At 43.4% G+C, this 288358-nt stretch overlaps 1 protein-coding gene across 1 annotated transcript; it reads right to left on the bottom strand.

Moving 5' to 3' along the window:
- Positions 1-52916: 52916 nt before the first annotated feature.
- On the bottom strand, positions 52917-225222 carry LOC124623183 (DNA oxidative demethylase ALKBH2-like). The gene is made up of 5 exons (XM_047148991.1): positions 225120-225222; positions 115484-115685; positions 95204-95346; positions 64376-64539; positions 52917-53306 (listed from the first exon to the last, which is right to left on the bottom strand). Exons 1-5 carry the CDS (start codon positions 225185-225187, stop codon positions 53125-53127), a joined length of 759 nt encoding a protein of 252 aa, XP_047004947.1. The 5' UTR covers positions 225188-225222; the 3' UTR covers positions 52917-53124.
- Between the last annotated feature and the right edge of the window lie 63136 nt (positions 225223-288358).

The following is a 288358-nucleotide window of genomic DNA, read 5'->3' as shown; positions in this document are numbered from 1 at the left end:
CAATAAAGTTTCAAAAGGACCACTGATAGCTGAAATCTATTATTTACAAGTATTGATGTTTGTGAGGACATTTCAGCAAGGAAGGGTCTTTCAGGTCGGTTAGTGTGTGTGTGGTTTGAGGTTTTCAGGTCACATACACACTAACCGACCTGAAAGACCCTTCCCTGTGACTCGTGTAAGATGCACAGTGATACTGTGACATCGCCAGTATCTGATAGTCGACATTACAGTGTAAATATTCAGCTTGCTTATGCAATGCGATGTATTGGAAGGGGAAGGAGAACTGCCCAGATTTTTTGTGCAGTGATGAATTTGCTTCCACCTCCACTGAGATTTGCCAGATACAATAAATTAATACACAATGCTTTATGTGGTGTAAGTGAACATTCGATGAAAAGAGCAGCAGAAGAAGCAGTAGCCTTGTCTATGAATACAGACATTGCAGCAGTGTTTGATGGATCTTGGCAGAAGAGAGGTCATACTTCTCTGAATGGGGTTGCAGCTGCCACATTTATTGAATCTGGTAATATACTAGATTATGAATGTCTAACAAAGCACTGCCAGGGTTGTTCAAGTAAATTTATTGGCACCCATGTTTGTGTAAAGAACTTTGATGACCCAAGTGGAAACTTGGAAACGAAAGGAGTTCTAAACATTTTTAGAAGATCAGAGGTCAGTCGTGGTGTAAGGTATGTAGGCTGCCTTGGGGATGGAGACTGTAAAGGACACACTACTGTTGTTAATTACAGACCATATGGGAACACTCTGATAGAAAAGCTTGAATGTGTTGGGCATGTACAAAAAAGAATAGGATGTTGGCTGAGAAAATTATGAAAATACTTCAGCGGAAAAAAACTGTCAGACAGAAAACACATAGGTGGCCCAGGTCGTCTTACAAAAAGTGAAATTGATTCTTTGACTCAGTAGTATGGACTACAGATAAGGAGAAATGTAGGAGACTTGGAGAACATGAGACGAGCTGTTTGGGCAACATGGTTTCATAGAGTGTCAACAGATGAAACTCCACAGCATGGTTTATGTCCAAAAGGGAAAGATTCGTGGTGCAAGTACTAGTTGAGCAATGCTAAAGGCATACAGTATACCCACGATCATTCCTTACTACTTGATGTAATGGAGGCAATTAGGCCTATATATAGTGATCTGGCAAATAAAAATCTACTTAGGAAATGAATGTGTGGTCTCCCTCAGAATGCAAATGAAAGCTTCAACAGCTGTATATGGGAGAGAATACCCAAAACTGTAGCCAGCCGGAGTGGCCGAGCGGTTCTAGGCGCTACAGTCTGGAACCACGCGACCGCTACAGTCGCAGGTTCGAGTCCTGCCTCGGGCATGGATGTGTGCGATGTCCTTAGGTTAGTTAGGTTTAAGTAGTTCTAAGTTGTAGGGGACTGATGACCTCAGATGCTAAGTCCCATAGTGCTCAGAGCCATTTGATAACATCCTGGATCCGTTTCCAAACGTGTCCACTTCGTCTCTAGAACTGAGAGCACATGACATGATTGACGGCAATCTGTCTATTGGATGAGGATGATAAGCCGAGCAGCCCCGTTGGTGCTATTTCAGTGGAATAGGCTATATGCCGCCATTGGGTTTCATCCTTTCCTTTCTCACAAGTCCCATAGTGCTCAGAGCCATTTGAACCAAAACTGTATTTGTTGGGCTGACAGTGCTGAAGATTGACGTAATGGATGCAATAATAACATTCAATGTTGGTGCAGTTTCAAGGATCAATGTTATGAAGAAATTGAACATCGAGACAGGAAGGACTATGGCTTTAGCTCTAACTGCTATTGATAAGTGGCATGTAACTGAAGCAGAGACAGCTGCAGAAGCTGCTGTCAAGGATAAAGAAAAGAATGAAGAATATGGAAGATAAAGAAATGGGAGGTCGACTGGAGTATGCAGCTGGAATGTTGTCAACGAGCATAGTGGTAAGTTAATACATTTGTAAATCTTCTTTTGCGATTTACTGAAAAATTGAATTTTCATCACTCAGGTACACTTTTCTCCTAAATGATCGAAGTGAAACTCACAAATCTACCTCTCTTGCCTACTATTTCCTGAAAAATCTATAACATGATGATGATAGTATTCGAGCTACACTTTTAAATATTTTTGTTGTAGTAAAATAAACTACTTGTCTTCTTCACAGATCAGCATCAGGAAGGAAACTAGAGGCGTCACTTATGTGAATGTTGTCTGTATTCTGACTCTTTTTCCAAGCTGTGCAGTCAGTGGTTGCAAAGAAAATGGTACTGCAGTGAAACAATGTTCCGTTTTTGTACTATTATAAATATTGTTGTTAGTACCAAAATATAATAAATATCTTAATGATTTTCTGGGAAATGCCTTAACTTATGACCCAAATTGTGTGTAAGAATTTTGAGCTCTCTCTCTCATTTATAGATCAGTTGCCCTATGAGGGTGAAGATAATGCTAAAAATGCAGGCCGTTCAGGGGCGTGCTCCCTTAAACAACATATTTTATTTTACTAGGGATAGTCTCTTATTAACTGAGGCTGCGGACATATACTTTTTATCGCTCTCCATTCGGACGAGGGCCGTAAGGGAAACCACATAAAACCTGGGCGGAGCGAAACGCACTATCCTGCATCTCTATCTGCTATTAATTCAAATATTATCAGGTATTGCATTCTAGATTTGCAAAGTTCGCATTTGATCGATTAGATACATAATTTGATAGTTGTATGACGTTGCGGTTGGTCGATAGTGTCGCCAGCTGGTAGGCTCCGTCGTCGGTCGTCGGACGTTCGTGGGACGTGGGTGGTACGGCGTCAGGTAGTCGATGTTGTGTCATCATGGATATGGCTGGCGGGAATGTACGTAGTGTCGGCATGGAGGCAAACACCGTCCCCCGTGTTGACGTTTAACCGCGCTACCGTCCACCACGGCTGCATCGGCGTCGCCTCCTGCGTTGTCGTTTCCCCAAACTGCTCGTAACGCCAAGGAGTGACCATGAAACAAGTTCGATTACAAAGTATTATTTGTTTAACACACAGATGGGAATGGCTATGGGAAAATGCAGACATTATTAGTCACCGCTTTTGTATAGTTCAGGACCAGCCAGCTCTGTAACTGTTTATTACACCCCATGTGCGTAATTCCAGTAATCACATAGTCCTGCAAATATGGTTCCTTTTTTCATTTTTTATGATATTCGTAATGTTTCTCACTACATAAGCCTCCTAAAGTCGTCACACGCTCTACACTTCACCGTGTCTTAGAGCGATGACTATTCACTGTTTATAACCTGTTCGAAAACCATCACTCAGAGCGCGCGGCACGTCACTCGCCTACCAAGCGTTGGAATGTTGATTGTTGTCGCGCGTGAAACGCTGTCTATTCCAAATACATCGTTCGCCCAGTTTACACGAGACGAAATTATACAGTTTTTCCATACTCGTCGCAGTGTGTGCACTTAACAACATCTGTTCATAAGGACATCCGCCAAAGTCTATACAAAGTACGGCGATCGTTCACTTACTTTCTCATGCTACAGATTGCGAATTATACGATTCCATATAGATCAAGTCAGTTTTTATCATCTCTGTGACTACACAAAGTTTCTCCACCGTACAAGTTAATCACAAATTCTGTCACTTACATTATCTGTCTTTTCGTTTAGAGGCAGGTGTTACAATTTGCGAATTACACAATTCATTGCTTACGCTCTTGCATCCCATGTAACGTTTGTCTGACCAATGGATCATCAAAACTTGTACACAGACTCTGGCCTGACTTTACAGTAATATCAGCTTTACCATATTACACTTAATAAATTGCCTATATTTTTATATTTTCTTGGGACTGCCATGCATGTTCCAGTGTTACACGGTGTCTAATACACGTTTCTCAGGCTTAATCTAAGTTTAGCCGTGGATACAAAAACCTAACAAAGTCATGCAGTAAAATTGCATTTCATATTCCTGATCAATAGATTCTAAAATTGTTTCACCGAAATCTGCGTTGCTGATGACCTATGGTGTTTCCCTTTAACACGAGTTTTATTCATGGTGATCTTTCTTTTTACTCTAGTGGTTGAAATGTTACCAAATAAATGAGTATTGTATATTTAAGAAAATTAAACTTACATCTCTACTAAATCTTTCACAAGCTGAATCTTCCAGTGAAATAATAGTCCTAACTTTATATTACAGTATGGAATTAAATCAAATGTTGTCATTAAAAATAGTTATCACTTTATATTCACTACTCTACTTCAATATCACGAACTTATGTTCCTTGCTTACACTGTCCAGTAACTAATGTCTTTCCTGTGCATCTTTGAAAAGCGAGTAATATTGTTCTTTTGTCAAGTACACTCGCATGGATGACACTTTCTATGTCATAACTACAGAAAAATATACTATGGAAAACACTTCTTTAGTACTATAAACATGAAAAATACATCAAAAGCTGAATGAAAATCTTATATCTACATTGTCATTATGAATCATTTTATACACAGTTTGATGTCTTCATAAGGGTATAGTCCTTTAAACTTCTCTCTGTCTATGTTAGACAAGAGAAAGCTACAATTATGTGGTATCATTTTTAACCGCCTCTTTCTTTGACCACGGTACAGAATGACAGAAGGTTTCATGGGCAACACCTTAATGTTGTATTCGTAACCCTTCACTCCAGGTTTCTCCAAGAAAACATTTAAATGATTTGACATCAAATGAGTAAGCTCATGTTGCTGGCTACTGTTCAAATAATCTGATTCCATAACCTTTTTGTAAACGATTTTCTGTATTTCTGTAGTGTTCTCTATTCCTTTTCATGATAATAATATTCCTTATCTTTTAAATCAGAGTTAACTTGTAAAATATTTAATCTGCAGCATTTGATATGAATACTCTGGCAATACTTGTCATGTACGTGTTTCGTTCTGACCATATCCAGTACAACTCTCCTCCCACCATACAATATTTGCCTTTCTGCTACTCAGGAAGTCTCAGCCAAGGATACAAGCTACTGGTAAACCTTTAACTACTAGGAAAGTGCATATGACGCTCCATCCCTAAATTTCAAGTCAACCTGCACCTGGAATTTAACTACACTCCTGGAAATTGAAATAAGAACACCGTGAATTCATTGTCCCAGGAAGGGGAAACTTTATTGACACATTCCTGGGGTCAGATACATCACATGATCACACTGACAGAACTACAGGCACATAGACACAGGCAACAGAGCAAGCACAATGTCGGCACTAGTACAGTGTATATCCACCTTTCGCAGCAATGCAGGCTGCTATTCTCCCATGGAGACGATCGTAGAGATGCTGGATGTAGTCCTGTGGAACGGCTTGCCATGCCATTTCCACCTGGCGCCTCAGTTGGACCAGCGTTCGTGCTGGACGTGCAGACCGCGTGAGACGACGCTTCATCCAGTCCCAAACATGCTCAATGGGGGACAGATCCGGAGATCTTGCTGGCCAGGGTAGTTGACTTACACCTTCTAGAGCACGTTTGGTGGCACGGGATACATGCGGACGTGCATTGTCCTGTTGGAACAGCAAGTTCCCTTGCCGGTCTAGGAAAGGTAGAACGATGGGTTCGATGACGGTTTGGATGTACCGTGCACTATTCAGTGTCCCCTCGACGATCACCAGTGGTGTACGGCCAGTATAGGAGATCGCTCCCCACACCATGATGCCGGGTGTTGGCCCTGTGTGCCTCGGTCGTATGCAGTCCTGATTGTGGCGCTCACCTGCACGGCGCCAAACACGCATACAACCATCATTGGCACCAAGGCAGAAGCGACTCTCATCGCTGAAGACGACACGTCTCCATTCACGCCTGTCGCGACACCACTGGAGGCAGGCTGCACGATGTTGGGGCGTGAGCGGAAGACGGCCTAACGGTGTGCGGGACCGTAGCCCAGCTTCATGGAGACGGTTGCGAATGGTCCTCGCCGATACCCCAGGAGCAACAGCGTCCCTAATTTGCTGGGAAGTGGCGGTGCGGTCCCCTACGGCACTGCGTAGGATCCTACGGTCGTGGCGTGCATCCGTGCGTCGCTGCGGTCCGGTCCCAGGTCGACGGGCACGTGCACCTTCCGCCGACCACTGGCGACAACATCGATGTACTGTGGAGACCTCACGCCCCACGTGTTGAGCAATTCGGCGGTACGTCCACCCGGCCTCCCGCATGCCCACTATACGCCCTCGCTCAAAGTCCGTCAACTGCACATACGGTTCACGTCCACGCTGTCGCGGCATGCTACCAGTGCTAAAGACTGCGATGGAGCTCCGTATGCCACGGCAAACTGGCTGACACTGACGGCGGCGGTGCACAAATGCTGCGCAGCTAGCGCCATTCGACGGCCAACACCGCGGTTCCTGGTGTGTCCGCTGTGCTGTGCGTGTGATCATTGCTTGTACAGCCCTCTCGCAGTGTCCGGAGCAAGTATGGTGGGTCTGACACACCGGTGTCAATGTGTTCTTTTTTCCATTTCCAGGAGTGTATTTATGCCCGTGCTCCAATAGCTCCAGATACCCGACAGTTCTCCCCAACAGCTCCAGATACCTGACAGTTTTGTACTGGATAAGTTGGTATTTTATTTGTCATACATAATGCTTTTACAGTTCTAAACTCAGAACACTACTAGTCGCTCCAGTATCAATGTACGCGTTGAGTGGAATATCTTCTATCTGCGTTTTAATCACAGCCTATGTCTGTTCTAGGTTGCTGCTGTTGCACTTAGTAGGTTAGTTTAATAATTCATCCTGCATTGCGATATCATCATTATACTGCAGCAGGTCAATGGTTTCTGGAGTCAGTTTTGGTGTGGCCCCACTTCGCCCGCCGATCAACAATAGGGAGCTTATTGCGGTTGGAACTAGTTTGTTGTCTGGGAGGGGCCTTGACGGTTGCCGTCTGACACCTCCAGTATCCTAACACTGTAACACTGGATTACTGTGCTGGCCAATGTTGCCGATTTACATTTCCTCCGTGATTTCCATTTCTTCGTTCCCTCTTCGGTCCTGGTGGCAGACCTGTGTTTGGATTCCACAGTGGCAAGAAATTACTCTGCCACTGGTTTCAGTTGTTACTATTGCTATTTCGCCACTTTGAATTGCTTTGGTATCGGGTGTAGGGTCTGTCATCCCACTTTCATTTTCTATTCGGTTGTGGAAAACCAGCACCATTAGCTTGCCTTCCATTACTGGTTGGCTGATCATAACCTTTACCATTTATATTATTGTTGCCTTATTTGTTATTTCTATTGCCATTTTTCTGAGGAGAAGACGAACGATTTGTATCATTTTCTTCTGCCTTCATCTCCTCTACTGCCAAATCAATCTTGTCTAATACTGATTTGTGTAAATCTTCCTCATCAGCATTAATTAACTTATATTTGATATGTCTGGGCAGCCACAACTTTAACAGCCGGATCACATCTTTACTAGCCATTGGCTCATCCCAGTGCCTGGTCTTACTAATGTATTTCTCAAAATACTTCCTTAGACTACAGTGTCTGGGATTATACTTTTCTGGACATTTCATTTGTTAATCTCTCCTGAATATTCGGTGACCAATGCTTGCCTAAAAGAACCCTTTCAAATTGCTCAGTATTGTGACACCTATCCATTGCCTCATTTGCCCAAAGTCCAGCATCTCCCTGTATATAAGATACAATAAACTGATCTCTTTGTCTTTTTCCTGCAAGTCATGGAGAAAAAATATTAGTTCTTAAAAGGAATTATTTGTGCACCATTTTGTTTGTTTTATATTCCAGGGTTTCTGTCTTAGTTACTTATTTTCATTGACACAGCGATCCATGCGTGAATTTAGCGCTTAATAAAGGCATAATATCTCAGTTGCTATAATTACGCAACACATCAAAGTCTGGAACAAGAATGATGAGGATGAGTGTACAGCATTAATAAAAATTACAATGTGATAAATGGTCTTAAACACACATAAAATAATGCAAGTAAGGGCATAGTAACATACGAAAAGGACATAGAAAATGGATAATACATGTTAATGGCATAAGACATAGTGCAAAAAATGTGAAGGTAGAAAATCTATGTAAGTGTAAAAAATGTTATGTCGATTTGTGACACTTATGCTAACTAGTGCATCATAATAGGGAGAAAAGATGAAGTTTGCTCAATGAATTCTTTTACATTAGAAACATCATGGTCGTCTGTGGACTTCCTTGTTTGTAACGTTTCAATACAAACATTTGGGTGTAGTAAACTACGAATTCTGTAATGTCCTCAACAAAGAAGTTCAAATTTGCTACATCGACTTTTACCTTTAGTCGACAAAAAATATAACAAAATCCTCTGTTCATCCTGGATCCAAAAATATCAACAGCTGCAATGTGGCGTAATTTAATGGGAACAATAGGACACAGTGGAGCATTCTGAGATGTAGTGGATGATTTTGCTTTTTGACAAATGTTACGTATTGCCAAAACTCGACGTATGTGTTTCTCCATGTTACTGAAATAGCAGTTCTGCCTGAGAATAAGAAACTATTTTCGGGAACCAGCGTAGCTTAGATGCATATACCAAATCAATTTATCAGCCAACTCTTCTGGGATGCATAATAACGATTTCTCGCTGTCAGGGCGAGAATGGCGAAAGAGAATACTATTACAAACTATGTAGTTGTAGCTGATTCTTGCATTATTTCTGTTCTACCAAAGGAATTAGATCTCTTTCCAAATACAGTATTGGTCCTGTTCCTTGGCTATATCCTGCAATGAAGAAGAGATAAAATTTTGAAATGTTACCTTTTGCACATATAAGAAGCTGAAATTCGTTTGACAAAAGGTTACTGTGATGTCTTGCTGTCTGTTGGAAAGAGAACAGGATAATGCATCGGCTACAATATTCTGTACCAGGAATATGTATAACGGTGAAGTGAAATTCATGGAAGTACAATTTCCGTCTCCTTAGGAGATTGTGCATGAATTTAGCTGGAAGTAAGAATTGAATCGCTCTGTGGTCTTTGTAAACAGTTGTGTCTGCCGTTTAGAAAGTGTCGAAATTTTGTAAAGGCCCAGACAACACATAACGTCTCTAATTCAGTAATGGAGTAGTTACATTCTGCTGGTGATAAAATGCGACTAGCAAACACAGTGTTCTTGATTGCTGTCTTACCTTCTTTTTGTATTTCTTGAAAAATATGTTCACCAATTGCTGTGTTGGAACTATTTGTGGCAATTGAAAAATTCTTGGTAAAGTCTGGATGTGATAAACCAATGCTGTAAGTAAAGCATGTTTAAGATTCAGGGAATTCAGAAAGTGTTTGCTCGTCCCATTACCAAACAGTGTTTTTACCAGTCAACTGTCAGAATCTTGGAATATCCAAAGCAGAATAGTGGATAAATTTACAAATAAATTTATAAGATGGAGCGGGTACCGTAATGTCAAGTATAGCCTAAAGTTTTTCGGAATCGGGCGCAATGCTGTCAGCCGAAATAGCATGTCCAAGAAAGTTGTTTGATGCTTGACTGAAATGAGATTTTCTAAGATTGATTGTTAAACCCTATTTGAAAAATGTTTGTAGTAATACATGAAGGATATTGTGTTCAGGCCAACTGGGTTCAGCGATGAGAATGTCGTCACTATACTTTGTGATTCTATCTTTCAGTCCTTGTGGACGTATTGTACTATGGTTCAAATGAAGGCAGCGGAAGAAATTGTCAATCGAAATGGTAATTTACAGAACTGGTAACAATTGCCAAAGCAAAGGAATGCCATGTACTTTCTGTAGTTAGTGTGCAACTGAATCTGTCAAAAACCATATCTGAGATCTAAACTCGAATATATAGAGGTACCATGAAATTTCTGCAGAAGTTCTTCTAATGACTATGGACAATCAGTTTCAGTGATGATGATATCATTAACTAGGCGCGAGTCCATAACAAGTTGTAGCGAGCCATCTTTTTTATTAACAATGTGTAATGGATTGATGTATTGACTAACAGCTGGCTCGATAATGCCATGTTTAAGCATCGCTTGAAGCTCTTCCTTTACCTGATATCTGTATATGAAAGGAATGAATATTGCTTAGCTTTACATGTGTCATGAGGTTTTACGTGAAATTCGTATACAAATCCAGTCATTGTTCTGGGAAAGTTATCGAATACCTGAGAGTACAAAATTGTTAAGGCTTTCGTGGCTACTTGTTGACAAACTGCCTATTGGCTTCTGTCTCGGGTTCTTCGGCCGACGTTCATCTAATGAATTTTTCTGACGTTTCGCCAGCACGAGTGGCTGGCATTATCAAAGCTTCACCCTCCATTGCCGGTGCTGAACTGGAGGCGAGCTCGCGGCCGCAGACTATATGTACCTGGCGCGGAGAAGCCCTCGGACATTGGCGCGCCAGGTACAAAAGTGTGTGAAATCTTATGGGACTTAACTGCTAAGGTCATCAGTCCTGAAGCTTACGTACTACTTAACCTAAATTATCTTAAGGACAAACACACACAGCCATGCCCGAGGGAGGACTCGAACCTCCGTTGGAACCAGCCGCACAGTACATGACTGCAGCGCCCTAGACCGATCGGCTAACCCTGCGCGGCTCCTGAGTGGTGTCTGAAATGAATGTTTTGACAGCTGCACGTCGCGCGAATTGTGATGGAGTTAAAGCTTGTTGCGTGGAATCGCTGCATAAGAAGAAAAATAAGAAACGTATTTCGATTCATGACTGGATGAAGAAAAGACGTCAGCTCGGTTACTCAGCATCCTTTCTGAAATAATTTGTAATGGAAGACCCAAGAAGTTCTTTTAATTATCTTAGAATGTCACCAGACCTGTTAACACTTCTTCTAAATAGAGTTAATTATGCGATAAGGAATAAAAATATTGTAATGCATGAAGCACTGTCGTCAGAACTGAAATTACATATCACATTTCATGCATTACAATCAGCACACTCTTCATGTTGTAAGATGCGGTTTTAGTTGGTGATGACGCTTTGTCATTAACACCAGTACTTATTAACAGTAAAGTTATTAACAATAACAGCAGTAATTATTCGAAGCAGGCTCCATTAAGAAGAGAATGGTTTGAAAACTACTCTCTTGAAGATACATCTGTACAGTGGCAATATTTCAAAATTCAAACATATGTGAATGGGGAGCACTGCTGTGACGTTTTAAGTAGATGAATATTGAATAAAGAATTATCTTCTTGATCTGTGTAGCCTTCCCTCCTGTCAACAACACTCCTTAAATAAAGTGTCAGTGAATTCCAACGATGGGATTTTAGTCTTGTAGATAATTTCTACAGCTAGAATCACATTTGCTTGTATTTTTCTTAATTCAGTTGTATATGTGCTTCTAATTCATTAAATTTTGCCCTGCAGCTCAGATATTGTCAAACTATTTATGTTCCGATCGCAGGTGATGGTCTCAGGAGCAGCAATATTTTGCTTATTTTTGTAATCAGCATCACTGAAATCCCACAAACACCTATGCAAAGCATAGATATCCAAAAAGTGAAGATTATTCTCCATTCCCAACTTCATATTTCAGTTTGTCTACACTCTATGAACACACATAATCTCAAAACCCACGCAAATAGTGTTGCCAAAGTTGGAACACGCCGAAACTGTTTAGTTTCAGCGACGAGTTGTGCAAACGTGTGGCATGTATGTGCAGTAGCCGGTAGCGCAGTTGCCTACAACGTAGTGTCGTTATGTAAACTAGGCTTTTCTTGAAAATCTTAGTATTTTGTGAAACTGACTTGCAGTTGTTAAGTCATTTCATAAAAATTACATTTACACAAACAAATGACCTTTACAAAAAATTACAATGAAAGACTTGGGGTTACATACAAAGATGGTCTCATTCAAATTCGTTCTATAGCAAAAGCACATAAATACGTGAATACTGATTATCTTATTGTAATGTAGATTGATGTAACAATATATAGAAAGATTCTTTATCAAAATTTCGTAATAATATTTGTAGCAGTTTCTTAATTAATTTTACTTCAAATCTTATTTCTTCCATAAATCATTAATACACAAAACAGAAATTATTACACAGAATATTTAATACTAAGCCACTGCCTACTCAGGAGCATAGCAACAGACACTGCCAGCCACTGACGTGCAATCCCTGTTATTCCTGCCTACTCTGTGTGACCTAACATAAGCTCTTTGTTATACACACTCTGCATCATCGACTGCTGCCTCGCAGTGTTTTTTCACATGCACATCTTTGTAATCGATATATCGCTTATGCTCTTGGATAATACGTGAAAATTTAAATTTTAATTATATGCATAAATTACACAGTTACTCAGTGTAATAGCAATAATCCTATTTTCATAAATATTACCTTCAAGAAACAAAAAGAAACTCAGATTGGGGTCATATCGACCCCAGTGGTACTCTGTGCAAAAAATGACTAACTTTTAATATGTTGGAAATATAAAACAGAACAAAACATTATTGGATACAATTGACACACAGAGAGAAAGTCACATGTTTTGGAAAAGAATAGCTGTGGAAACAAGGAAGATATGGTCCTCCAATGTCCTTGTAGGGTCACATTGATCCTAGTGGTACTAGAAAGGGTACAACAACAGAGGATGCAAGAAACCCTAACAATAGGTACAAAAATAAGCAGGAAATAATATATTAATTCTTGCAGATTTTTGTTTAACAGCTGTTCAACATAATGTTCATCATTCTATTTTCATAAATGTCACATTAAACAAACAAACAAACAATTTAAATTTGGGCCATATTGATCCAAGAGGTACTCAGTGCAAAAGCCATGAACAGATTTTGATGCATTGTAAATATAGCAACAAACAAAGCATCACTGGATATAATTGACTCAGAGGGAGAAAGTCATATATTTTGAAAACAGTAGTTTTGAAAACAAGGCAGATATTTATTGCCAATGTGGTTGTAGGTTCATATTGACACCAGTGGTACTAGGAGGGTTAACTGACAATCCCTTGATGCATACGAATATCCAGTTCTGCCATTGGGATCATTGGTTATGTGAGTTTTAATTGAGTAGTGGTTCAGAATCTTGGGTGATGCATGGTGGCCATACTCGACTGTCGTCGTACTGATGGGTTTAGTGGGCCCGAGGAAGAGGCAAATTCTCCGGGTGAGCCGATAATGTGGGGCTGTAGTCGGTCTACAGCAAAGCATTTGCAACATTCTGTAAGCTTGTTGTAGGGATACTTCTCCAAAAAGCTCTAAGTAACACACTTTTTTATGGACCCAGCCTGGCTCTGAAAGATAGCAGAAAAAAGTAGTCTTGTCGAAAAATATGTTTTGAAGTAGACAGAACAATACAAAACTACTGTGAGAAGGGTTACAAGAGAATTTATGGGCGAAGAACAAATGTGGAGCATTCAAATGCTATAACTGTGTGTACTACGATAAGTAGTTATAAACTGGGGTCAGAGCTCCTTGTTTGAGCAGATTGTGGCAGGTGTCAGCTGAGGACAGACCTGTATGGACGGCTAGTCAGTCTCAGTGCCGCCATAATCTTCTGGTAGCTCACATGATGTTTACAAAGTGCAAATATGAACAGTCGCTTAGGAAGTGACTTTAATTGGTGTTTACAAGATAAGATTCTGACTGTGACAATAACTGCAGATCTAGATGTGTTACATCAGATGAACAAAACTTAGGTTGTGCTATTACTTTATCTCTTAAATTGGTGCTGATAAGTGGGGCGTCACTTCTGATGTTACTGTGCACATAGGTGGTGTCGTGGTACATAATCGCAAGTGGCCTTCTGGTCATGATTTTGAGTGTAATTTTTATAGTAATAGAGAATCTTGAGGGTTTTGGCACTAAGCAGTACCAGAACTATCCTGGCGTTTTGTTTATAAAATCCTGGGAGAAAGCAGCATATTTCATATCGTTTACCAATGGGATGGCTAGTTAGTCAGATTTACGTTAGATGAAGATCATTGGGAATTACTGGCCTGAAGCCAGACTATGTGAATTCTGGTGTGTGGTGTATTTATCTTTGATTTAAGATTGTCAGCGATCTACAGTAACTTAAATGGAGGACACTGGGCCTCAACAATATAGTTTGTTTCTACTAAAGGCATTGGATACTTATTTGCTAGCCAAGCAACCTCTTCCTTGGTCTTCCCCTAGTTATAACATTACGCATGTGCCACCAGTCTGAGTGTAGTTTCAGGACGAATGCAAACCAGTTAAATAAGGTAGTATTTAACAAGTTGCACCTGCACTGTATCTGCAACGAGTGAACATAACCAGCAGGTAGGGCTCTGGTATCATCATATCATGTGCATCTGTTGTTCTGTCTGTTTAAAGCTGCAGCTAGGTCATTCTACAAAAACTTTGCATGCTGTTTTTGTCCTTTTCACCCAGCTGTTCAAAATCGATGCCCAAATATTAATGATGTGGTGCCATAGATTACAAAGTATACAGAGCCATTTGAGATATGAGATAGAAAAGCACAAGAAGAAAATAGTATTTCAGAAAATCGTTAAGACTTGCGGAAAAGTGAGACAACGGGAACTTACCTGCAAAATTATTTACTGAATATCTGCAGAAGAGGGTAATTCTGCAAAACCGGAACAATGCTATTGCTACACCAGTTCGCATGAAAGGAGACATACAAGGTGTACAGCTGCAGGTCTACCAGCCTCATCTCTATAAAGCATAGAAAGACACACAGAAGAAATGAATTTTAATCAAGATGAGTCTGGCCCTAAAAGAAGTCATTTGCCCTGCATTCATAGATTATGGGAAGGGTTCTGACTCAATTTCAACAATACATGCGCTATTTGCAATACATGAACAAGGCATCGATTCGACCTATTTAGTGCATATAAAACTGTATACATCAGTGCTAAAACTTCCATTAGACCTTACCAGGTTAGTGAGAAGTTCAGAATAGAAAAAGAAAATTCCATATCATCTGAATTGCACTCAGTAGCGCTAAAGGAAATTTTAATATCCTGAAACTGAGAAAAAAAGAAGGAATATGTGGTAATGGAATAAATTTGAGCTACCTTCGCCTTCACTTCTAGAACATACCCGACAGCAACAATCAATATAAGATCATAACAGGGAAAGTTTGAAAGGAATCCTGAAAATAAATTATATGAAGGCAAAAATAATCTATAATCAACACATCAAAAAAATTATACACATTAACAATGAAGTCACAGAACGAGTTTGCCGCTTTTTGTATTTGGGCAGTTGAAAAGAACAAATGGATGAACAACAGAAATAAACGGAAGAATAAAATTGTGCCTAGAGTGTCTTGAGTAAATTAAATAAAGTTTTCATTACTGATATGACAACTCCGTGTATCTGAAACTTAGAATTTGCAGTTGGTAATCATTTTTATTTCTACCAGCGAGGAATAGCCGTTAATGTGAAAGCTATTTCAAGACTGAGGATCCTCCACTGTTGTCTGCACTGCCTCTGGTTTTAGCAGTTCGTGACAGTGGACAACTAGGACGCTCTCAGTGACATATTAGACGGCACCCAGGTAAGTAGCCACTGGTTCTGCACGAAGTGTGCGACATACTGCAGACTCTGGCAGAAACAAGACCCACAGCATCAGTGAGCAGACTGGAATGGAGAGCATAATTTTTACCGCATTGAAAGCTATTTTCCCTTCTCAACTGTAATGTCAGTAGGACCAGACGCTACGTTAGGTGACAGCATTAGGTAACTGATGTCAAGATCTGGTTGGGCCATCACTCTTTGGGCATGGGCAAATGGTGGCTCAGTGGGAGAGGGCCTGCTCAGTTCTTGAAGGTGCTAATAAAACATCACGAGTGGTGTTTGCCACATCAGAATGTGCTGACACACACTCGCGCTTCCTGTCTCGACCACTGCAGCGGTGAAGGTGTGAGCTCAGCATCCAGTGACGTCACAGGATGCTGGCTGCAGCTCGGCCAGTGTTGTCTGTGATGCCTCTGGGGCAGTGAGTAATCGAGGCGCTCTTACTGACATAGTAGATGGCATCCTAGCCATCACTCACTGGCTCTACACCAAGTACGTGAAGTCGGCGTGAGTCACACTGTGAACTCTGGCACGGGCGAGGCCGACAGCATTGAGGAAAGGAAGACAGGCAGCTGCAGTGGCACGCCCGTCCACAATGACGAATGTTGACTGCTTCCTGGACCCACTGATTAGTCCACCAGAAGGTGTTTTAGCTGATGTTTCCCACAGTCCCCTATCAATCTTGTCCCAGATGACAGCACTGCAGTTGGCAGTAGCAACGTCTTCCAGGCAGGATTTGCTGTCCCATTAATGACTGTAGACAGTCTTGATGAGCAGAGGGTACACCAACATAGGCCCAACTTCCTGGTGGGATGCCTGTGAACTGCCTACAAGTAAATCAAGTCACTGGACAGGAGTAATATTTACAAAGAAACTGTCTCATGTGTATTGCTACTGTGAGGTGATGGTGGCTTCACTTGGGATGATTTTCTTGACTGTTCAGCTTTCTGGACATTTTGCCTGTAGCTGAAAGTTCCTTTCAGAAGCAGTGGTGGTCGCATTATGCAATATCAGTGATCTCAGTAACCATTTTACGTCTGATTTATATCTTCTTACCGCTCTCTGCGTGATCAACACGATGATGGCACCTGTTGTGTCTATGATGTCATTCTGCTGCAATGGTACTTTCGACAGCCAGAATTTACGGCGGGTAGCAATTAACTCATGTTATGGCCGTATTATATGTAATGTTAGCAGTCCTTCCCTGTTGGCATTCCGCCCAGCTGTTGCGTCCCGACTTGCTTTGCTCGCCTCTTGCATTACCAGGGTAAGACTTCTAAGATCTTACTCAGTTCCCAAGCCTGCTATTTCGGGGCTGCTCATAATATACTCCGAATTTCCCTCATTACCCAATTTTTTTAATAGTGCTCAATATTTGAAAGTGCTGTATTCTCTGTTTTTCAGATTCCATTAGATTTGGAATGCCTTATTTCATTTAAAAACTTGGTTAACTGTGAACGGAGACATCAATACTGTTTCATGAATATCTGTTAATAGCTTTTTTTAGAGCCAACATGGTAACTTGCTATAATTTAAATATGTTCAGAATGCTTTATTTTTAATGAAATTTGGCCGTCACCTTACAACCCACTCATTGCACCTTAAAAAAGAGCCTCCAAAAGTCATGCTGAGGAACTTATTCTCACGCTAAACACATGCTGCTTTAGCTCATGAAGATTGCTGGCTAGAGGCTGGCAGGACAGTATATGTGTTGGTATATAATGGCATCGACGTGCCCTCCAAAAAAGGTCAACAAATACAGATATACTCCACAAGCCAATGCACAAATCATGGTGGAGGGTACATGTTCTTTCGTCCTCTATTTGGGAGGGTAATACGAGCTCTATATGCCTCTGCCTGTGCTCACATGTATGATATCAGCATAATGGTTCCATACTCTTCTACGAAAAGAGGTTCTCTAAATTTGCTCTACATGGTTTTGTGACAACTACATCGTCTTTCTTCCAAGGCTTCCCATTGAAGTTGCCCGAACATTTCTGCTACACTTCCATGTTGACTATACCGAACTGTCTGAATTCATTCCATGTTCACTTGCTAAAGACTTCAAACACTATAACAATAGGATTCGACACACTGGCGTCGTTTGTGTGACTCCCTTTACAGATGCAGTACCTTTTACCACAAACCTGACAACAAATTTAAATCTTCCATTTGCCACCCCTGATACTGATTTTACATGATCATCCCTCTTGATATTGCTTCTTATTATTATCCATAAACACTTATATGATGTGATGTACTCAAGATGTCCGCCACTAATTACGTATTGAGATACTATCAGCTTCTTTCTCTTCATAGAGCCACTATCTTACATCAGTCCACATTTAAAGACAGCTGCCATTCATTCCAACAGATGGGATTTTTGTCCAAGTATGTCTGCAATTGCTTACGTCCATCCAACGACGACACTTCCCTGTGCAAAACAGCATCATCCCCATAGAAACTTATAGAGCTGCTGATTGTGTGCGATTGATCGTTTCTGTATACTGATAACGTTAGAGATTCTACAGGGTGACCAAAAAGTCAGTATAAATTTGAAAACTTAAAAAACCACGGAATAATGTAGATAGAGAGGTAAAAATTGACATACATGCTTGGAATGACATGGGGTTTTATTAGAACAAAAAAAAAACAAAGTTTACAAAATGTCCGACAGATGGCGCGTGAAAGATGCGCGCGTCGTTTGGTGGTGATCGTGTGCTCAGCCGCCACTTTCGTCATGCTTGGCCTCCCAGGTCCCCAGACCTCAGTCCGTGCGATTATTGGCTTTGGGGTTACCTGAAGTCGCAAGTGTATCGTGATCGACCGACATCTCTAGGGATGCTGAAAGACAACATCCGACGCCAATGCCCCCACCATAACTCCAGACATGCTTTACAGTGCTGTTCACAACATTATTCCTCGACTACAGCTATTGTTGAGGAATGATGGTGGGCATATTGAGCATTTCCTGTAAAGAACATCATCTTTGCTTTGTCTTACTTTGTTATGCTAATTATTGCTATTCTGATCAGATGAAGCGCCATCTATCGGACATTTTTTGTACTTTTGTATTTTTTTGGTTCTAATAAAACTCCATGTCATTCCAAGCATGTGTCAATTTGTAGCTCTCTATCTACATTATTCCGTGATTTATTCAGTTTTCAAATTTATACTGACTTTTTGATCACCTGGTACATGGTTCAGTCACATTAATGCGACCACTGCCTGTGTTCGACGTCAAAGTGCAATGATGCAAACTGTTTGTGTGCTGCCGTGGTTGAAGTATACCATGCATAGCAAAATGGCACTATCCAAAACAAGGCCATTAATGACAGGGATGAAAGACAGCTATGGAGATGTGTAGGGGCAAATAGATGTGCAACTATTTGAGCAACTGATCACCCAGATGAAACGAAAGACTACCAACAGCGTCTCCTTAAAGATGTTTAGCGAATGTTGCTGTGTATGGGCCTCCATAGTAGGTGGTTGGTTCATGCACTCATGCTGACTGCTGTTCATTGGCGACATAGGCCGGAATTTGCACACCAGCACCACGAATGTACGTCCACTGAGTGGCGACAGGTGGCCTTTTCAGATGAATCACGTTTTATGTGACCACAAGTCACAACAAACACCCTGGGCACCAAGCCTTGCCCCCCCCCCCCCTCTCTCTCTCCAATTTGAGTTGAATCGAGAATCTGTGTGACCACCTCAATTGAGCTGTTCACGCCACAGTTACTATACCGCGAAACCTACGCAACTGGTCACTAGAGTCACCAAGGCTCTACATCTCTGTTGGTACCTACCGGGATGAAAGACAGTTATGGAGATGTGATCACTCTTCACTCTTTTCCTGCACATCTGTACTGCAAAAGGTGGTTATTCGGGCTTTTAACAGGTGGTCAGATTAATTTGACTAGACCTTGCCTATTTGTCCTTGTCACTGTTTGTAATGTTATAATAATATTGGGGAAATACTAAAATAAAACATCGCCCAGGAGGCGTGCGGCGTGAACCAATCAACAGACTTCTAAGTGAGCTACTGCAGGAGACTTTCGCTGCAGTTCAGGAATAGAGGTCACAGATAGAGCCATCCTTCCACAAGTGATTCACTGTCATGCCGCTACTTAGATGCTACTGATCACAAGCAGAAACGCAGGATATCGTCGAGACTGGCGCAAACAGAGCCATTGTTCATCTGCAAAACATGAGAAGGAGGTTCGATGGAATGATGAGTTACAATATTAGATAGGTGCTTGTGGATTTGGTTGATGCCTACCAATCAGCGTTTACCTTATTGTGTTGTAACAATATTGCACTTCTTTGGAGGTGGTGTGATGACTGCTTTTGGCTCTGAGCATTAGTTTGACAAAATGAGCACATATCCTTCCAATGATATTTTGTGCACCAGTATGCGTCTGTGCTATGCTAGGCACAGCACCGTAAACTTGAATTTCTTGGCAGTGCTACGAAGTGAGGCAATTATGCGATATACAGGGCACTGTTGTCCAAGTCTTGCCAAGTTGAGTGGATACACACATACTGCCTGTGGAGTCTTCCATGGCAACTCAACGGATGGCAACCAACAGACTGGTGTGCAACACAGGGGATGATTATATTGATGTAAGGGGCGCTAGTATTAAGGCAAAGGGGACCCTCATGAATTTTGTAAGTGCTTGTTGCATACATTAAGGGGCATACCTATTGTTTTGTTAACTAATTTATGTTCGCCTGGGGTAATCTTTGCATCTGTGAAACCCCCTCCCCTCCCTTCCCCTCCAGCTCCTCATGTACCCCTCTGGAAAATCCCCAATCCCTCCCCCTTGGTGATACAAGCACACTTTCGATTAATTGAATAATTAATTAAATCGATGGATTAATTAACCCCTCTCCCTATGGAAAATCCTCTCAGCCCTTTCTTTCCTTCCCCCACTTCTCCATTCCCCTCCTCCATCTGGAAATTGGTGGAAAGTCGCTCAGTCTGTACAGCACTGTTGGTGTGGAAGGTGCAAGTATTACCCCATCCAGCAACTACAGGTCATCATTACGTAATTACACTGCTGTAAGTTGGAGCTGTTGTCTTACTGGAAAATTGTGTGTGTGTGTGTGTGTGTGTGTGTGAGTGTGTGTGTTCTCACCTTGACATGCAATGATCAACTGAGCTAGTGCACAGTGCCACCAACAGAGGATGTCCAAACTCCCCAAACCTCGCCCTCTCCCTTCCCATTCCTCCCAGAAAAAAATTGGTGGGAAAAGGACTCAGCGGTGCTGGAGAGGAAGGACCTCACGACATGAAATTCAAATCATTGTCATTAACGTATTGATGCATATTCTTTATTTAACCAGTTTGCAGGAGACAGGGCTCCCTCACTTGGGTAAAGCTTATAGCTGTACCCCCCACCCCACTTCCCTTAATGTAATAACTGTAAGCACCATAGAATGGAATGAATTGTGGTATATTAGACGCTGTTTTGGGTCGTCCATATGTGTCTGTCGTCCAGGCCCTGATATTGGCCTCCTTTGATCTCACAAAGCATCGGATGGTGGCATCCCTTTGATATTTGATACCTGGGAAAATTCCAGCAAACCACCACCGCTCACTCTCAGGTGGCCACTTTCTATTTGTGCATGAGCCAATGTGTCTGCTTAGCTGGGTGGTAACGTGCTCTCCTCCAATGCAGGTGGGCCTGTGTTTGATTCCCAGGCAGGTTGGAGATTTTCTCCACTCGGGGACTGGGTGTTGTGTTCTCCTCATCATCATTTCATCTTCATCACCAGTGCGCAAGTCGCCCAATGTGGCGTCGACTGAAATAAGACTTGCATTTGGCGCCCGAACTTCCGCGATGGGGCCTCCCGGCCAACAATGCCATTCGCTCATTTCCATTTTTTCCAAAAATGCTGGTAGAGGTTTTCATACCTACCCATAGACTACTGTGTACCTATTGGCTAATGCCGGGAACACAGGGAGAGCTCGCGTAATTGCGATATAAAAAATGGCGGGAAATAGCCCATTTGCACTACCCTATTAAATTAATTGCTTAACAATTTACAGGAATCAAATAGATCGTTTAAAACACTCACCACCACCTTATGATGATCCTTCCTTGTAATAATTTCAACGTTTGAGATTCACACGCAAACATTACGGAAATCAACTAAATTTCCGCCAGAAACAGATCATAGTACTAAATATATCCGAGATCTTGAATGCACAGACGTCTGAAAACACAAGCACCCTTCTTCACCACAACGTTTCACTAAATGTATCTGGTGAAAAAATGTTTCTGAAGCACAAACCGACCTCTGAGTCTCACCACGCACCATCCGCCGCCGGGATCATGACCACACCGCAAAGAAACAGCTACGCCTCGCGGTCGACCGCACTGATAACTAACCGCCGATCTCCCATTATCCGCACGCCTGCCACACCAGATGCTCAGGAGCTGGACAGGCTATCACCATGGGCGCCCAGCCATCAACTGGTCAATTTACACGAGGGGGCTCTCGACTTACTAAACCTTCTGATGCAACACAAGCGTTCGCTTCTGCCGCCACTCTACCAGTGTATTGGTTGGTTCGCTATTCAGCTATCAAGAGGACGCTTGTCACTGTGGCAGCAGGCAAGATCAACTACCTGGTAGCTGGATTCTTTTCTTTGTACCCGCCGGTTGCGCGAGGCTAAGCCTCTGCTTCCGGTCGACCGCTGGCTGTAGATACTGCAAGACAAGCAGGTGCAGCTTGGACTGTAATTCCACCTCGGCACAGGCTCTCCAGTTTGAAAAACCCACCATATCACTTAGAAACGAGGATGTTGTTGTCCATTCACTTCGAAATTCTCATGTGAAATGTAGATTCCCACCTCTTATACGAGTTATTTTCGAAGACAAAAGAAACCAGATCATACACGGTTTTCACATCTCTAAAGTATTGTTATTTGTTGTGAAAATCGAGTATAACAGTATGGCGTTGGCTATATTTCCTCTAAAAATTTTCTTATCCAGTAAAAAAATCTGTTCTTATCAATTTAATATCTGTTAGGCCCTGCATCAACAGGACAATAATATTAAATTCATTTTCGACTCATGAGGAAGGATTAAGAAAATGCTCTGCTATCAGGTTAATACTACGTATCACTTTATAAACAGAGTAATATAGCTGATTTTATTACGATGGTCATTTCTCCCTGTGTAGGTAAAATATCTCTCTACAACGAGAAAACGCCTGACTACCGCTTCAATTCGCAAATTATATCGGTGCTACTCTCACGTCACTGAAATCAATTGATTGACTAATTAATTAAATTGATCATGAGGTCCCGTTTGCATGGAGAGTAGTTTTTTTCCTGCAGTCAGATTACGCTCGCCAGGTAACTATTACACATGCTTCTGTGAGGTCTCTGAAGGCTTCCCACAGGGTAGGTAGTCACTTCCTCTGATACCAAAGTGGATGGTAACTGTCGTCAAATAGCTAAAGACACCCAACGCTAATTGCGTTCTGTCTCCCAGCTGCCCTGTCACGGTGGGATAGGATTCGAAAACGAATCCACCCGCGATATGTCTGGGGCGGTGTCTGAATGTGGATTCACCTGCGGTAGGTTTGGAGTAGAGCCTCGGGCCTCCCACGTGAAACTTATACATTACCTCACACACACACACACACACACACACACACACATTATATATCAAATGGCTCTGAGCACTATGGGACTTAACTTCTGAGGTCATCAGTCCCCTAGAACTTAGAACTACTTAAACCTAACTAACCTAAGGACATCACACACATCCATGCCCAAGGCAGGATTTGAACCTGCGACCGTAGTAGCAGCGCGGTTCCAGACTGTAGGGCCTAGAACCGCTCGGCCACTTCGGCCCGTCCATTATATATCACCCTGTATTTATATATACACAGGGTGAGTCACTAAATATTGCCACCAAGAATAGCTCTGGAAGTATGATAGGAGCTGAAAAGTTTGTGGCACAAAAGTTGCATGGGATGACGGGGGCCATAACATGACGTTGGTATTTCGTTGCTAGGAGGGGTCGCGTCACAGATATGAAGGTCAACTTCGTTTTTTTTTTTTAATGGGATGCTGTAGTTTGGTACTTATTTTCTGATAGCGGTTATCGAGACGAATCCAATGATGTGTAACAGTAATGTCTTTAAAGGTGAATGAAGGCCAAAAAGGTGGCATGAACGTCCATTTACAGACGGTGTTTGAACTGATGATCATTGGTATCAATGTAGTGTTGCAATCTTCTTATCATGGACTGAGTGTGTAACACGCCCGGGGGTACAAATGGGGGTGGTGAACCCTTAAACTGGTTGTCGTTTCGACCGTGCGCCCTGTCCACACCACGCATCTGATAATCCCGCGGCACTCGTACTGTTCTGCTCCACACCGCTGCTGGCTTGCCTGAAATTATCCATCGGAATATGCGAGCGGTTTTAGCGGAGCCACTCAACGTTAAAACACAACACAGTCCTACGTCTGCTATGAACATCTGTATTCTGAGACGATAAGAAATCACAGGCTACACTGTTTACACTCTAATTCATAAGTGTTTATTCCAATTAATGGTTGATTACCAGTCCACAGTATCACTCAGACGAGCGTACGCGTAACCGACACGACGCGGGTGATTGCTGATGATGCGGAATCCGAATGATCGCACGAAAGTTCTTACGCTCGTTACACATACACAGATTTCTTTTGGTACCAGTCGTCCTTGGCACTAGTAATGATATAACACTGACCGTAAAGTTAATTTTTCAGTTCTCACTTCTACGAGCGTGAGCGTAACCGTCGCGGCGCGGCTGATTGTTGATAATGCGGAAACGCGATGATCGAACGCACGTCTTCACGCTCGCTACAAGACACTGGCACTTGACTGCACTCTTTTATGGTAACTAATTTCTACTGATCCACATCAGTTTATTCTGGGATACCGAACACGGTGCGGATGATTGATGCTGTGCGACACGCAACGAAAGGATGCACAAATACGTTATCGGCAGCACTGCTCATTTTCAATTACATCTTGACGCACTTTCCTCTGTATCACTTCCATATTCCATCACTTTACTGTAATAGCACTTGCGGCAACGCTTAAACTCCCATAATAACAATGCTTCTTACATGCAGAGCTACCCACATCACAACATACCAGTTCCGTATCCCGCGCTCGATTCGACAGACGTGGCTGCTCGCAAAGTTACCCCGCAACCAAGCCAGCGATATGAGAGTACGCTTACAAGTGGTATTCTTTATGACATCGGCACGTATCGAAGCACATGCTCTCACAATTCTCTCTCGCATACCTTCAGGTGTAGTTGGAACGTCTTTATAAACAATGTCTTTTACGAATCCCCACAAGAAAAAATCCAGAGGCATCAAGTCTGGCGAACGAGCTGGTCACGACACATCTCCTCCGTGTCCAATCCAACGATTGTATCTGCAACTCATTTCTAGCCATCAGCGAAAAATGTGGCGGACACCCATCTTGTTGATACCACATTATGTTCCTTATTCCTAAAGGTATTTCTTCCAATAACAGACCCAACGTTTCTTGCAGGAATGTGGTGCACTTCCTACCATTAAGATTTCCTTCGATGAAATAGGGGCCTATAATTCTGTCCTCCAGAATCCCACACCATACATTCACCGACCATGGTTTTTGGTGTGCAACTTGCCGCAGCCAACATGAATTTTCAGTTGCACAATAATGCATGTTATGCAAATTAACATTTCCATGGTTCGTGAATGTAGCTTCGTCAGTATATAAAATCAAATTTATAAATGTGTCATCCCTCTGAGTCTGAAGTTGAGTCCATCGGCAGAATTCAGTGCGATGCATACTATCCGTAACAGTTAATTCTTGGTGGAGACTGATATGATAAGGATGATATTTATGGCGATGCAGAACACAAACAACACTACTCTGGTTCATCCCAGATTCCTTTGCGATTTGACGCAAACCAACACAAGGATCTCGAACCACAGTGGCAAGAGTACCAATTTCCGTTTCCTCGTTTGTTACTTTCCTTTGCCGGATATGTTTCTATTGCGTTTAAGATCCAATTGTTCTCAATTCATCATACACATATTTAAACGTACGACGTGTAGAGTGAGTACGTTGAGGATATCTTTCAGAGCATAAGTCTCTAGCTGTTACTGAATTTCGTTGGCTTCTCCGTAAATGAGAAGCATATCGACTTGTTCTTCGAAGGGATACATCATTCACACTCGCTTGATTCGACGATACTAGTCTTACTGTTCCTATTAGTGTTGTATTGCGAAACCATCGAATGGTGTTTACATGTCAGTGGCACGTTAGATGGCTACACCGTATTCGGAGAATATTTACTATTTGCACGTTATACGAGAGACAATTGTTAGACCATGTGCTTCGATAAGTGCCGAAGTGATAAGGAATATCACTCAATCCATGATAAGAAGATTGCAGCACTGCATTGATACTAATGGTCACCAGTTCGAACACCTTCTGTAAACGGACGTTCATGTCACCTTTTTGATCTTCAAAGACGTTACTGTTACGCATCAATGGATTCGTCTCGATGGCCGCTATCAGAAAGTAAGTACCAAACCATAGCATCCCATTAAAAGAAAACAAAAAAAAAAAACACAAAGTTGACCTTATCTGTGACGCGACATCACCTAACAACAACGAACCAACGTCATATTGTGGCCCCCGTTGTTCCATGCCACATTTGCCCCACAAACTTTTCAGCTACTATCATACTTTCGGAGTTATTCTAGGTGGCAACACTTAGTGACATCAAAGAAAAGCGCAGTACTGTAACGTGTTGACAGCTATACTACAGTTACAAGCGATTTTACAATACATGGCCGGAGATGGAGTCGTGATCATATGAGCGGAAGTGGCATAAAATCGGTAAAATTACGAAAATTGACGGAAAATGAGAATAAATTAAGGGAAAATACGACAAAATGCGAGAAAACTGAGGGAGGATGAGGAAGTACTTACATGTCTGCGTGGTGTAGGAAAATCCTTGTACATGGGAAAGAGCGTGTAACAGCAAGAGGAATACGAGAAAAAGTTGACATGGAAGCACTAGGAACCAGAGAGACAGTAGCCTCTAATGGACAACGATAAGAGGGCTGGAACAGATTTTTTTAAGGTGGATGATCACCAAATGTGGAGTAATAAATTTATATACGTCGGATCACGAACCCAGGTGTAACCCAGAGTTACTGTCAATCACCTCTCATAGCTATAGAGCATTGTATTACCACCTTGGGGACTGCAATACACAAGTACAGAGTGGATCGTGTGTTCAATCCTGTGCAAGATTGTTTAAGTGTTTTAAACTCAAACAGCAAAAAATGAAATGAGCGTATGGCATTTCTGGCCAGGAGGCCCCGTCCGGGGAAGTTCAGCCGCCAAGTGAGAGTTTTATTTCAGTCGACGCCATAACCATGCAGCTAAGCAGGCAGACACTCAGAGAGTATTTACAGTGTTCAGACATGTGACTATGATAACTTTTACGTCTTCTTGAGCTAATGAGCAATGTATTACCTTTTTGAGGATTTCAATATACAGCTACTGAATGAATGGTGTGGCCGGCCGAAGTGGCCGTGCGGTTAAAGGCGCTGCAGTCTGGAACCGCAAGACCGCTACGGTCGCAGGTTCGAATCCTGCCTCGGGCATGGATGTTTGTGATGTCCTTAGGTTAGTTAGGTTTAACTAGTTCTAAGTTCTAGGGGACTAATGACCTAAGCAGTTGAGTCCCATAGTGCTCAGAGCCATTTGAACCATTTTGAATGGTGTGTTTGACTCAGTGGAAGACTGTGTAAGTGTTTTAAACTTTAACAAATAGTATTTACAATGTGCTTCCCTGTACTCTCTGCCAATCACAACCATGCGATGTCAGGTAACAAATAACTTACAGAACAGTTGCATCATGGTTTTTAACAACATTCTGCTGTATGTCTACTGAGGAAATAGGAATATATGCAAGTTGGCTGCTGTCTTGGATGCTTTCCTAGAAAAGAGAACCATCTGCCTCTAGACGACATGGACCTGCGTTAAAGGATGATAGAAAGTAGATGAAATAATCGGATGAGAGAGTTGTAACGAGGCATGATGAATGGTAGACTGATGATGCATTATAACGAGCGGGAAATGCTGAGACAGATCATTTTTCGCACATTTCACCATTCTTTCTATGGTTATCTTGGGCTGTATCAGTTGTGTGGAATAACCTGCGTTCGACTCATATCCAACTGCATGTTCTGTGTGTTATTTAGAGTGCTATCTACCTGCAACTGTTAACAGCAAACCTCAGTATAACAGTCAGCAGAGGGTTTACAATGTGTGAAGAATCATATTCCCCAAAGCGATGGAAAAAATATTTTGGCATTCTCTTCCAGACGAACGAAGATATATGCATAGTACTCCATTCGTCTGCCAAATTTGGACAGTTTTGTAGTAGCAGTGATTCGAAGTCAGTGACAGGGGTTTGTGAGGTACGGCAATTCCTCTGTACCAGAGAGATTGTAGTGCAGCACAGCGTGTAATTTAACATGGCAAACACTGCTGCTCTGCAGTTGTTTATTTCCTCTTCAGATGTCGTTGTTTCATGCCTTTTCCGTTGCTGACTGTTATTTTATACGACTAATGCGAGCATAGCATAATTTCCAAACGTTAATTGGACACGAACAGTGGCGCCATGCTCTTCCTGAAAGCTATATAGCGCATGTGTCACAAAGAATCTATGTTTTTCTTTCCTTTGGTGTAGAAGACAGTAATTTTATGATCTTAAAGTTTCTCATCATAGTGAGTAGGTAGAAAACTTAAAGAGTGAATGAATGTCAGGTGTTGGAAGTGTATTTCCTGCATTGCAGTATTAACAGCTTTACAATCCACATGATTAATATAATAATATATCAGAAACCATACTGCTTTAACATTATAGCATGCTTAAGTGAAGAACCCTGTAGACTTGAGAGTGTGTTTTTATGTTCTGCGATCATTTATTTCTTCCAGTACTTTCGTGGAATCCAAACACTACAAATATACTAGAGAATTGACCACCTCAAAATGCATACATCTACAGAGATTGTGTGTAATTGGATATGTGACGTGAGTAAGATTGGTACGGAACAGTTTCCGCAGAACGGCAGTTGCAGTACTGGAATGACATTACCAGTCTATATCTCTAGTGTGGGCTGGTTGTACAAGTTTGGAACACGAGTTATACTCTTTCCGAAAGCAAAATATCTTAGACCATTGACTACAGGGAACTCAGCTCGTTCTGTTCCTTCACGAGACAGCAAATGTAATGGGTATAATGCCCTCCTACTTCTGGTAAGTTCCAAATTAAATTGGAGACATTGTTCCAGGAAGGGTTGGTTAAAGACAGACAAGTCGTTACAAGTTGCATAAAGAGACCATCTAGAGTTTTGCTCAGGATCCTTAGGCAATATGTTCAACAAAGGAGCAGCCCGTTTCGAAATAGAGGACAGAGTGGTGCTATAGATATGATTCGTTTCTTGGGGTGGTAATTATCAACTATGTTGAGATCTTTCAATCTTCAGCTGTATCCTACGAACGCGAGAATACTTTGTGATGCCCATGCACATAGGGGGAGATCACAAATCATCATAAAATCTTATCGAATTTATAAAGTGTTTCGGCTAAGGAATGTAATTTTTGAGCCTCCTCTCTGCTGATGTCTATTCCCTACACTAAGAAATAATACTTCTGTTATGTGATGCAAGCAGTGTAACAGGGTTCACAATGTGTCCACATGTATATGGCACTCGCAAGATAATGGAGGGGTGGTACAGTGGTACAGAAATTGAGGTCCATGCTGCAATCTCATTGGCTGATGGCATCGTGAGATCGACGTGATGAGACGTTTAGTTGACGTGTCAAGTCGTCGACAGTGGTGGTTTGGACCTCGAGTAATTGGGTAAAATTCTTTGAAAGTTCGGGAAACCTGGTAAAATTTACGAAGATTGATGGAAAGTACGTTATGTTAATGGAAGTATGACAAGAATGTGGAGGAATGAGGATATTACATGCGCGCCTGGAGGTATGAAAATCATTCCATTCCTCGACCAGTGGGATTGCCAACTGATTGTGCATACTACCCATGCTCTATCGATTTACGTCCTACAGAATACTCCCTTGTTCCACATGCGGTTATGCGTTGTAAGCCATAAAAGTGAAAGACGCAGTGTCCAAAGAAACAGCGACCATATACCTGAATGCAGTATGCACCCCAATATGAGGAATAAGTGCTCTTGGCCTCCTGGAAAATGGAACACCGAAACATCTGCTACCCCAGCACCGTTGAAGATGAGATTAAATGTAGGGGTCATCAGCTTCGGACAGCTGTTTGGAAACACCCACAATGCCGCGAACTATTCCAGTTTCCAAATGCTGCATTGTCTTCCACATTTTTGTCGACGATAAACATCGTCTCTGTCTTTCATTTCAAGCATCCTGTGTGTTGTGAGAGCAGCGTAGTTTGCACCATGCGATACTACGAGACCCAATGGATCGAAATGTGTTAATGTCAGTTTAGCACCTAACTGAGACCTCAGAGTCATGGTACAAAAACAAAATGTATGGCTGTGTATACAGCTGAAGTCATACACTATTTCGATGTGTTACAGCAAAAAACCGATGTATCAAACTGCTTATGAAATAACAACACAGGAACCCTCTAAAGTGATTGATAGTCTGCGGAATATGGTCTTCCTCCATACATATGACAAGACTTTACACATATCTGTGGAAGCGACTTTGATCACTGACTGCCTGCTCCAGTGCACCGGTACGTGTCTATATAATAAGATTAGCACATATGGTCGTTGTTAACAAGTAGACCTTATTTTTTTCCATAGAGAAGAGAGAGAGAGAGGTGCTGTAAAATTTTATCGACTTCTCTAACAGGTGACATTAGGGAAGATTTTATAGGTCATAGCTTTACAGGATTGGATGTCATAAAAAATAATGAGGGAGGGGGAGGGAGGGGAGAGAGAGAGAGAGAGAGAGAGAGAGAGAGAGAGAGAGAGAGAGAGAGAGAGTGCTGTCAAAGAATACTCTGACACCATTACACTGTCGTATTTCTAGCATACTAATCATAGCACTATGATAAAGAAGATTAGGTAATGTACGGGGAGATATTTATAGACAGTCATTCGCTATCGCTGAGTGACAGGTGTTATGCAAGATACAAAATACATTATGTATAGAATGTTGTTGCATTTCTCCTATGGCAGTTACACATGTTTTGGAGCGTTTATTGTTTGAAGCAGTCCTGTTGACTGAATCATTTCCATTGTGTCACCACAGTCACCATTCATTTTGCCCTACAAAATTCACCCAGATGATCAAGGGGAGGTTCACTAAACTGTTTGTCCGAATTCTGGAACCTATCCTGCTGGGAGAAGAGCTGAGGGCTCGTCAGTGGTGTTTCATTATACAATAAAGTTTGATAGAGAGGACTGGAGGTGGTCAAAAGAGAACTACAAAGCTAAAATTATTACAATCGGAACGATGATGTTTATTTCACTTCCCGTCTCTCACAATCACAAAATTTTTCAGATGTCCATTAGCTTTGACCCTGTGTTGTACAATGTGCTCTTTGTTGTTTGCTGTTCTGGTATTTTAGTAGTTGGGAAGATTTTTTTTTCTTTTGTGAGATGTGAGAGTTGCCTGTTAAGTGTGTCATCGAGTGTAGGTAACTATAATCGGTGTGAAACTTCCTGAGAGATTAAAACTTGTGCGCGACCGAGACTCGAACTCGGGACCTTTGCCTTTCGCGGGCAAGTGCTCTACCATCTGAGCTACCGAAGCACGACTCACGCCCGGTACTCACAGCTTTACTTCTGCCAGTATCTCGTCTCCTACCTTCCAAACTTTACAGAAGCTCTCCTGCGAACCTTGCAGAACTGAAAGAAAGGATATAGTGGAGACATGAGTGAAAATCTCATTCTGGAAACATCCCCCAGGCTGTGGCTAAGCCATGTCTCCGCTATATCCTTTCTTTCAGGAGCGCTATGCCACTGAAATAGCACCAAGGGGGCTGCTGGGCTTAACATCCCCATCCAATAGACAGATTGCCGTCAACCATGTCACATGCTCTCACTTCTAGAGACAAAGTGGACACGTTTGGAAATGAATCCAGGATGTTATCGCGAAGTTTGCTCACCAGCAAGTCTACATCACCACCTCTCCTCAGTTTGCTGGTGAAATACTGGCTGCGAAAATTTCTTCCAACACCAGGATTCGAACCAGCTTACCTCCAAGTCTAGCGCTACCACACAAGCATGCGTTAGGGGCCTCAACTACGGTGAGTTGACTTTTTTATAACTTTGGTGATCAAGCTGTTGCCTTAGCTTATCTAGTGCTTTACGTTATTAATTGGAGTCACTAGTTAGTAAGGAAAGTCGTCATCTTTAAGGCAGTGATATAATTCAGCATTTTTAAATTATGCAAATTACGTTTTTGATTATCAAAATAGTTTTGGTGTCATAAAAATGGTTTAAATGGCTCTGAGCACTATGGGACATAACTTTTGAGGTCATCAGTCCCCTGGAACTTAGAACTACTTAAACCTAACTAACTTTAGGACATCACACACATCCATGCCCGAGGCAGGATTCGTTCCTGCGACCGTAGCGGTCGCGCGGTTCCAGACTGTAGCGCCTAGAACCGCTCGGCCACCTCGGCCGGTGGTGTCACAGAGTTCATTATTGGTAAATGGAATTTGGTGACTGTCTAAAGGTAGCATATTTTAATTTTTTTGAAGGCTGAATTCTCAATTTTGAGCAAACAAGGCCAGCTGGCGAAATATTTCAATTATTTTTACTAATATTTAATAAGTCAGTTGTGAATTATTGTAAAATATATTGCACACAATCATCCAATTCCTCCCAATCCGCCGGCCGAAGTGGCCGCGCGGTTCTGGTGCTGCAGTCTGGAACCGCGAGACCGCTACGGTCGCACGTTCGAATCCTGCCTCGGGCATGGATGTGTGTGCTGTCCTTAGGTTAGTTAGGTTTAACTAGTTCTAAGTTCTAGGGGACTAATGACCCCAGCAGTTGAGTCCCATAGTGCTCAGAGCCATTTGAGCCATTTGAACCTCCCAATCCTTCTCGCTATCAGCTTCCAACTCTAGGCCAACTTTCTGGAACTGAACCCAATTCTATATCAGCAGGATAAAGGAACACTCATTATTTTCACTGTCAGTCAATTGTCCTAGCACAACCCATGACCATAAACAGTCCTGATGCAATCTGTGGTCATAAACAACCAAGTGTCAAAGTCCACAAGACACCACAAGATTACCCAATTTCCAAATAGTTTTGTAGTCAGTTGGCTCTGGATTCTGGCCTCATCATATGTAATTTTCTTAAAATATGTTTATATTTAGCAAATTAAAACATATTTATTGTTTGAACTATTACAGCACCTCCACCACATTCATATCCAATTGTTCTAACACCCCTGCAGCAGTAAGCTCGTAAGCAACCGAAAGTTATCTGTCGTAATACTTAATCTATAAACACAACTGTGGAAAGGATTGTATGTGTGTAGATAAACCTCTACAGTTATCCATACTGCTAGTTCATTTCAGAATGCTGCTGTTTAGCAGTACATGAATTACAGCATGTGGGTCGAAAGTGTAAATGTTGGTAGAGTGCCAGATAGTGACTGGAAAGTAATAATAGAATTCAAGAATGTTTGATATAATACTGAAATGCAGTTTACTGAGATGGAGTGGGACCATCTGTGTAGCAAGATGAAGCACATCGATGGGCTGATGGCGACTGAGTGTGATTCATCTCATCTTCCTGCAGACATCAATGTCTTTAGCAACACAGCACCCATTATCACCATGTATAGAGCTCCTACATTGAAGTTGCATCTGATGACCCCTTGCAGCACATTTGTTTACATCATTCATGTGTATTTAACTTCTATTGGCTATACAGTACACAGAATGGACTGCAACAAACAAATTCGATGTAAACTGTATGTGAAGACACTATGTGATGATGTTGTAAGTTATGTACGTGAACATAGTATACCAAAGGATTTTGAACAATGTATGAATGTATATATGCTTGCATTACTGAAGTCTGCTACTATCGCGGAGATGAAGCACTGGGTGCTGGTGCCATATGCGATTAGCTGGATATTGAGGCAGGAGGACGAGCTGCAATTAGCAATGGTGAGCTGCCAGGTTGCAGAGATGAAACGTCATGCGATGGTGTCAGCTGTGAATAGCCAATGAGCATGCCAGCAGGAGTTGTGGAGCAGACATGGGCTGTGGAGCCATAATCTATTGCGAAGGTTGTTAGTGCAGTTGGTGTGGTATCGAAAAGTCATGAGCTAGAACAAGCAGAGAAAAACATGCACTGAAGTATCATACCATGCATTAAAAAATGTTGGCTACTATTATAACTTACAGTCTGATACTTATCCAGAAATTCATTATGAGATGCCAGCAGTTGCAGAGCAGACGCTGGCCATGCTGACGAAAAGCCAGGCTGTAATGACGTTGGTAGCAACAATTGTAATGACACTAGTGGCAACAGTTATGGGATAGGTATGACCTGTGATAACGAAAAGCCAGACTGCAGCGATTTCAAAATTTCTACAACAACAAACAAACATATAAGCATCATGTTATACAATAATAAAATGTTTTACAAAAGGTCAAATACTGTCATACACTTAAAGGTTTTTTTTAATCATTAGTCTTTTGACTGGTTTCATGTGGTCTGCGGCGAATTCGTCTCCTCTGTAACCTTTTCATCTCAGAGTGGCAAGTGCAACCCATGTCCTCAATTATTTGCTGGGTGTATTCCAATCTCTGTCTTTCTCTATGGTTTTTACTCTCTAAATTTTCCTCTAGTACCATGGAAGTTATTCCATGCTGCCTTAACACAGGTCCTATCATCTTGCCCCTTGTTTTTGTCAGCGATTCTGCAGAGAATTTCCGCTTTCCTTATCTCATCAGTTCATTAATTTTCAACATTCACCTGTAGCACCACATCTCAAACGGTTTGATCCTCTTGTGTTCCATTTTTCCCACAGTCTATACTTCACTACTATAAAATGCTGTGCTCCAAACGTACATTCTCGGAACACACCTCTTCAACCATACAAATCACAGGTTTCAGTTTTCGAATACTTGTGATAAAACTCGCAATGATAAATCATTTTTTACATAGTACCGTTCTGAAATTCAAGTTTTTAAAACACAACTTTCTTATAACCAAAACAATAAAACCACGAGACTTAATACAAAAAGTAAGGTCGACCATCTGTTCCTACTGCAGTGTCAGTTTGCTCCCTACTTCTGCTCGATACATATCGCCGCAAGTCGGTAATCTTCGTGACTATGACATCATGTTTTTAACTGCTACCAGCCATAGCATTCAAATGTTCCACTGTCCAAACTGCTAAGGTCATCGGTCCCTAGACTTACACACTACTTAGACTACCTTATGCTAAGACAAACACACACATCCATGCCCGAGGGAGGACTCGAACCTCAGGCGGGAGGGGCCGCGCACTCCGTGACATGGCGCCTCAAACCACGCGGCCACTTCGCACGGGATAGCAGTCAAACAGCTGCTTGTAGCTGTTTGATGAAGAAGATATTCCTAGTCCATTGGGGTGGAATTAGACGTTTAGTAAATGCTTCTTTAATGGTCATTTGTCTTGTACTCATTGAGTTGTATTACACATGGATTGGTTTGCGTTCATATTCATCTCTACAAGTAAGCAATACATCTGAACATGAAAGTTCCTTTAATACTTTTTCACAAAACATTAATTCCGTGTGCCATTCGTACCATAGCAGCTGATCGATGTATAGCACCTAAGTTAGTAGCAATGCAAAATAAAACGAAAAACCTTTCACCCCCTCATTCCTCCTCATCTCGTGACTGCCGTGATGTTCCTCTTCCCCTCCCCGCATCATGTGACGCTGCTATGGGGTAGACTGTGCGTAATATTCTTCAGTCAGATTTTGTCGTAACTTCACAACGGACCTTTCCTTATCTTGGTTATATTGTAGATCTCTGAGGTTGCTGGCAGTCGTAAACGCAAGATTGCCGGTCATAAATTCTGAAGGAAGCTCCACATATCTTGGGTATAAGCCACGCCACACACATACACACCCACCCACCCACACACACACACACACACACACACACACACACACACACACACACACACACCACAGTACCTCACCCCATGCCTCTGCCCATCGCAACAAGTTAGTCACTCACTGTTACGTTAACTGATGCCAGCCAGTGGCGAATTATAGTTACGTTGTGATAAAATAGACGTTCACTATTTTTAATTTCCGGTACTGACCTGTTGCAGCCAGTTAAAAAAAATCTTACGGGGTGCCAGAACAACGTTCTGACGGAATTTGGCCGAAATTAAGCCCTATTCATACACACTGACGGAAAAAGTCGCAACAGCAAACAGTAATTAATGTAAAATAATGAAATTTCGAGAACACATCTGCGTAGGTAACATATGTAAGTGACTGACATTGTGAGATCACAGGTTAATCTAATCGCGAGATAAGCTACTGCAAATGTGAAATGCTTTATAACTGGTGTAATAGAGAAAATGTTGGACGAATGCAGGCAAATGTGCATACTTGTGTTGTATAGATGCCGGATGTCAATTTGTGGGATGAAGTTCCATGCCGTTGCACTTGGTCGGACAATACATGGAGAGTTAATGCTACTTGTGAATGATGTTGGAGTTTTCGTCCAATGATGTCCCATACGTTCACGGCTGGGGACAGGTCTGGTAATTGAGGAGGCCAAGGCAACATGTCGACACTCTGTAGAGGATGTTGGGTTACAACAGCAGTATGAGGGCGAACGTTATCCTGTTGAAAAGCACCCCATGGAATGCTGTTGACGAATAGCAGCATAGCAGGTGGAACCACCAAATCGAGGTACAAATCTGCAGTCAGTGTGCACGGGATAACCTCGAGAGTGCTGCTGCAAACATACGAAATCGCACCCCAGATGTAGGACCAGCGTGTCTAGGACACAGACAGGTTGGTTGCAGGCCCTCAACTGGCCTCCTCCTAACCAACACACGGCCATCACAGGCATCGAGGCAGAAACAGCTTTTATCAGAAAATACAATATACCTTCTTCCTGTCAATGGAATGCACGCTAAGGGCCTCTGGCTCGGAGATGTCCAAATAGTCAATTTGTGACAGTTTATTACCCCATTGTGGTGCCAGCTGCTGTTCAAACTGCTGCTGCAGATGCAATATGATGCACCAGAACCATACACTAAACATTATGGTTTTCCACTTACTTAATGCCACACAGCTATCCAGAGTCTGGTCTCCCTGGGTATGGTATGTGCGGTAGGCTATGACGTCACGGTCGACGAAGTTTTCAAGTCCTGATACATTGGGTACTCCTGTACCTCCTCTTACAATGGCTACAGTTAACCAGCCATTACCATGGAAAAATGTATCATTAAGATCAATACTGAAGTTCAGTCTACATCCACAAAAGACAGCGGGTCCATCTAGTAGTGAATGTGCAGCGACAGATTTTATAGTATTCTTCTTCTTGTCAGCAGCAGATGTTGTCATTTCGACGTCTTCAATTGTTTTGTAGATTGTCTGTCTTGCACGACGACATTCTCGTGACCACTACTGCCAGCGATCGTGTTCAGTGGCTACATTCCTGCCAAGTCCTTCTGCAGTATCCCAGAAGGAACATCCACCCTCAAATAGGCCCCTGACACGACCTAGATCAAACTATATATATGACGTTAGTAACTGTTCTCGAAAGAACAGATACCATTGACGACCGTGCAGCTTCTCTAGAATAAATGATAAATTAATTGAAACCTTCAGCTGCCGACAGGTGTTGTTGATATACCTCGATGGGGACAGCTGAAAATGTATGCCCCAACCGGGACTCGAACCCGGGATCTCCTGCTTACATGACGGACGCTCTATCCATCTGAGCCACCGAGGACACAGATGAATAGCGCGACTGCAGGAACTTATCCCCTGCTCGCTTCCCGTGAGACCCACACTCCCAGCTGTCCGCAACCTACATACGTAATGAAACCTAATAGATATTTGCCCATCTACTCATTACTCGCGCACACTAAGGTGACGATTAGGTACATTACATATGTAGATTGTGGACATCTGGGAATGTGTGTCTCACGGGAAGCGTGCAAGGGATAAGTCCCTGTAGTTGCGCTATTTATCAGTGTCCTCGGTGGCTCAGATGGATAGAGCGTCTGCCATGTAAGCAGAAGATACGGGGTTCGAGTCCCGGTCGGAGCACACATTTTCAGCTGTCCCCATCGAGCTATATCAACAACACCTGTCGGCAGCTGAGGGTTTCAATTAATTATTATTTATTCTAGATGAAACTCAGTGAGGTGCTGATATTGACGTCTTTGTCACTACAAAGGCGTTCGGACTAACATCAACTCACCACGTCCAATCTGAAAGGTAAATAACACTTACGACAGCTACAGCATGTGTTTGAAGCAAATTTGGTTTGCATGCTCACAGTGGCTCTACTAAAGTTACTCCTATGCGACTGGCGTAAAATTTGAATAGGCGTCATCTTTCATATGCAGAAACACACCTACCAACTTTCGTTTATGTTGCACAATTCCTTCTTGGTGCAGTGATTCTTTTTCTGTCAGTATATATAATATAACACAAGTGAAGAATAATGTATTAGTACTTAGTGAATAATGAATCAATCATTCATTATTAGCTACCCCACGCGGCTTATTTTTCAGTTGTAATTTCATGTACCGACACATTCTATGAACATGGAGATTTGCTCAGACTGCGGAACTAGACGTGTAGAACAAAAATTATATATGATATGTAGGTTTAATAATATTTATATATTTAGTGGGTGGTTACATCTGAAGTACACCTATTCACAAAGGTCCAGTGTGGGCTGTAATTATCGTATGACAACGGAAAGTGGTAGATATTTTAATGCATTAATGAGAAATTGACTTTTGCCACTATTTGCAAATCTCGCACTGTGAATGCAAGGAAGACGTACTGAAATGTTTATTCCATATGTAATGGGTTAGGAACGGTATATGGGCAGAAACAGTCAGACAAGTAAATGGCTCTGAGCACTGTGGGACTTAACTTCTGAGGTCATCAGTCCCCTAGAACTTAGAACTACTTAAACCTAACTAACCTAAGGACATCACACACATCCATGCCCGAGGCAGGATTCGAACCTGCGACCGTAGCGGTCGCACGGTTCCAGACTTTAGCGCCTAGAACCGCCTCGGCCGCCCCGGCCGGCTCAGACAAGTAAGAAAGGCATAATGTTGATTTTATTATTAACCACTACTTACACAGTTTGTTTAGTATGAGCAATGGAGACGTCGACAAGACGCTGCATGCATAAAATGAGGCGGTGAACAGTTGCTCGCAGAAGTTCTGGTGGAATCTGAGCAACACGTTTCTTTTACTGGCCTTCAGATCACGTAGAAAACGAATGTGTCCCTGATAAATATGTTCGTTTGGATATTCCTAGGGCCAAAAGTCACATGGATTCAGAACGGATGACCCTGCAGGCCACGCACCTGGAAAAAATCTGCAGATAACACATTCATGGAAGACTGCATTAAGTAGATCTTTACTGGGTGAGCGACATAAGGTGTTGCTCCATCGTACATGAAAATAGTGGTTTCCACACAGTTCCGCTCATCCAAAGAAGAAATCACATGCTGTACAAGGAGGCCTCGATAACGTGCAGACATCTCGGTACATCTGACACTCCCTCTATGTGTATTCTCTTCGAGGAAGAATGGACCGAGAATAAAGGAGCTTCTGAATCCACACCACACAGTCTCTCATACGGCGAGTGTAATGGCTCTTCATGCACAACACAAGATTTTTGCAGTACCCGAAATTCGGTAGTTCTGTATATTCACTATGCTCAGTAGAGTAAAATTGCCTCATCACCTCATAGAATATTGCCCAGCCACATGTCATCAACTTCGCTCCATGTATGTCTGTGTGAATTCCTAAGGGACAAACTGCTGAGGTCATCGGTCCCTAGACTTACACACTACTTAAATGAACTTATGCTAAGAACCACACACACACATCCATGCTCATGACATGGCGCCTCTAACCGCGCGGCCACTCCGCAGTGCTTCGATCCATCCGAAGAGCTGATTCTGAACATTGCTGTGGATCATGAGATTTCAGTTGCTGCACCATGTGGATCTTGTACAGAAACCGTTGTAAAACAGACTGTAATATGTTTCGTACTGTTGGCCATGGGGTGGACGATTGTCGTGACACTACACAAGTACTGGCATTACCTGTGGCATGTGTTGCATGGTCACTTACAGCAACCTCATCAATAACTTCCACCGGGACGCGATGCCTTCCTCTTCCAGGTGTCATACGAAGCTCATGCATGTTGTCGAATTGCATTATCATCATCTTTAATCCATTCAATGACATTGGGCCTCTCCTCAGAACTTTCAGTTGCCAATGCTCTTTGAATGCGACGCTGTAATTGCTGCTGTCCACATAAAACAGTTTCACTAACAGCATAACAGCACGCGGTCTATCTTCTCGATAGCCATACTGTTCACTCTCATTACGGCTTGTCAAATGACAGCCTGGGTGTCATACTATCACACAGACAGTATACAATGCCAGATTTGCACCTGGTGGCCAAAATTGGAACCAATTTCTTTCCTGCATAAGTCGTTTCTACATTAACACATTAGTGTATCTACCAGGTTTCGCTGCCATACGATAATTACAGGTCGCACTAAATCTCTGTGAGTAGCTGCACTTTAATTACAATCTATCACTATTACTATGACTGTTTATTATACCACCATTGCTTTTCTTGAGTCATCCACAGTATTTCCACCAAAGTCTTTACATCTTATCTCGCATAAATGGTAAGTTCAAAGTCTTTTTTGAGTATATTAGGTTTAATAAACCGGATGTTGAAGCAAATTCTCTCTCCCCAATGTGTGTTATTTTATAACCACCTAAACTATATGACCACGCACTGATGGCACCATATGTTTTGTTTCTGTATTAACAAACTCATCAATTATATCAACATCCTCTTAGTCGTCTGTTTTATTTTATGCTTGTGAGACTCGTTCAGTGTTTTCAGTAACAGGTTTCAGTTTTTCTTACCTACTCAGCTGTCCTGCTCTCAACAATAGTAATTTTTGACGAACGGCCTTATGTGCTACAGTAATTTTCTGTTTTGTCAGCACGCTGATGTGCAATAAACGGACTTTGAGGCTGCATGCAGCTTATATATGCTTCTTCAAAGTAGTTGTGCCTTTTTCCCCTCACCATGGTTTCATGTGTGATGGTATCCCTTGGAGCTAACGGATCGATTGCCCTCCATAATTTTTCGAATTTTTCCTTCACCAGACCGTCAGCCTTATCAACTTTTATGTTAAGTACTTTCTGCATGGTAACTGTCAAAGTACTAAGATTCTTAACATGCTCATCAGTCATTACAAGTTTCATGTCTACATACAAACACAAATTTTGTTTCTGCACCCTCTTGGGCTGCATACGTGAAATTTATTCATGCTTTGACTTATCGATGCCTGTTCCTCCGTTTGTGTATGTGAAGCCAGAGCACGTTATTATATATATTTTTAACACATTTCTGAAAATTTCTTCCATCATTCAGTTTTTGTGTTTATCTGTAAGTAGAAAATCATACTTACTACAGTGCAATCTGCACAAATGCTCTTGACATTTGAAAGTTGTATCTGTACTGACAGGGCCTTTGCAAACGTGTTTCATGTTTGTGTCACCATGTTTGAAAGTGTTAATAAGATTTGCATTATCATGAATCAGCTGTTTATTACTCTTGAATATGTCTGAGAAATCTTTAGTGACATATCTAGCAAAGCAAAAGTAATTTATCTGGTCCTGCTTCTCGCAAGCTGTGCTTTCAGAAATGGAAACAATGTTTGATTTTACTTCATCAGGTGATGTTACAGTCATGTTATCGCTATATCCATTGCAATTTATATCTTCAGTTTCTATCGCCTGTTTTCATAGCTGATATTCGCATTGGAATAATATTTTCAAAACTACTTATACATTTTGAAATGGCGTCTATGTGTGTGGATTAACAATGTCATAACAACATTTCTCTTACCAAAATCTGAAGGACCAACAATTATTGAGTGTGGGTAGCTGGGTAGAAATGCACCATTTCTGTTTGACTTCTTTTTCTTAGTAGTATCTCATAAGCAGCCATTTACAATAAACTCTTTGCACAGAGGATGCTTAATCAGTGTTGACATGTTGAAAGTTACATGTTTACATTACTATGTAAGGATTTTTTATGGAGAAAACATTCACATGGTTCATACTTTTTTGTATGTATTTCGAAATCTGATATTTATGGCTGGAAAGATAAACTGTCCCAGTGTACTGTATATTGGTTTCAGGGTACAGTAACACACATTAAAGTGTAACAGCTACTGTAATATGTGGATATAGATTTCTCTGTCTGTTAAAATTCAAAACTTACAAGTTCAGTCATGTTTTCCATCAAATTTTCGCATGTAATATCCATATACAGCTGTCTATTGTTTCTTTGACACTGGTTCTTTGAACAGTATAACTACAACAGGTCAGGTTTTTAGAAGTATCCTTCTGCACATGAATACTCTCATTATTATTATAAAATTTTACAGAATGTGGAAAATCACCACCTCACACAACATGATTTTCTAAATTCACTGTAGGATTTTGTGTATTTTGACTAAATATAGCCGATATTTACAAGGAATTTTCACAAAACTAATTCTACTCTTAACTCGTTACTGTCTCTTTGCTTTTAAAATGTTGATTTTCAAATGCAATCACTGGTTTAAAACTGAGGTCTAAGCACATTCCTACAACAAGTAGTTTTGTGTCACTATTATTCAAACTATACATGGTGGCATATAATAGTATTAGTGCAAGTGGTGGATCAGATACTTTTGTCAACATATATACCATAGCCTCACCTGCAAGAGCAATATCAGTTCCGAGTTATCATTCCACATTCACATGAAATAGTAGTAGATTGTATGCACTCCACTACGGATCGTTTCATGTTAATGGATCAGCATTTCCTCTCCTACTGACTAGATTTCTAGTTGCTGTAAATAATCATTTATCATATTGCAATTTATGCTGTCTATCGACCATTATACATAAATTTCCTTTTTCACTAGCATTTCTGCATTGCAGGGGTAGATATTATTAGCCTCGCTGTCGCTTTTGAAAGCTTATTTCAGCAGAACACCCTGCGAGGACGGCCATCACATGCTAAATAACTTGTCGTTAACATAGACTTAGTAGTGCTAGTTAAGGAAGACTTTCAACATAGAAAATACTTTGTTTGCCGAATTTCAACATGCTGTGAACGTCCAAGATCAATTATCTGATACAGGATTCTGGAGTATATGAGAAGACTTCAACCATAAATACGTATTTTGCTTCATATAAAATGAAAGTGCAGTTCGAAGAAAAAAATTTGAGTCACTTTACAGAAAATTAGCATGGTATTTTGTCTATTGTGCTGCACATATTGGTCCATGGGAACAGTCGGCAGATGATCGTAATCGATTCCATAGATGTATCAGAGAACTGGGGAAAACATTACCTCCTGTAATGGATGATTGTAACAGAGGTCATACGTGGAGGGGAAAAAACTTTTAAAAATGTTATCACTTTCCCACGGAGTTTATATACATCTACTAAACTAAAATAAACTCCGTCCGAAAAGGCCTTGAAGGTCAACGGTACTGGCCGACCGCCGTGTCATCCTCAGCCCATAGGTGTCAGGACGCAGATACGGATATCGAACGACCGGACGGCACCCATACAAGTTCCAGGCACGCCCGACAGCGCTTAACTTCGGTGATCTGACGGAAACCGGTGTTACTACTGCAGCAAGGCCATTGGCACATACCTCTACTGGATGTCTATTAATACCTCCTTTGTGTTGTACGTTTATTTAAGTATAGATATACAACATAACTTCCTGTTTTGTTCTATATAGTTTTGAGGAAGCATTCGTTGAAAAGATATACGTACGAAGCAGCTGCAGGAATGAGTTCTGTAAAATTATTTAATTTGTTAGATCGCTATTTCATTGAACGTGACAGCAATGTGAACTGACGTCACAGAGGCCAATGAGGCTTGTCTAATTGTTTATGGAGGAAGGTAAAGCATTCGTTGCAACGATTACAGGTACATATCATCGAACCCTACCGTTATGTCTGTGTTCGTCGAATGTCACTGGCATTGGGGGAGAATGACGGCAGGTATGGTGGCGGCAGCGGCAGCAGCAGCAGCAGCAACAGCAACAGCAGTGTTTAATTGAGGTGTTGGTAATATCTGAACATAATTCTTTTATGTCTATTTTATGTCGATGATTCCTAAGGTGGGCTTGAGATGGTGCTAAATGCTGTTGTAATATAACCTTGGACTGCAGTAGGGCTGTTTATGAGAGTTATAGGGTTAGAACAGTTGGCTGGATGTGAACATGAGGGTGATGTCGAAATAGTTTAAACAATGTGTTGAAATTGGTTGAAAATAAACGAATATTAACAAATTACACACGATAGGAGTCGAACCCAGAGCCGTAACACTCAAAGCTGTTTGGCAATTGTGCAGTCTTGCGATGTTCTATAAACCTGGAGCAATTAGGCTTGTTTATGACCACGGAATGCAATAGGACAGTGAACTGATAATGAAAGTGGGTTAGGGTAATAAGGTTATAGCTTAGAATTGGGACAGAACATATAGTTACCCCTGCTTATGGTTCAAGTTCAGGATGAACTAGAACACTGATTTCTGGGCTTCTGCTAGCAGGATGGCCATGAAGATGTTTCTCAGACGGTCGTTCTCTCACTGATCTCGACACAAGGGTTACAACGAAGGCCATCTGCGATGTTTCACTATGGGTTCGCACAGAGCGCTACATAGCTCTGCAGTCCTTACCGATTACTTTATTATTCCTCATGTGACACACACAGCTCTCATTGTTGGGTTCGAGGACTTTTGACCACACGGAATGCACGAAGTGCCGCAGCTGGGGCGACGCAGTGAAATACTGGAATGAAGAAATTTCTGTTTGCGTCCATTTCAGTGTTAATAATCTTGAATAAAAAGAATATTCAGAACATAGAAGGCTGTTCCTGTACGTATACCTTAAATACTTACAGGGAAGAAATCTTGTGCTTAGACGGTGACATGTAAGATGCACAAGATTTTTGTAGAAAGACGATTCTACCCCCACTCCCTGAACACTGTCAATAACGAGTTCTCTAGAACCACAAATGGGTTAAATCCTGTTTGACGAACAATGCCAACTATAAACAGGCCACTGTGATGTAGTAGGCCAGACGAAATACGTAATGTACATTCAAATAATTGTTGTTCGAGTGCAAACAATATCACGTCTCTCGATTCTTACAGTAAAAACAACAAAGCTGGGAGAAGTTCAGAGAAACCATATGCCAGATCCTCTGCCTTTCAGATAAATTAACGAACACAGCTGGAGGGTTAGGGGCCCTTCTCTCACAGTAATCATCAGTTCTCGAATACCGCAGCATAGGAAAACAGCATACTAATATCCAGTTCTTAAAAAACTTCGCCAAGCAGTGGTGGTTCACCAAGGAGGAGGAGAAGGAGGCGAAATGGACATGTAGTGAAACACTATTCTCAAGATTCGTAGCATCGTCAGTGGTACTTGGACACTTTTAAGGCTTGACATTCGACCAGGTCACCTTTCCTGTACCAGCTGCTGGGCAGAATGTGGTTAAAGGCGATGCTTATTTCTTTAAATGAACTAAAATTAAAAAGAAAGGGGAAAGGGTTCATTTTCAGCCTGAAGTTGATGGGATGGGGTTTCCTAACTGTCCTAAATAGGTTGTGCTCGGAGGTGACTAGGCTTATTTTATGGGCGAGTGACTGGCCCATGGCGGTTGGCCGGCTGGTGCACACCACATCTGATACTGGAAAAGTTCTTAAAGTCTTGTCAGTAGGCAGCACCTTGCAGAAGTGCTGTCTTTGGAGGCAGGAAACGGTCACTGTGAACTCTTACATTTTGCTCCTGATTCTGGTTGGTTGAAAGGTCTATCAAATAATTTCGTGGAATGGTTCGGAGCTCACGAAATAGAGGAGTTACCGGTCAGCACCCATGATGTGGAAGTGACAATTTGTTGGCCTTCTTGGTCATAGTTTGTGTTTCTAAGATGTTACTGTTTTGGAAGTCAGGAGTTATAGATACTTCATGATCATGAGGTTTCTTTTCCGGGAAAGCATTGCAAACGGCGGTCTTGTGCGTAGATGTCTAATTCTGCTTCTCGTCTAGTGTTGCGGATTAGTGAGCATGGACTTGCTCGGATAAATAGAGGCCTCGGAGCACACTGCGGAGCCATTCGCTAGCTGGAGATTGTGTTGCATAAAAGAAATGGACTTGGCCAGGTTTAATTGGTACCAAATAAATTTCATGTGTTCCCGTTCAATTTTGAGGGTATGTTTTGGTGTCACTTTTCCCTATTGACTTTGGACTGTATTGCAGATTTTCTTTGTGGAAATTGTCAACTGGAGTTTTTAGGCGCCAGTTGGAGGCTGTGTACGAGTCCTTGAAAATAGTTAGATAGCTATAAGCCTTTTAATTATTGCCTTTGGAGGAGAGAAGCTTAACCATGACTCGTGGGCCAAAGCGAGGCTGACGACCATAATACAGAGTGATTTTATAGTGTGGCAGAGAAAAGAATTAATCCAAGTTTCATCAAAAAACGTTTCCGATTAAATTGTCACAGCAATACATCGTATAATTTGACTCGCGGGACACACATCGTCAAGAATGCTTGTAACTTTGCACAACGCTCTACGAGGAAATAAAAAGGTAAAGATAATGATGAACGGAGATGTAATTATTAGAACATGTGCGAAAATTTGAAATCCTGGGCAGTGAGGTAGAAACCGAGTGCAAGGGCAGCACAGAAATTACAGCCAGAATAGCAACGGCGGAAGTGACACTGTATAGAAAAGGAGGCTCTTCTGCATCTGTATGAAGAATTATTTGAGGAATAAAATGTTTTGTATCTAATGTCCTACTGTGTGGTGTTGAAATGTGGACACTGAGGAAGAAAGAAAGAACAAAGCTGGATGCCCTTGACAAGTGTACTTGGTGGAGGATGTAAAGAACACTTTGGATGGATAGAGTGCAAAAGAAGAGATACTGAGAAGAGTGGAAGAGCAAAGACAATTACTAGATGTAATAAAAAGAAGGAAACGAAATAGGATTGGAGACATATTAAGAAGAAGGAGGAGCTATTAAAAGTAGTCTTGGATGGGTATGTGGCACGAAAGAGGAGGCAAGGGTGGAAGATATTCCAGGTCCTGGCCTGATGTGATGGATGGCAGCACTTACATCAACATTGGAAAGGAAGCAATGGATCGCAGAAAATGAAGACGCATAGGACCTGCTAATAAGCAGAAAACTGAAGATGACGATGATGCTGGTGAAAAGCTCTGAGGTACAGACGTCAGGCAATGGCCTCTTGCACGAAATCATACTACAAATCTCCATTACACACAGTTCCCTTAGCAATGTTTTCTTGGAAACCACTTGAGGTGAACTTGCATTCGCCATAGTAGTAAATCTTAAAGTATTTCTGGATTTGAAATGAACTATCATTGACAAGGTGTGACACTTGTCTCTGGTACCTGTCAGACAGTACCTTATTAGGAGCACTTATTGCACTGTGCTGCATGGAAGCCAGTGCTACACCATTCCTTCATACAAATTGGTCAGTCCACTTTGATACACTGACAAATCGGCTAACTTCACTCAGGATGAGTCAAGGATACACAAGAGGTGATGGTCATGTGCTTCTTGGATTTAATCAAAGCCTTTAACACTGCAGACTTTGATATTTTACTTGCCAAACTTAGTAGCCTATATTTCTCGCAAAGTACAGTGCAATGGTTTTACTCATACCTGACACCTCGCCAGCAATGCGTGATGTCCGTCACTACAAAGTTACAATGGAGGCAGATAGTGTCAGGCGTCCCCCAGGATTCGGTACTAGGTCCTATTCTCTTTTCATTGTACGTCAATGATGTGTTACTAGTTTTATCCTACTGCAAAACCACATGTGCACTGATGACCTCCAGTTATATCTAAGAGCAAATCCAATGAATCTGAGGAAAGCTGTGTGCACCATTAAAAAGGGCGCATGATATAGAATTAAAGCTCAATCCATCTAAAACCCAAGCGGTACTTAATGGTCATTCTAGGTTCATTAACCAAAATATCAGGAATCCCTACCATCTTTAATCCTGAATGGGACAATCCACTTCTCTCTCTCATCAAAGAGTCTAGAAGTAATAACAAACAAAAAGCTAAGGTGGACTGAGCACATAATTGGAACATGCAAGATGGCATCAGAATCTCTCCATGCTGTACAAAATATAAAAAGCTTTTTGCTCTTGACCTGAAGAAGAAACTTCTACAAACAGTAATACATCGAGTTATAAGTTACACATGATGTTATCCTGCAAGGCCTTTTTTAGGAAATCTCATGATGCCTGGAACTGGTTGTAATTACCTGTGTTCGTTATATCTGTGATGTTTGACTATTTGATCATATTTTACCATCATATGCACAGCTATCCTGGCTGCGCGCAGACAAGTGCAGAGATTTGCTTTCCTTCTGTCTTTCTACCGTGTTATCACTGTACACTGTCCCTCACATCTCTCCTCGACCTTAACACTTTTGTCTGAACAACATGATAGAAACACCTGTTCCCATCTGAACAAAATCCTTCTTGCCCTTTTCCATTGTTCATCCACTTTCTCAAAGTACTTCTCTGTGGTAGTAACCCAACTCTGGAATAACCTCCCGCATTATATTACAGAACTGAACAACATCTCCACATTCAGAAGGCAGGTAATGACATATCTACTAAAGCATTATTATTATTATTATTATTATTATTTCTTTCACTTTCTCAGACATTAAGTCCGGTTAAAAATGGAGTGACGCGGACCTTGACCAAGCGTCACTTCCTTTTAACTGTACGATATGTGTTGTATTGCATTTAGGAACTTTCGGGTAATTGAACATGTATCAATAATTACGGATTTCTGTAGTTGTATATATATGTTTGGATGTAGCCATATTGCATTGATGTACTGGTGGATATTGTGTGGTATGACTCCTGTAGTTGATAGTATAATTGGTATGATGTCAACTTTATCCTGATGCCACATGTCTTTGACTTCCTCAGCCAGTTGGATGTATTTTTCAATTTTTTCTCCTGTTTTCTTTTGTATATTTGTTGTATTGGGTATGGATATTTCGATTAGTTGTGTTAATTTCTTCTTTTTATTGGTGAGTATGATGTCAGGTTTGTTATGTGGCGTTGTTTTATCTGTTATAATGGTTCTGTTCCAGTATAATTTGTATTCATCATTCTCCAGTACATTTTGTGGTGTATACTTGTATGTAGGAACATGTTGTTTTAAAAGTTTCTGTTGTAAGGCAAGCTGTTGATGTATTATTTTTGCGACATTGTCATGTCTTCTGGGGTATTCTGTATTTGCTAGTATTGTACATCCGCTTGTGATGTGATCTACTGTTTCTATTTGTTGTTTACAATGTCTGCATTCATCCGTTGTGGTATTGGGATCTTTAATAATATGCTTGCTGTAATACCTGGTGTTTATTGTTTGATCCTGTATTGCAATCATGAATCCTCCTGTCTCACTGTATATATTGCCTTTTCTTAGCCATGTGTTGGATGCGTCTTGATCGATGTGTGGCTGTGTTAGATGATACGGGTGCTTGCCATGAAGAGTTTTCTTTTTCCAATTTACTTTCTTCGTATCTGTTGATGTTATGTGATCTAAAGGGTTGTAGAAGTGGTTATGAAATTGCAGTGGTGTAGCCGATGTATTTATATGAGTGATTGCCTTGTGTATTTTGCTAGTTTCTGCTCATTCTAGAAAGAATTTTCTTAAATTGTCTACCTGTCCATAATGTAGGTTTTTTATGTCGATAAATCCCCTTCCTCCTTCCTTTCTGCTTAATGTGAATCTTTCTGTTGCTGAATGTATGTGATGTATTCTATATTTGTGACATTGTGATCGTGTAAGTGTATTGAGTGCTTCTAGGTCTGTGTTACTCCATTTCACTACTCCAAATGAGTAGGTCAATATTGGTATGGCATAAGTATTTATAGCTTTTGTCTTGTTTCTTGCTGTCAGTTCTGTTTTCAGTATTTTTGTTAGTCTTTGTCTATATTTTTCTTTTAGTTCTTCTTTAATATTTGTATTATCTATTCCTATTTTTTGTCTGTATCCTAGATATTTATAGGCATCCGTTTTTTCCATCGCTTCTATGCAGTCACTGTGGTTATCCAATATGTAATCATCTTGTTTAGTGTGTTTTCCCTTGACTATGCTATTTTTCTTACATTTGTCTGTTCCAAAAGCCATACTTATATCATTGCTGAATCCTTCTGTTATCTTTAGTAATTGGTTGAGTTGTTGATTTGTTGCTGCCAGTAGTTTTAGATCATCCATGTATAGCAAATGTGTGATTTTGTGTGGGTATGTTCCAGTAATATTGTATCCATAATTTGTATTATTTAGCATGTTGGATAGTAGGTTCAGAGCAAGGCAGAACCAGAAAGGACTTAATGAGTCTCCTTGGTATATCACACGCTTAATCTGTATTGGCTGTGATGTGATATTTTTTTAATTTGTTTGGATATTAAGCGTGGTTTTCCAATTTTTCATTACTATGTTTAGGAACTGTATCAATTTAGGATCTACTTTGTATATTTCCAATATTTGTAGTAACTATGAGTGGGGTACACTATCAAAAGCTTTTTGGTAATCAATGTATGCGTAGTGTAGCGACCTTTGTTTAGTTTTAGCTTGATATGTCACCTCTGCATCTATTATCAGTTGCTCTTTACATCCTCGTGCTCCTTTGCAACAGCCTTTTTGTTCTTCATTTATAATTTTGTTCTGTGTTGTATGTGTCATTAATTTCTGTGTAATGACTGAAGTTAATATTTTGTATATTGTTGGTAGGCATGTTATGGGGCGATATTTAGCTGGGTTGGCTGTGTCTGCTTGATCTTTAGGTTTCAGATATGTTATTCCATGTGTAAGTGTATCAGGGAATGTGTATGGGTCTGCAATGTAACTGTTAAATAATTTAGTTAGATGTGAATGTGTTGAGGTGAACTTCTTTAACCAGAAATTTGCTATTTTATCATTTCCAGGGGCTTTCCAATTGTGAGTAGAATTAATTGCTTGGGTGACTTCATGTTGCAAAATTATCACTTCAGGCATTTGTGGTATCACCTTGTATGTGTCTGTTTCTGCTTGTATCCACCGTGCATGCCTGTTATGTTGTACCGGGTTTGACCATATGTTGCTCCAGAAGTGTTCCATGTCTGTTATGTTTGGTGGATTGTCTATTTTAATGTGTGTGTTATCTATTGTTTGGTAAAATCTCTTTTGGTTTGTGTTGAATGTTTGGTTTTGTTTCCTTCTATTTTCACTTTTTTTGTATCTTCTAAGTCGTTTGGCCAATGCCTGTAATTTCTGCTTCTTTTCATCTAATTGCTCTATTGCTTCTTGTTGTGAGATTTTACCTAACCTTTTTCGTTTTTTTTCCGAGATTTCATTTCTTATAAATTGTGTTAGCTGTCCGATGTCTTTTCTCAGTTTTTTTATTTTGATCTGTAGCCTGTGTTGCCATGCTGGTTTTGTGGGTTTCTTCTGTGTGTTGGTTGGTTCTGATCTCTGCCTAGTGTGTATATTTAGTGTAGTGAGTGCTCCTATATAAACCAGTAGTTGTAACTCTTCCATAGTTGTATTTTCATTTATTTTGTTGTGTATGATTGTGTTGATAGTTTTTATTGTTGTTTCGACTTGTGGGTTATTTGGCGGTCTATGCAAGAATGGTCTGATGTCTGTATTTGTGTCTTTGTATTCTATATATGTCAGCTGAAATTTCTCTTCTATATCTAACACGTGTCTCTCTTCGTGTTCTATTTGTGCTTGTGGTGGCTGTCTTAAGATTTCGTTTTCCTCTGATTGTTTAATTGATGCGTGTTGGTCTTTCTTTGTTTGCTCTGGGATGTTTGAGTCCATTACTGCATTTTCTTCTTCTTCTGATTGCACATTATTTTGTTCCAGTATTTGTTGTACTTGTTGTTTGATGTTTTCTAATTCTGACTGGGGTATCCTGTTATTTTTTATTATTACACGGATCTGATCAGCTAGTCGTTGTTCTGTTAAAAATTTTGATTCTAGGTATCTGGTAATAAATGTTGTGTATACTTGTGATCTGTATCCAGTTGTGTTGGTTCCTAGGTTTGTTGCTTGGTAATAACAGAACATGAGGTGTCGATTAACTTCATCTGACCATCTCATCCTCTGTCTTTGTTTTCATTCTAGGGTGGTTGCAGGAAGCATATCCTGCAAAACACCTCTATTTGGATTTAAATCATTTTCCAGTTGGCTAGCAGGGTCGTTACCATTGTGGGCGGGCATAGGGTTCAAGCGTTGTCCCCGACCATGACGGCGCTTGTCCGAGGCTTCTTTAGTTCTGTCCTGAACCAAGTAATCACACTAAAAGGGGGGTTAGCCCTATTAGTGGTTTGTTCTTTTCGTCGCCTTTTACGACTGGCAGAACATACTGGAGGCCTATTCTTTTCCCGGGCCTCCACGGGTTTTTTTATTATTATTATTATTATTATTATTAATTATTATTATTAATTATTATTATTAATTATTATTATTATTATTATTACTACATTTACCACTATTATTGGCAGCAGCTGTGGTAGAAATACTGCCAGTATTAACGTTGTTAGTTCGTAGTCAGTATTATTTAGTCACATTGTCACTATAGACACACTGATCATGTTAATACTATTTGTCATATTAAAATTTTTATGTGTTAGGTAACTATGATGTAAAAAAGGTACTGTATGTGTGGTGCCCTGGTCTAATGTAAGAGATGGCCTGATGACCCTAATTAGATCAGGCTAAACAAATAAGGTCATGTACATTATGGCTCCTTCCTGTCATGCTGTGAAGTCTGCACATCGACCTACATTACTGTTATACAAAGCGTGGCGCACACACACTATTTCTCGCTTTGACTTACGACAGCAGCTGAGGATCACATGATTGCCTGGTAACATTTATACACATTCTATAGCAGGATAAACTTATTTTATGAATATCAGCAAGTGGTTATGTGCATCATACCGTTTTTATTTTGAACAGTGCAGTTTTACACAGTGATGAATTGGTATAGTAATGCAAACTTCGTGCATTTTCCATTTCGTTTTCTGTATGTCTTTGCATCAATTAACACTTACTTCTTTGGATCAATAAATACATAAATTAGCAGTGTCCATAGGTTCGTTGACAGCACTAACAGGAAATAGAAGCACACCGGTCAGCGAGTGGTGGGAGCAGACCTCTTGCGCTGTGCAGGCTGTGGTTGTGGCAGCATCTTCCGGAAGGTGAGGTTGATGCGCGGCTGCTGGCAGGACCTGCGCCGCGGCAGCGCGTGGAACCACAGCCGGTTGGTTGGCGGGTTCATCAACAGCAGGCTGCCGTGCTCCAGCAGCAGTTTCACTGCAACACGTTCAATGCTTCAGTCCCAAAATACTTAATTCTGCAAATGTTGTGCACTAGCTGCAGTTAAAAACTCCCAGGGCCTTCATGAAATGACAGCTCTCTACCTGATATTTTTGTCTTTGTATCTAAACAATTGTTTACCTTACTCACTTACAGCAACACCGGAGCATTAGTTTTCGAGCCAGGGAGTAGGGTTGGGGTGTTCAGTCCCAGGTCGGCTGAAAGATAGGGTGTTAAAAAAAAAGTACACCATATCTTGAGATGGTATAGCCAAAAACAAGACAAAAATGTCCAGTAAACATGGGATCTAAAACTGATGTTCCAGTGTTAAGAACTAAGGGCAGTTGTTCATCTTAGCTGCTGTCAAACATAGAGCTTCTACTGTTAGCTCTTCGTTAGCGTTAACGATGTACAGAATGCAGTCAACAAATAAGGACACATTCCTTTGTTATTGTACACGAATATAGCCTGCAGTAAACATCTATTACGTTTGCTACCGTAAACTGTATTCACAGTCCTGGATAAGTGCCCAGTGTGTGTTACAGCGCTACTCGCTGTGACACACACTGGGCAATGACATCAAGCTAGTTTGTGTTTGGAACAGCAGCATTCGCTGTCCATCTTGAAACATTGGCTGCTTCAAGTCCACTCCAGCAGGACAATATGCGAACAGCTGCAGCATAATTACTCTCGACGAGCACCAAGGTTGCAGTGTAAGTGTAACAAGGCTTCCAATGAGCAGCGAGGTGCAATGTGCCAACAGTGAATCCTTAGGGATATGTTTATAACTGCAGCGTCGCTAGTTGCACGCCTCGCTGCTCCTTGGGAGACTCATTACATTGACGCTGCAGCCTCGTTGCTCTCTGCTCGCCAGGAGTAATTACTTTGCAAATGTTCACATAGCTAAATGAATGCTAGCAGAATCAAACATAGCACTGCTAGAGTGATACTCAGGCAACCAATGACAGCTCAAGTTTCAGGACATGTGGCGATGGTCATAGCACAAAACACTAACTAGCGTGATATCATTGCCTCACGAGGATTGACCACTAGCGACCGAACTGCACAATAACCCTGGGTTTGGTGTGAGGTACGGAGGGGTGGGTGGTCTGCTGTGGGTTTGTGAACCACTGAGGGCTACGGCGGGAGGAAGCCTCTCCATCGTTTCTAGGTCTCCAGTTTAATACATACATACATAATTTTATACAGATCTAATAACCTCAAAATCTGTGAACACGGTACTCCCACACATCAACGTTATTGTGCAATATACTACTCCTCCATGGGTGTCTTTTCGGGGGTCCATTCGGCTCTGACTTTATTTTTATGAAAGGTACTGCATGACTGCATCGAACAGTGCAGATGGACGAGCTCTTGGAACAACTGGATATTTGGCAAACGGATTGGCCTGCCCATTCCTCTGACTTAAATCTCATTGATTACGTTTGTAATGCATTGGGGAGACATATTGCAATATGTCCACATGCACGAACGACCATCCAGCAGTTGTCAATATGCTCGTGTAGGAAGAAACTGTACCACCACAAGAATTCATTACCAACTTCATGGCTATCTTTGGAACACACTGCACAGTATGCAGTGCCACCGTGATGATCACTCACACTATTAAGAACCAAGTCCCATCGTCCACAATGTCCATGGAATTGTGGTGAATTCAGTGTAATTATTGGCTTTGAACAAAGTGTCATTCCTGTTCGTTTCATTGCGCATTTCTGTCAGTCGCCTTTCGTACAATACTGCAACAATTCTTTCTATGTATGATACAAGTTCCGTCGGTTGTGTTATTTGGCAGTGGTCAATCATCTGAAAGCTACTTTTGTCTTCAAGTTTTGCAGATCAGTGTGTTTATGCACTAAATGCACTATTTTCGCACATTCTGGCATTCATCACAAATGATAATTTTTGTTTGTTTCTGATACATATAATTTTCTTTTCTACTAATAGGGGAAGACTGTATGGCATATGGGTCCAATGATGCTGATAATGCCTATGAGCTCAGAACTACTGTTGGATACAACTGAGGTGTTTAGTTAATTTCTTTGAGAGCTCTGTGGGTGCCATCTACTATACGTTACGCATCTGATACTTTAACAAGCCAGTCTTAGTGCGGTTTTTAGGCTGGTCTAGGATGTCCAACTCAGAAAATGTGATACACAAACAGTCAAAACGCGGTAGCACACAGAAAAAGTTTACACAGTTCATAGACGAGTGGAGGACACAAGTTTCCTCTCTTATGTTACCTCGCCACTGCAGCAATAATAAGGGAACCCAGCCAAAGGGCTAAAACAAAAGTAAATTTGCAAATCATGAAAACAGCACATCCCAAGGAAGGGATGAGGACAACAGGAGCAAAGGAACACCACAAAACTGATCAACACCACCATAAAAATGGTTCAAATGGGTCTGAGCACTGTGGGACTTAACATCTATGGTCATCAGTCCCCTAGAACTTAGAACTACTTAAACCTAACTAACCTAAAGACAGCACACAACACCCAGCCATCACGAGGCAGAGAAAATCCCTGACCCCGCCGGGAATCGAACCCGGGAACCCGGGTGTGGGAAGCGAGAACCCTACCGCACAACCACGAGATGCGGGCTAACACCACCATAAAGCCATTTCCAAGTTTAACGGTAGAGACACGTAGTTACACTTACAAAGCCCTTTGAAATTTACCACGTACAGTATGTGATCAAAAGTATCCGGACATCTGGCTGAAAGTGACTTACAAATTTGTGGCGCCCTCCATCGACAATGCTGGACTTCAGTATGTTGTTGGCCCACCCTTAGCCTTCATGACAGCTTCCACTCTCGCAGGAATACGTTCAATCAGGTGCTGGAAGGTTTCTTGGGGAGTAGCAGCCCACTCTTCAAGGAGTGCTGCACTGGGGAGAGGTATCGATGTCAGTCGGTGAGGCCTGGCACGAAGTCGGCGTTCCAAAACATCCCAGAGGTGTTCTATAGGATTCAGGTCAGGACTCTGTGCAGGCCAGTCCATTACAGGGATGTGATTCTCGTGTAACCACTCCGCCACAGGCCATGCATTATGGACAGGTGCTCGATCGTGTTGAAAGAAGCAATCGCCATCCCCGAATTGCTCTTCAACAGTGGGAAGCAAGAAGGTGTTTAAAACATCAATGTAGGCCTGTGCTGTGATAGTGCCACGCAAAACAACAAGGGGTGCAAGCCCTCTCCTTGAAAAACACGACCACACCATAACACCACCGCCTCCGAATTTTACTGTTGGCACTACACACGCTGGCAGATGACATTTACCGGGCATTCGCCATGCCCACACCCTGCCATCGGATCGTCACATTGTGTACCGTGATTCGTCACTCCACACAACGTTTTTCCACTGTTCAGTCGTCCAATGTTTACGCTCCTTACACCAAGCGAAGCGTCGTTTGGCATTTACCGGTGTGATATGTGGCTTATGAGTAGCCGCTCGACCATGAAATCCAGGTTTTGCTCAACCCCCGCTAATTGTCACAGTACTTGCAGTGGATCCTGACGCAGTTTCGATTTCCTGTGTGATCTGGATAGATATATGCCTATTACACATTACGACCCTCTTCAACTGTCGGCGGTCTCTGCCAGGCAACAGATAAGGTCGGCCCATACGCTTTTGTGCTGTACGTGTCCCTTCACGTTTCCACTTCACTATCACAACAAAAATAGTGAACCTAGGGACGTTTAGGAGTGTGAAAATATCGTGTACAGACGTATGACACAAGTGACACCCAATCACCTAACCACGTTCGAAGTCCGTGAGTTCAACGGAGCGCACCATTCTTCTCTCTCACGATGACTAATGACTACCGAGGTCGCTGATATGGAGTACCTGGCAGTAGGTGGCAGCACAGTGCACCTAATATGAGAAACGTATGTTTTGGGGTGTGTCCGGATACTTTTGATCACATAGTGTATAGTCTGTTGCTGGGGATTACGTCAAGCGTGACTCATAGGGCAAATACTATGTCCAAACATTACACGAAAAAAGAAATGAGAGCATATTTTCTCAACAGGACGTCCGAAAGATAGCAGGACACTTTATGCAGACGATGTTTGGAACATGATAGAGCCGGCCGGAGTGGTCGAGCGGTTGTAGGCGCTACAGTCTGGAACCGCGCGACCGCTATGGCCGCAGGTTCGAATCCTGCCTCGGGCATGGATGTGTGTGACGTCCTTAGGTTAGTTAGGTTTAATTAGTTCTAAGTTCTAGGGGACTCATGACCAAAGAAGTTAAGTCCCATAGTGCTCAGAGCCATTTGAACCATTTGAACATGACAGGCCGGCCGGTGTGGCCGTGCGGTTCTAGGCGCTTCAGTCTGGAACCGCGGGACCGCTACGGTCGCAGGTTCGAATCCTGCCTCGGGCATGGATGTGTGTGATGTCCTTAGGTTAGTTAGGTTTAAGTAGTTCGAAGTTCTAGGGGACTGATGACCACAGATGTTAAGTCCCATAGTGCTCAGAGCCATTTTTGAACCTGCTTACTTTGTGAAGTATCAAGAGGAATTCTACAACTCTGTCGTCTAAGATAAGTCAGTATTCCCTTGCGTGTTCCTACGTTTTTCCAGAACCAAACTGCTCTTCCTCGTCATTCTCTACCAGTTTTTCCATTCTTCTGTAGGTTATTTGGGTCAGTATTTTGCTAAAATGAATTATTAAAGTGATAGCTTGATAATATTCACACCTGTCAGCACCTGTCTTTTTCAAAAATATAATTATTCCATTCTTCTTAAAGTGTGGGGCACTTCGCCTTTTTCCTATATCGTGTACACAAGGTGGAGCGGTTTTTTCATGGCTGACCGTTCCAAGGATCTCGGTGATTCTGAGGGTATGTCACCTACTCCAGGGACCTTGTTCCGACTTGGCTCATTCAGTGCTCCGTCAAACCCATTGGAGGTATGCGAATAACCCGTCTTCCCGCTAATTTTATCACAAATGCACTGACGTTTACGCACTGAACTACTTGTTGAGACACTTACTGTTCATCTTCTGTATTCATGACATGACAGAAAACATTAATTGTAACCTCAGTCTTTTTGCAGATAATATTGCTATTTTCAATGAAGTTAAAGAAAAGATAAAGCTTTAATCTACTCCAGGGTTGGTTTGAGCACCATGATGCTTTACTAGACTTTTTTGTTTTAAGGGACGTTTGAGCTCATTTACCCATTCACTTATAGGAGGACCTACAGTTTAACGTTGATTAGAACAACTGTCCAACCTGAAACTTTCTACATTGCCAGAGGTGGAGTGAGTGAGAAGTGACAGATAAAAATTCTAGGTTTGACCTTGAGTAAGCGTTAGCAGTACATGAATGGGGCCCAGACTACGTAACATGAAAAACACTAAAAGGGGAATATACAGTAGAGTTTTTAAGTTAAAAGGGGAAAGAGGAAAATGGAAAGCGAGAAGGTGAGTTTCAAAATTTCTCAATGAACGGTAATAGTTAAATCTATATCGGATATTCCAAAGTAGACAGGTGTGAATATCACTAAACCATGTTTTTAATAAGTCACGCTTGCAAAATACCAACACAAGTCATGTATAGAAGAATGGAAAAACTGGCAGAACCTGACATCGGGGAAGATCAGTATGAATTCCGGACAAATGTAGGAACACGCGAGGCCATGCTGACGGTACGACTTGAGTTATAAATATGCCTGTGAACAGGAATAACAAGAAATGTAGGAAGGTGTTTCTGCTTAGCGAGTATGACAAGAAACTTATTTCAGATTACCTCTGCGTTCAGCGTGAAAATTTCAGCTCCAGCACTACCAAATTTGAATGTCAATGGACAAAGTTCAAGAGCCTTGGACAGTATGCTTTCGACAGGTATGGGCCGAATAAAGCTGTAAGAATGGAAAAGACGTGAGGTGGTTCTAAAGCTGCATTATAAAGCTACTAGCGGAAGCAGAGAGAGCTTCACTGCAAATCCAAACGTAGCCAAAACGTCTCAAACAAAAGTGAAGGAAACCAAAATTAAACTGAGGAGAGCCATCTGTAGTGTGTTCAACCATTTCGAAAGTACAGTTCTACCTGCCGACTTGACAAAAAATGCTAAGAAAATTTGGTCTTACGTTATATCAGTAAAGGGATTGAAGCCATCTTTCCTATTCTGTGATCATAAAGGCACTGAAACGGAGGATGAAAAAGAGAAGACCAAAGTACTAAATCGCTTTTTCCAAAAGCATTCCACAGAGAAGGGTTGCACTTTTGTAGCTCCTTTAATTTGTCACACGAACGACAAAATGACAGAGATCGAAATAAGTTACCATTGAATGGAAAAGTTACTTAGTCGCTCAACAGAGTAGGGTCACGATATTGCGTAAAATTACGCGATACTACACAAAGTGCGTGAAAGAACTTGCGCCTATACTGGAAAGTGTACCGTAGTTCTCTTGAGGAGCGAAGAGTTCCCAATAACATGTCGTTCTCGTTTTCAAGAAGGGTTGTCGAACAGATTCTGGGCAGCCTAGTCCATTCCACGAATATTATTCTTCACAAACCACTGCCTCACAGACGCTACTTTATTGCATGGTGCATTGTCGTGATCACACAATTAGTCATTGTCTCCGAACTGCTCCACTGTTGGACGTACTACAGAATTCCGCAAAATGTGTTTGCATCCTTCCCCTCTTAAAAGCAATAAGAGAACCGCACCCTAACAACGAAAAGCACTCCCAAATTGTAGCACCACCTCCTCCGTACACCACTGTTGCCACAACACATGAAGGCAGACAACGTTGTCCAGGTCTGGATGGAATCCACATTCGGATTTACAAAGAGTACTTTACGACGTTCGCCTCTTATTTAGCTCGCATTTATCGCAAATCTGGCGCCCAGCACAAAGACCCAATCGATTGGAAAATAGCGCAGCTGAGTCCTATGTATAAGAAGCGTAAAAGAACTGGCCATCAAAAGTAAACAAATTTGCTGCAGAATTCTTGAACATATTCTCAGTTCGAATATAATAAAGTTCCTCGAGACGGAAAATCTCCTGTCCACAAATCAACATGGTTTTAGAAAGTTTCGCTCGTGTGAAACTCAGCTTGCCCTTTCCTGACACGATATCCAGCGAACTACGGAGAAGTGGTTCCATATCCCTAGATTTCGGAAAAGCGTTTGAGTCGGCGGTCCTTTGCAGCCCATTAACGAATCTATGAGCTTATGGAATAGCTAACCAGATATCAGAGTGGCTCGAAGACTTCTTAAGTAACAGGACTTCTTACTTTGTCCTCGACGGCGAGTGTTAATCAGAGACAAGGTTATTGTCAGGAGTGTACCAGTGAAGTGTGATAAGACCGCTGTTACTCTATATAAATAAATGATCTGACGGATATGTGAGCAACAATCTGCAGCTGTTTGCTGTGGCGTGCGGGAAGCTGTCGAAGTTGAGTGACTCTGTGAGGGTACTGGATCACGTAAACACAATATCTATTTGGTGTGACGAATGGCAGCTTGCTCTAAATGTAGAAAAACATAAGTTAATGTAGATGACTAGGAAAAATAGTCCCGTAACATTCTAATACAGCATTACTAGTATGCTACTTGACAGACATATCGATTAAGTGTCTACGCGTAACGTTGCAAAGCAATGTGAAGTGGAACGAGCATGTAATGATTGTAGTGGGGAGAGTTTTAGGGAAATGTGGTACATATGCATAAGTGACCGCATATAGAACATTAGTGCGACCCTTTCTTGAGTACTGCTAAGTGCTAGGGATCGACAATAGGGTTAATGGACGACATCGAAGCACTACAGAGGCGGGCTGCTGGATTGTTTAACGGTATGTGCGATCAACACGTGATTCAGAGATGCTTCAGGAACTCGAATGGGAATCCCTGAAGGGAACGCGACGTTCTTTTTGAGAACGCTATTGAGAAAATTTAGAGACCGGCATTTGAAGCTGACTTCAGGACGATATTACTGCCGCCAATGTACATTTCCAGAAAGGATCACGAACAAAAGATAGAGGAATTTGGGCTCGTGCGGAGGCAGGCAGACAGTCATTTTTGCCTAGTTCCATTTGCGAGTGGAACAGGAATGGAAATGACTAGCAGTGGTAAAACGTACCCTCCACCACGTACCATACGATGGTTTGCGGAATATGCATGTAGATATAAACGTAGATAGGTGAAAGAAATGCAAACTTACGTTCATAGTGTTTATAGATTCGTGTATACCAAAAGATAGCGTTGACTGGAATACACACTTTGAAGATAGCAGGGATAAAATAACGGGGATACACACTTTGAAGCTCTGAAGATAGCAAGGATAAAATACACTGAGCGACTTCTAGAAAAACCATAATGCAATCATAACAGGCGAAGGACATGGAAGAGATGCGGTGACTGAGAAGGGAATGAGATAGGATTGTAGTCTATCACCAATGTCATTGAAGCTGAAGATTGACCAAGCTGTGAAAAAAAAATCAATAGTAAATTTGGAAAGGGCATTTAAGTTGATGGATAAGAACTGAAAACTTTGAAGTTCGCCATAATTCTCTTAAAGGCAAAGGACTTGGAAGAGTAGTTGAATGGAATGGACAGAGTCTTGAAATTTAAATCAGGCGATGCTGAGGAAATTAGATTAAGAAATGAGACATTAGAAACTGTAGCTGAGTTATAGTATTTGAGTAGTAAAATAATCGAGCCAAAGTAGAGAAGATATAAAATGCAGACTGGCATTTTTTCTGAAAACCTAAATTATTTAGCATCGAATGTAAATTTAAGCATTAGGAGCTCTTTTCTTCTGATGGTATGTGTCTAGAGTCTAGCTTTCTACTGAAGTGAAACGCGGATGATGATTAGTTCATAGAATAAGATAGAAGTTTTTCAAATGTGGTGCTAAAAAGAAACGAAGAAAATTAGAGGTAATTATGAAAAATCCGCCTCGATTGCACAAAGTACCTGGTGTTTGCCTAGGTTTCAACGTGGGTAACCACGACTTCTTCAGAACAAATATAAAGCAGCTTGCCTAAATAGGCATAGTCAAAGGCTAAAATCAACACCTACAGCGGCCATTTCAGCCTTTGACTCTGCCTATTTAGGCAAGCTGTTTTGTATTTGTTCCGAAGAAGGCGTGGTTATCCACGCTGAAACCTAGGTAAACACCAGGTAGTTTGTAAAATCGAGGCGGATTTTTCATAATTATTTCGATACGTACGATTGCTGACCCGCTGCAATGCTGGAAGTTCTAAAATTTGAGGTGTGGATCAAGTAACAAAGAGGTATTGAATCGATTGGGGATAAAAAAGAAATTTATGGCACAACCTGAATCAAAGGAGGGATCGGCTGATAGAACATATCGCGAGGGTACTGGTACTGGAGAGAAATGTGGGAGGTAAAGACAGGAAGGAGATAAAGGCCCGAATACTGAAGAAGGTTCAAATAGATGTGAGATGCAGTAGTAAAGTAGAGGTTGAGAGACTTGCACAGGATAGACTAGCGTGGAGAGCTGTATCACACCAGCAGCACCAGGACCACCACCACCAACAACAACAGCGAATTACATAGGATGAGCCATGGTAAGAGATTAGATGGTCAGCACGCTTCGGAAATCGAAAAACAATGTTTAGGCGAAGAATTACTGGCGGATGTGACACTTTGGAAGATAGTGCAAGCGCTAGTAGACAAAATAAATCCTATGGCATTTCCCGTGGAAGGTACCAGAGTCAGCCATGGATTTGTGTTTCCTGTCCTTAATTGTCTTGTACACAAGTACACAGCATGTAATCTTCCCTAAAAGACATCACGATAATACCTCGTACACCGTCGTTAGCCTTCATAAAGGCCTCTGCTACGCAAGGAAAAAAAAAAAGAGTCCACAAGTGTCTTAAGGGTGTCATATCTAGCACAAAGAAACTCATTCATGATGACATCCCGTAGAGTTATCAAACTGCGTGGATGTTAACTGTTACGTTTCATTCGCTGTTCCACGTTCTTCCAGACATTTTCTAAGCGATTACGGGTGGATGACGCTTTGAGCTTCGTCACACTGGCAATGTGTGCTCGCGGCCCTGCGAATACGTCTGTTATCACATTGGAAGACGGGAGTATCCACAGCATACTCATCAAGGAGATGTACGAGGAAGGGCAACACTTGGTCACCGATAGTGTTTAAATAAATGTCCTGATTCATGTTGAAGGGAACCAGAATGTGTGCTACCAAGTCGTAGTGGGAAAAAACACCCCGAAAACATCACGTAACTACCTCCGGTCTGCACTACTCTACACAGCTTATTACACGCTTCATAGAGCTGCTCGTTCACTCGACGCCTTGTAGCGTTTGAAAAGAGGCAACGTCGCTGCTAGTCGGATCACACGATACACCTCCAGTCATCTACTGCCCTGTTCCTGTGTTGTTTACCCCATTGAAAATGCATAGCTTCATCTGGCACTGTGAGCAATGGCCTTCAGCGAGGTAACTGACTATAAATATCGACAGCATGCAGTTCCCTTCGCAATGTTCGCTCGGAAACTTGTTGAGATGGACCTGCATTCAGTGTCAGTAGCAACTCTTACCGGGTTTAAAACTGACTGACACTGGTCGTCGGTTAGGACTTTTTTACGAACAGTGTTCTTAAGCAGTTCTATATGTCTGCGAGTGGTACACCATTCTTTGTAGAGAGGTTGGAAAATTCGTATTCATTCACGGTGTGGACATGGGAACGTGCAAGCACGACAGCTCCTTTCTGCCTTTCTGTTACGTTACGTCTCCGCATCGGCCCATGTCAGTGCGCTGATTCATTACAACCGACTGTCACACTGACATCTCTTCAGTCACTTTTGTCGGCGGTGGAGGGTCACGTGGCCTCCTGGTACCAGCTGTGCACCCTCTACAGCGCGCCAAAGCCACCAGTGCGCTCTTTTGAGGCGGCGAGTAATATTTTCTACCATCAGCTACTCCCTCTACCACTTGAAACAATCGCCGAATGCTCCCAACAGCTTCAGAGAGATTCAGGAACACCGAGGGAAGGCCGAGAGCCAAAGCAGACAGGGTGCAGCAGCGGCAGCAGCAGCGGCCGCTGACCTGGTGGGACGTCCCTGTGCTGCGGCCCGCGGCGGCGCGCGTCGCGGTGCTTGAAGACGAACGGCCGCTCGGCGCCCAGCGACAGCGACGCGATGGGCGCCCCGGCGTCCAGGTCCGCCTCGTCGTCCCGGTGCTCGCCCATGTGGTCGTGGCCGTCTCGGTACCTGCCGACACACACACGGCCACATTTAGTTATTTGCGTTGGGTTGTTTGGGCGAAGAGACCAAACTGCGAGGTCATCGGTCTCATCGGATTAGGGAAGGCCGGGGAAGGAAGCTGGCCGTGTCTTTTCAAAGGAACTATCCCGGCATTTGCCTGGAGCGATTTAGGGACATCACGGAAAGCCTAAATCAGGATGGCCGGACGCAGGATTGAACCGTCGTCCTCCCGAATGCGAGTCCAGTGTGCTAACCACTGCGCCACCTCGCTCGGTTTTAGTTATTTGTTTATTTATTATTGACACTAGCAGTTGCCTGCAACGGGTCTTACAAACACATGTTGTAACGGTATTTCGAAAGGGTCACGGTAACCTCTCCATTAACACAATATTTCGGACTACTCCCCGTTCGCATCTCCTGGAGGCGACTACCAAAGGGGAGGTGACCACGAGAAAAAGATTGAATAACTAAGGAAGGATCATGTTCTTCGAATCGCTGCGTGGAATGTCAGACGTTTGAACGTGCTAGGGAAGCTAGAAAATCTGAAAAGGGAAATGCAGAGGCTCAATCTATAGTCGGGGGTCAGTCAGGAAAACTGAAAAAATACAAGAATTTCTGTGGAGACGAGTGTAGGTTACTATCTACAACAGCAGAAAATAGAGTAACGTTAGTGGGATTCGTTATGAATAGGAACATAGGACAGAGAGTGAGTTACTCTGAATCGAAAGCAAACCAACACCGACAACAATAGTTCAGGTATACAGTGGATGAAGACAGAGGTAATTCAGCACGTAAATAAAGAAGAAAATTGGATTATGGGGGACTGGAATGCGCATCTAGGGGAGGCAGTAGGAGAAACGCTTACGGGAGAACACAGACATGGCAGCAGGAATGACCGAGGAGAAAGACAAATTGAGTTCTGCAACAAATATCAGTTAGTAATAGGGAATACTCTATTCAAGAATCAAAAGAGAAGGACATATTCTCGGAAAATGCCGGGAGTTCCGGGAAAATCTCAGCCTACATCACGGTCAGATAGAGATTCGGAAATCAAATATTGGATTCTAAAGCGTATCCAGGAGAAGATAATGACTCAGATCACAATTTAGTAATGGTGAAAAGTAGGCTAAAGTTTAAGAGACTAGTGAGAAAGAATCATTGCACCAACAAGTGGGACATGAAAGTACTAAGGAATGAAGAGATACGCTCGAAGTTTTCTGAGGCTATCGATACTGCGATAACGTATAGGTCAGTAGGCAGTTCCGTTGAAGAGGAATGGTTATCTCTGAAAACGGTAATCACAGAAGTTGGAAAAGAAAACTTAGCTATCAGGAAGGTGACTGCAAAGGAACCAAGGGTGACAAGAAATACTCCAGCTGATTGATGAAAGAAGGAAGTACAAAAATGTTCATACAAAAATGTTCATGGAAATCCAGCAATACCGAAATACAAGCCACTTAGGAATGAAATAAAAAGGACGTGCAGGGAAGCTAAGGCTAAACGGCTGCATGGAGAAAGTGAAGAAATCGAAAAACAAATGGTTGTTGGAAGGACTGGAGCAGCACACAGAAAAATCAAAACGATTTTCGGTGAAATTAAAAGCAAGAGTCATAACACTAAGAGTGGAATGGGAATTCCACTGTTGGACGCAGAGGAGAGAGCGCATAGGCAGAAAGAGTACAGGCAAGTCCTCTATGAGGGGAAAGACTTATTTGAAGTGATAGAAGAAGAAACGGATCGATTTGGAGGAGGTAGGGTTACAGTATTAGAAGCAGAATTTAAAAGAGCTTTGGAAGAACTGGTATCAAATAAGGCAGAACGGATAGATAACATTCCATCGGAATATCTAAAATAATTGCGGCAAGTGGCAGCAAAACGACTATTCACTTTGGTGTAGAATGTATGAGTCTGGCGATGTACCAACTGACTTTCGGGAAAACATCATCCACACAGTTCTGAACATTGCAAGAGCTGACAAGTGCAGAATTACACGCTGATCAGCTTAAAAACTCGTGCATCCAAGTTGCCGACAGGAATAATGTACAGAAGAATGGAAAAGAAAACCGAGGACATGTTACATGAAGATCAGGTTGTTTTTAAGAAAGGTAAAGGCACCGGAAAGAGAGGTCTGACGTTACACTTGATATTGGAAGCGAGACCAAAGAAAAATCAAGACACGTTCATAGGATTCGTCGACTTGAATAAAATGTTCGACAATATAAAATGGTGTAAGATGTTCGAAATTCTGAGAAAAATACGAATAAGCTATGGAGACAGAATGGTGATTTACAATATTTACTGCTGTGTTGGCAGAAGAGCCAACATCGTGTTGCTAGAGGAGGCCGAAATGCACGCGTTTAATTACACGCGGTCTGGCGTGAGGTCTGGAACAATTGAAGGAGTTTATAATAGCAAATAAAGTACGTAGTTGATGTAATACTTAACTTTAATCCATAAGTGGTGTACATCGGTCTGACAGTACAGGCATCACAAGTCAAATGTCTATTGATAATGGCGCCTTGCTAGGTCGTAGCAAATGACGTAGCTGAAGGCTATGCTAACTATCGTCTCGGCAAATGAGAGCGTATTTGTCAGTGAACCTTTCCTAGCAAAGTCGGCTGTACAACTGGGGCGAGTGCTAGGACGACTCTTTAGACCTGCCGTGTGGTGGCGCCCGGCCTGCAATCACTGACAGTGGCGACACGCGGGTCCGACGTATACTAACGGACCGCGGCCGATTTAAAGGCTACCACCTAGCAAGAGTGGTGTCTGGCGGTGACACCACATTCCTCCCCCGCAAATCGGCGGACGGTTGTGTTATAAGGCTTCCGCCCGCCGTGGGGAGGACCCCATGTTGACGTATGCGACGAGGTGGGGAGCCTAACAACAGGCGAGGCTGTGCCACCCGCACCCGGCCATTCGGTTCGAGGGGAGCTAGGAAACGCCTGAAAACCTAGTCCAGGGTGCACGCCAACATGCGGTGTATGCGCCCGTAGAGAGACAGGAGGGGCCGTAGGGTCGACCTCCATCGCGTCGGGGCACCCGACGGGCGAAGACGACATCTGGTCCGGAGCGGGCAAGAGTTCCATGTCGGAGGACAGCTGGTCACGGGAAGCGATCGGCGGCGCGTGACCCAGGGAGACGCTTGGCGGCTGCAGCGAAGCGTCCACTGCGGGCGTCGCCGGCGGGAGCACAGGCGGCGGCGGCGGCGGCGGCGGCGGCGGCGCGTCGCCATGGGGCAAAATGGAAGGCAGCGTCGGTAACACCTGGGGATGAGGCGAGCCAGTAGATGGGTCCCCAGGTCGCTGACCGGACGGCACCGTCGCTGAAAGCAGACGGGGAGCGGCAGAACCCGTGCGACGACAGAGGCGCAGCTGATTGAGATGCCGACGCACCTCACCAGAGGCCCCCAAAACCAGATACATAGCGCGGCCGAGGCAGCGAAGAATGCGCCCTGCGAGCCAACGCCGTGAACCTCGATAGTTGCGATAGTATAAACGTCGCCTGGAGCAAAAGCAGGTGGCTGCCGCTGCACAGGAACCTGATGCGGCGGATGTAGCAAAGACATCAATGTTCGATGAGGACGACCGTGGAGCAACTCAGCCGGTGAGCGACCATCTCGGGGCTGAGAGCGATACGAGGACAAGAAGAGCAATAACGCGTCCTCCCGAGAATGCGACTCTTTCAACTTCAACATCTGTGACTTGAAAGTCCGGACCAATCGTTCAGCGGCACCGTTTGACTGAGGCGAAAATGGCGCGGATGTCAGGTGTTGAATACCACTGGCCTTGCAGAATGACTGAAATTCTGCGGACATGAATTGTGGGCCATTGTCGGAAACAACAGTCTGTGGAAGACCTTCAATGCAAAAGATAGCGGATAACGCTTGGATGGTGGCAGATGACGTCGTGGAAGACATCCGTACAACAAAAGGAAAATTACTGAATGAATCTACCACAACCAACCATCGAGCATTCCAGAATGGACCAGCAAAATCGATGTGCAAGCGTTGCCAAGGGGAAGTGGCGTTAGGCCATGCAAAGAATTTCCGCGGTGGGGCGGATTGTTGTTCGGTACACGCCATGCAAGAAGAGCACATATTCGTAATCGCAGCATCGATTCCGAACCAAGTACAGTGCTGACGAGCAAGTTGTTTCGTTCGCACTATGCCCGAATGTCCTTGGTGGAGAAGCCGTAAGACAGAGGACTGTAACGAACGTGGGACCACGACCCTGGACTGATCATTATCAGAACGCAACAGCAAAACACCACGTCGTACAAAAAGTCTCTCCTTGTGAGCAAAAAATCGGCGAACCAACGGATCCTCGATCCGTGACTTTGACAAAGGCCACTGCGTAGCAACAAAACGCAAAACTGTAGCAAGGACAGGGTCAGCAGCTGTGGCTGTAGCTACACGACGAAAATCAATCGGAAACGATTCGACCACGTCATCGGTTTCCGAATCAATGAACAGGCAAGCAAGTTCGGAGGAATCGAATGCTCTATCCTCAGCAACAGGCAAACGGGACAACGCATCGGCGTTTCCGTGCTTAGCAGTGGACCGGTACAAGATATCGCAGCGGTACTGCGAGAGGAAAATAGACCAGCGAATAAATTTCTGCGCTGTACGTGGAGGTACAGGCTTGTTTGGATGAAAAAGCGATGTCAAAGGTTTGTGGTCTGTGATGATGGTAAAGTGACGACCATACAAGAAATCATGAAACTTTGTAACACCAAATACGAGAGCCAAAGCTTCTTTATCTGGGAATAATTTCTTTGCGCAGACGAAAGCAATTTGGACGCAAAGGCAATAGGGCGATCATGGGATCCATCTTTGTGCGCAAGTACAGCACCGATCCCGAAATCCGATGCATCTACCATCAACAAAAGGGGTTTCTGGGGATCGAATGGCGTAAGGCAAGTATTTGAAAGCAACGCCGATTTCAACTGGCGAAAGGCGCGTTCGCATTCCGTCGTCCAGACAAACGGAACACCTTTACGGGGTAAGCGATGAAGCGGAGCTGAAATGGAAGAGGCGTGGCGCACATATTTGTTATAGTAATTTATTTTTCCCAGCACACTCTGTAGCTGCTTCAAATTCTGCGGCGAAGGCAAGTCTTGTATGGCACGGAGGTGCTCTGGACTGGGATGTATGCCTTGGGCATTGATTACATGTCCCAGATAGGGTAAGTCACGAGCAGAAAACACACATTTGTCCTTCCGCAAGCGAAGACCATTTTGTCGCAAGACCTGAAATAATGTTCTGAGATTGGCTAAATGTTCTTCTTCCGTCTTTCCAGAGATCACAATATCGTCCAGATAGTTTGCTGCAGTAGGGACCGAGGCACAAACAGTTTGCAGATATTGCTGAAACAATGCAGGGGCGGATGCACACCCGAAAGGCAGTCTTATGAATTGATACAAACCAAGATGCGTGTTAACCACCAAGCCGCACTGGGATTCTTTGTCCACTGGTATTTGCAAGTACGCATCTGCGAGGTCCAACTTCGAAAAATATTTACCCGGGCACAGTTTGTCAAAAAGATCTTCCGGGCGGGGTAAAGGAAAAGTTGCAATCACTAGTTGTGGATTCACTGTGGCCTTGAAGTCCACACAAAGTCTCAATTTACTGGAAGGTTTTGGGAAAATTACTAAGGGTGATGCCCAGAGAGAAGCCTGCACACGTTCAATTACACCTTGTGATTCTAAATCGTGTAACGTTCGTGCGACCTCATCACGCAATGCGTGGGGAACATTGCGCGCTCTGAAAAATTTCGGTTGTGCGTTTACATTCAGTTCCAAACGTGCTTTATAGTTCTGAGCGCAACCAAGGCCCAGTGCAAAAAGTCAGCAAATTCTTCACATAGACGAGAAACACTGGCCGAAGGCACAGTCTGGTTCACTGATAGGACCTGATTGACTATAGACAAGTTAAACAACTGAAATAAATCTAAACCAAACAAGTTCACTGTAGAAGAAGAACAAAGGACGTAAAATGACACAAGTTTTGTTTGTCCCTTGTATGTTGCAAGAAGGCTGCACTGTCCTAACACAGGGATATCCTGACCGGAATAGCTAGTTAACTGAACATTTGCGGCACGCAACGGAGGTGTGCCCAGTTGTTTGTAGGTGTCTTTATTGATCAATGAAACTGCGGCTCCGGTATCGAGCTGGAATGGGATCACGTTGCCATGAATGTCCAAATCTACAAAAAGTTTACTGTCCTACTGACGACAAGAGCGACTATCTCGTGCAACATGAACAGGCACTGGTACAGAAGCGGGATTTCCGTCGACTTCGACGCACACTATTTGTGGGACGAACACAGTCACTGTTAGAGAGAGTGGCACTGGGCAGAGTGGAATGAACTGCATGAATGTCCATGGGTGAAGGTTCACAAGCCTGAGTATTCGTGGTTCGATTCCGATTCCGGCGTGAAGCAAAGGGCCTGGAATGGTTGTGAGTGTCCGATCTAAGCTTTTTCTGGCAAACGCTCTGAACATGTCCTTTTTTATTACAGAAAAAGCAAATAGCTTGGCGTGACGGGAAATTCTCACGCGAATGTCTAGTAGCACACCACGGGCATGACTTTAGCACTGCATTTGCATGCTTGCGCGGCACACGTAGCGGAGAGCTTGGCGGCTGCTGTGTGGACGGGCACGAGGGCTGTTTACTGTTCCGTGCAGCGCGCCCGGCGGGCCGGTTAACGTGACACACGGCTGGCGAAGTTTCAAATGATTCCTGAGCAAAGTCAAGTGTGTCTTGCCTATCCAATATGTCCATCGCTTGTTGAAGGGAGGGATTGATTAGTTTCAAAATATGTTCCCATATACGAACATCAGAAACGTTCTGTGCAATTGCATCATGCACCATAGTATCTGAATAAGGGAGTCCACATTCACACTCAAAAGCACAATCCCTAGTAAGGCCTTGCAAAGTTGCAACCCACTCCCGATTAGTTTGACCGGCCGTACGTTTTGTACGAAAGAAGGCATACCTTTTTGCAACTACATTGACTGATTCTTTGAAATAGGCATCTAATGCAGACAAAATTTCTTCGTAGGACAGAGCTGCTACGTCGCGTCAGGGAAACAATTTCACTATCACTCGGTACGTGGATACGCCGACGCATGCTAATAAGAAAGGCTGCCGCTCGTTACCTTGAATTCTGTAGGCGGCGAGATGGAATCCAAATTGGCGTGACCACTCCGTCCAGCTTTCCAGTGCCGCATCAGAAGGACGAAAAGGTGGTGCAACTGTGTGTTGTGGCTGCGGTAGCGGTGGAGCGGCGGCTGCCGCATCGTTTTGCATCGCACGTTGACCCTGGACGAGCTGTCCAAGGGCATCCAATAAGGCCTGCGTCTGCTGATTCTGCAAGCGATAAAAATCGGACAGTACATCTGGAGATTGTGGCGAAGCCATGACACAAGTAATTTAAGCAAGTATAAAGAAGAAGACCATTTGTACACTCGTCGCTATGTGCTGTGTTGGCAGAAGAGCAAACACCGTGTTGCTAGAGGAGGCCGAAATGCACGCGTTTAATTACACGCGGTCTGGCGTGAGGTCTGGAACAATTGAAGGAGTTTATAGTAGCAAATAAAGTACGTAGTTGATGTAATACTTAACTTTAATCCATAAGTGGTGTACATCGGTCTGACGGTACAGGCATCACAAGTTAAATATCTATTGATAATGGCGCCTTGCTAGGTCGTAGCAAATGACGTCTCTGAAGGCTATGCTAACTATCGTCTCGGCAAATGAGAGCGTATTTGTCAGTGAACCTTTCCTAGCAAAGTCGGCTGTACAACTGGGGCGAGTGCTAGGACGACTCTTTAGACCTGTTGTGTGGTGGCGCTCGGTCTGCAATCACTGACAGTGGCGACACGCGGGTCCGACGTATACTAACGGACCGCGGCCGATTTAAAGGCTACCACCTAGCAAGAGTGGTGTCTGGCGGTGACACCACATTTACAAGAACCAGGAAAGAACAATAACGCTGGGAGACCAAGAACGAAGTGCTCGGATTAAGGAGAGTGTGAGACAAGGCTGTAGTCTTTCGCCCCTACTGTTCAAACTATACATCGAAGAAGCAATTATGGAAATCAAAGAAAAATTCAAGACCGGGACTACAATTCAGGACGAAAAGATATCAATGAAACGATTCGCTGATAACATTGCTATCCTCAGTGAAACTGAAAAGGAATCACAGGGTCTCCTGATTGGAATGAACGGTCTAACGCGCACGGAGTATGGACTGAGAGTAAATCGAAGAAACACGAAAGTAATGAGAAGCAGCAGAAATGATAACAGCGAGAAACTTAACATCAGAGTTGGGGATCACGAAGTAGACGAAGTTAAGGAATTATGCTGTCTAGGCAGCAAAATATCCATAATGGACGGAGAGAGGACGACATAAAGAGCAGACCAGTAGTGGCAAAAACGGCTTTCTCGGCCAGGAGGAGTCTACTAGTATCAAATATAGACCCTAATTTGAGGAAGAAATTTCTGAGATATACGTCTGGAGCACGCCATTGTATGGTTGTGAAACGTTGTTGTTGTTGTCTTCAGTCCTGAGACTGGTTTGATGCAGCTCTCCATGATACTCTATCCTGTGCAAGCCTCTTCATCTCCCATTACTTACTGCAACCTACATCCTTCTGAATCTGCTTACTGTATTCATCTCTTGGTCTCCCTCTACGATTTTTACCCTCCACGCTGCCCTCCAATGCTAAATTTGTGATCCCTTGATGCCTCAGATCATGTCCTACCAACCGGTCCCTTCTTCTTGTCAAGTTGTGCCACAAACTGCTCTTCTTCCCAATTCTATTCAATACCTCATTGGTTATGTGATCTACCCATCTAATCTTCAGCATTCTTCTGTAGCACCACATTTCGAAAGCTTCTATTCTCTTCTTGTACAAACTATTTATCGTCCATGTTTCACTTCCACACATGGCTACACTCCATACAAATACTTTCAGAAACGACTTCCTGACACTTAAATCTATACTCGATGTTAACAAATTTCTCGTCTTCAGAAACGCTTTCCTTGCCATTGCCAGTCTACATTTTATATCCTCTCTAGTTCGACCATCATCAGTTAATTTGCTTCCCAAATAGCAAAACTCATTTATTAATTTAAGTGTCTCATTTCCTAATCTAATTCCCTCAGCATCACCCGACTTAATTCGACTACATTCCATTATCCTCGTTTTGCTTTTGTTGATGTTCATCTTATATCCGCCTTTCAAGACACTGTTTATTCCGTTCAACTGCTCTTCCGAGTTCCTTGCTGTCTCTGACAGAATTACAATGTCATGAAGCGAACCTCAAAGTTTTTACTTCTTCTCCATGGATTTTAATACCTACTCCAAACTTTTCTTTCACTTCCTATATTGCTTGCTCAATATACAGATTGAATAACATCGGGGAGAGGCTACAACCCTGTCTTACTCCCTTCCCAACCACTGCTTCCCTTTCATGTCCCTCAACTCTTATAACTGCCATCTGCTTTCTGTACAAATTGTAAATAGCCTTTGGCTCCCTGTATTTTACCCCTGCCACCTTCAGAATTTGAGAGTATTCCAATCAACATTGTCAAAAGCTTTCTCTAAGTCTACAAATGCTGGAAACGTAGGTTTGCCTTTCCTTAATCTTTCTTCTAAGATAAGTCGTAAGGTCAGTATTGCCTCACGTGTTCCAGTATTTCTACGGAATCCAAACTGATCTTTCCCGAGGTAGCCTTCTACCAGTTTTTCCATTCGTCTGTAAATAATTCACATTAGTATTTTGCAGCCGTGACTTATTAAACTGATAGTCGGGTAATTTTCACATCTGTCAACACCTGCTTTCTTTGGGATTGGAATTATTATATTCTTCTTGAAGTCTGAGGGTATTTCGCCTGTCTCATACATCTTACTCACCAGATGGTAGAGTTTTGTCAGTACTGGCTCTCCCAAGGCCGTCAGTAGTTCCAATGGAATGTTGTCTACTCCCGGGGCCTTGTTTCGACTCAGGTCTTTCAGTGCTCTATCAAACGCTTCACGCAGTATCGTATCTCCCATTTCATCTTCATCTACATCCTCTTCCATTTCCATAATACTGTCCTCAAGTACATCGCCCTTGTATAGACCCTCTATATACTCCTTCCACCTTTCTGCTTTCCCTTCTTTGCTTAGAACTGGGTTTCCATCTAAGGTCTTGATATTCATACAAGTGGCTCTCTTTTCTCCAAAGGTCTCTTTAATTTTCCTGTAGGCAGTATCTATCTTGCCCCTAGTGAGATAAGCCTCTACATCCTTACATTTGTCCTTTAGCCATCACTGCTTAGCTATTTTGCACTTCCTGTCGATCTCATTTTTTAGACTTTTTTGCCTGCTTCATTTACTGCATTTTTATATTTTCTTCTTTCATCAATTAAATTCAATATTTCTTCTGTTACCCAAGGATTTCTACTAGCCCTCGTCTTTTTACCTACTTGATCCTCTGCTGCCTTCACTACTTCATCCCTCAGAGCTACCCGTTCTTCTTCTACTGTATTTCTTTCGCCCATTCCTGTCAATTGTTCCCTTATGCTCTCCCTGAAACTCTGTACAACCTCTGGTTTAGTCAGTTTATCCAGGTCCCATCTCCTTAAATTCCCACCTTTTAGCAGTTTCTTCAGTTTTAACCTACAGTTCATAACCAATAGAATGTGGTCAGAGTCCACATCAGCCCCTGGAAATGTCTTACAATTTAAAACCTGGTTCCTAAATCTCTGTCTTACCATTATATAATCTATCTGATACCTTCTAGTATCTCCAGGATTCTTCCATGTATACAACCTTCTTTTATGACTCTTGAACCAAGCTATGATTAAGTTATGCTCTGTGAAAAATTCTACCAGACGGCTTCCTCTTTCATTTCTCTCCCCCAATCCATATTCACCTACTATGTTTCCTTCTCTCCCTTTTCCTAGCCTCGAATTCCAGTCACCCATGACTATTGAATTTTCGTCTCCCTTCACTATCTGAATAATTTCTTTTATCTCATCATACATTTCATCAATTTCTTCATCATCTGCAGAGGTAGTTGGCATATAAACTTGTACTACTGTAGTAGGCATGGGCTTCGTGTCTATCTTGGCCACAATAATGCGTTCACTATGCTGTTTGTAGTAGCTTACCTGCAGTCCTATTTTTTGATTCATTATTAAACCTACTCCTGCATTACCCCTACTTGATTTTGTATTTATAACCCTGTATTCACCTGACGAAAAGTCTTGTTCCTCCTGCCACCGAACTTCACTAATTCCCACTATATCTAACTTCAACCTATCCATTTCCCTTTTTAAATTTTCTAACCTACCTGCCCGATTAAGGGATCTGACATTCCACGCTCCGAAACATGGACTGTGGGAAAACCAGAACAGACGAGAATAGAAGCATCTGAGATGTGATGCTACAGAAGCATGTTGAAAATTAGGGGGTCTGATAATGTAAGAAATAAGGTGGTTCTCTACAGAATTACATAACTTTTCGCCATTCAGTGTATTTTCTGTGCATCTTTTCTCGGAGATGTCGACGTGAGAGTGCTGTCAACGTGTGAGAATACACCTAAGACGGGTGTAGCGAATTGCGCTTCTAAGTGGTACGGGAGCATTTGGCACAACACCAATAGAAGCAGTGCTATTAATTTTGAGAATATATTCTGCCGATATCATTGTCTGGTACAGAGCTACCTGTACTTGCTGTTGGCTGCGGAAGTAGGGCATTGAGAAGGTGAGGCAGGTAACTGGAGAAAAAAAAAATCACGAATAAAGTGCAACTTAACTGCTGGAGAACCTGTACGTGGCAGAGGCACTGGGGCAATAAGGACACTGGTCGTCGTGTTTACCAATTCGAGAGAAGACGAAATTCCAGTATGTGAACCCAAGTAGAGGCATGTTCCTTTCATAACGACACGTGGATAGTACCTTGTATATCTACACAAAAACGGCAAAAGTGAGACAGACCGCTGTGAATGTGACGAGTTCGGTACACTTGATCATGTCGTATCACAGTGTTCTCTAGAAAGCGATTTCAGTGGTATCGTCCGTCTAGATGTGGATCTTCAACTTGCATAAAGAAACTCTGACTTCGGGGCAACTAATAACAACATTCTGGAGTGCATTTTCATTTTGTAGCGGAGTGTGCGCTGATGAGAAACTTCCCGGCACCTTAAAACTGTGTTCCAAGCCGGATACGAACGTGGGACCTCTGCCGTTCACGAGCAAGTGGTCTACCGACTGAGCTACCCGAGCACGACTAACGACCCGGCCTCACAACTTCGCTTCCGCTAGAACCACATCTCCTACCTTCCAAACTTCACCGAAGCCCGCCTGAAGGTAAGGAGAGAGGGACTGACGGAAGTAAAGCTGTGAGGGTGGGCCGTGATTCGTGCTTAAATAGATCGGCTGGCAGAGAACATTCCAGTTAACGGCATTGGTCCCAAACTCGAATGTTGGTCCAGCACACTGTTGTAATCTGCCAGGAATTTTCAAAAATTACGGTGCTAACCAAATATCTCGTAAAGGAACTTCTAAGGTTCCGGGCACAAAGGAACTTAAACAGCAGAAGCGTCAACCAAATTAAAAGCTACTGTTGTCACAATTTCTGATAACAGTTAGAACAATTATTATTGCCTAATATATTAAACACATATATTAAGTGTCCTTTGTACCTTCCATTAATTATTGTAATTGGAAGATGTATGTTACTTATTGTTTCTGTTTATAGGAATTAAGTCGTGTGTACTTTGTAATTCTCGTTCAAGTTGCGGATCATATATCCGAAAACCGGCCAACTCACTTGAGACACGGCGGCTCGGCTTCTACCAAGTCTCACCCAAGTATATGGCTCTACGTGGACAACAGTAATACTTAAAAGATGCAGACTGTGCGGTAACTCGAGTTTTACGGAAACCAGCACTGATCCAACGTACAACAGAATTCTAAAGAGAATTAAAGGTAAATATTTGGAGTATCATTGTAGGATTTTAACTTTATTCCCTTTTTTATTATTAATAACACACGAAGTACAAAGTGTCAAATTTCTAAACATACCATTTATACTCAACAAAAGTTCCACGCTCTGGGCCTAGACGGGCCATTGGGCTCCAACGGACCGCCGCTTCGTCCTCTGCCAGTGGCGTCACCGTATATGGCATGGAATGGCATGTGGTCAGCACACCACTCTCCCGGCCGCTGTCGGATTTCTCGATCTTGGAACTTCTGCTAATCTGTCGAGTAGCTCCTCAGTTGGCTTCAAGAGGCTGACTGAATTCCGCACCAGTCCTCCCACCAAGGAAAAACACTGGTTGTACAAGGAATCGAACCCGGGTCCCCTGCATGACAGTTAGCCGCGCTGACCACTTAGCTACGGAAGCGGACATGTATACTTGCACTTCTTTTTAGTCATCATTCTTCTGATTGGTTTTGATCCGACCAACCAATAATTCTTCTCCTGTGCGAACCTTTTCGTCTCAGATTAGTACTTGCAACGATCGATGTACATCGGCATACGTCAATCTCCGTTTTCTTCTACAGTTGCTACACTCTGCGGCTCCCTCTAGCACAATAAAAGTTATTTCCTGATGTCTTAGCAAATCTCTGTCATCCTGTCTCTTGTCCTTGTTTCGACACCACCCAACAATTGCTCGATTCTGTTAAAGATAGAACGATGTGTGTGTCCCAAGCCATGGTCGTGAACGCACTGGAGTGTTCTACAAGCCAATTGTGTGCAACCAAAGAACGGTGACACATTGCATTGTCCCGCTGAATCAAGCCATTTCGATCAGGGATGAAGACAGTCTTCTAGAACGTCCACATCAGGTTCACCTGTCATCAGTCCCGGCAGCCGGACAACAGCGTCTACTTGTGAGCATGCAAACACAGCCCAGACCGTTATTGTGCTACCTCCTTCCTGGACATTCAGGGTCCACAGCTTCAAGGAGCATGCGCAAGCTCTCACTCGCCCATCAATTAGATGCAGATCAAATCGGGATTCCTACACTCCGCCACTGTTCCATTTTCCATGGACGATGGTGGAAGTCTATGCCAGCCGTTGAGCTCTCCGTCGAGGTGTCAGCAATTGGACGCGAGTCGGTCGTCGACGGTTGAAGTCAGTGCGAGCATTCGTCTCTGTACAGTCGTTGTAGAAATGGGATCCTGACGCCGCCCGTTCAAATTGGCTGACATCTGATGATCACCTCATACGGCTCTGCGGAGGCAAAGTGACATCATCTAGACATACAGTTTCATTGGAATTTACCTGTATGGTCAAATTGTCACTGAAGATCCACCGTAGACACTGTTGACCTCGGAAACACGATTTCTTGTGCGATGCTGCAACCCATGCATCTTCCAGGGATTATCATGATCTTTCTCGTGATTGAACAAAAATAACGAATGAACTAATCAAGTACTAGAATGAAATTTTCACTCTGCAGCGTAGTGTGCACTAATGTGAAACTTTCAAGCAGATTAAAACAGCGTGTCGGACCGAGACTCAAACTCGAGACTTTTGCCTTTTGCGGGCAAGTGCTCTACCATCTCAGATACGTAAGCACGACTCAAGACCCGTCCTCACAGCTTTAGTTCCGCCAGTACCTCGTGTCCTACATTCCAAACTTCACAGAAGTTGTCCTGCAGACCTTGCCGAACTAGCACTCCTGGAAGAAAGGATGTCGTGGAGACACGGCTTAGCCACAGCCTGGGGGATGCTTACAGAACGACATTTTCACTCTGCATCGGAGTATGCGTTCATATGAAACTTCCTAAGCCATGTCTCCGCAATCCTTTCTATCGGAAGTGCTAGTTCTGCAAGGTCTGCAGGAGAGTTTCTGTGAAGTTTGGAAGGTAGAAGACGAGCTGTGAGAAGGGGTCGTGAGTCGTGCTTGGGTAGCTCAGATGCTGCCGGCACGGTAGATCAGCGTGTTCGGTTAGAGGGCTAGCTGCCCTCTGTACTAAAAAAACTAAGTGGATGGATCAACGAAGAACTTGAACAGACGCCATGGGACGTCCGCCCCAAAAGATACAACGATCAATAACGAACAAAATAAGATAAAAAAATATGGTAGAGCGCTTTCCCGCGAAAGACAAAGATCCGGAGTTCGAGTCTCGGTCCGGCACACGGTTTTAATCTGCCGGGAAGTTTCGTAATCAAGTACTGATGAAGTATAAACTGATATTAAAATATGGAAAGGCACTTTACTCTCAATCTACAATGTAATACATTTTATATACTTGGTGTCTGAAGTATGCGTTCCCTACAGGCAGTTTGTTGCCACTCAGTGCCGTAGAGACCTGTACTGGAAATGCGACAATGTGTTTCTCTCAAAAAGCCTTGAAATATCAATTTTCCATGGAGATTATGTGCACTCCTGTTTTGCAGGTAGTTATTTTTCTCAACAGAGGTACATCAACAGGAGAGGGTGATAACTGATTTCGGGAATAAAGCTGCAAATGTCTGTGAGTTTTATACAGAATATACGCGGTAAGATACAGAGCACACGAAATCCACTGCCTGACTAAAAAGAGAAAAGGGGAGAACGAAACGAAACTTTCTGGATTGTGAGAACACGTCATGTTATTTCACTGCTAACAAAATCGAGTCAAATTTACAAACAACTTGGCAATAAGCACTCACTTATCACTGTGACGTTGCATCCCTTCTGGCCTGGATTCGTGTACTGTTTCGGTTGGCATGGGTGTCATAAAGACGTTATATCTTCTCCTGAGGCAAGGGGGGCCACAACTGCCGTAAATAGTAGAAATAAAGAATACCAACGGCAGTACTTTTTATAAAATGTATTACTTATGCAACTAGTTTCGAAGTAACATCGCCAGGCCCCTATGCAAAATGAATGGTGAAATCCAATCTTCGGTGCATTAGGACAGGTACCATGTGTACTAGCTGGCCTCATGGATTTTTTTTTTTTTTTTTTTTTTTTTTTACACGATCTGTACACGCCAGTCATCTAACAGTAACTGCAGCTGTAGGCAATTATTGTTAGATGACTGGAGCGTACAGATCGTGTAAAAAACATCCATGAGGCCAGCCAGTACACATGGTACCTGTCCTAATGCACCGAGGATTGGATTTCACCATTCAGTTTGCATAGGGGCCTGAAGAAGTAGTGTCAAAACTGGTTGAGTAATTAATATATTTTACAAAAAGTGCCACTGTGGGTATTCCTTATTTCTACCAGTTTATGGCCAGCCGCAGTCCATGTCCACTTCAATGCTGGATCATCTAAAATGTTTTAACTTGTCCCTGATATCCTGAATTCTGGCATTGAGACAGATTAGGTCCGAGCTGATCCCTCACATGTTCTATCACCTTCTCCCTTGGGGACCTTTCTGGTACTGAAGTACCATAACATCAGGCAGCCAGTTCATAGAGACACATGCCATACGTGGACGATCACCGTCCTGTTAAAAAATGAAGCCACGCTACAGTCGCATGGGAGGCAGTACATGACAATGCAGGCTGTCCGTGACGTACTGACGTGCCGTCAGAGTTCCCTCAACCACTGCCTGCCGTGACGACATGTCATACCCAATGGGTCCCACAGCACGATGCCAGGAGTAACACCACTGTGCCTCTTCAAAACAGTGGAAGAACGGGACCTTCCCCAGGTCGCTGTCATATTCGTCGACGATGGTCATCCGGAATAATGCAGATCTGTGCTTCATTGCTGAACACAATACGACGCCATATATCGGCAGTGGTCCGTGCTTCCCAACCACAGCACCACTCCAAACGCACACGTTTGTGTTGCTGTGGTGACAAGCAGTCTCCGACCAATATTGCGGGATGGTACAGAATGCTGCAGTCAGTCCTTTATTTGTTCTCGGATGGGGGGCGCAGACGTGAAGGTGTCACGATGTCCTTGGTGCACAATACGGCGACCCTCTCTTGTGGTGATCACACGTGGTTTATTGGGGACTTGACGACGGTATGCCTGCCCGCAGGTTCACATGCAGTCCGATATTGCCCCAAGGAGGAGGAGGAAGATTGGTTTTAATGTCCCGTCGACATAGAGGTCATTTGGGACGGAGCACATGACAGAATTGTGTCAAGGATGGGGAAGGGAATCATCCGTGCCCTTTGAAAGGAACCATCCCGGCATTTGCTTGGAGTGGTTTATGGAAATCACGGAAAACCTAAATCCGGATGGCCGGACGCGGGTTTGAACCGTCGCCTTTCCGAGTGTAACCACTGTGCCACCTCGCTCGGTATTTCAAGATCAGAGCGGCCGGCCAGTTGGAGGCACGTGAAGCCCCTTGCATCCCCGTCAGGTGCTGATGAAGCCGTCTCACAATTCACAGTCTCTCCGCTGCCTTCACAGTGATCACTCAATATGGACGCCGTTCACGCCCCCTTACGTACCTTATGGACCCTAGTAAAAATGCTAAAAAAGAACAGCATTAAAGAGCTATGGTGGCTGTTCTGCCTGTCAGAGAGTTGCAAATCTAGCCATTCACATACCTCCCGATGGTGTGTGAGTGTACGAAGTTACATTCACATCCGACCATGTGTTCTGGGTGCTTAAGTTTTTGTCTCAGACTGTGTATATCCGGAGCAGCAAATTCTCTGGTAACATTTGCAGCAAAACCACAAGTGAGGTTGTAAAATTCGTGGCTCGCATAAAGGAATTATTTATTTTGGTCGCGTCTACTTCTTCTAATGAAGTATTCCAACACGGTGCTTATCTGATAGTTCCCTGTTTCAGAAACCATTACAGTGAATGATGTAAGTCTCACAATCAGAAAAACGGCATGAATGTGGACGATACTTTCATAGTGAGGCCTCATGGAGATGATAAATTTTTGTTTTTACTTCAACTCAATTCCATAAGAACATTCAATTCACTATGTAGTATAGAGTGTAACCTGCCTTCCTGTACGTTCTGCCTCGGCGGAAGAATGAGGATGGCTCTTTGGGGCATTCAGTTTATCGTAAGCCCACACACATTGATTTGTATTTACAACCGTCGAGATTCCATGAACCGTCGGAAACTATGAGTGTGCTTAAATTACTTGCACGCAGAGCTTACATGGTCTCAAATCCATATAGTTTGCCCAAAGTGCTCGGACACCTAAAGACAGTTTTCAGAAAGAAACAGACATTCTACCCAGCAGATTAACAGGGCTTCATTAGTCGGACTTTGAAACCAGGAAGTGCATACTAATGAGACCATGCCGCCAAAATACCTAGCTTTTCTTCCATTTGTCGGGAATACTTCATTCAAGATAGCCTGTATCCTCCAGAAATTCAAGTTAAAGTGGTTTTCAGCCGATCATCTACGACTACAAACCGCCTGGGAGGCAGCGAAGGACAGTTTGGTATTGCAGAGGGCTGATATTTACAAAGAACCTTGCCAGTGAAGTCTGTTTACATATGGCAGACGACGCGTCCCACAGAAGAACGCTGCCCCGAAATTCAACTCAGCTCTCGCCTTTTGCAGTGAACCATATCTGCTGTTGCTGAACATTTTATCCACACCGCACTTTCAGTGGAGTAGGATTAAATAATATTATTGAACACAGGAACATGTTTTTGGGACTCCATTATTAAACAACGTATGGAAGTATGCGTAGGGGAAAATGAGATGAACCGTGGGAATGGAAATGGCTACGGCCTTCCGTCGGGTAGACGGTTCACCTGGCGCAAGTTGCAAGTCTTTTTAGTTGACGTCACTTCGACGATTTGCTTGTCGATTAGTATGAAATGATGATGAAGACAACACAACACAACACACAGTCCCTGAGTGGAGAATATCTCCTATCCAGCCGGGAATCGAACCTGGGCCCCTCGTATGGCATTGTGCTACGCTGACCATTCAGCGGCGTGCGTGACGAATCGTGATAATGGGTAACTGTTGCATAAAGCGTGGCACTCCATCATTTCAACGATTTATTCCAAACGAAGAAGACAGAGTTCGCCGACGGCTACGGCAAACGACAATCCAAGACAGCTGATTTCTGCAGCTGGGCCACTGCCCTTCGGGTTGTATGGTCAGTGGTCATCATAATCTGATCTTACAACGTGCGTGGAATATTCACAGGGCGCTAATAAACATGGGGACAGGATAAGTCTTTTTTCAGTCTTCGATGGTTCCGCTTAAGATGATTGGTAGGTTCTTAGTCGAAATATCTTGGAGGGTAGCAAACGTCGAACGGCAGCAAATCCGAAAGTTCCTTGAATAACTAACCTTTAATTATACACAGGGTGATGCCAACATTTTGCCTTAGTACAGCCTGGCGGACGATGCAGACGACAGGAGTCCAGAGGCGCGCTGCAGTTCTATATTCAGAGACCAGAGTTCTGCATGCAGGTAGCTCGGAGATCACTGGCGACGATCGCCAGCAGGCCTCATAACATCAGCCGCTTAGTGTGACCACCCAAAGATTTTCGCCGGCATCGCTATCTCGGAGGTATCGATCACATACGACTTACTGTCACCCACTAACCCAGTTGTCAACTATTTTTTCTCAAGAACCAATACTGACATTGTAAGGTGCGACATAACGTCGCGCAGGAGGCCTGCGATTATGATGTAGTTGAGTACTGATGCTAACGGCTGGCACATGTGACTCCACACCTTGTATGAAGACTTTTCTTTCTGATGCTCTGACGATGGTCTGTGCCCGAAACGCGTCTCTAAATAAGAATGTTTTGAACAAGTGACCACTTATTCTAGCAGTGCCGTTTAAGTTTCAAATACTGACGCTGGGAAGGGTGTGGGGGTGGGGAGCTGTATCACAGACGGCAAATGTAGCGATCTTCTTATTTGTTGGTATCATATATAAATTAGTACGGTATGGGCCCCTCAAGAGAACAGCCGCAGCAAGGGCGCGATGAGTTGGCCGTCGGCCCCCAAGTACTGATCGTTAAATGTCGGTTCCGCTCAAAACACTTTGTGTTGGCTGTTTGTTTGTTTGTTTTTTTGTTTTTTTTTGGCCAAAATGGCTGCCGGCTTTACAGTGGCTCGATATCGGCTCCGCGGTAAAGCGTCGTTTCGGCGTGATAGAAGTGGTATTTAAGAGCTGATACTCTCACAAGCGGCAGAAATGATATTTGACATACAGCGCGATATTTGAGGACGGTATAAGGTTTAAATAAGGCGGTACGAGAGCGGTCGCCGCTGGCGTGGGGGTGTCGCCGTCCTCCCGCGGTGCTGAGCACCAGCCGGCTCGCGCTACGTCACGCGTCGCGCATCGTCAGCCGAGCTGAGGGAGCAGTGTGCGGATTCCAGCGACCAGTGCCGCGTCACGGCTTTCCAGCTGCCCAGCCGTTCCTGCCACCTGCGGGCGACTCAGCAGGCGCCGACTACAGCGTAACTTACCTACAGCTGTTTGCAGGTGTTCTCAGTGCGTGCGCTATACGACTGAACACGCCAGTTGCCGCAGTAGGTCGCTCGAGGTTCTGCGCCGTCTACAACACGAACTTTTAGTGTTTTAAGACCTAAGGTATGTCTGCTGGATTAATAACTGAGAATCTGACTGAACCTTACAGTCATGTCACTAGGTCGAGATGGTTCTGGAACGCCGACCGCAGAACAACACGAGCAGTCAGACGCACTAATTCGTTAGAAGATCTACTACCAAAAAGTGCCAGCATGGAGGCTAAAATGGTACGAGTAGGCGATGACATCTTGGGAGAATTGCAGGAAAAGCTCAGAAAAAAAGTTTCGACTACAGTCGGAGCGTCTTTTAGGAGCAAGATATGATCCTTGGCAATTGGCAAAGCGAAAATGTTTGGACAAAACGAAGAGCTTCCAATTGACAACCACAGACTGCCAAGGGACCTGGCAGTAGCGAGCGACCCAGGCGCTCTCGACAAAATGAGACGTCTGGAAAACGAAATTGCTGAACTCGAGTCAGAAAACGAAAAACTGAGAAATGAGTGCAAAGCTACTCCAGAGTCATTCCACGCAGTAGCAGCATCAGGTCAGAAGGTAAAGCCAAAGAAAAGGATAGAAGAAAGTATGAAAAGGCAAATGCGAAACAGACAAGTGTACTACTTTTTAAGTCAGAAATAAATAAAAATGCCACACTTGTTCGAGATACTATTACAAAAACTATAAATCCAAGGCAGGAGAAGATAAAGATCAAGGCGGTCAGAAGAACAGAAAGCACTGTGATTCTGGAAATAGAAACTTTGGCAGACAAAAGGAAGATTATTGGCAAAACTGCACAATTAAAAGACATTCGATGCGAAGAGTTACGAAAACTAAGGCCACTGATAACAGTAAATCAGGGTCCTGCGTCACTAACTGATGAATCCCTTGACGATCTTTATGAAATAAACCTCAGTGAGCATATTACAAGAGAAGAATTTCAAGACAGGGACTAGAGCCAAAAGAACTGTGAACAATTTACTTGAGGTACACCAGGGGTCAGATTTTTGCTTTTATAATGTGAGACAGCGTTCATACAATTTGAGTCATTTAGCATCAGAGACTTTGTAGCAGTCCAAAAATGTTTTAAATGTTGGGGATATGATTACCCGACCAAACGTTGTGATAAAGAGCCAGTTTGCGGTAGATGTGTCAAACCAGACCACAAGAAACCAGAATGTCGCCAGGGAAAAGCTGTGGGCCGCACCCCTTGCAAATATAAAAATAGAACTTGCGCTAAGGCCGGGGGTCCAAAGTGCCCGACCTATAAAGAACTATATAAAAGGCAGATAAAACGTACTGAATATGACGTTTCCAATAATGTCTGCTAAGCAGTACAGCAACGACAGGCAACTACACTCATCCCCTACAAATATCAGCAGTAACTATCTAGAGTACAATCCGGAAATAAGAACAAAACACATATACAAATCTCATCCAAGCGAACAAGGGCCTGGCGGTGAGCAGGGGTATGGAGGAAACAGCTAGGGCTACTATAAAATGACACATTAACACACCTCAGACCGAATGAAGAATTATAAGATCTAGGAAACACAATAAGAGATCAGAACAAATGTTACATCCTGAACGAACTAGCAGATGACGTATGTCAAACTCTTCATGAAGCTTACAGACAAACTAGACCATACTTCCGAACACTATAAAACGCAACACAAGCACGACAACAAAACATGTGGCACGAAACAGACACTGACACTGAATCGAATAAAACAATAGATACAGCAAGTGAACGTGACATTCAAAAATTGATGTAATTATCCATACAAGGTCGAAAGGCGAATGTGATACAACAGAACCTAACAATAGAACAAGTAAAATAGTATACAAAATTGTGTAATTGACATTAGATTACGACGAATTCGTAACAATTAATGAAAACTATTATGTAGAGCAAAAGATATCAGTTGTAAAACCAAATACTTGTAAAGCTATTTCAGTGAGGACAGGCTCGAAGTTTTCCCGAGCCCTCACCACTGAAACGATTTCAGGGACAAATTTTCTGTTTCACTAACTTCCCACACACCTTTCTTTACTATTTGTATTCTGTTTCGTGATTGTGTTTTCCAATATTTGTATTTTATTTTATAATTCGTATTTATGATAAAGAACTAAAAGGAAATTCGAATTGTTAACACACTGTGACAATAGTGTGATTGTGTTAGTAGAACTGTATTAGTAATAATACTGCCCACAGACTGTTACATAGATAGTGAGGTAATTGTAGCAAATAAATAAATAAAATGTTCTCTGTTTCAGATTGCTCCCATCCTCAGCGACCCCAAAATCGTAAGACTGTAATTGCCTGGCGAAGCGGTTTTGTTTTGCCTGTGTGAGCGGATACTAAACTGATATAATAATTTATTCAAATCAGTGTTGCAGTTCAGAGACACAGCTAATTTGAAATCATTTATCCGATAATTTGAGCTTTACATGTGTCATGCAATTGATTTAAGAACTACAATAGCAACACACTCATAAAACTTTGACAACTTTATAATTTTGCACGATGTGAAATGTAAGTGTGCACTCACTGTTATCATTATTTTACTTCTCTCAAGAGCTGTGGACGCAGGTCCTCAGACAACGGCTATGCTGCTTCTTTCAGACGTTGTTCCCGACTACTTTCGAGCAAGTTAGTCTTTCTGTTTTTCCCTTTTTCGTTCTGGATGGTCTTCCCCATACTCAGTTTACTGTGGTTTGGCGGTTCTGTCGGCGTACCCATTTCTTGTCGGCAGCACGTTCTGTAACCTGTGAATGGCTGACTTTAGCGGCCTGGAACGCCTCAGCAGCTGGGTAAGCCGAAAGCCACGTGGGCTAGCGACTCAGAAGTACCCCATGTTGAGCATGACTTATCACTTTCTAGAATTCTTCACATTTTAGACATACTAACTTTTCATGTGACTCCACTCTTCGGAAATTACCTGGCCTATATCTTTTTGCGAATACTGATGACGAAGAATTGTCATCAGTCAGAAGTGAGGCGCCAGAAAACACATTCTTAGAGTTCTCACTTTGATAAAGGGGGAGGATAAAACCATGTAAGTGTTACAGGGATGTATCACAAAAATGTTTGACATGTATGGAGCAAAGGAAGATACCAAGCTCTGAACTTTTTGCGTAGCTAAGGCATACACTTTTCCAATATTACTTTTCTGTTCAGCAGAGGACTTAATGGTTCGGTTGGGTAGCTCTGGAGCCATATCAGTGCACATTTGAGAAATTTAACTGTGTCTTTTCTACCGGTGTCAAACAGCGTCTGTGTCACCTCGTAAGAAGCAATAATAGTCGATCTGCAGCATGCGTTTGATATCACTTCTCTACTGCTCCTGGCCGGCATTTTTTCCCGTTCAGTTCCATTCACATGGAAGAACCAGCTATTAAGAATTGTTTTTGACATCTAGAGGTATTTCTATTCCTTCGAGACTCTAATTAAAAGCCTTACAGCCCCCCGCCAAAACTTAACGTCTCCCCTGTTATCAATGAACTTATTGCAAACGTACCCGTTTTAATATACTCTTACAGGTTTCAACGGAAGACGGTATCAGCAGCAGGACATCACGTTTCAGGTGCCATGCCGAGACCGGAGTGCAGCTTCTGTATGAAGTGACGGGCGCAGCAGAGCGGCTGCCCTGACGAGGACGCGCTGTAACTGTTCAGCGCCGCGCCGGCGACGACACGCCAAGCAATCTACAGGCGAATTGCTCCATCAGCTGCCGATAATTTAACTGCGCCCATAAAATGAGTAACAGCCGGCTCGCGAATGTATCGCCCCGTTAACAATAAATGGAAAACGGTACACCGCCGGCTACCGCCTTTTCGCGGCACAGGAGAGAAGCAGGCAGGTATAACGGGCTGCCTACGACAACGGCGTTCAACAGCATACATACAAGCCGCAAACGGCGCGGAAGTGACTGCGGGAATGTCAGAAGGGAAGCTTTCACTTACACCCCGCATTTAATTATCTGAAAATGGTACGTCAAAGAAAGAGACAAACTAATAACAGCAACCAGCCACTGTTCATAATGACTTTTTTTTCAACTGCATCGTCACCGTTTTCGAATCGAAAGATTCGTCACCAGACGACTTTTCACGATTGAAACTGCTTGTAGACTACGTCACCCATGTTCTGCTCTCATACTCCGCACGCTCATATTTTATTCATTAGGCGACAGTGCGGAAGTACACCGAACGGCCTCTCCAAGTCAAAGCACACGGCATCAACCTGGACGCAGATATTTGCGCCCTTCCTTGTGTCGTGTATGAACATGAAGAACTTCTTTTCTTTCTTTCTTTCTTACAAGATCATTGTTTGCGGAGTCCATGTGGATTTCTGATCTCCAGAAAGGCCATAAGACGCGAGCATAAAACATGATCAGCGCCAATGATGCGTTTGCTACCTGAACTACAAAGGCACGTATCATCAGTGTTGTAAGTAGGCTGTTTAGGTTTTCTTATTGGTAACGCCACGTAGCGCTCTGTATGGAAATCACTGGCTGTGCTGTGTGCAGTCTGTGGCTAGTTTGCATTGTTGTCTGCCATTGTAGTGTTGGGCAGCTCGATGTCAACAGCTCGTAGCGTTGCGCAGTTGGAAGTGAGCCGCCAGCAGTGGTGGATGTGCGGAAGTAAGATGGCGGATTTTTGAGAGTGGATGATCTGGACGTGTGTCCATCAGAAACAGTACATTTGTAAGAATGGATGTCATGAACTGCTATATATATTGTGACTTTTGAACACTAGTAAGGTAAATACATTGATTGTTCAAGTGTAGTATCTAACTTCTGAAGATTTTGTTCCATTGTGTCTAACTTTTGAAGCTTTTGCTGTGTTTGTCTCTGATTTTGTTCCATTGTGTCTAGCTGTTGCTGTGTTTGTCTCTGATTTTGTTTCATTTGTAGCATTAATTGCAATAATAATGTATTAGTGTCTGGAATCTGTTCCTCTATGCCTTTCGGCAGTGCATTTGCATCGGTAACATTCACATTTTGACAAGCAGAAAATGTGTCTTGACTTATTTAAGAAAACGGTGAGGACGCAAAACCTGAATCCACAGTATTTGCAAGATTGTGTCCTGTCATTTCGGATTCCTGACCGATCGATCGATAATGCTTCCCTGTCCACTAATTGTTTCACTGCCTACACCATTAATTGCAGCCCGCTCCATTTCCCTATGCACAATTACCAAATTACTACTTTGAACATTAGTTAATTCATTACTCGGCGGCGCTAACACATTGCTTTCGTCTTCACTGTCATTTCACAGTTTACTTTGGAGCCTAGTATCACGTTTTTCACACGCCATTATTGTCACAATATTTCACACAACAACACAGAAAATCACAATTTTAAGAGCAAAATAAGAAAACACACTAGCATAGCATTTAAAATAATATCTCGTTAATTGCAAGCGCAGCTGCGAAATACTTGGTGCAAATCTACATGCATGCCACAACTGTTTTACTGTACAAGAATGAAAAACTACAACTACAAAGGAAATTCTCTCTATGATTACGCGCTAGCAATAAACAAAGGCTGCACTAATTACACAAACTACAAGAAAAAAATCAGAAGATTCCAGTGAGGTATCCTCGGCTAAGGGTCGACATATGAAACGTCCCCTTAGAAAAATTATACATGACTGTGTTTAAACTGACACACAATATTTTTAGCGCAACGGAATCTGACTTTCAATAATCCCTACAAAAGAATGGCCCTGACTAACATTAACCTATACCTTTCACAAATCACTTACCTCACAAAAATCTTCGTTACTCGAACTACTGCAATACAGCGAGCGCCACTACTGCCAGCTAAATAAAGATTAAAACTACTGAAGGCACCAACTTCTGATAGGCATTGTTAGCAAATGAAAGACTTTGATAGAGAACAAACAATGTATTTACCTTACTAGTGTTCAAAAGTCATAATATATATAGCAGTTCATGACATCCATTCTTACAAATGTACTGTTTCTGATGGACACACGTCCAGATCATCCACTCTCAAAAATCCGCCATCTCACTTCCCCACATTCACCACTTCTGGCGGCTCACCTCCAACTGCGCAACGCTACGAGCTGTTGACATCGAGCTGCCCAACACTACAATGGCAGACAACAATGCAAACTAGCCACAGACTGCACACAGCACAGCCAGTGATTTTCATACAGAGCGCTACGTGGCGTTACCAATAAGAAAACCTAAACAGCCTACTTACAACACTGATGATGCGTGTCTTTGTAGTTCAAGTAGCAAACGCATCATTGGCGCTGATCATGTTTTATGCTCGCGTCTTATGGCCTTTCTGGAGATCAGAAATCTACATGGACTCCGCAAACAATGATCTTGTAAGAAAGAAGAAAAAAAAGCTCTTCATGTTCATACACGACACAAAGAAGGGCGCAAATATCTGCGTCCAGGTTGATGCCATGTGCTTTGACTTGGAGAGGCCGTTCGTTGTACTTCCGCACTGTCGCCTAATGAATAAAATATGAGCGTGCGGAATATGAAACCAGGTTGTGATTGGTTGAAGAGTTCCTACCAAGTAGAACACAGCAAGTGTTAGTGGAGAGGTAAGCAGCTCCAGGCGTACCTCGAATGACTGTTATAGTACCGTAGCAGATACTTGTAAATGACATAGTGGATCACGTCGGAATTTTCATGAGGCTATTTGAGGATGATATCGTTGCATACAGAGGAGCTACAAAGCTAGATAATTGTAGTGAAATGCGGAACATCGCCTCGTTCTGAGACCTTTACCATGCACGATTGACAGATTAAATGGAGAAGATCCAAAGAATAGCAATACACTGTGATCGACAGTGGAGAATGGCAGTCCGTTCTCCTTCAAAGGCTGAATCTAGGGAAGGTACTCATCTAAGACGCTGGAGTACGTGTTACACATGGTTCAGGTCGAGATTCTGGGCCGGCCAGTAGATTTCAAGAATGTTATTATCCACAAACCATTGCCTCACACATGCTACGTAATGGCAGGGTGCTTCGCCACTGTGATACAATGAGTCATCGTCTCCGAACTGTTCCTCAGATAGATGCAGTGCACAATGCCACAAAATATGTTTCTATCCTTCCTCATTTAACGTTCTCTTAAGCGCAATACATGGACCACTCCCTAACCACGGAAAACGCTCCCATACAGTAGCACCGCCTACTCCGTACTTGACTGTTGGCACTATGCATGACGTCAGGTAAAGTTTTTCAGACATTCGCCCAACCCCTTCCATCGGTTTGCTACAGGATAGAGCACGATTCATTCAAATCGCTCTTTTTCCAGTCATTCACCGCGCAGAGGCGTGGTGCATAGCATTGCCTACCTGAGGCTGTTCGACCATTGTTCCTCGTTCTTTGCAACTCCCTAAGCACAGTCACGGTGCTGACTGGACTGCTGGTACCACTTTGTGACTCACGAATGTTTGCTTCCACTGATTTCATGCTATTTTTACAACAACCACACAAAGTGTTCGACGGTCCTTGTCCGTCAGAGCATGTCTGCCTGGTCTTACTTTAGATGTGGGTTGTTCTTTCGTGTTTTCAGTTCACCGTCACATGTCCAACAGTCGATTTTGGCAGCATTAGAAGGGTTGAAATGTCCCTGATTGATTTGTTACTCAGGTGACATCCAACGACTAATCTGCATTCGAAGTCACTGAGCTCTCCTGATCGACTGACTGGGCTGTTACCGCTTCTCTACTCACAACACAATACTCCCCGCCTCTTTTTATATACTGGCGGACCCGCAACTCGCAACAGAATGATCAATCCTGGATTACATAGGGGTGTTCGGATACTTTTGATCAGATAGTGTACCTAGCGCAAAGACATGAAAGTGAAATGAGAGCTCACACAAAGACTTGCCGCCGCTTTTCCCGCGTACCGTTCGCAGCTGAAAAACGAAAGGGGGGAAGTGTCAGTGGTGTTGGAAGTACCCTAGGCCACACAACGTGAAGTGACTTGCGGATTATAAATGTGGATGTTGCAGCCAAAGTGCCCGACTAAGCCCAGTTCACCTGGCAGTGAAAGGAATGTTTGTAACTAGTATTTGGTCAGCAAGAAGAGAAGGTTTCAAAGTTTGTGATCGCCACTTTTTGCGCCAACATACAGGGCTACATTCCAAAGTTCCACATGACACTGATATTGGTGAGACTCATCTTAATAATAATAATAGTAATAATAGTCAACATCAAAATCAACAACAGCAAACACTTGACGCTACACACTAGCACGCACTCTGCACAGTTACCGAAGTTACGCATGTACACATCTCAAAAGCCAGAGATTCAAACTGCAAAATGGCGCCCTGTAGTAAAGTTTGCATAGGACAATATGTCACAACAAAAGCAAGTAGATACCAATGATGATGCTTTCTTAAAATAAAAGCAAAATGCGTCTAGCGTAAAGAGCCAGGTACCATTTCTTTACAGCGCTATCACATACCGCAGGCTCCGCTCTTGCCGAGTCATTTTCTGCCCATCGTCGACTTCACACTTGGGCCTCTGACTGCAACCCCTAAGTTAAGTCCGACGTCACTGTAAGGGGAGACTAGGAAGTCAAGTTGTTGAAACTCTGTTGCTCGTCCTCTTAACTGCCTTCGTACAACGTTCCTGAGACGGAAGTGAGAAAACGAGTCGGCGGCCACTCAAGCCACCGATGGCTATTAATCCGACGGATTCGATCCAAGTCTGGCGCACCCGCCAGCCTCGCAAAATAGAGTCCTCAACGTTACAATAGTACGGTAGATCTAGAAAGAAACGTACAGCAATTACTCAAGAGACTCTCGTACTCAAGATTTTTGTTGTTATAAAGTGCTATTGAATATGTCCATACACAGGAAGTTAAATACTGAAATTGTTGGCAGCTACACACATGTGTCACCGTTAGACTGGAAATAACAGTAAGCATTTCGACTGACATACGTAGCACCGATTCCTACAGTGTAACGCGTTTCGCGCTTACTTGCGTGGAACAGAGCTGAGCATGGCTCTGATGGGATACAAGCTGCAGATTAAGGAGCTGGATATAGTTTTTACTCGTGGTTGCGGTCTGTAGTTGGATTTTCTCAAGGCCTTTAGGCGAATGTCGGACTCTTTTTTCCAAACCTGGTGCAGAAACACAACACATAAACTATCAAAACATGAGAGACATATGACATGGTTTAAAACACTTCTGCCTCAGGTGTGCACTACACTCTCCTTCCCTAGTAGGGTAGAACTGTGGCTTCAAAAGTAGGGCATTCGGCGGCAGAAACGAGTGTCACATCGACGAGAGCACAGAGACATATATTTTGAAGACAACACATTAAATGATATAAAATTGAAAAATAAAGTATAATATACGTCTCATGACATCGTGAGTTAGCGCTTGGAGCTAGGAAGACCCCAATATCTTTTTCACTGAGTTTTTTGATGACAATGATCCGTTGTGCCGGCTATTGTGATCTGCAATGAAACATGCTCTTACTTTGTCTTTTTCACTGTTGCACAGTTTTAATTGTGTAGCTATTTTCATGGTATAATTCTTTAAAGTTGCCTTCATGAAAGCCGTCATTTAATTCTGCTGGTGAGAAAGCCAACTGTTAGTTCCCTCACCTTCTTTTAATTCACTGTTTTGCGCGAAACATTCACAAAATCATTTCAAAATGCAGTAGTTAATACTTACGTTAACTTTGTAATGGGAGCATTACGTCGTCGCTTACAGCCTGTACCTATGTCAAATGGCTGGCCGAGACCAGTAACCTCTGTGACTTTTGTCGCAAGAAAAGATGGTCAATTACATACTCTCCATCAACTAGTACCATTTTCCTGTAAATTCCTGCTATGTCAGAAGCGCTAGTTCCTACAGTATATAACTGCACCTATTTCATGGGTTAGAGTCAAAACCTTTAAAAAATCAACTGTATTGCTATATTAAACTGCGTCCTACACATTACGAAAGATTTCGACGGAATTATTTGCTGCCATCCTCAGGGGGTATTCATTGGACAATACGGATCCTCTCGAACGGCCTCTGGATGGAGGGTGCTAACATGTCTTATTGCTGAAATAGGGCATGTGATAGCGCATCGCGTTTAATTACTGTCCAAAACAACATAAAACTCACATCACTTAACATCACAGGCTCGAGGATATGTCATAGTATCACCTTGCTAACCACATTTCTGCCTTTCCTTGCACAGAGCCGAGATGTGTGCCCTGTGTTACGGCGACGGCACCTACCTGTTGACCAGGACGAAGTTGAAGCGCACGCCGGTGAGGGCGCTGAGGGCATCGCGCATGCCCAGCAGCAGCGGCGGCCAGGGGCTGGCGGGCAGCGTCTGCCCGGAGAACTTGTAGCTCAGGCCCGCATCTCCGAACGCCACCTGCAATCACCGTCCGCGCTGCTAGCAACGGTTATTCGAAACGGCGCTAAAGGACACATTAATAAGTGTGAGTAACGCTGGCGATAAAAATCCTATGAACTACGGGCAGAGTAGTATCAACAGTTACCATAAACCTGGGGAAAATCTGAGAGACAACAACAAAATGAACAAGTGTCGATTTGAATACGATGAAAATTTTCCGCAGAGTACAATTCATGGAATGTCATGCAAAAAACGAAAACAGTTCCACCCAAAAAAATCTATTCGGAACGAATATGTTATTACTTAATTCATAGCTGTTATTTTTAAGCAACTGTATTATATATTTCAAAATGAAATTCAGTCGTCAGTTTTAAATATATTTTTATTTCCCTTTATCGGTATCGACAAATTAATTTGTCGTCTTCAGGATCTTTTAGACTTTGGCCATGCATTTATGTAAAGTATGAGAAGGGTATTACAGAAAGTAACTTACTATTGGTTAGCAAATGTCAATACCTTCTTCACAGAAGCATAATGCTTTGAAATGTCCAAAAATGTTCATATTCTATGTGACTACTGTAAATACAGATTAAGAGAGTGATAATTTACGGTAACTGAATCATATCTATGAACATGTCAGGCTGTTGTACCAGCAGCAAGGAACATACACAAAAGCGTATAAAGAGTGTAACTAAGGTATGTAAGGAAGTTATATATAATACTTTTGGAAAAAACGTGGCTCATAGTTACAATATATAAATGAATGGACTAACTTTCACATTTTGTAAGAAATGCTATGCAATCAAAATAGTGTCATTTTTAATGCAACTTGATCATTCAACAATTCTTTTGATTGTAGATGGGTATAATTACGTATTTCAAATTCTTGTAAAAAGTTCATTTAGTAGTCCTTGTCAACTCTCTGCAAAATTTCCATGTTAAGCAAGGGTGTGTGTGTGTGTGTGTGTGTGTGTGTGTGTGTGTGTGTGTGTGTGTGTGTGTGTGTGTCGATTTTGAGCTGTTCTGCAGAAGTTGACTTACATGAATTCTACCCGTCTTTGTTGGGCGAGTGCTCACGAAAGTGGGTTTTAAGTACCCTCCCTGTCTGTCCTACATATATGCAACTGACGACTGAATTTTATTCTGGAGCGAATATTTTACTTTGCAGCACAGTGTGCGCTGTTTTGAAACTTCCTGGCAGCTTACAATTGTGCAGGACCGGGACTCTAGTCGGGAACCTTGCCTTCCGCAGCCAAAGCTCCTACCATCCGAGGTAACCAGTCACGACTCACGACCCGTCCTTAAAGCTTGAATTCTGCCAGTACCTCTCTCCTACTTTACATACTTTACAGACTTCACAGAAGCTCTCCTACGCATTCTGCTCTGCTACTACTACCGGAAAAAAAGATGTAGCGGGGAAACGAATTTCCCCACAGACCAAGTGTGCGCGAACTTTGGCAGTGTGGTCTTACTACCTTCAGTCGCCCCTAAATCGCACGGCGTCGCTCCAACAGTCCCGACACGAGCATAGCACTGGAAGCGGTAACACTGTAAGCAAATCAGTCGTACGACTGCTTCCGTATACACGTGAAAGCGACCAGATCCCACCTAGTTAACGTTTTAGAAGCGGTGTCATACCACCAGCCTGTTACGGAAGATGGATACTGAAAAGTTTATTCGTATAATTTATGAATGCAAGTCGTTATGGGACCAAAGTGATGAAAACTGCCACTGTCGTGACCGTCAAAGAACTGTGTGGATGGTGTTTCCTCAGAAATGAACCCAACTAGTAAGTGACTTTAATTAGAGAAAACTTTACAAGATGAGTCATTATCAGAAAAAACATTAGATTAAGTGTGTAGACACGCTTGTATTAACTATTAGTATGTTGCAGAACAGTAAATCCTTATAGAAGTTTTCAGTTTGTTTTAGTTAACGAAGTGAAAAAAGGAACGCAATAAGAGACGTTTCAAGACTTATGAGTACGGTGACGCAGCAAATGCTGGGGCTGATGACAAGTAGCCTATTTTTTAAAGATATTGTTCTTGTAAGATAGCTTAACACTGATGGAACTGAAAGGCTAACGTACCAAATACTAGAGAATATGACGACACAGAATATGAAGCTGCTTTACAGCAAACGCCAGAGTCACCTCTAGCTTGGACTGTGAAAAAATAAACGCACGATCTCCTTCATCACAAGAACAACGTCAAGTACCAACTCACAAATCAAGTATCCTAAAAGGAGACGTAAAAAAGATAAGACGAATCCTTGGATGGAAGGCCACTGGAAATAGAAGAAAAAACTAAAAAGCTTCGAAAAACAATCAGAAGATTCCAATGTGAAATTTCTGCGTTTCTACGACACGTACCAAAACTTAGGAAGTTAGCAGTGCGTGCTACGTTGCCGGGAGTTCTGACGAGAATGCAAGAACACGAAGCTGCTTATACTTTATCACGAGTCAGCGGTGAAAGCCAAATGTACATTTCATTTAACAACGAACATTCTCATGTACGTGTTGGGGTGCTTCAGCCTGAACGGGAGATTATGATTTTTGATCCGAATGATTTACCCGAAGTATGCTCTGCCGTGGTCTATTTTACAGGATTTGTGTCACATAAGTACGAAAAATACGGCACAAATAAGTTAAGGATATATGATGTTTAGCAACAATATTTATTGATTTCAGTGGTTTGTTTATGAATATATGAACATGATGGTGACGACTTGACGTCCACATACTACTCTACATGTACTCTAATGTACAAGATATTCTCTTGTCTTTGCTTTAGCTTCAGTGAATCGTTATAGAGGAAGGAATCCAAAAGATACGCCAATTGCTGAAAACGCGACAGTCTGACGAATATGCTTGCAATGTGCGAGCTCATGTCGTAGACTCTGGTTGTATGAAGTCATGTGATGCTTTAGTAGTATGACTTCGCTTGCAGTATGCGCTTAACTCGAAAGGGTTGTTTTCTCAACGAATTATTTCATGACTCCCAGCGCTAGGCTGCCGGGTCACGCGAGAAATATGGACAACTCGCGGGCGGCGTAATAATCGTCTCCGATTTGTTTCACACCATTTTACAACGTCTTAGCTGCGCCCGTTACAAATTTATCAATGGAAGAGAGACGAAGGAAGATGAGGAGGAGCAGGAAAACTCTAGAAGGAAGTTCCCTTTGCATAAATATAAGCGGTTTCACAGACATGTAATTTCCTGAATGTAAATTTTCCCGACGTATAGCATCGTTGAAAAGCTCTTGGGTTTCCAACCAGGTGTCACACGTAAGGCGAGGTAAGTTGCTTCACACTTTGATCTGCGGACAATTCCGAACTACTACTAATTAGTATAACAGCTTTTTACAAACTCGACGGATCGTGGTCAAAAGTGACGGACAACGGTCAAGCTACAAACTACTCCAGGACGGACTCCCACAAGGACCGTTTTTATCGTCGACACTCTTTACCGTACATGCAAAAGATTTACAAGTGCTGCCACAAGTCGTCCTCGGGCAATTTGCGGACGACGACGCCCTAGTGACGAGCAGCCGAAGAATCGCCGCTGCCACAGGGCGATTACGTCAGCTCACTTTATCGAAAGAATGAGCAACACCGAACCAAATTAGGCTCAACGCTGAAAAAACTAAGGCGATCATTTTCACTTGTCGACGTCCAGACCTGCGTGACGGACTTTTCCTCCGCAACCAAGAAATCACCTGGGCCAATAAAATATCTAGGTGCAACTTTGAACAGCAAATTACTTTTCAGACTTCACATCTAGTCTAAGAGGAAGCTGTTATTAGATGTCCTGCACCAACCAGCTGCTCAACGTGGTGGATCACTAGCATCACGAATCTCAAGCTACTACAGGTGACGCAGAACAGGTGTTTCAGATTCGTACTTGGTGCCCCTAGATGAGTCCGAGTCAACGACTTACGCCAAGAACTCCAGGTGCCACCTATCTACGACCAAACCAGGATAAAACCTAAACACTACTGGACAAGATTGACGCGCTACAGCCAAACACCGGACACCTGGAAAACACAGCCTCAATCGCTCCAGAACAATGACATCTGGTAAAAGTGCCTGGCGCAGTTGTGGAGGCACCCCCAATAAACCTACAAACTAATCACAGAAACCAACACAGCAATAGGGCTTACGGACGACGACCCTAAGCCCTTGCCCATGCCAATGCCTAAATAAAGTCAGAATCGAATCATAAACTTCCCGCACACTAGAAGTCCAGTCTCAAATGGTTCAAATGGCTCTGAGCACTATGGGACTTAACATCTGAGGTCATCAGTCCCCTAGAACTTAGAACTACTAAGGAAATAACACACATCCATGCCCGAAGCAGGATTCGAAGCTGCAACCGTAGCGGTCGGGCAGTTCCAGACTGAAGCGCCTAGAACCGCTCGGCCACAGGAGCCGGCAGTGCAGTCTCAATAGAAGATAGTAGTTTGGATCCACCACACATTAGCCAGTTGTCACTGTTACCAAAGATCAAAATTACCAAAACTTTTTCGCTATGTCGATGACGCAATCGTGGTGCGTACAGAGAATAGACAAGCGCTGTATGAGTTTTTCGATCATCTACACAGGGTCCGCACAACGTTACATTTACGATGAATGCATTACTTCCTTGGGTATCCTGATCAGGAGAAAGGCTCGTTGTACGGTAAACCATGCAGCTTATACAGTGATAATCATTAAAACTGCAGCACAATGAAGGCGGTATGTAACAAATGTGAAATTGTCATCAAGTGTACTATGTGTTTGGATATGGAAACGATTAGCATTTCAGCGCATCCGCTCAAACTAGGAAAGCTATCGAAATTGTGTATAAAAGCAAAGATTACGCAGCACGTTTCTCTGAAATCACGTTGGAATGTTGGTTCTATGTTACGCCTCTTCTACGAAAGATAAACGCCTACGAGCACGTGTAGGAATTCTACAGCGCCAGGATCGTGGCCTATCCAGAATGCGGCTTATCACTCCGTGATATCACTGTCGGCGCTGATGACACTACAGAATCATAGCTTCAGAGGGCCGCACTCAACGCTGTGGAAGATATCAGTGACCCAACTCCTCCCGAGTAGACAGACATGTTGTGCAGAACGCACAGCTACGTCACATAGCTTGACTCAGGAAATGGCCTTGTCTGTAGCAAGACAGGTGTCCACAAGGAGAGCGCGACGACCCGCGCAACGCCACGGACTGTCAGTACGGAGACCGCTGTTGCGGCTTCCCTTCAGGACGTTCATCCTGAGGACAGCGCTGGACACGGGAGCGGCACTGCGTCGCCCTTTTGGACGAGTCCCAGTTCTGCGTACAGCACCACAGTGAACATATCATGTGTGGAGGTTTCGGAAGAAAGCGAGCGGTGCCAGATTGCGTTCGTCATTGTCATATTGGCCCAGCACCTGGCGTGCACATTGAGTACACAAAAAGATCAATCTTGGTTCGCACAGCTGGAAGATGGCGATATCTGTTATACTTAATAACGCGAAGTTTCGTTTGCTACACGTCCAGCCCAATTCATTGAATATGAAACCTCTGAAACCTGTAATACCTGTATTATTAACATACCCCATCAGCCACCACACCTGTAGCTGAAGGGAAAACCGACAGACATCGAAATGAAACGTCAAAAAAGCAATAAAAATCTTTCGCAACAGGGAAGCAACCAATTCCGCAACTGTTACTTCACGTTAGCCACGAACGGCGACAATCTCCTACATATCTGCTTTTGCAGCAAAAGTAATTACATGCATAAGAAAATTCGTCTATCAGAAAGTCGAGTGAACTATAGGAATGGGCGAATCGTTAGATTCTATTTTTTCTTTTTTTTCTTTTTTTTACGTGTCAAGGTAAGTGCCTATCATAATTAGAGACCACAATAGAAATATATGTTGTGCATGCACGAAATATATTCTTATTTTACCTCGCTATCAGCGAAGTAAGCTGCAGTTCTGCACGTATTCGAAAGCAATAATATTATCTTGGAACTCTTCCATTCGGTCCGTGTCTGCATAGAAAAACAGTAATATCTGAAATCGAGTCCGCCTGATGCAAAACACCTTGTTATTCGTTTATTTCTTTATCACCCCATACTAGTTTCGACGACAAATATCACCATCATCAGTGGGTTTTTTTAATCTATAACATGCAGAAAATGGCATGGTTGTACAAACACAGTAAAACATTATTACATTTTTACAACTCATCTTTTGAAATGTAGTTTTCTATTGATACTTTCATACTACCTTATTTATTGTATGTTACAGCATGTTTTAAGCAATTATTGGCGCTGTTTGCGACATATTTTCTGTGCGATATGGTTGCAGGTGACATGATGTTCGCTAAGTAAAAAGACGGCTACAGAAAAAAAGCGCACAGAAAATATGTCGCAAACAGCGCCAACAATTGCTTAAAACATACTGTAACATACAATAAATAAGGTAGTATGAAAGTATCAATAGAAAACTATATTTCAAAAGACGAACTGTAAAAATGTAATAAAGTTTTACTGTGTTTGTACAACCATGCCATTTTCTGCATGTTTTAGATTAAAAAACCCCACTGATGATGGCGATATTTGTTGCCGAAACTAGTTTGGGGATAATAAAGAAATAAACGAATAACAAGGTGTTTTGCATCAAGGCGGACTCAATTTCAGATATTACTGTATTCGAAAGCATTACTTCAGCAATAAACTGTACATTGTGTCACTAAATGAGTAAAATTCGGATTCTTTTATACATATTTCACGATAATTCATGTTCCTTTGTAACTTAGTAATGCATTGAAAGCAAAAATATAAAATTATTTCGTTACTTAGGTAGAAAAATAAATAAAACTTTCATTATCCTAACCACCCATGTCACTGCTTTCTCACTACTTGGAGTGGTTGAACCGCTCAAACTATCCAACAGTAACAACTTCCACACCAGAGTGTGTCGCGACTGTTACGTTAGACTGTGACTGTAGTTTACCATTCGATTATTCATTTATTGGTGACTAGTATTTTTATTTTTGTCTGTCTGAATTTTTTTCTTTGTTTCTCTGTTGATGGTCGGTAAAGTGCGATTACGAAAATGTTATTAAAGTCTGAATGATGAAACCGCACAAGCGTCGAATTATGTCGGACGAATGAAATGATAAACGCGTTTTGACATTTACGGTAAAGTTCGTGTCACAGAGTGTATAGCATTTTCTAAGAGTATTTATTGCTACATACTCCGCAGATTTTTACTCGCCACAATCGCCCACTCCCACGTACCGCGACCAGTCTCCCTTACTAATAGCATGTGACCAAGGGCTACCTACCAACAGAACGACGAGTGGGTTACAGTGAGGTTGTCTTGGAGAAAAGTCTGCCAGTACGTACACACGCAAGCATTTTATATATAGATATAGTTTATCAAACGCAAAGGCTGGCGAGTGATGCCGTGCGAGTCTCAGAAACCCATGACCAGGTGTTTTCGAAGAGCGAGAGACCTGGAGAACGTGCTGTCCAGGGCAACATTCAGATACCCTCTGTACCGGAGCAGGTCAGGACAGAACGAGCAACACAGAGTCTTACACAGCCACCGACCTCAACACGGCAGATATATGATGGCTATCGATATATATATAGCACGACTCCTCATATGCCAGCGAGAAAAAAATGTCGCTCACAAAATTTCGTCCGGAGAGTACAACCGGCAGAAAAGGGCGTTAGAGAGTGGCAATCTGGCAACACCGTAATCACATGTATGGTAACTACCACTCTTAGCACACAGTAGTTGCGCTGTACAGTTGGTGCACCGGTTAGAGTTTTGGGTTAGCATGCAGGAGGTCGAGGGTTCAATCCTGGGAGGTGACGCATTTTTTTTTATTTGCCAATTTCATTCTGACATTTCATATTGTAATACACACCGTTTCCTATGTCACGTGTATCCTAAATTTACAACATTCTGTAACGCTGATCACAACAAACAAGTGGTTAGACAAATAAGAAATACACTCCTGGAAATTGAAATAAGAACACCGTGAATTCATTGTCCCAGGAAGGGGAAACTTTATTGACACATTCCTGGGGTCAGATACATCACATGATCACACTGACAGAACCACAGGCACATAGACACAGGCAACAGAGCATGTACAATGTCGGCACTAGTACAGTGTATATCCTCCTTTCGCAGCAATGCAGGCTGCTATTCTCCCATGGAGACGATCGTAGAGATGCTGGATGTAGTCCTGTGGAACGGCTTGCCATGCCATTTCCACCTGGCGCCTCAGTTGGACCAGCGTTCGTGCTGGACGTGCAGACCGCGTGAGACGACGCTTCATCCAGTCCCAAACATGCTCAATGGGGGACAGATCCGGAGATCTTGCTGGCCAGAGTATTTGACTTACACCTTCTAGAGCACGTTGGGTGGCACGGGATACATGCGGACGTGCATTGTCCTGTTGGAACAGCAAGTTACCTTGCCGGTCTAGGAATGGTAGAACGATGGGTTCGATGACGGTTTGGATGTACCGTGCACTATTCAGTGTCCCCTCGACGATCACCAGTGGTGTACGGTCAGTGTAGGAGATCGCTCCCCACACCATGATGCCGGGTGTTGGCCCTGTGTGCCTCGGTCGTATGCAGTCCTGATTGTGGCGCTCACCTGCACGGCGCCAAACACGCATACGACCATCATTGGCACCAAGGCAGAAGCGACTCTCATCGCTGAAGACGACACGTCTCCATTCGTCCCTCCATTCACGCCTGTCGCGACACCACTGGAGGCGGGCTGCACGATGTTGGGGCGTGAGCGGAAGACGGCCTAACGGTGTGCGGGACCGTAGCCCAGCTTCATGGAGACGGTTGCGAATGGTCCTCGCCGATACCCCAGGAGCAACAGTGTCCCTAATTTGCTGGGAAGTGGCGGTGCAGTCCCCTACGGCACTGCGTAGGATCCTACGGTCTTGGCGTGCATCCGTGCGTCGCTGCGGTCCGGTCCCAGGTCGACGGGCACGTGCACCTTCCGCCGACCACTGGCGACAACATCGATGTACTGTGGAGACCTCACGCCCCACGTGTTGAGCAATTCGGCGGTACGTCCACCCGGCCTCCCGCATGCCCACTATACGCCCTCGCTCAAAGTCCGTCAACTGCACATACGGTTCACGTCCACGCTGTCGCGGCATGCTACCAGTGTTAAAGACTGCGATGGAGCTCCGTATGCCACGGCAAACTGGCTGACACTGACGGCGGCGGTGCACAAATGCTGCGCAGCTAGCGCCATTCGACGGCCAACACCGCGGTTCCTGGTGTGTCCGCTGTGCCGTGCGTGTGATCATTGCTTGTACAGCCCTCTCGCAGTGTCCGGAGCAAGTATGGTGGGTCTGACACACCGGTGTCAATGTGTTCTTTTTTCCATTTCCAGGAGTGTAGTTGAAACAAACGACCTGTCATAGGGCAGAATAACTATTAAAACAGTATCAATTTCGGGATGCTAAAGATGATAGCACAGTACAATAACACAACATCTACTCGTCATTTATACCACATGTAATACGAGCGTTCAGATGCCGTACATTAGCAACCAGTGACATTAATAATGTTCATATTAATAACCGCATGACCTTCACAACAGTATGTTGTCCTCAGAAAAACAGATGCTCAAAGCGACTTCCCTGCATATCCAAACATTGCACAACCTGCCGGGTCATACAGCTCTGTACCCTTCACAGCAAAGCTGCGTCCACAGTAACAAGAGCAGCATGAAAACACGCTACCAATTCTTCCACATTCGTCGGCAGAGTAGAGAGCACACGAGCTCTTTCAGGTGTCCCTACAGGAAGAAATCCAGGGAACTTAGGTCAGGTGAACGCAGTGGCCATACAACTGGACCTCCACGCCCGAGCCATTTCTATGCAAATGTCCTGTCCAAATACTGTCGCACATTAATTTCAGAGTGTGGAGGTGCACCATCATGTAGGAAGCATATCCTTTGCCGAACATGTAGCGGAACATCTTCCAGCGCATCAGGCAGATAGTTTGAGAGAAACGCATGATACCTGGCGATGGCGTTCAGCAGGATGCACGTGTTGCGTGAAAGCATAATGATAGGGGTGCAGCCCGTGCTTGTGAAGCACGTTAACGACCGTGCGTTGCGAGACACGCAGCCGCCCTGCTACGCTGCGTGTACTACGCTGATGTTCTTTGTATATGACCTCCAGAATAGCTTCCTCAATAGCTGGAGTACGGCGAGTCCTTGGACGACCTCCGTCACGCGACAGTGGAAGGAGAGAACCTGACTCTCGAAGGCGCAGCTCCAGGTGACGAAACATTTTTATCTGGATGGCGTTGACGATGATGTCTAGCACCAAATTCACGAACGGCGACACCAGTCCGGTTATAAGATGTACCAAGGAGTAGAAACAAATACACATATTAATCGTTTGTGAGTGCCATCCTTCTGCCACACTGGTATAGAGGTTTACAATGAGAAAATTCGATACGTGTACACACGTACATTGGAGTCCGTCACGGGCGCGTTATTCCGCTAGCAACTAGTCCCTGTCTGGTGGAGGGCGCATACAGTATAAACATGCCGTCAGTCGTGCGCGCTGTTCCACTTACGGTGCATTACCCCTCTGACAGATATTGTTCTGCATGATTCATCCCGACACCGCTAATTTTGAAATGTGCAGTTTCGAATTACAAATGGTTCAAATGGCTCTAAGCACAATGGGACTTAACATCTGAGGTCATCAGACCCCTTTCGAATTACACTGTTTCACTAACAGTAATAGACGTAATGTTTTCATAATCTCATCGACAGAATAATAATAATAATAATAATAATAATAATAATAATAATAATGTACTAAACAGCATGCTGTTACCAGACTCACTGTTGAAAGACATAATTAGTGGGACCGTGGTGATAACACATACAAATAGTAACTGAGTTTGGACATTATTCGCAATTTACGTTGCTAGTCCTACTGGTAACTTAACGCCCTAATGAAATGTAATGGACCTGAACGAGGCAAGAATACTAGCGGGTACTAATCTATGGGACCACTGGAGGAGGGTGGAAAGAAAACAGGTTTCGCACCTGGTAGACGAAGTGGTGCGAATAAATTCACGCCCTCGAGGTGAAAACGGCTTCTTTCAAAGCTGACCAATCTTCCATTTCTACGATTGTAACATGTAAGTACAAATGTTTTCTAGAGGACCCACTGCAATCGTTGTTGACGATTAAGAGGCCAGATACTGCACCACCTGGAGTACATTTGCCAAATAAAAACACATATGTCTCAACCCAGGATCGAGCCATCGACCTCCTGCATGCTAACCTAAAACTATGCCCACTGCACCAACTTCACAGCACAACTGATGTTTGCTGACAGAGGTAGTTAACATACATGTGGTTACAGTGTTGTCAGATTGCCACTCGTTAACGACCTTTTTCTGCCGGTTGTACTCGCCCTCGCCGGACGAAATTCTGTGAGAGACATTTTTTTATCAACACGGAGTTCCGTTCGCTACACATCCAGCCCTACATAACTACTAAAGGTCAGGTCTTCCGGATTTTATGCCAATTTTTTGTTATTAAAGGAAAATGACATGCTTCAGTAAGCATCCATATGTTACAAGAGAATAATAAATAAACTGTCCTTTAATCTACAGTTTCATGGAACGTCATTTTTCAATACGTGCGGACAGTATTCTCATACATCCAATAACGTACCCAGAAGTGTCACTTGCTGGCCGCTTGGTGTGCCGCTATTCCTGTGTGTAACAAAAACCAGACGGAGTGTCCCGACTGTTATGTTACACTGTGCTACAGTGATTTCGGATAAACATTTCTCTTATTCTTAGCGAATATAATCCTCTTCATAATTTAGCACACTTTCGTCAATCACTTCGCTCATTCTTCTTTCGCATTATTGAGTGTGTGAAATCTTATGGGACTTAACTGCTAAGGTCATCAGCCCCAAAGCTTACGCTTACACACTACTTAACCTAAATTATCCTAAGGACACACACACACACACACACACACACACACACACACACACACACACACACACACACACACACGCGCGCGCGCGCGCGCCCGAGGGAGGACTCGAACCTCCGCCGGGACCAGCCGCACAGTCCACGACTGCAGCGCCTTAGACCGTCGCATTATTACTCGTGAGTAGAATCCGTACCGTACTTCTATTAGCTACTGTGGAAGATTAGATATTACTCTTTACGTAATTTCATTTCCAGACAAAATGTCAAAGGATAAAACTGTGTTCAAACACTCTTATGTGAAAACTAGCTCGAAGGAATGAAACACAAGAGGAAAGAGGAGTCATGCCATATATTCTGACCCGAGCAATGCCTGGTTTCTCGGCTAGAGTGTAGTATAAAGTTGTAATGACAACAGCTCACTTCGAGTCTATGCCCAGCCGTGTTAGAGCTACCATTGTTACCAAAGGTAATAGCTCTGTATACTAAATTTCCCACAGATCACCTTCAAATTTAATAATGTACTCTTCCTACTATACTCTAAATGCACTGTAGGTAAAATGTCGTTATTTGCTATCCTCCCTGGGTCGCAGTTTTAATGGCTGACAGTGCAGGAATAAGACCTGCACTGACCCGTATCTGTAAAGGACGAGTCGCAGAGCCTTACAGTGCTAACCACCCCATCCACAGGGCGCGCGTTGCTTGCGACGAGGAAAGCCCTCCAGCTGACGCACACCACTTGCAGAAAGTGTTCGTTCAAATCTAGTGCAGTGAGGTCCAGCTTAAGAGTGCGATGAAAAAAGAAAAGGTGCTGCGCACCAGTACGATTAAGAAGGAGACAAAAGATCCGCTATTTTTCCTACAGGGGACAATTCTCACAAGGGCACCTCACCTACTGCTCCCCTCCAATTTGCTTCATACTTATAGGGTTTGAAGCACACTGTCCGGATGCTGATTTCATGAAACAGTACGACGCAATTCTCAGAGAAACTCGAATAAATCCTCTTTTAACATTAGAATATTTCCGATCTCTGTTTCTCATTTCTAACATATTGAGTGATGTGTAGTCTCTAGGATCTAGATTCAGCACCTATTATTTCTGAAGTGAATAATTCGATGGTAAATCTAGGTATAGAGCTCAGTCGGAAAATGAAAGTACATTCTACACAGGTTGATAAAACCCAACGGAAAGATGCATCTTGTTTTTCACGGTGAGTCAGCGTTCGCGAGACTGCCCACCACCTTCCACGCCTATCTATCGACCCATTGCACTCGCATCATACGTTAGTTGCGTGGAGGGGATCGTGACGTGCAGCTCATACTGGTTGAAGACCCAATTATCGATATGTCTCCCAGTGAAAGTGATGTTGTTGATAAGACCACTGTTCACAGAGCAATGTTGATCAGTTTGCTATCTGAACACACGATTATGTTACAAAAATCTAAAATACCGAAGGTAGTGCCAGAAAAGAAGACCGGGTGAAATACTGTTGCTCAGGGATACTACTACAGAACTGGAAAACAGTACAGTGTTGCACAGCTTAATAAACTCTTCAGTAATATGAAGGGTCAGTCCGCAGCTCGTGGTCGTGCGGTAGCGTTCTCGCTTCCCACGCCCGGGTTCCCGTTTCGATTCCCGGCGGGGTCAGGGATTTTCTCTGCTTCGTGATGACTGGGTGTTGTGTGATGTCCTTAGGTTAGTTAGGTTTAAGTAGTTCTAAGTTCTAGGGGACTGATGACCATAGATGTTAAGTCCCATAATGCTCAGAGCCATTTGAACCATTTTGAAGAGTCAAATAAAAAAGAAAATCGACCCGACGAAAACAGAAATAAACCAAATAAATTTATAAACACTGAGAAAAGCGTTTACTGGTATTGCCCTCCCAGGAAGACAATACTGTTTTTAGAAAGATTTCAGGAGCTATTACGGTTGGTGTCAAGCACGTATTAAATGCTGCTCAAGACTGCGATAGAAATGAAGATCAGAGGGAAACGTCAATACGTAGGTACGTGGCCAGTTGTTGCTCCTGCGACAACAACACTGGCACCCTCAAGATATGTTCTACCTGGAGTGAAAGCCCTTGCTGCATACGAAAGTGGAGAAACAGGTAACTTGTCTTTACCCCTACTTCAGAGATTTGTGTTTTTCCTTCACACAGAGAGGGAAAAGAAAAAGCTAGAAAAAATTGCACAGGACAAATCTTCTCAAACTAATTATTAGTGTGAGACGTAAACATTGTGTTGTTACTCTTTCGTATTACCATATCCTTTCCATTTCTTTCTTTATTGTCTAAAATAAGTAACTAAACATACTACTTTACATTTTTCCTTGCTTTTTTTTTGTAATTAGGTGACTTACTTATAACTACATTGCTTACAAGTTGCTTGTATGGCACACAATTAACCCAATAAAAAAAAATCTTAAAAAATCAGAGCTTCTGTTCACCACGAACCTTGCTTCCATTGCTTTACAGCTGTCTGTCGGTAGACTCGTCTTCATCAGAACTTTCACTTTCCTGTCCTCCAAATGATGCTGAAATTGATCATTCAAGTGCTTAGACATGCTGTGAAGTACACCACACGTTACTATTAGTTTGTGGACTCTCTCCAAAGAAACTCTTACTCAGTCGCCGATGATTGAAAACCGTTTCTTCAGTTGACCAAAGGCTCTCTCCACTATTGCTCTTTCTCTGGCATGGACCAAATTCAATCGACGCTGATCGGCATTTCGCGCTGGTTTAATTTCTTGCTTGCTTAAAATGAGAGACTAACCATGGAAATATTCGATACCCTAAATCACCAAGTAAGTGTGCAGGCATCCCAGTTGTACCCTGAAATTTTATTTCTAATTGGGCTACGCCTCCATATTACAGCACCACGCACTCTACCAGGCCGTTCTGCACTTAAGGTACTGCATTTCTCACCAGCATAACCTTTGCGATTCAAGTGTTCATCGTCTTGTAATGCTGGCTTTATAATTTCTATTTGGGTGCAATCAAATGCCCCTTTAACAGTTGGCAGTCGAAATATTTTTTGCCGTTCTAGCTTAGCTGTATTAGTTTCCTGTATTTTAGACGGATATCTAATCCAGTCGTGAGCTGTTAAAAGGAAACTATCTGATCCATAACATCGTTTACTGTTTTACATGCTCCAAAATCCTCGGTCACACCAGTCTGGAATCCAGGATCGCCCACACAACGAAGAAGTATGTCCATCCGTTTTCGTGAAGTCAAGGCTCCTCCACGTATTTCATCACGTACAGGTATTAATTAATTCCACAGTTAAAAAGTTCACGTTTTCAGTTTTAAATCGTAACAGCTCTTTGCATCTACTAACATCCCTTCGAATCGATAACTTTTCTCATGTGTTACCGGCAGGAACGTTGCCATGACGCAGACTGACGGACTGTGTTCAAGAACTAGCATGCCCCACCACCGTCTTACGAACAACCTGGATGTACCTTAGCGTGAAAAATAGATTCTGCTCTTTGTTTACAGTTTACATGCATCCCGTTCGGTAAAGCCAAGATACATCTTGGCATCTTAGAACCTAAAAGTTTATTCACATACAACTTGGATAAGTCTTATAATTGTGCAAGACTTGGCTACAACTCGTTTTTATTCACATGACTCACTGTCAGCGATAGCTGAGAGTTTAGGGTGAAAATCTTGTAAATGTGAAGTTGGTGGTTCCAATCTCGTCAGCAGCAACTTATTTTTAAGCTTATTTAAATTCTGTATTTATCAACAAATAGAAATGATAATTAACAAATATTAAATTACAATTTTTTACAAAAATAATATCCTATTTTTACTTACTAATCGTTAGAAAATGAGAGTATTGACAATAAACTAAAATTTCCTAAACATGTGGAACATCAAATAGAAAATGAAGTACTCTTTTGTTTCTACATACTGAACAGTATCACTTATGTAGAATTTTATTTATTCAACTATAAACGCACTTCTCATGTATGAATGAAAAGATCGTATTTTTTATTTAAAAAGTTATGATTTAATATTTGTTTAACATTTGTAATTAATGATGAATATACACTCCTGGAAATGGAAAAAAGAACACATTGACACCGGTGTGTCAGACCCACCATACTTGCTCCGGACACTGCGAGAGGGCTGTACAAGCAGTGATCACACGCACGGCACAGCGGACACACCAGGAACCGTCGAATGGCGCTAGCTGCGCAGCATTTGTGCACCGCCGCCGTCAGTGTCAGCCAGTTTGCCGTGGCATACGGAGCTCCATCGCAGTCTTTAACACTGGTAGCATGCCGCGACAGCGTGGACGTGAACCGTATGTGCAGTTGACGGACTTTGAGCGAGGGCGTATAGTGGGCATGCGGGAGGCCGGGTGGACGTACCGCCGAATTTCTCAACACGTGGGGCGTGAGGTCTCCACAGTACATCGATGTTGTCGCCAGTGGTCGGCGGAAGGTGCACGTGCCCGTCGACCTGGGACCGGACCGCAGCGACGCACGGATGCACGCCAAGACCGTAGGATCCTACGCAGTGCCGTAGGGGACCGCACCGCCACTTCCCAGCAAATTAGGGACACTGTTGCTCCTGGGGTATCGGCGAGGACCATTCGCAACCGTCTCCATGAAGCTGGGCTACGGTCCCGCACACCGTTAGGCCGTCTTCCGCTCACGCCCCAACATCGTGCAGCCCGCCTCCAGTGGTGTCGCGACAGGCGTGAATGGAGGGACGAATGGAGACGTGTCGTCTTCAGCGATGAGAGTCGCTTCTGCCTTGGTGCCAATGAAGGTCGTATGCGTGTTTGGCGACGTGCAGGTGAGCGCCACAATCAGGACTGCATACGACCGAGGCACACAGGGCCAACACCCGGCATCATGGTGTGGGGAGCGATCTCCTACACTGGCCGTACACCACTGGTGATCGTCGAGGGGACACTGAATAGTGCACGGTACATCCAAACCGTCATCGAACCCATCGTTCTACCATTCCTAGACCGGCAAGGGAACTTGCTGTTCCAACAGGACAATGCACGTCCGCATGTATCCCGTGCCACCCAACGTGCTCTAGAAGGTGTAAGTCAACTACCCTGGCCAGCTAGATCTCCGGATCTGTCCCCCATTGAGCATGTTTGGGACTGGATGAAGCGTCGTCTCACGCGGTCTGCACGTCCAGCACGAACGCTGGTCCAACTGAGGCGCCAGGTGGAAATGGCATGGCAAGCCGTTCCACAGGACTACATCCAGCATCTCTACGATCGTCTCCATGGGAGAACAGCAGCCTGCATTGCTGCGAAAGGTGGATATACACTGTACTAGTGCCGACATTGTGCATGCTCTGTTGCCTGTGTCTATGTGCCTGTGGTTCTGTCAGTGTGATCATGTGATGTATCTGACCCCAGGAATGTGTCAAAGTTTCCCCTTCCTGGGACAATGAATTCACGGTGTTCTTATTTCAATTTCCAGGAGTGTAGAATTTAAATAAAACCGAAATTGGTCTGCAGCTAACGAGAATCGAACCAGAGATTTCATAGCGAAATTTAGCTGCAGCTAAGGAGAAAGGAACCAGAGATTTCATTATTACGAAACTTGTACCCTGCACTTTCTGCTTCTGGCGTCTATTTTACAAAGTTAAATGTTTTGTAATTCACCGCATTCGGAAATCTTACTTTCAAAGACGTCGCTTTAAAGTTCCTTTTTTGAAGATTGTACTGTAAGCCTTAGGAATTTGATTTCCTGGCACTGAATTCCAAATGCTGCATCCGGAAGATCCAAGAGCGCCAGTCCGTCAGCAGAAATCGCACGGATTCTAGGAAAATGAGACACTTACACTATCATTGATCACCACCGAGGAAAAAAGGCATTCTTGGATATGTGAAGGGCCCACTAAAAGTATCATACGTGAATGTGGGCGCCAACACACAGGGGAAACCCGATTCTGTATCTCGAAACGCTGCGAGGAACACATCTGGCGCACACACAGATAAATCAGTAGTGATAATACAAAATTGTTCTGGCCGACAAACCATAATAAAGGAATCTATAGAAATAAGGATAGAAGAGAATCTTGTCGATAGGGACGAAGGTTGTCAACTACGGCGTGGAATCGCGCGTTAGCGGGCTGAACACCGAGATGGCGGCCAGCAGGGGACAGTACGCGGGGCGGGTGAAGCATGCTAACTCGGAAATTCGGAAGCAGCTTTCGGTCGAACAATCCGCCCTCCTACTCACTGCATCCGCCGACATCAGAAGACCACGTCGCCTACAGTCATATCAGCAATATTTCGACATTTCTTTGAAAGGTGTTGACTATAACACTCGTCGAACCGTCGCGGTGTCTCAGCGTTGTAATACGACTGGAAAATCGAGACATTTTCATCATTTAGTTTCCTGTCAGTGTATCAGACTGGCATTTACTCCAACGAAATTAGGCCAGTACAGGGAAAGTGTATGTGTACTGGCAGACAAACTAGCAAAAAGGTCTACGGGGCATCATGTCCTTCCGACTTCTAGCTATGCTACAGAAGATGTGAAAAATGAGATGACATGAACTGTGTATCCCATTACTGTTGGAGTAGTATGTAAACGTGTGAGTGCTCATAAAGTGTTGTGCGAGGGTCATCTGTAAATGTTTATGAAACGAATTTGGTGGTTTTTGGCCTAATGAACTTACGGGGTTGAGTGATGAAGTATTAGTTGTAATAGTTTACGTACAGAAAGTTCATCGATTTTCACCGTATGTTTTGATTGGTTTGATAGGTTGTTCAAATTGCTCCGAGCACTATGGGACTTAACATCTGACGTCATTAGTCCCCTTGATAGGTTGTCCCAAGTGTTATCTGATGCGTGTGTTGAGAGTGTACTTTGGAGTGCCTTTTATTAACTCGCAATGCTTCGTTGCAAACAGTCTGCAGTCCTTTCAAGTGTGTGTGTCGGCGTTCATTGACCACGCTTCCGAACCATACGTGATGGCCAGAAGTACGCCTGCACCTCCACATAGTCAATTTCAAGTTGTTGATAAAGCGTTACTCCTGAAGATGGGGTACAACTGGTAATATAGGTCCCAACCCTTATTGGCCACAATGCTTATGTGCCACCTCCGATTCAATCTCTTGGGTGCGGAAGACCAAGGTAACGGCCTGAGTCACACTATGTGAAGTCTATGCCACTAACGGTGAGTTGTTAGTTTGAGATTGGTGGTAAATGTAATTGTTTGGGTCTTCTTAGGAGTGCTTTTCACCTTCCAGACAGTGTACCACTGCCTGATTTTGTCCAGATGTCTCTGTAGATAAAGTTTAGGTTGTGTCCATCTTTGAGTAGCACAGTGTCATCAGTAAACAGTGTGATTTCCCTTCCCGCCTGCTTGGGAATGTCGTTGGTGTACACTGAACACTGCACAGGTCCCAGAACAGAGCCCTGCAGGACTCCAGCCAACACTGGCTTTAAACTGCTGCAAAGATTGCCATTTCTGACGAAAAACTATCTGCCCCCTTCCTTCCTCTCTCCCACAGAACGAATAAACCATTCTGAGCATACCTGATGCGAATCATTTTTTCTGTTCTGTATTTCTAGGAGTCAAGTGGGCTGTTCGAGATCCAGCCCTTTGGAGAGTCGTAGTTCTATTCAGCCGAGCTGTTAATGGGGCAGATAGGGGATCCCAATTGGAAGCCGGCCGGTGTGGCCATGCGGTTCTAGGCGCTTCAGTCTGGAACCGCGTCGCAGGTCGCAGGTTCGAATCCTGCCTCGGGCATGGATGTTTGTGATGTCCTTAGGTTAGTTAGGTTTAAGTAGTAGGGGACTGATGACCACAGATGTAAAGTCCCATAGTGCTCAGAGCCATTTGAAACAATTGGAAATAAATGAAAGGGCTTACCATATCTGGCATATGCCCTGCAACCAAGGGAAACCTCCCGAAAACCTTGCTCGGGACTAGGGTATAGGAACCATATTAATTTATTTCTGGGACAACATCCTGTAATGAGAACATTGTCCCAGCCAAAAATTGATATGTTGTGTATGTGTGAAGTAAGTATATGTTGAATAAATGCGCATGGATTACTGGAGGAAGTGAAGTGTTGATCACACAAAACATGCACTATGAATAGCATATCACCAGCATGCGCCTGAGAACGATGGCAACTGCCGTGCAATGCGGTACCTGCTGTCGCGGGATGGGATGCCAGCGGCCGAAGACGCGCACGCGCGCCAGGTCTCCTGTGAAGTAGGTGAGTCCCGCCTCCAGCTCGTGCAGCACGGCATCGGCCAGCGCAGGCGCCAGCAGCCGCGTGTAGTCCACATCCAGGCCCTCCGCAGTCACCTTGCGCCACGAGGGCCGCGCACCGGCCAGCTGCTCCAACTCCCTGCCAACAACATCAACAGGCAGTAAGGCGTCACCGCTCACTCGCTTAACACAGCTCTACATCACTCAACACAGGAAAGCCCATTGGACCTGACGGGATACCAATTCGATTCTACACAGAGTACGCGAAAGAACTTGCCCCCCTTCTAACAGCCGTGTACCGCAAGTCTATAGAGGAACGGAAGGTTCCAAATGATTGGAAAAGAGCACAGGTAGTTCCAGTTTTCAAGAAGGGTCGTCGAGCAGATGCGCAAAACCATAGACCTATATCTCTGACATCGATCCGAGATGTGGAGGAGGCTCTGCCGGCGGCGATAGAGAGCACTGGGTGCACCCGACTGCAAATTGTTGCTCATGTCGGCACCAGTGACTCCTGCCGTCTGGGTTCAGAGGTCATCCTCAGTTCGTACAGGCGGTTGGCGGAAATGGTGAAGGCGGAAAGCCTCGCTCGCGGGGTGAAATCAGAGCTAACTATTTGTAGTATCGTTCCCAGAACCGATCGCGGTCCTCTGGTTTGGAGTCGAGTGGAAGGCTTAAACCAGAGGCTCAGACGATTCTGCGGAGATCTGGGGTGCAAATTTCTCGACCTCCGCTATCGGGTGGAGAAATGTAGGGTCCCCCTGAATAGGTCAGGCGTGCACTACACGCCGGAAGCGGCCACAAGGGTAGCGGAGTACGTGTGGAGTGCACATGGGGGTTTTTTAGGTTAGAGAATCCCCTCCCTAGGCCCGACAAGACGCCTCCTGAGACGCAGCAAGGTTGGAGTAGGCAAAATGCAACAGGGAATAACAATATTAATGTGCTAATAGTAAACTGCGGGAGCGTCTACAGAAAGGTCCCAGAACTGCTCTCATTAATAAACGGTCACAACGCCCATATAGTACTAGGGACAGAAAGTTGGCTGAAACCAGATGCAAATAGTAATGAAATCCTAAACTCAGATTGGAATGTATACCGCAGAGACAGGCTGGACAGTGAAGGGGGAGGCGTGTTTATAGCGATAAGAAGTGCAATAGTATCGAAGGAAATTGACGGAGATCCGAAATGTGAAATGATTTGGGTGAAGGTCACGGTTAAAGCAGGCTCAGACATGGTAATTGGATGTCTCTATAGGCCCCCTGGCTCAGCAGCTGTTGTGGCTTAGCACCTGAAGGATAATTTGGAAAATATTTCGAGTAGATTTCCCCACCATGTTATAGTACTGGGTGGAGATTTTAATTTGCCGGATATAGACTGGGAGACTCAGACGTTCATAACGGGTGGCAGGGACAAAGAATCCAGTGAAATTTTTTTAAGTGCTTTATCTGAAAACTACCTTGAGCAGTTAAACAGAGAACCGACTCGTGGCGATAACATATTAGACCTTCTGGTGACAAACAGACCCGAACTATTAGAAAAAGTTAACGCAGAACAGGGAATCAGCGATCATAAAGCGGTTACGGCATCGATGATTTCAGCCGTAAATAGGAATATTAAAAAGGGTAGGAAGATTTTTCTGTTTAGAAAAAGTGACAAAAAGCAGACTTCAGAGTACCTGTTGGCTCAACACAAAAGTTTTGTCTCAAGTACAGATAGTGTTGAGGATCAGTGGACAAAGTTCAAAACCGTCGTACATAACGCGTTAGATGAGTATGTGCCAAGCAAGATCGTAAGAGATGGAAAAGAGCCACCGTGGTACAACAACCGAGTCAGAAAACTGCTGCGGAAGCAAAGGGAACTTCACAGCAAACATAAACATAGCCAAAGCCTTGCAGACAAACAAAAATTACGCGAAGCGAAATGTAGTGTGAGGAGGGCTATGCGAGAGGCGTTCAATGAATTCGAAAGTAAAGTTCTATGTACTGACTTGGCAGAAAATCCTAAGAAATTTTGGTCTTATGTCAAAGCGGTAGGTGGATCACAACAAAATGTCCAGACACTCTGTGACCAAAATGGTACTGAAACAGAGGATGACAGACTAAAGGCCGAAATACTAAATGTCTTTTTCCAAAGTTGTTTCACAGAGGAAGATTGCACTGTAGTTCCTTCTCTAGATTGTCGCACAGATGACAAAATGGTAGATATCGAAATAGACGGCAGAGGGATAGAGAAACAATTAAAATCGCTCAAAAGAGGAAAGGCCTCTGGACCTGATGGGATACCAGTTCAATTTTACACAGAGTACGCGAAGGAGCTTGCCCCCCTTCTTGCAGCGGTGTACCGTAGGTCTCTAGAAGAGCGTAGCGTTCCAAAGGATTGGAAAAGGGCACAGGTCATCCCCGTTTTCAAGAAGGGACGTCGAGCAGATGTGCAGAACTATAGACCTATATCTCTAACGTCGATCAGTTGTAGAATTTTGGAACACGTATTGTGTTCGAGTATAATGACTTTTCTGGAGACTAGAAATCTACTCTGTAGGAATCAGCATGGGATCCGAAAAAGACGGTCATGTGAAACCCAGCTCGCGCTATTCGTCCACGAGACTCAGAGGGCCATAGATACGGGTTCACAGGTAGATGCCGTGTTTCCTGACTTCCGCAAGGCGTTCGATACAGTTCCCCACAGTCGTTTAATGAACAAAGTAAGAGCATATGGACTATCAGACCAATTGTGTGATTGGATTGAGGAGTTCCTAGATAACAGGACGCAGCATGTCATTCTCAATGGAGAGAAGTCTTCCGAAGTAAGAGTGATTTCAGGTGCGCCGCAGGGGAGTGTCATAGGACCGTTGCCATTCACAATATACATAAATGACCTTGTGGATGACATCGGAAGTTCACTGAGGCTTTTTGCGGATGATGCTGTGGTGTATCGAGAGGTTGTAACAATGGAAAATTGTACTGAAATGCAGGAGGATCTGCAGCGAATTGACGCATGGTGCAGGGAATGGCAATTGAATCTCAATGTAGACAAGTGTAATGTGTTGCGAATACACAGAAAGATAGATCCTTTATCATTTAGCTACAAAATAGCAGGTCAGCAACTGGAAGCAGTTAATACCATAAATTATCTGGGAGTACGCATTAGGAGTGATTTAAAATGGAATGATCATATAATGTTGATCGCCGGTAAAGCAGATGCCAGGCTGAGATTCATTGGAAGAATCCTAAGGAAATGCAATCCGAAAACAAAGGAAGTAGGTTACAGTACGCTTGTTCGCCCACTGCTTGAATACTGCTCAGCAGTGTGGGATCCGTACCAGATAGGGTTGATAGCAGATATAGAGAAGATCCAACGGAGAGCAGCGCGCTTCGTTACAGGATCATTTAGTAATCGCGAAAGCGTTACGGAGATGATAGATAAACTCCAGTGGAAGACTCTGCAGGAGAGACGCTCAGTAGCTCGGTACGGGCTTTTGTCAAAGTTTCGAGAACATACCTTCACCGAAGAGTCAAGCAGTATATTGCTCCCTCCTACGTATATCTCGCGAAGAGACCATGAGGATAAAATCAGAGAGATTAGAGCCCACACAGAGGCATACCGACAATCCTTCTTTCCACGAACAATGCGAGAATGGAATAGAAGGGAGAACCGATAGAGGTACTCAAGGTACCCTCCGCCACACACCGTCAGGTGGTTTGCGGAGTATGGATGTAGATGTAGATGTAGATCTGTTGTAGAATTTTAGAATATGTTTTTTGCTCGCGATTTGTAATTTCTGGAAACCCAGAATCTACTCTGTAGGAATCAACAGGGATTCCGGACAGAGCGATCGTGTGAGACCCAACTCGCTTTATTTGTTTATGAGACCCAGAAAATATTAGATACAGGCTTCCTGGTAGATGCCATTTTCCTTGACTTTCAAGACGGCGTTCGATACAGTTCCGCACTGTCGCCTGATAACCTAAGTAAGAGCCTACGGAATATCAGACCAGCTGTGTGGCTGGATTGAAGAGTTTTTAGCAAACAGAACGCAGCATGTTGTTCTTAATGAAGAGACGTCTACAGACGTTAGAGTAACCTCTGGCGTACCACAGGGGAGTGTTATGGGACCATTGCTTTTCACAATATATATGTAAATAACCTAGTAGATACTGCAGGTTCCATGCGGCTTTTCGCGGATGATACTGTAGTATACAGAGAAGTTGCAGCATTAGAAAATTGCAGCGAAATGCAGGAAGATCTGCAGTGGATAGGCACTTGGTGCAGGGAGTGGCAACTGACCCTTAACATAGACAAATGTAATGTATTGCGAATACATAGAAAGAAGGATCCTTTATTGTATAATTATATGATAGCGGAACAAACACTGGTAGCAGTTACTTCTGTAAAATATCTGGGAGTATGCGTACGGAACGATTTGAAGTGGAATGATCATATAAAATTAATTGTTGGTAAGGCGGGTGCCAGGTTGAGATTCATTGGGAGAGTCCTTAGAAAATGTAGTCCATCAACAAAGGAGGTGGCTTACAAAACACTCGTTCGACCTATAGTTGAGTATTGCTCATCAGTGTGGGATCCGTACCAGGTCGGGTTGACGGAGGAGATAGAGAAGATGCAAAGAAGAGCGCCACGTTTCGTCACAGGGTTATTTGGTAAGCGTGATAGCGTTACGGATATGTTTAGCCAACTCAAGTGGCAGACTCTGCAAGAGAGGCGCTCTGCATCGTGGTGTAGGTTGCTGTCCAGGTTTCGAGAGGGTGCGTTTCTAGATGAGGTATCGAATATATTGCTTGCCCCCTACTTATACCTCCCGAGGAGATCACGAATGTAAAATTAGAGAGATTCGAGCGCGCACGGAGGTTTTCTGGCATTCGTTCTTCCCGCGAACCATACGCGACTGGAACAGGAAAGGGAGGTAATGATAATGGCACGTAAAGTGCCCTCCGCGACACACCGTTGGGTGGCTTGCGGAGTGTAAATGCAAATGTAGATGTAGATCTACATAGATACTCTCCGTAAGGTGAGTGGCGGAGGATACTCTGTACCACTATTTGTCGTTTCCTCTCCTGCTCCATTCGAGGGGGAAAAACGACTGTATGCCACTCTGATTTCTCGTATACTCGTTCCGTACTCAGCTTCAAATGCCGGTTCTCTAAACTCTCGCAATAGTGTTTCCCAAAAGGAACGCCGCCTTCCCTCCAGGGATTCCCATTTAAGTTCCCGAAGCATCTCCGTAACATTTACGTTTTGTTCGAATCTACCGGTAACAAATTTAGCAGCCCTCCTCTGAACTGCTTCGATGTCTTCCTCCAATCCGACCTGCTACAGATACCAAACACTCGAGCAGTACTCAAGAATAGGTCGCACCAGCATACTATATGCTGTCTCCTTTACAGATGAACCACTCTTTCCTAAAATTCTCCCAATACACCGAAGTCGACCATTTGCCTTCCCTACCACAGTTTTCACATGCTCGTTCCACCTCGTGTCACTCGCAACGTTACCCCCTGATATGGAAATGGCTTGGCTGTGTCAAGCTGGACACTAGTAATACTGTATCCGAACCTTGCAGTTTTGTTCTTCCTACTCACATGCATTAAATTATATTTTTTCACATTTAAGTTTAGTTAACATTCGTCACACCGATTGGAAATTTTGTCTAGGTCGTCTTGTATCTTCCTACAGTCACTCAACTTCGACACCACACCATCATCAGCAAACAACCGTAGACTGCTGCCCACCCTGTCTGTCAAATCATTTATGTATATAGAGAACAACAGTGGTCCTACCACACTTCCATCTGGCACTCCTGACGATATCTTTGTCTCTGATGAACACTCGCCATGGATGGCAACACACTGCACACTGGATTCTATTATTTAAGTCTTCCAGCCACTCACATATCTGTGAACTTATTCCATATGCTCGTACCTTCGTTAACAGCCTGCAATGGGGCACAGTGTCAAATGCTTTCCGGAAACCTAAAAATATGGAATCTGCCTGTTGCTCTTCTTCCATAGTTCTCAGTATATCATGTGACAAGAGTGAGTTTCGTACGAGCGATGCTTTCTAAAACCTTGCTGATTCGTGGACATAAGCTGCTTAGCCTCAAGAAAATTTATTATATTCGAACTGAGAATGTGCTTAAGGATTCTGCAGCAAACTTAAGCAAGGGATATTGGTACATGTAATTTTGCGGGTCCGTTCTTTTACCTTTCCTAAATACTGGAGTCACCTGCGCTTTTTTGCAGTCGCTTCGGACTTTGTGCTGAGCAAGAAATTCAAGATAAATGCAAGCTAGGTAAGCGGCTAATGCTGTAGAGCATTCTTTGTAAAATCCGGACCTGGTGATTTCTATGTTTTCAAATCTTTCAGTTGCTTCTCCGCGCCAGGTATGCTTATTATACGTCGTCCATACGGGAGTTCGTCCGATGCTCAAATGACAGTATGTTTGTTCGGTTCTCCCGCGTGAACGATTTCTTGAACGTGAAACTTAAAACGTCGGCTTCCGCTTTACTATCGTCAACTGCCACACCAGACTGGTCAACAAGGAACTGAATGGAAGCCTTCGACCCGCTTAGCGATTTTCTCGGGTTCTATGCCAGAACTTTTGCTAAGGTGTGACGGTGGTAGCTGTTGTATGCTTCGAGCATAGATCTTTTCACAGATGTATGAGTCTCAACTAACCTTTACTTGTCGTCGTTTGTTCGTCCCCTTTTGAAACTAGAGTGCAACAGCTCTGCTTCCTCAGCATCTAACAAATTTCGTTACTAAATTATTGTGGCTCTTTCCATCCTTTATCCACTTACTAGGAACATAACTGTCCAGACCACGATTTACAATATGCTTAAACTTTTCCCATTATTTCTCTACATCTGTCTTGCTTGAACTCAATGATGTCAATTTACTGTGTAAATGAGATGTTAAAAACTGCTTATCTTCCGTATCTAGCATAAATAATCTCCGAGCCTTCTTGACTGATCTATTAACTTTTATAATCATAGTTGCTATAATGACATCATGATCGCTAATCCCCAGTTCTAAACTGACATTGTAGATAAGGGCTGGCCTACTTGTTTGTAAAGATGCCGCCCAAGGTCACTGCATGAACAGAAAAAGTTGCTGCAACGCAAACGGGCGATAGAGGCCCATTCCGCGTAGATAACGAGGGTATTGGTCAAGACAAACACACAGCGAGGCGTGTCAGCCGGCTGGCGCCTGCGCCATCCCAAGATTGTTGTACGAAACCAAAGGAAAATGAAACTAAGCAAAGTAAATGGCCACCCCGAAGAGCAAAGAATCAATGTAAGGTCAAGACGAGTAGGAGCAACCTGTCTCCAGCCCCGGAGGGCTCTGAAGAAATAAGAATCGGGGCGCGAGAAGAAAGATTTATAAAAGTTCGCGTGGCAAGAAAACTAGGGAGTGAAGCAGTCTATATACCAGAAGCCATAGTGACTATCCGAGACGGGATGTGCATAACAAATGTGATGAACACCAGGGAACAAGACGTCCATTTTATTGCGCTGGAGGTATTAGTGGAACGAATTTCGCCACCGAGCAGTTGTAAAATCCGACGTGCGCCGCAGGGGAAGAAAGACGGGAGAAAACCACGGCAGAACTTGTTGAAAGAAAACCTGCGTATAGAGCACTTAAACCAAGAAGAGCAAGAAGGCATACAGAGGTTGTGTTTGGCGAATAATGATGTCTTTCATTTACCGGGAGACGCGCTTACCTACACCACTGTAGTGAAGCACCAGATATCACTAGTACCTGAAGCAGAAGGAACGGTCATAAATCAGAGGCCTTACCGAATCCCCCAAACACAACAGGAAGCACTTAAAAAGGAGATAGATGGCATGCTGGATGACGGCATAATATCACCGAGTACCAGTCCATTTAACTTCCCTCTGTTATTACTATCGAAGAATCTTGATGCCAGCGGCACACGAAAGTGGAGAGTGGTTGTCGACTATCCGAAATTAAATGATATGTCGTTGAATATGGTCTACCCACTGCCCAGAATTGATGAAATACTAGATAGCCTAGGGAAGGCAAAGTATTTCTCAAGCCTATATCTTGCGAAAGGATACTATCAAGTCCTGATAGACGAAAGGGATCGAGAAAAGACGGCATTTAGCACACCTACAGGCCATTATGAATATAATAGGATGGCGATGGGCCTGAAGACGGCTCCATCCACATTTCAACAGTTAATGAATACTGTACTGACGGGTGTACAGGAAAATAAAGTGTTCATTTACCTTGACGACATTGTTGTCGTGGGTGCGTCACTTGAGGGCCAATAATGCGTGACTTTAAGTATTTGATCGCTAACGGAAAGCAAACCTAAAATTGCAAGTCGACAAAAGTGAATTCCAATGGGCGGAAGTAACATTTTTGCGGCACGTTTTGACAGCGGAAGGTCTGAAACCTGATCCCACTGAAGTAGCAGCAATAGAAAAGTATCCGCAGCCACGGACAACTGCTGTTGTCTGGGTATGATCGGATACAACCGAAGATTTTTGAGCAACTTTAGCAAAATTTCTAAACACCTAAACGAACTATTAAAGAAAGGAATTCTGTATGTTTGGGCGGAAGCACAGGAAGAGGCGTTTCAAACATTGAAAGAGAAGTTAACCAACCCGCCGATACTACAGTACCCAGACTTCACTAAAGAGTTTTAATTAACAACTGTCGCCAGTAAGTACGCGTTAGGGGCATATTTGAGTCAAGGTCCAATGGGAAAGGATTTACCAATTGCATACATATCACATACTCTCAACAAAGCAGAGTTGAATTACAGTACAATAGAGCGAGAGTTGCTTGCCATAGTATGGGCAGTCAAATACTTCCGACCGCATCCCTTTGGAAGGGAGTTCAAGATACTCACGGACCATAAACCACTGATGTGGTTAGGTAGCATTACGGATCCATCGCCAAGATTAATGAAGCTTCGGTTAAAGTTGGAAGAATACGATTACCAAACCATATATAAGGAAGGAAAGCAAAATCGCGTGGCCAACGCACTATCACGCATTCGGAGTGTACAAGACGGCGACAAACACACACAGCAGGTTACAAAGAGGGGTACAAATGAGACTGACAGGCACAAAGATAAGCGAGAGGTCGTCGCCACTAAGACCGCAATCAAGGAATCGAATAGCGACGAGACAGTGGAGACGGAGGTGACAGATGAGACAGAAGACCCCAAAGAGACAGCTGACGCGACCGAGATAAGCAGAGGCAGTAAGACATCCCAGATAAACAAAGATGATGTTCTGAGTGCAGAGGATAAATTGGCATTTCTAAAGAAGATGCACATATCTCCCATAGGAGGCCATCATGGCATGGGAAGGATGTATGAACGAATAAAACAGTCCTATACATGGCCGGGTATGAAAGCTGACATAGAGAAGTTCATAAGGCCATGCAAAAGTTGCCAAAAGAACAAGATCACACGAGCTAAGACTAAACAACCACTAGAGCTAACTCCGACCCCATAATTTATATTTGAGCGCTGTGATATTAATACAGTAGGTTCATTACCCATTACCCAGTCTGGGTACAAATATATTTTGGCTTTTCAAGACTCTCTCACGAATTTTGTAATAGCCGAACCGATAGCTCGGCAAGACACTGATACGGTTGCACGAAAATTGGTGGAAAGCATTATTTTAAAATTTGGGATCCCGACAGCTCTGTTCAGCGACATGGGAAGCAATTTCATAGGCGACACCATGAAACGAGTCTGCAAATTACTGAGAATAGAGAAAATACATACGACAGCGTACCATCCGCAGTCCAATGGAGCGCTAGAACGTACACACTGTTCCCTGACGGAGATGCTGCGACACTATGTGAACCGGGACCAGGCAGATTGGGACGGATGGGTTGCATTCGCATGTTTTGTGTACAATACTACTACTCATAGTATCACGGGATACACACCATTCGAATTGTTCTTAGGCAGGAAGTTCCGGGATGGCTACAAAAGAAACCAGCAAACGTAATCTACAATGATGATGATTACGTGACGGAGATTCGACAGTGACTACAAATGTTACACCAAGATGCCCGTGAGGTAACACAAGTGAGCAAAGAAAGAAACAAGAATAACTATGACAGAACACAAAACACGAGGGAATTTAGAAAGACAGATCGTGTATTGCTGTATGACGAGAGCGTGCGTCGGGGACGATCGAAGAAATTAGCCAATGGCGAGGGCCATTTACTGTGGTTGATGTGCAAGAACCGAACGTAGTAATTAGGCTAAAAGGGAAGAAATGTATAAAAGTGCATGCTAATAGGCTGAAGGAATTTTACTGAACGGAAATGTGGACATTCTATTAGAAGACGTGATGTAAAAGGAAGAAGGGCCGCAGGCGATAAAGGAGCAGAAGAGTGACAAGTACTTTTCTATTACAGATGCCAAGGATGAAGGCACTGTGGGTGACAGCGATAGTCGGGAGTGTCTTGCAGATCAGCCTCGTGGGACGAGAAGCGCCACCGCAAGATGTACGAGTGCAAAAATTTCAGTCAGAGCCGGGGATTTACTAAAACAACCAGGGCAGCACGAGTTTGCACAGCACAACATGGAGAGTGGTGAGCTATTTTAACTTCAAGGAACTGCATGACAAATTTGAGGACACGCAAGTGGTTGCCAATAGAGAGGTAACACATTGCATGGGTAAGCTGAGTCGGGCAAAGTTAAGCACTGGATAGTGCGCGAGTGTACAACAAACGGTGAAACGGCATCTGAGTAAAATTTCTAGATCGAAAGAGTTGATTGATCAGCTGGATATGCATGAACGACCGAGGGTCAAAAGAGGAATATTAAATTTTATAGGGGATGCAAGTAAGGTATTGTTTGGCATATTAGACGAAGATGCGGCATTCTTCAAAGCCAAAATAGACGTACTCGAGGAACAGCAGAGAGAGCTGTTACGATTGTCCAAAGAACAAGTGACCATTGTGTGCGCGTCACTGACAGGGGTGAATCAAACACTTAACGTGGTAACTAAGAACACTCAGATAATTGCAGAAAGAATAAGAAAACTGAGTATGCATTTAGAGGATTATGAGAATAGCACTAATAGGAAGGTACAACATGCCCTGATTCTCTTAACTATTACAGAGCAAATAATGCTGATTACTGGTATGTTCAATGAAGTCGGGAGGAATACCACTTATTAGTCTCTGCAATAATGAACGCGTAGAAAGGTCTATTAGGACCACACTTGATTAATCCCGTACAGGTGATCAAGTATTTAGAACTGATAAAAGAAGATTCAAGAGACAATAAGTTCCTCGTTGAACTCACGAAGGACCAAGGGTATCTGTTACTTCATATAATAGATATAGATGTAGTTCTTGCCGGCACTACGTTAAGTTGTGTGTTAAATGTACCTTTAGTGGATAGTAGCGTATATACGTTATATAGAATATGGCCATTACCCGCGGAGTATGATCATGCAAAGAAATCGTTCGCTTATATAGAGCCTGAGAAAAACTGCTTGCTGACTGATGATGCGAAATAACAGTACGCGCTTCTGTCCCGTGACCAGTTACACTGTAAAACAGTCACGCTGAGAAGTCATATTTGCAAGCAGAGGTTTGTTTTAATCTCCACCTATGACCACGAGCTATGTGAAGCTCGTATGCTACAGCCTATAAGAGAAGTTCCAAAAGATTGCAATCAAAAGTGTTCAAATGTGTGTGAAATCTTATGGGACTTAACTGCTAAGGTCATCAGCCCCTAAGCTTACACACTACTTAACCTAAATTACCCTAAGGAAAAACACTCACCCATACCCCAGGGAGGACTCGAACCTCCACCGGGACCAGGCGCACAGTCCACGACTGGAGCGCCCAGACCTCTCGGCTAATCCTGCGCAGCAATCAAAAGTGTACCATATTGAATGAAAGTATTTGGACGCAGGTACTGTCTCTGGTTGAGCCAGATGCAGCTGCCTGCCCTGTTTCAGAGGATGATTCTCAGCCTTCAAGGTCCGGGCAATCGCAGAGGGTGGGCTTATTGGCAGTTGGGAGCTCCAATGTTAGGCGCGTAATGGGGCCCCTTAGGTATATGGCGGCTAAGGAGGGGAAGAAATCCAGTGTGCACTCCGTGTGCATTTCGGGTGGAGTCATTCCTGATGTGGAAAGGGTCCTTCCGGATGCCATGGAGAGCACAGGGTGCAGCCAGCTGCAGGTGGTGGCACATGTCGGCACTGATGACGTGTGTCGCTTTGGATCTGAGGAAATTCTCTCTGGATTCCAGCGGCTATCTGATTTCGTGAAGGCTGCCGGTCTTGCTTACGAGATGAAGGTAGAGCTCACCATCTGCAGCATCGTTGACAGAACCGACTGCGGACCTTTGGTGCAGAGCCGGGTGGAGGGTCTGAATCAGAGGCTCAGACGGTTTTGCGACCGTGTTGGCTGCAGATTCCTTGACTTGCGCCATAGGGTGGTGGGGTTTCGGGTTCCGCTGAATAGGTCAGGAGTTCACTACACTCAGCTGGCGGCTACACGGATAGCGGAGGCTGTGTGGCGTGGACTCGGCGGTTTTTTAGGTTAGAAGGCCTCGGGAAAGTACGGGGTGGGCTGCAATCTCAAAGGGTGCATGGCAAATACAGGACGTGCTTTGATCAAGGAACAGTCGGAATTGTAGTTGTAAATTGTTGTAGTTGAGCTGGGAAAGTCCCTGAGCTTCAAGCGCTAATAGAAATCACAGAAGCTGAAATCGTTATAGGTACAGAAAGCTGGCTAAAGCCTGAAGTAAGTTCTGCAGAAAGTTTTACGAAGTCTCAGACGGTGTTCAGGAAAGATAGATTAGGCAGAATTGGTGGTGGAGTGTTTGTGTTTGTCAGTAGTGGTTTATCTTGTAGTGAAGTCGAAGTAGATACTCCGTGCGAATTGGTATGGGTGGAGGTTATACTTAACAGCCGAGCTAAGTTAATAATTGGCTCCTTCTATCGACCCCAAGACTCTGATGATATAGTTGCTGAACAGTTCAGAGAAAAATTTGAGTCTCGTAACAAATAAATACCCCACTCATACTGTTATAGTTGGTGGGGACTTCAACCTTCCCTCGATATGTTGGCAAAAATACTTGTTCAAAACCGGTGGTAGGCAGAAAACATCTTCCGAGATTGTCCTAAATGGTTTCTCCGAAAATTATTTCGAGCAGTTAGTCCACGAACCCACGCGAATTGTAAATGGTTGCGTAAACACACTTGACCTCTTAGCCACAAACAATCCAGAGCTAATAGAGAGCATCATGAGTGATACAGTGATCACAAGGTCGTTGTAGCTAGGCTCAATACAGTTTCTTATAAATCCACCAGAAACAAACGCAAAATAATTTTATTTAAAAAAGCGGATAAAGTGTCAATAGAAGCCTTCCTAAGAGACAATCTCCATTCCTTCCGAACTGACTATGCAAATGTAGACGAGATGTGGCTCAAATTCAAAGATATAGTAGCAACAGCAATTGAGAGATTCATACCTCAAACTGGTAAGAGATGGAACTGATCCCCCATGGTACACAAAACAGGTCCGAACGCTGTTGCAGAGGCAACGGAAAAAGCATGCGAAGTTCAGAGGAACGCGAAATCCCGAAGATTGGCTAAAATTTACAGACGCGCGAAATTTGGCACGGACTTCAATGCGAGATGCCTTTAATAGATTCCACGACGAAACATTGTCTCGAAATTTGGTAGAAAATCCGAAGAAATTCTGGTCGTATACAAAGTACACAAGCGGCAAGACGCAGTCAATACCTTCGCTGCGCAGTGCCGATGGCACTGTTACCGACGACTGTGCCGCTAAAGCGGAGTTATTGAACGCAGTTTTCCGAAATTCCTTCACCAGGGAAGACGAATGGAATATTCCAGAATTTGAACTACGAACAGCTGCTAGCATTAGATTCTTAGAAGTAGATACCTTAGGGGTTGCGAAGCAACTCAAATTGCTTGATACGGGCAAGTCTTCAGGTCCAGATTGTATACCGATTAGGTTCCTTTCAGATTACGCTGATACAATAGCTCCGTACTTAGCAATCATATACAACCGCTCGCTCATCGATAGACCTGTACCTACAGATTGGAAAATTGCGCAGGTCGCACCAGTGTTTAAGAAGGGTAGTAGGAGTAATCCATCGAACTACAGACCTGTATCATTGACGTCGGTTTGCAGTAGGGTTTTGGAGCATCTACTGTATTCAAACATTAAGAATCACCTCGAAGGGAACGATCTATTGATACGTAATCAGCATGGCTTCAGAAAACATCGTTCTTGTGCAACGCAGCTAGCTCTTTATTCGCACGAAGTAATGGCCGCTATCGACAGGGGATCTCAAGTTGATTCCGTATTTCTATATTTCCGGAAAGCTTTTGACACAGTTCCTCACAAGCGACTTCTAATCAAGCTGCGTGTCTACGGGGTATCGTCTCAGTTGTGCGACTGGATTCGTGATTTCCTGTCAAGAAGGTCGCAGTTCGTAGTAATAGACGGCAAATCATCGAGTAAAACTGAAGTGATAGGCGTTCCCCAGGGAAGCGTCCTAGGACCTCTGCTGTTCCTGATCTGTATAAATGACCTGGGTGACAATCTGAGCAGTTCTCTTAGGTTGTTCGGAGATGATGCTGTAATTTACCTTCTAGTAAGGTCATCCGAAGACCAGTATCAGTTGCAAAGCGATTTAGAAAAGATTGCTGTATGGTGTGGCAGGTGGAGTTGACGCTAAATAACGAAAAGTGTGAGGTGATCCACATGAGTTCCAGAAGAAATCCGTTGGAATTAGATTACTCGATAAAAAGTACAATTCTCAAGGCTGTCAATTCAACTAAGTAGCTGGGTATTAAAATTACGACCAACTTCAGTTGGAAAGACCACGTAGATAATATTGTGGGGAAGGCGAGCCAAAGGTTGCGCTTCATTGGCAGGACACTTAGAAGATGCAACAAGTCCACTAAAGAGACAGCTTACGCTATACTCGTTCGTCCTCTGTTAGAATATTGCTGCGCGGTGTGGGATCCTTACCAGGTGGGATTGACGGAGGACATCGAAAGGGTGCAAAAAAGGGCAGCTCGTTTTGTATTATCACGTAATAGGGGAGAGAGTGTGGCAGATATGATACGCGAGTTGGGATATAAGTCATTAAAGCAAAGACGTTTTTCGTCGCGGCGAGATCTATTTACGAAATTTCAGTCACCAACTTTCTCTTCCGAATGCGAAAATATTTTGTTGAGCCCAACCTACATAGGTAGGGATGATCATCAAAATAAAATAAGAGAAATCAGAGCTCGAACAGAAAGGTTTAGGTGTTCGTTTTTCCCACGCGCTGTTCGGGAGTGGAATGGTAGAGATGATTGTGGTTCGATGAACCCTCTGCCAAGCACTTAAATGTGAATTGCAGAGTAATCATGTAGATGTAGATGTAGGTGTAGAATGGCTGTATGTCGCAGTCAGGGACGAGGGTTTAACGATATTGCGCAATGAGTTACTCCCTAATGATCTTATAATAAGAGGTACTGATAAATTAACATTTACAAGCCAGTGCAAAGGATACGGTGCGCAAGTCACGCTACAAGTTGGCCATGTAATTAGTACTAACGTAAGCCAGGATGACATAGTACCTATGTTAAATTTAGATATAGACTGTTGTATGATAAATGAGGAGAAGCAGGAGGTCACAAAAATACCTGTAACGTTACCCTTAGAACATATTGTAAGACACTTGGATGACCCAAATATAGCAAGTCACAAAATAGATGAACTACAAGGCGAAATAGAATACCATCAGCGAACGACCTTCCGAGGATGGTCACGAAGTATGTATTACGTGTGGGGATACACAGGTTCAGTAACCCTAGTTGTAATTATTATAATATGTTTCTCATGTATATATTGTAAGTGTTGTCGAGGGTGTGGCAGAAGATTGTCTGAAGTAGGAGGAAGCTGTTGTATCAAAGTGTGAGTGACAAATACGGTGGTAACATATCAGCCGTGAAAGAAGTGTCCGATACGATCCTTCCCTCCATTCTGTACAGTGTGGAGAGGAGGAAGATGGTGGAGAGTATGAATTAAAGTATACACGACGTACTCCTCTCCCCGATCGAGTGAAGTGGAGAGAGCAAAGTCAAACGCCACGACTCACTAAACAAATAGAACCACGTTCAAATACAGTGAAGTCGTTGGTACCCAAAAGAGATAGGAGATGAAAGAACAACTTAAAAATTATGTGCAAGTGTGATTTGAAGTTGAATGATAAAACTATGTTGTATAATAACCTATTTCCTTTTCTTTTGTGTTGTGTATTGCAAACTATGTGTATGAAATTTTAAAGTGATCATACATTAAAAACGAGGCCTGTACTATGTGTAATATTATGTGAAACCTTGGTAATATTAGGTAAAGCTCTGGACTATGAATTGTGTAATCCAAAACTTTGTATTGTTGTGTGAACTACGAACAATGGAAAGAGTGATATAGAAGTGTAATGTGGAAGTTACCACGACAAGTCTGTGTGGACAACAAACAACCGAATGTCAGTCGTACTTACATTGTGCTTTCTATTTTTATGACAATGTACTTGTATTAGAGTGTATGATGTGAAACCATGTTTTAAAATAAAGTCTGGCAAGTTTCACTGGCACCGCACGTAGAGATCGAAAATTTTGTAACCTCGGGAGTCCGAGCTTACAAAATTTTCCTCTGTGGAAGGGAGGTGTCGCGAATGATAGAAAACAGGGTTAAAAATCAAGTAAGATGTAGGTTTGGAAATTCTTGCTACCAGCGAGGCGGGCGTGATCGGACGTAGCTTATGTGTAATGTTTACTCTGCTAACCAGAGCGGACTATGCCGCATCACGAGGCTCGAGAGCCGTTACAAGCCGTGGTGAAAGTATAGCACGCATGGCAAAATGACGCTGTCCAAAACTGGCGCCAAGGCGACTCACCATGGGCCGTGACAAGGTATACGATGGATGGGGAGAAGTGTGCAGGCGAATAGACGTGCAACTGTTGAGCAGATGACTGTCCACATGAAGCAAGGAGCCACCAGCTATATGTCCTCAGCGAACGTTGCACTGTACAGGCTTCCGCAGCAGGCACCTGGTTCAATGCACCCACGCTGACTGTTGTTTGTTGACGACGAAGACTGGAATTCGCACGCCGCCACCACCACAAATGGACGTCCACTGAGTGGCGACAGGTGGCCTTTTTCGATTAATCTCGTTTTTTTTCTACCAGACAGATGGCCATTGGCATGTATGGTGTGGAACGTCGGGAAGCAACCACCCCACTACAATCGTCAAAAGGGTCTGGGCTACCCGTTTCATTCCCTGCATGATCTCGTCATTCTGGAAGGCACAATTGATCAAAGTACGTAGGCATTTATCCTGGGGGACCTTGACCTCCCCTACATGAAGTTTGTTTTTCCTTGGCACAATGGCGTCCACCAGCAGCACAGTTCAAGGTGTCGCACAGCTCGCAGTGTAGGTGTGTAGTTCGAAGAGCACCAGGATGAGTTTACATACTCCCCTGGCCACCAGACTCCCCGGATTTAAACGCAATAGAGAATCTGTGAGTCCACCTGGACTGGGCTGTTCGCGCCATCAATCCTCAACCGATAAATCAGCTGGCCACGGCACTGGAGTCAGCATGGCTCCACATCCCTGCAGGTACCTTCCAGAACCTTACTGTCAGTTTTCCTGCGCGTCTCGCAGCAGTCTGCACTGCAAAAGTCACGCTATTGACTGGTGGCCACATTTATGTGACTGAACAGTGTATTGTTTGAATAACTGTACATGAAATTGTATATGCGTGTGATGTTAAAACAATTAGGAAACATAAGGTAGTGAAATAACACTTTCTGTAACCCAGAAAGTTATACCTGCTTTTCACCCAAATTAAAGGAAGTCAGAACATTCGACTACTACTACTACTACTACTACTTACTACTTACTACTGCTTTCTAGTGAGAATATAATCTATCTAACTGCGATCCATCTCATCAATTTAGCGACATGCCCCCTTAACTGAAGATAGTGCCCATAAAATACCTTCTTACAGACGTGGACTTCGGGGAAGGCCTTGTCCATAACTCATAAATTTGTACCACTTTTGAAGAGTTTATGGAATATTATGATCAGACAAGAAGTTGAACCTTTCGCTTATCCCGTAAAAATAATGCTTACAGGTTTCCTGAAATTTTCTCCTCAGGAGTACCAAACCTCAATGAAGCAGAAAGATTTTTAAGGATACACGTTCATGCAATCATCCACAGAAGATAATAAACTCAAATTTCCAACTGCATAATGTCATAGTTGTGACCTCTACATTAGACAAGGACAATAACTTTGATATGTACCCGCCAGCGTATCCGAGAGCGCTAGCGCGCTGCTTCCTGGACTCGGGTGGGCGCGCCGGCCCCGGATCGAATCCGCCCGGTGGATTAACGACGAAGAGCCGGTGTGCCGGCAAGCCTGGATGTGGTTTTTAGGCGGTTTTCCACATCCCGCTAGGTGAACACCGTGCTGGTCCCCACCTTCCGCCTCAGTTACACGACTCGCAGATATTTGCAACACATTCTCACTATTCCATGACTTACATTAGACACAGACAGCTGGGGTACACTAATTCCTTCCCGGGGGGGTACAGGGTGGCGGCGGGAAGGGCATCCGGCCACCCCTTAAACTTAACATGCCACATCCGATTAACCATGGCCGACCCTGCGTAACTGTGGGACAAGGCTTCGACAAAGAAAGATTAACTTTGATACGCAGAATGTTAGCGATGTGAAATGTAGAACTAATCTGTGCAAATTTTCTGACGCTACTGAAAATCATAGGTTTTTCGAAGTCATTTTCCTTACGTAATTTGACTTACAGGAAGACACATACCGCGCTACGTTTCTCGTGAAATGTATCAAAAAATCCCAAGACGGTAGTTCACTATTCGGCTTTTATGAAATGAGAATAGAAAATAAGCGATGCATTCGAATCCCTGCCTCATGATATAGAAATATTTTAGTGTATCTGGTTCATGTTTGGCGTTAAAGAGATACATACATTACAGGCACCCCTACTTCATCTAAGTAAACATATTGTTCTCGTTTTTAGAGATGGACTCAAATGTCATGCTGCATCGAAATTGTTGCTAGACTGTCGGAAGAGGTGCAATGAAACGTTGCTAGCCTACCACAGAGCTACAGCGCACTAAAATAATTCCTTCTGTATGTCAAATATACACTGAATGATCACTTAATGATGGTGATCTCATATTGCAGCAAAATTAACAATGTGGCCACATGACGTTGGTTATGAATCGTTGAACTACTCTATTAATTACATCCCGAGTCGTTCTGTAGGAAAGATTCCTTTGTTATGAATATGATCGTAATTAGTGATCGGCAAAAGCAACCTGTACGGTAGCTATCGCTAAGCTTCCACACAAAGAGAATAATGAATTACTTATTGTAGATACCCTAACATTCATTTAAGGAAGATGTCAGAAGTCAATAACCACGTTTTGTGTGCATTTTTTGCAAAAGAGGCACTGCTGTTAGATTCACTGTTGTTCACGACTGTCTCGTTAATTCTTCGTCGACAAAAATAAGGCTCCTGGTTTATCTCGAAATGCCTGATTTCTACCACGGAACCCACTTCTTTCGCCTGCCAAACACAGTGGCGACCGAAGAACAATAATGATCACGCGGCCATTCTGATCTAGAACAAATCTCGATGACGCAGCAATAAAAGTCGCTCTTTGTGCTCAACAATGAATTTGTTAACAATACGCTTCGTTACAAGACCGGTCAGTGACCGTCGTCGGGATGAGATTCACAGGAGGAACGTGCTAACGCCATTCTGGCCATCAATTCGAGGCAGTGACTTGCCGTTTCAGTGTCTACGCCTCTGAGAAGCGTCGACGTCGCAGCATTGTGCTTTCGCCAGGTGGGACTCCTTTTCTTCGCAACAGCAGGATACCCCAGCAGATGCAAATACCAGCTCATCGTCGGCGCGTCGGCATTCTTTCCCTAGGGTGTCAACCTGAGACGTGGATTAGATTCTGCTGTCAGTAGCCTGTAGCTAAGTCCAGCTCCGGGTCTTACTGCACCCTAGTCTCCGACCCTCAACCTCCTCTCCCCTGCCCTCCCCCTCCACCCATGGCCAATCCCTCCATTGATTCCTACAGCTTCTCCCAAATAACTGCTCTAAATTGTAATATTTCGTTGTTTACATGAGTTTTATAACAACTATAAACGTCTCCAGAAAGAATCTATCACTTTGCAACCAAATGTGCGTTGCACTAAAATTTCATGGCGGATTGAAGCTGAGTGCCAGACTAGGATTTGAACATCAGACGTCGTTTATCGCGATCGATAACCTTATCGACTGAGCTATCCAGGCTTGGCTAATGACTTGCCCATACAGCTCCATTTATGGCGATCCATCTCACCTGTTTTCCAAATTCCATAAAAACACTCCCGGGTCTAGCACTCTTGGGAGAATCTCAGTAGAACACACCACTGTAAAAGAACGCAGTTTACTGTCAGTGCACATGTTAAATGACAACAGATGTATCTTATTCAGATATTTGCTTGTGTTTCCATATACATTTAGTTTCTTATGAGAATGGGCACATCCAGAGGTAAAAGTCTGCATACTCCCACAACAATCTCGTTACAGACTGGTGATTATTTTTGTAGTCACATGTTCGTCTATGTACGATATTATCGTGTCTCTTTATGTCAGTGTGTGAGAAACAGCGTGCTGTAATCGAGTTTCTAATTCGAAGAGTTCGTCCGCACATTGAGCACTATCTCCTCAGCGTGACCATGGCAGACCACACACGAGCACTGCGGCACCTGCATTAATACGACGCTTTGGGTTCACTGTCATCGATCATCCTCCAAACATCCCCGACGTAAGTAAAATGTTTAATAAACAACAACATTTATATTATCAAAAAATGTTCAAATGGCTCTGAGCACTATGGGACTCAACTGCTCTGGTCATAAGTCCCCTAGAACTTAGAACTACTTAAGCCTAACTAACCTAAGGCCATCACACACATCCATGCCCGAGGCAGGATTCGAACCTGCGACCGTAGCGGTCGTGCGGTGCCAGACTGTAGCGCCTTTAACCGCTCGGCCACTCCGGCCGGCATTTATATTATCTTTATTAAGATAACTTTCAGACTCTCGGGTGCCTTTACCTATTCTAAAGCCAAACTCATTGTCCTGTAACAAATCATCAGTTTTCTTTCCCATTCTTCTTTATATTATTTTTGTCAGCAACTTGGATGCATGCGCTGTTATGCTGATTGAGTTCCATCCCATTTTCATCAGTTTCCAAAACTTGAAGAACACCTTCGAAGAGTTTATACTCATAGTATCGAAGCCAACACAGGTGCGGTTGGGCTTCGTCAAAAAAGTCAGTCATCCTACACTGACGGCATTAAGAAACTAGTCTCTCTTTGGGAGAAACGGTCCGTCGCCTGAGTGATTATATTGAGAAATAAATATATAATATGAATAATACAGATGTAGATTGTTGATAACGCTTGTTTCATTTACAAAGCCGCAAGAATTTTCACATAAAAAAGCATTACTTCTCAGCACGCCCTCGTATGGTTCAGGGAACATGTAACTAACTAAAAACAGTGGCCTTTTTTGGTCTCAAGAAATACACCGCACTTTTATAAGTACAGAACACTACCAACAAATATTTAAGGAAGTTATGACTAAATAAATGAGACAGAAAGCATACCTTGCACCACACAAATTCATTAACTTCTGTTTCATGCACCCAGTCACAGAACTGTATCTGCATGTATGAACACAGTTGTCCACAAAAGTAAATAAATGGCTGGACGGCACACGATTCACTTTTGTCACTAGGCGAGCAATGCATGTAGAGGTGGGATATTAGTTGATTGTTGACTGTTGACTAACGTGCGCTACTGTCGAGTGTCGAGCAGCGTCGCCAATAGCCAGTGCTTTTGTAGCAACAAACTTATATTGACTCTTTCACAATTCAAAACCGCAAGGCCGGCCGCTTTGACCGAGCAGTTGTAGGCGCTTCAGTCTGGAACCGCGCGAACGCTACGGTCGCAGGTTCGAATCCTGCCTCGGGCATGGATGTGAGTGATGTCCTTAGGTTAGTTAGGTTTAAGTAGCTCTAAGTTCTAGGGGACTGGTGACCTCAGATGTAAAGTCCCTTTGTGCTCAGAGCCATCTGAACCATTTTTTAATAAAAAACTAGAGAAAAGCTAAGATTGTGGTTTAATAGAGCCATGTTTTCCAAAGCCACAAGAATGTAAACAGGCAGAAAATTTAGTTTTTGAGTCTCTAAATATTGCTGCGTCTCTAATTTCCCAGCAGTCAATGATATAGTGGTCAGAAGACAATGTAGTGTTACTAATAGAAGAACATAGATGTCACAGGTACTTGTGGGATCTGGAAGATACACAGGACAGAATGTTTGTAGTTAATGCTTCGTAGAAAATTAGTAAGGCTTAACATTCCGAATGACGTTTCCGCTCGCATTACCAGCGAGTTTCAGAAAATTACTGAAAATCTTAATATATATATTTAAAAAAAATATTCACATGTACCTGAACGTCACCTGCCTGACGTTAAATGTTATGTACGTATCTTTTACTAACTACACTCATTAGTTACGCCGTACATACCTATTATAAAGTGGTAGTATTAGTATATTTGGCGATTAATAAAGAAAATTTTTCAAAAGTTGTGAGTTTTTATTTTACAAGTAATCGTGTGTCGTTTCCTTGTCGTTTCCTCCAACTCTCCTATTTTCATGAAATTAATATGAGTTTCTGACAGAATTTTCATCCGTTACTTTTCTTTCTTTCTGTCATTATTGCCATCTAAGCTATACGTAGATTTATAAATAAAATATTGTATATGTATGTATTGTGTTGTATAAGTGTAACGCCCAGATGAATTGTCTGAGCTCAGAGGATCTGGAAGATGACTGCTGAAAGACAGTGTGTTCCAAGAGAAGAGTATTCGCGCGTGTTGGACTGATTGGTTGCACATAGTAATGGACAATGAAAATTTGTTATAGGTGTGGGAGGTGGCATGAAGTGAGCACCGAATGTCAGAACTGCTACGCAGCGTGTGTCCGGTGTATTACACTTAAACAGAGAAATAACATTACGATTTCAAAGATTCTCGATATAACAGTTCTGTGGAAGGTAGAATATACGTATGCAAGTCGAAACATTGTGCTTAATGTTTAATAATGATCGCCTATTTGTCAAATTAATTCGGGAGTGCGGCCATACATGACTGAAATCGGTGTTCGAGTGTATTTAATATCCATCCCTTCAGAATTTCCGCCATAAACTATTTTACATATATTTAAATTCAAGAAACTCCTACTTTACAGGAATCCATCACTGACTGAGAAGCATTAATAACCTCAACGTCGAATTCCGCAATATTCAAGACACAATCTAGCTGCTGTTCGCCATCTCGTAAGAACAACTTCCTTTCATTCATCTTGGATCGAAAAATACTGACAGCATACAGCCTTTTGAACAAAATAAACTGACATGTCTCAGTTCAAAGTATAGCAACTGGGTAAATTTTGTGTAGAAGTCTTTCTTTGACAAACTGCCTGTTTTTCGCAGGCGAAATTAAATTTAGTTGGTCGTCCTAGAGAGAGAGTTGTGTACAAAAGGTAAAATATATAAAATAAATGAACATTACTAGATTTCGTAGCTGGCAATATGTTATCGATAGATTTTTTTGCTTCAAGCTCATTAATGAAATGTGGCATTAAAACTTTTACTCGCAGAAATTGTTCGTGAATTCTCATTCGATGAACTTCATTACCGTGCAAACAAATAATAAGGAGAGCATCGAAGTATAACTTAAATACTGTGATAATCCTGCAGTGGAACTAACCAACCTACTTTGTTTCCTATTATGTAAATTACGTGTGTCATTATTCTCTCTCTCTCTCTCTCTCTCTCTCTCTCTCTCTCTCTCTCTCTCTCGTGTGTGTGTGTGTGTGTGTGTGTGTGTGTGTGTGTGTGTGTGTGTGTGTGTGTGTGTGCGCGCGCGCGCGCGCGCGCGCGCGCGTGCGTGCGTGCGTGCGTGCGTGCGGGCTGCCTTTACAATAATAAAGAACACAATGTACAATCATAAAACGCCCCCATCCTGTGTAATAATACGGAACAAAGGCATTTGTTGCCCCTCCCCTCTGTCCAGTTCAGGTCCTAGAAAAGCTCTCGGGTACCAGCACATCTTCAGCTGGCATTGTTAATCGATAGTGTCCTACTTTACAATTCTCCTCCCAACTGTAAGAAATATGCAACGAAAATAATCTACTAACATATTCGCAAAGTTTTGGAACAAAGATGTTCGAAAGGCTGGAGCTGCAATTCCGTGCACCAACAAAGCGGAATTAACGCGTGCGCAAATTGCAGACCTCAACCTGTTCTTTCACTGCGTCGATTTGCTTGCATCCTCACCAACAGTATGTTTGGCATGCAAAGATATCCTACCTGGATAGCTTAGTAGCGCATCGCGACTATAACTACAATTGTACTCAATGAAACCTACATCCTGAGTTTTTAACGCCATATAAACAATAACGATGTATTCGTAGCATTGAGAGCACTTCTCATGTCAATGATAAATGGGTCGCTAAAAATGAGCTGGTCACTAGTTGTTAAAATTTTTTGTACTGAAGCGTTTCGGGCTCAGCCCATCTTCAAAATGTCTGCCAAATGAAACACAAAGGCATAAGTACAAGCTTACTTACGAAAGTTACAAGTGTAGCTTACGAAAGTCATTAAAAGTAAAGCTACTGAAGATATTAAGATATATTAAAAAAAAAAACAAAAAAAAAAAAAAACGGTAAACATATAAAATAAAATGACTTCATACAACGTATGGCGTCAATGCGTATGTACTCGCCATCAGTGCTCAACTGATTTGGAGTCGCTGCTTGACGGAGTAACATTACAATCACAATACAGAATTCACACAAAAGCCAAAATACGTAAAGCATGAAAATCATCCCGATTGCTGGATGACATAATACGCAAACGGGGTGATGGGTACGGGAAGACTTCAGAGATGGGGAGAAGCATCTTTATTACATAAATGGTGCCACTGCACCAACAGAAAAGTTCATACATCACTGAGTTACCTGGTAATCTAGGAATCGGTAAGCAGTGTATGCTTTTTCAAAGAACACTAAATGTCATAAATGTCATATCAACGAAATGAAAAAACAAACATTAAAAATTATGTTTTCTAAAACCTTCTGCTAAGGATTATATGAATGTATGAATGTGGGGGTAAGTATATACAGGGTGGTCAATTGATCGTGACCGGGCCAAATATCTCACGAAATAAGCGCCAAACGAAAAAACTGCAAAAAACGAAACTTGTCTAGTTTGAAGGGGGAAACCAGATGGCGCTACGGTTGGCCAGCTAGATGGCGCTGCCATAGGTCAAACGGATATCAACTGCGTTTTTTTAAAAATAGGAACCCCAATTTTTATTACATATTCGTGTAGTAAGTAAAGAAATATGAATGTTTTAGTTGGACTACTTTTTTCGCTTTGTGATAGATGGCGCTGTAATAGTCACAAACATATGGCTCCCAATTTCAGACGAACACTTGGTAACAGGTAGGTTTTTTAAATTAAAATACAGAACGCAGGTACGTTTGAACATTTTATTTCGGTTGTTTCAATGTGATGCATGTACCTTTGTGAACTCATCATTTCTGAGAACGCATGCTGTTACAGCGTGATTACCTGTAAATACCACATTAATGCAATAAATGCTCAAAATCATGTCCGTCAACCTCAATGCATTTGGCAATACGTGTAGCGACATTCCTCTCGTCAGCGAGTAGTTCGCCTTCCATAATGTTCGCACATGCATTGACAATGCGCTGACGCATGTTGTCAAGTGTTGTCGGTGGATCACGATGGCAAATATCCTTCAACTTCCCCCACAGAAAGAAATCCGGGGACATCAGATCCGATCTACGTGCGGTCCATGGTATGGTGCTTCGACGACCAATCCACCTGTCATGAAATATGCTATTCAATACCGCTTCAACCGCACGCGAGCTATGTGCCGCACATCCATCATGTTGGAAGTACATCGGCATTCTGTCATGCAGTGAAACATCTTGTAGTAACATCGGTAGAACATTATGTAGGAAATCAGAATACAATGCACTTTTTAGATTGCCATCGATAAAATGGGGGCCAATTATCCTTCCCCCCATAATGCCGCACCACACATTAACCCGCCAAGGTCGCTGATGCTCCACTTGTCGCAGTCATCGTGGATTTTCCGTTGCCCAATAGTGTGTATAATGCCGGCTTACGTTACCGCTGTTGGTGAATGACGCTTCGTCGCTAAATAGAACGCGTGCAAAAAAACTGTCATGGTCCCGCAATTTCTCTTGTGCCCAGTGGCAGAACTGTACACGACGTTCAAAGTCGTCGCAATGCAATTCCTGGTGCATAGAAATATGGCACGGGTGCACTCTATGTTGATGTAGCATTCTCAACACCGACGTTTTTGAGATTCCCGATTCTCGCGCAATTTGTCTGCTGCTGATGTGCGGATTAGGCGCGACAGCAGCTAAAACACCTACTTGGGCATCATCATTTGATGCAGGTCGTGATTGACGTTTCACATGAGGCTGAACACTTCCTGTTTCCTTAAATAACGTAACTATCCGGCGAACGGTCCGGACACTTGGATGATGTCGTCCAGGATACCGAGCAGCATACATAGCACACGCCCGTTGGGCATTTTGATCACAACAGCCATACATCAACACGATATCGACCTTTTCCGCAATTGGTAAACGATTCATTTTAACACGGGTAATGCATCACGAAGCAAATACCGTCCGCACTGGCGCATCTGGTAGATGGCTAGACAAGTTTCGTTCTTTGTAGTTCTTTCGTTTGATGCTTATTTCGTGAGATATTTGGCCCGATCACTATCAATGGACCACTCTGTATACTTGTGATACAACTCGGTATCGTTAAGAGCCTAACCAGGTTTAACAAGGACGGGATATGATGCTAATACAACAGAACTATGAGACAAAGAGTTATTCCTACACGTGTTTGAACATTACGTTATACGTAGCACCATTCGTCTCTTTGTGCTGTTGAATTATTAACACTGTATGCCGTGCATGTTCGTTGTTAAGCATGGTTAGGTTCCCGACATAAGAAAGTTATTTGAGCTTCACAAGTACATACAGGATGCCCCAGGAGGAATTGTCAACATTCAGGAATATGACAGGAACGCTCATTTGTCTTACCGCACAACTTCTCTGATGTTTTATTAAAGCCTAACCCACTTCTTTGCTTTCAACTTCTTTATTCGGAATGTCATTCTGTCATTAAATTATACCGTCGAACGCGCAATTACCCGCGGTGTGTTGTGAGCGAAGTAGTGTGATGGATTGAGAGCGTATCAGAGAGAAGCATCCGTTAGCTGTGTTTGTACAGGCACTGGCTAAAATGCCACACATCTACACTAAACACGAATATGCACATGTGGCATGTATTTACGCTTCTGCGATGGTAGTGCTCCTACTGCTGAGAGTACTGTCGGCGCTTTTCCACGCGTCGAATTCCTGACCGTAGAGTGTTTACCAGAGTTTTCAGCACATTGCGTGAAACAGGCGTTTTTCCAGTTTCCCATGTTTCTTCTGAACGTGCAGCTAAACAACCTGTGCAGGAACAGCCATATTTTTCTTGAAACGGTGCAGCGTAGTCCTGATACCAGCACGCGACGACTTTCTGCACCCACCAGTGTCTCACGAACACGTATATGCGAACATTACTTGCGGAAAACTAGTATCCTTTTCATATACAGTCTATCCACTATCTTTACATTGGCAACGATGCCACACGACTTAAATTTTATCACTGGTTAAATGACAATCGTCATTTGCTTCATTATATATATTAGCTGATAAAGCAACGTTTACATCGAGGGGAGTAAACAACACACGCAATAATCGTTGATGGTCGCGGGAATATCCACAAACTACAGTAAAAACTATTTTGCAAGTAAGTTTTTCGGTCAATGTTTAGTGAGGCATGGTAACACGTCGATACGTTCACCCACTTTAAAATAACGAATGACGGGGCAGAATTTTTACTTGCTTTTTTGTGAACATTCGTTTGTTGATCACCTTGAACATGCCACGTGGACTGCAGTGTACTTTCAGTATGATGAAGCTCCTCCTCATGTTACCAGAAATGTAAGGGAATATCACAACCTTTCTTATGCTAATCGCTGGACTGGCGTGGTAGGGCGATTAATGGCCACCACAGTCGCCATAGCCAACTCAATGGATTTGGATGAAGCCTGGGGTGCACAAACGAAAGGAGAATACGCGAGATGAACTAATTGGCCGCATTATGGACGATGTTGCCCTCATTTGGGAATGAACAGAGGCACTCAAGCAAGCAACGCAATGTGTTCACCCAAGAGTGCACAAATAAACTGAAGTCGAGGCAGGATATTCCAACATTTATTATGTTCAACAACTGTAACATGACGTGTACGAAATGCTTGTTAGTGAATGTGTTACAAATGTGTATACATAAAAATGCACATCAAATATGTCGTATCACGGGGCCCATTCGGAATCTGTCCACACGAAGCTTTTTGCTTCATGTGATCGTTCCTGCCATATCCCTGAGTACTGATAATTCCTCCTGGGACACCCTGTATATTACCGTCATACGCAAATAGTCCTTAAGCGTAAAGCTTTATAAAAATATGGGTTTTCATTATTTTCTGGTCTTTTGCTAACCTATTTGTAAATATAAAATTACAATTAAATCAATACCATTAGCTGCTGGCGGGCGTTGATATACATCAACGGGGACAGTTGAAAATGTGTGCCCCGACCGGGACTCGAATCCGGGATCTCCTGCTTACATGGCAGACGCTCTAGTCATCTGAGCCACCGAGGGCACAGAGGATAGTGCGACTGCAGGGATTTATCGCCGGCACTATCCCTATGAGACCCACATTCTCAACTTCACACACTACATTCGTAGTGCCCCTGCCATTACACCCATTACTCGCGGCAGACAATCCACGGAGTCCCGTAAGAGTACAGGCAAATCGTGTGCATCCGCACTGAAGGAGGTCATCAGCCGGTTAGCCTTAAACGTTATGAAGATGGCATCTGTTCTTTCGGACATGTCCGAAAGAACAGATGCCATCTTCATAATATTTGTAAATACTCTCAAGTTTATGTTTTCTGTATTTACTTCGCTGATGTAACGATGTTTACACTGAGGTGACAAAAAGCCATGGACTAGGGTTACGCACATATTCAGATGGTGATAGTACCGCGTACACAAGGTCTAAAAGGGCAGTTCATTCGTGGAGCTGTCATTTGTATTCAAGTGATTCATGTGAAAAGCTTTCCGACGTATTTACGGACGCACGACGGTAATTAATAGACTTTCAACGCGGAGTGGTAGTTGGAAATAGAGGAATGGGACATTCCATTTTGGAAATCATTAGGGAATTCAATATTATAAGATCCACAGTGTCAAGAGTGTACCGAGAACAGAACATTTCAGGCATTACCTCTCACCATAGGCTACGCAGCGGACGACCGCTTTCACTTAACGACTGAGAGCAGCGGGGTTTGCGTAGAATTGTCAGTGCTAAGTAACAAACATGCAACGGTGAGTGAAATAACCGCAGAAACCGATGTGGGACGTGCGACGAACGTATCCGTTAGGATAGTGCGGCGAAATCTTCCGTTAATGGGCTATGGCAGCGGACGATCGACGCGAGTGAGTGCCTTTGCTTACAGCACGACATCGCCTGCAGTGCCTATCCCAGGCTCGTGATTGGATCCTAGACGACTTGTCAAATAAGTCCCGATTTTAGTTGGTAAGAGCTGATGGTAGGGTTCGAGTGTGACGCAGACTCAACGAAGCCGTGCACCTAAGTTGTAAACAAGGCACTGTGCAACTTGGTGGTGACTCCTTAATAGTGTGGGCTGTGTTTACGTGCAACCGACTGGGTTCTCTGGTCCTACTGAACCGATCGTTGACTGGAAGTGGTTATATTCGGCTCCATGGAGACCATTTGCAATCATCCATGGACTTCATATACCCAAACAACGATGTCATGTCACCGGACCACAACTGTTTGACACTGGTTTGAAGAACGTTCTAGACAATTAAAGCGAATGATTTGACCACTCAGAACACCCGACTTGAGTCCCATTGAACATTTATGGGAGATAATCGAGAGGCCAGTTCGTCCACAGCATCCTCCATCGGCAAAGCTGTCGCAATTGTTGGCGGTAATAGAGGCAGAACGAATCAATATTTCTGCAGGGGACTTCCAACGACTTCTTGAGACCATGACACGCCTAGTTGCTGCACAACGCCGGGAAAAAGGAGGTCCAACAAGATATTGGGAGGTTCCCATGACTTTTGTCACCTCCATTTAGTCTTACTTGTAAAAACATACACTGCTTACAAATTCCTAGAGTATCGGATAACTTACTGATGTGTGAAATATTCTGTCGGCGCAGTGGCACCATTTATGTATTACAGTTGCTCCTCCCTGTCTCTGATGTCTTACCTTATCTACCAGCACAAATGGTGGTAATGTCATCTAGTAATTAGTATATTTTGTTACTTATAGTTTTGTTCTTTGTATGAACTTTGTATTATGATTTACTCCCTCAGTATTCTGCTTCCCTAACCCCGCATTTCCCTCTCCTGCCATCGTATCTTCCCCTTTCCTATTGGCTACAAACTGAATCATGTAATGCGTTAACGTACTGTTGCCTCTAATTCTTTGAATTTTTGTACCTAGTTTTACATGTACACCTTTGTTTCTCTTTCTGTAAATATTTTCGATACTACTTCGTTACCAATTTGTTGATTTATTTTTGTGGGTACTAGTGCCACCGATGTACCCATACAGCCACGCCACCTGATGGCATATTCTGATGTCATGGCTGTCAAATGTTATTCATATAAAATGTGGGATGGATGCGAAGAAAGCAGAGAAGCCTTAATATTCAAACGACACACAATGCGCGATGTCAGGTGGGCATCCGGAAGGGGACCAGAGCCACGAATGAAGGAAGACTTATTGACTGTACTGCTGATGCCACGACCGTGCTATGAGGGTTACCGAGGACAACACCCTCGAGTACCAAGCTCAACAGCGAAAGCGGGCACACAGCCGGGATGCTCGAAAAACTTCTCGAAGGTTCTGGAAATATTTCGGTCATTAGCAAGTTATTGTAGCTTCAAAGGAAATCAACGCTGCTAGAGAAACTCATCCCAAAGTCCCGGAAAAAATAAGTGTATAAGCAACTAGGGCACAGGATCAAGGCAGTAGCAGTCAGTACCATGAGACAGAAGGAATTATTATCAGGAGACAGCTAGCATCAGTACCACAGATGAGTCGTTGGGCCCAGTTACTAGAGGATCACACTTTGATGCTGACGATGTGAAAGCTACGAGAAGTCTGTACACATTCAAGGGAGCACAAATGAGTTTCCGATAAGTATCCAGCGACAGGTATCAACCTGAGATTTTTGCCTGTTAGAAAAGAACACGTTCTACAGAGACTGTCTGTACTAGTAGTAGTATTAGTATTAGTAGGAGCGAGTAATACTTGATACTCTTTGTGTGTTAGAATATAATGAGGATCATGTACTGTCTCGCACTTGCCTGCTATTGTGAATGACTGTATAGTCACAACGAATAATATTCGATATTTTCCGAGCCAGACAGCTTCGTTGGAAGACTCCTCAGGAAATTTAGTCCATCAACAAAGAAAGTAGCTTGCAAAACATCGTTCGATCAATACTTGAATACTGCTCATCAGTCTGGGATCTGGACCAGATATGATTGATAGAGGAAACAGCGAAGATCCAAGGAAGAGCAGCAGTTTCTTTAAGGGCTCATTTAGTAAGTGCAGACGCGTCAAAGAGATGCTCAGTCAACTCCAGCGGCAAACGCTGCAAGAGTGTCGCTCCGCATTACTGTATTGTATACTGTTCGAGCTCCGAGTGTGTACGAACGTACAAGAGTCAGCCAATATATTGTTTCCTCCTACGTATATCTCCTGAGAAGATCGTGAAAATGAAATTAGAGAGATTCGAGTCCAAATAGAGCCTTATCAGTAGGCCTTCTTCCCGCGAACTATAAGTGACTAAAGCTGGAACAGGGGGAAACTGACAATGATGCACAAAGTATCCTACGTCACACAACGCAAGATGTCTCGCGCTGTATAGATGTAGACGGAGATAACGTCCTAGGGGATGTTTTGATTCAGCACATTATGTTCGGCCTCACACGAATTTGAGGACTTCTGAACACACCACGAGACAGGGTTGGACACCATTAACCCATCCGACCTACACGTCTGCCCCCACCTATCTCGGACTTACAGTTGTTTTAGCCATTAAGGGTAGTATTTATGGAAGGCATTTTGAGGACGACGACGACGTGATTGTGCAGTGAAGAAACGGCCAGAACAAGGACTGGTAATGACAAGGCGAGCACGCCGTTGTTTCTCGCTGGAAGCCTACTGAACTGGAAGGAGATTACATAGAAAAATAGGTTGCGTAGGTAAAACATTATTCCTTCTTGTGTGTTATTTTCATTGTGTGGAACAAACAGTAGTTGAAGAAAAGAACATGGTCATTACTTTCTGGACGACCCTCGACTACACGCAAGAGTTCATCAATCGTTGTGGTTGGCGAATGGTGGTGTATCAGTATCTCAGTCCATGGCCATTTTCTCCAGTGGGTGACCAGAGGATCAGTCAGACATTCTGTTTATGGAGGTAGATCATTACAGCACATGCAACAAGCAGTCTAGCTATCTTCTTGAAAGATAGTGTCAGAGACAGATGTCACAGATAATGTATAGCCAGCGGCATCAACACGTCAGGAACATAACAGCTGCTGTCGAAATTATAGACTATGCAAAACAGAAGTAACTGTGTTACCATTACGTCTGTATGACGATGATGAATGCAACCTGTGACATTCATTCCCCTCGGAGCCTTCACACACGTATTCGTTCATCGTGATGCTGTACGCAATGTCTGAGAAGACGATGATGTAGTGCTACTCCTGTGTCGAATGTTGTTGCGTGGACCACTAAGGAAAGCCGCAACAATGGTCGCCGTGCAGACAGTGCACTGTGCTCAAGACGTCCACGCAGTGTCCGTATGCATAGCTGTCTTGCTGCAAAAACACACACTTGCTAAACTCTAGTTACACGACCGTACGATCCTGCACTGTCTATTGAACAACTTCTCTCTTCTTAGATTAGATTCAGTTTTCGTTCCACAGACCCACGCCTATATGGGCAGCGTGTTTGACTAGTAATAAATACGTAATGAGTCCCACGTTCGACTCCAGCCACTGTCAAGGAATACAAGTCATCAGCGATGGCGGCTGTCAAAGACTTCCGATACAATGGCTTGCTCAAAAGAGGCACAGTTTCAGAGTAATTTCATGCCCTTGGTTGTGGAACTGCACATAAAAGACGGAAAAATCAGCAATGATCAACGGAACGCGTTTTCATAAGACAGTGGAAACAACTACATTAAAGAAACATAATATGTATCCATAGGGCATGTTTGCTGTAAAAGAAAAGTGTCGTGATCATCTCACAATAGGCAAAGATTCCAGTTTAGTTCGCCTTTCGGAGTGCCGGAAGGGGACTCAGGGGCTGCCGAGGGGAAGGTAATCATGAGGAAGAGATTGAATAACAAACGACAGCGTATCAATCTACGAGTAGGAGCATGGAATGTCACAAATTTACACATGAGAGGGAATCTAGAATATTTGAAAAGGGAAGTACAAAGGCTAGTGGCCAAGCGCTTCTAGGCGCTTCAGTCCGGAACCGCGCTGCTGCTACGGTCGCAGGTTCGAATCCTGCCTCGGGCATGGATGTGTGTGATGTCCTTAGGTTGGTTAGGTTTAATTAGGTCTAAGTCTAGGGGACTGATGACCTCAGATGTTAAGTCCCATAGTGCATAGAGCGATTTTTTTTTTACAAAGGTTCGACATAGGAAATGGAGATCAATGTAGTGAAAAGAAACTAAGATAAGAATTTCCGGTCAGGTGAATGTAGCGTAATGTCATCAGCAATAGTTTGTGGTGTAGCTTGAGTAGAATTCTTTATGAATAGGAAGGCAGGGCAGAGAGTGAGTTCCTGTGAAATATTCAGTAAAAGGGTTGTTCTCAATAGTTCTCTGCTGCAAATGCTGACATCAGAAACAGTTGAGAGAGAGAAAGTATATGAGGATACTGAAAGGGTGATATTGTGCCGTGAATTGAATTTCGTGCCACGCTTCTCTTCTCGTAGGCCCAGTTGGTCGTGCTTGAGCAGGTCTGGTGTTCACGAGCCTCGTGAAAGAGCACATTTCGTGGCATGTGGCCAGTAGCAGTACCACTCCGAACTTCCCTGCGGCAACATGACTCTGAGGTGGGCAGGTTGCTGCACAGAGTATCACAGTCAAAGTCATCTCTATGTCAGCATCTTGACAGCTGCGGAAGCAGCTGACAATCCTGTGATGCATCGATGGGGAGCAGGTATTGGCGCGATGGCTGGGTTATCGGATGTTGGACTCGTCCTAGATGTGTGAGTTAGCTGGACAGAGCAGATATGGCGATAATTTGAGCCAAAACCACATGCTTCGGTGTCCAAAGGCTGACAAGTCGTGGGGTAGTGCCAGGTTGTGTTGGGGTGCTGGCCATATTTGGTTTTGGTTCAGCGTTGTTAGCCAAAGTAGTCACCGGGGGCTCCAGTTCAGAAGAGAATCAGTTTGTTGGGGCAAGCAAGCACCGCGCGGGATTAGCCGAGCGGTCTTAGGCGCTGCAGTCATGGACTGTGCGGCTGGTCCTGACGGAAGTTCGAGTCCTCCCTCGAGCATGGATGTGTGTGCTTGTCCTTAGGATAATTTAGGTTAAGTAGTGTGTAAGCTTAGGGACTGATGACTTTAGCAGTTAAGTCCCATAAGATTTCACACACATTTGAATTTTTTTTTTTTTCTTACACGCAAGCGAGACAAACAGGAACAATCTGGAACATGTAGTGTCATGGAGACGGGAAGCATGTACACAAACAATGGTCAACAAGGAGTGTGGCCAAGGTGAACGTGGACATTGCTCACTTGGAAAGCGGAAGGTATCACCTGGTGTCCAGGAGAAAACAACAGCCACAGCCATTTACATGTTCACTCACCACATTTTAAAAACATTATACAATGAGATAGCGCCGGTTGGCATTTTCTGTGACCTGTTAAAGGTATTTGACTTTGTGAATCACAATATTCTCCTAGATAAATTTGAAGTTTTATGGGATTGAGGGTATAGCCAATCAACGGATGTCATATCTGACCAAAAGACTGCCGAACGTTGTGCTTGGTAATGCAACCAACGTAGTCTGGGGACATTATTCTGACTGGCGAGAAATCACATATGGAGTCCCCAAGGTTAAGTCTTAGGCTCAGTCTTAAGTCCACTATTGCTCCTTGCATCTTCTAACATACAACAAGCGGAATTAGTTCTTTTTGAAGATGCCACTAGTATCTTAATCAGTCCAAGCATACAAACAGAAACATAACAGTTGGTAAACAGTGTTCCTAAAAGTATCATTGACTGTTTGTCTGCGAATGGTCACAGTCACACCCTCAGTTTTAAGAAGACGCAACATTTTCATTTCTGCCATCTAGAGTTATTACACCAATGATAACTGTAACACACAAAAATTCTTAGACGTACATGCTGGTGAGAATTTAAACTGAAGAAAGAAAATTTTAGAATTTCTAAAACAATTTAGTTCAACCACATTTGCACTTAGATCAGTGCAAATTCTGAGGAGAGGCAAATCGGTAAGTTGACTTATTTTACAGATTTTCATTCAATGTCATATGGAATAATGTTCTGGGCAAGTCATCTTTCAGCAAGAAAGTAGTCATTGCTCAAAAACAAACTGTAAGATTATTATGTGGGGGCTCACCTACGATCATCTTATAGACATCTGTTTAACGAGTTGGACATTCTGACTTCTGCTTCTCATTAAAATTATTCCCTCATGTTGCGCATCTTTTAGTTGTCATCAGGGTGAAGATACTGTATGGTGGGTAGTGAGAGTAGTGAGTCAGAACCTGTTGTTCCATTTTCAAACATAGTGTAGCAGTCAGGGCGTGGCCGTTATTTGGGCGTAAGAGTGATTTCTGTATTGTTTGTTTGTTTTCACACAGAGGTCGTATTTTAATCATTGTACATTTCCATAAATTTTCTGTGTTACACTGCTGTCTATTCTCAGCATATTCGGTGGCTCTGTGTAATTGTGTTGCTGTAGTATTGGTGAATAACTGGTGGCGTTTCGTAGTAGTACAGTGTAGTTCTTGTTCCGGCATTTGCTCATTACCGCACTGTGTTGTTCTGGTTGGCCACTTAAAATGTTTCTACAGGGAAATATTTCTGTTAATTTGTTTTGAGTCGGTGCTTCCTTATATGTCAGTGGGGCTCAATAAGAGTAATGGTTGAAAACATTTTATCTGCTGAGAATAAGTATTTTATTTTTATTATTATTTCTTTCTTGTCTCAGACGTTATGTCTGGTTAAAAATGGAAAGTGACGCGGAACTTGATCAAGTGTGACTTCCTTTTAACTGTACAGTATATGTTACCTTGCATTTAGGAACTTTCGGGTAATTGAACAAGTATCAATTACAGATTTCTGTAGTTGTTTGGATGTAGCTGTATTGCGTTGATGTACTGGTGGATATTGTGTAGTATGACTCCTATAGTTGATAGTATAATCGGTATAATGTCAACTTTATCCTGATGCCACATGTCCTTGACTTCCTCAGCCAGTTGGATATATTTTTCAATTTTTTCTCCTGTTTTCTTTTGTATATTTGTTGTATTGGGTATGGATATTTCGATTAGTTGTGTTAATTTCTTCTTTTTATTGGTGAGTATGATGTCAGGTTTGTTATGTGGTGTTGTTTTATCTGTTATAATGGTTCTGTTCCAGTATAATTTGTATTCATCGTTCTCCAGTACATTTTATGGAGCATACTTGTATGTTGTAAGGCAAGCTGTTGATGTATTATTTTTGCTACATTGTCATGTCTTCTGGGGTATTCTGTATTTGCTAGTATTGTACATCCACTTGTGATGTGATCTACTGTTTCTATTTGTTGTTTGCAAAGTCTGCATTTATCTGTTGTGGTATTGGGATCTTTAATAATATGCTTGCTGTAATATCTGGTGTTTATTGTTTGATCCTGTATTGCAATCATGAATCCTTCTGTCTCACTGTATATATTGCCTTTTCTAAGCCATGTGTTGGATGCATCTTGATCAATGTGTGGCTGTGTTAGATGATACGGGTGCTTGCCATGTAGTGTTTTCTTTTCCAATTTACTTTCCTCGTATCTGTTGATGTTATGTGATCTAAAGGGTTGTAGAAGTGGTTATGAAATTGCGGTGGTGTAGCCGATGTATTTATACGAGTGATTCCTTTGTGTATTTTGCTAGTTTCTGCTCGTTCTATAAAGAATTTTCTGAAATTGTCTACCTGTCCATAATGTAGGTTTTTTATGTCGATAAATCCCCTTCCTCCTTCCTTTCTGCTTAATGTGAATCTTTCAGTTGCTGAATGTATGTGATGTATTCTATATTTGTGGCATTGTGATCGTGTAAGTGTATTTAGTGCTTCTAGGTCTGTGTTACTCCATTTCACTACTCCAAATGAGTAGGTCAATATTGGTATAGCATAAGTATTTATAGCTTTTGTCTTGTTTCTTGCTGTCTCTGTTTTCAGTATTTTTGTTACTCTTTGTCTATATTTTTCTTTTAGTTCTTCTTTAATATTTGTATTATCTATTCCTATTTTTTGTCTGTATCCTAGATATTTATAGGCATCTGTTTTTTCCATCGCTTCTATGCAGTCGCTGTGGTTATCCAATATGTAATCTTCTTGTTTAGTGTGTTTTCCCTTGACTATGCTATTTTTCTTACATTTGTCTGTTCCAAAAGCCATATTTATATCATTGCTGAATACTTCTGTTATCTTTAGTAATTGGTTGAGTTGTTGATTTGTTGCTGTCAGTAGTTTTAGATCATCCATGTATAGCTGATGTGTGATTTTGTGTGGCTATGTTCCAGTAATATTGTATCCATAATTTGTATTATTTAGCATAATGGATAGTGGGTTCAGAGCAAGGCAGAACCAGAAAGGACTTAATGAGTCTCCGTGGTATATTCCACACTTAATCTGTATCGGCTGTGATGTGATATTATTTGAATTTGTTTGGATATTAAGTGTGGTTTTCCAATTTTTCATTACTATGTTTAGGAACTGTATCAATTTAGGATCTACTTTGTATATTTCCAATATTTGTAGTAACCATGAGTGGGGTACACTATCAAAAGCTTTTTGGTAATCAATGTATGCATAGTGTAGAGACCATTGTTTAGTTTTAGCTTGATATGTCACCTCTGCATCTATTATCAGTTGCTCTTTACATCCTCGTGCTCCTTTGCAACAGCCTTTTTGTTCTTCATTTATAATTTTGTTCTGTGTTGTATGTGTCATTAATTTCTGTGTAATGACTGAAGTTAATGTTTTGTATATTGTTGGTAGGCATGTTATGGGGCGATATTTAGCTGGTTTTGCATGATCTTTAGGTTTCAGATAAGTTATTCCATGTGTAAGTGTATCAGGGAATGCATCTGGGTCTGCAATGTAACTGTTAAATAATTTAGTTAGATGTGAATGTGTTGAGGTGAATTTCTTTAGCCAGAAATTTGCTATTTTATCTTTTCCAGGGGCTTTCCAATTGTGAGTAGAATTAATTGCTTGGGTGACTTCATGTTGCAAAATTATCACTTCAAGCATTTGTGGTATCATCTTGTACGTATCTGTTTCTGCTTGTATCCACCGTGCATGCCTGTTACGTTGTACCGGGTTTGACCATATGTTGCTCCAGAAGTGTTCCATGTCTGTTATGTTTGGTGGATTGTCTATTTTAATGTGTGTGTTATCTATCGTCTGGTAAAATTTCTTTTGGTTTGTGTTGAATGTTTGGTTTTGTTTCCTTCTATTTTCACTTTTTTTTGCACCTTCTAAGTCGTTTGGCCAATGCTTGTAATTTCTGCTTCTTTTCATCTAATTGCTCTATCACTTCTTGTTGTGAGATTTTACCTAACCTTTTTCGGTTTTTTTTCTGACATTTCATTTCTTATAAATTGTGTTAGCTGTCCGATGTCTTTTTTCAGTTTTTCTGTTCTGATCTGTAGCCTGTGTTGCCATGCTGGTTTGTGGGTTTCTTCTGTGTGTTGGTTGGTTCTGATCTCTGCCTAGTGTGTATATTTAGTGTAGTGAGTGCTCCTATATAAACCAGTAGTTGTAACTCTTCCATAGTTGTGTTTTCATTTATTTTGTTGTGTATGATTGTACTGATAGTTTTTATTGTTGTTTCGACTTGTGGGTTATTTGGCGGTCTATGCAAGAATGGTCTAATGTCTGTATTTGTGTCTTTGTATTCTATATATGTCAGCTGAAATTTTTCTTCTATATCTAACATGTGTGTCACTTCGTGTTCTATTTGTGCTTGTTCTGGTGGCTGTCTTAAGATTTTGTTTTCCTCTGACTGTTTAATTGATGCGTGTTGTTCTTTGTTTGTTTGCTCTGGGATGTTTGAGTCCGTTACTGTATTTTCTTCTTCTTCCGATTGCACATTATTTTGTTCCAGTATTTGTTGTTCTTGTTGTTTGATGTTTTCTAATTCTGACTGGGGTATCCTGTTATTTTTGATTATTACATGGATCTGATCAGCTAGTCGTTGTTCTGTTAAAATTTTTAATTCTGGGTATCTGGTAATAAATGTTGTGTATACTTGTGATCTGTATCCAGTTGTGTTGGTTCCTAGGTTTGTTGCTTGGTAATAACAGAACATGAGGTGTCGATTAACTTCATCTGACCATTTCATCCTCTGTCTTTGTTTCCTTCTAGGGTGGTTGCAGGAATCATATCCTGCAAAACACCTCTATTTGGATTTGAATCATTTTCCAGTTGGCAAGCAGTGTCGTAGATCACATCACAAGTGGATGTACAATACTAGCAAATACACAATACCCCAGAAGACATGACAATGTAGCAAAAATAATACATCAACAGCTTGCCTTACAACATAAACTTATAAAACAACATGTTCCCACATACAAGTATGCTCCATAAAATGTACTGGAGAACGATGAATACAAATTATACTGGAACAGAACCATTATAACAGATAAAACAACACCACATAACAAACCTGACATCATACTCACCAATAAAAAGAAGAAATTAACACAACTAATCGAAATATCCATACCCAATACAACAAATATACAAAAGAAAACAGGAGAAAAAATTGAAAAATATATCCAACTGGCTGAGGAAGTCAAGGACATGTGGCATCAGGATAAAGTTGACATTATACCGATTATACTATCAACTATAGGAGTCATACTACACAATATCCACCAGTACATCAACGCAATACAGCTACATCCAAACAACTACAGAAATCTGTAATTGATACTTGTTCAATTACCCGAAAGTTCCTAAATGCAAGGTAACATATACTGTACAGTTAAAAGGAAGTCACACTTGATCAAGTTCCGCGTCACTTTCCATTTTTAACCAGACATAACGTCTGAGACAAGAAAGAAATAATAATGATACACGATCAATCACCCTACAGTTCCTAAATGCAATATAACATATACCATACAGTTAAAAGGAAGTCACGCTTGATCAAGGTCCGCGTCACTTTCCATTTTTGACCAGACATAACGTCTGAGAAAAGAAAGAAAGAAAGAAAGAAAGAAAGAAAGAAAGAAAGAAAGAAAGAAAGAAATAATAATAATAATAATAATACTGAAAACTCTCTATTCTTTTATTATCCTTCTGTGTTGATACTGTACGTAGTTTCATTAGTTTTCTTGAACTTCCCTAAGTCCTGCTTCTCTTCATTAGGCGGTAGCAGGCAATTCTAATTTTGGTAGTTCCAAGTAGTGATTCTTCGTAGATGTTATAATTTCAAATAGGTGTACTGTTCTATTAAATTATGTCACTTGTGAGACTTATAAAAAATTCTGATTGATTGACAGTTCTTTTAAGAACTATCACTTTACTCGTCAACAGCGTACTGCAGCTGTTGTACTTAATGTTGACAACTGTTTTATTGATTTATGTACTATCTAGCAGCACGCTCTGAATGAGCCCGTACCCTCGACCTGGGATCGGTCGGTCCACCCTCTTCAGCACCTGTACGGATTCTGAGCCTATCGATGGAGGTAGTTCCCGGGGCCGCTGTATAAATAGCGCAGCCAATCTGGCGCCGAGGAGAGAAGCAAAAAGGCGGCACAAAGAGCGGCGGAGCGGCCGCTGTGCAAACACGGAGGTGGAGGCGGCGGCGGCGGCCGCGGGTCATTGCCAGGGCCGGCTTCTTGCTGCTGCAGCAGCCACGCCGTGAAATCAGCGGCTCGCTGCAGCTAGCCACCAGCACGTAACCACCTGACGACCGGTAAATACTCCGCCACGCCACTCTGCTATTATCTAGCACCAGTGTTTGTCCGAGGCTGCGAAATGAGCGGCAACCGCGAGGGAATACCGGAATTAATGCACCCTGCACTGCAACAAACTGTGGGCTTCTTATGCGCTTGTTGTCTACGGAACTGGCACAACGGGGAAACGATTCTGCTCACCTGAATGCGTCGATACGTTAGCTGTTCACGTCGTGTTTTTCGTGCGTCAACTGTAACCCCCAATGTCGTCGCTGGAAAAAGAACCAGTCTCTTTGTGGTCGTCTTCAAGACGGATCACCTGTTCAGTTATGAAAAAAAGGGTGGAAGATTCAGTTTTAAAGTCTCGTCGATGACGAGGCCATTAGAGACGGATCTAAACTTCAGCTGGGAAAGAGTGGGGTAGGAAATCAGCAAGACCCTCACAAAGGAACTGTGGTATCATCCTGACATCGCGGTGTCGCATCAAAGTTGGCAACGTACATCGATACCACAAACATAAGCGAGGATTTGCTGCAATCCGCAACAACCAATCGGAGATACTCCTGAAGACCGTGCAGCCCCTCTCAGCATAGCAGCACATCACGATGATGTCAGTATAGTGTCGAGCATGCAAAAGCTTAGCCCAGTCAACATCAGCGTACGACCAACGAGTAGTTAAAGTTTCAGATGAACTTGTACTGTTCTCACAGTCAAATAGTGTGCAGCAAGAGAACAGTTTGTTAGCTCATGCATCAAGTCCGCAGCTCGTGGTCTCGCGGTCGCGTTCTCGCTTCCCGAGCACGGGGGCCCGGGTTCGATTCCCGGTGGGGTCAGGGATTTTCACCTGCCTCGAGATGACTGGGTGTTTGTGTTGTCCTCATTTCATCATCATTCATGGAAGTGGCAAAGATTGGGAATTTGTCCAGGCGCTGATAACCACGCAGTTGAGCGCCCTACAAACTGATCATCATCATCATCATCCATCAAGTGATCATTTCATAGTCACAGTCAATGACAGTTGTAAATCATCTAGTACTACTGTGGCAAAGAAATGTGTCAAAGCTAAGTAGATCTTTTACTCATCTGCGTAATAAAATGAACTAATATTTCATGTGTACTAGTTTAATGAGCCTTTTTCCAGAGCAATAAAAAAACCAAAGTTATGGACAGGCGACAGTATTTTCGTTTGGTCACAACAGGGACCATCCCCAAGTTTTACACGTTAGAGGTTTATTGATGCCACAGAGAACACAAATCTAGACGCCTGGACAGGGATTTGAACCGTCGTCCTTCACAATACGAGGCTATCGCCTTACCAATGAGCCACCTACCTTGGTGTGTTTACCTACGGAAACACAAGACAAGAAACCGGCAGGTTCTTAAAAATTACATCTCGCCATTTGGAAACATTTACTTCTCCAACAAGAGCCCCTATTCCAATTAAAAGCGAGTCCAATACCTGTTCCTAATTGGGAATATCGTTATACAGAAGAAAGGAAACTTTTCAGTGAATTCTATTGTCGGCCAGCCAGCAAAATTTACACGTCAATAAGGCGCGGATCCAGGGCTCGGTTCTCGTGGGAGGGAGGGGGTCGGGAGGAGAGGGGGCGGGCGGGTGCAGATGGATATCTTACTTACTAATATAATCATTAATTTGTTTACATTAGTGGAGTAAGTGTCACGAATTCTTCACACCTCCCTTGGACCTGCACCTGACGTCAAGTTAATAAGTGCTGCATCAGCATACAGCTTGGCATAATGGCATTCTTAGCTAAATTCTTATTCCCGCTTTCTTTTGTTATTCCCCTTGTTCACCAGCGTCTTGAATAACAATTCCTTAGCACACTGATAAGGAGAAGGGACAGGATGATAGGATATCTGTGAAGACATGAGGGAATGACTTCCATGGTAGTAGAGGGAGCTGTAGAGGGCAAAAACTGCAGAGGAGGACAGAGAGTGGAATACATCCAGCAAATAATTGAGGACGCAGGTTGCAAGTGCTACTCTGAGATGAAGAGGTTAGCACAGGAGAGGAATTCATCGCGGGCCGCATCAAACCAGTCAGAAGACTGATGAAAAAAATAAAAAAAAATAAATAAAGCCTCACGTGGAAAATACAAGAAAAGAAAGAGAAGAAAGAGAGAGAGTGCAGAGTTCTGTCCCCAGCGACTTCATAACAGCCAAAGCGAGTGAAATGACTTTGAAAGTGGTAAGGGTTGAGTATGCCGGAAAAAGAACCGGCCACAACTAAGGAATTGTACCAGCATTTTGTATCGCAGCCATCGATGTACACGACGTAGATAGCGGATCCCGTGCTTCTCCAGAATTGCCGATAGTTCCTCGTCTGCATGCAGCGTTACATCCTCGTGAAAAATTTGGCCCTGAAACACGTTCAGACTCTTAATAAGTATTCCAGTGACAAGTATGTGACCAAATTCATTGCGAGAGAGTAACGCTCAAGAGTGAGTAGGAGCAGATGTTGTTGTTGAGGCAGAACCATTTCGTAGTTTACCTGCCCTGATAGCTTGCGTGTTAAATCGCCTCTTCCGGAATAGGAAGGTGCGCCGCCCCGAACCGAGTACTCCCGGCGGATTAACGACGAGGGGCGGTCTGCAGGCCCAGCCTGGAATGATTTTTTAGCACAGAGTAAAATCTTTGTGTTTTTAGGTTCAGTAGGTGAATATCGGGTTGGTATCCAAGTCCCACTTCAGTTCCACGATTTGCAAATATTTAGAAAATTTTCGCGTACTTTCACATGACTATACGCAGAATGTTGGGATACACTATTATGTCCTGGCGGGGTGGGGAGGAGAAACGGCGTAGCATCCAGCCACCCCTTAAATTAGCCATGTTGACACTGTGCCGATGCGGAATAAAGGCACAAGAGAAAGAAGAGGCGCCACTTCGTAGTTTACTGAGGGGTTGGATCTCTCCAAATACGTTTTCGATGTTATCTAGCAGGTTTAGTGCATACAAAGAACCCTCCATCAGCCGTCTGGGAGCAAACTGGGATCTGGGGGAAGTGATTTCGTGTACTTGGCTATATTTTGCTTTTCGTCCAAGGCGTGGCTAAAGAACGGAAGCTCTTTAGGCCTTGACGCTTTGCCCTGAAATATTGCAGTTTATCTGTAGAGACTGCCAGAGCCTTACGGTCACTGACTCATGACTCGGGTCTTTTTACTGTGCAAGATATTCGCCATGTTTGCCATGATGCTGCCTGCTCTGGTCGAAGGCACTCCCAGCGGTTACCACCAGCCAGAATAACGGCCCCTGACCTGACCTGAAGGCCATTGCCAGAAGTCGCAGTGCCGATCGGCATTAATCGTGAGAGTGGTGTGTTAACAACGTGCTAGTACCACGCAACCACGCCTGAGACAAAGTATGAACTAGCTCATTTTAAAGGAAGGGAAACGCAGCTGTTGCCAGTATTACGTGGCGTGCGCAAGTTGTAGTGTAGTTGGGAGGACAGGAATTCCGCAATTCTGCAATAGGCGCTTCCTATAGAAGAGCGCGCACATATTTAAGCAGGCGAGTGCTTTACACTTTGGAGAGCGACAAATGCGTGCGAGAGTTTTCATTGTAACTTAAATCTTTGAATGAATCAGCTCATTCTTACAGGTACATTCTTGTGAGTGACTTGAGAAGATTACAGACACCTATATTCGACTAAATAGTGTCGGCTCTGAGTCCGTTCCAAAAACTCACAAGAAAACCAAAGAAAGACAAGCATTCAGCCAGGAAAAAGCTTTATAATTGTGAGACAGTGAAATGGATAGATAATGATGATGATGATTGATTTGCAGGGCGCTCAACTGCGCGGCTATCAGCGCCCGTACAAATTCCCTACCTTTGCTCAGTCCAATCTCGCCACTTTTTCACGGATGATGATGAAATGATGAGGACAGCACAAACGCCCAGTCACTCGAGGCAGGTGAAAATCACTTATCCCGCCGGGAATCGAACCAGGGACCCCGTGGAAATGGATAGATACCATGATTGAAAATGGTTTGGTACAAAGCTTGAATGTTACCATTGCCTTAAAAATATCTTTTGAATAAAAATAATTACAACTGAACTTCTTTATTACACATTTTCTTTTCTTTAAACTCCTTTTCGTCATGGCTCTTTCAGTTATGGGATTTGAGATAATTTACTTTTTTGAAAAATTTTGTAGTAAATATGTAATAGTACTATCATGACTTGCTGAAGAGCTGCCACAGACCCCCCTCCCTCTTGTTTCAGGAACGGTAGTGGCGGAACATTTGACGGATAACTTAGGAACCACGTAAGTAAATTTATTGGTCATGTTGTAGCACTAGGAGGAGAATTCAGCTTACCAGCTACAGATTGGGAGAGAAGTGCTCAATGTGGGTGCCAACTCATGATGGTAACATATTAGATCTGCTGGTTAAAAATAGACCCGAACTCTTCGACTCAGTTAACGTAGAACAGGGAATCAGCGACCATAGGGGCGTTACAGCATCACTGAATATGTCAAGTAAATACGAATGTAAAGAAATGTAAGAAGATATTTCTGGTTAATAAGAGCGACAAGAAACAGATTTCAGATTACTTGAGCGGTCAACATGAAACATTCAGATCTGAGACCGAAAATCTTGTGAATGAACGGATGAAGTTCACGAATATAGTATGCTACACTATGCCTTAGACATGTAGCTGCCGATAGAAATTGTGACAGATGGGAAAGATAGGCGCCGAGCAAAGTTTTTAAGGATAGGAAAGACCTGTCGGTCGTTGGGCAAGTGCTTTACGGCCTCTTGGCCGTCGTCCGGGAGTGCACGGAACAAGTCAACAGGGAGATTTACAGTCGTTGCGGATGCAACGACGCCTACAGACGGCCACCGACGCCCTCAAAGTGGCGCCTCGGATACAAGGGCGGGAAGTCACACGCACTAATTGTCGCAAGGCCCTACTACCGACACGACGCGCTCACAATGACAGTACGGGGAGTCCCGGTACCTTGGAGTGGGACTGCGAAATACCTGGGCGTCACGCCGGACCGCGGCCTACGTAGCGACCACACACATCGATATCGTCAGGGGCAAGGCACTGGGTAGACTCAGGCTGCTCTATCCACTGCTGACTTCTGAAGACCTTCTCGACGCCTCCCAGGAAGAAAAAGCCGTTATTCGTCCTCCGCTCGAATACGCGGCCGTAGTGTAGGACAACACAGAGCACATCAAATCTCCAGCGCCTGTAGACGATTCAGATTCGGTCGCTCAGGACAGGACTTCACCTCCTGCGCGACTTCCCAATGGAGGACACCACTGCGCGGTAGAGTCCAGCAGCTGGCCATCGCCTTCTACAAAAAAGCTGAGGATTCTCTGAGTCCACTCGTTCCAGACCTCGACCACCGTCCGCACTGGTGAGTGTCACTGCGCTGTCCGGGTTTACTGCGACTACTCACTGACAATGCAGAGCCTCAGTAACGAAGAATCAAGCTACTCACACATTGTAGCAGCACAGGAAAATTTCTCCTGCACCCCTGAGGAAAAAAAACCCAGTCAGCAACAGCAAGCGTTTCTTCATGATTCTGCCCACCATGCTGGGCTGTAGGGACAACCGCAAGTATAGGAAAACTGAAACATCATCATGAAGGAAAGGAAGAGAAAGTCTCCCAGCAAGAGCCGCAAAAACAGAAGAGTCCACTTCCTCAGAACACTTCCACATCATCTACATCTACATCTACATCTATACTCCGCGAGCCACCTTACGGTGTGTGGCGGAGGGTACTTATTGTACCACTATCTGATCCCCCCTTCCCTGTTCCATTCACGAATTGTGCGTGGGAAGAACGACTGCTTGTAAGTCTCCGTATTTGCTCTAATTTCTCGGATCTTTTCGTTGTGATCATTACGCGAGATATATGTGGGCGGTAGTAATATGTTGCCCATCTCTTCCCGGAATGTGCTCTCTCGTAATTTCGATAATAAACCTCTCCGTATTGCGTAACGCCTTTCTTGAAGTGTCCGCCACTGGAGCTTGTTCAGCATCTCCGTAACGCTCTCGCGCTGACTAAATGTCCCCATGACGAATCGCGCTGCTTTTCGCTGGATCATGTCTATCTCTTCTATTAATCCAACCTGGTAAGGGTCCCATACTGATGAGCAATACTCAAGAATCGGACGAACAAGCGTTTTGTAAGCTACTTCTTTCGTCGATGAGTCACATTTTCTTAGAATTCTTCCTATGAATCTCAACCTGGCACCTGCTTTTCCCACTATTTGTTTTATGTGATCATTCCACTTCAGATCGCTCCGGATAGTAACTCCTAAGTATTTTACGGTCGTTACCGCTTCCAATGATTTACCACCTATGGCATAATCTTACTGGAATGGATTTCTGCCCCTATGTATGCGCATTATATTACATTTATCTACGTTTAGGGAAAGCTGCCAGCTGTCGCACCATGCATTAATCCTCTGCTGCAGTAGAAAAGACCTGTCGCCGTTCGTTCGACAGCCTTAACAAAAAGGCTGCTCTGAAAGCAACGACCTTCTACGCAGGCTGAAAACCAGTCAAAGCATCATAGACAAACAAAAGCCGAACGAAGCGATAATTAGCCTAAGAAGAGATAGGCGTGAAGTCTTCACGAATTCAAACGTAAAGTTCTATCTACTAGTCGGACAGAAAATCCTAAACAGTTTTGGTCTTATGTTAGATCAGTAAATGGTTCAAAGCCATTTGCCCACAAGCTCTTTCACTATAATGGCATCGAAGCGGAGTATAATAGAAGGCCGAAATATTAATTTACATTTTTCAAAATTGCTTCACGGAGGATATTAAACACCGGTTGCACGTTTAAATTGTCTCACGAACGTCAAAATGTTAGAAATTGATATAAGGGAACGCGGAATATAAAATCAACTGAAACTATTAGATGAGGAAAGGCCACTGGACTCGGTGGGTAATTTACACATTTCTTTAATTTTATGTGAAAGAGCTCGCTCCTCTTCTCGAAGCAATGGACCGTAGGTTACTGGAGGAGCGACGCGTTTCCCGCGACTGGAAAATTATGCAGGTCGTTCCTGTTTTCAGGAAAAATCGTTCAACATTTTATGCTCGCTTGTTATGAAATTTGTCGAGACCGAAATGTCCTCTGTAGGAATCAACTTGGGTACTGCAAACAACGGTATGGTGAAACCTAGCTCGCTGTGTTCGTCCACGGGATCCACAAAGCAGCAGACACCGGCGCATTCCTTGACTTGCGGAAGGCGTTCCATACAGTTCTGCGCTGTCGCCTAGTAAATAAAATACGAACGTACAGAACATTAGATTCGCTGTGTGTTTTGTGACTGACGAGTTCCTAACAGCCTGAAACAACATGTTACTTTTAACGGAGAGAAACATTCACGCGTAAAAGTAACTCCGGGTGTACCCATTAGAAGCGTTGCAGGACCGTTACTTTCACATTATACAGGGTGGTTACAATTAAGCTTTCGCCGTTTGAGAGCGCCCCCTTGCGAAATGAGTAATCCTACGACTTTGTGGGAACATTTGTAAGGACATGCGCTAGAGAAATAAAGAGCGAACCACGTTTACGTCCCAGGTTTAAAGGTTGCTCAGTGTGATGACCGTCTACGTCCACGACATTACAGAAACCATTTCGCAGCTGTTCTCAGCAATTTTCGAACGGTGGACCATGGAATATTCAGTTGTCGTGATAGCTCGTGTACTGCTTGAAGGTCATACATTGCATCTAGTATTCACACTCATGGGAACAGTAATTGTTTCAAGAACTTGTGGCGCAGTTGGGCGTCAGCCTCTCCCAGGAACAATTCCCAATAGCCATTTAATTAGAACTTCCGAATTATGCATGTACATCAGTCCTGGTGCGGAAAGAGGACTCTCCATATTCCTCTAATGGGTCTATACTCACGAACAGCAGCAACCCCATGATGACTGTCTGCAAGTGTAACGCACTCTGATGCTCGTGATCAACCCTACGTCGCCGTATCACCACCGGCGCCTATCGGCAGGTCATGACGCTAACACTACAAACAACGCAAGTCCTGCAGGGCACTGTCTGGTCACCAATCCTATAACGATGGGTACAGAGACGGTAAATAGTTTTCCTTCAGCAATGGCTCAAGTAGCAAAGTTTGAGTATAATCACAGTGTATACAAATGACCTAGCGGACTGAGTAGGGAATTCCACGAGGCTTTTCGCAGATGGTGATGTACGCAGAGAAGTCGCAATGCTAGAAAATTGTGGCGAAACGCAGGAAGACCTGCAGAGGACTGACCCGTGGTGCAGGGATTGACGGCTGACCCTCAACACAAACAAATGCGACACAGCGGAAAGACTCGTTGCATGATTACACATCGCAGAACAATAACAGGAAGCAGTCAGCTCCATTGAATATCAGGGAGTACGCATAGGAAGCGATTGCGAGTGGAACGACGACATGAAACTAATCGCAGTTAAGGCAGACCCCAGACAGATTCATTGGAAGAATCCTCCCGAAATGCACTCCGCCCACGAAGGAGATCGCCTACAAACTCCTCATTCGATCTATAATTTAGCAATATTCGGCAGCTGGGACAGTTACCAGGAATAACTGACAGAGGAAATAGAGAAGATTAAAATAAGACAACGGCGGCCATGATTTCGGCCCGCAGCCTGTCCCCGGGCGTGAGTGCGAAAGCGCTCAGCGTGGCTACGGATTTCCCCCACCGCCACGCCACGTCATCTGAGCTGTCACGCTGTCTGAGCGCCTCATTTAAATGGCAGTGCAGTCGCAGTGCACATGAGTTGGTTTTATATGGTGCATTTCTCAACAACATACATGACAAACAAAAGTAACTTTCAGTATTTAATTATTTTTGACGTATTGAAGCCGTAATATAATTTTTATATGGTACTTACACACACACACACACACACACACACACACACACACACACAGAGAGAGAGAGAGAGAGAGAGAGAGAGAGAGTGCTTCGCAATCAAGTTGCCTCGTAATCGTGACCTATTTAGTTTCATAATGGAAAAGGTCTTTCACACAAATATATGAATCAAAATATTGTAGCGCTCTCGCAACCTCATTATGGAGACTTAGTAACTCTACCTGAGGAAAGCAATGTAAACGTCCTGCTCAGTCTTATGGTAAAAAGATTTGTCATTGAAACTGGAATTACCTTGCAGGTCAGTTAGTTACACCAGTTTACACACAGCGGTGCTTTCATCTGAAAAGGCAGTGCAGAAATTGTATCCTATTGTTGGAATACCCCACCCAATATCCGGAGGGACATTGCTGCAGACAATGAGAGAAAAAAGCTGGAGAATGACCGCCGATATCCTCTGTATGGTCATCAGGCAGCAAGATCCCGCCTTAAATCCCGCAGGAGTTTCCTTGTTAGGACTGCGCCACTGGAGGGAACACCAGAGGCAATCCATCTTGCAACATGGAAGCGCTCATTGTCCGTAGACGTATCACCAAAAGAAGAACTAGCTCCTGGCGCAATCCTTACAATACTCTGTATGGAGATCCCTCAACCGCCTAAGAGTGGGCGTCTCCCGATGCAAGACCAACCTGAAGAAATGGGTATTCTACCAGCGAGTGTAGACACCTCTTGCGACTGCGGGGCTGAAGAAGATCCAAGCTACCTACTTGTATCCCCCTTCTGGACAACCCGTCCGCAATACAAGATGTTCATGAAGGAAATGACAAAGCTATTACAGCTGCTATGTTTTGGAAATGCTGACCGGACACGGAAATGAATGAATGAATGAATGAATCTGAAACGGCAAACGATCTCAGAAACAGCAAGGAAACAGATGTAACACTGATACTGTCTTCAAAATCCTTATGAAACTATCCTTGTAATTCTTTCAAGGCCAGAATGAATTCTTCAAATCTCGACCTTTCTTTAACGGGACTGAGCTTAGGAAAGTGGACTATCTTCGTCAGAATGTGACCCTTCTACAACGCGATTTTCTTTTTAAATGCATCCCCATCAAACCAGAAAGAAGTTATGTAGCAATGTCTTACGGTGGGCTATGTGAAGTCAAATGCGAAGGCTACAATTCTAATGTTCGTTCCTGCTCTCCTTTTTCTTTCATACATTCAACGATAGCGAGTTTTGAAACGAAAAATTATTCCAGGCAGGCCCCGTGACTTAACCAACGTACTTTGTAGTAACATATGAAGTCTCTATACTTTCCGCACACTTCCACTGAATACGGTTGCAACTGAGAATTAAATAATGCGTATGACTTCAGAAATTTCACTATTCGTACAACAGAACAATGAATCCCGTCTGCCGATAGTTATAATACACTACTGGCCATTAAAATTGCTACACCAAGAAGAAATGCAGATGATAAACGGGTATTCATTGGATAAATATACTATACTAGAACTCACATGTGATTACATTTTCACGCAATTTGGGTGCATAGATCCTGAGAAATCAGTACCCAGAACAACCACCTCTGGCCGTAATAACGGCCTTGATACGCCTGGGCATTGAGTCAAACAGAGCTTGGATGGCGTGAACAGGTACAGCTGCCCATGCAACTTCAATACGATACCACAGTTCATCAAGAGTAGTGACTGGCGTATTGTGACGAGCCAGTTGCTCGGCCACCATTGACCAGACGTTTTCAGTTGGTGAGAGATCTGGAGAATGTGCTGGCCAGGGCAACAGTCGAACATTTTCTGTATCCAGAAAGGCCCGTACAGCACCTGCAACATGCGGTCGTGCATTATCCTGCTGAAGTGTAGGGTTTCGCAGGGATCGAATGAAGGATATAGCCACGGGTCGTAACACATCTGAAATATAACGTCCACTGTTCAAAGTGCCGTCAATGCGAACAAGAGGTGACCGAGACGTGTAACCAATGACATCATACCATCACGCCGGGTGATACGCCAGTATGGTGAATTTTTTTTTTTTTTTTTTTGGTAGGGTTTAAGGGCGCTCAACTGCTGAGGTCATTAGCGCCCAGTCACTGGTGTTAGAGCAAATGGAATCTGCTAAAACTCAAGGGGATGGGGGGACACCAGAAGTACCTGACAAAGATGCAGATAAAATAAGTAAAAAGGTTAAATGTCTTTGGACAAGCCAGTTAAAGTTATAAAACGCAGAATACGAGCAGCTGCTCGAGCGTCATCAGCTAAAACATCCGGTAAAGTAGATGGCAGGGACAGGATAACACGAAATTGATTAAAACGGGGACACGACAATAAAACATGGCGCACTGTTAATGCCTGACCACAAGGGCACTGCGGGGCTGGATCACCGGAGAGCAGGTAGCGGTGGCTAAACCGGCAATGCCCAATCCGCAACCTGGTCAGAAGGACCTCTTCGCGCCGAGGTGGTCGGGAGGATGTTGTCCAAGCAGTTGGGAGCGGTTTTACTGCCCGGAGCTTGTTGCCTTGGAGGGATGACCAAGCATCCCACCACAACGACACAAGCCTCTTACATACATCCCCACGAACGTCAGATGACGGGACACAATGGGAGGCTGGCCGAGGCAGGAGGACTGCAGCCTTGGCTGCAGCATCCGCAGCCTCATTCCCAGGCACTCCTACATGTCCGGGAACCCACAGAAAGCTGACAGAACCACCATTATTAGCGAAAGAATGTAGGGGCTGCTGTATCCGTTGAATCAAGGGATGGACCGGATAGGGAGCTCCAAGGCTCTGAAGAGCACTGAGCGAGTCAGAGCAGAGTACATACGATGAATGGCGGTGGTGGCGGCGGGCATACTGAACGGCCTGATGGAGAGCAAAAAGCTCGGCCGTAAAGCTGGAACATTGGTCGAGGAGCCGGTATTTAAAGGTGGCGGCCCCGACGACAAAGGCACAGCCGACACCATCGTCAGTTTTGGAGCCATCGGTGTAAATAAAGGTGTGACCGGCAAGTCGAGCACGAATTTCGACAAACCGTGAGCAATACACTGCAGCCGGAGTACCCTCCTTCGGGAGGGAGCTGAGGTCGAGATAAATAGGAACCGGAGCCTGGAGCCAAGGTGGTGTCGGGCTCTCACCCTCTCTGAAGGTGGTAGGGAGGGCAAAATCCAATTGTCGAAGCAGGCGACGGAAGCGGACTCCGGGTGGCAGCAGGGCAGACACATACAACCCGTACTGACGGTCGAGAGAATCGGCGAAGAAGGACTCGTAAGAGGGGTGGTCGGGCATAGACAACAACCGGCAGGCATACCGACACAGCAGTACGTCGCGCCGGTAAGTCAATGGTAACTCGGCAGCTTCAGCATAAAGACTCTCCACAGGACTAGTGTAGAAGGCTCCGGTCGCAAGACGTATCCCCCGATGGTGGATGGAGTTGAGCCGGCGTAAGAGGGATGGCCGAGCGGACGAGTAGACGAAGCTCCCATAATCCAGCTTCGATCGGACTATGGACCGATAAAAGCGAAGCAGGACAGTGCGATCCGCTCCCCAAGATGAACCGCTAAGAACTCTTAGGACATTAAGGGAACGTGTACAACGGGCCGCCAAATAAGAGACATGTGGAGACCAACACAGTTTCCTGTCCAACGTGAGCCCTAGAAACTTAGTTGTGTCCACGAATGGGAGAACAACGGGACCGAGATGTAAGGATGGCGGAAGGAACGCTTTATATCGCCAAAAGTTGATACAAACCGTCTTCTCTTCAGAGAACCGGAAGCCATTTGCCACGCTCCATGAGTAGAGGCTGTCTAGACAACGCTGAAGGCAGCGCTCCAGGAGGCATGTTCTCTGGGCACTGCAGTAGATCGCGAAGTCATCGACAAAGAGAGAGCCTGAGACATTAGGTGGAATGCAATCCATAATTGGATTGATCGCTATGGCAAAAAGGGCTACGCTCCAGACGGAGCCCTGAGGCACTCCGTTCTCCTGGAGGAAGACGTCGGACAAGACGGAACCCACACGTACCCTAAACTTTCGATCCGTTAAAAAGGAATCAATAAAAAGGGGCAGGCGACCGCGTAGGCCCCACCTGTGCATAGTGCGGAGGATACCTCCTCTCCAACAGGTATCATAAGCCTTCTCCAAGTCGAAGAACACGGCTACCGTTTGGCGCCTTCGCAAAAAGTTGTTCATGATGAATGTCGACAGGGTCACAAGGTGGTCAACAGCGGAGCGGCGGCGACGAAAGCCGCATTGGACATTAGTAAGTAGTCGTCGAGATTCAAGAATCCAGACTAACCGAGCATTAACCATGCGCTCCATCACCTTACAGACACAGCTTGTAAGGGAAATGGGGCGGTAACTAGAAGGAAGGTGTCTATCCTTCCCAGGTTTGGGTATAGGAACAACAACGGCGTCACGCCAACGCATGGGGACTTGACCTTCGGTCCAGACGCGATTGTAGGTACGAAGAAGGAAGCTTTTGCCCGCCGGAGAAAGGTGTGCCAGCATCTGAACGTGAATGGCATCTGGCCCCTGAGCAGAGGACCGGGACAGTGCAAGCGCACGTTCGAGTTCCCGCATAGTAAAGGGGGCATTATAAGTTTCCAGATTCAGCGAGTGGAAGGAAGGTCGCCGAGCCTCTTCTGCCTCTTTCGTGGGAAGGAAGGCAGTATGGTAATGGGCGGAGCTTGAAACCTCCGCGAAAAAGCGGCCAAAGGCGTTGGAGACAGCCACAGGATCAACAAGGACCTCATTACCTGAGGTCAGGCCAGGTACCGAGGAGTGGGCCTTAATGCCCGACAGCCGGCGCAGGCTACCCCAAACGACAGAAGAGGGAGTGAAACTGTTAAAGGAGCTGGTGAAAGAGGCCCAACAAGCTTTTTTGCTGTCTTTGATGACTCTACGGCATTGCGCTCGGAGTCGTTTGTATTCTATACAATTCGCCAACGTAGGATGGCGGCGAAAGGTGCGTAAAGCACGTCGTCGAGCACGGATAGCGTCCCTACAAGCCTCGTTCCACCAGGGGACGGAAACACAACGTGAAGAAGAGGTAGTACGAGGAATGGAACGTTCGGCAGCATTGATGATAACAGCCGTGAGGTATTCGACCTGACTGTCACAACTGGGAAAATCGTGGTCCGGAAAGGTCGCCAGGGATGAGTACAGTCCCCAGTCAGCTTTCAGTATGTTCCAGCTCGAAGGACGTGGGGATGGGGTGTGGTGCAGGAGACGAACTACACAGGGGAACTGGTCGCTCGAATAGGTGTCAGAAAGGACATACCACTCGAACTGACGGGCAAGAGTGGCAGAACAGATCGAGAGGTCCAAGTGGGAGTAGGTATGAGTAGAGTCCGAAAGGAAAGTCGGGGCGCCGGTATTGAGGCAGACAAGATTGAGATGGTTGAAGACATCCGCCAAGAGTGAGCCTCTTGGACAGGACGCAGGAGAGCCCCAAAGGGGATGATGGGCATTGAAGTCGCCAAACAATAAGAACGGCGGGGGAAGCTGAACGATCAGGTGCATCATGTCAGCCCGACTAACAGCAGATGATGGTGGAGTGTAGATGGTACAAACTGAAAAAGTAAAAGCAGAAAGAGTAATGCGGACAGCTATTGCTTGGAGTGGGGTGGTCAATGGGATGGGATGGTAATAAACATCGTCCCGAACGAGCAACATGACCCCACCATGAGCTGGGATACCGTCCACAGGGGTGAGGTCATACCGGTCCGAGGTATAGTGAGTAAAGGCAATACGGTCAGTCGGGCGCAACTTGGTTTCCTGGAGACCAAGGACGAGCGGACAGTGCAGGCGGAGGAGCAGTTGTAATTCCTCCAGATTAGATCGAATACCTCGTATGTTCCAATGAAACAACGCCATCGCTAGTCAAAAGGTTGGGGGAACGAGACGGGGGAAGAGCTGGTCACCTCGACGGCCGCGGAGGGCCAGGTTGCGAGGGAACTACGCTACAACCGACGGGAGGCGGATCCGGTTCCATCGACTCGTCGTCAGCTGCGGCCGCTGTCCCTGGATGTGTAGGACGGGCCGCATCATTTGCCGACGAAAGGCCGGCGGAGCGCCTGGCAGCAGAGCGTCCCGGCGAAACTGAGGACGGCCGGGAGCAGCGACTCACGGATGGAGCGTCAGACGAAACGCGCCGGGGTGGAGAGGGGGATAGTGACTTCTTCGTGGAGGCCTTCTTGGAAGGCCGAGGAGGCACAGGGATGGTGGGCTGGACCCGAAGAAGGTCCTCACGCGCGGGGTCCGTTTTGGAACGCCTGACCTCGGAAGCTGGGGTCCGGAACGTTTCCCTGATGGACGCCTGAGAAGAGGATCGCTTCTCAGGTGGCGTGGGGGGAGGAGGAGGAGGAAGGGTGGCCCCTGGGGCAGAGGGGGTGGGGGCCACGGGGGAGGAGGATTTGGAAGGGAGGGATTTGGGAGGCGGAGGCAGAGCCCCCTGATGGGCGGAGGAGGCGGAGGGGGGACAGGATAGGGGTGAGGATACCGCGGAAGGAGTGGACACAACTGAGGCAAACGAGGTGGTCAATGGCACGGGATGGAGGCGGTCGTACTTCTTCCGGGCCTCAGAATAAGAGAGCCGATCCAAAGTTTTGATTTCTTGTATCTTTTTCTCCTTCTGATATGCGGGGCAGTCTGAGGATCTAGGCGAGTGGACGCCAGGACAATTAACGCACCGAGGTGGTGGGGTGCATGTATGTTCCTCACGAAGAGGACGTCCACAATCGCCACGAAGGGGCTCAGCCTCACACCGTGATGACATGTGCCCAAAGCGCAAACACCTAAAACAGCGCATAGGAGGGGGGACGTAAGGTCGCACGTCACACCGGTAGCACATCACCTTCACCTTCTCCGGGAGAACGTCCCCCTCGAAGGCGAGGATAAAGGCCCCGGTGTCGATGCGACGGTCTTTGGGGCCGCGCTGGACTCGCCGGACGAAATGCACGCCTCAGCGCTCCAGGTTGGCCCTAAACTCCTCATCAGATTGTAGGAGGAGGTCACGATGAAAAATAACCCCCTGCGTCCTATTTAGTGCCAGATGTGGGACAATGGATACTGGGATGTCCCCTAGGCGGTCGCACGCCTGGAGCGCCGCCGACTGTGTGGCGGAGGTGGTCTTGATAAGGACGGACCCTGAACGCATCTTGCTGAGAGCCTCGATTTCCCCGAAGACGTCCTCAATGTGCTGAACAAAGAACATGGGCTTGGAGGTGGCGAACGTCCCCCCATCAGTTCGAGAACAGACCAAATAGCGGGGGAAGTACTTCGCCCCAAGCCGGCGGGCCTGTCCCTCCTCCCATGGAGTGGCCAAGGGGGAAAGGGCAGGAGAACCAGAACTAGAACTAGAAACGGTACCTTTTCTTTTGAAAATGTTGACGTTTCATCTGCGAAACGTCCGCCCCGATACCACCCACTCCGACCAGGGGCTCTCCCCACGGGCGCCACCCAGCCGCAGCAAGGGCCACCTGGCAGGATGACCATTGCCGGGAGTCCTGATGCCCCAAGGAGACGGGCATCTACTCCTTGGCCGACGTGGGGAGGGTGCAGCTCAGGTATCGGCAGTACGATCCCTGTGTTGTCAGGGGGCTACAACCTAGAGGGTACATGACGACCCCACCACAACGGGCTGGCTACCGTGCGGGATTTCTGGTGCCATGGAAAGTCCATCATGAACGCTGGTGCAGATGGAGATGCACTATGGGCGTAACTTGGACAACCCATCAGGCGTTTAGGCCCAATTTGAGGAATAGTGGGTATGGTTACAACGCCGGTGCAATGCTGAGTGCCAAGGTCTTAGTGCACTTAGGACCAGTGGTACACCATGTAAGGTGTCCTTCCCCAAAAGGCTCGTACTTCTGTAGAATTTTGAAAAATGGAGGTCAAACCCCAAGGGGGACCATTACATGGAAGGCTGAAACGGTTGAAACTCCTTTTAGTCGCCTCTTACGACAGGCAGGAATACCGCGGGCCAATTCTAACCCCCGAACCCGCAGGGGGGCCAGTATGGTGAAGACGACTACACGCTTCCAATGTGCGTTCACCGCGATGTCGCCATACACGGATGCGACCATGATGATGCTGTAAACAGAACCTGGATTCACCCGAAAAAAATGACGTTTTGCCATTCGTGCACCCAGGTTCGTCGTTGAGTACACCATCGCAGGCGTTCCTGTCTGTGATGCAACGTCAAGGGTAACCACAGCCATGGTCTCCGAGCTCGTCGAACTGTTCGTGCAGATGGTTGCTGTCTTGCAAACGTCTCCATCTGTTGACTCAGGGATCGAGACGTGGCTGTACGATGCGTTACAGCCATGCGGATAAGATGCCTGTCATCTCGACTGCTAGTGACACGAGGCCGCTGGGATCCAGCACGGCGTTCCGTATTACCCTCCTGAACCCACCGATTCCATATTCTGCTAACTGTCGTTTGATCTCGACCAACGTGAGCAGCAATGTCGCGATACGATAAGCCGCAATCGCAGTAGGCTACAATCCGACCTTTATCAAAGTCGGAAACGTGATGGTACGCATTTCTCCTCCTTACACGAGGCATCACAACAACGTTTCACCAGGCAACGCCGGTCAACTGCTGTTTGTGTATGAGAAATCGGTTGGAAACTTTCCTCATGTCAGCACGTTGTAGGTGTCGCCACCGGCGCCAACCTTGTGTGAATCCTCTGAAAAGCTAATTATTTGCATATCACAGCATCTTCTTCCTGTCGGTTAATTTTCGCGTTTGTAGCACGTCATCTTCGTGGTGTAGCAATTTTAATGGCCAGTAGTGTATGTTGCTCTCATTGTCAACTAGATCTTTAAATTCTTTCTGCATGGCATAGTGCAGTCGTTTAATAACAAATATGCAGTATCTGTCGCCATGCGAACTGAGAATTCTCAACCCTCTCTTCTGTGATTCCCATTCATTTTAAAGGACTGCGGCAACATATCGCTAGACTGCCAATTTGTGAAAAACAGCCGTTGGGTGTGTGAACGTCCTTCATTCCATGAACAAATAGCGAATGTTAAACGACACTGGCTACATGATTCTGCCGAACTCAGAGGTGTGCCCAATGCACTTCGCCGTACCGCAATGCTAAGTGAAACGTCGTGCTGTTCCGGAAATTTCTGAGAAGCACCGTAATCGCGTCTGTGATTTTCTACGAGAGGATTGTGAATGAGGGAGCTTGATGTTAAGTTTCCGGAAGCAGCCCGTAGTTCTCTGGAGTTAGAGCGGCAAGTTGAAAAGGTTTCAGACTAGGGAACTCAGCACGCAAAGGAAATATATCTCTAAAAAGGAAGTACAAAGGGAGGTTTATGAAAATCAGCAGGCATACGAGGTGCTGAGAATATAATTGAGACACAGAAAACTGATAGAGGCGTAGCTACCATGCGCAACAGGGTGCCGCGAAAATCCAAGTGTCGCCCCGAGCGCAGAGTAGCGCAGAGACGACGCCGAAGGCGGAGTCTAAAGCGGAATCCCTGTAGTCGATTAAGCTGTCATTTATATACGCTACTGCGACGTTCCCACAACCTCTGGGGAAACACTTATTAATCCGGATGCCTTCCGAACCTTTATGCTTTCACGTAGCTCCTCGGTATAGAAGCTTCCCACTTATCACATACTACGCAGCTCTGGTTTCTTTCGATCGGGTATTTGTGTAACGGTCTGTGTGTGAAGGCTTTCCAGGTCTCAAAAGACATGAATCTAACCAGCGGCAACTTCCATAGCTATGTTACAATATCATAGCTCTCTGTAGGACGACGACAACTTTAACGGGTAACGTACTGCAATTTATTCGCGACACCGAGCAAAGTTCATCAGGCATTCTTCATAATGAAACTGTTGACTGCCTCGCCAAGAGGCCAGTTACATCCAACGCCAGTCCCTTATACGTATCTCACATCGACGACACGAAAGGCTGCTTATCACGCTTGGAACTATGAATGGCTTATCTCTCAGCACTCTAAGGGCGGCGACCTGGCGTCCAAACAACCAAAGTTCTCGCCACGGTTCGCCTCGTTGCAGCTTCGCAAACATGTGGCTTCTACCATTCGCTTGGGGCTAGGACACGGGTGTTATCCCGCAGACCTACAGGGGATAGGCAAAATAATCTGGCAGTGATGGGATGGTTGCGTTTGTAGCTCAACAACGTAGGAAAGGCACGTGTCGCCTTAGACTGTGCTTTATCAGTACGGACTACGCATCAGTGCAGGTTGTTTATCGACTAGTACACACTTCGTATTTGGATTCAGGCCGAGGTCGACATGCAATAAAACACCTAACGTAGTTCCAAAGAGGACAGATTGTGGGGGCCCGATTAGCTGGAGAATCAGTAACCAAGACAGCCAATTACTGAATGTTTCAAGAGCAACTGTTTCAACAATCATGACAGCCTACACAAAACATGGAAAGACGTCATCGTGTAAACGTAAAAGTGGGCGCTCAACAAAACTAAATGACAGAGATCTTCGTGATTTAACACGAATTGTGTCAGAACAAGACAAAAATACGGCGGCTGAAGTGACTACAGAGCTCAATAACCGTCTTCGAGACCCCATATCTATCTACACTTAGTGACGACAATCAAGGCAAAGAAGCATAAAATATGGTGTCAGGAGCATAAATCCTGGACGGCTGATCAGTGGAAACACGTCATATGCTCCGAAGAGTCAACGTTTTCGTAATTCCCAACCTCGGGACGGGCTTACTTCTGGAGAATGCCAAAAGAAGACCACAAATCCTGATTGCTTGATTCCAACGGTTAAGCATGGAGGTGGATTTCTGATGTTGTGGGCAGCCATATCATGGTATTCTGCTGGTACCATCATTACTCTCAAAGGCCGTGTTGCAGCCAACGACTACATGAACATTTTAGGTGATCAGGTGCACCTCATGATTCAAATGTTGTTCCCAACAATGATGCCATATTTCAGGACGATAATGCACCCATTCACATAGCCAGTATAGTACAATAGTGATATGAGGAGCATGCAACTAAACTGCAGCGTCTTCCCTGGCCAGCACAATCACCGGACTTGAACCTTATCGAACCCTTGTGGCCGGCCGCAGTCTCCGAGCGGTTCTAGGCGCTTCAGTTCGGAACCGAGCGACTGCATACCTCGGGCATGGATGTGTGTGATGTCCTTAGGTTAGTTAGGTTTAAGTAGTTCTAAGTTCTAGGGGACTGATGACCTCGGATATTAAGTCCCATAGTGCTCAGAGCCATTTGAATTTGAACCCTTGTGAGCGGTATTGGACCGCAGACTCCGGAGCATATTGCCGCCTGCCTCGTCACTACAGGAGTTAGAAGAGGTTCTGCTCGAAGAGTGGCGTAACATTCCACTGGAGGCTATACAATCGTTATATGCCAGTATTCCAAGAAGAATCGCAGCTATATTACGGGCAAATGGGGGTAACCCCTTATTAATAAATTTTGTGTATCCCCTGTATATCGGTTGAAGATTATAACGTCTGGACAATTCAACAACGCCCCAACGGCATTAGTGGATCTTAACCACATCATATTGATATGTTACATTACACGACCGCACAATCAAGCTTGCGTAAGAAATTAGTTGCGAGAGGTTACCCCCTCTCCACCAGTATTCTTGTTTTACTCCACCGTTTTGATAAGTATAACTTGCTCACAGATTGTTTGAAAGCAACCGGCATCCAAATTTAATTTACAATTTGCCGTGGTCTTCATTTTCACATGGCATAAGCCCGGTTCGTAATCGGGTGCGTAATTTTGTGTTTTAATTTGAGTGCAGACCTCCATTTGTAGATTAAATGTTCATTATTGCTCTCTTGTGCATTTTATGTCACTATCCTACTAGCACTTTTGTACATTGTGCAGTGTTTATCATTTTGGGTTTTTCTTTTACTTTAAGTACGTCTGTCTGTATGCTACATTTCTCTTGTACTTATTGTATGATGTACAGTGTTGCCCTTTCATGCTTTGTATTTTACTATAAGAGCATATGCACGTTTGTCATAACGTTGCTGTATAGTGCTGTTTGTAATTCTGCTCCAATTTCATTGTCATCACTGCCGCTGGCTGTCTGGTATTAGTCTAACTGTGGTTTTATTTTACTTTAACAGTGTGTTTGCATGCTAATTTCGTAATATTGTGCTATTTCGCTTTTTTACCATTATATTTCTGTACCACTTTATACGTTGTTGGCTGTATGGTCCTTATAACCCAAAGCCAAAATAAAGAAATTACAATTATAATTATAGCGAGCAAAGTCGACTGACAAACTGGGCCAGAACACGCTGCACGCGTGAAGTTTCGCACGATATGGCCGCCCCTGAAATAACAGCAATGTGTTCGTCGTAGGTTCCTTTAGTTAGCGCGAAAGATTCGCCGAGATGCTCATCCAACTCCAGTTGCAGAAGCTGCAAGAGAGTAGTTGTACATCACAGAGGTTTTCTGTTAACATTTGGAGAGCATAGACACATAGAGAAAGGAAACTTCAACTATGACAGACAGTATGAACTCCCATACGAAATTGGTGGCGAGTTGCCTGACTTCAAGGAAACCATGCTGCAGTCTTTACCCACGCTGAGGCTTTATAATTGTAATATTATTTATTAAAAATTAACTTCCAAGAGACAAAAAATGAATTAAATCAACATAACGAATATTGGGGCGGAGATGGCCGAGCCATCACGAGAAAGCGCCCTGTGCGCGAGAGCTCGGAACTGTTAGTAGTAATAATCTCTGAGTGTATGTAGCTCGGTAACTGGTGATGTGAACATTCAACTGGAGATCGAATGGACGAGCTATATTTCTGTAAGTTCGATTTGATAATGGAAGTCTTGGAAGAAGATACAGTGAAATTATGTAGAAAATTTGCGGTGCTCGATATTATGAGATAATGTATTCATTATATTAATGTATGGTTTTTCGACTGGCTTTCTCGCAGCGTTGATTTTATCATATAGACAAAGTCTTTCCTTCTTTCATTTGGGCAAATAAATAAGGTTTGATAAAGACTTTGAACAGTATTGTAGTGACATAACTAGTGAACCCAACGACGACACTGAATTTTCACTGAAGACAATACCAGCTCGTGGCCGCATTCTACAGAGAACAGTTCCAATGGGGACGACGCGTCTGAGGTAAGTAGGCCTCTGCTGAAGCAATCAGCGAACCACTAAGTGCAAAATGGTTCAAATGGCTCTGAGCACTATGGGACTCAACTTCTGAGGTCATTAGTCCCCTAGAACTTAGAACTAGTTAAACCTAACTAACCTAAGGACATCACACACATCCATGCCCGAGGCAGGATTCGAACCTGCGACCTTAGCGGCCTCGCGGTTCCAGACTGCAGCGCCTAGAACCGCACGGCCACTTGGGCCGGCCATTAAGTGCAGATTGATAAGATGTACTTCTGAGTTTGTTAAATATACAGTGGGACGACAAAATATGGAAACACCAAAAACACAACACACCCAATACGGTGAAGGAAAACCGTTGGCATTAAAAACAGTTTCCCATCGTCTCGCAATGGAGAAATACGGACCGTAAGTGGTTTTCGAGGTAATTTTATACCGTTCTTCCTACAAAATAGTATCAAGTTCAGATAACGATGGTGGTGCTGGCTAGCCACTGCGAACATTTCTCTCCGAAGTAGACCTCAAAGAGTCGATAATGTTGAGATTTAGTGAGTGTGGTGGCCACGGGAGATGCGAAAATTCATACTTGTGTTCAAAAAACCAGTCCTGCACGTTTCGAGCTGTGGTAACACAATATTATCATTTAGGAACAAACATTGGACCATGGGATGGCCCAAATGGTCACATAATACTTCGCAGTAAAGCGAAATTTCAGAGTAACCGGGGGGATCTTGGAATACCATGATACGCTGCCCAAATCATTACCGATCTCCCTTCTACTCTTGTGATATAAACTTTGACAGAAACTGTTAATAGTGTTGAACAAGACTCATCCGGCCAAACGACTTAATTCCATTGCTCCTTAGTCCAGGTTCTTTGGCTTCGACATCACATTTTCCTGTTAAGGGTATTTTCCATGTCACGTGCGCTATTGGAATTCCCTGCTTCTGCAACTCCCTTCGTATCGCGATGGTGCTGAAAGGGTTCGCAAGTGTGGCTTTGAGCTCTGGTGTGACTTTTGCGGCTGTTCTCCTCTTACTTTTCGTCGTAATCCTCTTCAATGACCAACGTCACGATCACTCGACACTCACATTCGTCGGCGTTTTGACTTAGCAAATGATCTACTTTTACTTTCCTTGTATGTGTTATGAATCTTCGATACAATACCTCTCGAAAAACCGAAGTGTTCGACTATGTTACGGCAGCAGTGACAGTACTACAATTTACCCTTGTCTGAATGCACTTATCTCCGACATAATGCGTTCGCAGCTACTTAGAACGCTGTTCTGACCACGGCTGACGCTTGCAGAATACTGTAGGTGCAGTTCGTGACCAAATACAGCAGCGTATTTATGTCCAGGCATTTATTGCGGTGTTTGGTTCTTTTAGTACAACCCTTGAAGCCCTCCACACGCAATGTCATGTAAGGGACAACTTGCAGTGTTAGCACACAGATGCGGTAATGTATCGCGGCAGGAATATTCCTTGTGTAAGTAAGCTGTTTAGGTTTTTATGTTGGTAACGCCACGTAGTGCTCTGCATGAAAATCACTGACTGTGCTGTGTGCAGTCTGCGGCTGGTTGGACTCATTGTTGGAATATTCGCTTGTGTAGTGTTGGGCAGTTGGATGTGAACAGCGCGTAGCGTTGTGCAGTTGGAGGTGAGCCGCCAGCAGTGGTGAATGTGGAGAGAGAGAGAGAGAGAGAGAGAGAGAGAGAGAGAGAGAGAGAGAGAGAGAGCGCGAGAGTTTTCAGAGGTCACTATAAGCGGACGATCTGGACGATCTGGACGTGTGTCCGCCAGAAAAAGGAAATTTTTAAAGATGGATGTCATGAATTGAGATATATATATATATATATATATATATATATATATATATAATAGCTTTTGAACATTACTAAGGTAAATACATTGTATTTGATTTGCTAACTATGTCTATCAGTAGTTAGTACCTTCAGTAATTAGAATCTTTTATTTAGCTGACAGTATTGGCGCTCTCTGTATTGCAGTAGTTCGAGTAACGAAGATTTTTGTGAGGTAAGTGATTCATGAAAGGTATAGGTTATTGTTACTCAGGGCCATTCTTTTGTAGGGTTATTGAAAGTCAGATTGCGTTGCGCTAAAAAAAATACTGTGTGTCAGTTTAGTGATGATCAGAATAAGTTAAGAGAGAACTGTCTGAGTACGTTCAGTTTTGCTCAGCTGTCTTTGTATCAAATAACGTGGACGTCTACCAGCACCGTCATTCACAATTTTTTCTAAGGGGACGTTACACTTGTTGGACTCTTTCAATAACAGACGAAATGGAACTAGGAATGAGGAGGAGGAGGAGGAGGAGGAGGAGGAGGAGGAGGAGGAGGATGAGGGAAGGAGAGCAGTGTTTAGTGTCCCGTCGACAACGAGGTCATGAGAGACGGAGCATAAGCTCGGATTAGGGAAGGATGGGGAAGGAAATCGGTCGTGCCCTTGAAAAGGAACCATCCTGGTATTTGCCTGAAGCGATTTAGGGAAATGGCACAAAATCTAAAATAGGATAGCCGGGCGCAGGTTCGAACCATCGCCCTCCCGAATGCGAGTCGAGTGTGCTAACCCCAGCGCCACTTAGCACGGTACTTGAGATGGAATCGTTAGACTGCAAGCCACTGGTGACTGCAACAAGAAAATAGGGAAGTGAGAATGGTACACAAAGCACAAAGTGACTTGTGGAGTACAGATGTAGACAAATCACATGCCTGCTAGTAATTTCGGAGATCGGATACAGGTGGTAAAGGACAGTTTTGGTCAAGTTGCGACATTAGTGCGAGCTTATACAGGGTGTTACAAAAAGGTACGGCCAAACTTTCAGGAAACATTCCTCACGAACAAAAGAAAGAAAATATGTTATGTACACATTTGTCCGGAAACGCTTACTTTCCATGTTAGAGCTCATTTTATTACTTCTCTTCAAATCATATTAATCATGGAATGGAAACACACAGCAACAGAACGTACCAGCGTGACTTCAAACACTTTGTTACAGGAAATGTTCAAAATGTCCTCCGTTAGCGAGGATACATGCATCCAACCTCCGTCGCATGGAATCCCTGATGCGCTGATGCAGCCCTGGGGAATGGCGTATTGTATCACAGTCGTCCACAATACGAGCACGAAGAGTCTCTACATTTGGTACCGGGGTTGCGTAGACAAGAGCTTTCAAATGCCCCCATAAATGAAAGTCAAGAGGTTTGAGGTCAAGAGAGTGTGGAGGCCATGGAATTGGTCCGCCAATAGCAATACATCGGTCATCGAATCTGTTGTTGAGAAGCGTACGAATACTTCGACTGAAATGTGCAGGAGCTCCATCGTGCATGAACCACATGTTGTGTCGTACTTGTAAAGGCACATATTCTAGCAGCACAGGTAATCCCGTATGAAATCATGGCGGTGAATCGAGGAAGTACAGTACATACTGACGAAACTAAAATGAGCTCTAACATGGAAATCAAGCGTTTCCAGACACATGTCCACATAACATCATCTCTTTATTTGTGTGTGAGGAATGTTTCCTGAAACTTTGACCGTACCTTTTTGTAACACCCTGTATATGGAAAACACTCAGCAGCAGAATCCTCTCGCCGATCTCGCATTTATCGGAACAAGTCACGTCGCAATTCTACGGCTAGCGAATGGTGTGCGACTAACTACCACATCGTTAGGAGGCGAAGTGTTGGATGTACCACAGGATCAAAATGGATTTCCCTTGTCTCGCCACCAGAGAGAGAAACCATCCTGAGAGGCAGCCATAAGAGCGGTGATTATCCCGCGCCTTGTTAGAGGCCAGGCGAGCCACCTGGGCGCTCCGTTGTTTACGCGTCCGCACGGCCGGCTCGCAAGAACGGGGGTTGCATTCCGTCATGCGGACACACACACACACACACACACACACACACACACACACACACACACGTTACACTCACATACCGCCGGCGGCTCACATAAATTATCGCCGGCGAGGCTTGTAATAAGGAAGCGCGTGCAGTGGATGATTGGCTGGCCGGCGGCAAAAAGCCGCGGGCAGCGCCGCGTCTACCTGCCGCCAGCGCAGGCTGCCGGGGTAGCGGCAGGGGCGGCCGATGACCGCGACCGCGCCCGCCCGCGGTCAACGACTGCCGCCACCACCTCGGCCGCCGCCCAGTCCAGTGCGCCTACACACACACACACACACACACACACACACACACACACAGCGTAAAGCGGCGCCCCGCCATTGGCTCGGCGCGCTCCACCTCGCACGGCCTCGTCACAAACAGCGTAATTAGGCCGCTACAAAACGTCTCCCGCGACAGCCGAGTGGCCACGACCGAGGGAAGGGGGAGAAAGGCGGAGAGAGTATTCGGCAGAGAGCTATTAGCAACTGCGGCGTAACTTCTTGTGCGCGTAATTACTTCCAGGAATAGATCGACACCGTATACTTGGTGTATTTTAAGCGTATCGTATCTGAATTAAGGAAGATGAATTCTCACTATACTCGACATAATCGTCTTGAGAGATTCAGCAACTGTATATATATTTAAGAAAATTCTGATTTATTGTTCCGTCTTAGTTCCACGTTTTTTAATTAGATTAAGTGTTTCGATCACTGTGGTTCGTCTTCAGATCTAAGTACTCTGATGTGTGTTTCTGACTAGAGAACATGGGTTGCTGACGCAACGACTTATCTCTGAAGATGTTCCAGAGTGATCGAAACACGTAATCTAATTTAAAAAATATGCAACTGAGACGCGACAATAAATGAGAATTGCCTAAACCGAAGATGAATTCGTTACTTTTTTCAATACATTGTTACGTACGTATTACGTCAAGTGACTAACATGGGCCCGCCGCCCCACGACGCAACAATTCCAGATTGTTTTTCTTTTCACAGTCTTGGGTAAAACTATTGTTTTGGTGGGAACCTTTGGGGAAACCGAAACGTTGGGAAAATTTTTGGGAAAGAAAATTTCGGCAAAGGGTAAATCGGGGAAGTATTTAATCTGCCTATCTTTCCTACTAATGCCATCTCTGGTGTTTTAGTTCAAACAACGCATAGTTTTATAGATATTCACTACCGTCACTCTTTCTTCAACTCAGCCGATGCGCCTTTCCTTTTATCGTTTCTTTATTTGTAACACGTTCCGTGTGTGTGTGTGTGTGTGTGTGCGTGTGTGTGTGTGTGTGTGTGTGTTTTGCACTATGATGTTCATGATGACGATGAGAGAAGGGAGAGGGTGAAACCCGGTGCCGGAATTTAACTAGTCCTCGCGGTTAGCCAAGGGAGCCAAGCTTAACATCCCCATCTCACGGACGCAGCACCAACAGTATCACATGCCCTCATTTCACGAGACACTGCGGAGAGGTTTGGTATTTAAGCCCAGACACTAAAGTAATGCCTCGCCTTCAAGAACTTTACTTCCTCACCCCTACTCCCCCTTCCGGCTAAAAACTGGCAGTGAAGTAAAGTACACGCAGGCGGAAGCTAATTTGTAAACAGAGCAATGAAAAAAGCGTGAAGCAAGCAAACGTGGCACTCCTAGAGCAGGTTTATTTTATTTTTCTGGTAAGGAATTGTTTTTATGTACAAACTAAAAGTTTTAGTTTATGTAATATAATTTTTTGATGTATATCAATTTTACGGCTCTCAACAAGTAATTCCACATATTCAAGGTACCAACACTAATAGAAAATAGTTTAAAGCAACAGGTAGGTTTAAGATATTTGGGTAACGTTGCTGAATTGGGGAATTTTTATGTCTGCTGTACGGGAATTTCGAAAACTCAATCTGGAAACGCGACTGCAACGAGAATTTCACATACAGCTAAGCTGGTCCGCTGTTCACGTGCTACTGTCGTAGGCATCTATGGAAAGTGGTTGAAGGGCGATGAAATTACTAGTGGACGAAGAGGTGTCGGACGTCCATGCCTCATGACATAAGTGCGTGCTTTGTAATGCAGCACATTGGACGATCTGTGGCAAACAACGACAGAGTACAATGGCGACACAGGAACAAATGTTTCAGAACACTTCTGTCGGCGCAGTATACAACTCTTACGTATACCCCTGTTGAGCCAACATCATATATTACGACTGCAGGTGCCGGTATTGGACCCTGCATCAATGGGAATGTGTCGTCTGGTCCGGTAATCAAGTTTTCTTACATCAGGTCGACGGTCGTGCCCATATATGCTGTCACTCGGGCGAACAGCTACTCAAAACATGATTGATTGATTGACTGATTGAGGGGGTTTATGGAACTAAACAGCGAGGTCATCAGTTTCGCTATTCGAAAGTTACTTGCGTAAGATAGAGGCGTCCGCTAGAAGTGGGCGGATCCAGTCAGAGGGGGAAACAATTACTTACCAGCTAAAAACACACACACACACACAGTAGAAGGCATAGAAGGGTAGGCCAACTCTCAAACTGGAAAAAGACGGGTAAAAGAGCGTTCTTTGCATGAGGGAGTGGCCGTGGGTCCCAGGCACAGAAAATATTAAGTGAGGCACCGGCCACCCAACCACAACCACACTGCCCCTGCTCCAGGAGGAAAGCATAACTACATAACTGAAAATAAAAACCACTTTCACAAAGAAACAGAGGACTGGTTCAACCATTTGTGAATCGTCTGCTGATATTAAAGACAAGGAATCTCGAATGCTATACCTAGTACGAAGGGCCAAAAGAAGAAGAAATTCCACAAATATATAGTATATATCAGTCTGGCTCCACAATCACATTGTGGGAGTGGCTCATTATCAAAGAGAAAACAATGGCTGAGCTGAGTAAGACCATTGTATACAGGCATAAGACAGTGGACGCCTTCTGATATAAGCAGAAGGAAGGGCGTCAAACTGCAGTAGTCTCCTTGCTTGTGCGGAGTTTATTACTGGGAGCAGTAGTGCATTAGATGTCATTCCACATTTGGGCAAAGAGAGATTTTATGTGTAACTGCTTATATGCACCTGGAATCATGAAAGGGAATAGGGAGTACGTATATGCCTCTCTGGCCAAATGGTTAGCCAGTTCATTTGCTGGGATGTCCACATGACTAGCGACCCAGAGAAAGACAACTGAGCAGGCGACATGGCCAAGAGCAGGGAGAAGGTCATGTATAGCAGAGACCAAAGGGTGATGAGAGTAGCATCGTTCTATAGCTTGCTGGCTGCTCATTGAGCCAGTATATATTCATAGAGGTCTCAGCAACAAAATAGACGGCCCTGTTAATGGCTAGCAGCTCTGCTATGAACACACTACATGATCCCAGCTGTAAATGGAGTTCTATGCCAGTAGGAGACGTAAAACCATATCCCGCCTTAATTATCATTTTAGAACCATCAGTGACGAACGTGGTATTGGCCTGAAACCCATCAAGGATGGAACATACAAAACGCTGGAATATCATATGGTTGACAGAGACCTTAGGACCCTGGAATGGGTCAGCCCCAATTCTTGGTTGAGGCACCATCCAAGGGAGGGGGGGGGGGGGAGGGTATGGGAGGAAATACACAGGGCACTTTCCAGTGCATGGAGGTGGAGATGGATATCCATTACAATTGGCAATTCCACCCAAAGGTGGGTATCGGGAGGGAGACTCGTTTGCAAAGAGGACAGGGTACATGGGATTGTCAGGGAATCATTGAATGGACAATCTAGTCTGAACAAAACCAGTGAACAGTACAGGTGGAGAAGAGAGCATGGTCTGCACCACAAGATGTGTGGGCCAGGAGGCAGAGAGCATTAAGCTTCTGCATGCAGGTAGTCTTCAGGTGGAAATATGAGGCAGCCACATCTGCTTTTTTATCAGAAATCAGACCCAAGAAATGAGAATGTGCAACAAGTTCTAGGCACTGGTCGGGTCTACTGTGGGGTTGACAGAAAAAATTCATAACCCGCGTTTTGGAGGAGAAAACAGGAAGCCATAGGAGAGGGCTCACACAGAGACCTGATGGATGGCACCTTGGAGCTGGTCTTCAGCAGACCCTACCAAGATGGAGCTGCACCAAGTGCAAAAATTGTCTACATATAACGCCAGTGTAATCACTGGCCCAACAGAGGTTACAAGCATTTTGAAGCTTGTTGTTTCCAATCTGGGTAAATGGTCAGTTGTAGATCGTCCTTCACGGAAGCCACACTGATACAAGGACAAAAGGTCTGAAGATTTGAGTACTGAACATAATTTGAAGGTAACTATCCTCTCAACAGTTCACAAAGTATATTGGTCAGGCTAGATGGGCGGTAGCTGTCGAAAGACGTTGGGTTCTTCCCAGGCTTAAAGACAGGTATCATTGCGAGGGGAAGGCACCTGTGAGCCAAATGCGGTTGAAGCTCCTGTGAAGATTTTGCCTCTGCGTAATGTCCAAGTGTTGGATCGTCTAATTGTGGATGGAATCCAGGTTTGGGGCTGTGTCACGTGCAGAGGCAAGAGCCTGGAAGATTTGCCACTCAGTAAAGGGTTCATATAGGCTTCAGCTTAGTGGAGGTTGAAACAGAAGGTTCCTTCAACTCATCAGAAAGAAAAAAGACGCTGATGCTGGCGCTACGAGGTGTTCTGCAAGGACTGATGGATCAGTACACAGAGCACCCTGTAAGATAAGACCCTGGACAGTTTATTGTCGCTGGCAGCCCAGAAGGCAGCTATGAATAGGCATACACCCCCCAGGGAGGAAACACAGCGCTCCCAGCTTTCCTGTCTACTTTGCTTAATAAGGCAATGAACTTTAGTCTGGAGATGCTTAAAAGCTATAAGGCTGGTCTGTGAAGGGTATTGTTGTAGCTCCCATCAGCAATCCTGGATAATGACTGTTACAGCCTTGGTTCACCATGGTACAGGTCGAAGACGAGGAGGACCTGTGGATAGGGGGATAGCAGTGCCAGCGGCATGAAGAACAGTGTCAGACTTCTTCCACGACTCATCAATGCATTCCGAGAGAGGGGTGTCGAAGCGCACAGCAGATGTATATGAAGGCCAGTTGGTTCTGCAGAATGCCCAAAGTGGAGGCCTGTCTGCCTGGCAGCGGCAGGGGAACAACAGGATCACCAGAAAGTGGTCACTGTCACAAAGATCACCAGGGAAGCCATGAGAGCGGGAAGGAGCATGTGAGATCGATATCAAAAAAGGTGCCAGGAGCAGCACTGAAGTGGTTAAGGGAACCATTGTTGAGGGGAGACATATGAAAATTTGTAATAAGTTGGTTAATTAGAAGACTCCTACCTATTGAAGTGGCTCTCCCCCATATGGGGTGCCGTGCATTGAAGACCACAAAGAGGAGATATGGGGGTGAGAGTTGCTGTATTAAGGTAGGCAGGTCAACATAAGGACGTCACCTACCTGGAGGGAGGCTGACATTGTGATAGGTGATTGCTGGGGTCGTTTGCACTCATACTGCTATTGCTTCTAGGTTGGTACGAAAGGGGATTCACTCACTAATGACATTGGTGCAAACCAAAGTGCAGATCCCTCCAGACGCTATCTTGTGATTGGCATGGTTCTGACAGAATGCTCGATAATCATGAAATGTTGGAGAGTGGTCATCACACAAGTGCATTTTCTGAAGAGCAAAGACAGAGTGCAGAATAAGAGGATGTGTGTTGCAATTCCACTGGATTATCATTTGGATAGAGTCCATGCTGGACATAAAGAAGGTGAAGGGAGATCATGTCACTGGGTCAGAGGTTGCAGGGTGACATCTATAAATAAGATGTCAGACTCAGGTTACAAGGAGAGAGATGGCACTCCTAAGGGCACCAGAGCAGCTTTATCCTGGGGTTTATGTTTCTTCTCTTTCAGAGTGAAGGGCACGGAAGGAGAACAGGTTTCTGCGAGATCTGCAACCGAAAGAGAGTGGGTGACCGTGGCGTTCAGAGACAGTGCATCCTGTGACCGAGTCGTGGTAGCAGGCCTACGGCCTGATAAATGACGGGGAGGGGGAGGGGGGGGGGGGTAAGCCCCATCAGTGGCATGCGCCGAAGAACAGGGGGCATTTCTTTGGCTGGGCAGAGGGAAGGGAGGGCGAGGGAACTGCACGGGGAGGGGGGGGGGAGAGAAGAGGGGGACACGACTGAGCTAGGGAAGAGGGAGGAGGGGAAAAGGAGGTAACAGAAGTAAAAGTAGAAGACAATCAACACTAGGTGCAATCGGTCATGATTTTGGCTAGCCTCAGTGTAAGACAGACGATCCACAGTAATCTTTTCTTTCCTGGATCTTCTTTTCTTCTTTCATCTCTGATTAGTAATCAAAACGCCCTCGGTCCCGGGTTCGAATCCTACCACTGCTTAAATTTTGATTAATAATCAGCATTGGCGAGCAAAGCCTTCCGGCATAAGAAGTCACTCTCGTTCTGCCAACGGCCTTGTCAAAGAGGACAGAGGAGCGGACAAAGGCTCAGAGGACTCTCTTGTCCTACAGGTGGGAAACTACCCCTAAAGGCGGAAGAATCAACAGTGATAAATGGCATGAGGGTGCAGAAGGCAATGGATACCACTGCATTAAAGACATGTAACTTGTGTCCGCAGGAAATGTGGCATGTAATTGAAAAGTGCCATCATGATCTCTCCATTGGCAAAAGATTTTGGAATAGTCCCCCATTCGGATCTCTGGGAGGGGACTGCCAAGGGGGAGGTGACCATGAGCAACAGACTGCAAAATGGTTCAAATGGCTCTGAGCACTATGGGACTTAACATCTGAGGTCATCAGTCCCCTAGAACTTAGAACTACTTAAACCTAACTAACCTAAGGACATGACACATCCATGCCCGAGGCAGGATTCGAACCTGCGACCGTAGCGGTCGCGCGGTTCCAGAATGAAGCGCCTAGAACCGCTCGGCCACACCGGCCGGCAACAGACTGCATAATCAACGAAAGAATATCATTCTACAAATCGGAGTGTGGATTGTCAGATGCTTGAACCTGGTAGGGAAACTAGAAAATCTGTAAAGGGAAATGCAAAGGCTCAATGTAGATATAGTAGTGGTCAGTGTAGTGAAGTGGAAGGAAGATAAGGATTTCTGGTCAGATGAGTATAGGGTAATATAAACAGTAGCAGGAAGTGGTATAACAGTAGAAGGATTCGTTATGAATAAGAAGGTAGGGCAGAGAGTGTGTTACTGTGAACAGTGCAGTGATAGGGTTGTTGTCAGAAACGACAGGAAACCAACACCGACAACGGTAGTTCAGGTATATATGCAAGCTAAAGATGACGAGAAGGAGAAAGTATATGAGGATATTGGGAGGGCAGACGAAAATCTAATAGTTATGGGAGGCTGGAATGCAGTTGTAGGGGAAAAAGTAGAAGAAAGGTTTACAGGAGAATGTGGGCTTGGGTCAAGGAATGAGAAAGGGGAAAGACTATTTGAGTTCTGTAACAAGTTTCAGCCAGTAATAGCGAATACTCTGTTCAAGAATCACAAGAGGAGGTGGTATACTTGGAAAACGGCGGTCGATAAGGTAAGATTTCAGTTAGATTACATCATGGTGAGACAGAGATTCAGAAATCAGGTACTGGATTGTAAGGCGTACCCAGGAGCAGATATAGTCTCAGATCACAATGTAGTAGTGATGAAGAGTAGGCTGAAATTTAAGACATTAGGCAGGAAGAATCATTACGCAAAGAAGTGGAGTGCAGAAGAACTAAAGAATGACGAGATGCGCTTAAAATTCTCTAAGGGTACAGATGCAGCAGTAAGGAATAGCTTAGTGGGGCAGTACAGATGAAGAGGAATGGACGTCTCTAAAATGGGCAATCACAGAAGCTGGAAAGAAAAACAGGTACAAAGAAGGTAACTGTGAAGAAACCATGGGTAACAGAAGAAATACTTCATTTGATTGATGAAAGGAGGAAGTACAAAAGCGTTCCGGGAAACCAGGAATACAGAAATACAAGTCGCTGAGGAATGAAACAGGAAGTGCAGGGAACCTAAGACGAAATGGCTGCAGGAAAAATGTGAAGAAATCGAAAAATAAATGGTTGTCGGAAGAACAAACTCTGCAAGTCAAAACAACCTTCCGTTAGAATACATACAGCAAATAATTGAGTACGTAGGTTGCAAGTGATACTCTGACATGAAGAAGCTGTACGAACTGGCAAGTGTAGACAGTAGTGGTGATGACAATTTACACACAGAGGTGCCGGAACGCAGGGTGTTTTCCTCATGGAATGGGTGTCCACATTCACCACAGGGTCTTGAGCCGTGCTGCGGCTCGCGTTGGTGCTGTTTGTAGATTTCCGCCCTCTTTTGGAGGCCAGACGGTATCGTTTAGTTGCAGTTGTTTGTCTTCTCGTGTTGACTGGCACCACTCGGTTTCGCAAGCGTGTCCTGTCCGCTAGTGGCAGCAGCGGCAGTTATCGGTATGTAGTAACTGTGTGTGTGTGTGTGTGTGTGTGTGTGTGTGTGTGTGTGTGTGTGTGGCCAGGTCTGCCCAGTTCCAGAACACGCCGGGACCGCTGACAGCATGCATGAAGTGCCGGATGGAAGGGCTGTGGTCACGAGGGTGCACGACCTCGTCGCAAACCGGATTCAGCCAGCTTTAAGATGAGTGCATTTCAATCCAAGTAGAGAAACCTCCAGTATTGTGATATCTCGCGATTCTACAGTGACTTGGGTTCGTGCTGCTGCTCGTAGTGTCGCCGAGGCGAAGAGCAAAGAATGGAGTGCTTGGGGAAGGCGGATCTGATTAGCTTTCCTCGACTTCTTATTACTATTTACTGCGTTCAATTTGTTACAATTTGTTAAGTCCAACCAGCGGTAATTTGTCTTACCTGGGGCCGCTAACGCTCCAGTTACCTGCCCTGGGGGCCGGTTGGTATTTCTTCTGCTCTGATGGTAGTGATGCCTTTCTCGTTCCAGGCACTCTAAGCACAGTATTCTGAGGACGTAGTGCAGATCGCTGGTTCCGGGTTTGGCGTATTGTTTCATCGTTGCATTTAGCTTATCGGACGTCAGGCAGCTTCAGCAAGATTATCATTAGTTATTCGTTAGACTGCCACTAGTCTGAGTTACCATCTTGTGAAGTGAATGCAACTCTTGGCTGCCTATCTCATCACTCGCGAAACCAAAAAGGATGAAAGAGATCAAGCACGAGGAACAAAATTGCATGGAATACAGGGACCCAGGTGGATACCCTGATCAATATAAATAAGAACACTAAGAGAGGGGAAGTAGGGGATAAGCAGCTGCAGCAGCAAGTCGTATACTCCTAGCTCACTCATTTATTACATAGTTTAATTCTTAATTTCTTTGCGTGTTTTTGGTACTTGCATTGTGTAATTCATAAATTTCGGGCGTATTGTAGTATTTGAGAGTTGTAGCATCGCGTTTTAGTACCTGAATAGTGTAAAATCGCGTAGTCTCCTTCCGCCGCAGAGCAGTGTCAGCAGTGCGCAAGTAGCAGCATTACTGCATTTACTAGGCAATCTTGTATTTTAATAACCGTTTAAATTTTGTCGATTTGTTTGCGCTCTCTGTAGATTAGTTCAGACGTTCTTTGCAAAACAGTTTTTAGCATGGATAGGGACTGCAACTGCTGTGTTCGGATGCAGGCTGAGTTGGCATCCCTTCGCTCCCAGCTTCAGGCAGTGTTGGCTTCGGTCACACAGCTTGAGGCTGTTGCCAATGGGCATCACTGTGGGGGTCCGGATGGGGGTTTGTCGGGGACGGCCAGCTCGTCCCACGCATCCCTCTATCGGACTACGACTGTGGTTGCCCGGGATACTGCCCGCATTGAGGCTGATCCCTCATCTGTGGTAGAGTGGGAGGTCGTCTCAAGGTGTGGCAGGGGGCGAAAGACATTCCGGAGAGCTGAACGGAAGGCCTCTCTAGTTTGTCTGACGAACCGGTTTCAGGCTCTGTCTCAGGCTGATACTGATCTTCGGCCTGACATGGCTGCTTGTCCTGTTCCAGAGGTTGCCCCTCAGTCTGCAAGATCCGGGCGGTCGCAGAGGGTGGGATTACTGGTAGTTGGGAGCTCCAACGTCAGGCGCGTAATGGGGCCCCTTAGGGAAATGGCAGCAAGAGAGGGGAAGAAAACCAATGTGCACTCCGTGTGCATACCGGGGGGAGTCATTCCAGATGTGGAAAGGGTCCTTCCGGATGCCATGAAGGGTACAGGGTGCACCCATCTGCAGGTGGTCGCTCATGTCGGCACCAATGATGTGTGTCGCTATGGATCGGAGGAAATCCTCTCTGGCTTCCGGCGGCTATTTGATTTGGTGAAGACTGCCAGTCTCGCTAGCGGGATGAAAGCAGAGCTCACCATCTGCAGCATCGTCGACAGGACTGACTGCGGATCTTTGGTACAGAGCCGAGTGGAGGGTCTGAATCAGAGGCTGAGACGGTTCTGCGACCGTGTGGGCTGCAGATTCCTCGACTTGCGCCATAGGGTGGTGGGGTTTCGGGTTCCGCTGGATAGGTCAGGAGTCCACTACACGCAACAAGCGGCTACACGGGTAGCAGGGGTTGTGTGGCGTGGGCTGGGCAGTTTTTTAGGTTACATGGCCTTGGGCAAGTACAGAAAGGGCAACAGCCTCAATGGGTGCGGGGCAAAGTCAGGACATGCGGGGACCAAGCAGGAATCGGTATTGTAATTGTCAACTGTCGAAGCTGCGTTGGTAAAGTACCAGAACTTCAAGCGCTGATAGAAAGCACCGAAGCTGAAATCGTTATAGGTACAGAAGGCTGGCTTAAGCCAGAGATAAATTCTGCCGAAATTTTTACAAAGGTACAGACGGTGTTTAGAAAGGATAGATTGCATGCAACCGGTGGTGGAGTGTTCGTCGCTGTTAGTAGTAGTTTATCCTGTAGTGAAGTAGAAGTGGATAGTTCCTGTGAATTATTATGGGTGGAGGTTACACTCAACAACCGAGCTAGGTTAATAATTGGCTCCTTTTACTGACCTCCCGACTCAGCAGCATTAGTGGCAGACCAACTGAGAGAAAATTTGGAATACATCTCACATAAATTTTCTCAGCATGTTATAGTCTTAGGTGGAGATTTCAATTTACCAGATATAGACTGGGACACTCAGATGTTTAGGACGGGTGGTAGGGACAGAGCATCAAGTGACATTATACTGAGTGCACTATCCGAAAATTACCTCGAGCAATTAAACAGAGAACCGACTCGTGGAGATAACATCTTGAACCTACTGATAAACAGACCCGAACTTTTCGACTCTAAGTGCAGAACAGGGAATCAGTGATCATACGGCCGTTGCAGCATCCCTGAATAAGTTAATAGGAATATAAAAAAAGGGAGGAAGGTTTATCTGTTTAGCAAGAGTAATAGAAGGCAGATTTCAGACTACCTAACAGGTCAAAACGAAAATTTCTGTTCCGACACTGACAATGTTGAGTGTTTATGGAAAAAGTTCAAGGCAATCGTAAAATGCGTTTTAGACAGGTACGTGCCGAGTAAAACTGTGAGGGATGGGAAAAACCCACCGTGGTACAACAACAAAGTTAGGAAACTATTGCGAAAGCAAAGAGAGCTTCACTCCAAGTTTAAACGCAGCCAAAACCTCTCATACAAACAGAAGCTAAACGATGTGAAAGTTAGCGTAAGGAGGGCTATGCGTGAAGCGTTCAGTGAATTCGAAAGTAAAATTCTATGTACCGACTTGACAGAAAATCCTAGGAAGTTCTGGTCTTAAGTTAAATCAGTAAGTGGCTCGAAACAGCATATCCAGACACTACGGGATGATGATGGCATTGAAACAGAGGATGACACGCGTAAAGTTGAAATACTAAACACCTTTTTCCAAAGCTGTTTCACAGAGGAAGACCGCACTGCAGTTCCTTCTCTAAATTCTCGCACAAACGAAAAAATGGCTGACATCGAAATAAGTGTCCAAGGAATAGAAAAGCAACTGGAATCACTCAATAGAGGAAAGTCCACTGGACCTGACGGGATACCAATTCGATTCTACACAGAGTACGCGAAAGAACTTGCCCCCCTTCTAACAGCCGTGTACCGCAAGTCTCTAGAGGAACGGAGGGTTCCAAATGATTGGAAAAGAGCACAGGTAGTCCCAGTCTTCAAGAAGGGTCGTCGAGCAGATGCGCAAAACTATAGACCTATATCTCTGACGTCGATCTCTTGTAGAATTTTAGAACATGTTTTTTGCTCGAGTATCATGTCGTTTTTGGAAACCCAGAATCTACTATGTAGGAATCAACATGGATTCCGGAAACAGCGATCGTCTGAGACCCAACTCACTTTATTTGTTCATGAGACCCAGAAAATATTAGATACAGGCTCCCAGGTAGATGCTATTTTTCTTGACTTCCGGAAGGCGTTCGATAAAGTTCCGCACTGTCGCCTGATAAACAAAGTAAGAGCCTACGGAATATCAGACCAGCTGTGTGGCTGGATTGAAGAGTTTTTAGCAAACAGAACACAGCATGTTGTTATCAATGGAGAGACGTCTACAGACGTTAAAGTAACCTCTGGCGTGCCACAGGGGAGTGTTATGGGACCATTGCTTTTCACAATATATATAAATGACCTAGTAGATAGTGTCGGAAGTTACATGCGGCTTTTCGCGGATGATGCTGTAGTATACAGAGAAGTTGCAGCATTAGAAAATTGTAGCGAAATGCAGGAAGATCTGCAGCGGATAGGCACTTGGTGCAGGGAGTGGCAACTGTCCCTTAACATAGACAAATGTAATGTATTACGAATACATAGAAAGAAGGATCCTTTATTGTATGATTATATGATAGCGGAACAAACACTGCTAGCAGTTACTTCTGTAAAATATCTGGGAGTATGCGTGCGGAACGATTTGAAGTGGAATGACCATATAAAATTAATTGTTGGTAAGGCGGGTACCAGGTTGAGATTCATTGGGAGAGTGCTTAGAAAATGTAGTCCATCAACAAAGGAGGTGGCTTACAAAACACTCGTTCAACCTATACTTGAGTATTGCTCATCAGTGTGGGATCCGTACCAGATCGGTTTGACGGAGGAGATAGAGAAGATCCAAAGATGAGCGGCGCGTTTCGTCACAGGGTTATTTGGTAACCGTGATAGCGTTACGGAGATGTTTAATAAACTCAAGTGGCAGACTCTGCAAGAGAGGCGCTCTGCATCGCGGTGTAGATTGCTCGCCAGGTTTCGAGAGGGTGCGTTTCTGGATGAGGTATCGAATATATTGCTTCCCCCTACTTATACCTCCCGAGGAGATCAAGAATGTAAAATTAGAGAGATTAGAGCGCGCACGGAGGCTTTCAGACAGTCGTTCTTCCCGTGAACCATACGCGACTGGAACAGGAAAGGGAGGTAATGACAGTGGCACGTAAAGTGCCCTCCGCCACACACCGTTGGGTGGCTTGCGGAGTGTAGATGTAGATGTAGAACATAACGCAGCAATGGAGAGAAGTCTTCCGAAAAAAGAGTGATTTCAGGCGTGCCGCAGGGGAGTGTCATAGGACCGTTGCTGTTCACAATATACATAAATGACCTTGTGGATAACATCGGAAGTTCACTGAGGCTTTTTGCGGACGATGCTGTGGTGTATCGAGAGGTTGTAACAATGGAAAATTGTGCTGAAATGCAGGAGGATCTGCAGCGAATTGACGCATGGTGCAGGGAATGGCAATTGAATTTCAATGTAGACAAGTGTAATGTGCTGCGAATACATAGAAAGAAAGATCCCATATCATTTAGCTACAATATAGCAGGTCAGCAACTGGAAGCAGTTAATTCCATAAATTATCTGGGAGTACGCATTAGGAGTGATTTAAAATGGAATGATCATATAAAGTTGATTGTCGGTAAAGCAGATGCCAGACAGATTCATTGGAAGAATCCTAAGGAAATGCAATCCGAAAACAAAGGAAGCAGGTTACAGTACACTTGTTCGCCCACTGCTTGAACCGTACCAGATAGGGTTGATAGAAGGGATAGAGAAGATCCAACGGAGAGCAGCGCACTTCGTTACAGGATCATTTAGTAATCGCGAAAGCGTTACGGAGATGATAGATAAACTCCAGTGGAAGCCTTTGCAGGAGAGACGCTCAGTAGCTCGGTACGGGCTTTTGTTGAAGTTTCGAGAACATACCTTCACCGAGGAGTCAAGCAGTATGTTGCTCCCTCCTACGTATATCTCGCGAAGAGACCATGAGGATAAAATCAGAGAGATTAGAGCCCACACAGAGGCATACCGACAATCCTTCTTTCCACGAACAATACGAGACTGGAATAGATGGGAGAACCGATAGAGGTACTCCGAGTACCCTCCGCCACACACCGTCAGGTGGCTTGCGGAGTATAGATGTAGATGTAGATGCAGATGCAGTGGGGAAGGAGCAAGGATGGTGAGGGAGGGATATGGTGAAGGAAATGCAGCCTGGGAAGGAAGAATGGTCTGCAATAGCTCGAGCCCTTTGTGCAGCACGCAAGAGCTCACGAAAAAGCCGCGAGTCCCCTGGGTGGACTTGAAAGATGCACTGTCACAGAGACAGACCAGCAGAGACAGTACAGAGTGAGTCAAAACAGGACTTTACAACTTTGGAATGGTTCACAAATTTATTGAGGTAACTTACAGAATCAGTAGATGTGTCTTTTGTAGCAATCTGCCTCAATGTCAAGAGTTGTTTTGGTTCGATGTGACTACCATTTGTGATGTGGCCAACATCCCACCGTTTATCGCCACACTCACTGTAGCAAATCGGTCTTAACTTGCACAACAGTAGCGTAGATTCAATTTTTCAGATCAGCTAAATTATTTGATAGGGGAGGAACATACACACGGTCTTTAATGAAACCCCCGGAGAAAGAAATACAGTGATGTCAAGTCTGGAGAGCGTGGTGGCCCTGCAATTGGCCCTTCATGGCCAATCCATCGACATAGGAAGCAATTATCTAGGAAACCTCGAACTCCCGTGAGAAACTGAGGCGGTGCACCGTCTTGCTAGTAGTAAACCACCCCATCTCGATCATCTTAATCGATCTGTGGAATTAAAAAGTTTTCCAGCATATCCAGATACATAGTCATCAACATGTGGGCAACCTGTGGATTTATCGCGACCAGTTCTTGTGTCAAGAGTAACTTGCAGGCCTGCTTGCACACAGCGAGCATACTCTGCGCCAGTGAAAGTAGCCATTTTAACTGTGCAGTACATTGGCGCTCATGGTGGCGGAGTGGGATACTGGTGCATTACGTGAATCAAACTTGAGGTTTATTGCTACAAAACGATCTATTTACCGATTCTTTAATTTATCTCAGGAAATTTTTATATCAATCCAAAGTTGTAAAGTCCTTTTTGACTCAACCAGTATTATTCTGTGGGAGGCATTCGCTTGAACTTCCACGGGACCTGTCATAGCAATCGAAAGTACCATGAGAGCTGTGGGTTAGATGAACATTATTGTGGACCACCTGCTTCTCTTCATGCTTGATGTAGTCTCCGATGAGGATGGCGTCTTCCAGTAGGATACTGACCGTGTTACAAAGGCGGAACTGTGTTACAATGGCTCGAAGAGCATGACAGTGATATCACGTTGATGTCTTGATCATAAAACTGACATGATCTGAACCTGACGGAATACATTTGGGACGCTATCCTGCACCAGCTCCGCGCCCAGACACCACCGGCCCGTAATTTACTGGAGTTACGTGCGTTGACGATACCTGGCCCAACATACCTCCGCAAATCTACCAAGGACTTGTCGAATCGATGTCACGCACAACCGCTGTTGTCTTGTGTTACGAAGTTGGATTAACAGGCAGTTAAGCAGGTGATGATTTAAAATTGGAACGACCATGTGAGACTAATCGACAGAAGGCCGATATACTGATTTCGGTCTTCTTAAACTGTTTCATAACGGAAGATCGTAATACAGTCTCTCCTTTCAATATTCGCACGAACCTCGAAATGGCAGATATTGAGATAACTATCGCGGCAAAGAAAAACAACTACGATAGCTTTTAGTGGAAAGGCATCACGAACAGATGAGATACCTGTAAGATTCTACAGAGATTATGTGAAAGAATCTGCTCCCTTTCCAGCAACATTTATTGCAGGTCTAGAAAAACGTGGCGGTCATTCCCGTCTAAGAAGGGTCCTAGGACAGATACACATAATTATACCCCCTTTATCGCTGACATCAGTCTGTTGCAAATTTATGGAACATGTTTTACGCACACATCTTAAGACGTTTTTGGAGAACTAAAATCTTCTGTGTCAAGTCTACATGGATCCCGCAAAAAGAGAGATCTTGCGAAACTCTACTCGGCTCTGTTCCTCCACGAAATCCAGAGCGCGACAGACATCGGCACTCTGTTTGGTGCCTTGTTGCAGGAAGCATTTGACACTGTCCCAAAGTGTGACGCGCTTACCGAATGTTTGCGACTGGATTCAAGATTTCCATGCACATAGAACTCACCATGTCGCTCTTAACAGAATAAAATCGACAGATGTAAAGATAACTTCAGTAGTACTCTACGGAAGTGTAATAGAACCGTTACTGTTTTCTTATATGATCCAGGGGATAGCGTCGGGAGCTATATGAGGCAGCCTGCAGATTATGATTGTGTAATAAGGTAGGACCGTCACAAGACTGTAGCAAATTACAGGAATACTTGCTGAAGATTGATTAATGGTGCAGGCACTGCCAGTTGACCCTGAACGTAAATAAATGTAATATATTGCGTATACATAGCAGAAGAAATCCACAACCGTACAATTACACTACCGGTGATAAACTGTTGAAATCAGTAACTATCGCAAACTAGCTAGAAGTAGCCATTCCGAACGACCTAAAGAGCAATATTGGCATAAAACTAATTGTAGGAAGAAGCAGATGCAAGACTAAGATTTATAGGAAGAATCTTCAGGAAATTTAATTCATCCATAAGAGAAGTGGCTTACAAAACTCTTGTCCGACTGACTCTTGAGGACTCCTTATCAGTCTGGGACCAGTACAAGGTTGGATTAGTAGTAGAAATAAATTAGATCTGCCGAAGAGCGGCGCGTTTCGACACAGGATTATGTAGCACCCGCGAGAGCCTTACGAAGATACTGAAGAACGTCCAGTGGCACACGCTACATGAGAGGCGTTATTCATACGCCGAGATTTACTACTGAAATTCCGATACAGTACGTTGCATGAAGAGATGGACAGCATATTACTTGCTCCTGCATACTGCTTATGCAAAGACAGCAACGAGAAAATCCGAAGGGTGTTCACATAGTGCTACCAGAAGTACCCTCCATCATTCACTACAGATCAGTGGTCGTCAGGCTGCGGCCCATATCAAGTATTCGAGCGGCTCGCGGTTCTCAGCCGCATTTTATAATAACACGCTTCTCTAAATTAACAGCAGAATCCAAAAACGTCAACTGACATTAACAGCTTCTTACGACTATACTTTCCTTGTTCAACAGCAACTAAATATACTTTAAGAGACAGTAAGGTTTTAAGACGCGCTTAATTTTTATTGATGCAGGTGAATACAGCTTCGAATTAAGTTTGTCGCTTACCTCAAGTTCAGAGTGGTGAGTAGCCCGGCCACTGCGGTGTTGGTAGAAGAGAGAGGGGGAATATTTTAATCTTTGTCTTCCAATGCTGACAACCCACGAGCGTGCGCAACTCGCATTAGGTATATGCTGACACAAACGTCAAACGGAAGTACCATGTTATCGTGAATGCAGCTATATAGAGACAGTGATCTTCAAATGTGGTACATCACTATATGTTTGTAGCGGTAATATGAAGTCAAATTAAGGCTGTTGCGTAAAAACGCAAAGAGTAGAAGAAAAACAACATTCAACACATTTAGTAAACATCTGGGGCCATGTCTCATATTGCAGTTACTGTTAATATGAGGTAGTAATTTATGTACGTATGCTAGCAATTAATAGTAAGATCGGGAGCGGAAGGTGTGATAAAGTGAGTGGACGGGAAAAGTGGCCACCGCATATTTTTTGCCCAGAGTAGCTCCGTCGAGTGACGAGAAGTTATCAGACTAGTTCTAATATACATCGCATTGTTATAAGTGAGACTACAGAGGAAGCTTGTTCTGTTGTCTTTTAGTAATTTTCTTTTTAAATTTTGAGTCGTTTGATGTGTGGTAAGTCATTTACTGTATACTGTTCTTGTTACATTTCCTGTATATATATATATACTATGTAATCAAAAGTATCCGGACAACTGACTGAAAATGAGTTACAAATTCGTGGCGCCCTCCATTGGTAATGCTGAAATTCAATATGGTGTTGGCCCACCCTTAGCCTTGATGACAGCTTCCATTCTCGCAGGCATACGTTCAATCCGGTGCTGGAAGGTTTCTTGGGGGGGAATGGCAGCCCATTCTTCACGGAGTGCTGCACTGAGGATAGGTATCGATGTCGGTCGGTGAGACCTGGCACGAAGTCGGCTTTCCAAAACATCCCAAACGTGTTTTGCAGGATTTCAGGTCAGGACTCTGTGCAGGGCAGTCCATTACAGGGATGTTACTGTCGTGTAACCACTCCGCCACAGGTAGTGCATTATGAACAGGTGATCGATCGTGTTGAAAGATGCAATCGCCATCCCCGAATTGCTCTTCAACAGTGGCAAGCAAGAAGGTGCTTCAATCATCATTGTAGGTCTTTGTTGTGATAGTGCAACGCCAAACAACAAGGGGTGCAATCCCCCTCCATGAAAAAAATCAACCACACTGTAACACCATCTCCTCCGAATTTTGCTGTTGGCACTACACACGCTGGCAGATGACGTTCACCGGACATTCGCCACGCCCACACCCGGCCATCGCATTGCCACATTGTGTACCGTGATTCGTCACTCCACATTACTTTTTTCCACTGTTCAATCGTCCAATGTTTACGCTTCTTACACCAAGCGAGGTGTCGTTTGGCATTTACCGGGGTGATGTATGGCTTATGAGCAGTCACTCGACCATGAAATCCAAGTTCTCACCTCCCGCCTAACTCAAAAATGGTGCAAATGCCTCTGAGCACTATGGGACTTAACTTCTAAGGTCATCAGTCCCTAGAACTTAGAACTATTTAAGTCTAACTAACCTAAGGACATAACACACATCCATGCCCGAGGCAGGATTCGAAGATGCGACCGTAGCGGTCGCGCGGTTCCAGACTGTAGCGCCTAGAACCGCTCGGCCACCCGGGCCGGCCGGCCGCCTAACTGTCATAGTACTTGAAGTCGATCCTGATGCAGTTTGGAATTCCTGTGCGGAAATCTTGCGTACAGACGTATGACAAGTGACACCCAATCACTTGACCACATTCGATGTCCTTGAGTTCCGCGGAGCGCCCCATTCTGCTCTCTCATGATGTCTAATGACTACCGAGGTCGCTAATGTGGAGTACCTGACAGCATAACGCACCTAGCATCAGAAACTTATGTTTTTGATGGTGTCCGGATATTGTTGATCATATAGTGTACATGTACCCGCTGATTTTATAAAAGAAGTGAGCTCTTGTCTATCTCTACATGTACATGGATGCTGCAGTTTGCTTTTATAATTCATTATACGGTATTAGCATTAGTTTTGGGTTTTGGTGTGTCGGCTTCTGCTGTGGTATTTTGTGGATATTGTGTCGTGTTAATATTCGATTATTTTATTTGTCATTCCCTTGCAATGTTCATAATTATTTATTGTGTGTTGTTGGATTGTAGGTATATTGTTTGTGCCCTGCTTCTTATCGTAAAGCTGAAGATATTCTGCAGGGCCAAGTATTTTACTGTTTGTTCTGTTGTACTACATATTAAATTTTGGATACTTGTACATTGAGTACTGGCATTTTAGTTGTGTTTGACCTTATTCATCCATTCTCTTTTGTTGAGTTTAATTGCTAATAAATGTGTTTATAGAACGCTGACTCACCCCGAGTCACTTTCCATTCCCACAGCTTCCTGAGCAGTTCTACACTCCTGGAAATTGAAATAAGAACACCATGAATTCATTGTCCCAGGAAGGGGAAACTTTATTGACACATTCCTGGGGTCAGATACATCACATGATCACACTGACAGAACCACAGGCACATAGACACAGGCAACAGAGCATGCACAATGTCGGCACTAGTACAGTGTATATCCACCTTTCGCAGCAATGCAGGCTGCTATTCTCCCATGGAGCCGATCGTAGAGATGCTGGATGTAGTCCTGTGGAACGGCTTGCCATGCCATTTCCACCTGGCGCCTCAGTTGGACCAGCGTTCGTGCTGGACGTGCAGACCGCGTGAGACGACGCTTCATCCAGTCCCAAACATGCTCAATGGGGGACAGATCCGGAGATCTTGCTGGCCAGGGTAGTTGACTTACACCTTCTAGAGCACGTTGGGTGGCACGGGATACATGCGGACGTGCATTGTCCTGTTGGAACAGCAAGTTCCCTTGCCGGTCTAGGAATGGTAGAACGATGGGTTCGATGACGGTTTGGATGTACCGTGCACTATTCAGTGTCCCCTCGACGATCACCAGTGGTGTACGGCCAGTGTAGGAGATCGCTCCCCACACCATGATGCCGGGTGTTGGCCCTGTGTGCCTCGGTCGTATGCAGTCCTGATTGTGGCGCTCACCTGCACGGCGCCAAACACGCATACGACCATCATTGGCACCAAGGCAGAAGCGACTCTCATCGCTGAAGACGACACGTCTCCATTCGTCCCTCCATTCACGCCTGTCGCGACACCACTGGAGGCGGGCTGCACGATGTTGGGGCGTGAACGGAAGACGGCCTAACGGTGTGCGGGACCGTAGCCCAGCTTCACGGAGACGGTTGCGAATGGTCCTCGCCGATACCCCAGGAGCAACAGTGTCCCTAATTTGCTGGGAAGTGGCGGTGCGGTCCCCTACGGCACTGCGTAGGATCCTACGGTCTTGGCGTGCATCCGTGCGTCGCTGCGGTCCGGTCCCAGGTCGACGGGCACGTGCACCTTCCGCCGACCACTGGCGACAACATCGATGTACTGTGGAGACCTCACGCCCCACGTGTTGAGCAATTCGGCGGTACGTCCACCCGGCCTCCCGCATGCTCACTATACGCCCTCGCTCAAACTCCGTCAACTGCACATACGGTTCACGTCCACGCTGTCGCGGCATGCTACCAGTGTTAAAGACTGCGATGGAGCTCCGTATGCCACGGCAAACTGGCTGACACTGACGGCGGCGGTGCACAAATGCTGCGCAGCTAGCGCCATTCGACGGCCAACACCGCGGTTCCTGGTGTGTCCGCTGTGCCGTGTGTGTGATCATTGCTTGTACAGCCCTCTCGCAGTGTCCGGAGCAAGTATGGTGGGTCTGACACACCGGTGTCAATGTGTTCTTTTTTCCATTTCCAGGAGTGTATTATACAGTGAGGTGACAGAAGTCACGGGATACCTCCCAATATCGTGTCGAACGTCTTTTGCCCGATGTAGTGCAGCAACTTGACGTGGCATTCACTCAACAATTATTTGGAAGTCCCTGCAGAAATATTGAGCCGTGTTGCCACTATAACCGTCCATAATTGCGAAAGTGTTGCGTGTGCTAGATTTTGTGAACTAACTGACCTCTCGATTTTGTCCCGTAAATGTTTGATGGGATTCATATGGGGCGATCAGGGTGGCCCAATTATTCGTGCGAATGGTCCAAAATGTACTTTAAATCAGCTGCTAATAATTGTGGCCCGGTGGCATGGTACATTGTCATCCATAAAAATTACATAGTTGTTTGGGAACTTGAAGTCCATGAACGGCTTCAAATGATGTGCAAGTAGCCGAACATAACCATTTTCAGTCAATGATCGATTCATTTGGACCAGGGGACCCTGTCCATTCCGTGTAAACATGGCCCACACCACTATGGAGACACCAGTAGTTTGCACAGTGCCTTGTTGACAACCTGGGTCCGTGGCTTCGTGGGGTCTGCGCCATACCTGAACCCTACCATCAGCTCTTAGTAACTGAAATCGCGATCTGTCTCACCAGGCCACGATTTTTCAGTCGTCTAGTGTCCAACCGATGTGGTCACGAGCCCAGGAGAGGCGCTGCAGGTGATGTCGTGCTGTTAGCAAAGACTTTCACGTCGATCTTCTGCTGCCTTAGTCCATTAACGCCAAATTTCACCTACCGAATACGATCGTCATCCGTACCCTACATTGATTTCTATGGTTATTTCTCGCAGAGAATTTCCGTCGTGCGGTTATAATCACGTCCGAAACATGTTCGCATGGGTGACCTGAATACAATTGACAGCTCCGCCAATGCACTATCGCCACCTGTATATGTGCATATTGCTATCCCATGAGTTTTGTCACCAAAGTGTATTGTCTGCTTCAGCACGAAAATACAGCAAACACCAAGATTCCCACAACACCTCCCTTGGACACGCCTGAAATTACTTTTACTTTATGTATCAGGTGGCCCTTCCGAAACTTACGCACTTTAACAGCTTTAAATAATGACAGTATTTGGAGTTAGTGAAACTGTTGAGATAATGATAGTTGGTGACATGACAAATATGTCCGTCGTTTCGGAACTTACATTCGTTTAGAAACGTCAACTTGTACAACTGGCAAATATAGTGGACTTCTCCGTTGGTCACTGGTATTATCTGTGAGAAAATTGTATATAAATTATCCACTTAGTATATACTTTAGAACAAATAAAATGGTATTTGTAATAGGGTAATATGAAAAAGCCTCCCGTTCGCGATTAATACGTCAGCTTCGTAAAATACAGGTATGAACCTGGGTATCCATGATGCCTCTTTACCTATGATAGTTAAAGACTCTTTCACGTTAAAATTTTTCACGAATATTTTTAGCGCAAAATCGGCATGCCATGACAGCAGCCGGTTGAAAAACCTTTCTTATGATGCCTCAGTCATCCCTGCACGATTAGTATGTGCTGATAAAAAGGGTGCTGACTTGAGAAATAATATATATGATAATTGTTACGATGGAACATAAGCTTCAACGCTAACCTTTCAAAACAGGGAAAAAAGGAAGCATTTTATCAGTGACTGCAGTAGAGTTCGTAGTTCCTGTAGCGACAGCGAGCTAAAATACATAGTGTTTTCGTAAGGATACTTTAAGCCGAATAGGTCGAATCAACAACAACAACAACAACAACAACAACAACAGCAGCAGCAGCAGCAGCAGGAGGAGGAGGAGGAGGAGGAAAAGCTAACCAATATTAGGGCGTAAAATGTCGTTTTTACAGGAAAAAATCAGAGTTGCGGGCGAAATACCAGTTCTAGAATAGTCTTCGTTACCGAAGTCTAAAATAAATCAGCTTAAACAAACCATTTTCTAGTACAGAAACCATGCTTGTCCAGCAGCAACGTTTATTTTAGAGAACAGATTAAAAGTTTTCTCTTGCGCTGTAATCTTCAGAAGAAGCTTGAAATGTTCCTTTTGTTCCCCCTCGGCGGGTCCGTCGTGTCTTGTTAAGTCCTCCTCGTGGCCACCGCTAAAGGGCAGGTTCTTTCAGCAGTGTGCGGCGGACGAGACCAATTACGCTCAGCTGATTCACTCGGAAACGTTTTTCTGAGGATCCAGATTATTTCTCCATTCTGCTACACTTGTGACATTATTGTAAATAATGGGATCGCCAGCCTCGGTTTGATCCACGAAACAAGGGTAAACTTCTGATTATCGCACAAGTCAGAAATTCAAAGCCATGTAGCTGTGTAACAACTGTCAGGTAGATTCTGAGATCCGACCACTGGCCTGGACCACGTACAGTGCTGGCGGTTCACACACTGCCTCGAGATGGTTCCGCCGATAACCTCCTCAACAACAAAACAGAAACACAGTCCAAAGTTAATAGGGAAACAGTCACATGAACACCACATTCAAGTTTCCATGGAAACAAATAGAATTTGCTTCTCCTTTCTATAATATTTACTTTACGCACTGATGCTTTCTATCGTCTGATTACTGTATCATTCTGCATTTCGATTCTTTGTAAAATACGGGATAAATATTTCGCCATATACCGTAGACTTTACGAAGACACTGTGCTTCTTATCATGAGCAGGAAATATCACTATTTTTAAGTTCCACTGAGTCTGAAGTCATTAAGAGAATTTGATGGAATTTGGACGTATGATTTCTCTCTAGTGCGACATGGAATCTAAGCGAATTCAGCAAGACTGATCTGGGAATGAATTTTATTAATTGTTTAGAAAGACGTTTCTCAAGTACGACAGCTATTGTCAATAACCGCAGGAGGTGGAAGGGCGTTGTGGAATGCTCGTGGGAGAGACGACTAACGAATTGTATTATATGAATGAGGATGTCTATTATCAAGGAGTTCCTTTCTGGTGATGGGTTTTTAACAAACTCTGGTGACAATTCTCTCAGCAAAGTATGCGACACAGCGCTCTTAAGAAGGCAATGAAACTCAACCACTCGCTACACGTTGGAAAGAAAGCCACTAGAAGATAAGTTCACCATATCAAAGAAAATTCTAGTAATTCGTACGAATTGAGAGCTCTTGCCGTCAAACCTGTCTCGTGACGATTCATTCTGACTAGGAAATTATGTAGCGCACGATGGAAAAATCCTAACCTGGGTGGATGGTGAAATCTAGTCGTCCTTCCAAAAATGAATTTGAATCTGTGAAACTTGCAAAACTTAGCTACGTAAATCCCTTGATAACTGAATTTAATTACTGCAGGGATAACTTATATTATGAGACGAAACGACTAACCGGAATCCCAACCAAAATGTTTCATCCTAAGTGCGCTAAAAAGCAGAACGACTTAAAATATTGTCAGAACTCGACTAAGAAAATTTCTAAAATTTTCCAGAAGCTGCGGTCTGGTGCAACATTCCAATCGTCACGAAAGACACGCGGCACCAGACACTTCGTCCAGTCGGTTGGATGCTAAAAGCGCCAGTGCCAGTTGCTCAAGCTTCCAACCAGTTCACTGTGCAAAATTTGAACAAAGTTTCGGTGGAAATTTTCACTGTTTCCGCACTAGCCGGCCTGCCCAATCACAAACGCACATGCATTTTCAATCATCCACACATACATTCATACATCACAGAGCTATCCATGGTTAGGATTATGTATAAGGGGTGACATAGGATGCTGACATGAAATAAAAAGGAAATAAAATCAATAATGTTGGTTTCCTACGCAGTCCTTCGCCCAGGCATGACCGTATACTAAGCAAGTAGCGGAAGAGCAACCTGCTGAACTACATGAAGCCAAGTTAATAGTTACAAATAATGATTTTATGAAAGTTTACTGAAACAGGCACCATTCACCATCTCATTCACTAGACACCATCGTAGCGCAAGCTGCTTGCCTCCACGCTCTACTATGAGGTCTCTTCCTACGCAGCTGCACGTACCCTTTGAATAAAAACCACGCTGGCCGATAACACCGAAAAACAGATTCCCACCACCGAGCACCGGAGCGCAATTGTGATTCTAGTAGTCTTTGTGTGTTTGAAAAGCAAATTTGTTGATCATGAAAGATCACAACATCGCATTCAGAAGGAAACACTTTTCCTACTCTATCCACAGGGTCCGAGGGGTGTCGGCTCACTCCCAGTCTTGCGAGCATCTAATCGTTCCTCGAAATTTAGTATTTATCCCTTTCAGCCAATCAGTCTCCACAGCAAAATTAGGCATTTTCACTCGCCAGTTCCTGTTCCTGCTGATAGAAAATTTCTAGAAGTTGCTGCCTCCTTACACAACCTTCAGAAAGTTTATTTCAATCAGATGCCGGAATAGAATGGTTGTTAAAGGAAAATTACTCGCCCTTGAAAACAGCGCTGTACGCACAGACCACTACCCTTTTAGGACTGTTATGGAAACACGGACTCATCAACATTAGGCTGAGCAGAAACTTCTGCCACTGCTACCAAAAACTAGCCCTGGCGACCATAGTAGCGAACAGTGCGAGCACTCTGACATGATCATGATTTATGTCAAAAGGTGCACCTACCTCGATATATAGGGTATTTCACAATTCATCTAGAGGCTGCAGAGGGGACGTACTAGATCAAGTTTCACATACGAACCCAAGTCCGGAAACGTCATCCAGCGATGCTGCAGGGTGCCAAAGTTAAAGGAGTCGGTGCCTGTAAATGTAAGTATATAAATCGTGATTCCATGATGATATTACAAACTTTCTATGAAGGTGGATAAATGCATCAGTTTGAGGTAAGGGTCCCTGTGTCGGAAACAAACTAGTCGAAAGTTGTAAGCCAAAACCGTTCCGATACCTCTGACAGCAGAGTACATGGCAGTCATGATGATGATCATGATGATGATGGTGATGATGATGAGTTGGGTTGAGGGGGCGCTCGACATCACGGTCATCAGCGCCCTGACGAAAAAATCAACATGAATTCTCATGAGTGGGGACGAAGGCTGTCCCCACACGCAGGCGCTACAGTCTGGAACCACGCGACCGCTACGGTCGCAGGTTTGAATCCTGCCTCGGGCATGGATGTGTGTGATGTCCTTAGGTCAGTTAGGTTTAAGTAGTTCTAAGTTCTAGGGGACTGATGACATCAGAAGTTAAGTATCATAGCGCTCAGAGCCAACCCACATGCAGAGCAGTTTATAACGTACTAAAGTCTGCTGCCCTTCCCCACCAATTTAGAGATGAGGCCTGATAGTTCACAAAATTTCACCACTCTGTTAACACTGGTATCGGAATCTGCGAGGACGGTGGGCAGCACTCCAGCGAGACCAAGGACTGCCCTATTATCAGTATACAGGACACACGTAGCCACAGTGTGCTGAACTGAAAGCGGCGCGCCACAAACTTCACAGAGACGTGGATCCTCCTCCCGGAGGAGGAAGCGATATGTGAAAGGGCTATGCCCGATGCACAGTCTGGTAAGCAAAACCGTCTTTCAGCGGCGAGGCTGACACGAAGTCCGCCAAGCTTTTGTAGTCTGAGTGACCGCAGTTTGTTGTCGGACACCTGCAACCATTCAGTCTCCCACTGACGCGTGATGCATCTGTCAGAAAATGAGATAATGGCGTGCAATTGGAGGGGACATTGATGGACAGCACCATCCCAACATGCTTCCTTGGCAGCTTTGTCAGCTATGTCGTTACCCTGTATCCCAAAGTGGCTAGGTACCCAGAAAGAGATCACCTCCTTGCCACGGCGCTGGAGCCGCTCTAAGCAGTCATGGATGAGCTGAATCAGCGGGTCTACCGGATACATTTGGTGAAGCGCTTGCAGTGCACTAATAGAGTCGGAACAGACAAGGACACTCGTCCGGTGATGTCTGTGAACCTGTACTGATACTGTTGTTGCTTAGATTGTAGGGTATACAGCTTTCAGTAGTGGTAGCATGGACCAAAAGAAGAAAAAATATCTAGTAAACATGGGCTCTAAAATGGAGCACTTTTTCAGTAGGTGAGATCAACAAGAGCTAATAGCTTGTGAGCCATGCATTTTACAGACCATGTTTACTAGGCATTTATACTTTTTTCGTTCATACTGCCACCTCTGAAAGTTGCATGTCCTACATTCACAGCAACAACAGTACCTGTACATGTATTCCACTGTCAGATGTATGAGACCGGTTCTCTCTTACACCTTTCGATTCGCTCGCTTCCGATACAGGGACTCTTACCTCAGACTGATGGATTTATCCTTCTCCATCATCCTTGGAAGTCTGTAATATCTTCATGGAATCACTTTTACAGGCACCGGCGCCTATAACTTTGACACACTATAACATCGTTGGATGACGTTTCCGGACATGGGTTTCTATGTAAAATTTGATCTACTAAGTCACCTCTACAACTTTTAGAAGTGTGAAACATGAATTACGAAACACCCTGTATAATAAAAATCACTGATGTACACAGGGTGGGCAAAAACAGTATAAAAAAACTAAGGATATCGCAGGGTACGTTGGTTGTGCTGAGAGATAATCGGTACGTTGCGCCATTTACGAGTTAATTAGCATTGAAGTTAGCCAATCAGTCTGTTGCTCGCGTGAATTCAAACGGCCTGACAGATACAATTAGTGTCAGTTATTTTAATAGCATAAATGATAGCGTACGAGACTGTTCATGCTTTGGCTCGAATTCGACCCTTACCACGGTCCCATATCCAATTTTTGTACTGCTCTTTTGTTCGATTTTAGGAAACCAAATAAACACGTTTGTCGACGCCGTCTCTGACGGGCGCTTGAATTTGCGTGCGTAACAGTATGACTAGGTAAATTCAGTGTCAATTGACTTGGAAACGGCAAAACGTATCTAATATTTGTTTCAGAAATTCTCAGCACCAGCCTACCCCTCAACACCCCTAAAAGACTTACAGACTGTTTCTGCCACTTTGTATACAAAGGGTGGACGAAAATATGGAAACACCAAAAGTCACAACATACTACCGTGCCTAATACAGTGTAAGAAAACAGTTGACTTTCAAAACAGCTTCTAGTCGTCTTGGAATGGATAAATACAGGTCCGTCCGGTTTGGTTTTCATGGGAATCTTATGTCATTCTCCCTCCAAAAAAGTAGCAAGTTCAAATAACGATGATGATGATGATGCAAAGCCATCACGCACACTTCTCTCAAAAGTAGATCACAAAGGCTCATTAATGTTGGGATCTGGAGACTATTGTTATTGTGGCCAGTGGAGCTGCCACAATTCGCCCTCGTGTTCACGAAACCAGTCCTGGACGTTTCGTATACCAGCATCACCACTGGGGAACAAACATACCATGGGATGAACCTGATCAGCCGACATGGTCACTTAATGCTTGGCAGTAATGCGACCTTGCAGAGTAACCGTGGGGCCCAAGGAATACCACGATATGGCTGCCAAAATCATCACTGAACCCCACCATGTTTCACTCTTGGTACGTAAACTCTACAGAAGTTAAAAACAGTGTGGAACAAAAATCATCCGACCAAGCGACTTTCTTCAACTGATATATAGTCCTTGGCTTCTGCACCACGATTTCCTGCTACGGGCATTTGCGACACTGATAAGTGGTTTTAGAATTCTAGCTCACCCTGCAATTTTGCTGCTTTGGAGCTCCCTTCGTCTCGTTTTGATGCTAACAGGGTTCGCGAGTGCAACATTCAGTTCTGCAGTGACTTTTACTGCTGTCGTCCTCTTATTTTCCGTCACATTCCTCTTCAATGAGGGTCTCTCGATCAATCAACACATTTTCGTGCGCGTTGTGATTTAGCGGATCATGTTTCCCCTTTCGCCTGTATTCAGTATACAGACTTCGATACGGTGCCTCTTGAAACACCAAACACTTAAACTTACTGGATTGCGGAAGCACCCATCATATGAGCCCCAACAATTTAGCCACGTTCGAATGCACTCAGAACTGGATAGAACAGTCTTCTGACCGTGATTGACACTTGCAACATAATGAGGCCGCTTTCGTCGACAAATATAACAGCGCAACCTGCAGGCTTGGCTAGCATCTGCATTTATGTTCAAGCATGCATTCCTCGCTGAGTTTCCATATTTTTGTCCAACCCTTGTACTGTGTCTAGTATTTGGGTATAGCTTACTACAGTGTAGAAACAGCTGTAAAATATCGAGGAAAAAAAAACCACTGCTACAATCGCAAATAAATGTTCTTTATGCTTTTCTTATATTTAGTCATTTGTTTGCTGTAGCCACATACTAAACACAAGTAAAGAAATGGGAATAGTTTGAAACAGTCTTCAAAATTCAACATTGACTGCGAAAAGAAACGACAGGTGTGTTTTCCAAGTCACACGGTCTCAGTTCTCTACTGTCTGCGTACAAATAGAGGGATATTATAGAGAAACATACATCACGAATTTGTAGACGTTAAAATACTAACGTTTTATTTCATGACACATTGGTCGTCGAATTTAAGATGATTTACGTTAACGCGGAAAAATTTTTCTCGCTGCCTCTCTCCCCTCAGTTGGAGTCCTATAACTACCCCCCCCCCCCCCCCTTTGGACTCTACGACTGCTGCCGGAAGCAAAGTACCGTGGCATTATTTCACTCGATACTTTCGAAAGTCCTCCCCCATGAACCATGGACCTTGCAGATGGTGTGGAGGCTCGCGTGCCTCAGCGATACAGATGGCCGTAACGTAGCTGCAACCACAACGTAGGGCTATCTGTTGAGAGGCCAGACAAAGGTGTGGTTCCTGAAGAGGGGGCAGCAGCCTTTTCAGTAGTTGCAGGGGCAACAGTCTGGATGATTGACTGATCTGGCCTTGTAACACTAACCAAAACGGCCTTGCTGTGCTGGTACTGCGAACGGCTGAAAGCAAGGAAAAACTACAGGCGTAATTTTTCCCCAGGGCATGCAGCTTTACTGTAGGTTAAATGATGGCGTCCTCTTGGGTAAAATATTCCGGAGGTAAAATAGTCCCCCATTCGGATCTCCGGGCGGGGACTACTCAAGAGGACGTCGTTATCAGGAGAAAGAAAACGGGCGCTCTACGGATCGGAGCGTGGAATGTCAGATCCCTTAATCGGGCAGGTAGGTTAGAAAATTTAAAAAGGGAAATGGATAGGTTAAAGTTAGATATAGTTGGAATTAGTGAAGTTAGGTGGCAGGAGGAACAAAACTTTTGGTCAGGTGAACACAGGGTTATAAATACACTCCTGGAAACTGAAATAAGAACACCGTGAATTCATTGTCCCAGGAAGGGGAAACTTTATTGACACATTCCTGGGGTCAGATACATCACATGATCACACTGACAGAACCACAGGCACATAGACACAGGCAACAGAGCATGCACAATGTCGGCACTAGTACAGTGTATATCCACCTTTCGCAGCAATGCAGGCTGCTATTCTCCCATGGAGCCGATCGTAGAGATGCTGGATGTAGTCCTGTGGAACGGCTTGCCATGCCATTTCCACCTGGCGCCTCAGTTGGACCAGCGATCGTGCTGGACGTGCAGACCGCGTGAGACGACGCTTCATCCAGTCCCAAACATGCTCAATGGGGGACAGATCCGGAGATCTTGCTGGCCAGGGTAGTTGACTTACACCTTCTAGAGCACGTTGGGTGGCACGGGATACATGCGGACGTGCATTGTCCTGTTGGAACAGCAAGTTCCCTTGCCGGTCTAGGAATGGTAGAACGATGGGTTCGATGACGGTTTGGATGTACCGTGCACTATTCAGTGTCCCCGCGACGATCACCAGTGATGTACGGCCAGTGTAGGAGATCGCTCCCCACACCATGATGCCGGGTGTTGGCCCTGTGTGCCTCGGTCGTATGCAGTCCTGATTGTGGCGCTCACCTGCACGGCGCCAAACACGCATACGACCATCATTGGCACCAAGGCAGAAGCGACTCTCATCGCTGAAGACGACACGTCTCCATTCGTCCCTCCATTCACGCCTGTCGCGACACCACTGGAGGCGGGCTGCACGATGTTGGGGCGTGAGCGGAAGACGGCCTAACGGTGTGCGGGACCGTAGCCCAGCTTCATGGAGACGGTTGCGAATGGTCCTCGCCGATACCCCAGGAGTAACAGTGTCCCTAATTTGCTGGGAAGTGGCGGTGCGGTCCCCTACGGCACTGCGTAGGATCCTACGGTCTTGGCGTGCATCCGTGAGTTGCTGCGGTCCGGTCCCAGGTCGACGGGCACGTGCACCTTCCGCCGACCACTGGCGACAACATCGATGTACTGTGGAGACCTCACGCCCCACGTGTTGAGCAATTCGGCGGTACGTCCACCCGGCCTCCCGCATGCCCACTATACGCCCTCGCTCAAAGTCCGTCAACTGCACATACGGTTCACGTCCACGCTGTCGCGGCATGCTACCAGTGTTAAAGACTGCGATGGAGCTCCGTACGCCACGGCAAACTGGCTGACACTGACGGCGGCGGTGCACAAATGCTGCGCAGCTAGCGCCATTCGACGGCCAACACCGCGGTTCCTGGTGTGTCCGCTGTGCCGTGCGTGTGATCACTGCTTGTACAGCCCTCTCGCAGTGTCCGGAGCAAGTATGGTATGTCTGACACACCGGTGTCAATGTGTTCTTTTTTCCATTTCCAGGAGTGTACAAAATCAAATAGGGGTAATGCAGGAGTAGGTGTAATAATGAATAAAAAAAATAGGAGTGCGGGTAAGCTACTACAAACAGCATAGTGAGCGCATTATTGTGGCCAACGGACACGAAGCCCACACCTACTACAGTAGTACAAGTTTATATGCCAACTAGCTCTGCAGATGAAGCAATTGATGAAATGTATGATGAGATAAGAGAAATTATTCAGGTAGTGAAGGGAGACGAAAATTTAATAGTCATGGGTGACTGGAATTCACGATTAGGAAAAGAAAGAGAAAGAAACATAGTAGGTGAATATGCATTGGGGATAAGAAATGAAAGAGGAAGCCGTGTGGCAGAGTTTTGCAAAGAGCATAACTTAATAATAGCTAACACTTGGTTCAAGAATCATAAAAGAAGGTTGTATACATGAAAAAATCCTGGAGATACTAGAACGTATCAGACAGATCATATAATGGTAAGACAGAGATTTAGGAACCAGGTTTTAAATTGTAGGACATTTCCAGGGGCAGATGTTGACTCTGACCACAATCTATTGGTAGTGAACTGCAGATTAAAACTGAAGAAACTGCAAAAAGATGGGAATTTAAGGAGATGGAACCTGGATAAACTGACTAAATCAGAGGTTGTACAGAGTTTCAGAGAGAGCATAAGGGAACAATTGACAGGAATGGGGGAAAGAAATACAGTAGAAGAAGAACGGGTAGCTTTGAGGAATGAAGTAATGAAGGCAGCAGAGGATTAAGTAGGTAAAAAGACAAGGGCTAGTAGAAATCCTTGGGTAACAGAAGAAATACTGAATTTCATTGATGAAGGGAGAAAATATAAAAATGCAGTAAATGAAGCAGGCAAAAAGGAATACAAATGTCTCAAAAATGAGATCGACGGGAAGTGCATAATGGCTAAGCAGGGATGGCTAGAGGACAAATGTAAGGATGTAGAGGCTTATCTCACTAGGGGCAAGATAGATACCGCCTACAGAAAAATTAGAGCTTTGGAGAAAAGAGAACCACTTGTATGAATATCAAGAGCTCAGATGGAAACCCAGTTTTAACCAAAGAAGGGAAAGCAGAAAGGTTGAAGGAGTATATAGAGGATCTATACTAGGCCGATGTACTTGAGGACAATATTATGGAAATGGAAGACAATGTAGATGAAAATGAAATGGGAGATACGATACTGCGTGAAGAGTTTGACAGAGCACTGATAGACCTGTGTCGAAACAAGGCCCTGGGAGTAGACAACATTCCATTAGAACTACTGACGGCCTTGGGAGAGACAGTCCTGACAAACTTCTACCATCTGGTGAGCAAAATGTGAGAGACAGGCGAAATACCCTCAGACTTCAAGAAGAATATAATAATTCCAATCCCAAAGAAAGCAGGTATTGACAGTTGTGAAAATTACAGAACTATCAGTTTAATAAGTCACAGCTGCAAAATACTAACGCGAATTCTTTACAGACGAATGGAAAATCTGGTAGAAGCCGACCTTGGGGAAGATCAGTTTGGATTCCGTAGAAATATTGGAACGCGTGAGGCAATACTGACCCTACGACTTATCTTAGAAGAAAGATTAAGGAAAGGCAAACCTACGTTCCTACCATTTGTAGACATAGAGAAAATTGGTGACAGTGTTGACTGGATTACTCTTTCAAATACTAAAAGTGGCAGGGGTAAAATACAGGGAGCGAAAGGCTATTTACAATTTGTACAGAAACCAGATGGCAGTTATAAGAGGGAGCTAGTGGTTGGGAAGGGAGTTCAAAATGGTTCAAATGGTTCTGAGCACTATGGGACTCAACTGCTGAGGTCATTAGTCCCCTAGAACTTATAACTAGTTAAACCTAACTAACCTAAGGACATCACAAACATCCATGCCCGAGGCAGGATTCGAACCTGCGACCGTAGCGGTCTTGCGGTTCCAGACTGCAGCGCCTTTAACCGCACGGCCACTTCGGCCGGCCAAGGGAAGGGAGTGAGACAGGGTTGTAGCCTCTCACCGATGTTATTCAATTTGTATATTGAGCAAGCAGTAAAGGAAACAAAAGAAAAATTCGGAGTAGGTATTAAAATCCATGGAGAAGAAATAAAAACTTTGAGATTCGTCGATGACATTGTAATTCTGTCAGACAGCAAAGGACTTGGAAGAGCAGTTGAACGGAATGGACAGTGTCTTGCTAGGAGGATATAAGATGAACATCAACAAAAGCAAAACGAGGATAATGGAATGTAGTCGAATTAAGTCGGGTGATGCTGAGGGAATTAGATCAGGAAATGAGACACTTAAATTAATAAATGAGTTTTGCTATTTGGGGAGCAAAATAACTGATGATGGTCGATGTAGAGAAGATATAAAATGTAGACTGGCAATGGCAAGGTAAGCGTTTCTGAAGAGAAATTTGTTAACATCGAGTATAGATTTAAATGTCAGGAAGTCGTTTCTGAAAGTATATGTATGGAGTATAGCCATGAATGGAACTGAAACATGGACGATAACTAGTTTGGACAAGAAGAGAATAGAAGCTTTCGAAATGTGGTGCTACAGAAGAATGCTGAAGATAAAATGGGTAGATCACATAACTAATGAGGAGGTATTGAATAGAATTGGGGAGAAGAGGAGTTTTTGGCACAACTTGACAAGATGAAGGGACCGGTTGGTAGGACATGTTCTGAGGCATCAAGGGATCACAAATTTAGCATTGGAGGGCAGCGTGGAGGGTAAAAATCGTAGAGGGAGTCCAAGAGACAAATACACTAAGGAGATTCAGTAGGATGTAGGTTGCAGTAAGTACTGGGAGATGAAGACCCTTGCACAGGACAGGGTAGCATGGAGAGCTGCATCAAACCAGTCTCAGGACTGAAGACCACAACACCGACTTCCGAAAGTACGCAATGGTACAGCGCAACATGGCCTGAAATGCGCGACGCGATTTCTGCCGATCAAAGCAGACAGCGTAAGCAACGTGGAGGGGGGGGGGGGGGGGGGGAGAAAGTAGGCAGGAAAAGTGTTCCTCATGGGCTATAGTCTCCTGGGCACTACTTAGTACAAACCACGTCGCCCTCCCTCGTGTTGTTTAGAGGGTCTCTAAGAAGACTTAACTTCTCGACATGCACGTATGTATCAGTAATAAAATTCAGGTATACAGTTTACGACATATTGAACAAATCAATAACAACCCGCACTGATAAAGTAAAATACGAAACGGAACTAATTATCAGGACCTAATAAAATTTCTATACCAGTTGTTACCGTGGAGTATCTAACTATGAAAAACTTCAACGAAATGCTACTATTTCCTCCGAAACTGTGAGAAATAAGCCATTACCACCATAGCCAACAAACTGTTCGACCAGAACATTACTGGTCACCCAATCGCAACGAGATCAACTACCGTCGTAGGTTAGGACATGATAATTAAGCGTACATTGTCAAACTACGAATTTTTTTATGTGCGGCCATCCTGTTAGGTCTTCCGTGATTTCACGAAATGTCAGGATTGTTCCTCTGAAAGGGAAAGGTCGATTTTCTTCCCCATCCATCCTTAACTCATGGTTTTGCTCTGTCTCTAATGACCTCCTTTTAGATGGGACGTTGAACTCCAATCTCTTCCTTTTTCACAGGATTTTAAGTAATATAATTCCTTAGAGTTTAACAGAGCGTTGGAAAAGCTGCGATCAAATATTGCCGAAGGCCTTCGGATTCTCTAAAATCATTGAGGGAAGTGGCACTAACGACTTGAAGTTGGTTTGTAGAATGTGTAGAGATACTCGAACAATTAGCGTAATAGTTCATGCAAGATGCCTACATGAATCATATCCTGAAGAGCGGAAAAGAAACGGAGGATCTATTACATGACGATCAATTTGGCTTTAGGAGAGGTAGGTACCAGAACGGTAGTTCTGACGTTGCGCTTGACAATGGAAGCAAGACTTTAAAAAATGAGAAACAGCGGAAATTAGAATAGCGATAAACACATCAGAACTAGTCTTAAGGAATTCGGCTACCATGGAAGAAAAATAACCTATGACGGACGAGCGAAATACGACATAAAAACAGAACAGCACTGACAGAGGGCATTCCTGGCTAAGAGAAGTCTACCGGAATCAAACACAGGCATTAATTTGAGAAACGAATTTCTGAGAATTTACATTTCGGGCACACCATTCTATAAAAATGAATAATGAACTGTGGGAAAAGCTGAGAGGAAGAGAATCGAAGCAATTGAGATGTGGTGCTATAGAAAGACGCTGAAAATTATATGGAGTGATAAATGCCGAGGTTCTCAGCAGAATCGGCGAGAAGAGAAACATGTGGAAAACAAAGGCAGGAAGGACCAGAATAACAGGACATCACGTAGTAACCTACATGGTAGTTGAGGAGGCTGTAGAGAGTAAAAACCGTAGGGAAAAACAGAAACTGGAAAACGACATCTAGCATAAACTCAGCACAGAGCGAAAGTGCTACTCCGAGATGAAGAGGCGGGGATGGGAATTCGTGGTGCGCCACATCACACCAGTTAGAAAGCTGATGGAAAAAATAATTAAAAATTAGATAATCATCAAACATGGTGCGAATAAATTGAACTAGGACTAAAGAAATTTCCATGCTGTTGTTGGAGGAACAATTAGCCGATGGTGATTTTGTCTGAAGCTTCCTGTCGAGTTTCGGCTCTGCACATTGTTCGGGTAGGAATGAACCCTAGTCATGTTGAAGAAACCATGGAAAACTTCTCAAGATGCGTATTGGAAGAGCTTAAAGCAGCCTTTTTCGAGCCCTATTCCATTAAAACATGCCAGCTCTTCTAGCTCACATTTTGCAAGATGCGGCAGTGGCTGTCAGTGCTGTCTCACTAGTACGATTGCTTACAGTGAATCGACACGGTCGTGTCATTAAGAAAAAGACTGTGGGGCGACACCGTGTCAGGTCGAGTTAACCGAAGGCGCAGCAGGGCAGTCTGCTCCCATGCTCATCTCGAAAGCTAAAATTTTTTTGTAAAGATAATACGCCAAAATCTGAGTGGAGTGCTTTTAACAAGATTGAGTCCATTAAAAATTATTGCAGTTTAAGAGAAAAAACAAGATTACGTCTTTCAGAACCTACTTTGAGCATAAAACACGAGGATCCTTAGAAATGAAGTCTATCGACTAAGTAGTGTCGAGAATAGGACGCGAGTGGAACGACTGTACGCTAACAGAAGGGATCTGCTTGAAGAGCGGCCTCGGTCTGTAACCAAAGAAGAAAAAGACGAGGGCGAACAGAGCAGCTCTGGAAAGAACTGACGTTGGCGAAACTCCGATTACAGGAAAAGCCTTCTAATTAATGAGCGACAAAGGCAGTATTACCTTGATGTTTTGTGCTCTTGATTATTGCAACACTGTTCAAGTACGTCAAGTTGTCAACAAAACTGTAAAAAGATATAGGCATGCATGGCACAAACTCTCTCTCTCTCTGTGTGTGTGTGTGTGTGTGTGTGTGTAGATTAACAAGTAGTGGTATCGTGACAGTTACATAGCTGTTTAGTCAGGGTTTTACAAATATTGACGGTCACCATATCAAATATCCAAGCATACATGTCGCAAGTCACTTGGAGCTTGTAAATCCCAATCGCCAATCCAAGATAAGGTACAAGAGGCAGGTACTTCGTACCATGATTACTCGCTTCCCATCCTGTCATTCGCTTTTGGGGCGAATGAACAATTATTTTCTGTGCATCTTCGTACAGTCTCCTATTCCTCTTATTATCCGTACGTCAAATTTACAGTGGAGCTTTTTTTTTTTTAATCTGTAAGACTAACATCGTAAACTTTCGTGGAGGGAATTTTGCTTGTTATCCAGTGATTGCTACATAATTTTTCCTATAAATCTGCAACACACTTTTATGCAGACTAAACCAACTGGATGGAGCGCTATCTGGGTCAGAACTACTTCCTTCATGCCGGCTTGAATAGCCCACGCATTAGAGCAGTACTGCATAATACTTACAGCAGGATGTGATGGTGCTTATTGTTATAACAGCATTAGAATATGTTTCATGATAATGCAAAAATGCTGTTCTCGTTTTTGGTCTGTAATTCTGTCTATTTTTTATTTTATAAACCAGATGCTGAAAAGTAGGTCATTGTTTCTACCACTGACTTGCAGCAAGTAGGTTCAAGTCGACAATAACCCTCTAGCATGTCAGCATTTACAAAACCTGGAGTTCGGGCAGCAAAAAATCTTCCACGTGGTCTTATCTCCTTTTTCTCCCTAGATGTTCCACTTCATTAGTAGGGAGAAAGGGAAAAGTCTCTGGATGGAAATTACAAGAACGGCATAGTCAGTTATATGAAAACAAATACTTTGGTCTTATCTGGACCAAAATTTTATTTGGTTTAATATAACTTACGTCGTCCTTTCCGCCCATCGCATCCTATAGTATAATAGTTATTGACTCTCTCCTCTTACGCAGAACTGTATACAGATCTGCGCCGAAAAGACTCACTGTTAGCTTGAGAACGACATGGTCTCTCCGTGTGCCCCTTCCAGATCAGTCGCCCGTGGAGAAGGCAGGTAACCACGATCTTTCGCTCCTTGCGAGCACTTTGGAAGCCCGCCGGTCCCTCTGGACGCAGACTATTAGCTTCAACGATCACAGAACTATGAGGCCCTATCGCCATCGCTCTGCGAAAGCAGGGCGCTCTCAATTTCCAGAGCTTCACTTGGCGTAAATTCGAATCCGAACACCACCAGGACTAACTAGAGCACTATGAAAAAGTTATAATATTTCGTTCTTTAGTCGAATCAACGTCGTAGCTGCGGTTTGTCTCGCTCTTGTCTCAATTGCAGGCTTTCTCACTGAATCTGTTCTCAAATACAATCCTCTGTACGCTGCCGTCTCTTGGTTCGATTTCCCGCACTGTCATCAACCACCGAACCACCGCAATGTCCAGAAAAGTTCCACTAACGCCCCAAGGGAAAACAAACGACCAACGACCCAAATCATTAACTCCCAACAAACAACTCTCTGTACTCTGGAACATTCTTGTAATCTAGTATCTATCCCCAACTTACGGAATAATCAAGCTCATTAACTGAACATTGCCGAGAAAGACACTTCTTCCAAACTGCGACTGCCCTTAATACTCGCTCGAAATTACAAAACTCGCGAACCAATATTACTGTTACATCGACCAGTCCGGAGACAGTTTTGATGCAGTTCTCCATGCTCGTTTATCCTGAGCAAGCTGCTGTTCCTTTATATTGTTACTGCAGTCTACATTCACTTGAAGTTCCCTTCTTGCCTATATTGCTTACTGTAGCACCTTAGTCTCGCTGCAATTACTTAACAACCCCCCTTCCCCCTCACACACTAGATGAATCCTTACCGATTTCACTGCTTGTCAGAATGTGCCTATATACAACACCCTTGTTTCACCCAAGTTTCGCAGTAATACATCCTGTTCCATCCACTGACAAAACATAACGTATTGATTCACTGCCAGATTTGGAGGTTGTTATGAATACAAACAAGTCTATAAAAGCTTTCAGTTCATGGACATCAATATCATGCACAAAAGATATATTATGGTATTTCGAGAGCACTTTTATTTAACAGATTTTATTCTTCGACCACTATAGAATCTTGTGTAAAATATCGTTAATAAATATTAGACCCCATACTTGCTCAACATCTGGAGTCCTACCAAAGGCATTAGCACTAAATTGCAGAGAGAAATCTGCAACACTTACGTTACCCTGTTCTGACATTTGTTGGTGATAGTGCTTTTCTCCATTTGAAGCAGTTTTCCCTTGTATAACAACAGAAACCACAGCGACAGGACTTTTTTCTCAGATCATCATCTGTTTATGTCCTTTTCTATCTAATAATCTAGATTAACACTACTATCGCCCAAACCTTCTGTAATAATTTCTTCCAAATGCATTTCGAAGTTCGGTTGATCTACTCTCAGAACTCTGTGAATAACCACTTGGTGGAAGCTGTAGTGAATGAGATGGTCATGGTACAGGCTCCATATTGTGCAAATTACGAGACTGCCAATAACAACATATTACATAATATTATCGCAATAAACACGAGACGTCCATAAAAACGTACAACGAATAATAATCACGCAAATAGTACCTGCGAGACGTCATGGCGACTTTAATGTGGATTTACTGAAGGCGGAGTAGTGCCATCACCACTCCACCTTCGCAGCAAGCAGCCACCACCCCATCTGAAAGATACACGGAGGAAAGTGTGGATGTGCACCAGAAAGTTCGGCAGCCGCCTCACAGACGTATGATATTAAGGGTTTGGGCATCATCCCTTATTTTGTTGCACAAATGGCAAAAATAGCGTCTCTTCCGAAACTAATTCTTCCGACATCAGATGCATTACACTCCTTACCCTTATTTTAATTTTGTTGATATTCACCTTATGACAAACTATCTGCTCCATTCAACTGATCCTCCACATCCTTTACCGATGTAATTTTCCCTGATACTTCTGAGGATCAGCTGTATTAGTGCGAGCTGACGTACTTGCCAAAGTAGATAAAAGAGTACTTACGATCCGACAATCACAGAAGAGGTAATGCGTTAATCGACAGAGTACACAAACATTTGTCGTAAACGGCATCACCTGAATATTTTACAGCCCTATTCAAGGACATTCACAGTTTGTAATACAGTAACTCGCAAATAGCTTCCGACATAATCCAGAGGCCTGTAAGAATTATCGATGTGTATTAAAAACAAGATCTGATGAAAAACTACGAATCCAAGATGAAAAAAAGAATAGCACAATTTTCGATTGCATTACGATTAAAGTGACAATACTGTTCTCCCTCGAATTTATTCTGTTCAAGAATCTGTTTTTGCTTCTGATCACAAAGCTGTTCTACAGCAGGGGGCCATTACTGCAGGTTGGCTTTGCTGACTTCATTTAAAACAAGTTTGCCTCTTTTCTTAATACTGTATATTATCTGGCATTACGATAAAAATCATAACCACAGAAAGAATAGCTTAACCTCCCCCCCTTCCCACGTTGTCACTATTACAGCCCCAGTTGGACAAAGAAGAGTAAGAGGATCGTTCGTGACCTTGATTAAAAAGCCTCCCAAACATTCGTCTCAACCGGCCCTGGCGAAACCATAGAAAATCTGAATCAGCCAGTGTATTGGGATCACCAGCCCACCTTTGAATATGAACGAGTCAATCTTCACACTGACCCACCTCGCTCGGTTGACCGTGTTATTTTATTTTTAAGTTGAGGCGCAGTTTACGGCTGGTACCTTTCAGTACATCTGAGTAACACTAAACAAACAGCACATATTCAAGGCCACTGACAAAAGTTTTACAGCTTCATAAGAATTTAGGAACAACAGTGACTGTCAATAAACGAGTAAGTGTACTAAACTTCCCGTTATTTTCAAACTGGTTTCTTAAATGCTGTGCAACGAAAATGTTTCGGAACTGCTATACAACGTCATACATCAAACAATGTAGACTAATTACAACAATCAATGAAGATTTTAATCTGACTCCGCTCAAACGTAAGTACAGAAATATATTCCCTTTAAACGTCAGGTTACAATTAAGTTAGGGAACAGCTGAAAACGTGCATATCTTGAAGGTAAAAATGTAAACAACCATACTATTCATAACTCTAATCGATGGAAATTCACGTATGTTTACTAAATTTGAGGAGCAGAGACGTCTTCACCTGCGTTTTAAGGAGTCATGAGCTCTTTTTATACCGTATTCATAAACTTCACTGTGACAATACCACATCTCGTAAATTTAACGGCAATGTGGAAAACCAGTAAGAACGACAGTTAACAGCAGAACGTATAATATACTGTATCTCTTCCATACGGAGGATCGTGATACGCTGATTGCTGAAGCGATAGTAAACATACAGAAGAAAAGCCACAGTCAGCTGTACCTGCACAGTTTGCTCGCCTCAAAGTCTTCCTGCATAAGCGCTGGGTGTGACGCAGCTGGTGTAGCCATTTGCAGTGCTGCCCACTGGCGGGGAGACGGCTGAACCTCCCCTCCCCGCCGCAGTCCCACTGAAAACCTGTTCCTTCTGCGGCGCAGATTGCCCCACTCAGCTGGAGCCCCCGGGGGAAAAACAGACAATAGCAGTGCCGCCTTGCTCTGCCCTTCTGCAGCTACCTGCGATACGACCGCGCAGCCCGAGCTCGGAAACACTTTTCACGTACAGTGCCTGACTGCCTGTTCTGCCAGGAGACTAGGAAGTACGAAATAACAAATAACGGGAAGTATCACGCGGCACTAATTTCTTCGCGTTTCGTTCGAACAAAATGTAGGGCAGTTCAAAATGAATACAGCGATTACAAACTGCTCTTGACTATTAGCGGATAGCGATACACCGATAAGGAAGTTTTTCACGTACTTTATAGATGTTCCACATATCGTCGCTAGGCAATGAAAACCTCGTAACTCATATTGGTCAAATTTTACAGGAGAAGCAAAAAACTAATTATAGAAATCACATGAGGACCTGATTAGTCAAATTTAGTGGTTTCTTCTACACAATATGGATCCGGTCATTGGTACATCAGACTTTATTATGCACTTCAAATTGTCTGCCGGTTTTTGGAGTTACGAGGTTTTCACAGTTATTTTTTTGGTAGTGATGGAGATAAGAGGCATGTAACGAGTGCACGGTTAGGAATTGAAATGAATTTATTTTAAAAAACTTACTTAAATTTTGCATTATTTGTGTATTATGAAACATCTGTAACGATACATTGTTACAGATGTAAAGTGAAATGAATAATTTCACATTGATCAAAATATTCGAATCTGGATGTTAACAAATTACAGTGTTTAAAAAACATAGAAACAATGTTGTTAACTTTAATTAACCTTTTATTACTGCAAACATTTGTGCAGTTCATTAACATTTATTATTGTTACTATTGCTGTTACACTGACAGTCATAGGTGGCTGTAAACAAGTTTATTTTCGGCTGCATTTTTTTAGACACGGACATGTTCTCTCAGTACAAATGTGATGCAGTGTGTCATAAAATGAATGCACATCCTTAGGAAGGAGCAGCTTTAGTTGTTGCAAATGCGCAAACTTTTCTGCGCTGATCTTTAGTGGTGAATTGTAGAGAGGGGGCACTGTAAATGAGCTGGGTATGTTTCACATCCTTCTTGGAAGTGGTTCCCATGTATCGCTGAATTTCAATTTATATTCCATTTTTCCGGAGGGATCATACTTGAGACACCGGATATCAGTCACTGTTGGATCCCCAATTTTGGATCCTGGCCGAATAGACGAATACAACGAGAGTTTATCATAGGACTTGCAAAACGTGTGGTCCAAATAATTGACAACATAAGGTCTAGGACTTTGTCTTGTGGTAGCACAAACTTCTACATAGCCAGCAGGAGTATGTGTGTTTTTTAACTTCCTTTCTATGGTGTAGTGCATAGAATCACACTCCATTTGAATGTGACCTTTCTCCAGAAATTTTTGCACTGTTGTAATGCCTTTCTGATTGGCGAGATGAGCCAGTGCATTACTCATGACTGAGTTTCGATTCTGGTACGTGCATCCGTCGCTGTAGAAAATAGCTTCTGAATGATTTTGGACGAACGTTTCTATAGAATGCACGAGTATACTGGCAAATTCCGAAGCTGTTAGTCCACCTTCACTCTCGTGCCAAAGGTAACAATAACCATCGTTACTTTTTAAATCATAGATGGCAAAGTTGTGGACCTTCAGTTTGCTTTTATAGTACAGTGCAGAGGCTTTTAGTCTGGGAGAAAGCAGAAGTGCTTGAAGGTCCATTGTAAACACTCTAGCTAATTAATTTATCACGATTTTTCGCTTCCCTTTCCTCAGTTTTTCGGGCCATATGCAAAGAGTATTCATTGTCTGAGAGATTGCCTGTCTAGTGAGAACAACAAAGATCGCACTGGTCCTTTTTAGGCGAAAATAAGTTAAGATTATTTTCATCGAATACCTCGCAGAACTGTTTGTAAGCAGCTGGGATTTGTCCTCTTTTCTTGCAAAATTGTATATATTCCCTATGTAGTTCTGATTTACTCTGCCAGTTAGGTTCCAAATAGAGTTTTGTGGAAAAACGACGGCAGTAATGCGATTCCAGTTATGGCAACTCTGCAAAAAAATCTGATGCTGATTGTCGTCCACCTGAAACTTTCGTTGGTCTCTCCTGCATTTGAGGCCCTTCTGCAAGCGTTCTTCCTGATGCACTAGATGCCCATGTTCTGACACTCCATTCGCCTAAGCACAAACTATTCAGAAACATAGTCGTGCAGACAGTTTTTCTCTGTCCTATTACAAAATTGTAATATAGTGTGTTAGAACGGTGAGATTTATTGGATTCTGAATTATTTCTGCGTCTTTTAACTGGAACGTAGTAGACATGGCTTCTAACAAAAATTTTTCTTTCACCCCAAGACATATCCTGCCAGAAATGATTAAATATTAGCTGTCTCTGCTCTTCTGTAATATCCTTGCAATTCCTGTTCCGATTTAAGGAAGAATGTTTACAAGTACATCGTGGTCTCATTTCCCTCCTACTTCTGCTCATTGTTGGTCTCTTTTTGCCAAACTCATCTTTTTGCATTCCTAAATAATCCTTCCCCTCATACGTTTTTCTTTCTGCAAAGTTTGAAGTGATTGATTGCTTTTCCTTTTACGGCGCTGCTTAGTACTTTTTACTCCCGCATCAACTTCGTCATCGTCCTCTTCCGTGTTGTTGTTACTGCTATGGTCATTTTTGTTTTTATCTGGATCGTACGCATCACAATTGCCACTGGAGATATCATCCTCGCTGCTGTGTTCGAAAAGACTTCCAAACTCAGAAGTGGAATTCGCCTCTGTATTGGCTTCCTTTTCCGCATTATCTGTAGTGTAAACCATAACGTCATCAATAACATTTAAATAATTGAATCACCTCAGCTTCCAAACAAGGATATTACTTCAAGTTACAACAATATAAACTACGGTTTACCTTCATTTTGTAGGTCTACCCTTTCTTTTGGTGCAGGACAAGGAGGAACCTGACTAGAATCTTCTTCCGGTGATTTTATACGATATGATCCGTTGTCGGCTTGTTTCACAAGGTGAAGAGTGAATTTACTCTTTCTACACATAGCTGAAAACAAAGTAGTTACTGTAGAATGTATAGGATTCTGTTCAGTTCTGAAATTAGAACCTCGTATGTACCGAGTGCAGTCTGCTTTACGCGCGATGAAAAACTCGAAGTCAACATTGTATTTAACGAGGTCATTATTAATTCTGTATATTAAAATACAATACATAAATACCTAGAAATACTAACACGTACCTGTAGCAATAAAGCAGTGTTGGGTCTGTCAGTCAAAAAAGTTACTATCACATCAAAAAACGTTTTAATCTCGGAGTATGTGTTCACCCTGCACACTAACAATGGCAATTATCGGAGATGCGAGGTTTTCAGCACAAACTACATATCGCTGGAGATGTGAGTTTTTCATTATTGCCGCTAGATGGCAACACCGTTCAACTTGAAGAAGGAAGGTTTCAACAGCCTATGTGGCATAATTTTCTACATTTGGTAATGCAGTTACGTGGATTTCATTGTCAGATGGAGTTACGAGGTTTTCATTGCCTAGCGACGATATGACTTCTCTCTGTCACGTGGACAATCCATTTCACGCCACACATTCCGATACATACCATAGTTCCGTGTTATCGGCAAAGCAGACACATGCACATAAAAATCTGACACGGAACTTTTCCGTTATTCATTATCGCGATCGGACAGCTCCCGTTTCATTGCGCTTGCGAACTATTTGATATTTGAACTTGCTCTTGCGTTCTCCGAAAGTCTTATTGATGTATCGCAATGCGTTAAATAATTAAAGCCGCCTGTAATGGCTATATTCATTATGAACTGTCGCACACAATGAAAAGGCAAAAGAATGTTGCGGGAAGATCACCAGAGTTTACGGTTGCTCACCGGCATTAGAAGCAACGTAAACGATGTCCCAAATTGTAGCTTACCAGACATAACCCAAGTGACAACATGCATTTGTTTACGTATAAGAATACCGATACATACTATTGTTCGGATTTCATGCAGTATAACCGTATGTGAAACTTCAAAACGTGAAGAAATATTTTTGTGTTGTGTGTACTGAAAGAGATACTTGTACTTTTACTACACGCAAGTGAATTATTTTTACGTAATACAGATTGCTGAAGTAAGTAATTGACATAAAATATTCACTTACACGTTATATATTTCAGAAAGGTACGACATTCCTCTAGTAAATAATATTGGTGCCATAATCTGTAAGAACCTCACATTCCAAAAATATGTTTTCGCTGACTACACACCAGCAAGAAACAGTACCTCCACTACACGGCAGCACTGGTAATGTTACGGACGACTGTACCACTAAAACGGAGTACTAAACGCAGTTTTCCGAAATTCTTTCACCGAAGAAGATGCAGTAAATATTCCAGAATCTGAACCAAGAATAGCTAGCGACATGAGTAATTTAGAAGCAGATATCTTCTGTGTAGCAAAGCAACTTAAGTCACTCAATAAAGGCAAGTCTTTCGGTCCAGATTGTCCCAGTTAGGTTTCTTTCAAAGTGTGCTGATGAGATAGCTCCGTTTTAGCAATCACATACAACTGCTCGCTCGACAAAATATCCACAGCTAAAGACTGGAAAGTTGCACAAGTCACACCAATACACAAGAAAGAAAATTACGTAACCTGCTAAATTATAGGCCGCTATCACTGACATTGATTTGTAGTAGATTTGGGAATACATAGAATACAAAATTGTTAAGGCTTTCGTGGCCACTTGTTGACTAACTGCCTATTGGCTTCTGTCTCGGGTTCCTCGGCCGACGTTCATCTAATGATTTTTCTGACGTTTCGCCAGCACGAGTGGCTGGCATTGTCAAAGCTTCACCTTCCATTGCCGGTGGTGAACTGGAGACGAGCTAAAAAAAAAGAGATGGGGCCCCTCCACGCCCGCACCAACGTGGTGACGAAACCGAAAGTTCTACTGTCACCTCCGTAAACATGTTAGTTGTCTAGTAAGTGGATCACAGGATGCTGGGCTGTGATGTTGTCCGTGCGTCTGGGTAAGACTACGCAGTAACACGGTCCATCAGGTGATAGATAGTGGACGAAACGCGAGTGAAGGTAGCGATTTGAAGAGCAGAGGGAAAAAAAAGTGCCATGGCTCGTGCCGTGGGAAAAAAAAACCCTCTGCGACAGTGGGATGGGTAGTAAGAGCAGTAGTGGCTTACTAGCTGCGATACCTCATGCAAGGTTGGATTTGTTAGTATAAGTATCATGCATCATTACCATGACGAGCGATGGCGATGTGTCCCAGTTGCTGCTGCTGCTGCTGCATTCCTGGAACAATCAAGATCGTTGTACAGTAGTGGGAGATCGGCCATAGATCATCTCACTGTGTGGGGGATGTGTGGAGCTTGTTTGCATCCAGTGTACGGTACGGCTTCCCTGTGTAGAGCCAGTTATTCGGCAGTGTATTCCAGCTGGATATCCAGTAATGGCGTCTGATTAACAGGGGCTTGCCTGTGCCGTTATGTTTGCGTATGCTTGGCCATAGATGTTATGTCCTTACAAGTATGTCTTTTGTTCTTTTATGTTTCCATCTATGGGTGTGGTCGTAGTTCCCCAGATTCAGAATAAACGGGTTCTGCGAATGTCTGGAGTTTCTGTATAGTCTTGTGGTGAGTTTGTGGATTACCTCCGTGAGAGTCTCAAGTCGGTATTCCCGGTGAAGGTCCGCGATGCGTGTGTATCGTGGAGCATTGCTTATGATTTTGAGTACTTTGTTTTGTATGAGCTGCAGACGGCGCAGGCGTGTAGGCGCAGCGTATCCCCAGACAGGAGCTGCGTACGTCATCAGGGGTCGGATAAGTGTCATGTACATGGACCTCGACACCCTTCTGTTCAGTGTGCTACGCCTGTTGAGCATAGGATAGAGCTGTTTGAGCCTCGCGCTAGCTCGGTTGGTCATGTGTTGTATGTGGTCCCCCCAGAGTAATTTCCGGTCCAGCCGGACACCGAGGTATTTGACTTTCTCGCGGAAACGCATTGGGCGTGCATGTAGAGTTATTGGTCTGCAGTAGCGGTGTTTGCGCAGTTGCTTCGGTCTTCTAGTGAACAGAACGGCTTCGCACTTGTCGACGTTTACTCTAACACGCCATTTCTCCAACCAAGGCTCGGCCACTCTGAGTGCAGTCTGTAGGCGTGACGTAATGTTTGATGGTTTCCAATCTTGCGCAAGGATGGCTGTGTCATCCCCGTAGATTGCCATCATTGTGTTGTGTGTGGTTGGGAGATCGTTTATGTAGAGGTTAAACAGTACGGGCCCTAGGGTGCTTCCCTGGGGTACTCCCGCGTGTATACCGTGTCGTGTTGATTGTTTTCCCTGCACGTCAGCGTTGAAACTCCTGTCTGTGAGGTATGAGTGTATTAGACGCAGCAGCCCGTCAGGGAATCCCGCGTCGCTGAGTTTGCGGATGAGGCCGTTGTGCCATAGACGGTCGAAAGCCTTTTCGATGTCCAGGAACACTGCCCCTGTAGCTTTGTTTATGTTGAAGCCATGTGTTATATGTTCAACGACCCGTAGGAGTTGTTGTGTTGTCGAGTGGTGATTCCTGAAGCCGAATTGCTCCGGTCTCAGGTTGTCATTTGTTATGCAGTGCCTAGTGATGCGTTTGAGAATCACCTTCTCAACAATCTTACTGAGCGAACTCAGAAGGCTGATGGGTCGGTAATTTTGTGGGAGGCTGTGGTCTTTCCCCGGCTTCCTGAACATCAGGACCTTGGCCGTCTTCCAAAAGGCGGGGAAGTGTTGGTGTTTTAGTATGGCATTCGTTATGTGTGTTAGGTACTCAGTTGCTTTCTCCGTGAACTCCTGGAGGACACGGTTTTGAATGCCATCATGACCAGGGGCTTTCCTAGCAGCGGAATGCATTATAGCCCAGGAGACTTCGGCTGTGCTAGCACGTCGAATGTCGTCGCGCGATGGTTGGGCTAGAATGCGTGTAACCTCTTGGTCAGTAGCAAGTGTGAACACTGGATCTGATGGTACCAGGTTCGGTGTGAATGACGCTGCGAGTGTTCGAGCCATTAGTTCTGCTTTCTCTTCCGCTGAGTATGCAGGTCCGTCAGGCCCTTGAAGCTTTGGGGTGTGTATTTTCTCCCTGGTGAAGTGTCGGGCTAGCTGCCACACGCCAGGTCGTGCTGTGTCCAGCCTTCGAGTTTTTGATTCCACTGTTGTGTTCTATGTGCTTGTATTTTATCGTGTATGATGCCCTGTAGTCTGTTAATGTGCCGTTTGAAGTACGGACGCCTGGTGCGCTGCCATTGTCTCCTGAGGCGATTCCTCATTGAGATTAGGCCCAGGATATCCTGGGGCAGGGCCGCACTGCGTTGTTGTGAGGTGCGATCAGGTATGGTGCCTGCCATTGCGTCCCGGACGGCGTTAGTGAGGGTTTCTACTGCCTCGTCAATTTGTCCTGTTTCGTTAATTTCGTGTATAGGTGGGATGTGGCTATCAAGCGTTTGCTTGAACAATGTCCAATTCGCACGCCCGTAGTCCAACATCTTGCGTTGTTCCGTGTGCTGCAGTGTTTCCTCAATGTATAGTATTACAGGTTGGTGGTTTGAGGGCAGATCGTTTTCAACGGCAACGTTGAGTGTCGCTGTAATGCCCTTGATGAGGGCCATGTCTATCACGTCTGGCCTGTGTCCCCTCTGATAGGGAATGTGCGTCGGTTCAGTCGGCGCTAGTATAATGTAGTTTCTGCCTAGCGAATGTTCGTACAGTTTTTTGCCGTTGGGATTTCGTATGCGTGAATTCCATTCTGGGTGTTTTGCGTTCAGATCTCCAGCGACTATTACTCGCGGTGAAATGTTGAGTAATGTGCTGATATCGCGTGTTGAGATGCCTACAGGGCTGTTGTATACCGATATCAGTGTGGTGTAGGCTCCGTTGAACTTGACTCTGACGGCCGTAGCCTCGATTTTTTCCAGTTCAGGGAGCTCTATGTTTGTGTGCTCAATGTCTTTGTGTATGACGATTGCAGTTCCACCTGCCACGGCGTCGCCCGGTCGGTCGGTACGATAGACACAATAGCCAGGAAAGTTTAATTGTTTGTGCGGTTTAAGTTTAGTCTCGCTCAGTAGCGCGACAAGGATTCCCTTGCGCTCCATGAACGCGGCAAATTCTGCCCTTTTGTTGTGGATCGAGTCTGCATTCCAGAACAGGATCTGTGATAGTGTATGCGGGTCTGCGTTATGGGCCGGGTGTGGTATATTATTCATGTAAGAGTGTGAAAGAGTGTTGTGATGGCAGTGTGTATGACAGCCCAGTATTGCCCGGGTTCGGTGCTCATGAACTGGGTGATGAGTGTAGTGACGGCCGTCAGCACCTTGGTAAGGATTTGAACGGTCGTGTGTCGGGGGAATAGTGTTTCCAGTATTCCCCCAGGTGGTGTGTTGGTGTTGGGTGTGGCAGCCTGAGGTGCTGTTGTGCAGTTAGCGGCCGCTTGTGCGGGTATTGGTGTGTTGTTAGGAGCGGCATTTGTGCTTTGTGGCAGAGGTTGTGGCGCCTGTGTTACTTCTGTGGTGAGGGGGATGGTAGTGTGAGTTACGCGGCCGCAGACTATATGTACCTGGCGCGCCAACGTCCGAGGGCTTCTCCGCGGTCATTTCCGGTGCGGTTCTCCTCTTGCTACCTGCGACGGTCGTTCGCTACAGTACGGGAAGCCAGGATCCGTTTACCTTAAGGCTTTCCTCTTTCTTGTTGAAACTGTTCGCGTGTTTTTGGATTTCTACAGCTTCTCTGAACAAGCGCGTGTGATAGTGCTTCTCTACAGCCAGAACTTCCGTGTCGGCGAATTTTATTACGTGGTCGGTCTCATTCAGTGCGTGCTCTGCCACGGCCGATTTCTCCACCTGCCCCAACCTGCAATGTCGCTTATGCTCTTTGATCCTGGTGTTAATTGATCGTCCAGTCATTCCGACATAAACTTTTCCGCATGTGCATGGTATACGGTATATTCCCGACATTGCAAGTGGGTCTCTTTTCTCCTTCGCCGATCTAAGACGGAAGTTCTGGCTGTAGAGAAGCACTATCACACGCGCTTGTTCAGAGAAGCTGTAGAAATCCAAAAACACGCGAACAGTTTCAACAAGAAAGAGGAAAGCCTTAAGGTAAACGGATCCTGGCTTCCCGTACTGCAGCGAACGACCGTCGCAGGTAGAAAGAGGAGAACCGCACCGGAAATGACCGCGGAGAAGCCCTCGGACGTTGGCGCGCCAGGTACATACAGTCTGCGGCCGCGAGCTCTCCTCCAGTTCACCACCGGCAATGGAGGGTGAAGCTTTGACAATGCCAGCCACTCGTGCTGGCGAAACGTCAGAAAAATCATTAGATGAACGTCGGCCGAAGAACCCGAGACAGAAGCCAATAGGCAGTTTGTCAATACATAGAATGTTCGAAAATTATGAAATACCTCGAAGAACAACCAAATTACCTGCCCAGCAGTGTTGGCATAGCTATCTGATTCAGAGGTGCCGAATCTAGTTGTAACGCAGTGAATGACGACCGTGGTGTTTCTAGTTACCATTCAGAGAGAACCATACAAAACAGGGTGCTTCTCTTAACTCGAATAGTACATTTCAAAGAATTCAAGGGCTAATTGTTATTGTGTTTTGATAAGAGTTGACACACCGCTAACGATGACCTTGCTGAGTTGCAAATAATTGAGTTTCATCTCGTGTGGGAGAACGTATTGACTGGGGTGTTTCTAAAGGAACTGTCTCTATGTTAGTCTCTAGCGCGTTAGCGGTTCTACGCAAAACCTGAATCATGTCCTAGTCTCTGTTCTCTCACCTTACCACTCTGCTACTTTGATCAGTGAAAGACTAAACGGTGAAATAAAAAGAAAAAAAAATGATTCAAGTTCTTAGCTCAGCTACAATCAAATAGTGAGACAGCAATCATTTATCAAAGTTATGAACGAATAGTCTCTTTTGCGATGATCCAAGACGTCGTATTTTATGCAACTTTAAAATATACTCCGTCGCGCGGGATTAGCCGAGCGGCTTAGGGCGCTGCAGTCATGGACTGTGCGGCTGGTCCCGGCGGAGGTTCGAGTCCTCCCTCGGGCATGGGTGTGTGTGTTTGCCTTTAGGGTACTTTAGGTTAAGTAGCGTGTAAGCTTAGGGACTGATGACCTTAGCATTTAAAAGTCCCATAAGATTTCACACACATTTGAACATTTTTAAAATAGACTCCAAATATACATCGTACCAGAGAAACATTCTTCTCAAGTCTCAATAAGAGAATAATTTTACTTGCTGGTGGATACTATACGTAATCACCAGCTTGTAACTGCATAAATGTTCATTATAGGTGTAGAATTTCGGTGCAATAGGAATTAGTCAAATTTTCTTGAATTACTAACAACACAAAACGTTGTTGAAAGTAATTCTTAACAGCAGTCCATTGATATTTACCTGCTCGTTGTGGCTAAGAATGCAGGAGTTTTTAATGTACGACTGTTTACAATGCAATGGTATAAATTAAGAGCAGTCGACGGCAAGAAATACACGGGTGCATGACGAAATCGAACATTGACATTAACTCTAAGCAGAAGGAAAGTAACCACACTATAATATTCGTTGTACTTGTGTAGTCCCAGCTGTATGGGCAGGTTTCCGCTTTGGTAACAGGCTTGTAGTAGATATACAATATGAAGCAGTAGAAATAGAAGTAAATATTTTAATTTGACTGCTCACGAAAGTCATAGTTAGCAGTATTTAGGTAGCTTGCTCAAGCGTCAGTTTCCTTCGTTTAAATAAACCAATGAATCCTCCCTTACTAATAATATTCTCTTGCAGAAATCACCATGTATTGATAGAAATAAAGGTAAAGACGACTGGCTGCAGTAATTCCAAGAAACCTTTATTCATCACAGTCGAAGTGTTCCTCTTCCATAAAGAATAAAAGTTTTATTTTGTTAGAAATAAAACTGTCAACACTTCGGCAACTGTTCCAGGCCGGCTTCGCCTAAGCATACACATAGAATCCTCCTTAATTTGTAGTGTTTCTTTCTTCAAATCTATTAAGTCAGTGTAATGCTACCTATAACAGGAAACATAACATAAAAATGCGCTGTTAATTTTCACCAGAACAATAAAATATATGTTACGTACTACATCAAATTGAAATACAATTCTAGCATATGTTAAGTGGCAGAAAATGTGTACAGCACTTGTCTACAAGACCACTTATTTCCCGCAAAGAAGAAACGTATACTAAATTCTGTGATGGCAAATTTGATATACCTAAGTTTTTCAGAATGAATCTTCAAGTCATTGCTGTACTCTTTTACTGCCCAGTCTGGAACCGCTACGGTCGCTGGTTCGAATCCTGCCTCGAGCATGGATGTGTGTGATGTCCTTAGGTTAGTTAGGTTTAAGTAGTTCTAAGTTCTAGGGGACTGATGACCTCAGATGTTAAGTCCCATAGTGCTCACAGCCATTTGAACCATTTTTTTATTGCCCAAAAAATATATTCTCCTAGCTGTACGTGTTTAATTACGTGTGGTGCAAGTGTTTGCACATTTATATATGCACATGTTGTCAACAGACATTTCGTCAACGAGTTTACGTGACTGTATCTTATAAATTAGGAATATTTTTGTTAGCAACACGCCTTAATCAGTCACAATATTTTGAATCTACAAGCCCATTTTAAAGACCTGAAAATCTTCAACGTAGTCTTTGAAAACAGGTTCTTAGCTCCGAAACGCGTTGGATTACATCAGGAAAATAAAATATTGCGACTGTGACAAGTACACACCACACTTTGCTGGATATAAAAAGTAGTGAACGGTGATTTTTCTATGCTCTTTTGTTTTGAAAGGACTCCCTTGATGAAATGGATCATCAGAGATTAACCATACTTACGTGCTGCCTGTTACCGGTCAGTTGTCTCATGAGTCATGCGGTTCTCTGGGAAGAAGACCACGTGAAAGACTAACGGATGAAGCTTTAAATACACATTGCATTCGACAGCCTTGCTTATCTATCTGCTACACAAAAGAACAGGGAAAATGAAACTTTCTGACACATTAAAAGTGTATACCGGACAAGGTCTCGAAAATCGGCCACTGATTTCGAGTAGTGAGTCCCTGTAAATGGTCAGGATCACAACTTCAGTCGGCCACCACCTCTCTCGCTCTCTCAAAGTTTCACCCTCGATTGCTGGTGGTGGGGTGGGTGAAGCTTTGGCAATGCCAGACTCTCGTACTGGCGAACCTTCGGAAAATCACAAAAAATGTCAGCCGAAGAGCATGAGAAAGAAACCAACAGGCAATTTGTCAACAAGTGGCCACGAAAACCTTAACAACTCTCTTTCTCTCTCTCTCTCTCTCTCTTTCAGTTTCTGTAAAGAAGAACACATGTTTCTGAAGGTTGCTTTTCCGATAGATAACACAGTTTCTAAAAACCCTGTTCATTCACATATGAATAGGTGCCTGGCTGTAGAATGATTCCTGCATTCAACTTCGCATTAATAACTTTAGACGTTGCAGACTATAAGTGAGTAGATATATCTTTTCTTCACGTTTCTTTTGCAGGTTTCCTCGTGAACAGTAGAAGAGGACAGGGGCGGATCCAGGTTTCGGTTCTGGTACCGCTCCCACTCCAGCATAGCTTGCAGTCGGAACCACCTTTTTTTAAAACGCGGCAGAGATACCTAGGATTTCAGTAATTATAAAATATATACAAATTTCAAAATAGTTATTTCGATCTGATTGCATTAGTGCTGAGTACATCGCTCTAGCAGAACTCCAAAGTAACTGCATTTCAGGGAACTACATAATTTGAAAAATATTTGTCCGAACATTTCAAAGGTACATGTCTCTTCCAATTTATTTAAGACTTTTAACAGCAACAAACTCTCACAACTTTGACATTGTCATAATTTCCGTGACATAAAATCAACACGTGCGCTCTCCAATGTCACCAGTTCAATTATCATAACGATTGTGAACACAAGTCTGAATACTTTGGCCATGCGTATCGCTGTGTAGATAGGGAAAATGCTGTTAATTCTGTCGTTCCTGCCTACGTTCAGTAAAGTTTTGTGTTACGTTTTTTTCTTAGCAGAGGGGTTTTCTACTTCTGCCTTGCCTCACTCAACTTCCTATGGTTTTCCCGGAACACGCCTGGGCTCACGATTCGTACCGGGTTTGTTGTTGCCAGCAGGCTTAGTCAGTCTACGAACTGGAGCCTTTACCCGCCTAGAATGTTTTGTGTATTTGGTCAGTCGACAGACCCATCCAGGCAGGCAGCTGGAAAGTATTCTCTCATAAACACGGTTTATAATTTCAAGAACCTTTTGGCTTTTTAGATGCATACAAATTAGGACGTTGATATATGTAACAATATAAACCCATCTCATAATTTTTTTGGGGTGGGGTGGGGATGGAGGGGAGTCATGGCTTTCAGCAACCTCTTCCCTTGCGTCTACATCTGGTAGAGTATATACTGCTCATAAACCAACCACTGGTGGCATGTGGCAAATTGCCCCCACCTTCCCTGGTCCATGAAACATGCTCTGGGAGGGATGGCTTCCGTTCCGCAAGTGCATTCACAACGGAGAGGTATTTGTTGAGAGGACAGAGAAGCATTTGGGTACTATATATAAGAGGGGTAGCTGTCTTTTCAGTAGTTGCGGGAGCAACAGTTTGAATGATTGACTGATCTGCTCCTGTAACATCAACCAAAATGGCCATGCTCTGATGGTGCTCCTAACGGCTCAAAGCAAGGGGAAACTGTATCGATAAACTGTAAGGCATCCTCTTGGGTAAGACATTCCGGAGGTAAAATATTCCCCCTTTCCTATCTCCGGGACTGCTCAGAAGGATGTCATCACGAGAAACAAAACAAACGTTCTAGGGATCGGAGCGTGGAATGTTAGGTCCCTTAATCGGGCACGTAAGTTCGAAAATTCAAAAAGAGAAATGGATAGGTTGAAGTTAAATATTGTGGGCATTACTGAAGTTCGGTGGCAGGAGGAACAGGACTTCTGGTCAGATGAATACAGGGTTACAAATACAAAATCAATTAGGGTTAATGCAGGAGTATGTTTAATAACGAACGACAAATTGGAATGCGGACTAGCTGCTACAACAGCATAGTGAATGTATTATTGTAGCCAAGAAAGATACTAAGTTCACACTCACCATAGTAGTTCAAGTTTATATGCCAACTAAATTCAAGAAATATATGATGAGATAAAAGCAATTATTCAGAGAGTTAAGGGAGCCGAAAATTTAATTGTAAAGGAGGAACTGATTTCGATTGTAGGAAGGGGGAGAGAAGGAAACGTAGCTGGTAAATATGAACCTGAGGGGAAGGAATGAAAGAGGAAGACGCCTTGTAGGATTTTACACAGAGCGTAATTTAATCATGGCTTGTACTTTGTTTAAGAATCATGGAAGAGGCTGTATGCGTGGAAGACACCTGGACACAACGGAAGGTTTCAGGCTGATTGTATAATGGTAAGACAGAGATTTCGGAAACAGATTTTAAATTGTAAGACGCTCCCAGAGACACATGTAGACTCTCTGACCATAATATATGGGTTCTGAGCGGCAGATTGATACTGAAGATATTGCAAAAAGGTAGGAAATTAAGAACATGAGAACTTGATAAGTTGAAAGAACGAGAGGTTGTTGAGAGTTTCAGAAGGAGCATTAGGTAACGACTTCCTAGAACAGGGAAAAGGAATACTGTAGAATACGAATTGGTAGCTTTGAGAGATAAAATAATGAAGGCAGCTAAGGATAAAACAGGTAAAAAGGCAAGGCTTAGTAGAAATCCTTATAATATCACGGGAGCTATTGAATTTAATTGACGGAAGGAGAAAATGTAAAAATGAAGCAGCTGAAAAAAATGAGACTGACAGTGGCAAAGTAGGAATGGCTAGAGGACAAATGTAAGGATTTAGAAGCATGTTTCACGATGGGAAAGACAGATACCGCCGACAGGAAAATTAAAGAGGCCTTAGAAGAAAAGAAAAGCAGCTCTATGGATATCAAGAGCTAGGATAGAAAACCAGTACTCAGCAAAGAATGGAAAGCTGAAAGCGGAAGGAGTATACAGAGAGTGCAAACAAGGGAGTTGAACTTAAAGGCAATATTATAGCAGGAAGAGAGGGCGCAGATGAAAATGGGGTGGGAGAAATGATACTGAGAAATGAGTCTGACAGAGCACTGAAAGACAATTCGAAACAAGGCCCCAAGAATATACATTCCGTCAGACCTACTGATAGCCTTGGGAGAGCCAGCCATGACAGTAGTCCTCAATCTGGTGTGCAAGATGTATGACACAGGCGAAATACCCTTAGACGTTGGCTGGCTCTGAGCACTATGGGACTTAACTTCTGAGGTCATCAATCCCCTAGAACTTAGAACTACTTAAACCTAACTAACCTAAGGACTTCACACACATCCGTGCCCGAGGCAGGATTCAAACCTGGGATCGTAGCGGTCGCGCGGTTCCAAACTGTAGCGCCTAGAAGCGCTCGGCCACCCCCTCCGGCACCCTTAGACGTCAAGAAGAATATAATAACTGCAACTGCAAAGAAAGCAGGTGCTGACAGTTGTGAATATTATCTAAATATCAGTTTAATAAGTCACGGATGCAAAACACTAACACGAATTCTTTACAGAAGAACGGAAAGAATGGTAGAAGCAGACCTCGGGGAAGAGCAGTTTGGATTCCGGAGAAATGTAGCAACACGAGAGGCAATACTGACCCAACGACTTCTCTTAGAAGATGGGATAAGGAAAGGCTAACTTACATTTACAGCATTAGTAAACTTAGAGACAGATTTTGACAATGTTGACTGGAATATTGTCTTTGAAATTCTGAAGGTCGCAGGGATAAAATACAGGGAGTGAAAGGCTGCTTACAATCTGTACAGAACCCAGCGGCAGTTATAGGAGTCGAGGGGCATGAAAGGAAAGCACTGATTGAGAAGTGAGTGAGACTGTGTTGTAGCCTGTCCGCGCTGTTATTCAATCCGTACATTCAGTAAGCAGTAATGGAAAACAAAGAAAAATTTGCAGTAGGAAGTAAAATTCAGGGAGAAGAAATAAAAGCTTTGAGGTTTCCTGAAGACATTGTAATTCTGACAGAGACAGCAAAGGACTTCGAACAGCATTTGAACGGAATGGACAGCGTCTTGAAAGGAGGGTGTCAGATGAACACCAACAAGATGACCGAAGACTTTCGGCATAAGAAGTCATCCTCGTTCTACCAACAGCCTTGTCTAAGGGGTGGAGGAGCAGACAGAAGTTCAGGGTACTCTGTCGCTCTTGGACTGAGGAACTGCTCCTAAAAGACAGGAGAATCAGCAATGGTCAACGCCATGAGGATGCAGCAAATAATGGAAATCACTGCATCAAAGACACGTAAGCGTATCCAAGGGACATGCGGCCTGTAACTGAAAAAGTCTCGTGATGATCTCTCAATAGGCAGAAGACTCCGGGCTAGTACCCCGTTCAGATCTCCAGGAGGAGAATGCCAAGATGGAGGTGACCACGAGAAAAAAATTGAGTAACCGACGAAAGTGTAACGTTCGTGTCGGGGCGTCAACAATCAGAAGTTTGAACATATCAGGGAAGCGAGAAAATCTGAGAACGCAAAAACCAAAGCTCGATCTAGATTTAGCGAGAGTCAGTAAAGTGAAATGGAAAGAAAACTAGGATTTCTGGCCAGACGAGTATAGAGTAATATCAACAGCAGCAGAAAATGGTATAACGTGAATAGGATTCGTTGTGGACGGGAGAATATGGCAAGAGTGAGTTACTGTGAACAATTCAGTGACAGGATTTTTCTTTTCAGAATCACAGCAAACTAACACCTGCAACATGCTGACTCGTAAGCGAAAGATGAAAAAGTATGTAGAGTGTATAGCGATGTTGAACGGGTAATCCAGTACGTAAAGGGAGATGAAAATCTAATAACAATAGGAGATTGGAATGCAGTTGCAAGGGAAGCACTAGAAGAAGGGGTTACGGGAGTAAATAGTCTTGGTAGTAGGAACGAGAGATGATAAAGGCTGAGTTCTGCAATAAATTTCAGATGGTAATAGCGAATACTGTATTCACCAATCACAAGAGGAGGAGATGTAATTGTAAAAGGCCAGATGATACGGGAAGATTCCAGGCAGAGATTCCGAAATAAGATATTGGATTGTAAGGCGTACCCAGGAGCGGATATAGACTCAGATCACAATTTATTTAGTAATGATGGAGAGTAGGCTGAAGTTTAAGAGACTAGAGTATGGAAGTACTAACGAATGATGAGATACGCTTGAAGTTCTCTGAGGCTGTAGATACTGTAATAATGTATATCATAGTCAGTTGAAGAGGAATGGACATATCTAAAAAGAACCATCGCAGAAGTTGGAAAGCATAGGGACGGTAGCTGCAAAGAAACCGTGGGTAACAGGAGAAATATACTGACGAAAAAGATGCACTTGAAGGAATTATCCAATGGTGACAGAAATCGGTAGATGTGATGTACAGGTACAGACAAACGAATTATTACAGTTTGAGAATAGAAAGCTGGCCAGGTGCGAGTAGGAGACACATATTGAGGGTTCCATTTCGTACGATTTTAATTATGCATACAGACAGTTCGTTCATTCAAGGACTCGAGAATCTCAAAGAATTTTGCCTGTTGTCGAAAATGATACTGGCAATATACCGGTTCCACGAATGCTAAGACTTTCGAGAATGTTTTTATCCCAAACTGGACGACGGATGACAAGTGCCAAAAGAAACATTTTTGTAGGGATACAGGCGAGGCACATAACTTTTTCGTCTCAAATTTCTTTGGACCCGTTAAAGACATTTGTAATGTTTTTTTTTTTTTTTTTTCACCTAGACGAGCAGTGACCAGGGGCTCGTGAGATATACAGCAGTGGAACAATTTATGCTATTCTCTACGGACACCTGCGTCGTCGAGACAAGAGAATGTTACTGTTCAGAGCAGTTAACTCAAGTACAGTCGAACCAGTGTCTACGTAAATCAGTTTTCTTATGCGGAATGCAGCAATTCATTTACAGTATATTGCTTCTAAAACATCCAAACAGTCGAATCATTAATAATGCGTAAACCAATTTCAGAAATACGATGCCATTTACTGATCAAGAATTAATCCATATGGTCTTAATTTATGGTGAACGTCACCAAAGTGCGTCAAGAGCATGCAGAACAATTCCCAGGTAGAGAGCTGTCCAACTCGTTCATACTATCAGAAGAATTCGCGAGGCTGGAAGTTTTGCCCTACGGAAACATACAGGGTTATTACAAATGATTGAAGCGATTTCACAGCTCTGCAATAACTTTATTATTTGAGATATTTTCACAATGCTTTGCACACACATACAAAAACTCAAAAAGTTTTTTTAGGCATTCAAAAATGTTCGATATGTGCCCCTTTAGTGATTTGGCAGAGATCAAGCCGATAATCAAGTTCCTCCCACACTCGGCGCAGCATGTCCCCATCAATGAGTTCGAAAGCATCGTTGATGCGAGCTCGCAGTTCTGGCACGTTTCTTGGTAGAGGAGGTTTAAACACTGAATCTTTCACATAACCCCACAGAAAGAAATCGCATGGGGTTAAGTCGGGAGAGCGTGGAGGCCATGACATGAATTGCTGATCATGATCTCCACCACGACCGATCCATCGGTTTTCCAATCTCCTGTTTAAGAAGTGCCGAACATCATGATGGAAGTGCGGTGGAGCACCATCCTGTTGAAAGATGAAGTCGGCGCTATCGGTCTCCAGTTGTGGCATGAGCCAATTTTCCAGCATGTCCAGATACACGTGTCCTGTAACGTTTTTTTCGCAGAAGAAAAAGGGGCCGTAAACTTTAAACCGTGAGATTGCACAAAACACGTTAACTTTTGGTGAATTGCGAATTTGCTGCACGAATGCGTGAGGATTCTCTACCGCCCAGATTCGCACATTGTGTCTGTTCACTTCACCATTAAGAAAAAATGTTGCTTCATCACTGAAAACAACTTTCGCACTGAACGCATCCTCTTCCATGAGCTGTTGCAACCGCGCCGAAAATTCAAAGCGTTTGACTTTGTCATCGGGTGTCAGGGCTTGTAGCAATTGTAAACGGTAAGGCTTCTGCTTTAGCCTTTTCCGTAAGATTTTCCAAACCGTCGGCTGTGGTACGTTTAGCTCCCTGCTTGCTTTATTCGTCGACTTCCGCGGGCTACGTGTGAAACTTGCCCGCACGCGTTCAACCGTTTCTTCGCTCACTGCACGTCGACCCGTTGATTTCCCCTTACAGAGGCACCCAGAAGCTTTAAACTGCGCATACCATCACCGAATGGAGTTAGCAGTTGGTGGATCTTTGTTGAACTTCGTCCTGAAGTGTCGTTGCACTGTTATGACTGACTGATGTGAGTGCATTTCAAGCACGACATACGCTTTCTCGGCTCCCGTCGCCATTTTGTCTCACTGCGCTCTCGAGCGCTCTGGCGGCAGAAACCTGAAGTGCGGCTTCAGCCGAACAAAACTTTATGAATTTTTCTTCGTATCTGTAGTGTGTCGTGACCATATGTCAATGAATGGAGCTACAGTGAATTTATGAAATCGCTTCAATCATTTGTAATAGCCCTGTATACGTAGGGAGACTACTACCAATTTAAATTGCAGGCGTACCGGTTATTGAAGCTACAACAATAAATCAGTATGCCTGTTCTCGTGAAATACCAAGAGAGGTTGGTGTCAGCCAAAAAATCGTTTCGCGTGCTGTTGATAGACATATACGAGGGCAATTCAATAAGTAATGCAACACATTTTTTTTCTGAAACAGGGGTTGTTTTATTCAGCATTGAAATACACCAGGTTATTCCCCAATCTTTTAGCTACACAACACTATTTTTCAACGTAATCTCCATTCAATGCTACGGCCTTACGCCACCTTGAAATGAGGGCCTGTATGCCTGCACGGTACCATTCCACTGGTCGATGTCGGAGCCAACGTCGTACTGCATCAATAACTTCTTCATCATCCGCGTAGTGCCTCCCACGGATTGCGTCCTTCATTGGGCCAAACATATGGAAATCCGACGGTGCGAGATCGGGGCTGTAGGGTGCATGAGGAAGGACAGTCCACTGAAGTTTTGTGAGCTCCTCTCGGATGCGAAGACTTGTGTGAGGTCTTGCGTTGTCATGAAGAAGGAGAAGTTCGTTCAGATTTTTGTGCCTACGAACACGCTGAAGCCGTTTCTTCAATTTCTGAAGAGTAGCACAATACACTTCAGAGTTGATCGTTTGACCATGGGGAAGGACATCGAACAGAATAGCCCCTTCAGCGTCCCAGAAGACTGTAACCATGACTTTACCGGCTGAGGGTATGGCTTTAAACTTTTCTTGGTAGGGGAGTGGGTGTGGCGCCACTCCATTGATTGCCGTTTTGTTTCAGGTTCGAAGTGATGAACCCATGTTTCATCGCCTGTAACAATCTTTGACAAGAAATTGTCACCCTCAGCCACATGACGAGCAAGCAATTCCACACAGATGGTTCTCCTTTGCTCTTTATGGTGTCCGGTTAGACAACGAGGGACCCAGCGGGAACAAACCTTTGAATATCCCAACTGGTGAACAATTGTGACAGCACTACCAACAGAGATGTCAAGTTGAGCACTGATTTGTTTGATGGTGATCCGTCGATCATCTCGAACGAGTGTATTCGCACGCTCCGCCATTGCAGGAGTCACAGCTGTGCACGGCGGAGGATGCTAAGTTCACCCAACCTGGATATGATGTGACGTCATTATGACGTAATACGCTTTAGTCGATTAACACACATATCGACGAACGTTCGAGATTCTAAACTGTCGTCAGCTAGTTGGTTGTTTTGACACGTGCGATTCTGAAAACAGCTCAGTGTGGCAGCGTATATGTATTTCGTATTTCTCCAAAATAAAAGTAAAAGAGCTGGACATTAATAGAAATATTCCCGACCGTGGCCTTGAAAACACCACGGACAACACCTTTCGTAAAAAAGTGAAGTCTTCTTATGTCCCGACCAGAATAGATTGTGTGATTGTTGTACTGAATGCTTACGCCGAAAATAATATTTATTTATCATCAACATTTTAGTATGGTTTCATACAATTGGTCTTGTCAGTACATATTAGATTGTAGCAGCATACTCTTGCTGACATTTTTTCTTAATTTATATAGCTGAAAGAGAACTCGTGCAAGTTCGTTAGCTAAGTAATTTATATGTCCATCCCAAGATAGTCTTTTATCAACCATAACTCCAAGTAATTTTACACTCGGACCGCAGAGACGGGTACCTTAGTGTCCAGTAATGACTGGTGTGTAGAATGATTGAATTTCGAACTTAAAAAGAAAAATATGAGGCATTGTTGAAGGAAAATCGTCGACCGGAGATGAAATAGGAGGGGAAGTGGATTTCTCATTGTAATCTTATCCAAAGGTCAGTGTCTAGTACTGATTGACGTATGAAATGATTGAATGCACTGTCAAAGCATTCCATGGTGGTATGATAAACCAGACGTACTGTATATTATGTCATGTATACAACCACAATAGTTTTAGCATGTACCTGGCCATGTCAATGTGGTTTATGTCAGCAGTATAATTTGCTAAGACAAGATTATGCAAAATACGAATTGCATCACAACATGAGCGGATACCTTAAACTATGCTGAAGTCTCGTTACTTTTGCTGGATGCAGCTTGCAGAAGATGGCACCAGTAAAGGTCTCTTACTCGGAGAACCAATGTGTTTGGTCATCATATACTCGGTTCAGCTTTGGAGTCTACTGTTCACAAGCGAATGGCGCAGAGCACAGCGCTACCCGGTCACAACCTCTCGAAAGTTCACAAAAGTCTAATAGTCGATATACGGTTTCTATCGTTTTCGATGTAGCTTGTATACGTCATAATGACGTCACATCGTATCCAAGTCCGGTGAACTTAGCATCCTCCGTGCACGGCCGGCCCGCACGCGGGAGATCAGACAGTCTTGCTTGACCTTGCGGCGATGATGACACACGCTTTTCCCAACGACTCACCGTGCTTTTGTCCACTGCCAGATCACCGTAGACATTCTGCAAGCGCCTATGAATATCTGAGATGCCCTGGTTTTCCGCCAAAAGAAACTCGATCACTGCTCGTTGTTTGCAACGCACATCCGTTACAGACGCCATTTTAACAGCTCCGTACAGCGGTGCCACCTGTCGGAAGTCAATGAAACTATACGAGACGAAGCGGGAATGTTTGAAAATATTCCACAAGAAATTTCCGGTTTTTTCAACCAAAATTGGCCGAGAAAAAAATGTGTTGCATTACTTATTGAACTGCCCTCGTATATCACCCGTTCCATATGTTTCTACAACCAAGAGCTACATAGCAATGATTTTCAACATCGTTTTAAACAATGAATGATGAGATGAAGTTGAACAAATCACGGGAATGCAAATTTGAGAAACAGGCACTACTGGTCAAAGGAAGACGCATGTGTTCAATCAACGATTGTGAGGTGTGAACTGGTGGTGTAGCATTATCGGACGCCACGTAATCGACCATTATTTCGATAATGGCTCATTGAATGGGGGAAAGTATGCACAAATTTTGTTATTAGAAAATGTGTCCTTGAGAAAGCATCAAATGATGTGGTTCCAATACGATAGGTGTCCTCCCCGTAATAATTTGTAGCAAGAGAGACCGGTGGGTAGGAAGAGGCAGTCCTGTTCAGACGTATTCGGGGTTATCGCCCTAGCTGATGCAGTTACAGTACTTTCTATGGAGTCATGCGAGGCGTATGGTCTACAAGAAGATTCTGTAAGAGCGAATTGGTGAGGTCTGAAGCAGTTACTCCAGATATATTGGCAGCAGTGAGCTCGTCAGTCTCCCAGCGTCGTGATGCAAATGGTTCCCACTTTGAACGTTGTCTATAAAAAGAAAATCACCAACGGAAATACGATGGGACTTAATAATGTCTTCATTGGTTTCTGTTCACAGTTGAACCAAGTTTAATTTATTTCACGTATTATTTTAATGCACGAGTTCTGCCGGGCGTATAAATGACACAGTATAAAACAAACGGAAGAAATAATTTGAATTTCATTTAAAATAAATTTTATCCTGGAAATTCTAATAACTTTGTACTAAGTGCATTCTTTTGCGAACATTAAATTTTCTCAGGCATACCTAACACTGCGTTGAACATTATGAGAGGTAAAAAGTTAACTACTTAATGGCGGCTGAATGGCTTGTCAGCGATATATATATATATATATATATATATATATATATATATATATATATATATATATATATAGTGCCACCCTGGGCTGAGGCACAAATGCCATGCTTGGGCGTTGGACTCTACGGTGGCGTAAACTTCCGAGTGGTTGGCTACTCAACGACCGCAATAAAAACGCGAAACTCGCTATATTCAATGTACTTTTAGTCCGTGATTTCTTGTTGGAGCTACAAAAGAGATATTACTGATTTTGTCTCAGCGAGATCTGCTATTCTGCCGGTAAAAATATCAGTTCCACTTAAAACAAAACAAAGCTGATGCCTGTATCTCGGTTATTAATGACGTTGCAAGAACGTATTATTGGTTATCTCATGAGTCTTGGGACACTGTTTCTTTGCAAGACAATACTTTATAAATGACTTTAGCAGGTCAAAAGTACGAGTAATTTGAGGCGAAAAAGTTAGTCGCGCCACCCTGTACAGATTTCATTATGTTCGGTTTTTCTAAAGATTCCGCCTGGTCCTAAATAGTTTTACCGTCATGAACTTGGATCTTGATTTCTTGGAAAAACGAAGGGTAATGACCTAAACGCAATCACGGGAGCTAGCTTGGAGGTGACCCCAATTAGCGTGTTGCGTCTCGCCGCAATCAGTGGGTTGCAGGGTCTGGCGCCTCTATATTACTCTATTTAGAGGGGAAGAAACTGACCACGTGCGAATAGGGCTCGCGCACTCAGCGTTCCGTACAAACTCGATTATTTATACAGACATCTCATTCATACCGGAAATCGAGGATACTGACGATTTTTGCCTCTAATTGACATTGATACTGGCAAGACGTCGGTCTCAGAGGTTCCAAGACTTTCGAGAATGTTTTAATTTCAGGTTTGAAATCGCATAACAATAATGACAAAAGAAATAATTTTTCATGTTATATGGTTACAAATTAGCAACTATCGGATATGAAATATAAAATTGCTTCGTCGTATATTTCATGAGTCTATGTCAACGGAAAGTAGGCCTACGCTATAGGTTTTGATGACTGACTTTCCAAGTATCAAAATGTGTGATATACATGGCTGCATCTTTTGACAGCACTGACTTAGAAGCTCAAAATTTTGCTCCACCGTTCCACAGAAAAAGGTTCTTGACAGACGGGCAGACAAACAAACACACAGACGGATAAATTATGACCAAAAATATTTTTTCGTGTTGTTTAACTACAAATGAATGATCTTCGGATTTTTTGTAGTTGTCCAAGACCCTACTCCAGGCGGGTGTAAAAATTAATGTGCGCAACGGAAAATACTGAACGCGAAAATGAAGATTTGGCCCTGTCTAGCTACCCCCTGAAGCAGATCTTAGGATCTCTTAAAGGTGATATTACTTCCTCTGTCCGCAGCTCGTGGTCGTGCGGTAGCGTTCTCGCTTCCCGCGCCCAGGTTCCCGGGTTCGATTCACGGCGGGGTCAGGGATTTTCTCTGCCTCGTGATGATTGGGTGTTGTGTGCTGGCCTTAGGTTAGTTAGGTTTAAGTAGTTCTAAGTTCTAGGGGACTGATGACCATAGATGTTAAGTCCCATAGTGCTCAGAGCCATTACTTCCTCCTTATTGCTCTTTAACATATAAATTACAACATAAAACATAAATGAATGATTAAGGGAAATGTTGTTTCTGCTTATAGATTTATTGTAGATTAAAACCCCTTTATATATCACAAATCTTTACATCTCAATGTCCAATGGACATAAAGAAATGAAAATGAATTGCCTAACTAATATTACTGATCAATTGCCCAAATCGGCCCTTTTTTGGCTACGCGATCTAATATAAATAACGCGAGATGACTGACATCATCTAGGTACCAAATGCTAGAAGACACTACTTTCAAAGATAATCTACAGTGGCGAGCAAATTCACTCGAAATAAAGTTACGTGATTAAAGATATTTAGCTGTATAGCCCCAATAAGCCAAAGCTATTAGCAGTATCACCGTATTTACTGCGTCCGGTGCGTCGGAGTGATGGTTCTCGTACACGTCTGCGACGACGGAACTACAGCCACAAAATATGAAAAAAAAGCCTCATTCGAACACTAGGACAGCAGAAAGCAGTCCTCTGACAAGTATAATCTAATACTGTCTTCTCTTCTCAGTGATGTACAGACGAGAAACGAGAACTCCCAGCCACAAGTACAGAATTCAGATAACGGGTCAACGTGAGTATAGACAGAAGAAGTGTACTCAATCACTGATTGTTGCGTACTTAACGACGACTCCCTACCCGGAGGTAAAGCCCAGAATCGTGTTAAGTTAGCAACAGTACAGTGTCTAACCGTTCACTAACTATAAAACCTCCTGAAAGCAAAGACAGCAATTCCGTCTGTACCAACAAAAGCTGCTACTGAGCGACCATCAAACACGGGCGCTCAAAACGGAAGACCCCTTTCTATCCACCGCTGGCTTCCCAGCAATGCTCGGCTCCCCTCCCTCGTAACTGCAGAAGGCGAATCATATTCTCGAAACCACACAATATTCTCCCTCTCTACACATTCTTCCGAATGCTGACCAACCATATTTTAGTCTTTAATCGTCCAGCGCGGAAAGCTGAGAGGAAATACCTCTTGCTGTTAATTAGGAATTCATACAACGGTAGCTTCTCAGAGCAAAAATCCTCGGAAATATCCCAGTCTGCGTGATTTCCGAGGTAACGCTTCCTCTTTCCTCTCCGTTACGTCTAAGATTTTCGGAGTTTCCGAATTATTATCCGGTTATCCTTGGGGCCTCGCTAAAATGTAAGCCAGCCGCCGCTCCATTGTGCTTCAGCGCTCAGGTACCCTACCGTCCGTCTTGGCTACTTACTATGTTAAGCAGGACCAACACACCTGCGCGGGCTTTTCAACCCAGGGCTTGAGTTACGCCTGCAGTTTCATTTCCACTGGCGTTCCAATCTCTACTAGTATAGGCAATCATTCATTATGCCGTTTTGATAATAAAGACACTCCGTCACCTTTCATGCAATAAGCGTTAACAACTACACTACTGGCCATTAAAATTGCTACACCAAGAAGAAATGCAGATGATAAACGGGTATTCATTGGACAAATATATTATACTAGAACTGACATGTGATTACATTTTCACGTAATTTGGGTACTGGTGCATAGATGCTGAGAAATCAGTACCCAGAACAACCACCTCTGGCCGTAATAACGGCCTTGATACGCCTGGGCATTGAGTCAAACAGATCTTGGACGGCGTGTACAGGTACAGCTGCCCATGCAGCTTCAACACGATACCACAGTTCAAGAGTAGTGACTGGCGTATTGCGATGTGCCAGTTGCTCGGCCACCATTGAACACACTTTTTCAATTGGTGAGAGATCTGGAGAATGTGCTGGCCAGGCCAGCAGTCGAACATTTTCTGTATCCAGAAAGGCCCGTACACGACCTGCAACATGCGGTCGTGCATTACCTGCTGAAATGTAGGGCTTCGCAGGGATCGAATGAAGGGTAGAGCCAAGGGTCGTAACACATCTGAAATGTAACGTCCACTGTTCAAAGTGCCGTCAATGCGAACAAGAGGTGACCGAGGCGTGTAACCAACGGTACCCCATATCATGACGCCGGGTGATACGCCAGTATGGCGATGACGAATACACGCTTCCAATGTGCGTTCACCGCGATGTCGCCAAACACGGATGTGATCATCATGATGCTGTAAACAGAACCTGGATTCAACCGAAAAAATAACGTTTTGCCATTCGTGCACCCAGGTTCGTCGTTGAGTACACCATCACAGGCGCTGCTGTCTGTGATGCAGCGTCAAGGGTAGCCGCAGCCATGGTCTCCGAGCTGATAGTCCATGCTGCTGCAAACGTCGTCGAACTGTTCGTGCAGATGGTTGTTGTCTTGCAAACGTCCCCATCTGTTGACTCAGGGATCGAGACGTGGCTGCACGATCCGTTACAGCCATGCGGATAAGATGCCTGTCATCTCGACTGCTAGTGACACGAGGCCATTGGGATCCAGCACGGCGTTCCGTATTTCCGTATTACCCTCCTGAACCCACCGATTCCATATTCCGCTAACAGTCATTTGTTCTCGACCAACGCGAGCAGCAATGTCGCGATACGATAAACCGCAATCGCGATAGGCTACAATCCGACCTTTATCAAAGTCGGAAACGTGATGGCACGCATTTCTCCTCCTTACACGAGGCATCACAACAACGTTTCACCAGGCAACGCCGGTCAAACTGCTATTTGTGTATGAGAAATCTGTTGGAAACTTTCCTCATGTCAGTACGTTGTAGGTGTCGCCACCGGCGCCAACCTTGTGTGAATGCTCTGAAAAGCTAATCATTTGCATATCACAGCATATCCTTCCCGTCGGTTAAATTTCGCGTCTGTAGCACGTCATCTTAGTGGTGTAGCAATTTTAATGGCCGGTAGTGTATTTACAAGGTGTACATGACAATGTCAATCATCTCTAAATATCCATATATACGATGAACAACCTTTCAAATGATACCTAATTCCGGTTGTAAATCACGGCAAAGTATGTAGACGAATCCTTGTAAGGTGCTAAATTATAGCCACCTTACACTTGTACTTTGTAACCTTGGTTCTTGCTACATTTCTAGAATTTTCGCGTCACCAAGTGAATTTAGACCTTAATGTCCGACATAAATTTGATCTCGACACGTCTACTCGTTCCTGAAACAAAGGGTTCCTGACAGTCGGACAGATGGACAGACAGACGGACAACTTTGTTATCGTATGAGGATTTTTTTTTTTTTTTTTTTTTACGGATAAGGCACGGAACACTAAAGGTATTAAGTCTGACGGGCCGGACAGAGATTTGAACCCTGCTCCTCACGAATGCGTGTGCTATGGCTTTAACCACTACGCCAACTTGCTTGAAAAACCAACAGAGGAAAAGAATTACTGTACTACCGGAAATGATCTTTGAGGACAGTAGACATCATTTCACTATATTGTGACATAACTATGAACTTTGCGATAGCTGACGAAGTCATGTGTCCCACAGTTTTCGCCTAAACTAAGGTAAATGACTGAAATTTCTATGTAATTAAATATATGGCTAATGTCCTGCTTTTCTCGTAGTAAGTAACACTCGTGAAATGTATAACCTACACCAGGAAGTTGTCAAATGAGTAGATATTACCGTGACAGGAAGAGAAATGTCATTCCGTGGATGAACCAAAGTAAACTTGTAAGTAGGCTGTTTATGTTTTCTATATGTAAGTAGGCTGTTTATGTTTTCTTATTGGCAACGTTACGTAGCGCTCAATATGAAAATCACTGGCTGTGCTGTGTGCAGTCTGTGGCTAGTTTGCATTGTTGTAATACTCGCCATTGTAGTGTTAGGCAGCTGGCTGTGAACAGCGCGTAGCGTTGCGCAGTTGGAGGTGAGCCGCCAGCAGTGGTGGATGTGTGGAGAGAGATGGCGGAGTTTTGTAATTTTTCATGAACTGGTATATTTATATATGATGATATCAAGCTGGCAGTAGTGGCGCTCGCTGTATTGCAGTAGCTTGAGCAGCGAAGATTTTGTGAGGTAAGTGATTTGTGAAAGGTATAGTTTAATGCTAGTCAGGGCCATTCTTTTGTAGGGAATTTTGAAAGTCAGATTGCGTTGCGCTAACAAAATATTGTGTGTCAGTTTAAGCACAGTCTCGTGTAGAATTGTTCAAAGTGGACGTTTCATATGGCGACCCTGCCAGGATACCTCACTGGAATCTTCTGATTTTTTCTTGTAGTTTGTGTATTTAGTGTAGCTTTTGTTTATTGCTAGCGCGTAATTGTAGAGAGAATTTCCTTTGTAGTTGCAGTCTTTCATTGTTGTATAGTAAAACAGTTGTGGCATGCATGTAGATTTGCACCAAGTATTTCGCAGCTGCGATTGCAATTAACTAGATATTATTTTCAGTGCTATGTTAATGTGTTCTTTTATTTTTGATCTTCAAATTGTGTTTTTCTGTGTTGTCGTGTGAAATACTGTGACAATAATGGCGTGTGAAAAACGTAACACTAGGCTCCAAACTAAACTGAGAAATAATAGTGATGACGAGCGTAGCTTATCAGCGCCGCCGAGTAATGAATTTACTAATGTTCAAAGTAGTAATTTGGTAACTGTGCACAGGGAAATGGAGCGGGCGTCAAACAATGGCGTGGACAGTGAAACAATTAGTGAAGAGGGAAGTATTATCGATCGACCGGTCGGCAATAGCTCGCCTCAGGAAGCCGAAATGACACGACACGATCTCGCAAATACTGTCGATTCAGGTTTTGGATCCTCGCCGTTTTCTCGAATAAGTCAAGACACATTTTCTGCTTGTCAAAATGTGAATGTTTCCGGTGTAAATTCACTGCCGAAAAGCACTGAGGAACATGTTTCAGACACCAATGCATTGTTATTACGATTAATACAACAAATGGGACAGACACAGCAAAAGCTTCAAAAGTTAGACACAGTGGAACAAAATCTTAAAAAGTTAGACACAATGGAACAACACCAGAGACAAACACAGCAACAGTTAGACACAGTGGAACAAAATCTCAAAAAGTTAGACACAATGGAACAAAATCTTCAAAAGTTAGACACTACACTTGAACAAACACGTGAAGATTTAACCACTGAGTTACATAACATTGAATCGAAATGTCAAAAAGTCTGTAATGACGTAAAAACACAAATTTGTGAGCATTTTCAACCTATTTTTTCGCGGCATGAAAATGCATTACAGAATCACGAAGCAGCCATAAAAGAACTGCAAGCCATTGTTCATGAAAATCATGAGACCTTGTGGGCTAAAATTGACTCAGTTGCATCTACCGATTCGGTTACGCAACTTGCAAAAACTCAGGAAAACTTAAAGGACACAGTAGATACTCTGAAACTTGGTTCAGAAAAACACACTGAGGAAATGTGTTCACTATCGGAGAAAGTAGCCGAACTTTCGGATCAGGTCACTAGCTTATCTACAAAGGTAGATGATGATCTGAATGACACAAGACCTGTAGCCTTCACTGACACTGAAGAGTGCGAACAAATTAGGAAATTCAAACAAAATCAGAATCAGATTAATACGCAACACCAAAGAGAAATCCGGGAAGTACAAGATCAGCTGACACAGTTAATACAAGAATTACGTATTTCAGAGGATACTCGTGCCCCAACTTGGGAAGAGGGACTTAGAAACACAGAAAAGCCGCAAAATAATAACACAGGGCATTTCAGAAGCTATGAAAGAAATTGCCAATGTGCACCGAATTTTGAGATGGAACGGCCGACACGACCTAACAATGACCGATATGCGACTCGCCGACATGATGATTTTGACTATAAGCTGTTCATTACTACACGTAAATTCAAAACGTTTAAGAATTCTGCCAACGACATTCATCCACAAGCGTGGCTCCATCAATTCTCTCATTGTTTCCCTCCCAACTGGTCATTGGAGCACAGGTTAGAATTTATGTGTGGCTACTTAGAGAATGAACCAGCTGTAAGAATGCGATCGGTCATTCACGATTGCCACAGTGAAGGAGAATTTTACCATGCCTTCCTCTCAGCATATTGGTCTCAAGCCACACAAGACCGGGTAAAACATGGTATCATAATGATGAAACATTTCGAACAATCTGAATTTTCCAGTCTTGTGAAATATTTTGAAGACATGTTGCACAAGAATCAGTACCTGTCAAACCCATACAGCCCCTCAGAACTCATCCGCATTTGCTTAATCAAATTACCTGAACATTTACGGCATATTATTTTAGCAGGACGTTGCAAAGACGACATTGAAGCTTTTCAGGGACTCCTACAAGAATTAGAAATTGACACTGACAATCGCGGAACGCGAAACCAGGAACACAACAATTACAGGTCACATCCGTCGCAAATCCGCGATGAAAGAAGTAATAACTGGACACGACAAGGCTATTCTCACAACACAAATCGTGACCAAAATAGACAACACCCGTATGACAACCGTTGGCAGAGTAGTAATAACTACAGGGAAAGATCACCTCTCCGTGGTAATGACTATCACAGAGACAATCAGAGAAACAGACAATATGGGAACCAAAATAAATATTATCAGGGGAGACAGAATAACTTTAGACGCAACGGTCCAGCGCGCAGTTTCGATTCAGGGAGAAATTCTCCACCACGTGACCGACAAGAAAGAAACTATGGCATCTACCGACATGACGACAGACGATATGATCGTAACGATAGACCTGAACTGCATCAGAACTGGCGGGATTCAAACAGAGCAGGGCCCTCTCGTCACGGTGAATTTTTAGAAGTTAGGTCTCCAAATCCCAATAACGACGCGCGCCAACAAAGAGACAATAGGCAATGACTCACACCGATGGCAGCCACAAAACGTTCTTATGACACTAACGACGCAGCTGCCGTAGCTAGTAATTACGTAAAAATGGAAGACATTAGGGACATCTTACTCCAGGAACACGACATAAAACATAACAATATTGCATATCCTGTGATTCACATTACAGTAAATGACGTAAAATTTACGGCAGTACTTGACTCTGGCAGTCCCATCTCAGTAATTAGTGAAACAGCCTTTAGCAAATGTAACAAATCGAACGATTGCCCTACACTTCCGTTACGTAAGATTAAATTACAAGGTGCAATCTTTGGAAAAAGTGTAGATGTACGCCAGCAAACCAACTTAGAATTCTATTGTCAAAGCCACAGCTTCTATATGAGCTTTCTCATTGTTCCATTATTGTCGACGGAAATTATATTGGGAGTAGACTTTTTGAATGAATACAAAGCAATCTTAAACTTTCACGATGCTGAAATAGGTTTAGAGAAGGAAGGTAAGTCAATAGCTTTGAAATTTGAAGATTGGCTCTCAAACCATGACGAAGAAATCAATCGGCTTTACCTTCTGTTGGACAACAATTCGGAATTTTCTACGGAACTAGACACTAACAATCACTCTGCAAGAACTGACAGGGATGATATCGACGGCATATTTGAAATTAATGAGTTAATTCAGAATAAAATTCAAACAATTGAGAATTGTAATGACACTGATAGGCAGGACCTTTTTGAGATTTTACAAGAACATTCCACAGTTTTTACTCACAAAACAGGAACAATCAAGGGATTTCAATACCAATTTCGTGTTCGTGAGCATGCTAAATTTTGTGTTAGACCATACGTAATTCCGGCGCATTATAGGGACCGTGTTAGAACAGAAATACAATCTATGCTTGACGAGGGCATTATTGAGCCTGCAGTAAGCTCATACAACAATCCGTTACATGTTGTTGAGAAGAAAAATGGATCGATCAGGCTTGTCTTAGATTCGAGACAAATCAATACTATCATTATTCCTGAAACAGACAGGCCGCAGACGATGGAAGAACTTCTTCAAAATTTTAATGGTGTAAAAGTGTTGTCTTCCATTGATCTCAGATCCAGCTTTTATCAGATCGAACTTCATCCAGAATGTAGAAAATACACAGCTTTCCTTTGTTTCGGCGTTTGTTATCAGTTTCGGAAACTTCCCTTTGGTTTGAACATTTCTTCAGCAGCATTCATTCGCGGGCTAAATTCGATATTACCCGAGTTCTTAAAACGTCACATCACCTTATATGTGGACGATATTCTAATAGCAGAAGCTTCATGGGAACTACATAATCGCATCCTCAACAGTTTGTTACGTATTTTTGCAGAATCTGGAATTACAGTTAACTTGGAAAAGTCTGAATTCGGTAGGACAAAGGTGAAGTTTTTGGGACATATTATTTCTTCTGAAGGCATTCAGCCGGATCCTGAAAAGTTAGAAGCAATCAGAGCCATTCCAGTTCCATCCACAAAAAGACAAGTCCGCAGTTTTCTAGGTCTCGTAAATTTTTACCGTCGTTTTCTGAATATGCAAATTCTTGTTACACCAAAACTTTGTTCTCTCACTGGAAAAAATACTATTTGGAACTGGGACGAACAAGCACAGTTGGAATTCAATTCTTTGAAAGAAGCGTTACTTCACGCGCCAATCTTAGCTCATCCAGATCTGTCACAAGATTTCTGCCTTAGCACGGATTCTTCTAAAGTCGGTCTTGGTGCTCATTTATTTCAAGAAGCCATAGAAAATGACACTACCGTTCAGAAAACCATTGCTTTTGCTAGCCGAGTGCTAACAAAATCTGAAAAAAATTATTCCGTTACTGAATTAGAAGCTTTAGCTATCGTTTGGGCATTTAACAAATTCCGTTTCTTTCTTTCTGGTAAGCACGTAAAAGTATACAGTGATCATCGTGCATTACAATTTCTTATGTCTTCAAAATTAAATCATGACAGGTTAAAACGTTGGGCATTGTTTCTGCAAGAATTCCGCTTCACAATAGTCTACATTCCCGGCAAGGAGAACATTGTTGCGGACGCACTGTCACGCGCACCGGCTGGGCTTGAGAAAAGTACCACAGAAGGCAACCTCGAGAAAAATTTCAGTATTCTTTACATTCAGAAAGTCGCCTTTGAAAACTTCATCACCACATCTTTAAAGGACATTGCTCATGAACAAGATAAAGATCCGATTTGGAAAGACATCAAGAGCAAATGGCATGAAAAGACACACACACAGATTCGGCATTATTACCTGGTTAGAAACAACATACTCTTCAAACGCTGCACTGTTGATGACAAGCTATGGGTACTTTGCATTCCAGACGATTTTGTTAATAAGCTCATTTGGTACATTCATTTCAGCTACGCACATTTTGGCCCACGAAAATGTTATCATATTCTTCGAACGACTTGTTATTTTAACAATATGGAAAAGCGAATTCGAAGAGTCTTGTCTATTTGTAAACTTTGTCAAAAGGCGAAACCATCTACTGTCTCACATCGTGCTCCGTTGTTTCCCATTATTCCTGCTAAATTAAAAGAATTTGCTGCTGTTGATCTCTTGGGACCGCTTGTCAGAACATCCAATGGATTTTCGTACGTTCTAGTCGCTGTTGAACTTACTTCAAAATTTGTTTCTTTCACACCGTTACGTAAAGCCACTGGACGGTCTGTATCCAACGCCTTTGTTAAAAATTTCTTACGTGAAGTTGGCCACGTTGCTAAAGTCATTTCAGATAACGGACCGCAATTTAGATCTGCTGTTTGGTCACGCATGCTTCGCAACCATAAAATCAAACCTGTTTTTATTTCATTGTACTCACCACATTGTAACCCCTCCGAACGGATTATGAAAGAAATCAATAAGCTCTGCAGGCTTTATTGTCACAGAAAGCATCAGCATTGGGACAGATATTTACACTTATTTCAAAACGTGCTGAATGAAATGCCTCATGATTCCACTGCTTTACCACCTACTCTTGTACTGAAGAATGAAGAACCACCGAACAGAATCAGAGAGCTTGTACCTTTCCCGAATACACGTAAACTTCGACACAAAGACATAATTGATTTGGCTCTTAAAAATATAAAATCTGCAGCAGACAAAAGGAGAAAACTACACGGTAAAGCAAATGCAAAGAAATTGTATATTGGTCAGAAAGTTCTCATTAAAGCTCATTCATTGTCACATAAGAAGAAACACTTGAGTCACAAATTCTTTCTAGTTTACAATGGACCTTACAGAATCCGACGTATACCACATGATAATTGCGTTGAAGTGGAAACTCTGCGTACTAGGAAGAGTAAAGGTTTACACCACATTTCTCATGTAAAACCATTTATTGACAGATAATCTGCCTTTTAACTTTGTCTTTGCCATAAAACGTTTCACTTCACGTTACTAGTATGCTTTAGAAACTGTTAACATGTAACAATGTTTGAAGTGAAATATCCAGTCAAGAACCAAGAGAACTTATTTAAACAGAAATGACGAATGCATTGTTATAGTGAACAGACGTCACAGTGTTATTGTGTGTGTACATTCTTGCTTGTTTGTTGCACGATTACGTAACGACTATAAGGCTCACATACTTAGAACATTTACCAGTACTGCTAATGAGATTTTAATGCAACATTTTGGTTTATTTGAAAATACATTCTGAATTTAAAGTGCTTTCTGAGAGATACCAGATGACACAGAGGTTAGTTTATGTGACAGCTACACGATTTTATCACGACGCTACTAATGAGTGACAATTTACAATGTTGATTTTGCGGTGTTTCTGTTTTATATCTGCACAGTTTTCTGAATTCTTCTGGAAAGAAAAACATGTTTTAGTAGTAACTTTTGTGGTATAGCAACAATGAGACAGCCTTTTTCGTGGCACAACATTACGTTACTGTACAGTGCTTTCTTCATCACGCCAATAAGTATAATAACTACGATATCTATACGCAAAGCATTTCACTTTTATTTATCATGAGGTAAGTACATTGACTTCTGCAGAACTTAGCTTTCGGAGGACGATAATTACGACACTTCCACAGAATTATCTTACAGCAAGACGCACATTTAGCGCTACAGGACATGCATTTGAGTGATTAATTTTGTACTTAAAACATTTATTTTTAAAGATTTTTTAATTACAAAGAAAGTTTTCCGTGATACATTACATTCCATTGCTGTAATCTGTAACACCTGAGGGTATAATTACATTTATCCTCAGGGGGGTACACGCTTACTTTGTGTACCATGTGTGTGGCAACCACAAGGAACCCTAGCTAATATGGTATTTGCTTATACAACTTTACACATCGGTACCATATTTCTCTAACACACAAATTACACAGCTATCTGATCATTTAACTGAGAGATAAACATTTTTTTACTACGTCAGTGACAGATGTTTACGTAATTACACAGCTGGATAACTTCACACTTATGAAACTGTATTTTGTCTGTGCATTGTAAACTGTTCATATTTTTTTGGAACCATTGTGATACTATGAGAGCTTTGAATGATGTATTTGGTAAAGGGATTATGATTTTTAAAGTACGTTTGAGGTAGATGACACTATTTAAGTGAGCAGAGAATTCTTTTTAGGCTTAGAAATTATTGGAGGAAGCTACGACGATTTTGAGATTTGACTGAGGTGTTATGATGTTATTATTACGACGACGATGTGTATTATGTTGTTGAGGAATGTTTATTATGCTACGTATTTCTTATGATGAAATACTGAAGAAGTGTCGACGAATAAGGTAAGGAATAATGAGTAGTGTTTAGGGACTCTGATTTGTGGAAAAGGTTGTTGGAAACCAAGAATCGTACTTTAAGAGTTATGAAATGTGTGTGTATATTCGTGAATGTATTACAATGCAGACGAAAATTTTTTTGGACACTGTTATATCAATAGCATTTTGTTTCTACAGATTTGCAACGCTAATTCTTGACCTGTGAAATATTTCTATGTGAGACTGTAGCAGAAACTGCTGTCGTAAATATTTCCGTAAGAAAGTTAAGTGACCACCTGCACGTAATGCGTCGTGGGCACGCAGCTGTGTCAGACGCCGGGAGAACAAGTCATTAGTGAGTGCCTCATCAGAAGCACAGGTAGAAAAAAAAAGGAAAGGGAAGGCCATTGTCCGCGCTACTGACATCTCCTTGTTGAAAGCATACTGTGGAGCTCGTAATTTATGATATTTACTGAAATGCCTAATGAAACGATGAGAAACATTTCACAGCTATTGTCTTGCTAGTTAAGAAAAATGCCATATGGCTTGCTTTATGTATTTATTTACACATTTTGTTTAATATCAAGTTTCTAGCTGCACTGCAGCATTGGTTAAAATAAAATTTAATATATGTACTAATATAAATATTTTATGCCTACAGATCCAGTAAATAATTTTATGATCTATCCAAAACAAATGAGGGAGCAAAAAAAAGACATTTTCCTTCACAGGAATTGCATAAATAATTTTTTTACGATTTGGTTACTTATCTACTAGCGTAAGTTTTTGTGATGCATCACTCTAATGTTAAGATGTGACATAGGTATTAGACATGGCCATTTTAGTGTAATATTTTTTCTGCTTGCGCTATGTCATGTTTAGGTATAAGTTGCTGCTGTTTGCCAGGCATAGTGTTCTTGAATTTGACTTTTGCTAATTTCTTAATGCTGCTTGCTTCGCAAATCTGCGTTTTTTATTTTGTTTATATTAATTGTTTTATGTGCTGCTGCATTGCCTCGTCCCTTAGTTTAGCGTCTGAGCTCAGTAGATTTAAGTTAGCTTAAGAGGGGGTAGCCTCTAAGAGAATGAGTTGCGATGAATTGGAAGAAATGCATTGAGAAAACAGGTTTAGGTAGGATTTTCTTGGAAATAAATGTTGAGGTAAGAAATGTGTGAACATATAAATACAGAAAGCATGCTTAGATAGAATTTTTTTTGGTGGAAACAAAGGACGAAATAAGAGGAAAGATATATGAAGTTTTGGGTTGGACTGCAGTACCACATGTTACACTGAAAACGAACCCTGTCCTTTCCCTTTTGTGTTATCCCACTATATGTTTGTGTACCCTTGTGTATTTGTTTTCTTCCTGTCTCTGTGTAGTTTCATAGAATTTTTTCTTCTTTTAATATTAAGCTACATTCACTATGATGAGGAATACTGTTATCCTCAAATATAATTGGCATTAATAATATGTTATTTACTTTGTAAAGATGTTAGACATTATTCATTCTGTTTAAATGCTCATGTGTGAAGTTGATGTTTCAGTAATTATTCGGATCTTCTATGTATGTACTCATGTCATAATTCCTGTAACACTGATGTATATGTCTATATCTATTCTTTTGTAAAGCCTGTACTACAAATGTTATCTGTATTGTTATGTTCTTTAATGATGTATTTTGTACCTTTGTTATTGTATTCTTCTGTTATAAAATTGTAATTGTCACCAGTTCATGATATTATTAACTTGTAAGTTACATTTCACTGCACACGTTTCTGTTGGTCACAGTATATGGACAATATGTGAGAAGTAGGGACTGATAGTGTTTGCACGTGTGTTGGTAATTCAGCAAGGGACTGGATAACAGCATTGCTGGTTCTAAGGACAATTCCAAAAACTTTGTGAGTGCACAAGTGGTGGTTTATGGACTTGCTATATTCTCCGCAAGACTCTTCGAGGGTGATTGTGCACCTGCACAGTCGCAACAGATGGCTGCTGGCCGTCTCTACAAGGACTCCAGTGGGTCTGCACCTCTGGTGGCCCACCAATACCATTATCTCTACAAGGACTACAGTGGGTCTGCATCTATAATGACCTACCAACGCCATTATTTCTACAAGGACTGCAGTGGGTCTGCACCTCTGGTGGCCCACCAATACCACAATCTCTACCAGGACTCCAGTGGGTCTGCTCTGTGATGACCTACCTACCAATATTCTTCCAAACTTCGAATGACTCTGCTGTGGGTTTGCTCTGTTGTGGCCCATTACCTGTCTGCATGTCGAGAGTCAGCACTGTCTTTCCGTTGAAAGGTCAACACTACTTCTTCAAGACTGCATGGAAATCCACTACTTCTATGTGCATTTTCTTTTACTGCTCAGACTTTGAGAAAAACTCTGCATTTTTACTGTGATGAACAATGTGGACTGTCTTTATGGACTGTGAGAAATTTTGATCTTTTGACCAACATAATATCAATAAGTGTGTGCATTTTATATCTTTGTTACTGTAATTGTGAAAAATTTTTGTCAAATCTGTATTGGCCAGTGCCCAACACCATTTGTAAAAATTTTTGTGGGGAGCATGGGGGCTATGTAAGTAGGCTGTTTATGTTTTCTATATGTAAGTAGGCTGTTTATGTTTTCTTATTGGCAACGTTACGTAGCGCTCAATATGAAAATCACTGGCTGTGCTGTGTGCAGTCTGTGGCTAGTTTGCATTGTTGTAATACTCGCCATTGTAGTGTTAGGCAGCTGGCTGTGAACAGCGCGTAGCGTTGCGCAGTTGGAGGTGAGCCGCCAGCAGTGGTGGATGTGTGGAGAGAGATGGCGGAGTTTTGTAATTTTTCATGAACTGGTATATTTATATATGATGATATCAAGCTGGCAGTAGTGGCGCTCGCTGTATTGCAGTAGCTTGAGCAGCGAAGATTTTGTGAGGTAAGTGATTTGTGAAAGGTATAGTTTAATGCTAGTCAGGGCCATTCTTTTGTAGGGAATTTTGAAAGTCAGATTGCGTTGCGCTAACAAAATATTGTGTGTCAGTTTAAGCACAGTCTCGTGTAGAATTGTTCAAAGTGGACGTTTCAAACTGCGTACTTCCATTAACTTAGCATTCGTTGCGCAGTCATTACACCGACAGTGCTGTGAAGGAAATGAATAATGTTGTTTTTCGGATTTGTTGTTAATATTATCTGTGCAGATGAATCATTCCTCCACCGAACTGCTGAAGAGATGTTACATCACCTTTAGTACAGAAGGGGTCACGATGTCTCGAAGGCCGTGCAGCTCCTTCTGCAGATGCGAATCTGCGTATGCACTAAACTAAGGGGTAAAATCAAAGGCGTGCACATATTCACAGGAAGCAGTGCCGAACGCTGTCGACAGTTTCCGGATTTCTTTAAAGAAAAGTGAACCTCTCGCGCCTTACGCCTGTTGCATGATGTTACTGTTCTGGAATGTCTTCATCGTGGGTTTTAGTGAGAGCCATAACGTTCAAAGCAATTACGGACACTGAAGCAGTTCTTTCTGCCTCGCTTGAAGGACGCAGCGGTCACACGCCGATGAAGACGGGTCCCAGGGGCGGTCCTCGCTGACTGGCTGTTCAATTACCGTGAAGTGATCCGCCGCCCTGTATTGAGCAATAGCGGAGTTCAGCACTATCGATTAATGAAACTGGATCTCAACATGGTATGCTGTAGCAAGCGGTCAGGCGTTAAGACTTAATTGGCCCATCACGCAGCGCTCACTCGCATGACCTAACTGCTTTTCTGCAGCACACAGGAACTCGGCTGATTTCAGTCTGCTTCAGCAGACTCAGGGAATTAGCATCGCTTCGTACAACTTAACGATAGTACCAATTCAGCCTACAGCTAAGCTGCGGATACGTCGAGTACACCGGAGTTAGTTGGGTTGTCTATCGATGTAGGCGCTATAGGGTTTAACACAAGGCACATGATGGCGTTTTACACTCAAGCATTGTCCAACGATCACAGCACTGAAGTAATTTTAAATAAAGTTCACAGGATTCCGAGTGGCCTAATACTTGAAGCATACGATGACAACGATGATTAGTCAAAATCTGTCATACTTTCTAAATGTTACATTGGGATATTGTGAACATAAGAAAATTGCAGGCTCCCTCATGCAATAACAGATAGATTATCTGTAAATTAGAGTACATTTTAGACTTAAGGGTGTGATATTATAGCCTTTTTTTAAGTTGCAGTGGGCAGCGAATCTTCCTGAAAATAATGACTTCCTCCCAAGGACATACGTCATGCTTGAACTTTAAATGAGCTAGCGAAGAAAAAGCACAAATTTGGTAAAACGTCCTTCATACGAGGGCTATTGTTTCTTTAAGGTTCATCAGTTGATCAATTGCGTATAGAAAACTACAGTGAAAATCCCATGAAGCTTTGCACAGTTATCTTTTCCAGTGTGTCTACTGTGACCGTCGATTGCGACATGTCACACTTTTCATTTCCGAGTGCAAAGTTAGCACATAAAAGTGCCTAGAACAGTACAGTCGTTAAGCGTGAAGTGCATGTTGTTATTCGATTCCTTCATGCTTTGGGGTTCTGCCTGATTTCATGCAGCCCGCATAACGTGACTCTCATTAAAGAGCGATAACGGCGCAGAACTTTGAACATGGAGGTACAGACGTTTATGATGCAGGCGGTAGGGAAAGAACGCGAGTATTAAACAACGATCTTGTTCAGCGAGTGCATCAGGCAATGAAGGACAATTGAGAGCGAACGAAGAGGAATGCTGGCATCAGGCACTCTCCTTCATGACACTGCTCTGCCGCGCACTGCAGCTGCAACAAAGACGCTCCCTTTCGATGGGAAGTGTTTGGTCATCCACCATATAAGTCGGATTTGGCGCCCTCTGATTTCCATCTCTTTGTTTGCAAGAACCGCTTGCGCCGAGGACTGCATTTTGTCACAGACCACGAGCTGCAGACCGGTGTAGAGAACTAGCAGAAAGCACAGGCGACTGCCTTTATAACGAGGGCACTGGAAAGTTGGTACAACGCTACGACAAATGTTAAGTCGGAGCGGCGACTGCTTAGGAAAGTAGCTGGAATGTGTAGATAGATGATGCAGTTAAAGAATTTTTGATTTTCACTGTGATTTTCATTTCATGACAGATCTAACCTTGAAAAACAGTCCTCGTAATTTTGAAAACTTCTACAAACAATGATTTGCATTGTTTAACCGTTTCTTATCTAAAGTCAGTTTTAAATAAGAGAAGGAAATTACATGTGCTAATATCATAATTATGGTCATCAGTATTGCTTCTGAACCATAACGTATTATTTGCAGCAAATTTTGCGAGAAAATAAATGAAGCGCGAAGCTGTACCAAAGAAGTCTAATAGTTAAAGTCTTTCTTCAAGGCAACTGCTGCTGCCCATCACATCGTTTAAATCGTTAGGGGTAATACTAACATCCGTAATGGGACGAGCAGCTAAAATCTGTGGTAGGGAAGGAAATGACCGACGTGTGGAAAACGTTGTGAGAAAGTGCTTCTGATCAATAAAAGAAGTAGCATTCAAGACTCTAGTGCGACCCATTTTAGAGTACTGCCCCATCGTTTAGTGTCAACTATTCTTGACAGAAGACATGAATGAATTCAGATACGCACTGTTACGATCGTATCAGGCCGGTGTGGCGTCGATGAATGAGTAACGGACTTTCAGGGAACTTAAATGTGAATCTTTGGAAGAAAGGCGCTTTGATCACACGAAACCCTGTTTTATAAATTTAGAGAATTCGTGTTCGAGGAATAATGCTCAAAAATTCTCCAGCCATCGTCGTATTTCTCCCATAGGGTTCTTGGGAATAAGGTAAGGAAGTTAGGACGTGCACAGAATCATGTAGACACGTCACTCTCACTGAATACGCAAGACAGAACATCGCTAGTACTGGTCTGCAATGGACAGAGAATTGTATATTGCTTGGCGAGATGCATATTTATATAGTATGTCACCAATTTTGTTTTGAATTATTCATTGCTAATGGTCTATGAAATTGAAAATCTTTAACAGCTGATTGTTGCAATGATATGAATAGTGGTAATTTTATCCTGACACTTATATTCACAGCTGATCAAACGATACTTTCTCGCATCGCAGATGCATAACTAGTTTTGTTTCAGTGACAGAAAGTAATATAAATTTAGAACTTCGAAATTTTCGGGTCCACAGAACTCTACGGTACATAGAAAGCCCACTGCCGGTTTCTAATAACAGTCCCACGAGGACGTGCTAAAAAGTAATGCCTCAAAATTACTTATATGAAAACTCTTAAAGCTTTTTAAATAAAACAAATGTTATTAACAGTCTATATTCATGTTCCTCACGTCTACACATTTATTTCTCAACACAGCCACCCTGGTGACGAACACATTTCTGTCAGCGAGAGACCAGTTTCTTGATACCGTAGCCGGCCTCTGTGAATGAGCGGTTCTAGGCGCTTCAGTCCAGAACGGCGCTGCTGCTACGGTCGCAGGTTCGAATCCTGCCTCGGGCATGGATGTGTGTATGATGTCCTTAGGTTAGTTAGGTTTAAGTAGTTCTAAGTCTAGGGGACTGATGACCCCAGATGTTAAGTCCCATAGTGCTTAGAGCCATTTGAACTTGGTACCGTCACTGTAGAATGTTTGGTTTCGTTGATGGAGCCACGACCTCACCGCTTCATCACTAACAAAGTGAGTCCACGAAGATGTTCTTTAAGTTTTGGAAATAGATGAAAATCCGATAGCATCAAGTCGGAACTGTAAACAGTGTGGACTGTGTGGCTAGTTCCGGCGGAGGTTCGAGTCCTCCCTCGGGCATGGGTGTGTGCGTTTGTTCTTAGGATAATTTAGGTTAAGTAGTGCGTAAGCTTAAGGACTGATGACCTTAGCAGTTAAGTCCCATAAGATTTCACACACATTTGAACTTTTTTTTTTTTTCCTCACGGTGTCGGTTTGTTGCAGATGTCTCGTGTGTGATGCGCATTGTTATGCTGAAGGGGAGGGTGCTCCATGTGTATACGACATCTTACAAATCGAAACTACGCAACTACGTTACAGCGTTCTGTTTCTCACGCACCGACACAGTTACTTTACACACCGCCATGTTACGCGCTAAAATTCGGAGCCCTCTAGCGAAGAAGGCTGTAAATATGCAGACATGAAAAACAAAGACGTACAATGTTACTAACGTTTATTTTATTTAAAAAATCTTTAAGGGTTTTTCGCATAAAAAATTCGAAAGCATTACTTCCCAGCGTGCCCTCTTATAAAAGAAGTTGACGAGTTTACCTTATTTGTCTCATCTTCTTGTGAAAGTTGATTCTAAAGTGGATAGAAAAATTTGCCACAATATTTAGTAACTTAAAAACAAATGAGGACAAAATGACAACGAAATTTTACTAGATTACGCCGACACGATTAGTCGTGCATATTGCTTAATCATATGTTCCCGCTCTTCCCCCCCCCCCATGACTCATGGACCTTGTCGTTGGCGGGAAGGCTTGCGTGCCTCAGCGATACAGATAGCCATACCGTATGTGCAACTACAGCGGAAGGGTATCGGTTGAGAGGCCAGACAAAGATGTGGTTCCTGAAGAGGGGCAGCAGCCTTTTCAGTAGATGCAGGGGCAACGGTCTGGATGATTGCCGGATCTGGTCGTGAAACATTAACCAAAACGGCCATGCTGTGCTGGTGCTGAAGAAGGCCGAAAGCAAGGGGAAACCACATCCGTAATCTTTCGCGAGGGCATGTAGCTTTACTGTATGGTTAAATGATGATGGCGTCCTCTTGGGTCCGGAGGTGAAATTGTCCCCCATTCGGATCTCCGGGCGAGGACTGCTCAGGAGGACGTTGTTACCAGGAAAAACAAAACTGGCGTTCTGCCCTTAATCGGGCAGGTGGATTAGAAAATTTAAAAAGGGAAATGGGTAGATTATAGTTAGATACAGTGGGAATCAGTGACGATCGGTGGCAGGAGGAACAGACTTTTGGTCAGGTGAATACAGGGCTATAAATACAAAATCAAATAGGGGTAATGCAGGAGTAGGTTTAACAATGAATAAAAGAATAGGAGCGCGGGAAAGCTACTACGAACAGCATAGTGAACGCATTATTGTAGCCAAGATAGACACGAAGCCCACGCCTACCACAGTAGTACAAGTATATATGCCAACTAGCTCCGCAGATGACGAAGATATTGCAGAAATGTATGATGAGATAAAATAAATTATTCAGATAGTGAAGGGAGACGAAAATTTAATAGTCATGGGGAACTGGAATTAGATAGTAGGAAAAGGAAGAGAAGTAAAAGTAGTAGATGAATATGGATTGGAGGTAAGGAATGAAAGAGGAAGCCGCCTGGTCGAATTTTGCACAGAGAATAACTTAGTCAGAGCTAACACTTGGTTTAAGAATCATGAAAGAAGGCTGTATATGTGGAAGAGGCCTGGAGACACTGGAAGGTTTCAGACAGATTATAAAATGGTAAGACAGAGATTTAGGAACGAGGTTTTAAATTGTTAGACATTTCCAGGGGCGGATGTGGACTCTCACCACAATATATTGGTTATGAACTGTAGATTAAAACTGAAGAAATTGCAAGAAGGTAGTAATCTAAGGACATGGGACCTGCATAAACTGAAAGAACCAGAGGTTGCAGAGAGTTTCAGAGAGCATTAAAGAACGATTGACAAGAATGGGAGAAAGAAATACAGTAGAAGAAGAATGGGTAGTTTTGAGAGATTAAATAGTGAAGATAGCAGAGGTTCAAGTAGGTAAAAAGACGACGGATAGTAGAAATTCTTGGACAAAAGAAGAGATATTGAATTTAATTGATGAAAGGAGAAAAAATAAAAATGCAGTAAATGAAGCAGGCAGAAAGGAATACAAACGTCTCAAAAATGAGATCGACAGTGCAAAATGGCTTAGCAGGGATGGCTAGAGGACAAATGTAAGGATGTAGAGGCATTTATCACTAGGGGTAAGATAGACACTGCCTACAGAAAAGTTAAAGAGACCTTTGGAGAAAAGAGAGCCACTTGCATGAACGACAAGAGCTTAGATTGAAGACCGGTTCTAAGTAAAGAAGGGAAAGCAGAAAGGTGGAAGGAGTATATAGAGGGTCTATACAAGGGCGATGTACTTGAGGGCAATATTATGGAAATGGAAGAGCACGCAGATGAAGATGAATTGGGAGATATGATACTGCTTGAAGAGTTTGACAGAGCACCGAAAAACCTAAGCTGAAACAAGGTCCCGGGAGTAGACAATATTTCATTGGAACTACTGATAGCCTTGGGAGAGCCACCATTGCAAAACTCTACCATATGGTGAGCAAGATGTATGAAACAGGTGAAATACCCTCAGACTTCAAAAAGAATATAATAATTCCAATCCCAAGAGAGAGCGGGTTTTGGCAGGTGTGAAAATTACCGAACTATCAGTTTAATAAGACACGGCTGCAAAATACTAACACGAATTCTTTACAGACGACTGGAGAAACTGGTAGAAGCCGACCTCGGGGAAGATCAGTTTGGATTCCGTAGAAATGTTGGAACACGTTGAAACTTCCCCTTTGAACAATTTTACGAGACTGTACTTAAACTGACACACAATATTTTGTTAGCGCAACGCAATCTGACTTTCAAAATTCCCTACAAAAGAATGGCCCTGACTAACATTAAACTATACCTTTCACAAATCACTTACCTCACAAAAATCTTCGCTGCTCAAGCTACTGCAATACAGCGAGCGCCACTACTGCCAGCTAAATAAAAGATTCAAACTATGAAAGGCACTAACTACTGATAGGGATAGTTAGCAAATGAAAGATATTAATAGAGAACAAACAATGTATTTACCTTGATATCATCATATATAAATATAGCAGTTCATGACAAATTTCAAAACTCCGCCATCTCTCTCCCCACATCCACCACTGCTGGCGGCTCATCTCCAATTGCGCAACACTACGCGCTGTTCACATCCAGCTGCTGCTGCCCAACACTACAATGGCGAGTATTACAACAATGCAAAGCAGACACAGACTGCCCACAGCACAGCCAGTGATTTTCATACAGAGGTGGCGTTACCAATAAAAAAACCTAAACAGCCTACTTACATAGCCCTCATGCTCCCCACAAAAAATTTTACAAATTGGATTGGGCAGTGGCCAATACAGATTTGAAAAAAATTTTTCATAATTACAATAACAAAGAAATCAAATGCACACACTTATTGATACAATGTTGGTCAAAAGCTAAAATTGTCTCACAGTTCATAAAGACAGTCCTAATCGTACATAACAGGAGAATAGCAGTGTTTTTCTCAAAGTCTGAGCAGTAAAAGAAAATGCACACGGAAGTAGTGGATTTCCATGCAGTCTTGAAGAAGTAGTGTTGTCCTTCCAATGGAAAGACAGTGCTGACTCTCGACATGCAAACAGGTAATGGGCCACAACAGAGCAAACCCACAGCAGAGTCAGTCGAAGTTTGGAAGAATATTGGTAGGTAGGTCATCACAGAGTAGACCCACTGTAGTCCTTGTAGAGACTACGGTATTGGTGGGCCATCAGAGGTGCAGACCCACTGTAGTCCTTGTAGAAATAATGGTATTGGTGGGCCATCAAAGATGCAGATCCACTGTAGTCCTTGTAGAAATAATGGTATTGGTGCGCCACCGAAGGTGCAGACCCACTGTAGTCCATGTAGAGACGGCCAGCAGCCATCTGTTGCGACTGTGCAGGTGCACAATCACCATTGAAGAGTCTTGCGGATAATATAGCAAGTCCATAACCACCACTTGTGCACTCACAAAGTTTTTGGAATTGTCCTTAGAACCAACAATGCTGTTATCCAGTCCCTTGCTGAATCATTAACACACGTGCAAACACTATCAGTCCCTTGCTGAATCATTAACACACGTGCAAACACTATCAGTCCCTACTTCTCACATATTGTCCATATACTATGACCAACGGAAATGTGTGCAGTGAAATGAATGCTTACAAGTTACTTAGTTTGATAAACTGGTGTCAATTACAATTTTATAACATGAGAATACAATAACAAAGGTACAGAATACATCATTAAAGAACATAACAATACACATAACATTTGTTGTAAAACAGGCTTTACAAAAGAATAGAAATAGACATATACATCAGTGTTACAGGAATTATGACATGAGTACATACATAGAAGATCAGAATAACTTGCAAAACATCAACTTCACACATGAGCATTTAAACAGAATGAATAATGTCTAACATCTTTACAAAGTAAATAACATATTATTAATGCCAATTATATTTGAGGATAACAGTATTCCTCATCATAGTGAATGTAGCTTAATATTAAAAGAGGAAAAAATTCTATCAAACTACACAGAGACAGGAAGAAAACAACTACACAAGGGTACACAAACACATAGTGGGATAACACCAATAGGAAAGGACAGGGTTCGTTTTCAGTGTAACATTTGGTACTGCAGTCCAACCCAAAACTTCATATATCTTTCCTCTTATTTCATCCTTTGTTTCCACCAAAAAAATTCTATCTAAGCATGCTTTCTGTATTTATATGTTCACACATTTCTTACCTCAACATTTATTTCCAAGAAAATCCTACCTAAACCTGTTTTCTGTACTTTTTTTCGTATAACTTCTGAATGCATTTCTTCCAATTCATCGCAACTCATTCTCTTAGAGGCTACCCCCTCTTAAGCTAACTTAAATCTACTGAGCTCAGATGCTAAACTAAGGGACGAGGCAATGCAGCAGCACATAAAACAATTAATATAAACAGCAATGAAAAAAAAATGGAAAATCGCAAAGCAAGCTACAGTAAATCTAAATTACCAAGCAATTCAACATTACAACTAATATGAGGCAATGTGCAGCAACAAGAAAAATAAATGAGTAGTAAAACTGGCTTAGCAGAGTAACACAAAGTCAAATTCAGTAACACTATGCCTGGCAAACAGCAGTTTATATCTAAACATGACATAGCTCAAGCAGAAAAAATAGTACACTAAAGATAACAATGCAGATAAGGGAAATGTATAATCACATCTTAATGTTTAAGTAATTAAAGTGGTGCACCACAAGAAGTTATTCTACCAAAAAAGTTACCAAGTACTTGAAAAGTAAATTATGTATGCAGTTCCTGTTATTAGTCCCTTCTTATTGTTCTTTCCTTTCCAAGTGCTCCTTTTTTGAAGAATGTGGATCACAAAATTATTATTTAATAGATCTGTTGACAGAAAGTGTTCACATTAGCAAATGCATTTAATTTTATTTTATGAAACCAATGCTGCAACACAGCTGGAAAACAGATGTCAAATGAAATAAGCAATTACGCAAACCAAAGCATAAAAATATCATTCAATAGTCATGTGGCATTTCGTAAGTCAGTAGCTCTCAACTCTCGTAGAAAGACACTTGTCATAATGAGGTGTGCAGATGTACGAATATTTCCCATCAATTCATAAGCATTTCAGTAATTAGCACAAAGTACGAGTAATCATATGTTTTCAGGTAATGAGCGTGTAATATTTGCGATGCTTTCTACAAAGGAATGTCAATAGCAAGGTTAATGGAAGTAATGAGGGTGTCGCATTTGCAATATTTTCTCTAAAGGAATGTCAATGGCGAGGATAAAGGCCTGCCTTTTTTCTTTTTTTTCTACCTGTGCTTCCGGAAAGGCACACCCTAATGGCTTGTTCTCCAGGTGTTTGACACAGCTGTGTGCCCACGACGCATTACGTGCAGGTGGTCACTTAACTTTCTTACGGAAATATTTACGACAGCAGTTTCCGCTACAGTGACAGTCTCACATAAAAATATTTCACAGGTCAAGAATTAGCGTTGCAAATCTGTAGAAACAAAATCCTATAAATATAAGTGTCCAAAAAAATTTTCGCTGGCATTGTGATACATTCACGCATTTACACACATTTCATAACTCTTAAAGTACGATTCTTGGTTTCCAACATCCTTTTTCACAAGTCAAGAGTCCCTACCCACTATTCATTACTCCTTACCTTATTACACATATACGTATCCATCGACACTCGTCAATATTTCGTCATTATAAATATGAAGCATAATCAAATAACTCATATAGCCTCAGCCTATTAATCATAAACATACCTCAGCAGCATAATACACATCGTCGTCGTAAAAATAACATCATAACACCTCAGTCAAATCTCAAAATCGTCGTAGCTTCCTCCAATAATTAAAAAAATTCTCTGCTCATGTCAAAAGTGTCATCTGCCTCAAACGTACTTTAAAATCATGCTCCCTTACCAAATATATCATTCAAAGCTCTCATAGTATCACAATGGTTCCGAAAAAATATGAACAGATCACACAGTACAGACAAAATACAATTTCGTAAGTGTGAAGTAATCCCACTCTGTAATTGCGTAAACATATGTCACTGATGTAATAAAAAAGTTTATCTCTCAGTTACATGATCAGATAGCTGTGTAATTTGTGTGTTAGAAAAATATGGTACCGATGTGTAAAGTTGTATAAGCAAATACCATAATAGCTAGGGTTCCTTGTGGTTGCCACACACATGGTACACAAAGTAAGTGTGTACCCCCCTGAGGATAAATGTAATTATACTCCCAGGTGTTACAAATTACAGCAATGGAATAAAATGTATCACGGAAAACTTCCTTTGTAATTAATCATAAACATACCTCAGCAGCATAATACACATCGTCGTCGTAAAAATAACATCATAACACCTCAGTCAAATCTCAAAATCGTCGTAGCTTCCTCCAATAATTAAAAAAATTCTCTGCTCATGTCAAAAGTGTCATCTGCCTCAAACGTACTTTAAAATCATGCTCCCTTACCAAATATATCATTCAAAGCTCTCATAGTATCACAATGGTTCCGAAAAAATATGAACAGATCACACAGTACAGACAAAATACAATTTCGTAAGTGTGAAGTAATCCCACTCTGTAATTGCGTAAACATATGTCACTGATGTAATAAAAAAGTTTATCTCTCAGTTACATGATCAGATAGCTGTGTAATTTGTGTGTTAGAAAAATATGGTACCGATGTGTAAAGTTGTATAAGCAAATACCATAATAGCTAGGGTTCCTTGTGGTTGCCACACACATGGTACACAAAGTAAGTGTGTACCCCCCTGAGGATAAATGTAATTATACTCCCAGGTGTTACAAATTACAGCAATGGAATAAAATGTATCACGGAAAACTTCCTTTGTAATTAAAAAAAAAATCTTTAAAAAATAAGTGTTTTAAGTATAAGATTAATCACTCAAATGCGTGTACTGTAGCGCTAAACTGTGCATCTTGTCGCAACATAATCTCTGTGGAAGTGTCGTAGTTATCGTCCTCCGAAAGCTAAGTTCTGCAGAAGTCAATGTACTTACCACATGATAAACAAAAGTGAAATGCTTTGCGTATAGATATCGTAGTTATTATGCTTATTGGCGTCATGAAGAAAGTACTGTACAGTAACGTATTGTTATGCCACAAAAAAGGCTGTCTCATTGTTGCTATACCACAAAAGTTACTACTAAAACATGTTTTTCTTCCTAGAAGAATTCAGAAAACTGTGCAGATATAAAATAAATACACTGCAAAAGCAACATTGTGAATTGTCACTCATTGGTAGCGTCGTGATAAAACCGTGTAGTTGTCACATAAACTAACCACTGTGTCGTCTGGTATCTCACAGAAAGTACTTTAAACCCAGAATGTATTTTCAAGTAAACCAAAATGTTGCATCAAAATCTCATTAGCAGTACCAGTATGTGTCCTAAGTATGTAAGCCTGATAGTCGTTACGTAATCGTGCAACTAACAAGCAAGAATGTACAATTAACAACACTGTGGCGTCTGTTCACAATAACAATGCATTCGTAATTTCTGTTTAAAAATGTTCCCTAGGTTCTAGACTGGGTATTTAACTTCAAACATTGTTGCATGTTAACAGTTTCTTTAGTCAGACAAAGCATACTAGTAATGTAAAGGGAAACGTTATATGGCAAAGACAAAGTTAAAAGGCAGATTACCTTTCAATAATCGGTTTTACATGTGAAATGTGGTACAATCTTTTACTCTTCAAAGTACTCAGAATTTCAGCTTGAACGCAATTATCATGCAGTATACGTCGGTAAAGAATACTGAAATTTTTCACAAGGTTAGCGTCTACGTTATTTTTCTCTGAGCCAGCCGGCGCACGTGGGTGCCTGCGGCGCGAGTCATTGTCTGTCTCTTTGTTGGCGAGCGTCGTTATTGGGATTAGGAGACCTAACTTCTACAAATTCACCTCCTCGAGAGGGCCCTGCTCTGTTTGAATCCCGCCAGTTCTGATGCAATTCAGGTCTGTCGTTACGATCACATCGTCTGTCGTCATGTCGGTAGTTCCTGTAATTTCTTTCTTGTCGGTTCAGTGGAGGAGAACTTCTCCCTGAATTGTAACTGCGCGCTGGACCGTTGCGTCTAAAGTTATTCTGCCTCCCTTGATAAAAATAGTTCTGGTTACCATATTGTCTGTTTCTATGATTGTCTCTGTCATATTCATTACTATGGAAATGTGATCTTTCTCTGTAACTATTATTACTCTGCCAACGGTTGTCATACGGGTGGTGTCTGTTTTGGTCGCGATATGTGTTGTGAGAATCGGCTTGTCGTGTCCAGTTATTGCTTCTGTCGTCACGGAATTGTGACGGATGTGACCTGTAGTGATTGTTTTCCTGTTTTCGCATCCCGCGACTGTCTGTGTCAATTTCCAGTTCTTGTAACAGTCCCTGAAAAGCTTCAATGTCGTCTTTGCAACGTCCTGCTAAAATAATATGTCGTAAATGTTCAGGCAATTTGAGTAAGCAAATGCGGATGAGTTCTGAGGGGCTGTATGGGTTTGAAAGATACTGATTCTTATGCAACATGTCTTCAAAATATTTTATAAGACTGGAAAATTCAGATTGTTCGAAACGTTTCATCATGATGATGCTATGTTTTACTCGGTCTTGTGTGGCTTGAGACCAATATGCTGAGAGGAAGGCATGGTAAAACTCTCCTTCACTGTGGCAATCGTGAATTACCGATCGCATTCTTACAGCTGGTTCATTCTCCAAGTAGCCACACATAAATTCTAATCTGTGTTCGAACGACCAGTTGGGAGGAAAACAATGCGAGAATTGATGGAGCCATGCTTGTGGATGAATGTCGTTGCCAGAATTCTTAAATGTTTTGAATTTACGTGTAGTAATGAACAGCTTATAGTCAAAATCATCATGTCGGCGAGTCGCATATCGGTCATTGTTAGGTCGTGTCGGCCGTTCCATATCAAAATTCGGTGCACATTGCCAATTTCTTTCATAACTTCCGAAATGCCCTGTGTTATTATTTTGTGGCTGTTCCGTATTTCTGTGTCCCTCTTCCCGTATTGGGGCGCGAGTATCCTCTGAAATACGTAATTCTTGAATTACCTGTGTCAGCTGATCTTGTACTTCCCGGATTTCTCTTTTGTACTGTGTATTGATTTGATTTTGATTCTGTTTGAATTTTCTAATTTGTTCATACTCTTCTGTGTCAGTGAAGGCTACAGGTCTTGTGTCATTCAGATCATCATCTACCTTTGTAGATAAGTTAGTGACCTGATCCGAAAGTTCGGCTACTTTCTCCGATAGTGATCACATTTCCTCAGTGTGTTTTTCTGAACCAAGTTTCAGAGTGTCCATTTGTGTTGAAATCGAATCTACTGTGTCCTTTAAGTTTTCCTGAGTTATTTCAAGTTGCGTAACCGAAATGGTAGATGCAACTGAGTCAATTTTAACCCACAAGGTCTCATGATTTTCATGAACAATGGCTTGCAGTTCTTTTATGGCTGCTTCGTGATTCTGTAATGCATTTTCATGCCGCGAAAAAATAGGTTGAAAATGCTCACAAATTTGTGTTTTTACGTCATTACAGACTTTTTGACATTTCGATTCGATGTTACGTAACTCAGTAGCTAAATCTTCACGTGTTTGTTCAAGAGTTTGTTCCAATGAGTCTAACATTTTAAGATTTTGTTCCATTGTGTCTAACTTTTGCAGCTTTTGCTGTGTTTGTCTCTGATTTTGTTCCATTTGTTGCATTAGTTGTAATAACAATGCATTAGTGTCTGGAATCTGTTCCTCTACTCTTTTCGGCAGTGCATTTGCACCGGCAACATTCACATTTTGACAAGCTGAAAATGTGTCTTGACTTATTTGAGAAAACGGTGAGGACGCAAAACCTGAATCTACAGTATTTGTAAAATTGTGTCCTGTCATTTCGGATTCCTGAGGCGAGCTGTTGCTGACCGATCGATCGATAATGCTTCCCTGTTCACTACCTGTTTCACTGTCTACGCCATTGTTTGCAGCCCGCTCCATTTCCCTATGTACAATTATCAAGTTACTATGTTGAACATTAGTTAATTCATTACACAGTGGCGCTAACACACTGCTTTCGTCTTCACTGTCATTTCTCAGTTTACTTTGGAGCCTAGTATTACGTTTTTCACACGCCATTATTGTCACAATATTTCACACGATAACACAGAAAAGCACAATTTGAATAGCAAAAATAAGAGAACACATTAACATAGCACTGAAAATAATATGTAGTTAATTACAGGCGCAGCTGCGAAATACTTGGTGCAAATCTACATGCATGCCACAACTGTTTTACTGTACAACAATGAAAGACTGCAACTACAAAGGAGATTTTCTCTACAATTACGCGCTAGCAATAAACAAAATCTACACTAATTACACAAACTACAAGAAAAAAAAATCAGAAGATTCCAGTGAGGTATCCTCGGCTAAGGGTCGACATATGAAACTTCCCCTTTGAACAATTTTACGAAACTGTGCTTAAACTGACACACAATATTTTGTTAGCGCAACGCAATCTGACTTTCAAAATTCCCTACAAAAGAATGGCCCTGACTAACATTAAACTATACCTTTCACAAATCACTTACCTCACAAAAATCTTCGCTGCTCAAGCTACTGCAATACAGCGAGCGCCACTACTGCCAGCTAAATAAAAGATTCAAACTATGGAAGGCACTAACTACTGATAGGGATAGTTAGCAAATGAAAGATATTAATAGAGAACAAACAATGTATTTACCTTGATATCATCATATATAAATATAGCAGTTCATGACAAATTTCAAAACTCCGCCATCTCTCTCCCCACATCCACCACTGCTGGCGGCTCACCTCCAACTGCGCAACGCTACGCGCTGTTCACATCCAGCTGCCGCTGCCCAACACTACAATGGCGAGTATTACAACAATGCAAAGCAGACACAGACTGCCCACAGCACAGCCAGTGATTTTCATACAGAGGTGGCGTTACCAATAAAAAAACCTAAACAGCCTACTTACAACGTGAGGCAATACTGACCCTAAGAACTAATTGCCGGCCGGGGTGGCCAAGCGGTTAAAGGCGCTACAGTCTGGAACCGCGAGACCGCTACGGTCGCAGGTTCTCTAGGGGACTGATCACCTTAGAAGTTAAGTCCCATAGTGCTCAGAGCCATTTGAACCATTTTTTTGAACTAATTTAGGAGATAGATTAAGGAAAGGCAAATCTACGTTTCTAGCATTTGTAGACTTAGAGAAAGCGTTTGTCACTGTTGACTGGAATACTCTCTTTCAAATTTTGAAGGTGGCAGGGGTAAAATACAGGGAGCGAAAGGCTATTTACAATTTGAACGGAAACCAGATGGCAGTTATAAGAGTCGAGGGGCGTGGAAGGGAAGTGGTTGGGAAGGGAGTGAGACAGGGTTGTAGCCTATCCCCTATGTTATTCAGTATGTATATTGTGCAAGCAACAAAGGAAACAAAAGAAAAATTAGGAGCAGGAATTAAAGTCCACGGAGAAGAAGATTACATTGTAATTCTAGCGGACACAGCAAAGGACCTGGAAGAGCAGTTGAACAGAATGGAGAGTGTCTTGAAAGGAGGATATAAGACGAACATCAACAAAAGCAAAACGAGTCAAATTAAATCAGGTGATGCAGAGGGATTAGATTAGAAAATGAGACACTTAAAGTAGTAAATGAGTTTTGCTATTTTGAAAGCAAAATAACTGATGGTGGTCGAAGCAGAGACGGTATAAAATGTAGATTGGTAATGGAAAGGAAAGTGTTTCCGAAGAAGAGAAATTTGTTAACATCGAATGTGATGCAAATTTGACATCAATGTAGACTAAACGTTATACGCCAACCACCGTTCCAATAAGCAGAATTCGATTTATTGACCAGACTAGCACTGCATTTTAACTGTTTCCTCACATAAATCGTAAGTGTTTTACTTTATTCAGATGACACATAACATTTACACCTGATTTCTATCCGCCACTCAACCTAGCGTCCAGGCTAACTGGCAATGAAGAATATATTGAAGCAGCGTACACAGCTGTTTCCAGGCAATACATGATACACTGGTGCAACTATTGTTTCCAGGCATTGAGTTTCCACTATCTCCAACGTATATACCTCTAGCATCGCATCATGCACCAATGGATGTGGCGTTACTCTCTGCAATATTAAATGTGTTGTTTTAGGACTGTCATCAGATTGAGAGTTTAGTGCAGTGTTAACTTATGAAAAATCCACGATTTGCTAATATGAAAGTAGTGTAATCAGATCATGACCGATATCGGTTATATCAGAGATCAGCACATATAACTGCAGTGTTCAACTCTTAGGTTGCTAATGTTACTGGATTGCAGTGAGTAATAACCAGTCAGAACGGTGAAAATATATATCGACAATGAGAACACCACACAGTGCACTCACTTTCAAAAACCTGATGCATGTCGCCAAAACCATCCAGCGTGCGGTATACTTAAGTACACAGATTTAATGGAATTGTGTGGTGAAGCCTTGTAACGCTCACCCATCAGAACACTTCAGAAGAAGTCTGCGCTATGCGTTTCTGGTATTTTATTCACGAGTGACCTTTCAATACAGTAAATCACTTAGACAAAGAATGCTATTTGTGGTCTGTTTCCCCCTATACCGCTACCCTGCAGGCAGTAACCAGTATGGACATGTCTAAACCAGTAGCATATTCCATCAACTATTTATAGTTGACCTAGTTCCCCCCAATACTACTTCAAGTCTACAAACATGTTATTACTCGTCTGGACTGTAAAACAACAAACCACTTAGCAGGGTAACGGTACATGTACTAACCTGCACGGTTCTAAATTTACATTAACATGGGGATCCAATATGGTTATACATGGTATAAGCGATGACGTCAGAAGCTAAGATGGCTGACCTGGGGATTGGGCGCAGTCTGAAATACTTATTCCAATCTGTACAATCAAGAGAACTCACGACTTGTGCTGTGTACGCAATAATGAAAGCCTGATCATCACCGTGATGCACCATCAGGAATATGCCACCTTTAGGCAGAAAAACTGACTCATTCAATGTTTATTATCATTATCGCTATTATTATAAATATTATTCATTATACATGTTTTCATGGTTTTCTTTATGTCTTCCTCATTTCGAAAACCCCATATTGTAGACGATGCAGCGCCCGATACATTTGACCAACAGCACCAGAAATCAAGTTGGCATGCAGATACGCCCACTGACGCAGCTTCCGACATGTTGGAGCGGAAATCAAGTCAGTGTGTAAAACTGCTTCCAGACTTTGAGTTTCCATTATATCCTTCATCTACACCACTAAGTCAGCACGCAGACAAGCTCTCTGATGCAGTGCCTAATATATTGGAGCAGGACACAAAACTGTTTCCATAGTTCGAGTTTCCACTACATCTAGCAGCTGCACCATTCGTCAAGCCTCCGCTATGTCATTTCAGAATGCTGTTGTTCAACACTACATATCAACAGAAGGCCAGTTAAGACATGTCCAAAAGGACAGGCACCACACACATAAATATATGCATTTTTGTCTCTTGCAGGAATCAGTGAGAGACTGTGAGCAATGGGGGTAATGGACAGAGGATGCTACGTAGGTAATGTGTGACAAGTTGGAAATTTTGGATGGACGTGATGCGTCCTTGGAATCAGTTAAGACAAGCACTCGCAAAAAGTGGGAAACCCGGGTTCAAATACTGGTCCAGCACACGTTTTCGCTTGTCGGCACATAATTTATTCCAGTGCCCCATTGCAGCTGATGTCGGAATTTCAGTTTAATCATGTAAATCTATGGCTGTGCGATCAAAAACAAATGGTGCCTGCTTGTTTCGGATATGTACGAAAGAACAGTCACCACACATATAAATACACATTAGGGAAAAAAGTAGTTTTAATTTGTAAGGAAATTTCAAACCAGCGCACACTCTTATGTAGAGTGAAAATTCATTCTTGAGACACTACGAATTTTGCTTTGGTCAATGATAAACTATATTGTCATTATGAGTTCCTTGACTCTGTTACTATATTTCGACTTTTGTAAGAAGTATTTCCCTCATACCCTCATTTACACTGTTTTGATATCAAACTGCACAGCATATAGCTTACATAACATAAGAAATATTACCGACGTGTGAATAAAACAATCACTCATTACAAGCAAGAATAAGCAGGAATAGTTTCAATTGCCACGAGTAATCGACTGGGGCAAAGAAACCCTACGGACTGCTCTACCATCGTTGGTCTTCTTCATACTTATAATAGGATTTGGAGGTCAGTGACAGGACATCAATTTCGTAAAGCATTATGAAGCAATTCAAAGAAAATTGTGAAAACGGGCCTTTAAGGAATGGTAAATTTCTGAGCTCTGTTAAGTTCAAAGCATTTCGAAATTATCAGCGCCAAGTGCCGAATAGGTAGCATACAAAGCCTGAATACGTAGCGTACAAAGCTGGTACTTGTAAATTCGCTGGCTCGGTTGTCCATAGTCAACTTAATTTTGTTTCTTTTATGTAAATTTTGTATTTAATTTCAAATGGAAACGTTCATTAACAAACACTGAAACATAATTTTTAATAAAAACAACTCGTTTTTATTTTTGGGTATTAATTGTACTAAAATAAAGTTTGTAACAGATGTTCGACATGCTTTGTTTTTGAATGAAATAATGCAAGCTCTCTTAATAGTATTCAGTCTCTAGAAATAAAAATATTTCATTTTTTATTTGATATTGCACATATTTGTAGCAAATAATTCACCGTTAATATTCGCATTTTTCATGTATTTGGTAGTTAAAAATAAAAAGATTTTTTAGTTAAAAAAATATGATTCCATATTTGTCTATTAATTTTCTATTTGTTAATAAATATGGAATTTAAATAAAAGTAAGATTACAAAACTTTTAGGTAACACACTCTTTTTTAAAAACAATCCTTTACTAAACTGAAATATCATGAATTACAAGATTTTACAAATGCTGATGCATAGCTTAAAGATTATCAGTATATGTACATCTGCATTCACATATACATTCTGCAAACGACTGAGAAGTCGATGGCATAAGGTATGTCCTACTGTACCAGTTATAAGGGCTTTTTCCCGTTCCATTCACATATGGATTGCGAGATAGTTTACGTTGACCTTCAAGTATCTGCCAGTTCAGTTCTTTCAACATCTCTGTGAGACTCTCCCGCAGGTCTAACAAACCTGTCACCATTCGTGCTGCCCTTGTCTGCATATATTCAATATCCCCTGTTAGTCCTACTTGGTATGGGTCCAAACCAATTGAGTAACATTGTAGGATAGGTCGCACGAGTGATTTGTAAGCAATCTCCTTTGTATACTGATCGTGTTCCCACAGTATTTTACTAATAAGCCGAAGTCTACCACCAGCTTTATCTGCGACTGTGAGTACCGTATGTGATCATTCCATTTCATGTCCTTACTAAGTGACACACCCAGGTATTTGTATGAGTTGACCGATTCCAAATGTGACTCACTGATATTATGGTCATAGGACACTACGTTTTTTCCTATTGTGAAGTAACCAATTTCACATTTTTGAAAATTTATAGCAAGTTGCCTATCTGTGCACAACTTTGAGATCTTTTCAAGATCTGACTGAATATTTTTGCAGCTTCTTGCAGAGTGTACTTCATTGTAGATAATTGCAGCATCTACGAAAAGTATGAGGTTATTATCAGTTTTGTCTGCAAGATAATTAATATGAAACATGAATAGTAAAGGACCCAATACACGTACCTTAGGTAGACTTCAAGTTATTTCTACGTCTGTCCATGACTATCCATTCAAGATAACTTGCTGCGCCCTCTCCACAAAAAAACCGTTGATAAAATTACACATTTCGGTTGACGTCCCGTGCGATTGACCTTTTAATAATAAGCGTAGGTGTGGTACCGTGTCAAAATTGCTTTTCGGAAATCTGGAAATACTGCATGTGCCTGACTTCTGTGAGTCTGGTTTCACATGATATACGAGGGCTATCCACAAAGTACATTACATTTTCGTTTGTGTCCGTTAGGGGCGGGGCTAGCATGGCCATCTTGGTGTCATGGCATTCCGCCGCTCAGTCGGCATCTTGCCGTGCTAGTGAGAGGTTCGTGCTGTACTCCGTTGAGTTACTGTGACAGTTTGAAATGTCAGCATTAATTGAAAATGCCGCGAAGTGTGAAGTGCGTGCTGTAATAAGTTTTCTGACTGCAAAAAACTGTACACCGATAGAAATCTATCGGCAGCTTTGTGAAGTGTATGGGGACAACATAATCACTGAAGGTGGAATGCGTCAATGGGTCATAAAATTTAAAAATGGCCGAACTAACGTTCACGACGAAGAGCGAAGTGGAAGACCCAGCATAGTGACTGCCGAACTTGTCGAAAAAGTTGATGCCGCGGTCCGCGAAAACCGTAATTTCACAATAACGGAACTCTCTATGAGTTTTCCACAAATTTCACGAAGTTTGTTGCACGAAATAATTACCGAAAAACTTGGTTACCACAAGTTTTGTGCAAGATGGATACCAAAAATCTTGACAGAGATTCACAAAAATCAGCGAATGGCTGCAGCGTTAATGTTTTTGGACGCTTACGAGAAAGATGGCGACTCATTACTCGATCGCATCGTTCCTGGTGACGAAACATGGGTTAAGCATGTGAACTGCGAGACAAAATTGCAGTCAATGCAGTGGGGGCACACAAATTCCCCCCAAAAACCCAAGAAATGCATGCAGACAATGTCGGCAAGGAAGGTGATGGCGACTGTCTTTTGGGACAGAAAATGTGTGATTTTTATGGATTTCCTGGAAGGAGGCACTACAATAAACTCTCAAAGGTATTGCCAAACTCTGCACGACCTCAGAAGAGCAATACAAAACAAACGCAGGGGAAAGTTGGGCTCAAAGATCTTGCTGATTCACGACAACGCCCGGGCCCACATGGCAAACGCCACTCGTGAAGTTCTTGAATCTTTTAAGTGGGAGTTGTTTCCTCATCCGCCGTACAGTCCCGACCTGGCACCGAGCGACTTCCACTTATTCCCAGCAATGAAGAAGTGGTTGGCTGTGCAGCGTTTTGATGACGACGCACAGCTTCAAGAAGAGGTAACCACGTGGTTGAAGGCGCAGGCGGCCGAATTTTACGACGAAGGAATTTCCAACCTCGTCCATCGCTACGATAAGTGCCTTAATTTAAATGACAACTATGTAGAAAAGTAGTATTTAAGTGTGGCTTTCATCTGTATATAATAAAAAAATTTCCAATACTTTATTTATTTCTAATTCCAAAACGTAATGTATTTTGTGGATAGCTCTCGTATGTTTTCGAAATCCATGCTGGTTGGCATGACGGTGGTCGTTCTGTTCTAAATACAGCGTTATGTTTGAGCTCAGAATATGTTCTAAGATTCTGCCCATTTTCAGCAGTTTCTCCTCAACGACCATTGAGCGAAAGCTGCAGCGCACGGGCCTCTGTAGCAGGTGCGTAGTTCATGCACCCATGCTGACTGTTGTTCGGCGGCTGGTATTCGCACGCCAGTACCGCAACTGGACGTTCACTGGCTAGCGACAGGTGGCCTTTTCAGATGAATCACGTTTTATACCTCATCGCAGTACGGCATAGAACGTCTGAAAGGAAACGTCCTGCAGGAATCGAGGGAGAGTAATGGTGTTGGGGAATATTTTCGTGGCGTCCTCTGGTTGCTATTGTCATTCTGGAAGTCACAATTGATCAACACAAGCATGCATCTGTCTTTGGGTACCATGTCCGTCACTATGGGAATTTTGTTTTTCCTCAGCACAGTGGCATCTACCAGTAGCATAATCCAATGTGTCACACCACTGACAGTGTACGCTCGTGCTCCTTAGAGCACCAAGATGAGTTTACCAAACTCCACCGGCCACCAAACTACCCAGATTAAAACCCGGTCGAGAATCTGTGGGGCCACTTCGTTCGAGCTGTACGCGCTACTCTAGCATAGCTAGCTGCCCGCATCTCGTGGTCGTGCGGTAGCGTTCTCGCTTCCCACGCCCGGGTTCCCGGGTTCGATTCCCGGCGGGGTCAGGGATTTTCTCTGCCTCGTGATGGCTGGGTGTTGTGTGCTGTCCTTAGGTTAGTTAGGTTTAAGTAGTTCTACGTTCTAGGGGACTGATGACCATAGCTGTTAAGTCCCATAGTGCTCAGAGCCATTTGAACCTTCTAGCATAGCTACTGGAGTCTGTACCTACCAGAACCTCACTGACTGTCTTGCTGCTCGTCTCGCAACGGTCCGGGGCACAGAAGCTGGTTATTCAGGCTTTTGGCAGGTGGTCACGTTAATGTGACCGGACTGTGTAGGCAGGATTTACGACTCTAGTGTCGCAATGACAAACAGTTTAAAAAATTCCAGTCACTTCAATGCGAGATGCCTTTAATAGGTTCCACAACGAAACATTGTCTCGAAATTTGGTAGAAAATCCGAAGAAATTCTGGTCGTATGTAAAGTACACAAGCGGCAAGACGCAGTCAATACCTTTGCTGCGCAGTGCCGATGGTACTGTTACCGACGACTGTGCCGCTAAAGCGGAGTTATTGAACGCAGTTTTCCGAAATTCCTTCACCAGGGAAGACGAATGGAATATTCCAGAATTTCAAACACGAACAGCTGCTAGCATGAGTTTCTTAGAAGTAGATACCATAGGGGTTGTGAAGCAACTCAAATCGCTTGGTACGGGAAGTCTACAGGTCCAGATTGTATACCGATAAGGTTCCTTTCCGATTACGCTAATACAATAGCTCCTTACTGAGCAATCATATACAACCGCTCGCTCACCGATAGATCTGTACCTACAGATTGGAAAATTGTGCAGGTCGCACCAGTGTTTAAGAAGGGTAGTAGGAGTAATCCATCGAACTACAGACCTATATCACTGACGTCGGTTTGCAGTAGGGTTTTGGAGCATATACTGTAGTCAAACATTATGAATCACCTCGAAGGGAACGATCTATTGATACGTAATCAGCATGGCTTCAGAAAACATCGTTCTTGTGCAACGCAGCTAGCTCGCACTTAGTAATGGACGCTATCGACAGGGGATCTCAAGTTGATTCCGTATTTCTAGATTTCCGGAAAGCTTTTGACATCGTTCCTCACAAGCGACTTCTAATGAAGCTGCGGGCCTATGGGGTATCG

Source organism: Schistocerca americana, chromosome 1 (genome assembly GCF_021461395.2).
Source record: "Schistocerca americana isolate TAMUIC-IGC-003095 chromosome 1, iqSchAmer2.1, whole genome shotgun sequence".
Lineage (NCBI taxonomy): Eukaryota > Metazoa > Arthropoda > Insecta > Orthoptera > Acrididae > Schistocerca > Schistocerca americana.
The sequence above is the reverse complement of the archived record's forward strand: the minus strand, read 5'-3'. Positions and strand labels throughout refer to the sequence as shown.

Excerpts from the sequence above, each read along its gene's own strand:
- LOC124623183 (XM_047148991.1), bottom strand. The coding sequence starts at position 225,187 with ATGGCTACACCAGCTGCGTCACACCCAGCGCTTATGCAGGAAGACTTT. Across the intron at positions 64,540-95,203 it reads AACTTCGTCCTGGTCAACAG|GTACCGAGACGGCCACGACC; the intron begins GTAGGTGCCGTC and ends GTGTGTCGGCAG. Across the intron at positions 53,307-64,375 it reads GCACAGGGACGTCCCACCAG|TGAAACTGCTGCTGGAGCAC; the intron begins GTCAGCGGCCGC and ends AACGTGTTGCAG.